This window comes from Anastrepha ludens, chromosome 2 (assembly GCF_028408465.1).
Source record: "Anastrepha ludens isolate Willacy chromosome 2, idAnaLude1.1, whole genome shotgun sequence".
Lineage (NCBI taxonomy): Eukaryota > Metazoa > Arthropoda > Insecta > Diptera > Tephritidae > Anastrepha > Anastrepha ludens.
The window spans coordinates 38,453,074-38,741,431 of record NC_071498.1 but is presented as its reverse complement, the minus strand read 5'-3'; the positions used below and the strand labels follow the sequence as shown (position 1 = coordinate 38,741,431).

The 288,358-nt window shown below is 35.3% G+C and overlaps 4 protein-coding genes across 6 annotated transcripts; 3 read left to right on the top strand and 1 right to left on the bottom strand.

The window, feature by feature from the left end:
• Positions 1-6,017: 6,017 nt before the first annotated feature.
• On the top strand, positions 6,018-95,960 carry LOC128869023 (organic cation/carnitine transporter 2). Of its 2 annotated transcripts, none has more exons than XM_054111614.1 (7): positions 6,018-6,740; positions 82,461-82,842; positions 85,392-85,659; positions 93,297-93,771; positions 94,682-94,862; positions 94,935-95,080; positions 95,138-95,960. In XM_054111614.1, exons 1-7 carry the CDS (start codon positions 6,378-6,380, stop codon positions 95,231-95,233), a joined length of 1,911 nt encoding a protein of 636 aa, XP_053967589.1. In that variant the 5' UTR covers positions 6,018-6,377; the 3' UTR covers positions 95,234-95,960. The 2 variants fall into 2 exon arrangements, with proteins under 2 accessions (XP_053967589.1, XP_053967590.1); XM_054111615.1 differs by lacking the exon at positions 6,018-6,740 and adding an exon at positions 58,926-59,350.
• Positions 95,961-106,652: 10,692 nt separating this feature from the next.
• Positions 106,653-147,550, top strand: LOC128868991 (probable serine/threonine-protein kinase samkC). The gene is made up of 3 exons (XM_054111612.1): positions 106,653-107,105; positions 146,248-147,170; positions 147,235-147,550. The coding sequence occupies exons 1-3, from the start codon at positions 107,085-107,087 to the stop codon at positions 147,458-147,460; spliced, it is 1,170 nt and encodes a 389-aa protein (XP_053967587.1). The 5' UTR covers positions 106,653-107,084; the 3' UTR covers positions 147,461-147,550.
• LOC128869007 (histone deacetylase complex subunit SAP18) lies at positions 147,515-148,416 on the bottom strand. The gene is made up of 2 exons (XM_054111613.1): positions 148,220-148,416; positions 147,515-148,149 (listed from the first exon to the last, which is right to left on the bottom strand). Exons 1-2 carry the CDS (start codon positions 148,283-148,285, stop codon positions 147,766-147,768), a joined length of 450 nt encoding a protein of 149 aa, XP_053967588.1. The 5' UTR covers positions 148,286-148,416; the 3' UTR covers positions 147,515-147,765.
• A 1,758-nt stretch (positions 148,417-150,174) lies between these two features.
• Positions 150,175-280,630, top strand: LOC128868970 (protein sarah). Of its 2 annotated transcripts, XR_008455191.1 has the most exons (4): positions 150,175-150,595; positions 216,656-216,702; positions 265,388-269,307; positions 269,405-280,630. XR_008455191.1 is itself a non-coding variant. In XM_054111611.1 (3 exons), exon 3 carries the CDS (start codon positions 265,506-265,508, stop codon positions 266,352-266,354), a length of 849 nt encoding a protein of 282 aa, XP_053967586.1. In that variant the 5' UTR covers positions 150,175-150,595; positions 216,656-216,702; positions 265,388-265,505; the 3' UTR covers positions 266,355-280,630. The 2 variants fall into 2 exon arrangements, 1 of the variants encoding a protein (XP_053967586.1); XM_054111611.1 differs by having other exon boundaries at positions 265,388-280,630.
• Positions 280,631-288,358: the final 7,728 nt, after the last annotated feature.

The window sequence follows — 288,358 nt, the reverse complement described above, 5'->3', positions numbered from 1 at the left end:
CGTATGTAGCAATTTTAATACTGTACTGGAATAATCTACCAAATTTATTGCTTTATATAAATAAGTATACCTTTAAAATCATCACAGGGCATTGTATCAAAGAGTGAATCCTCATCTTACTAACCTGGAATATGATCCAATGGAACTTGCAAGATCTGTAGGGCGAAAAATATAGCGACATAGACAGGACAAACGTCTGGGTAAACATATTATCCCAGAGGAGGAAATAAAATTCAATAGAATAGGGCAAATACTGAGATTTATTGCAAAAAAAAAAATAATAATAAAAACGATGGCAATGGACAGCTCTTCGGAAGGTCTGTAATATCACTAAATTGTGGACGGTGCAAAAGATCTGCATCCATTGACATCACCGGCGCATGTAAAACTTGCACTTACCTCCCATTGTCTTTTACGTTATTTCCATCGCAGCTCAAAGTACAATCAGGTTAAAGGAGGTTGGCCTCTGGAGGCAATCTCTCAAAGGACGAACTTCAAATAGGTCTCTCTATCAACAAACTAGAGTTTGAGGATCGTGCTCGGGCAATCTTTCCAAATAGGCAGGGTTGGATCGAAGGGATAATCTGCACCGGAGCTTGCACCTCTGTCTTCACTGACGGTTCCAAGATGGAATCGGGAGTCGGAGCAGGGGGTTTCTCTAACTCAGCCAATTTATCTATCTCCTTTAAACTGCCGAATACTGCTAGTGTTTTGTAAGCATGCAAAATGCTTAGGGAACGCGGGAGCGAGGGAGATATTAACATTTTCAAAGCTTTGACGACGCCAAGGCGCAGAACGAAATTAGTAAACTCATGTAAGGAGGAGATCAAATCTCTTGTGTGTGATCTGGCTTCCAGGACATAGCAACATAGAGGAAAATGAAATTCCTGATGAGCTTGCCAGGAAGGGGCTGAATTGGCCTCAGTGGCCTCCTACTCGGTTATCGGCATCCTCCTGACAGTTGCTAAAGGCGAACTGTACAAATTATTTCTCAGGAAAGCGCAAAAAAAGATGGAGCTCTGTTTCTTCATGTGCTATTTCGAACACGCTTTGGCCCCAGCACAATATAAGAAGGACTCTGAAAGTCTTTTGGACTCCTCGCGAGTCATTTTCTAAACACGTAGCTGTGTTTACTGGTCACTGGACGATCGGCACACACACGGAAAAGCTACGGTTACCATTTAACACCCATTCCAGAAGCTGTGGGGACCCTTCAGAGAAGGAGACGGTTGAGCACTTTCTCTGTAAATGACCGGGTTTGGCAGCTAAACGGTTAGGGTTACTGGGTGCTCCTTTCTTCGACAGCCTGGGGCAGTGCGCCAACCTAAATCCCATCAACCTTCTCCATTATATCAACAGCTCTGGCTGGCTGTAGATATCTGCCTGTTGGAGGTCTCATAATGGTATTAAAACGGCGCTTAAGTACTTCTTGAGGAGTGCCAGATTGACGCTTCAACCATTTCACCTGCCTACCTAACAATGGTAATACTGTGAAATACTTACTCATGGAATATCTATAGAACTGGACTTAGGAGCATTCGCTTTGTGGCAAACCCGAAAAGCCTCGATTGGTTAATTGGTCAATGAAACTTTTATCGTGAATGTTACTGTCTGACGGTGCTCTAAGACTCCATTTCATTCACTAATGACGGTGAAAGAAAAGTTGGCGGCCAAAGATAATTCAGCATAAAGAAACAATTATGGAACGCAATTCAGTGAAAAGTAAGTACTTTCAGAAACAATGTTTTTAAAATAACTTAGCGTCATCGTAAACTATTTCAATCAGCAGGAGGAGGTGCACATTAGCGAAATAATAGCGTGGTTGAGTCAGATGATCTAGGGGGCCAGTCGATGTCGCCTCTTTTTGACACTAGACGTTCCGGGAATTTTCGTTGCATAAATTCAATTCTTGTATTCGCAGTGTGGTATGGCGCGCTGCCTTGTTGAAACCAGTAACCGTCTAAACCTTTCTCACGCATTTGCGGGCAGACATAATGAGCCAACATCGATCGATATCGGTTTCCATCGACCGTTTCGTTTTCTCGGTAAAAATATTGCCCAATGATGATTTTGGCGCAAATGCCGGCCCAAACAGTTACTTTCCGGTCATGCAATGGCGTTTCATGGATCTCGTGTGGTTTCTCAGTTCCCCAAATGCGGCAATTTTGTTTATGCACGCTACCAGAGAGGTTAAAATGTTCCTCGTCAGCCTTTAAAATTTTCTTCCAAAAATTGGGCTCAGTGTCAACCATTCGAGCGACTGTTTGGCTGTATTCCAACCAACATGAATGGTTTGTCGACAATATTCTTTGTGTCAATTGCACTTTATACGGAAACAAATTTAAATCAATAAAAATTTGGTTTCACTGACGCCAAAATGCTGAGCGCGACGACGATACGACACTGTCGGCTCCTGGGAAACGCTCTCCCTCACTGCTTCAACAAGTTCATGGGAACGTATTTTATTGATTGTTGCTGAACGGCATGTTGACGATCTCCTACTGTCCCGTGCTCAAAACAATTCGACACCAACGACGAATAGTATTGTCTGATGGTGCCTGTTTGCCGGGATACTTTTTGCGATATGCGCTTTGAGTTAGAAAAAAAATATATTTTCGTTGTAAAGCGATCCATGGTTGAAATTATACTGAATTGACGTACCGAAAACATATATGTTGAAGTCGATCGGTCGGTAAATGACAGAGTTATTCAGCGTTTACATACCAACATAAAAGTGCACCGTGTATGTAAGCATTTTTTAACGCTGATTTTTTGTCGCAAAACTTTTTGTTTCTTTTATTTTTTCAAGGGAACCTTTATTAAACTTGATGAAATTTTATTACGCTGTAGAATATTTGGATAAAAGGCTTTTATTTTCTAAATTTACAATAAAAGTTTGAACTTGTAAGGCATAAAATAAGGCATAATTCTCAAAACTACATTTTTTTTAAGGTAAATATTGGTTACTATTATATTTTCCAACAGTGTTCATGTATATTGAATGTAATGAAATAGAACGATTTACTTTCATTTCGATGTAACAATTAAAGTTCTCGTACAACTACGAATTTTTGCGAACTTTTATTTTATTTTATAAATGTTTACATGACAACTCAATTATTATATAAACTAATATTAGAATACAGCTCTAGTCTTGGTCTTAATATAATATAGTATATATAAAGGAACTACACGCATTGAGGTATGTCAATCCAACCACACCTCTGTTGGGTTAAAAAAATCCAATTAAACGTCCAGGATGATAGATTACTAGGGCTGGCCAAACACTCTTATGAAAAACAAAATTGTGAGATAAACTTCGGCTGACACGTAACCTGGAAGATTCGTAAACCGAATTCTGCGCGATCATTACACAAGTATTCACACACTCGTCCAATCAGTCCTTGTTCAGACGTCAACGAAGTAACATTGTGTTATTTTTTTTTTTCATATATTACTAAGACATTCTTGGTATTTTCGTAAACAAGCCGATTCGTTATCCGGGATATGTCACCCCATCCACTGATTCTGTCAAATTCGTTGAGAGCCGGCTAACGGTCTAATATTGGTCACACCCTTAAATATCTTTTGAGCATAGTGAAACGTATTTTTTTTTATTATTTCATAAATGCTGAAATCGTATCGTTCCTTTTCTTGACATTTTTTAAGCCAATTTTTCATGAAAATGTTTTATTCATTAAAGCGTCTCTGATGAATTAGTCTTATTAAATGAGTTCAACCATATTTTAAGTTCTTTGACTTTTGGTTTATAGCTATCTAAATTTAAGTTTAAATTATCACGTATGTATAGGTATATAATTCTTGCGGCCACCGTAGCCGAATGGGTTTGGTGCGTGACCACCATTCGGAATTCACAGAGACAACATGTGTAGGTTCGAATCTTAGTGAAACCTCGGAAAGCAATGACAAACCTCCGAGTGTATTTCTGCCATGAAAAACCTCCTCATAAAAATATCTGCCGTTCGGAGTCGGCTTGAAACTGTAGGTCCCTCCATTTTTGGAACAACATCAAGACGCACACCACAAATAGGAGGAGGAGCTGGGCCACACACCCAAACAGGGTGTATGCACCAATTATATATATATCTATACTAATATTATTAAGAGGAAAACTTTGTTTGTGTGTAATGAATAGGCTCAAAAACTACTGGACCGATTTTAAAAATTCTTTCACCATTCGAAAGCTACATCATCCACGAGTAACATGGATTATATTTTATTTTGGAAATAGGGCTCGAGATATAGGTCATAACGTGGACCCGGGTAACCTTCGGATGTGTATGTACAATATGGGTATCAAATGGAAGCTGTTGGTGAATGCTTTAGTCCAGAGTATCTTTCATGCCGCTCCGTGACTAGGGTCTCGAGATAGAGACCAAAACGTGGACCCTAGAATGTGTTTGTACAATATGGATATCAAATTGAAGCTGTTGGTGAATGCTTTAGTACAGAGTATTTTTCATGCCGCTCCGTGACTGGGGTCTCGAGATATAGGTCAAAACGTGGACCCGGGTAACCTTTGGCTGTGTATGTACAATATGGGTATCAAATGAAAGCTGTTGATAAGTGCTTTAATACGGGGTAATTTTCATACCTATTGATGACTAGGGTCTGGAAATATATGCCAAAACGTGGACCCACCGTGTCTTTGCACCGAATTAAACCAAACTTATGTCCCAAACCATTATGTCGCTTACTTTTTTAACGCTTGGGGCGGAACTGAACTGTCAAATTGACAGTGTGAGTTACAATGTGTCAATATTTCTTTCTGATTTGGATGCCATAAGGAAAAAACGTAAGTGCAACATGTAAAAATTGTTTGTGAATTTTTTTGGAGTGGATTTTGGAACAGTGAATAATTTCTTACGAAATTTGAGAATTTAATGTGAAATCCGAATGAAATTATGTGTTCGTGGAAAAAAAAATTTCTTTCGTTTTTTTTTTTTTGAAAAATATAAATGGATAATGGTTAAAAAAGCTCCAATGCTTAATAAAACATATAAATTGAAACGAAAAATTCATGGATGATCAGGAAAAAAGACGATTGTTTATTCATATGCGTTGATTTGAAATTTAAAAACAATCTTCTTTTTTCCTGATTTTCAATTTATATTTTATATTTACTCAAAAACAAATAGAAAAACAAAAAATATTGTTTATGCCAAAGCGCTTGAATAAAGAATAAAGAAATAAATAATATGAAAATCATATATTTTCTGTTCTAAACCATATCTATTCTATTTTAGTGTGCCCAGCGAAGGGGGCTGGGTTTGCTAGTATATACATATAATTCTTACATATATATATTAGGCCGGGTCGATTTGTGGGGAGGCAAAAAAATCGCCCATTGCTCTGTGAAAATCATATTCTAGGGATCAAAATAAGAAACTTTGCCGAAGGAATCATACCTCTAAAACGAATTCTGATGTCCCCCATATATATATATATAATTCTTCCAAATGCTCTTACTTCTTCTATTTACTTCTACATAGAACAGTCTGCAAGAAACTTTTTATTTCATGACTTACTAAATAATAAACAAATAAGTAAAATAAAAATAAATTCGAATCTCTTATTAACAATTTGCTATACGCTAAAATAATTGTAATTTTTGTTTCAGCTATGAACGTTTTCATTGAACTTTAGTTTTTACTATGAAAATATAATTTATAGCTGGCAACAGCTACCAAGTAAAAGCACTAAAAGCTTTAGCGATCACCGCTAATAACGGCCATTATTTGAATGAGACAAGTAAAAGCAAAAAGTTAACAGAAATAACCACAACGGCAAATATGTTGCAATAGCGCTGTTAACTCACCAACTGTTAAAAGGATGAATGATATGGAATGTTACGAATCAGTGCATTTTATCGTCAACTGATATTGTCTGTTACTAACAGCATACTGTTATCACCACTTAAACATGCATGTTAAGTGGCGTTGCTGCTTTTGTTGATTAGCTTGTAGTATAATATCAGCACAGTTGGTAAAATTTAGTTAGATCGCCACAGTGCGAAACACGGTAAAGAACGGTGCAATAAAAAATCGCTAAAAACGAAAACAAAAGAGTGAAAATCCTTTGCTTTCAAATAAATCTGTAGTGAATGGCCGAAGTGCGCCAAAGAGGCCTAATTGCAGTTGTAAATATTTGTTACATCTAAGGCTTAAAAGTGAAAACCAAAGAGTGGCACAAGTGCATGAAGTGGCTAACGCTATTTTTAAAACAGAAATCTAGGATTTTCAAAACAAAAAAAAAAAAATAAATTAATAATATTAAATAATTAATCTAAATTTAATATATTAAATTAAAAATTACAATCAGTTTTTAAAAAATCTAACAACGTAAAATTTTTCAAAATGAGCGGCGTTCTGCGACGTGGTTCATTGAATTTCGATTGTAATTTGAATGGTCGAAATTCGCGTGGTAGTATTGATACGAATTTATATGGCGGCTATCGTGATACTAAGCCACGTACGCCGGAAATCAGTGTGATCGCTTTAGATTTTCGTCGTTACTCGGAGGATTTGAAAAAGGACTCACTAAAAACGATTGTAAATGAATGCGTGCCGCCAGCTAATGGAGACTTAAGTCAAGATGTCGATAGCGATGTTATTTCAAATTTTGTTGGTCATCATGGCAGGTGGCAATTTATTTGGACATTTTTGCTCACACTCTTTCAAATACCACCCACATTTCATTTGTTCGTATACACTTTTCAGGTAAGTGCAATCGATGTAAGATTAAAAAACGTGACTTGTAAGGAATTTTTAATATACTTAATGTGTTTGCACAAGTGTTTGATCTGGATTTGATATGTTGGAAAAAATATGGGCACGGTTCAAGTGGTATGAATGAATGGAATGAAAATTAATACGGCTCATGGAGGTTACTGCAACAAATATGTTGGGTGGCTGCTTGAAGGGAGTTTTGTGGTTTTCGTAAATATACGACATGTGGTTTCGAACTAGTTACTGGTAGGAAAGTTGATCATTCGCATATTTGCAAAACAAATTGGTGTAAAGCTGAATGCATTACTGGCAAAAAAATGTAAATTTTCATTCAATATTTAATACAGAACTGTTAAATACTGATTATTAATTAGATTATGTTTCTTTAAGTAACTCTTGTATTTGTTTCATCAGTAATTAGTAGTTCATTAAAATTAAAAGAAGTCATATTATACCATTCAAATAAAAAATGAACAGAAAATAACATTTTTCTTTTCATTTCTTAATTACCTATTTCTGGTATTTTTTATACCCGCGCTCATGCGCATGAATGTATTATTTTTTTTTCGCGTAACAAAGTAATCGAAATAGATAGATTTCCAAAATGCTCAGAATCGTGAGGGGAGTCGATTCAGTCGAATCTGTCCTGGAACACGAAAACTCCTGCAAGCATTAATATATTTCAATTAGACTTGGTACACATACCACTATTTATCTTACTACCTTAGAAACCTTATGGTTGAAAGCGATCAATCGCGCCCACTTCCCTTCTATAGGTTTTTGAATACTACCTTAGCACAAAATGCGATAGCTCGGTTATAAATGGTGCAAAATTGCTCCAATTTGATGCAAATTATGGACTCAGGAAAAAAATACGAGGCAAGTAAAAATTTTGACAAAGAGGTTAGGTTACTGTGGTGTATCTGCGTGTGGTGCTGTAAAAGTATGTACTTTGATGTAGGTATGTATTTGTATAGGTCCCCTTTGTTAGCCAAGCTCCTCCACTAATTTGTGATGTGCATTTAATGTTTTTCCACAGCTATAACGACTTCAAATAAAACTCACCCAAACTTGGTACCCGTATGTTACTATCCACTTCATTTAAATTCAACAAAAATATTATTGATCTCAGATTAAAGATCACCATTTTTTATATGTTAAAACTACGTGCGTCTGCTATTATAGGCTATAGGTTTCATTGCAAGGTTATCAATCACGGGACGTATTCAATGCAGACGAGACGGGCTTATTCTTTAAATGTCTTCCAGATAACACCTTAACTTTTAAAAACCAAAAATGCCATGGAGGAAAGTAAACAGAGTGTTACCTTGATGATTGCCGCAAACAAGGATGGATGAGAAAAATTGAAATTACTCTTGATATGTAAAAGTAATCAACCCCGCTATTTTAGAGGTGTTAAATGGTTACCTCTCGACTATAAAGCAAATTCAAAGGCGTGGATGACGGGAGCCTTTTTTGAAGAATGGCTTCTTTACTTAGACAAACAATTTGGAAAAGCCGAAAGAAATATTCTACTTTTAATTGACAACTGGCCAGCCCATCCTAAAGACATCCGACAGAGATGAAAGTTTATCAAACTTGCACTTTTTCCCCCGAATATGACATCAAAATTACAACCATTCGATCAAGGTGTCATACAAAATTGAAAATGTCATTATCGTCGCAGAACTTAAAAAAAATACTATAAAATGCTTTGAAGTAAACAAAAATCTTAACATTACATTAATAACTAATGCATGCAATATCGATGTTAAGCCTGAAACCATCTCTAATTGTTTTAGAAAAGCCGGCTTCGGTCAATATTCTGAATGGGAGGAAGAAGATGACATTCCTTTGGTTTTTATAAGCGAACGCATAAAAGAAAGGAGTAAGGAAGAAATTCAACTGCAGAATGAATATGAAGCTTGGCAAAATACCAAAGGTACAGAAGGTGTCACGTTTAATGATTTTATGCATGTGGATGACGATATTGCTACTTCAGAGTTTCCCACAGATGAAGATATTGTGGAGCTATTGGGATCTAAATCCGAATTTGAGCATGATAGCGAAAGTGATATAGAAGATGATTTGCAAGATGATATGCTGCAACCAGCTAGTTGAAAATTCGGTCATATTTAAAAACCAATGAACATACAACCGATTCTCTGTACAATGGTTTAAATAATATTGAAGCTTTTTTTTAAGATCGTAATAAAAAATCCTCTCGTCAATCCCAAATAACCGACTTTAAACGAATGAAAGCTATACATCTATTCATACAATGTTCTTAATTATGTATAGTATATAATTTTAAAATATACACATTCAATCTGTTTTATCAATAAAATTGTTTGCTAACCCTTGAGTTTTATGGATTGTTTTATTTTTCCATCAGGTTTTATTTTGTTTATGGATTTTTATGTATGCATGTACATATGTATATTATATTTGATAACTCGAAATCTTGATAGCTCGATTTTTTTTTGTGGCATGTCATAGTTCGAGTTATCGAAGTTCGACTGTAGTTATTCGTTTTCTGATCCCTATCCTCTCAAACTGTTACACTCATCGCCAGTAAACACTGGCATTAAAGTGTATGGATCCGTAAAATCAGAAGCAAAACGCCAAATGAAGGCAAGCATACTATACGATTGGGTCATGACAAATTCAAATGACTAGGAAACTTAAAAGTGAAACCCAAGATTACTCCCAAATTAATTATTGTATATTATATATAAAAATCATCAAATCCGCCCAAAATGCAATTTACACCCGCTCTTTAAGTGGGCACAAAACAATATTTAACGCCTGTTAACATTGTCCGGTCCCCAGTATAGACTCATATTTAATCTGGTATTATTAAATAAGTGTCTGTTGTTATTATTTAGAATAATTTGTATATAGACCGAAATGCATTAAAAAGATGTGAAAACCATATTATTATTATTTAGCTGTTTTTCAATTTGATCACTCGCATCAGGACAATTAAGGTCAATGTGCAGATATCTATTATACAATTGTTAAATAAAAATTCGCAAGCCAAACTTTAACTTTTGCCACCAATCACCAAGAAATTTGGCACACTCTCGAGAATGTGCAATAAAATGTTATTGCAGTATTTTAAATTTCCTGTTTAAAACACGATTTAGTAGACATGAACATTTCCTTAGAAAATAGTTGCGTAATGTCTATGAAGATGTGTATTTTCGACACGTTGGAAATTTTTTAGTCGTGACCTCTTGATCCGGCCAACAAGAAGCAGTAAAACGCATCATAAATGAGCAACAATCCAGTATATTACAATAATAGATACTCAATTCGCTTCTCTGCACTAATAAAAAAATAAATCTTTATGTGACGTCTGTTAGGCTTACGAATTTAGTGTCAACATAGCAAGCTTTGTTGTTAACAAAGAAAAATTTGCTATGTCAAAATGCAGAATGTCGGCTGGGAATTTTGAAATTATTTTTATATTTAAAGCTTACTTTTACACGACACACGACACTGTTTTTCCACAATTCAGAGATATTTAGTACTGGCTGATGACTCCGTCTGTACAGATAACAGAAGAAAAAATATTGAGGTCTCTTTTCTTACCTAAGTATTCAAGTAAACTATTTCTAATGTTAAAGTGGCTTTTATCACTTTCCATTTTCTGTACTGCCTGAAAAAGTAAAATGGTTACAGCTAGGACAGAGTAAAAATCTATAATTTTGTGAAACTTTTTTCGAAACTGGTAATGCCGGCTTCTTTGCTATCTCTTATTTGATATGTAACTGTGGATGACCGACAAATTTTCCAAGTACCTAGGCAATATGCCAATTGCAATTACGGATAAGAGAAGAGATTTAAAAGGATAGGCAGAGACAGTTTGGGTGAGGATTCACAACACCACTGCAAGCTTCCTAGATTTTTTTATGAATCTTAGCAGTTTGTCGAGGGAAAGAGAATGCAGTTCATCCATTCGCAATACATGCGAGCCGAAAATGTATCATCTAAATCTGGCGAAAACCGGGCAGCGTTAGCGGATATGCTCTATATAATCGTTATCCTTCAAACAAGATGTACACAATGGATTGTTGATGATGCCTATGGTGGCCACATGTCATCCTCATGAATCTTGTCCCGTAATTAGTCCGATCTCTAGGTTAGATTAGGTACTAATGGTTGCCCAGAGAGTGAGCCCACTTGGACGAAGGAAGTTTGGTTTATCCTTTGTGATACCATTGCAAGAGGCGAAAAAAAGGTGAAGGAAAAAACAATAGGACGAAAAGGAGAGGGGAGGGGAGGGTTCAGTATTTGTGGACTATGAACAGTGACTAATTTGCGATTGTGTTAGCCGTTTTATGCTGCTGATGAAGTTCATCAGATTTTTGATATTAAGACCTACCATATCAGCAGGCGCAGAAAATAAGTGAGAACCAAGATGCTTGAATCTTAGATCCGCAAGAGCGAGCCGGCTAAGGAACAGGTGCTGAGATGAGTCCACCTCATCCTCCATACAGCTGCCACAAAAAGAACTCGAAGTAATACCCCGTGTATACTCCGTGGGTAGTGCCCCGTGAGGATGCCCACGAAATTTGAGAGATGACATTTTTGTCATCCTCAGAACATCCTTCGAACGCCTCCTATCCAAACGTGGCCAGAAGGACTTCGCGACCTTACACGTTTGTGTACTTGCCCAGCGCTCGCTGAGTTGGAGCAAAGCCCATCCTTCCAGGAGTAGAGCGCAGGTTGTCAAGGGGATCCCGATCCTCTCCTTTCGCGGTCACACTACCTCACAGGTCCTTTGTCTAGCCTGCACGTCAGTTTCGCAGTTTCCAGAAATGTCACCATGACCATCAGAGCTCTAAATTCACTCCTTCTCTGAGAACTTTCTACTACCACTTTGTGAGACCTTTTCAAGAAGCATTTCAAACAAGGCCATTTGAGGTTATTTTTCAGGGTCAGTTTTTTTTTACTTTCGCTTGAATTTAGACCTAACTCGGTAAGACTCCATAAAAAAAGCAAAAAGCAACTAGTGTCTCGATTTTTTTAACTTTGGGAAATAATACTCTTATATGAGACAGTTTAAAATGCTGAAAATCAGAAAATCATGCTGAAAATCAGATCATTGATGTGAAGTTTAATTTAGTACTATTGTGAAAAAGACAATTTTTCCTGGAAAACCATAAAAAAAAACATCAAAATATGCATAATGATATTCCGTTAAAGTTCACTTTTCATTTAAAATATAATAAAATAAACACATGACAACTTTGTTAGTTTTTAACATATGGCGATTTTAGTAGCGGCGCGCACGGTGATTCTCCTCTATTGAGCTTAGCTGCCTAGCGAAAGAAACGAACAGACATGCTCGAACATTACCCAGCGTTTCAAAAAAATCGAAGGATTATTTGCATTTCGCTTACTAAATTTTAAAACTTATTTATTATTATTAATATTATTCAAATTTATATATAAAGGGCCTTGAAATATATCAGCTGGTATATTTAACAACCTTTTGAGAAAACAAAAATTCATTTGTCGTTATGATAATGCAACGCCATACAACAGTACTTCTCACACATGATAAATTTTATATATGCGTGATGATATAGCTCAATTGTGCAATTCAATCTGAGTTTTTAGTTTTACACCATCACGTCAAGATGTTTTTTAAGTTTCAGTTATTAACCGGCACTAAAATAATTATCCTAATTCCAAAGGGTATTTCCAAAGAAGCGCCTAGACGTAGTTTAAAAAAGCCTGTGCAGATTTAGTTTGGTTCATATTTCACTATTTTTATTCAAAATATTAGAAAAAACGGATTTTAACAATTGCATGTATTTGAAAAATTACATCATTTAAATATCCACGATGTGGTAGCTGGGCTTGCAGGTAAAATTCGCCGATTCATGAATGCCTAATTGTTTAAAACGTCGAGATGTCGATGTTGAAGGTTGTTCAGCAACACTTAGCACTACAGCAGCAAAATTCTCAACAGAACGTCCAATTTTGGTCTGCCAGTCCTTATTCTATCCTTGATAGATCCTTTTTTTTGAAATTTTTTATCGTTCAATTGTCGACTCATTCGGTCATTTATTTCCACCAAAAAAATACGAATCGAGCACTTGCAAAATAAGTTTTGCTAATTTTAACGCATTGTTCTATTTTGTAAAGTTGTACATCTGTCTACTTGACAAATGTAAAAATTGGCATAAAAGAGAAGTACCGACTGGGCGCCACTTTTGCAAACATGTGGCATCAAATGGAATAAGAAAATCAAAAGAATTAAAATTCCATTTCAAAAATTGGAAACTTTATTTTTTTTTTAATTTTCGTCCTTCAATGTGCTTAAAGATTTTATAAGGATCCCCTCCACAAAAATTGCGACAAAAACCATTTTGAACCGTTGTGGTACTCATAAATTAAATATTATTTAGATTAATGTTAACCAACCACTTTTCACTTTACTGAAACAAATTGAGTAATGTTCATCTATTAGTTAACCAATAGTTAAAAACAGTTGGGCGTGGAAGAAGGGAAATATCCAAAAATATTTTTATTTTATTTTTTTAAATGATTTTTATGAATAATTTTTTTATTTACTTTGCATTCTTCTTCCTTTCGACACCCATATGGCTATGTGGCGTAATTTTATAGAATTAGAATAATTTTTTAATGCTGGGTCATAACTGAAACTTTGAAGTCCTTTAAGAAAAAAATTTGGTAGTTTGATATTGAAAAACAAAAAAAAAATAAAAAAACATGAATAATAAATTTTTTTGAATAACTTTTTTACTAGGGGAAAAATATGATTTTCAGTGATAGAACTCTTTATTTTAAGCTTTGACCTTACATTTGTATATTGCAGCTGTCTAGTACACAAGTGCCAAATTTGATTGTCACACGACGCCGGTTGCAAAAATTGTAAATCCCCTATTGGGTGATTAATTTTGCGCCATAATTTAGCAGTACCACACACATAGAAATTTTCTAATACATGAGAAATAAGTTCAAATTTGTTGCATTGCGTAATATTAGAGAATAGTTGGGAACGTTTTTTCTAAATATCTTGAATGCTGCGCCATCTATTTGCTCTACAGTAGCCCAATTTTATACCAGATATTTAAAGAATAAACTAAGAAATTTTATGGAAATCCATTTAACAGGTTTTGAGTTATTTGTTAACAACCAAAACCGCCATTATTTTATTTAAACGTGTTTAGCTGTTTTCACATTTTTAAACAGTTAACATTTTAAAATTTCTGCTTGTTCAAATAGTTTGTGCAAGGACGCCTCAAATTTATTGCTTTACATTTTAGTGCAAAATTATGGCTTGAGCGGATTTTATGAATGAATATCACAAAGAGTTGATAAGATAAAACAATCTAACAATGGAAAAGTAAAAATGTTTCTACAATAGACTCTATACAGGTTTGTACATACGCTGCACTCGAAATTACAGTTATTTGAGCATTTTCATACATACTTAGCGTTCGACTTATTTTTTATGTAGACAACAACTATCGCAGACAGTCATAAAGTTAGTGACAACAAGTCTGACAAATGCGTCACATTTAAAACGAGCACTCGACTTAATCAATAGTTGCTAAATCATCAATTGAAACCGGAAAGTCTGAGAAAATATTCAATTAAACTGTAAATTTATCTATGTGCATGTGTGTAGGCATATAATTTAAATATTGTAGTAATAATAATAATGGCCCACTCACGATGTTGTAATGGCAAATTCTCAATATTAATTTAAAAATAGACAAAGCCATTATTAATATTGATAAATTACGAGAGTGAATATACTTTCCACAATGCGCTTTATTAGTTTTTTGATTTATTTTATTTTTTCTAACAATTCAAATAAGTTAGTATAATATTTGCTGCAACTTCTGCAAAGCCAGCTTTATTTTAGGAGGAATATATTATAAATAATTGTGAAATTTTCTTAGTGTGGAAAAGGACTTTTGTAAGATAATCGACCCAAATGAACCATTTGCATATATGCAAATTTCTTAGCGCAGAAAAAAAATTTTGAAACATAAATATACAGCTCAAGGAGCTTAGTTGCAAAAGAACTTTATTGCACGTTTAAGATAATTGCGCCAAAATTCTTGTGAAATAAAAACATGAAATCATGCTAATTTTTATTGGATGTTTTTGAACTAACTTGAATAATGGATATTTGCAAATTCCACTAATTGTCTTAATTCAGTTGATCAAATTCTTTATTTTCACATCCAAAAATGATCATTTAACTCCAAAGTCATATATTGTTGAGAGTTATATCTATTAGGGTGGTCCTTAAATTTAGGAAAACATTTTTACATCAGATTTCATAAGCCGCAACCGCAACCGCAACATCCATATCCTATGACTACCCTATGAAAACTCAAAGCAAAAATAATACAATTTGTTAATACCCAAATTCAATACAGCTACAGTCGAATAACTCACATTCATATAAATTTTAGTCCCAATTGGAGATGCTTAAGGGGTTAGGGGTAGTCAGAGGCCCGAAAAAATGATGATTTTCACGAATTTTTTTTCGCTACTTAATTAATTTATTTAACAAAAATAAAAACATAGCATAAAAACATCATGTTTTAACTTGACTTCACCAAAATTTAAAAAAAAAAAATGAATAATTGCAAAAGTTATCGCTGTTTGTGTGAAGCCCGTTTCTCCAGAAGTCCCTTGCGGTGAACATCACAAGTCCTTGCAGATTCATCTAAAACCAATCGGATGAGAAAAATTATTTTTATTGATAGATAATCTCGAGCCGGATCGAAGCTTTTTTTTTTTTCAAAATGAACAAAATGGCGGCCTCAGAAAATTTTTTCCAGATTTTAGAAAAAAAAACCAACAGTTAATTGTTAAAAAAAAATCGAAATTTTTGAAAAAAAAAAAATCCTTCGATCAGGCACAAGTTTTTTATGTTTTTCAAAAGCTGTATAAATTTTATTGAAATCTACGTAGCGGTTTTTAAGTTACAGTGTTCACCAGTTTGAAAAACATAGTTTTGAGAAAAACGCATTTAAAGTTTTGCTATCGGCTCCGAAGCGGCCGAGCGCCCTTTGTTAATTGTTGAATAACTTGAAAAGTATTTGTCGGATTCACTTCAAATTTTTACACAATATTTTTAAAACATTATACTTTAAGAAAATGCAAAAAAAAAAAATCGATTTTTTGAAAATTCTGACTACCCCTAACCCCTTAACGCGTGCCGCATAGGTGCCAAAGTTTGAGGTCTATAATACGGAAACTCAAAGAATGAAAATAAATTTTGAAAATGAAAATAAATTTTGAAAATGAAAATAAAATGAATGAAAATAAAAAAATATCATATGCGATATCCTCATGATTCAATTATTAAAGGTTTGCTCACTTGTGACATTAGAATTTTGACACTCCCTTACAAAAGGTTGTATTTAAGAAGGTGAATAAAGTGGAACAAATTAAATCCTTTTTGGGAAAAATGGTAGCAAAAAAGTATTTTCTTACTTAAATGGAAACAAACTGCGAACAGTTTAAAAGATTCATTTTAATTAATAGCTGAATGTAAATAATGGTACGAATAAAAGTTATTAGCGGAGATAATTGGCACGTACAATTCTGTTAGTTGTTTGGCCGAGATTCTCCTCCTATTTGTAGCGCGTGTCTTGATCTTGTTCCACAAATGGAAGGACATCCTACAGTTTTAAGCCGATTCAGGCAGATGGTTTTTTATAAGAAGCTTTTTCATGCTGGTCCTGTGCTTTGCTAAGTCTCCTCTGGGCACTTCATCCATTCATGGTAAGGTGGGCTCATTGAAAACAAGTTCCGTCAATCCCAACTTTTTTATAATGAGGTATGCAATGTTATCGGTCGCGTCGGGACTATCCAATTATTCTCACTGTCGTAACTCTTTGGAAATGCTACCTCTTCAAAACATCACAAGAAATAAAGCTTAGTAAATTCTCCACTTATCGATCTTAGATTACGCCAAATACTCTATCACGTCCTAACTTAAGCGGTATGTATTCCATGTCATACTACCATAGTCTGAACATACTGATGAGAACTCTTTAGCGAGTTGTTGCTCGTAGGCAGACCATTTTGAAAATGAAATTTTTTTTTTACAAATTTTACTTTTTCTCCATTGTTACTCAAAATTTCTAGAGCTAGCAACCCAGTGTCTTGTTAAGGGAGCCGATTTGTCAAGAGAGAACGAGAAAGCTGCTTACTGAGCAAACCTTTTATCATTGAATCATGCGATATCCTCTTCTATAGTAGTATCGATTTTGGGTATTAGATTAAATTAAAATATTTTTACTTTTCTGGCTCTTCATAGGGCAATCTGAAATGTGACCTCTGTGCGACACGCCTTATATGTGATTGTTTTAACCGTGGTATACCTATTGAGGGGTGAGGCAAAAAAAATCGATAAAAGCAGGCTATCTGTAAACTTTTTAATTTTAAACTGCATCACCCTAATGTTCTTATAAATAAATTAAAGTTGAATCTGTAAAAATTTAAATTTTAAAACTAATTACACGTTGTAACATATAATACGAAATTATTAATTTTAAAATTAATTTCGCACTTTAATGGAATAGGTTCACAAAAATTTCCGGGTTTAAATGCTTCTAGTAAATAGATGCCACTTTAAAAGTTTAAAGAGAAGGGAAAGAACCACACAGGTGGAAAATATAAACAAGGGGCTTCGGATGAGAGGACGACGTTGGCTATTTATGTTCGTATTAGCCGCTTCAAGCATCTGAATTCCACCAGATGTGTGATATTTAAACCCGCAATATTCGCAGGTGTAGCGAAAACGTGAGAGCCCAGATTTCTAAATCTTTGCCCGAGGAGAGCAGGGTAGCTAAGAAGAATGTGCTGAAATGATTCCACAGCTTCTTCAGAAAGTACTTGAAACAATGCCAAGTCTCACCCCATGGACCCCTAATGGGCAACACCCGATAAGGATACCTACCACGAGCAGCTCGAGAGCTGCTACTTTGTTAGCCTTAGAAGTTCCGTCGAACACCCCCGATCTACCCGTGGCCAGAAGGATCTCGCGACTTTGCACGTTAGCACACTAGCACAGCGGTCGCTGAGTTGACGCGAGACCCATCTTTCAGGAGAAAATATATGATAATTGTTTTACGAATTGTTTATCCGAAAGACGAAGTGGTTTCATCACATCGGGAATTAGAAGGGGAGCTTTCTAAGTCGAAGCTATACACCCTTATGGGGGTGACAACAACCGTAATCTAACTTAACAAAGAAAATTAGGTTTTTCAATAAATTTAGTGACTCAAATCTGGAAAGTTTACACTGAGAAACTATCACTCGGTTGAATCTCAGTTGGCGCAATACTGATTTACGAATGAGGGCAACCCAGTACTTTTTACTTTTATTTGTATTGTTCTATTCAATTATATTAGATAAGTCGAAATTTAAATACAAACACAGAGCTAACGACTCTAACTTATTTTATTATCTATGTACTTTTTTCATTTGTTCAAATTTAAATATTTCATTAACTCTTTCAGTTTTATTTTATTTAAATAAGAAATAATAAAATATAGAAACTAAAAGAAGGGGGAACGGTTTTCTTAAATGTTTAATTTTTATTTAAATGTTTTTTTTTTTACTTTTTTTAATTTTATTTTATTTTGTTCCACTCTTTTTCCTTTAATTTATTTAAGTTTTTTCCCCCTAATTTATGTTATTTTTTATTTTTAATTTTTATTTATTTATTGTAAATACAATATATGTAATACAACTTTAATATTTTAATTCACGTCGACAAGTAATTTGTCAAAAGAGACTTGGCAACTTCATGGTAGTCCTATACTTGTTGCCCTTCGTAATTGCATGCATGTTTTAATGATGTAAAGAATATTTAAATATTGGGTGTGTGGCTATTAATTAATCGAATCGAGGTCGCAACTATTAGTATTTATTGTTGTCACTGGCAAAGGTTACTTTATATATCAGTAAGAATTTGTAAGCAAACTGAATCACTGCTTTTCTCTGATTGCAAGTTTTTTTCCAACAGGTTGCCTATGAAAAATATTTTAATTATATGACAATTTAGAAATGTGGTTTAATTTATATACCTATGTATGCGTAAAGTGAAGTCAATTAGGTGATTTTAAGTAACTCTGTTTATTTAAGTCGAGTCACTACATTTTTACTGGAAGCAAATACTAAGTAAAAGGCCTATAAGAGCAATGTAGCAATTTAAATTGTGGAGGGAAATATCATTTGAAACAATTTTGCTTTTGAATAACTTTTTACTAAGTAAAAAAAAATATTTTGAGTAATGGAAATCTTTATTCTAAAGATTTGAAGCTGACATGAAACATGAAAATGCGTTCGTTTCAAAAAGTGTTGTACCAAGATTTCAACCTGTATGAATTTCAATGGGTTATTTTCACAATCACTGTCTGATTTGTCAATATTTTTGTAGACTCTTCAATTCAAATTTCGTAGTAAATCATGACTCTCTTTGTATTTCCGTCTGTTTTGGTCCTATCTGTCTCTGAAATAGATAGCATAAATGGTATTATTGCCCGAACTACTTTTATGCGAATAATATCATTTTTTTTTACATTTCTTAAGTAATTCAAGATTTTCTACTTGTGCGCCTTTACGTGTGATATTTAATCCATATCATTCTTCAGATGTGTGCACATATAGATCGTTGGAAACTGAACATCACCCACAAATTTATGATATAAGCAATTATGGAGCAATATCTAAATTAGCAGTTTACTCAAAACTTCTGCGAGCAGATAGTTAAAGAAAAAATTACCTTTTTTTTATTCTTCTATTTTACAGCCGCACAAACATGAATCTGTCAGTCGGCATTCTAATGACAAAAAGCTTGCTGGTTTTCCCTGAATATTGTAACTCAGCATTCAAACGTGGTTTTCAAATAGACACAGACTTCTCGAAAGTATTTAATAGAGTGTCACATGAAATTTTATTTCATAAACACGAATGTGCCGGCTTCCACTCTGTTTTATGGTTCGGCTAAAATCTTATCTTTCGAGTCGATTTTTATTCCATTCCATGATTTTTGAAATAGAAAATTGTAAGTCGATCTGTTTTACAGCATCTTCGGGAGTTCCCAAAGCACAAAGTATTTTATATATTATTTTCTCTAAAGGCATTGGTTCCTCTTTTCGCATTTTCTAATTTATGATTTTAATGAACCCTTCATTGTAAGCCTATTATTTGAGAAGAGTATTACTGGCGCGTATCTAGCATTCGGACGTACACAGATTCGATTCTCCTTGCATGCAACATCAAATGATAGTACAAGTAGCGGTCGCCCCTTGGCAGGCAAACCTCCAAGTGTGTTTCTGCCATGAAAAGGCTCCACACAAAATATTGAGAAGACTCACATCACATTTCAAGTTAATTGTTTCGGTAGAACTTGAGATACCATGTTTTCAAACGCTATAACTCATGAAATAATAGGAATTTTGAAAACTCCTTTTAATGTCATGTTTTTAAATGTATAAACTTTGAAAATATGTAAAAAAATCATGAGTTTTTCAAAATTCTACGGAAGTTTAAGGGCGTATAAATCATTATAATCACTGCAAATGTTTTTTAATACAATTTTTTATATTTTTATTATAAAATTATGTGAAAACGACTTTAAATTTTACCATATATCTCAAGAGAATAAAGCGGTAGCCATAAGAAGATGTTTGTACCTTGAATCATTCACTTCTTTTATTTTTATTTTTTTTATTTTTTTATTAAAAAATATTTTGGAAGCCTTTCCACAATTACTTATGGTTAAAAATAATTGTCCAGTGGTGCAAACAGCAGTCACTCGTTGCAGTTGTGTGTATGAGCCATAAATTTTGGCTACTCGTTGTTGTCGGAATAACGGCATAATTGCACAAATCATTCAAACTAAAAGCCACATATTACGTACATGCATTAAAGCCGAAATTTCGGTAAACTAAAATACCCTTGACCACTTTGGGAAACCTCACGCTGCGTCTTGTACTTGAGATGGGCCATTCGAATGCATTTATGTAGCAATTAAATTTTTGCTAATTAGAGGAGACCACTAAAATTCATTGAATTGCAATAACTGCATACCTACATACATATGTATATTGTGCTCATGTAGAGTGTGTGTATGTGAGATTACAGTTAGACCTTTTACAAATTTTGTGAAGGTAGCATACATCTAATACAACACCCTGTGGAATTAGTAAATGGGCAAAGAGTTGTAGCCTTGTAAATCTGCTTATTGCAAATTATTAGAGTTATTAAACTTGCCTCTGGCGGAATGAGTTGGTGAGTGACTACCTTTCGGAATTCAGAGTGAGAACGTAGGTTCGAATCTCGGCGAAACACCAAAATGAAGAAAATTGGCCAAAAATGTCAAAAACTTGTGCTTACTTCGACAGCTAATGTGACGACCAAAACAAAACCGTTATATTATAGTGTATATGCGTTTATATAAAATCTTTGGAGCTAAGTATAAATCATTCAACTTATAAGTACATATGTACTGATAGTTATGCAGCATCGGGTGAGCCAATATCTCTAGGGTGAGCGAATTATTTGTATCGCATCCACTTATGGCTCGAAGTGAGTGATAAGATAGCAAAAACATTTATATACATATATAAGTATTTAATATAATTATGTACATATTTGTATTTATTTATTTGCATATAAATACAGTAGAGCGTCGATTATCCGAAAGTCGGACATCCGAAACGTCGGTTAACCGAAAGGAAACATGACGCCTTTTTCGGATATAATGAATAAAAAAAGTATGTACAAATGAAATAGAAACGATTAATAGAACAATGGAACATCATGCTTTTGGCATTTTCCGTGTCTTTACCGATAGCATGTTATATTTTGAACATTCATAGGTATTGACAGCGTTGTACATATGTACATACTTGCTTTCTGTCACGCGCTTTATGAATTTAAGTTAGTATCGTAGTTCCTAAATATAACAGCGTCGGTGGTGTTAACGTGACGCGAAACGAAAGCGCATCCGACGCCGACCGTTTTGTTTGGACAATCTCTCATTAAAACACGAGCTGCTAGCACAAGTACGGATCCGTCTAATCAGTTTGTGTCTCTATTGACGTTGACTGACTTCAGTGTTGTTTTAACGGTCCGTGCCGAAAACGTAAACGATTTGTGCTTAGTCTTCTGACAAATTTAAAATTTTGGAACGATTAAAAAAAGGTACAAGTGGATCAAGTTTAGCTCGAGAGTTTGGTGTTGGGAATTCAACGATAGCTGACATTAAAAAAACAGTGAATCTATCACAAAATTTGCTTGCGTGCTGGACAGTGAAGATGGAGGCTTGCATAGAAAAACAATGAAACACTGCAGTTTACTCATGGTTCATGCAGATAAATGCTCAAGGTCAACCAATAAATGGTCCTTTGATTTGCGAAAAGGTATTAGAAATGAACAGAAAGCTTGGCAGAAAGCAATGATTTTAAAGCATCTACTGGTTGGCTCAAAAGATTCAAGTCTAGGCATGGGATTAAAGAGCTAGATATTCAAGGGGAGTGTCAGCTGACATTGAAGCTGCTGAAAAGTTCAAAGAAAGTTTTAAGAGGTTGCTTGTAAAGCAGTGTTATAAGGACAGTAGCGTCTACAATGCAGATGAAACTGGGTTATACTGGAAGATAATGTCGATCAAATCCCTTGTCTCTAAAAAAGAAATAGCAGCGCCTGGATTCAAAGCAAGCAAATCCCGCATAACAGCAATGGTATGTGGAAACAATACGGGCACACATAGACTACCTTTGCTGATCATAGGAAAATTTAAGAATCCAAGATGCCTCAAAGGAATAAAAACTGCTGCTTATTTACAAAAACCAAAAAAACTCTTGGATGAACACTCAAGTATCGAGTGGTAAGACGCTGTATTCATTCCAGAGGTTAAAAAACATCAGATAGAAACTGGAGACACTGGAAATGTTTTATTAGTGATTGATAATGCTCCAAGTCATCCCTCAAACCTTTCACTTGAGAGAGAAGATGGAAAATTTAAGGTGATTTTCTTGCCACCCAATGTTACCTCAGTCCTTCAACCTATGGAAAAGGGGGTGATCGAAACCTTCAAACGTTACTACAGAAAAGCGTTGCTTCGTAGTGTCCTAATCGGCCAAGAGAAAGATAAAACAATTCTTGAAATCTACAAAGGTATTAACTTGAAGGATGCTGTTTACATGGCAGCAGAAGCGTAGACTAATGTAAAAGCGACTACTCTAAAGAAATCCTGGAATAAGCTTTGTCCAGCAGTTGAATCCGAAGCTAGCCCTACATCGGAAGAACCAACAAATGATGTCCGTTCAATGAAGAAGCCTTTAAATGCTTTGAGACTGTTATTAAATGGTTGGAGCACCAAGATGAATGCGATTCTGTGCAGTTGCTGTCTTTAAAACGCCTAAGAGATTTGGCGGCAAAAAAACGAGTCTCAAAACTTAAGTAAACAAATATGTTCGACTTTTTTTTTAGATTAGTTTTGAACTATGTAAGTCACTTAACTAAAAAATGTTTAGACATATGTATTTATGTACCGTATGTGCAATCCCTACTTTAATGTGTATGTGTGTATTCATAATATGTACTGTACTCTAGTGTACAATTAAAAAGCATCACATACATAATATGTATTCCTAATCCAATGACGTGTTTTATTACCCTATCCTCAACAAAGAACTGGAATTTCGCAAATGTTCGTTTATCCGAAAAATCGATTATCCGAACACTCTCTGCACCAATTGTTTCGGATAATCGGCGCCCTACTGTAACAGAATGAAACGATAGAAGATACAGTAGAATTCCGATTATCCGGATTCCAATTATCCGGACATTCGATTATCCGGATTTTTTTTCGTCAAAAAAAAAAAAAATTTTTTTTTATATATTAATTTTTTTATGTTTTAACATTTTTTAAAGTTAAATTATTATGTAGTTTTAATTTTGTGATTGTAATATTTTTAATAAATTAAGTAATTTACCAAAAAACAAAAGGGCTTCGGAGATAAATTTTAATTGTCACTTGCACCAATGTTATAAAATAAATTACATATTTCTAAAAATATTTTTTCATTTAATAATAAATACATAGTATTGATGAAAAGTAAACTTGAATTTCTAGACTATAATTTATTATTAATATTTTTTATATTATCTAAATTTTGAATGTGTAGAATGTGTAGAAACTATAGCATTTGCAAGTGCGTTTTTCGTCGAGTTTAAGAAGTTTATCTTCAAAGAGAGAAACAAGTGCTCCTGGTCACAAAGTTAGCAAAGATCGCGTGACAGTTCTTACTTGTGCCAATTCAACAGGCAATCATCGGCTTCCATTACTCTTAATTGGCAAATCCAAAAACCCAAGAGCTTTTAAAAACGTTAAAAAGCTTCCAGTTGTTTATAAAAACCAAAATAAAGCATGGATGACTTCTGCATTGTTTACGGAATGGTTTGATGACGTTTTTATTCCAGATGTTAAAAAGTATCAAAAGAAAATAAATAAAAAGGGGAATGTATTGCTTTTGCTGGACAATGCACCTACTCATCCTTCAGAAAGTTTACTTGAGAGAGAAAATGGTCGTTTCAAAGCTCTTTTTCTGCCACCTAATGTGACCAGTTTGCTGCAACCTATGGATCAAGGCATCATTGAATGCATGAAACGACTTTACAAAAAACAACTGCTTCGTAAGCTACTGTTAGCTGATGAAAATGAAGAAGGTACTCTAATATATCATAAAAACATTAACATAAAAGATTGCTGCTACATGGTAGCTGATGCATGGACTTCCGTAAAGGCGATAACTTTGAAGAGGGCTTGGAATAAAATAAATGGAATTTCAACACAACAGCAAATACAGGAAGAAAAAGAAAATGCAGAATTGAAGAACAAGGAGGAAAGTGATAAAGATACTGATTCAATGTCTACGGAAAACCTGCAGAATATGATTACAAAAGTTCCAGGCTGTTCCGAGTTCAATGTAGAGGATATCGAAGATTGGTTACATTCTGATTCAATAGATCCTGGGTTCCAATTATTGAGTGACGATGAAATTTTTCAGAGTACAAAAGAAGAATCATACCCAGTGGACACAGAAGATGACAATGATTCTACATTTGAATTAGAAGCTGGACCTTCTGCAAATGAGGCGTTTGCTTGTTTTGAGACTGCCTTAAATTGGATGGAACGACAATCTGAATGCGACCATGTAGACCTTCTTGTCGTCAAGCGCTTGAAAGATCTAGCTGCTAAAAAGCGAGTTTCTTCATTAAAAGAGCGTACATTAACAGAAATGTTTAAATAAAATTATTTTCTTTAATATCTAAAGTTAAATGAAGTAAAGTGAGTAAGTTATTTTATTCTATTAAGTTATGATTAAGTAAAGCGAGTTTGTTCATTAATACACTTACATTGACAAAAATGTTAAAATAAAATTATTTTTTCAATAAAGTTACATATTTAATCTTACTTGCTTCATTGCTTAATAAGTAAAGTGATTTTAATGTTCTTATTAATGCTTTATTTCCCTATATATATAGCTTTTTTGGTCAAATCCGATTATCCGGATTTCCGATTATCCGGATCGAGTCTGGTCCCAATTGATCCGGATAATTGGAATTCTACTGTATCAATTTCTTATTTGTCATTTAAACTGTAAATAATAATGACTGCGGCTAGACCAAGATGTTTAAATTCTTAGTAAGCGTAAAGATAATTGAACGAGTGAGTTATCGCGTGGATTGTGGCAGAAGAGCACAATCTTTTAGATCATTGATTAAACAAGATACGAAACACTTTTTATCAAGAGAGCGCTGCCAACATTTGCCTTTTTTATAACTTTAGCCAGTGAGGTTGTACCAGAAAAGTTGTAGTAGTTGAGTATTTTTTAAACAAAAATTTGGAGTTTTGCAGTTTCCACACCACTACAGCACACATACATATATGTATATACATGCAATAAATAGAAGATATGTAAAAGAGCATAAATTCCAGAAATTAAGATATAACACCCAGTTGGACACTCGGGTCTGGTCCAGACTTTTTCGGCTTTGGACGGGAATTTAACATATTTCTCTTATAGCTAACGACTTGAGCTGCCTAGAGCTCCCTAAAATTTTATTTTCTATCGATTTATGGATATGTACAACCGTTTAAAAAAATTCCTCGAGCAGGACGATGCTCAACCGAATGTTTTAAAAAAGGTGTTCAACGCAGGGTTTAATTAAATTATCACGCATTGAAAGACGATGCGAAGAATAATGATGGCGAAAACCATAATAATAAAGACGCATATATAAAAAGTGGCTCAATTTTTGAATACAAGATAAAAGTGGGAAACAAAAACACACCAATTAACAAAGATAAATTTTAATTTTTTATAGCTTAGACAAAAAATAATTTTGTAAAATTCAACAAACTAAAGAGATCACAATCACAATTACCTCCTTCTCCTGTCTCGGGGAGTTGAAAACTCATTTTCCTCCGACGTATCCTTGAGCCCACTTATTCTTTACTTTTGACATTTTCTTGCTGAAAAAAAATATATAATTTATTAGCGTAAAACATTAACCTAGCAGTACATTAGTATTTGTCCTTTCAATTTTTATTTTTCTCTTCCCGAAAAAACAATTGGTACGACGAGGAATGTCATGCTGCCGCCGAAAGAAAGGATGCCGCCTATAGAGCCACGCTGCGATCGGGCGCAACGCGAGCCATGTGGGATCGCTACAGAGAGCTGAAAAAGGAAGAGAGACGTATTATCCGAAAGAAGAAACGAGAGGCCGAAATAAGTAAGTGCGAAGAGCTTGAGATGTTGGCCAACAAGAACAACGCCCGAAAATTCTACCAGAAAGTTCGGCGGCTTACAGAAGGTTTCAAGACCGGGGCGAGCCCGAAAAAACAATTGGTACGACGAGGAATGTCATGCTGCCGCAGAAAGAAAGGATGCCGCCTATAGAGCCACGCTGCGATCGGGCGCAACGCGAGCCATGTGGGATCGCTACAGAGAGCTGAAAAAGGAAGAGAGACGTATTATCCGAAAGAAGAAACGAGAGGCCGAACCACGTGAGTGCGAAGAGCTTGAGATGCTGGCCAACAGGAACAACGCCCGAAAATTCTACCAGAAAGTTCGGCGCCTTACAGAAGGTTTCAAGACCGGGGCGTTTTCCTGTAAGAACAAAGACGGCGATCTGGTGACTGACGTACAGAGCAATCTTAAATTATGGAGGGAACACTTCTCGAACCTATTAAACAGTGACAGCTGCGCATGTCACCGAGAAAGTGAAGATCCCGATACCCCAATCGTTGACGATGGAATTGTCGTTCCGCTACCCGATCATGACGAGGTGAGAATAGCGATAACGTGGCTAAAGAACAACAAAGCCGCGGGCGCCGACGGACTGCCGGCTGAGCTATTCAAACATGGCGGCGAGGAGCTGGTAAGGTGCATGCATCAGCTCCTATGCAAAATATGGTCGGATGAAAGCATGCCTGCCGATTGGAATTTAAGTGTGCTCTGCCCAATCCATAAGAAGGGCGATCCTGCAATTTGTGCCAATTACCGCGGGATTAGTCTTCTAAATATCGTCTATAAGGTTCTAGCGAGCGTACTGTGTGAAAGGCTGAAGCCCACCATCAACCAACTGATTGGACCTTATCAGTGTGGCTTCAGACCTGGAAAGTCCACCATCGACCAAATATTCTCAATACGCCAAATCTTGGAAAAGACCCATGAAAGGAGAATCGACACACACCATCTTTTCGTCGACTTCAAAGCTGCATTCGACAGTACGGAAAGGAGTTACCTGTATGCCGCGATGTCTGAATTTGGTATCCCCGCAAAACTAATACGGCTATGTAAGATGACGTTGTTCAACACCAGCACCTCTCCGAGCCGTTTGATACCAAACGAGGTTTCAGACAGGGTGACTCGCTGTCGTGTGACTTCTTTAACCTGATGTTGGAGAGCATCGTACGAGCCGCAGAACTTAATCGCTCAGGCACAATTTTTTATAAGAGCGTAGAATTGCTGGCGTATGCCGATGATATTGACATCATTGGCCTTAACAACCGCGCTGTTAGTTCTGCCTTCTCCAAACTGGATAAAGAGGCAAAGCGAATGGGTCTGGTGGTGAACGAAGTACCTCCTGTCTTCAAACAAACAGTCGGCGCACTCGCGTATTGGAACCCACGTCACTGTAGACAGTTATAATTTTGAGGTTGTAAACGACTTCGTCTATTTAGGAACCAGCATTAACACGGATAACAATGTCAGCCTTGAAATTCAACGTAGAATCTCTCTTGCCAACAAGTGCTACTTTGGACTAAGTAGGCAATTGAGCAGTAAAGTTCTCTCTCGACGAACAAAACTAACACTCTACAAGACTCTCATCATGCCCGTCCTAACGTATGGCGCAGAAGCTTCGACGGTGACAACATCCGATGAAGCGACGCTTGGAGTGTTCGAGAGAAAGATTCTGCGTAAGATTTTTGGACCTTTGCACGTTGGCAACAGCGAATATCGTAGACGATGGAACGATGAGCTGTATGAGCTTTACGACGACATAGACATAGCGCAGCGAATAAAGATCCAGCGGCTACGTTGGCTGGGGCATGTCGTCCGAATGGATACAAACGCTCCGGCTTTGAAAGTATTCGATGCGGTACCAGCTGGTGGTAGCAGAGGAAGAGGGCGGCCTCCTCTGCGTTGGAAAGATCAGGTGGAGAAGGACTTGGTTTCACTTGGTGTGTCCAACTGGCGCCGGTTAGCACGAGAAAGAAACGACTGGCGCGCTTTGTTAAACTCGGCCAAAATCGCGTAAGCGGTTATAGCGCCAATTAAGAAGAAGAAGAAATCGTTTCTGAGTTTTTTTTGCATTGCTCAAAAAATATAATCATACACAGAGTTATATTTTTTTGATAAAAAAAAAATTCGAGTGTTATTTTTGCGCTCTCCAATAATGATTACTTTATAAGTAGTTATTCTTTTGGTCAAAAATAGTCGTTATTTTATGAGTTTCTATATTTTTTTCAGCTCTGATCGAAAATAAAACTCGTTTTTGAGTGTTGTTTCTCCCAGAATTAATAATTAGTTTTTGAATTGTATTATTTCTTTTTTTGAAGCCCTCACCTAAAATAAACCGCAGGGAGGTGCTTCCACCCGTTTTGGGTGTTGGGCCAAGCTTCTTGATATTGTTCCACAAATGGAGAGGCCCACAGTTTTAAGCCCTCTCCAAACGCCAGATATTTTTTATGAGGAGCTTTTTCATGACTGAAATACCCTGAGAGCTTTGCCGTTACCTACCGAGGGGTGACCGCTATTAGAAAAATTTTTTTTTATCATTTTAGTGTTTCATGCAAATGATTCTAAGCTACGCACTTCCGAATGGTGGTCACGCATCGGCTACCAAAATTTTCGTTTTTTCTATAGAACTATTTTTGATATATCGAGTAATTAATAATAATAAAATTTATTGAGTTTTGAAAATCCCTTAGACGGAGTTTTTAAATAATAAGTTTACGGTACTTTTTTAACATAATATTAATGTTATTATGTACAAATTTTAGACGTAACGTAGAAAAACCTATTAACTATTCAGTGAGTCTCCTGCCCATTTACGCCATCTACGAAACAATAGCGCACCAACATTTTAACGAGCTTCAGCTATTTTGCATTTATTTTTCCTTATTTTTGGAAATTCAATTTTTCAAATTTCAAATTTTGTAATATACAAAGAGTAGAAAAATTCTACAGACATTTCACTTCAACTCCACAGGTTTAATTAGAATTTCGAGTAAGCTTTTTGGTATGCATTTTTATGCTCAATTTTAGTAGAATGAAGTGCAAGTTTGAAGTAGCTGAAAAGTTGATTCTTTATATATTTTTTCCCCCTCGAGAGTGCTGCCCATTTTCTCCACATGAAAAAATCAAATAATATGTTTTTTCTATTACCAGAACTGAAAATACCCATGAATGGATGGAGATTTGCCACTTAAAAAAAAAAGGCTACACAACTGAAAGATCCCAAATCTATACTAAAAAGCAGATTAGAAAAAGCTTTCGCACGAGGGTATTATATCTGAATGGAGCGATAAAATACATATCGTTGAATAAATAATTATTTTTCAACAAAAGTAAAAAGTCACCCCCACATATTTACATAAACTAATAAATGTGTAGACAACAAGTGTTCTTTTACCTCACCGTCGACTGCAGGCCATTATATTTGATTTTATAAATTATAAGATCAGGAAGTAATGTCGAATAATATATACATATTTTAAGCAATAAAATCATTATTATTTTACCTTGCATTTTTTCACTTGAGTGCTCTGGAACACACCTAGAATTCAATTCAATTAGCAAGACCAGTCATGAACTTACACTTCAACTACTAACTCATATGCCCATATGCAAAATTATATATCGAAATAGCACTAACTCCTGCCATTTTCACATATTTCTATAAATTGTTTTTACTTCAAATGCTTAACAATAAAATCATTTGCATGCCACATCTAGAGTTGTGCCCACCATAGCAAAATACCATAAAAGGACCACAGATTTGTTCGAATCAGTATTTTTATGTAACTGCGAGCAAAAAGCTGCCTGTTTATCATGAATACATAAGTACAAGGTGTATCAGACCAATCAGTACGAAAACATACTTATTGTGTGTTGACTTCTTTGGTGTATGGCTACAGTTGTGTAACCAGTTAATGCACCCAACCTTTTTTAATTGACATCAATCATATGAACACTGGCAGGCAGGAAAGCAATTGCAGGAAACTCTATCTTACTTTTAGCCTTGCATTTTTGATGTGTGTACCAACAAAATAAATGCAGAAAAACTGCCCAATCAACTACTCGTATGGTAGTTAGTTGCTGGTAATTAACTTACTGAATTCTAGCATGATGAAAATCTAGTAGGTTATAGACCTGAATACTTAAATTTATCACCAAGGTAGATGCTATCACAACCTCACAGGAATTGTGAAAATCATTCAACTGTGCGCAGCGTATACAATTTTATGAAAATAATGGTGATACTACTTCACTTGATGGATTTAAAGTTATCTATCAGCCCTGCTTACATAATTCACCAATAATGTAAAAATTGGTCAAATATGCATGCTTGATGGACCTATAAGTCATAACCGCTATAGTTAAACAATAGTTGATAAAAAAATAGGTCATATCTGACTTATTAATAAAAAATATCTCATCTTTCATTTGAAAACTAGAAAAATTTTACTTCAACCTATGAATTCATTCCTTTTTTAAAAGTTATTTAAACTTGACTTGTCAGTGCACCTTCTTTACAAAGGAAAGAACTGAATATTATGCAGGCGCACAATTCTTTATTTTTTAAGACTTAATTAACAAAATTCGTTTTAAAAATGTTTAACACTTTAGCCGGTAGCTTTTCCTTCATTTCCAGCAGTGCATCGCTTGGTGTTAGATTTAAAAAGTAGACATACACAAGCGATTGAATCACGTAGTGAACGTCCAAGAAGTGCAAAAACACCAGAAATAATTGAGCAATTGTGTGATGTTGTTTGTGAAAAGCCAAGTTTGAGTAAGCGTGAAATTGCCGAGGGCTCCAAATTTTGTATGAAGAATTTTACATACGTAAAAGGCATTCGGGACATTATCGCCGCAGGAATTGGCAATTCCACCAAAAGCTATGGAGCAGTATTTTGCAGAACTTCTGGCAAATTATTACAGTGGGGGTATTAAATTATAAGGCATTCTAAGGAGACCATTTAATTTGCGTTATAATTTCTTATTTTTTAATACTGATTTTTTACTTTTCAACTATCGCATTATATGTAGAAGTCCGATAAGTACAATTGGAAAATTTCAGCAATGATTGCACTTAGCGAAAAATTGCACTTTTGCGAATTTCTCCTGTGGATCGAGGAATACCTAGGGAAAAATATTTCAACTCTATTCAATGCAATTAATGAGCTCAAGAGGTCGATATTCAAGAAAAATGAACACATATTTATTGAAATTAATACAAAGAGATCAATGTGGAAGGACATATGAGTGTGTGCTCCAAAATTCAATTATTTTTTTTGGAAAAACTTTGATATTTTCGATTGCGTTTTCTCGTAACACTTTTCAAGAGCTTTTGATCGGATATCATGCAAACAAGCGATCTGATTGAATGACAGTACATCGTTCTGTTCACTCCATTTCAAAATTGTATTGACACAGCCAAAAATCGATTCATCCTGGACTTTTTCGGTTGTTTCTTCTTGAGTAGTATCTTCGGGTTCATTGGCTTCACTATCACCTTCATCTATTCCTAATTCCAAAACCCAATTGCGGATTTCATCTGTGTCTGCTTCACCCACATAGTTTTCGACCATCTCATTTAACCGTTGTAATCCTCCAACAAGAAGGGGGTCGTCAATTTCGATATCCAATGGCATATCGTCTGGACTAGATTCAATAATCGCGTCAACTGTTGGGCTTGTACCCAATACGCTTTTCCAGCATTTAGCGATCGTTTCAGGGAGCAATTTCCCCCATGCTTGGCTCAACATGATCACGGCGGTTTTCAAATCAATTTTCTTCAATAGTTCATGTAATGAAGAATCTTTTTCACTAATTATGGTTTCCATTAGCAATGTTTTGTATTGAATTTTTGTCAAGTTAATAACACTTTGATCCATTGGCTGTAAAATCGCTGTGCAATTGGCCGGAAAATACATCACTTCGATCTCACCGCAAACTAATTCTTCTTCGAACGGATGAGATGGGGCTTGAACCAGCAAGAGTAATGCTTTGGGTGGAACATCATTTTCTTTGGCGAATTTTTTCACTTCTTCGACAAAATTATCAAAGAACCACTTTTTGAAAATATCCCGCGTCATCCAAGCAGTCTTGTTGCTAGCATAATTCAACGGTAGACAAAAATTTTTAAAACAACGCGGATTCATAGATTTGCCGATCGTTAATGGTTTTATTTTGTGGCTGTCATCACCATTTGCACACAAAAGAACACTGATTCGATCTTTTGAAACTTTGTTGCCTGGAGCACTCTTTTCATTTGGCAAAAGTTTCCAAAAGAGCCCCGTTTCATAAACATTATATATTTGTGATGTTACATATCCTTTTTCAGCGATTTTCGCCGTCAATTTTTCCTTTCCTTTTATTTCATCAAATATTTTTAATGCTTTGCTTTTCAATATCTAGCTAGAAACAGGAGCATTTCGTCGCCGCTGATTCATGAAAAACTGGTACAAACGCTTCTCGAGCTCTGGATGATTGCCAAACCGCAAAGTTTTCCGTTTATTTCCAAGTGAAAATGAATTGTATGCATATTCTTTTAATGAACGGGATTGTTTTTTTATTCGGCAAATCGTTGCGCAATCAACTTTATATTCGAATGCAAGATCTCGTTGTTTAACGCCTTTTTCAATTTTTTGGAGAATCTCATCTCTTTCTTTCAATGTAAGAAAATGTAGATTCTTTTTCACTTTTCCCATGATTTTATTTGATGAAAGCAAAAAAAATTATTCAAACTCCGAACGATTGTTTTACTCTCAAGAACCAGCTTGAAACTAACGCGTGTTGAATGTCACAAACGATTCGATGCCATATTTTATGATATCAGCGCTACAATTTTACAGTTATTTGTAAAAATCAAAAATCACAAAGTGTGAGAACAGTGTTTTTGGTCGCAATAATTCCGAGAACCATAACTGTGCATAGCTATAAAGCTGTGTCTTCGCGCGTGATGAACGCAAATACATTGCCGTATTAAGTAAAAAATTTCTTCGAACAAGAATTCTTTTGCGCCCGAAAATTGCAATTTTTTATTGCTCTTTTCGAGTTTTCTATGGACTCAAAATCGAATTGTACTTTCCGCGAAATTGCAGTTATCGGTATTGCACTTATCGGGCTTCTACTGTACATTAAAGATGTAACTGGCTTATGGGGCTACAAATGAACGCTGTTTCTAAAATATTTTCTTTTGTTCACATTAAGACATAGATATACAGCTTTACCGAAAAAGTCGTGCTAGCTACTTAGGCATTCTTATTTTGGTCATTCTGACTAATTTAGTAATATTAAATGATAAAAAAATAACGATTGAAAAACAGCAAGGCATGCGCACATAAAAAGTTTCATGGCCGCGAAAAAATGTTCACCAGATTTTCTTATTTCTGTCAGGTACTAAACAAGTTGATAATGAGCAAGCAGCTATTGCATTATGTTGGATCACTATCCAATTAAATTATTCTTAAATTATTATACCTTTGTGAATAGCTAAAAAGACATACTAGTTTTCATGATAATTTGCGGAATAGTTTCAATAAAAATGCCCTATGCTTCAAATAGGAGTTAAGGGATCAAATAAATATATTTCCAGAAAAAAATTATATTTGTTAATGATGTGAAGTGGGAACCACTTAGTGAAAAATCGATCATTCAAAATTTTTTCCAGCAGCCATTTTGACTGATTTTTTTATTTGAACACAAATACTTCAAAGTGTTACCAAATATCGAATTGTAGTTTTAATGAACTCAGACTGCAGACCTTTAATATTTTATGGTATTAATGTGGAGTTGTTGGTCGAGAAATACTTTTGCGGATACTATCTAGGTCGTAGAGCAGAATCTCCTGACTCTCTGATAATAAACCATTACAGAATAGATATAGTTGGTTTTATATTTACTATCTCCGATGAAAAAGTGTTGGCGAACAATTTTTTGTTACATTTTGGTACACCCCATTCGAACTATGAGAAAGGAATTTAGTCTTGTACTGCAATTAGAGAATTTAGCCGTAATTATTTATTTATTTATTTTTTTAATTTTCATGAATTTCTTCTACAAATTCTATAACAAATACGACACAAATCAAAGTTTCAAACTTCATTTTTCATTTAATTTTTTTCATTTGCTTGGCTCAAATTTTATTTAGAAGTTATAAAGATTTTTATTAAATGATTTTAAAATTGAAACCTTCAACCAAAATTTTAAAAATGTGGACCAACAACCAACTAAAATCTTTTTAATAATTTTAAAAATCGAGTATCTCGAATACAGTTAAGTTTTGAACATCATGTTATACGATAACCAAATTAATCGGAAATTAGATGAATAATAATATCTTTTAAGTGTAGTACGACTTTCCCGGTAACCCTTCCATTACACTGCAACAACTACCATATATAAATCCATGTTAAAAACTATGAGCAAATTAAAAAAAAGTAAACGAATTTTCAGAAAAATTTCAAACTTTCGAAATTTCGAGTATATGGACATTTATGTGACAAGCTTATAACATAGAGAGTCAAATTCTCTCTCTGTATTTCCAGTACCCTGCATTGTTTGTATAAAATAAACCGGCGCCAGATCTACCGCTATTGAGTCTCTATATTTAGCTATTGATAGTCCATTGGACATTGCCGATGAATTGGCCAACCGTGGAACAGCGGTTCCCCCACAAGAGCCAGAGCCAATAATCGGAATCGGTTCCGCAGGAATCATGAATTGGATCAGCGATTATGTAGGCAATCTGCATAAAGAGCGATGGTCCGGTCTAGAACGCTGCAGAACTGCAAAGTTTTTTGGGACAAGTCCGAACAGAAACCTGTCAAACTTTCTACTAAAACTTGGAAGGAAGACCATCGGTTGATGGTCGGTATCATTACAGAACACAACCCATGGGGTCAGCATATGACCACCATTGGAAACATTGAGGTCCCAATGTGACTGTCATATTTGGAGGAGGCGGATTGCACTGAGCACTTTCTCTGTGAGTGTCCTGCCTTTGCTAGAGCACGGCTACGAGTTTTGGGTTCCGATGTCATGAGAATGAGTAATATTCGTTCTATAAAACTGGAGGATATTTACAGATTTGCCAAAGAATCTGGAAAATTCTCACAGGACTAACTATCTCTATCTCTGTCTCTAGTCTTTCCTATATCTTTCTCTGATACTTTTCTGCTTCCCTCCTTGACTATCATCCCCCTTTCCAGAGCTTTAAATACAATGGGCTTTTTAGCCTGAGTGTTTTAGGAGCCACCAAATCTCCTGGTGCTCCTTGGCTCGCCATTTTCAAATTTTAATTTCGGCAGGCCAAGCAATGTTATAGCACACGTATGAACTTTCTTCTGAGATGCCCTTTGACATGGCTCTCACGCGTTCGCTGTAGTATCAACTAATTATTATTATAATTAATTACATATAAATAAACAAAATCTGTGCTTAACCGATTCTTTGGATTTCTACATATACAACACATTATACATTTTCTCCACATATCGAGTCTTCGACATTTTCTTTACTTATATATGGAAGAAAACACACAATCCAGTCAGCAAACAAAAAAAAACGCGATTTTTGAGCCACTTCAAATTTGCACTTTTTCATACCCAATTTAATTGGCTATAAATTCTGATTAAAAAGTTTCAAATTTTAATTTACATTTCTTGAACTTTTTTCTAGTTTTTTACAAAGTTTGTAACATAGCTTTAGGCCTCTTCTATTCTCCACTTTTCCGCTGGCTATCTCTATCCTCGATTAACTTAACGAAAAATGTGCATGCGAAAGCAACAGCAAAGTTGTCGAGCAAGATTCGCCGCTAGCGAGTAGGGTTATACTTCATTAGACTGGTATAACTCGCTATCTTACAAGCACATGTAAGTTAAGGGAGCTCTATTCCCGCGTTGCCATTATATGTTCATTTATACCAGTTGCTTTATCTATTCGCCACTCGGTAACTCTTGGCGAAAAGAAGAGACCTTTTATATATATTTATATGTAAAAAGAAATTATCAAAACTTAATAAGAAACAGATACACTTTTAAAATTTATCAATAAGTATCTGTACTAAAGTTATTTAAGGCATTGTAGGTAATTTCCACATTAAATATGTTTCTATCAGCTTTTTTATATTCTATAATTTTCAATCTATTCAATCTTCCGCTTGGTGAAAGACTTGAAATTTTCTCGTTCTTAAGCCTTTTTAATGCAAAATTAGAGCTACGTTTTTCAATTTAAATCTTCTTAGATTTTGATGGCTATTAAAATTTCCTAAGCGAATTATACAAAAAATTCAGATCGTGCTAAATTAAAATTTATATTTTTCCTTTATAAAAAAAAGAGATTTGTTTATGCATTAATTAACATATTCTTTAAGTATACTTAACCCTACTTTTTCAAAAGATGTTAACTACAACAAAAAAGTTTCATCAATGCCAAACAGGAATATTTAATTATTCTGCATCTTTTCAAATTATTCACATGTTCAGATTGCAGTCAATCGACTTTCAATTACGTTCATATCTTTTAATATTTTTCGTAACAAGAGAGAAAAAACATGATGATATTCGAGACACAAAGGCATACAGATATACATACATATACCATATACCTACAGGCAAGCGGCCAATTACTTGCTATCCGTATAAATTTGGTGCCTTGAACCTGAAAGTGAATTCTCATTTATAAAAGTAGTATCGGCATGTGAAAGTAAGTATTTCATATTCCAAAATATGAAACGAGTTTATTTACGAATGTTTATCGTAATTAAAAAATCAGATTTAAAATCTGATACATATACAGGGTGATTCAATAAGAGTGTGTATGTTCTTTTATAAATAAAATACAACAAAATTCATCGAAAGCATTTTTTTTCATGGTTTTCATTATATTTTTTAGTATGTTACTTAACATATCACAGGTTGAGCATATCAAATATTTTCCGCACCTTTTTGGCACAATTTAAGCTGTATGTCATTTCTTGTTCTTCAGCCCTAGAATGCTTGTTGAGGTATCTCCACAGAAAGAAGTGCAAAGCTCTGGATCACCATTGAATCACCCTTAACATGAATATGTGTGTATGTCTGTATGCATGTAATATTTTTTGTTAATAAATTTGTAGGCAACCATGATTGCATTTAGGTTAAATGAAGCGGGTCGCTGGATAGAAAAAACTTATGGTCACGCTAGTCTATCATTGCGACAAACTCAGTTAACCTCGGTGAGGACTGACTACATCGTCCCGATGGTAACGTTTAATAGGAATTTTGCCACACTCTTTCCATCTAAAAAAGAATGGAAGAAGGGATTCTCTCTAAACAACTTCGATACCACAGTCTATACAGATGGCAGTAAAATGGATTGTGGTGTTGGAGCTGGTATATATTCTCATAGACTTGGAATTGAAAAATCTGTGCGTCTCCCTAATACCAGCAGCGTCTTCCAAGCGGAAGTACTAGCAATTGGGGAAGCCTGTAGGTTACTAATCGCAGATTTTTCTTTTAAGGGCAATATCGCTATTCTTTCGGATAGCCAAGCCGCAATCCAAGCGCTGGACGCGACTATAACAACCTCTAAAATGGTGGAGCAAAGTAGGAATAGCCTAACCAACTTGAGTGAAAACCATAGAGTAACCTTGATTTGGCTCCCGGGACACCGGAACATAGAAGGTAACGAAAACGCTGATGAACTGGCAAGAGGGGGATCTGCCATGAATAGCGCTCTTGCCGTACCAGTATTCACTCCACTAGGTGCGGTCAAGAATGCAATTTCCCTAAAATACCTTCGAATTGCAGATTGTAGATGGAGAGACCAGACGAAATGCAAAATCAGCAGAACGTTATGGCCCACCTACAACCTCAAGCAATCGTTGACATTAATAAACATGAAACGACGGGACACTTGCAGACTTACGGCAGTCATAACTGGCTTCTGGTCTATCGGAGAACAAGCCGCCAAAATGGGCATCCCTCACAACACATAATATCATAGTTGTAAACAGCCGGAGGAAAAAGAAACAATCTTCCATTTCCTCTGTGAATGCCCTGCCCTATGGAAGGACAGAATGTTAACCCTGGGCAAACCGCTGTTCGAGAATCTCGAGCAACTGTCTGGCGTAGACGTCAACAACCTAATAAGGTTCCTAAACCGCACAGACTGGATATAGTCCTGCTGCAAATAACTGTTAAACAATTTGGTAACGAGGATGTGGCAACAAAATGGTGCGGAAGCGCTAGTTGGATTCTGGATGAATCACCACTCTAACCAACCATTTGTAGGTACAGATATACAAGGTGAAGTCCAAAATAAACAGCACTGAGCTAAAATAGAAAAGACAGGAGCATTGTTCTAATAGCTCGGGTTTTATGTATTCACAATAGTCCCCTCTGACCTCGATATACTGTTTTGCGCGATCTAAAATCTTTTCGAAAGAGTGTTTCAGGTCATTGGCCGGAATGTCCTTCAGCATGGCGGTACAAGCCTTTTGGATGACCTCTACGGACGCAAAACGTTTTCCTTTCATGGCCAAATGCAATTTTCCGAATAGGTAGAAGTCACAGGGAGCCATATCAAGCGAATACGGTGAGTGATTGATGGTTAAAATGCAATTTCTAGTCAAAAAATCAGCCACAAGAGGGGATCGATGAAATGGTGCATTAGTATGCAATGAGCGCCAGTTTCCTCCTTCGTGGTATTCAAGGCGAATTCGACGAATGCGATGCAACAAACGCTTCAAAACGCCAAGATAGAAAATTGCATTGACGGCTTGGCTCGTTTTCACGAACTCCTTGTGAGCAATTCCCTTGGAATTGTAAAAACAAATGAGCATCGACTTGATTTTTGACTTCGGCAAACGCGATTTTTTTTTTTGGGTGGTTGCTCGTCTGGTGGCCTTCCAATCGGCACTTTGATGTTAGTTTCAGGTTCATGTTGGAAACACCACGTTTTGTCACCAGTTACAATGTTGTAAAGGAAGTTCTCTTTTTTATTTTCTCTCTTCCTTAATCAGGTTTTTCAAATGTAGAATTCTGAGCACTTTTTGGTCCTCAATTAACTTGTGCAGAATGAAACGTGCACAGACCTTTCCTAAGCCCAAATGATCAGTTAGAATGCGATAAATCGATGTTTTGGAGATATTCAACTCCGATTCCATGAATTTCAACGATGATTTCGGTTCATTTTTGATAAATTTACGAACAATTTCGATGGAGTTTTCGGTGATTACTGATTTTGGACGGCCCGTATGTTCATTGCCATTTAGATATGTCCTCACAACCATCTCTGAAACGTGTAAACCACTCATGAACTCTGGCACGAGCTAGGCAATCATCGCCATTAACTTTTTTCATCAATTCAAATGTTTCAAACGTTTTACCGATTTTAAATGAAAATTTGATATTAGCTCTTTGTTCGAAACTCATTTTTGTACCGATGACACAAGCATACTGACACTTTAGATTCAATAACTTCGATTGCACTGATCCGAATGTCACCAAGCTTTCACTGGAAGTCATCTAGGGATGTAACTTCCAACGCACTAACTCATTAAAAACATGGCGCCATCAAAAACATTTTTATGACACCAGCCTTTTTTATTTTGGACTTCACCTTGTACGAGTATATATGTAAAAATGCATATATGTATGCGAGAATGTATATGTTCTAGTTGCTTTTATGAATTAAGCTTTTTATAGAGCTTTATCAAAAAGATTTACTCCCTTAACTGTTTATGTCAAGTATACTCGTCAGAGCGAAGGGAAAATTTTTCACATAATGTCGAGCGTACTTGTCGTGAAGATAAAATAAAATCGCATTCGTATTATTATTAAACGAATCAACTGTAGTTTTTCCCCCTTAAAAGGGCAAATGAAGATCTTTTAAAAATGTACATTTCAAACATTCGTTAATCTGGAACCCTATATATTTTAGTGCACAATAGCTTGTTTCAAGCTGAAATAAGAACCGTTACAAAACGATTTTTTTTTTCAAATAAAAAAGCATTTCGTGTGAACTTCTCTGTTTATTGTGCGATGAATAAAAATATATATTTTCTAAAATGCCAACACGTAACTTTAGATGTTTAGTCTTAAACAGTTAAAGGGTTAAAAGTCGCAACGAAACCTTGCCAAAAGCAAAAGAAAAAGTTTAATAATCTCTTATGATGAGAACGAGATTTACTTATCTAGATTATTTACACTGCTTGATTCAAAGTGAGTTTATCGTCTTCTGAATACCGAATTCTTTGCGAATTTGTCTATACATCCCCTCATAACATTCGAAGTTGACAACGGCAAGGTTATTTAAAACAATTTTTGTATCAAAACACAACCCTCTCCATAAAATCGCTCAAAACTACAAGAAAAGAGAATACATGTCCAAACAAGAGCCAGCCGTAGGTAAAATATTAAACCTCAGTGCAAAACTCAATCTACCTACAAAAACATCCAAAACATATCATCCACAACTCCCCTTCCTGGATACTAAGCCCCAAAGCAATTAATACTACCCTTAGTAACTTAAACAAAAACCACACGACCCCAATCCAGTATCAAACAAAGTTTTACGAAATTAAAGAGAAATACCACAACTATACCTTCATCTACACAGACGGATCTAAGATCGACAACAATACTATATACAGCATAACCTCACAAAACGAAGTTATAAAAACGTCTAACCTACCAAGCTATAGCTCAACATACTCTGCAGAAACTATAAACACAATAAAGAGCAAAACCAAGAACTTCGCAATATGTTCTGATTCCCTCTCGGCCATCAACTCAATAGCAAACATATACAACTACGATCACTATCACACCACCATTAGAAACATTATGATAGCGAAATACCCTAAAATCAAACTAATTTGGCTGCCGGGACACGCCAACATAACCGGAAATGAATTCGCTGACTACACCGCCAAACAAGCACATCAAACACCAACACTAACGACAGATAACTTCAACTTAACCGACATTAAAAAGCATATAAAAAAACATTTCGATAACAAACAGCATCATATATGGAACTCAACTAATGACTGGTACCAACAGGTAAACCATACAAAAAGCCACTTAACGGATTTTATAAAAAATAATAAAAATTGGGTGACCCGACTAGACGTTATAAAGTTCGGGCTTCTTCGGCTAGAGCATACAAAGACTACACATGGACATTTGATGACCAACACCAACCCAACTACGTGCACGTGCAACCCGGACGTAATATGTACCATACCCCATATCCTCCTTCATTGCCCACTATACACCGCCCGCCGAAGACAAATCTTCAGCAACTCAAATCCAATGACGCATCTATCTTCCCCAACCTCTGATTCAATATCTTTAATAACCAACCTTATACCATAGAATTTAAGATACAATACAAAAGAACTCCATATACACAGTTTAAGTGTAAGGCCTCGGCGCTATCGCTTTATGTTACAATTAGCTTATAAGATTTACTCTTTAAGTCAACTTTTAAAATAAATAAATAACATTCGAAGTTTAACACTTACAATAAACCTGATGCCAAATGCAAATCTACTTCGTATTCCCAATTCAGGCTTGTAACATCAAAGCGAGGATAATATCATTGTAGGTTTCGATCATGAAGAAGCTTCTCTTAAAACCATGTAAATAAAATAAATCAATAAATAAATTACAGCGGAAGCCATATCTAAGCAGCTCAAGGCTGTATGCGTCTCATTCCTCTTCTTATCATATGTCTCTGACTAATATCGGGTGTTTTTTTAACTGCATGAGAGCTATCGATGCCGATACCTATGATTTGAAAACTAAGAATGGGAAACTTTGTTGACATTTCTGTAGAGTAAGATTTGGCAAATCATCATTCATCGTTTAACACCAGAACAATGCTTCCAAATTGTGGTAATTTTTTTTTTTTTTTAAATCTGATGGCAAAGTTTATAGAGCGAGGTGTTGAAGAAGACACCGAAATGGCCTTTGTCCTGCGACTACTTGGAAAGGTTTACATATGGATCTTGGCTTACATGCCAATACAATTAAGCTCGGGCAAGAATCGAAGCCAAATGATCATCGTTTGGGTCACATTTTTCCTGATTGAGCTCATTTAGATTTCTTATGCAGATTTATTGGAAAAAGTGGTAAACTATTAGACTGATCGGGTGTACTATGTAACTCGTAGTTGCGGCGGACAAATACCGGGTTTCATATTCAAAAATAAATGCCAAATGTGATGAAACTGGGGTAATTAGCTTTTATGCCGTATTTTTGGACTTTTTACTATTTTTATAAGTTTTTTTTATAAACTTGTAAAATAAAAGTACCATACAAATCAAAGTTTCAAAAAAATTCGACGAATTCTCATCAAAATGTTAAACGTTTGTTTTTAGAATTCCAAGAAAAATTCGGGGTAAGCAATTTTATAGCCCATTTAATTTAGTGCAAGTCTCGAAATTCGTATTGATTTTTGACTATTTTTTGTTTTGCTGAGTTGTGGCGAATTTTTATCCTTATGAAAAAATATAGTGAATCGTTTCACTTCGTTTAGACGCTGCCAGTTATAGTGGAGTGTCTGGAGCGTTAAAAACGTTAAAACCTAGGATGTCTCAGGGACTAGATGAAATTAAATTATCTTTGCGAAAATGTGTTGTGAATAACATAAATAATAATCTCTACCTATTTAAAAGTTGTGCATTTGATTTTTAAATAGCAAAAATTTATGATTGCAATAACTTATGTGCTATAATGCAAATAACGTTGTAGAATTTATTGTTTTTGTAACAGAAGTGGAAGCAAATGAAAAAATAAATAGATTATGGATAATTAAATGTTAAAAAAAAAAATATTATGTAAACTATTCGTTTATTTAAATAATTAGCATACAAAAAAAAATAAAAAATTGTTTTCTGTTATTATAGCATGAAAGTAAAATCGAATTAATTATTAAAAACAAAAAAATTATGACTATTTAAAAGAAAAAATGAATTAACAAAAAAATTTGTCTATTGAAAAATTAACATTTTTTCAAATATCATCTTCAATTTCACTGATGTTAATCATAGGCGCTACATTTAGACAGCTGTCGTCGTTGCACTGTAGGCATGCTACACTGCAGTATAATCCACTTTTTCGGCATCAGCATGCAGCTCCACATCCTTTTTTGCAATTGCAAAATAACATTTTTAATAAATTTTCCGGAGCAGGTAATTGATTCGTAAATATTGGATGATAGGTATTATTGGAATAGTTCCATCCCCAATTTTCGATGATTAAATCATTCCCTAACCACATCTGGATTTGTAGGTAAACCCGTTTAAAGTGTTCAAATGCTGAATCAGATGTGGGAGGTAACGAAGATATTAAAAGAACACTTGTGTCTTTGGCAGTTGCTTTGATGAAAGAATTGAACCTGAATGTATTCAAATCTGTAATTTTTGCCGAAGCACCATACAGTCCCAAAATACATGTAATACCAGCTTGAAATATATTATTTGCATCTTCATGTACATTTTTAAATACTGCTGCTGAGTCATGTAGATCATTCCGCTTCTCAAAATTTTTGATAAACTTAATTTTTCCTTTATTGTAAAACGCAGAAGTAATATCACAGCCCGTGAAAGCATGTAAAAATAGAACATGTTCTTTAGATGCTGGTAGAGATTTTTCTAAACTTTTCAATGAAAATATTTGTTGGTTAACTTTGCCTCGGGATGGTTTTAAAAAATATATTTCACGATCAGTAGGCGCCAATGACGTTAACACAACCAAGACGTCAATGTCTTCAGAAATTACAACAATATTTTGAGATTCTAAACTAATTGCTGTATCAACATTTATTTTATCTGCATCGCTTTCCGCTTGGCATGTAAAAATATTGTTATCAGCTAATTTTATACTTAACATTTCGATTAGGCGAGATTTATGTTTTTTACTCGTTAGAAATTTATCTTGAGCGATTTTTAACGGCATATTTTCATCAAATTCAATATCTGTACTTATATTTTTTAGTGCGCGACGATTCCTTTCAGCAGATTTAATACCGTGCTTCTTATATCCATCAAATACCACGTATGCGTTATTATAATTATTCCTCAAATATCTTACGTAATGTTCGCATATCATTTTGAATGTTTCATTTAATTGCCATTTGCAACGATATAACAACATGCCTCCATCAATAACATAATGAACATTTTCTAAGCTTTTCAAATTAATCTGAATTTCTGGGAATAATTCGTAGAAAGTTGATATTTTTTGTTTTTCGCAGTTGGCCATCTTCAAACAGAGCAAGTGGATATGGTGCCAGTTCATAATTCATATAAGTTTTTAGTTCATAATCTGTTTTTTTCAACACACAAATACGTTGAAACAGCAACAATGGATCAACGGGAATAACATTGTCATGAATTTTTATTTTATTATTTTTAGCCAATACATTATTTATTTTATCTTTCCTTAATAACTTCAATTCGCGTACATTTTTCCCTTCGATTTTCTTCATAACTTTTAAACCTTCTTCAAAAGCATTGTAACAATTTATACTTTTATCACCGGTAATTCCAGTGGCAATTGACATAATTGCATCTGTATCAGGAAAAGGACTGTGTTCTTTGAAAAAGTCTACCAATTTTTTTGATATGTCACAAAAATGTTCTATGCTTTCAATAATATCTTTTCTATAAATAACTCCTCTGATCCATTTATAAACTACACTTTCAGTGGCACCTCGTTCAAAAGAAACCCCTTCGACGCTTATTCCTTTCATTAAAGTCTGATCACTTGCAATACCAGAAAAAAAATATCTGATCGCCTAGATGTGAAATATCCTGTTGTATATTTTTCGAACTCTGCTGGAACCATTTTACACTGTAATTCCTTCATATCTTGCAGATAAATTTGTGCAGCCTTCGCATAGGGAAAATGTCCTGATGCGTCGAATAGTGGAATCATCAGCTCAGTACTATGTAGATGTAAATTCCAATCCCCCATAAGGTCGGCAGCAATGAAGTCTTTCACTATTGTTACCATTCGAAAATACGTAATCCATAGTTTTGATGTTTTATCTTTATTTTCAAGCTCAACTAACTTATCTTCCAAAATTCTACTCCCCATTTGAAATCCTTGATTTTCTGTAATTTCATTGTAATTGAACATTTCAAAAATCATCGATATTTATTCGTCATTCAATACATTTAAAAAATCCGCATTATTTTCCTTAAGATCTTCAAGAATTAATTGTGATAAAGCCTGCTGCAATAAGGTATGAGCACGTACTGCTCTAGCATAGGCACGTCCTGACGTTATGTGATCAATCGTATTTCCTGCATAAATGGTAGAAAGAACTTCTTTTATCCCACATCCAGCCATAATATAACCAATAATATATAACGTTGGGAAGATGTTTTTCTTTATCTATTTAAGTAAAATTTAACGTAGAACTAAAAAAAATTATTTCCAACTAAATATTATATTATGCTCCAATATATTAATTTTTCATATTTTTTTGTTTAAACAATGAAAAAATTAATTGCACAATATAATATTGGTAGAAGTTACAATTTAGAGCATACAAAAGAAAATCCTGATGGTTACATGGCAATTCATTCAGTCCCTCAGAGATCCGAGGTGAAAACCCCCGGGCACTCCACTATTATGTATTGTAAATTTATTAAAAATGTTCCTTTCTTTTTCTTCGTTCGTTCGCGAATTCCAAAGAAATTCAAAAGTCATTGCGTAAATGATGAGCTACCTTTTGGATAAAAAGGAAATATTTTCATGAACGAAAACAAAAGTTGTGTTGTAATCTGATTTTAATCTCTCCCTAAATAACTAGCAACAATTGATTTTATAAGACTCCGTTTCTTCTCTGAAAACTTTTTAGATAAAAAAATTATAGCAGTTTACTCCCAATATATAAGTAAAAAACATACTATAAAATTACTGCATAAATTTTTAAAAAAGTTTGACTTTTTGAAATCCGAATTCGAAACTAAATACGTACTTTAAAGATTTTACGTATTTAGATATTTTTTAAATAGTTATAAATTCACAGAATGTGTACAAGAAAACGATTGCTAAAAGTTCGTTTAGCAAATAATTTTAAGCGAAGCTATTTAATTTTTTGTCTTCATATTTAAAAAAATGGGCTCTGCAGTAGATTAATGTAACTAAACCATTTGTACGACAATTTTATGCTTTAACCTAAAAATAAAATAATTCTTATATGACTACGGCCATGACATTTCAGTAAAAGAATACGCCAGGCATATAAACTCAATGGAATTTGTATATCTGAGTATATGAAGTACTTTTACATATTTTATTTATAGTACTCACTTTAAAGTCTCAAGCCACAATAGCTCCCAAGTAATAAAATATACTAACAAAAAGCATTTAATGACAAAAAGCTTTAAATGCCGATGACAAAATTCAATTGTTAAATTAGAAAACTATTAATTATTATATTTCCATTTTTTCTTGCAAACCCATTAACATTTATTTTCTTTTTGATGTGGTAAATATGTGCCTTGACCCCGAAGATGTGTACTTAGTATCGGTTAACTTTAAGTAAAATGCTTATTGTTATTAATGTTATTTGTTAAGCTGTTTATTAGGATGGGTCGATTTAAGTGGGTTAACATTTTTACTAAATTTTCGAGCAAACAAATGTAGACGAATTTAATTTAAGTAGGAGTCGAACAGAAAATAATGCAATGTGCTCCCAAATGTCAAATATGTTGGGCGTATGACGCCCTTTGCAAAACTTATGAATTTTCTGTTAGATTGATTCGTTTCGCAAACAAAACGAAATTTTAAGGGAATTGTTGTAAATGCTCTCTAAATGTCTCCGAAATAGCTCCAAAAATTATTTAAGGGAAGTAGTGTTTATCAAAGCGATTGTGTATTGACCTTGCGATGCGATATAATATAAATTTTATTCAATAAATAATTTAAATAAAAGTTTATTTCAATAAATAAATAATTCCTTAGTTAACTTTTTCAACAATATAAAAAATATTTTCATTTTAGAATTTCCGCTGGGGTATCACAAAAAAAATAAAGTGATATTCAGGTAATACAAAATATAAGTAATTTTGTATTAATTATATTTGCTTTGTATTAAAGCGATCAAATTTATTTGCATTTGTTTCTCCAGCTTATAATTTTTTTTTCTTGTTTCCCATTAAAAATTTGTTTTGCTTTACATGCAGATGCTGAAATTTACTTTGTAGTCGATCGCTGTTACCAGAAGCGATCCAGATTAAAAAAATATTTTTTCCTTAGTAACAGAGATTTCAAATTATTTTAAAGATAACCGCTTTGACAAAAAGAGGGCTTGGCCATTCTTGAAATTTTGATTCCTGACGATCATAAAATATAAAAATGTGTGTTAAATGTACCAAATTATGTTAGTCAAAATAACGACCCACCCTAATGTGTAAGCATAGACTTTGAAAGAAGTATTCTTGCATGTCATGTCGATGCAGTGTTCTTGCAAATTATTACACATCAACTTATACTAAACTTGCGACTACTCAATGAGGGACTGATGCAGCTAATTTACTATAGGCAAATGAGCCAAACCAAATCGTATGCATGATTACGTGCAAACACACGCACACATGTCTGCAATATCAATGTAATCAGCCACCTTGTAAGTTTTTTGTTATTCGTTAACCAGTAATGGAGTAATGAAGTTTCGCACGCACTTACTTTTAAAATTTGAGATAGCAGAAATAATACGGCACGAGACCGCAAACCGCGTGCACTCATAAGATTGAACAGCAAAAACAACAATAAATTGCTAACGAGCAGAACATGTAAATAAAAACCAAATAATAACTGCCAGTTGTAATTTGAAGTGTACAAATAAATGAGATTTACGCTTCACTGAAATGAGCGCTGGCCGCCTTATACGTGGCCAATTTTTGATGGTAATTTTATCAGGAGAAGCTGCGCATGTAAATATGTATAAGTGCATTTATATAGGTTTGTACAAAAATTAAGTTATCTTTATTCATAAGTACTGCGATTTAAAATGTAATTCACACTTAGGGAAACAAATTTGCGACAACTACTACCAAATTGCGATTTATTCCACTCAATTGCATATCTAACAAACGTTGCTTGGTATGCATACAAATGGGTATTTAATTTAATGGGAATTTAACTTTGTGAAAAACAAGCGCCTAGTTTTAAGTAGTCAAGTAGTTTCGCTATTAAATTAAGTGTTAAAATTATTTCGAATGCAATTGCTTATGGTGAGTTTACACTGATATAAAAATGATTTCTGATCATGCGAGCTTTGTTCGCATTTTGTACTGCGTTAAATATTATTTCAGATAATACTTCGCAGCAACGTCTAATAATACCTCATTTAACTTATGTTGCAAATTTGTTTCCTTCTTCCATTAAAATGTGTCTAGTAAAGTATGGAATTGCGTTAGTAATTCACAATTGAGTACTAATGGTTTGGCAATATGGCATTTGCCAATTATGATGACATACAACGAAACCTCACTCGAATGGACACTCATCGTCGGTCAACTTTTGCCCGTCTAAGATAGGTGTCCACTCAATGGTTTTCAAACCTACGATACTGATCCCTGTATTATTATCTATTGCTATAAATTCTTCAGGAATTGAATTAGATTCCTCAAGGGTTTTTGATATTTCAAATAACGAAGCCACCATTTTTTGAAGGCGGGCAATGAACCTCGTTTGGCCAAAAAAAATTTTATTTTTTAACAATAGGTCAAAAAATAAAACACCGGAAACAGATATAAAAAATTGTGTTTCGTTTGCGTTTTACTTGCTTTTAAAGAAACACCATTTCAAATGAGAAGAGGGCCTTGAATTTATATCACGAGAGTGAGTTGCTACGTTATCCAGAATTAATAGAATTTTTTCTGTTTTGCAACTGCATTTGCAATTAAAGTTTTTTAATGCCAACTGACGCAATCGCTCTTGGACGAGCAGCTTTCCCAATAATAAATGGTTTTTCTTTTCTATTTACACAAAGTAGGAAAATAAGCCTTTTCTTTGATAACTTTTCTCCAGCATACCTAATTTTTTAAAGCAAAAATTTGTTTCGTAATGCTCTGAAGAAAATGGTAGTCTCGTCAGCACTATACAGTGATGACGTTTTACCAAATGAACTGAATGAATTATTTTTTATCTGGAAATATTGTGTTTGCAAGATGTGACCCACAGCTAGTCCCTGGTGAGACAAATTTTTTCCTCATAACGGTTAATAATTTCAATTTACTCCTCCGCAGGATATATATCTCAACAGAGGTTTTTGGGCCAATTTCATGAAAAAATGTCCGCCTAAGGGAGATGCCCGTCTAATAGAGGTGTTCATTAGGAGAGGTTTTACTTTACGTATGTATCTTCTGTTATTATATATGTTATTTAAGAACTATCCTATTATAAAACACGATTTTTTAAGTTCTCAAATTTCGAAATGTGCTTTTATGAAGAAACTTTTGAGTATAGAGCGTCATGTTCGATGTTGCATGGTTTCTTCCAAAAGTATTTCATAAATGGCAACAAATAATTAAGAAGAGTTTCAATATATTATTACTGGTTAATAAAGGTATCCGCACCGCATTATTCAAAGTGCCTATCCGAAGAAAAAACGCTCGAAAGAGTAACTTTCCCTACACCTTGGACTTGTACTAGTAATTCTATGCAAATCGGAAGAATTCAAATGCAATTGCAAAGAAATCAAAGGATGCAAATCATGCACGTTTTGTTTGCGTTGGATGTAAGATGCAATGTGTTTTCATCCGATCAAATATCCAATTCCATTCTAATCTACACCAAGATCTGCTTTGAGAATTACATCCGTATCCAAGGCGGCCAAATACTGGCATGTATTGCCGAACAATTTCCAGCCAATCAATCCTACATTCTACCTGTTGACGATCTTTGAAACGCTGCTCAACCTTCTTCGGGAATCTTTGTTGCACGCTCAGCATACTGAGCCGATCAGTGGAATCTGTCTTGTGCACCATTAAATAAGAAATAAAAGGGTCTCTTTTCCAGAAAGAGTGGGGCTCTTTCCGCAACATTGACGGAGATTTTAATAACGTCATTACCTCTCGAAGATAATCATAAAATCTCTGAATCGGGAGCGACCTTATCTGTTTTATTACGAGCTTACGAATAGCAGTGAAGTAAAAATGGTCATGGCTGCATGAAGAGGGGCTGGCTCTGAGTCTCGGGTGAGTAGGCATTACACAAGGTGAGGTAATCTCACCTTCTAAGATGAAACCAACCTCAGCTTTCGAAGTTTGTGGGTGTTCTTATCGCACACAGTGCTTTGGCGAGACTATGCATTAATTTGAGTCCGCTGCAACTATGATGGCTTATATTGCATTCTGTCAGCACCTTCCCTTCAACTAAACTGCCTTTGCGGGGATAAAGTTTAGGCATCTTCGCTTTAACTTTTTCGGTTCACCTGTAGCCTAGCAGGCCTCTGTCCATTTCGGCTACAAAAGTTCAGTTCGGTTTTCTTTCCGCTTCGACCAAAAAGGAGCCGTAATTCGGTCAAATATTTCTTTAAATTTTTATTCTCTTATTATATTGCAATAACCTTTAATTTTTGTAAAATTGTGCGCATACTGCTACCTTTGAAATATCATCTGCGTGTCTAGTTAGAAACTATTTAGTGCTGCAAATCAGCTTGATTGTCGGTGCCGCTAGCTACTCTTTCCCACTTGCAATGGTACCACAAAAGACGTTCTTGGATTTACCATCCAAGTGGACCGTCTTATTGGCAACCATATAACGAAACCTAACCTCTGCAAATATAGGGTTATTCAATAGGTGCGCTTCAACTTTTTTCCGATAGGGAGGGCGAACGACGCAATATTTTTTATTTTTCGCTTGTCATTTGTAAACTTCATTAGTATACATTTCATCATGGAACGCTACACACTTGAGCAACGATTGCAAATCGTGCAAATTTTTTATGAAAATAATCGTTCTGTTGCTGCTACTTTAAGAGCATTACGGCCATTTTACGGTCCATTTAACAAGCCGTCCTGTTTTGGGGTTATGTGAAGTCATTGGTCTACAGTAACAAGCCGGCGACGATTTGTGAGCTCAGAGCCAATATTGAACTCGAAATTGCTGGAATTTCGGCCGATTTATGCAAAAGAGTGGTCGAAAATTGGGTTCAACGATTGGACTTCGTAAAACGTGCACGCGGTGGTCATGCATATGTTCAAACTCGATAATAAAAAAAAATTAGTTAAAAAAGTCAAACCGTTTGTGTTTTATTCAAAAAAGTTCAAAAGTTGAAGCGCTCTTACTGAAAAACCCTATATAAACCCCTGTAAATATATTTGATTAAGTAGAACCACTGTTGCAACAGGAAAACTTGGTTAGTTATGGAAAGAAGTACAAAATTTCATAACGATTTGTCCAGCCGACATTGAATTATGGTGTACGTGAACTTGAAAAATGGTTAATTCAGAAAAAGACTTTAAAGTTAAGGAGCTATAGAACCATGGCCAGCAAACTCATACTTATAAAAACAAGAGAATATGAACATTTTGGTGTACTAAATTTAATGTTTTTGTCTTCAATTATTGCGGTCTCAAGCTTTTGCTCAAAACTGTAGATGTAACGAAAGAAATTGTCGGGGTATGTTTTTAATTGCTTTGAAGAATAAGCATTCTATCTTACATGTACTTATTTTTAAAAAGCTATTAATTTGTTGTACAAACAACTGATTAAAAACCACAGGTTAAGCTTTACAAGGAATGTCAGCCTTTAAGTTTAATGAGAACTTAAATACCTCTTTCAAAAGAAATTATTTGAATAACACATGTCAAGTTTAATAAAAATTTGCATTTCATAATATTTATGTTCTTTGCGACAGGTAGTCTGCTACCGCTTACATATGTATGAGTGCAATAATTGGTTCGGGCTACTTGTAATTTGTATGTCGCCACTTCAAAAATTCTATAACAAATTGCTGTATAATTATGGTACAAGCACAATTAAAGTTATGTTAAATATTAAATGCACACAGCAAAGGTGTTGTAACGATTGCGTTTAACAAATGTATTTAACGCCTCAATACAATCATTTATTTGCAATCTATTACAAATCTAGAATTGGCTCTCGAATTTATTATGGGCTAGATTTTGCAGGAACAAGAACAAGTTTTCTTATAAAATTGAACAAATCTGACTGGGCACTGCGTATTTGACTTCATACGTCTGCAGCAGTTGTTTGGATGAAAAGAAGATGAAATTGTTTCATCGCTTTCCAAATTGTTACATCAACGTCGCGGGATATGCAGCCATTCTTGAGTTCACGCTTTTTCACTTGTACGATAGAGATAAGCGGGCAGAGTAAACAGATCCTGCTCAAATTCAACTGAAAACGTAAGCCTCTTACCGTAGATAGTAACTTGAATAATTGTAGAAGTTCCTGTTAGAGGCATGAGGGAGTAAATTCGGTTATTATTTATTTTATTTGTTTATTTATAACAAATTTTAAAACTGGGCTGAACCAACAGAATATAAGCATCTTAAAATTACATGGATAGGAACAAAGGGGACAAAAATTAGCACATATGAAGAAGGGAGTGGTGCATAGGTTACTAAAGAAATGCAAATGGAACTGCCGATTGGAAACATCTACCTGATACTTTTGATAGAAATTGGCCCTTAGAAATGGAAATGAAAGTTAGGTCTGAAACTTTGCAGATGAAAACTGTTTTAAAATACTTCGGCGTCAGAATTGACGTATTGGGCGCAAATTAAACAAGCAGCGGAAAAATTAGCCAAAATAACGGCCATGCTATCGAGGTTGAGGGCAAACATTGGCGGACGAATACCAGTAAAAGGAAACTATGGTACTTTTGGCAACTACCTAATCGGGGTGGCAATGCTAAAGTGAACCTTGGGTTGATGCCCTCAAAACAACACGAAGAAGTAAGACTGTGGCCAAAGTTCAAAGGACAGCTGCTCACCGAATAATATCGGCATACCGCACAGTCCTGGCGAAAAGTAAAAAAAAAAAATATTTTAATAGCCGGATATATCCTCCATTATTTAATGTACGTTTTAATATGATGGAGTGGGTATCAGTATTTAAAACAATTTTTTGAAAATGTGAACTTTGAAGCCTTTTAATTAAATTGATAAAAAAACCAAAACTGGTTATTCAACATTACTCCATAAAATTTATAGGCTCACGTGCGTATGAATTTTTTCCTGGATAACAGGAAAAATAGATTTTTGTCACACGGTGTTAAAGGGAATGTCTGTGTTAGACTAAAAATTAGTTTTCAATCTTGTGCTATGCTAAACGAACAACATTCCGCGAGCGGAGCGGCAGCTAGCATTTAGTTTTATATACTCGTAATTTTTTATGTGAAACTGTTTTACAGTTATAAATACCCTATTCCAAATAACACTTTTTATAAATGAAAGGAGCTTATGACGCAATGTTTTTGAAAGTTTCTAATTCTAGTATAGCCCACCATTGTCATACTGTGAGAGACGTAGAATATTTGGATGCAAACAACTGTAGTTATTGCATCATCTTTATTAGTATGTTTTTTTTTTTACCGCGATTTAAAAATAATTTCTAAGCAGAGAACTTCGGCTGTCTTCTGGATTAAATTTGGTAAATCTTTCATCTAAGCACATCAAAAGCTTCGAACGTTACAGATGAAGAACCCCTTAGGAGCATTGAACTGTTTTCTACAAAATTGGTTATCCTTAAAAAGCATCGAATAAAAAATAATGATATCATTTGTTAAAAATTATTGAAGTAAAATTGTTAGTCCTCAGACAATTGTATATCTCATTTTGATCGAGTATTTAGGTCTTTGTAAGCTCAATGCAAGATTTGTAACACATAAGCACAAAGATGTCAATAATAAACCATCTCATCGATCAGGAGATGGTATTGAATTTGGGGCAAGAAATCCAATTTTGTTGTACCACCATTTGGCATATTCATCTGATATGGTACGCTGAGACTATTATAAGTAAAGGGTGGTTAAATTTCAAGGGCCGATGTTGAATGTGAACCACACCTAAACGTCAACAACACCGTTGGACTTCTTTCTTTGGGGTTATTTGAAATAAAAGGTGTACGTCGATAATTCGGCACTTTAACGTCGTAGAACCTCTATTATGCCTCAGCATCATCGAAAATTTGGACCATCGGATGGAGGTGTGCCGCCAAGGCCGGGGCGGCCATTTGGCCAATATTTTATATTATACCAATATTATCATAATAAAGAGAAATTACAATAATTTTCTAAAAAAAATGTATTTTATTCAAAATCAACACCAGCCCTTGAAACTTCACAACCTTTATATGTATACGTGGGTTCTGGAAATAGAATTTGGCAAGAAAAAAAGCGCCATTCAAGCCGCCATCGTAAACACCATTCCTAAAAACAATGTATACTGGACAGCCCGTTTGATTGAAAAAGCGGGCACGCTGGCTTGTGTATCGGAGGAGAAGAAAATATTATACGGAGAATGCTGTGGACGCGTCCGAGGGAGATAAGCAACTCCACACGGAACCAATACTGAATTCGAATGCTATATTAGGGCAGTTCACAATCATGTGAAAATAGTCTGGCATCGTAGCATTTGCAAATCAACGCCCGTAAATGATATTGATTACATTTTCTTTCCTGACCATAGACAAAAGTTATTTAATCTGTGAAAGTAAGATCATATTCCAATTAATTCTTCTGAAGGTTAGAAATTAGAGATTTCCAAAAAAAAAAAAATATTTTAAATCGATAAAAAATGGAAGAATTGTAATAAGAAATTGTTAGCAGTTTGGTAGATATACTCATACATAAGAAAGCCATTTGCTTCCCACTTGAGATCTTGAGTACAATTTTCCTAACAATGAGGAGCATTTCAGCTTTCCACTTTAGCTTGCAATTCCCCACAAGTAAAAATTTTTTTTTATTTCTTAACATTTCTTTCCTGACATTTAGTGATCTATTTTTTGTGTAATAAAATATCAGCTCACACGTTATTTCACAATTTTATTTGCTTTTACTTCCATAAATGGTTGATTTCAACTGTCCTTATAAAAACAAAAGAATTTCAATTTCACATTAACTGAGAGCCAGGATAAGCCTAACGGGTATTCCATAGCATATATATGCTTCTTCACGTATGTTTACGGAGAACGGACAAGGGAGCTTACAATAATAAGTTGAGAGCTTAACCGCCAAAGATAACCCCTAAAGACCCCACTACATGTGGGTAGCTCCGGTTGTTCGACTCAGAAGCAAATCTAAACCACCTTGGTGGACAAAGTATCTAACCTCGCTATGAGAATCCCATAGAACTTTATTTAACCTGGCCAAGGTTACGAGAACATCAGAGGATAAGCCGAGGCTGAATTGAAAATTTATAAAAAAGCAGTCAGAACTGCGCCGCGTGAATCTTGGCAAAATTATTGCAAAGGAATTGAAGAAACTTCAGAAGAAAAATTCTTTCAAAGACGGCATGTAAGCTAGGTTATCTACATTGCCTTGATATACATGGACTATGTCAAGTGAGAAATCATTAGGTCTTCTCCTAGACACATACCTGCCAGGAAACAAGTCGGTGGAACAAAACGACTCCGCTAATAATGAAAGTCAATCCGCCCTAGAAAGTCTATTAGTTACAAACGCAAATATTAAGTGGGCTATTAACAATTTTGACCCTTATAGGTCGCCACCTATATTGAGCGGGTACTATGTTTTGAGCGGCTGCCGCTTCTAGGGTCTTGGATACTTCTCGACAATCAACTTTAGATTTTACTACACTTGATCATAAATTACCAATTGGTTATTTATTTAGTTTATTAATTTTAATTTAATTAATTTACAACCACAAACCAAAGTCAATACTAACAAATCTGAAACGGAGGGATGTCTGCAGCCTCACAGGGGTAATAACTGGCTTTTGGTACGTTGGGGAACAATCAGCCAAAATGGGCATCCCTCACAACGCACACTGCCACAGTTGTAAACAACCAGAGAAAAAATAAACGATTTTCCATTTCCTCTGTGAATGCCATGCCTTATGGAAAGAGATAATGTCAACCTTGGATAAACCACTAATCCAGAGAATCGAACAACTGTGAAGCTTAGGTGTCAACAAACTAATAAGGTGCTTAAACATCACAGACTGGATATAGTCATGCTGTAAGTAACCATTAAAAAAGTTGATAGCGAGGATGTGCCAACAAAATGGTGCGGAAGCGCAGAACAGTATTTTGCACTGATTTGCTGTACGTATTTGAATGTAAATCGAAAAGTTAGGGGATCCCACTATGAAAATTTCAGGGGTTACTAAGTAGAGTTTCAGCTATTAATAAAAAACGCGAGGAAAAAAATAGGAAGAAGTGTTTTTCAAAAAGACGAATGGGAAAAATAATAAAATGGCGAACTTTTGAAAAAAAGGTATGTTTTTCGGGTGGAAGTTAAGTCCGAAAAGAAACGAAAATACTACCTGCCAGAAAGACAAGCCTACAGAATAATAATAAGTTTACCTTTTTCGTTTCAGATGTCCTGAAGAGCCAAAATCCTGTTGACAAACCACTTATCTTTTTTTTAAGATGCTTTGGTGCCACCCTACTACAAAAAGATATGTCAAAACAAAAACTTGTTTTTGTATACTATTTGATGTCAATAATAACATACTATAAAATCAAAACGATCTCACTTTATTTTCTTTAAAAAAAATCCTAAAATATCTCTATAAAAAGTGAGTATTTCACCAGACTTCGTCCTTAAACGCAGTTTGATGGTATCTTCATAAACTCTTCATGGATAATGTTTTTGTTAAGAGCCTGGTTTATAAGGTCAAAAAAATCAATTTTTTTTCGTTTTAAGCGATTCCAAATACATTTCAGAATATTCACACAAAGTTACAGAGCCTAATTCTCAATATTTCGTAGATACAAAGCCAAAGGTAGGCGAGCGTTAGGTAGTTACGCTGTTACCGGACAGCTATAGTACAAACTTTATCTTCTTTTCTCGACTTTTCATTTTTATGATTTCTCTGAATTGGCGTACATGAATGAAAAGAAACTATGAACCTTTTGAAATGAATCATAGCTTGTTCCCTTCAGTATTAAATTCTCTTCTATTTGAACTAACAAAATAGATTAAAAAAAATGTTCAAGATTTTTATACCAAGTTGTAGTGAATTTTTTTTATAGAAAAGCATTTTTTTCTTTAAAACCTCCAAAAAGTTGAAATTTTGGAATTTCTCTCAGTTTTCTTAGTTCATCTAGAATAAAAAATCATGATAATTAGAAATCCATTTGAATTTTTCGCTTTAGATAATAATTACGAGCTGTATCTTGTACGCCAGTTGGGAATTCCAGCCTTGCAGCGCTCTACTACAATAATTTCTATGTTACACATTTTTTTCCACTTATTTTAACCAGTACAAAAATTGTTTATACTTTTTAAATGTTCATTAAAAGATAGAAAAAACTTTGCAGTGCTAAACTAATTTTTCTCTTAAAAAAAAATCGCAAAGAGATGCAATTTTTAGACCTCATAAACCAGGCTCCCCCCTTAATTAATGAGCTACATTTCTCACAGTGTATTTCGGGTGAGTAATGCATCACGATTATGGTAGGTTAATCCCCACCGGACACAAAATAAGTGGACTGCAACGCACACAAAATCAGAAAGGCACGCCGAGAGTCTATTAATGAAAATCTCAGCTGGAAAAAACATGCACTAACTGAATATCATTACAGCTATCTGCTGCTCAGTTAAATTTATAAAAATAAAATATATGCATAAAAAATACAAAAACCACAACAATGCTGCTAGGCGCTATGCGAGCATTACTAAAACGAAATAAAAAAATATAAAACTGAATAAAACAAGAAAATATATAAATGATAAATTCACACAGATTATTGGTGGAAGTGCGGTAGAGGTAGAGGTACAGATGTATAGTGTAATAGATACTCGCGACAGAGGAATAGTTTTTAGTGGTGGTTGTTGTTTTTGTTTTAATCTTAGCGAACATTTCGTAGCACCAGTATTCGCACCAGATGTTATACTATACGTACATAGTTAATATTGTGCTATTGGTTTTGTTGTTGCTGTTGTGATGTTTTCTGTGTATTTCATTGTTGCTACATTTGGTTGTTGTTTTATTGTTGCTGTTGCTGCTGCTGCAATTGTACTATTTTTAATTACGAAAAGTGATTGTGCATTTGCTGCCTAATAAATAAATACATACATACATAGGTACATAGCCGTATAATTGTCTGTATGTATGGGTATTCACTAAGTATTTACTAGGGAACTGAGTTGCAACATTTCGAAACTGCCACCCAGAGCACAGTTGTTTTCATCTCCAAGACGCGTTTGGTAACGGTTCGTATTGCAGCAGCCGCATTCATAAAATAGTCGCAATTAAAAATCCACTTCACGGCAAAAATGCAGAAAATCAAAAAAAAATCACTAAAACCGTCAACGAGTGACAACAGCGAGGAACGCGTTGCCTTCCTTGGTAAATTGGCTGTAAAAGATGGTGATAGTGAACATGCGCGGCCACAGAAATTTACGCAATTACAAGTTGAAATTTTGCCCGCGCAACTCAATGAGGATCATCCGCCGTGCAATAGCGATGACGTACTCGAACAACGGCAGTACGAGGTGTTGGCACGCCTACTCGGTGAAAATGGGCGTTGGCAAGCGATTTGGTGTTGCCTGTTGTCCGTCTTTCAAGGCGCCTCCACTTTGCATATTTTCTGCTACGTTTTTCAAGTGAGTGAATTGCATGCACACATATATACATACAAACATACATCCATATGAAACTACATAAATGAGCGCCGCTATTGTTGGTTGTTTGTTGTTGGCTGTTGTACTATAAAAAGTGGAGTTTGTATATGAATGAATGGCGTAATATTTATAAGTGAATTCAATTTTTGTTTTTGCTTATACTGATGGTGGTAAATGGCGTATTAATTAACAATACTACTTGAGGTTTTGTACCAATATTGGCATGTGTTGAAATGCATAAATTGATTGCAATAAAATATATAGCATTAATTGTTTGTGGTTTCTTGTGTTAAATGTAAATTTTCGCAAAATTCATACTCCACTAATATCCATATGTGTTTATGTACTTACTTGCATAAGCCCCAATTAAATTGCTAACACCTCAAAGTAATAATACCCAGTGGCGGTTTATAGACTCGACATACATTCGTACATGCATTTGTTTTACATACAACCAACGCCAATTCGTATGCTCTAAAACCAAGGGCGGAGTGGCAGAGGGTTTGAGCTCCGCAGCCAAATGTGATGAACAGAACTAGCAAATTAACAGCTTAAAAGATTTATATATCCAAAATAAGAAATTCTAAAATTTCTTCAAAAATTCCATAAATTCAAAACCCTGCCAAGTATGTTCCAAGGCAAACAGGAGCTTTTAAAAATGTTGTCTATTGGTACTAAAATAAGCGTCAAAGAAAGAGCGTTTAAGGAGCAACCGAACTGGTTTCTATTTAAACTACTCTTTTATTTTGACACTAAAACGAACTATCACCTGCACGCGTTAGAAAAATAGTTCGCATTGCGCTTATGAGTTTGGTTGCTTTATTGGCGTTAAAAGTGGGCATATTTTTGGATCTCTTTTTAGCAGTAGAGTAAAATGCATCAAAATTCGGAAATTACTGATTTATTGTACAATAAATGCCATGAAGATTTGTGCACTTCATTATTTATTCTCATTATTATTTCAATTAATCAAGGTGATAGCAGAAGAGTGGCTGATTTGTTCGCCTTGCTATATAAATGTCAAAAATAAGTGTTTGTTTACATTATTCATTGCTTACTTATTATTATGATGTGAAATATCTGATTCGAAGTCGATAAATAATTTTGAATACAACATTTCAGGTACTGTCAGAGCCAAAAGAAAATGTACACCACATGTTGACAAGCTTCGACTATTTATTTATTGTATACATTTTGTAATTTCAATATTTTTTTGTAAATCTAAAGCTCAGCAAGAACCATATAAAACAAAGTTTCGAACTTTGTATAAAATTTTCAAAATTTCGGGTATGCAGATTTATAAATCATTGATTTCGGGCATAATAAAGTGCAAGTTTCAAGTGGTTCAAATATCGCGTTGAGCTTTGCCAATTTTTTCTGCTGTCGGTGTTGTCTATTTTCTTCCATATAAACAAAAATGTGAAGTAGGCGTTAAATCGAGAAAATGCACAAGACCGCGACTGAAAAACAATCTTAAAAATCAGTGATATTTTCGAACTACTTGATGCTTGCAAAATTTAAGGAGCTATACAATTGCATACTTGAAAATTTTCAGAAATTCTGAGTGAAATGCTAGAAATTTTGATAAAAATACGTTGAATCCTTAAAAAATTTTGTACAAAGTTTAAAACTTTGCTTTATATGATTTTTGTTGTAGTATGAACTGTGTTGTTGTAAAAGAACAATTGATATTAAAAAGTAAATAAATAAATAGTTAAAACTTGGCAATATCTGGTGTACACTTTTTTGTGACGTTGGCTGTACATAAAAAAAAAATGGCAAATATATTAGTTCGGGGAAAAAGAAATCTTTTATTTTCTCGGTAAATGGCAGTAGTGATCGATAGCTTGCAAAGTATCAATCAAACAATTTAAAGTTTATGCTCGTTGTCAAGGTGACACTTCACGCCAAAAAATTATTTTACTATTTCTTTGTTTGTTTCATTTAATTGTGAGTTACATACATCATGGTTATGGTGGTGTAATGTAATAGCTAATTACGTAAGGGAGAATGGGGAGTTTTGAGACGGGTTTTGTTTTTGGACCCGTATTACTCAAAATCTCAATATTCTGCATATGTCAACGATGGATCTTTAGTCAATGAATACTGGAAGCTATTGGTATGGCCTATTTAACAAAACTACAATTTTCCTTAAAATTAAAATTGTATATAATAATGTAAAATATAATACAAAATACAAAAATGTGGGGAGTTGTGAGATACCATGGTTTAAATCAATAAAAATTACTTATTTTAGTTGTTAGTTCTTTATTAAGATGAAAAATAAAAAAGAAAAGACAATTGTTATAAAAAAGTGTATAAAAAATGCAATGACATCAATCTGATGATTCGCAGTGAGAACATGTATAATAACCAGTTCGTAAATTGGCACACTTTAGGTGCACAGCTCGATCGCATACATTGCAATGAATGGAGTTGTTTCTGCTTAACTTTTTCGGCATTGCACCTTTGCAGATGATATATATACAAACAATGCATGAATATTGCGAGGTACTTATGAAAGATGCGTTAAAACGACGAAAAAAATGGTGTCTCACAACTCCCCACATTTGTTGTCTTACAACTCCCCAAATCGTTTTTTTATAAATGGCTAGTCATAAACACATCGAACGTTCATGCCCAAGTGAATGTGTAAATTCAAAGCTAATAGGACAATTAATAATTTGTATATATTAAGATTTGCAATTCGCTTCAACAACTGATCGAATGTATCGCAAAACAAATGATGAAAAAAACTTACCGAGAAGTTCCAAAACACAGTAACTGGAGAGACGCGTCGAATGCGTGTAAATATGACCAATGCTAGCTGAAAAGTGAGATCGCATCGAGAACACTTGTTGACACTTAAAATCGAATGTAAACAAATGAATAATGCCGAACGGTAACAATGTCTCACAACTCCCTGTGTCTCACAACTCCCCATTCTCCCCTACAATTTTGGTTTTATTGATTCCATTCAGGTATTTTTGATGTTAAAGAAAATGTCGATAATGTCGATAAAATCACAGAAATAATCGAAGTTGACCGTCATGTTAGTAGTTGTAACATCGTCCAGGGCTCAATAACGAACATAAAACAGTTTTAAACCATTTTCGCGAAAATTGTATGCAAAAATAATGAATTTCTTTTCCCCAAACTAATTAAAACAGCGAAAAGGCTGGTTGAATTCGGAAACTTATTTTTCAAGCTGGTACCCGAATTGGTAGAAACCCGGTTTTTGGGGGCAGAATTTGTTTTTTACTGCAAAGGCGGGTGCATATGAGGGGCCCCTTCAGGTTTTCAGTAAACCATATCACTTCCGGTATTTGTAAACTGTATATTTTCCACAAGCTGTAGACCCTTTTTGTTATTTTTTATTCTAATTTTTCCTAATATATATATATATATACAATTTAATATATATAGGTATAATGGAAATTGGCGCGTACACCCTTTTTGGGTGTTTGGCCGAGCTCCTCCTTCTATTTGTGGCGTGCGTCTTGATGTTGTTCTACAAATGGAGAGACCTACAGTTTCACGCCGAACGGCAGATATTTTTATATGATAACCTTTTTCATGGAGGTTTTCCATTACCTGCCGAGGGGCGACCGCTATTAGAAAAAAAATGTTCTTCATTTTGGTCTTTCACCGAGATTCGAACCTACGTTCTCTCTGAATTCTTACATTGCCTTCACTATTTTCAAGTGGTGTTCAGTTTTTAGCTTGTGCATCGTAACGGTGAAATTTCTCAGACCATTATACCCTTCAACTGCATTTTTGATCTTTTGTTCTCTCTAAATTAGAAGCCGTAATAAAAGATATAGTAAAGCAGAACCGATGAAAAGCACTTTTAGGATTTGACGTTTGCAAACTTTTAGTATCACACTCTCATTCCCATTGTTTGTTTTGGCTTAGTGCTTTCATTAGAAATCAAAACCGTTTTGACGCAAATTTATAAATTTTTGGTATGACTTAAGGCGAGTCTATTAAAGGGCGTATTGGTAAATTAGCTGATTTATTAATTTTTTCTTTCGCCTTGTCCATGTAACTATCAGCCCAGAATGAAACAAGGCGAATTCATTCTTTATTTGCTACTTTGACAATACTTTGCTTTGACAATCAAACGTACAATATATGTATTGTTGTTGGTGTAGTGCCACCACCTTTAATCAATGCGCCTTGTGGTGATAGCAGTAAACCGGCTGAATGGTTTTTTTTTTTGCATTCCATTCGCACGTATTCTTCTAGGTTCCAATGAATGTCGGCTGTTCATCACTGTTCGTATTTGCCTTTTATTTTTTATTTTCTTCTGTCGTGGCATTCCAATGTAAAAAATGTTGTTGTTGGTCTATTCCCATCACCTTTTATGAATGCGCCTTGGTATGACTTCATTCGGTCGATTGGACGTATTATATTTTCTCCGACCGCGCAATAGTCGTAGGTCATGATTTAGCTTACGTCGGATATTTCATATCAACCATTTATTATTTGAAATAACTCGGCGCATTTCACACACTCGTCAACAGCTCTACATAATTCTTTTGGGCTGTTCTAGGAAGAACACTGGCACATGTATGCGAAAATAGCTTAATCACGAAACGAACCTTTAGTTGCTCCCTAATTAAAAATAATAATTCAATTTAGTTTCATCCTTACCTACAAACTTGCCTGCATGAGACAAATAAGCTTACGAATTTACTTACCTATGCCCTTCACACTCGACATCTCTAAAGTTAGAGTTGTTGGTATGGTGAGTTCAGAATCGGATAGATACAGTAGTTTTTGTACAAATTATATGCTTAGGAATATGTTTTTATAAGCAATGCCATCTGCAGCGAAGTGGGTTTGCAATAACTTAATCAAAGGAGGTCGGTCGGAAAAAACGATAAGTAAAAAATCATGAAGCAATAATTAAAGGTGATGTAAGTAGCCTAGTTTTCACCCTGTGTTAGCCATCTTGAAGCTACTTAATAAATCCGTGTTGTCCTCTTGGAAAAGCTACTTTTTATTTCAGAGCAAATTCTAAAGAAAAAGTACTCAAAAGCGTAGAAATTAAAACTTTTGCTGAAAAAGTTAGCAGGCAATAATGTTTTGCCTATTCCATTTTGCTTACACTTTCGCATCTTTCAATTCTATTGAAAGTTCTGTGGAAACTGTGAAAACTAAGCAACAAGTCCCTCAGGGACTTATATCGTTATGTTCAGGAAAAGTACTGCTTTCAGTACATTCTGACTTATCGATTAAATAAGGATATACTGGAGCATTTTTTCGGGGCGATGCGTGCCAAAGGCGGGTTGTATGACAATCCTAGTCCTATGGAATTTAAATATAGATTACGAAGATATTTATTAGGTGAATGAATGCATATTTTACTCATTTCTGAATAACTTAACGCTTTCTATTAACAGCACGAAATACTTCAATATTAGTTGATCGTGGCAATGTTGAGGCCGACGAAACTAATTTGCTCCGTCTCAATGATACTTCTTTAGAAACTTTACAAAGTTTGCTAACAGAAGATGAGATAGTTTCAGACGACTCTTTCTTCGCCAACGATTCATTAAATGAGGAAGCTGACTTTGATAGCTTACACGAAGATGCCATTGAATATATTGCCAGTTACATAATACGCAAATTAAAGTTGACCGATTGTTCCTGCAATGAGCGTACATTTACTTGGGTTGACACTTTATCTAAGGGCGGATTAGTTAAACCAAGCACCGAGTTCTTGGACAAAATTAAAATGTTGGAATCAGCATTTAACCAGTTCAACGGCAGGGAGCTTTACGGTGGGATATCATTTTTACAACAATTGTTCACATTAAGTACAAACGTGAGTTTACGCTATGATGTTAAACGATTTTTTTTTAAATGCCGGATGCACTTTTGAATAAAGAATCTTAACCGGTGCAATAAACAAAAGAAGAGAACAATGAGCATTCAATAAGATAATTGTTAAGAGTTTCCACTATTCTCAAGTTGTTTTATTTATTACTTCAGTGTAGGTTTACAAGTGGCATATATAGATTCCAATCCGATGCATGGTCAAAATACATATATATATGACACAAATCCATGGAAATAGTTAAGTTAAAAATATAAATAATTAAGTACCACTTATAAAATAACATAAAATTATTCTATGGTTTACAACGACCTTTTTCAATTTTTTACTACATTTTCAGAAAGGGGATAAACTTATGCCCTTTTTTCCCTTGCTTCCAAATTGCATCAATGGATTAAGTAGCATTCGAAATCAGTTGTCAAACTTTACTTAACCTTGTATAATTGAATCATGGTAAAAAATCAAATTTCCTGCCCGAAGTACATACTTCTCCAATCAGATTCATTTTCGGTTGCAAAAGCCGAGACGACTGCAATAACAGTAAACTCGATTGTATAGAGTTGTGTGGTAACTTCGCTAATGCAAGTCTGAATTGAAATCATGTTAGATTGCGAGTAGAATCATTAGCCTGCTTCCAGTGGCCTGCCTTTCTAAAAAAACAATTTCACGTAAAATTTGTTTAATTTGCAACAGATTTATAAAATGTATTTCATCGTCATCCTCATTTGGCACTAGAGCTCTTTACAAGCATTGGCCTTTTGCACAAAATGTCTCCATTTGACCCGATCCTTGGCTGATTTCCTCCAGTTTTTGGCCTTGAGTTCCCTCACGTCGTCCTCTAGTTTGTCAATCCATCTTAATCTTGGTCTGTCTCTTGCTTTCGTCGCAAATGTTTTAGCGTCATTTATTTTTCTTTATGCTCTGGTGGGGTACATTCATCTGGTATGTCCTTGGTCTTATAATCTGAGTTTTGATGAATCGTACAACGTTTTCTCCTCTCATACATTAACTGATGAACCAGTTCATGGTTCCATCTAATACGCCATTGTATTTGACGGCACCGAACAATTGCCTCAACATTTTTCTATCAAATACTTGGAGTTTGTTTTGTCTTCTTCGCTTAATTTTCAGGTCTCCGATTCGTAGCAAATAACTGTTCGGACTACAAATTTATACTAAAATTTATACATATTTATTAATTTTTTTTTTTACATTTTGTAATGTTGCCAAACTCCAAAAAATCATGGCGGACGAATTACAAAAAAATTTTATCTTACTGTATTTTTACCATGGATTGTGCTGCAAAAGTTTCGAGTTTCATGCATACACAAAAGGGGTTCAGAAATTTTCATATCGTTCTTTAAGACTCTCTGATCCTATCGCTTTTTACAACTAGCGTCTACTTCTAATTGGCCTTCAACTTCTTAAAACATGATGAAAAATCCCTTCCCTATGTTTAGTTTTTGGTAAAACTAATAGAAAACTTGTCTTTTTACTCCAAAGCATTCCTTTTCTTATTCCGCTGAGGTCTTTGCATATTTGCAATATTTTCGATCCACACAGTGGAAGAACTAATTATCCTTTGGCGTGTGCACTTCGGGAAATCATTGAAATCTACAATTCTGTCTTTCTTGTACTCAGTACTGGTAATTCTGAAGCATTTAACTTGATAAACTTAAAAGAGTTTAAACTAAAAGAATTACTCCCGAACCGAATTACCAGATTTATAAACAGCATCAACTTTCTTTTCATAGGAAAGACATGTACGCCTCTCTCTCTTCAAGATTCCGCAGCAACTTTCAAAAAGAAGAGTTCAGGGGGTCGTCAATACCACCCAACCTTGAGTATAAGAAAAAAAGGATAAGAAAATGTTTGACTTTTGTAGGAGATATTAAATTATTCCAAATATTTAGTTCGGAACGAATTATTGTAGATTTGGTATCAGAATGAACAACTCATTTAAGTGGGCTGGCAGTTCATTTTATGCAAGTAATATAATAACTCAAATCACACACAAATACTTGCGCCCTTAAATATTTTCTGCCCCCGCCAGTGTTTATTTTACATATCACTTATGGTATATATTACTTTACATATGTACATACATACAATCCGTCCATGGGTTTGTAAACAAACGCAGTGAAATTAGCTATCAAGCCAGTAGAAACGATTTCTTCTTTACATCTAAAAGTATTTTAACTACCAGTAATTACGGTAATGTGTTCCCAATTATTAATTTTATGAAGGTTTACCGATACTTTATTGTTGGTATAAAGTAATAAACACGAAAGCCACAAAATTTATGCAAATATGCAATAAACCATTTCTGAGTAAGTTCGCCGAACAAAAAATACAAGTAAAACAACATTTAAAAAATACAAATGAGTCAAAATTTTTTAAATATGCATAATAAAATAGTTGGGTGTACAAATAAGTGTGAAAGGTTTCTCAGCAACAGCCTTTATATGTATTAAACCATTTCAGGCCAAACGCCCGGTTTTGAGCTAACATTCAGATCCTCGATTTTAGTCGCCTTGTACGTTTCGTATGCCTTGGAGTCCGCTATTTCGGAATTTCATAGAATAACTGTGCCAGAAGGTAATGCAAAAAATTACTAGTAGGAAAATAAAAAAGAGGAATAAAACGTGTGTGCTTGCTTTATATGTTTAAGAAAAGGGTTTTTTATGAAAATCGAGAAGTTGCGGAGTTCAATAGTTTTGTATCTGAATATGGAATTTGAACATGACTTCATCGAGAAGGTTGCCCATTACAACAAAAACAAGAGCAAAAAAGTGAAAACAAAAATAAATGGCAGGCTTGAAAAGATCACAAATTTTTTTTTTCTTTTTTTTCTTCTTTTTTTTACAAACATTTAAATATATGTAGGTATACAATGTGTGTTGACACTACAACTATATTAAAGGAAACTAACAAGCAGCATGATTTTACAAATTTTGTGGGGTTTTTCACAAATATGCAAAAAATTCATAATTTCAAAATTCTAAAAACAAAAAACATTAAACATTAGGCTAAAAACTAAACAATTGCAAGCGAGAAAGTTGTCGTATGTGAACACAACAGGTAACGAGGTCTATATGAAATTCTCTTCAAAGGGAGTTGGCAGATTTGAAAATATTGAGTTATACCAGTTTTATGAGGTATCATTATGCCTCTTCTTTTCTCTAAGCGTTAGCAAGTGGCGAATAGATGAAGCAACTCGTATAAATAAATACTCGTATGTCTCAGAACTGCCTAAAATTACGTTTATTTTAAAATAGTGCCTTATGCCAGCTTTATGAGGTATAACTATACTCGCTAGCGGCGAGTCTGGGTTGATAACTTTGTTGTTGCTTTTACATGCAAATTTTTCGTCAAGTGAGCTGAGCAGAGAGATAGCGAACAGAGAAGTGTCGAATTGAAGGCGCGTACTATCGTATCTATTTCCAACTGCAAATATTCTAAATGCGGTATTTTTATCACTTGGACACTCTTTCTTCATGATTTTGAAATGAGAAACTTGTTTAAAATACGATATCATGTACATTTTTTGCTCATTTTTGTTATTGATTTTTTGCATTACACACTAGTTCAATTATCGAGTGTCAGAATCTTAGAGAAAAAACGTTCGTTTGGCTCAGAATGAGTTAAATACAATAGCACTTTTAAAGAGTTTGCATGTTAAAGCGCCATTAATAAATTAAAGGGTGTTTTTTTAGAGGTTAGGTTTTCAAGTTGGCACTACTTTTTTCGTAGATGGTCTTTTTGACAGCTGTCACTTGATTTATGCTCAGTTTGGTTTGCCATTTCATAATGAATAGACTTACACCTGAACAACGTTTGCAAATCGTGCAAATTTGGGCCCAAAACGAGATGGCCACCGATCCCGATTTTCACAAGAAAATTTTGTTCAGCGATGAAGCTCACTTTTGGTTGGATGGGTATGTCAATAAGCAAAATTGTCGCATTTGGAGTGAACATAATCCACAACCCATTGCTGAGACGCCGTTACATCCTCAAAAAGTCACTGTTTGGTGTGCTCTATGGGCAGAGGGAATCATTGGTCCATATTTCTTTAAAAATGAAGCCGACCATAATGTTACAGTCAATGGAGAGCGCTATAGAGCCATGATTAATGACTTTTTCGTGCTTGAATTGGACGATGTTGATGTGGACGACCTTTGGTTCCAACAAGACGGCGCTACATGCCATACAGCCAACGCAACAATCGATTTATTGAAGGAAACTTTTGGTGAGCGCATTATCTCGCGCCGTGAACCTGTGGCGTGGCCTCCAAGATCGTGCGATATAACACCGCTGAACTATTTCTTGTGTGGCTATGTGAAGTCGCTTGTCTACGCAGATAAGCCCGAGACGATTGACGTCTTGGAAGAGAATATTCGGCGCGTTATTGCTGACATACGGCCCCAATTGCTGCAAAAAGTGGTCGAAAATTGGGCCTCTCGGCTGGAATTTATTCGAGCCAGTCGCGGCGGCCACTTGCCCGAAGTCATTTTTAAAACATAATGGGAAACCCTTATCTTTATAATAAAGCTAAATTCTTGGCCATAACATTAAATTATATACGTTTTATTTCATCTTGAAAACCTAACCTCTAAAAAAAACACCCTTTATTTTTACCAATAAATCTAAATTTATTAATAAATCCTAAAATGACGAAAAAAAGCTGCTGGATTTAAATTTAAACGGTATCTGTTTAGCAAGAGACTTAGCAAAGTTTACCCTAACATTTTGTTAAGCAAATCTGGTTAATTGGTTTTTTTCAATAGTTTAAAGCCCATTCTGCTGCTATTTAGTAAATTGAATTTCGGAGCAACTAAGTGATATTTGCAACTTTGCATGTTTTCTGTTTTTTCGACTTGGGAAATATTTGAGAAAAACTACTTTTTTTATTTGCATACCAAACAAAACACAACTGCGTGATGTAATAAAATAAGGTGAAGTGTATTTGTTGGAATTTTTACAAGTTTGACACGCTTATTTCAGATTAGTACCAAGTCAGTCAACAAGTCAAAATGTAAAAAGTTTCAGATTCCTTTTCTCCTATTAAAAACTTTGTTTCAACAGAATGGGCTTGGCACCACAGTTAAATCATTCCCCCTTGCTATAATTTTCGAATGGAAAATTTACGCTATAATAACTAAATTTGCCATATAAATCAGTCATTATGTTATATTTCAATGCAATTAGATCATAAATTTAAACCTTCTTATTTTTTTCCAGTAGAAAAGGTGCGAACTTTTTTGCATAGCTGGAATAGACCAACCGAAGAAGTCTGTAATTTTATTTACCTTATTAATCCCATCCTGCTATTCTAATTACCGCGGGTCTTAAGCACCTGCTGTAGTGTGTAAAGTCCAATTTATAAAGACTTTACTTAATGAACAGGTATGACAAAATCTTAGTTATTCATATATTTACAGTTAGTCACTTAAGTATGTATACACCAGCTCTGCCTTTGGAAAGATGAAAAGTAAAGCTTACATGTTGGGAAACACACATTTTTAAACATGGCATGTGCGCATTGGCACACGCCTTCATATGCACATAAATTGAGTCGTAAATTTTAAATCCCGTTAGAATAAATCGTTACGAGAAATCTTCCGTTCAGTTGATAAAACTTTTGCTAAAGACGGCATTATAAATATAAAACTATCAGTAATAAGTCGATCTTCGGCCGCACATGGGTCTTCAAAAATAGCAACAAATTCCAAGATAAGTGAATTTCATTAAAATAAGTTATTCTGCTTCGCACTTACCTATTTTTAACGAAAAAAAGATAATTTGAAGTGAAAAGAAAAACATTACACTTTTTTTATAAGCAAATTGATCAAAACAATATTTTTAGTTGTAATTTATATAGAAAATTTGAGGTACATGCAAAGGCCAATATGTTAAAGAATATCCCTATAAAATTTGTAGTTGATATCTTAATTACTTTTTGAGTAATATTCGACAGCGCAGCTATAAAACGTATTTCTAAAAAACAAACGCGATTAAAGATTTTCTATTAAGCTTAAAACATTGAAAAGATATTCTTTAGATTCTAAATGATTTTTTAAAGCAAAAAAAAATGGAGCATTTGTAAGTGCTGGAAGAGCTACCCCTTAATAATATAGTTGGCACGAAAATGGCTTTTAACAATGTGTGAAATGAACTGAAAATCCCGCCCCAATCACATGATTCAACCGCAATAGAATATTCATGCAAGCATTGACAGGGTCCAATACGTTAACATTCGATACGAAATAAGGAATAATTAAAAAAATGTCCTTCAAGAAGAGTGATATTATATAACGCTAGTAGCAACAGAAGGCTTGTTGAAATGAACGCCATCACGACTTGAAGCTTTTATTAAATCCAATGGATATCTAATCAAATACTAGGATTTGATTTTGAGATTTTTTGTACTTAATAATTTTATCATATGTTTCATTATACTAATACTTCCTTTTTTGATATGATTTTTTATAAAATTTTGTTTAAGTTGCTATAATTTAATCATTTTTTTAAATTTTGCAGATATCCTCTATTTAAGATGATTTTTGTATTCCTTTCATATGAAAAAATAGATTTTATTATTGTATTATTTGTGTTATTTCAAAAAATCAATTGCGAAAATAATGCAGATAAATCTAGTCCATTCTTACTTTAGTCACTAACTATACATATTTTCGGCCCAGTTTCTCTAGCCTCTTTGGGAATAACCCACAAATCCCACATATTATATTACTTCAAATACTGAGAGTAGTCGGCTTATTCTCGAACTTATTTTTAAACAGATCATTGATAATATATTAGTAATATGTTTACATTCTAAGTACCTAAGCATTCATTAACATCCCAAAGGCACTACTCCTACTCATTCAGTCGCCTTATCACACAGCAGCAGTAGAGGAAGCATTCGTGCTTTATCCTATTTGTGAATTCAAAGCAGATGCTTTCCATTTTAATTCAACCGGGCTATTCGGGTCATGTTCTTCGATTTCGATGTAACTTTAATATGTTGCTCTCTGGTCAAAATAATGAGACACATATTTTTTTGTTCGCCCGAAAAATTTTTTTTTCAAGATTTATCGGAAATTTTGTTCTTCGGCTCAAAATCGATTTTTTTTAATTATATAAGAAAACATTTTTTTTTAAATGCCCATAACTTGGTCAAAAATGAACCCATTTTAATAATTCTGGGTTCAAAATGATCGTCATTACTTACACAAGCGACTTCATGTAGAAACAATTGCAAAAAAGTAGTTGAAAATTTATTACAGTGCACTCGCGATAACTCGAACTAATTAAAACAGGCGCTGTTCGATTTATCGAATTTGTTCGACTTATCAATTGAGTGTGCTATGTTAAAAAACAGTCATCGATATCGATTTTTTTCAATTAAATTTATTTATTTATTTACATATGGATATGAACATGAATATGTTTAAAATAATTAATTCGTTTCAATATTTTTCATCAAATATTTGGCAGTCTTTGTGTCAGTTACACAAAAAAAGTCAGCTTTAACAGAAAAGTTAGGCCGAAAAGAAAGTTGTAATGTGTGTTTGTCTTTTCTTGCCTGCAGCAATGTTGAATATGACTTTTTCACGCAGCAATTGAAGAGTGTTAACCTTTGCGGGGCTTACTTGTTCAGTTGTGGCCCACTGAATTACCTTATTGATAGAGCTAAATGCCTCCTCAGATGATATCCGCTCACATGTCTCAGTTGTGTTGTTAAACTCAGACTCAGAATCACTAGTTTCAATTATTACTTCTGTGTCGGTAAATTCGGCACCATCATTCCATTTGTTAACATCATAAAGCGTAAATTCGACCTGTAAATTATGTTTTTCATGTTATGTTCTTTCAAGATGAGTCCACTTATTGGGTAATCCTTTTTTCTTTGGCACAGAAACCATTTGTATAAAGCGGCTTTCATTTTAGGAAACTCAGAAGCTTTTAAAGTTCTCCTCTTCCCAGGACCCAAAAACGTGTTGTTTACTGCTTTTAAAATTACCTTGTCTTTCTTTTTTATAAGACTTATGGTGGACTTGGCTACCCCATATTCCTTCGCTAGAGAAGTAACACTACATCCACGTTTAATTTTGTTAAGGACTTCAGCCCTCTCTTTTAATGTTAAACACTTCAACCTTTTACGATCCATTACTCACATGCACTGATACACTACAAATGACAAATTTAAAGCAATTTGGTCAATGCAAGATGTTGTTCCCAGAAAACTAACGGGATATTAACGTCGAAATATTCATATGGACAATACACTAGTATACATATAATTTATATACATATACTATTGCATATGTATGTATGTATAAAATGTACATGTTTGAAAAGAATGTGTGTACAAATAAATTTGTTTTTTTGTTCGAGTTATAGCGCTTTAATATTGTTCGAGTTACAAACTAGTCAATAGGGAAAAAACTGTGTTCGAGTTAGCACGTCGTTCGACTTAGCGGCTATTCGAGTTACCGCGAGTGCACTGTATTTAGCAAAAAAGAAAAAAAAATTGAAATTTTTTCGAAATTCAATATTTCAAAAAGTGTATTTTTTTTTATAACTTTTCCCAAATCAAGAGGACACTTCAACCTTCAATTGAGCTGAATGCCCAGTAGCTAAAATGAGTTGTTTTTGAGTAATGAATTTTTGAGTAAAAAATCTGTTTCGCACTTTTTGTTTTTTGGAAAATAAACAATTTTCAACTACTTTTTTGCAATTGTTTCTACATGAAGTCGTTCGTGTAAGTAATGACGATCATTTTGAACCCAGAATCATTAAAATCGGTTCATTTTTGACTAAGTTATGAGCATTTAAAAAAAAAAAATTCTTATATAATGAAAAAAAATCGATTTTGAGCTGAAGAACAAAATTGCCGATAAATCTTGAAAAAAAAATTTTTCGGGCGAACAAAAAAATATGTGTCTCATTATTTTGACCAGAGAGCAACATATTTATGTTACATCGAAATCGAAGAACATGTCCCGAATAGCCCGGTTGCATTGAAATGGAAAGCATCAGCAATGTTAACTGAAGTAAGACTACAAGAGCGCCAAAGAGCAATATACAATACGGTAAAATATGGATCAATTGATTAAGTCGTCAATGCTTAAGCAATAAATAAACCGCCAACACGCGCGTAATTCTTAGCTCTGCTAAATGTTTAATATACACACACCCTATATTTGGTTTCAAACCATAATTATTCGAAAAGCATTCACGTAACGGTGGCTGACGTTAAATGTTCGTTCATAAGCACTTTACAATCTTTAAATACAATGGGCTTTTTAGGCTGAGTGCTTTAGGAGTCAAAAAACCCCTGGGTGCTTCTTGGCTCGACATTTCAATTTTCAAAAATTTCAAACCCCTACGACCAAAATAATATAAAATTTCAAAATAAATAAATATTCAAAATAAACAGTAAAGAATGCAACAGAAAAGCGTTAATTCCAATTTCTCCGTTCTGGTATACTAATCTTCGAAAATGTTGATGAAATCAAGAAAATCATCGAATCAGATCAGACAATCATATTCAAAATTATTACTTGTATATCTATAATTATATGTGCAATTACCACAAATAAATATACTTTATTCATACAAGTAAAATTATGCAGTACACATCGGTGTAAAAATCACTCAGTTAATTGTAACTCAACAAAGCTCTGAAAGTCCAACTACGAATATGTGCATATGTATGCACATATTTTAAAACAAACCAATTAACATGTGCGACTCATTGTGAGTGTTATTTGAGAAAAAAAAGTCTTGAAAGGAGCAACATGCTGTCATCAGTCTCAATTTTTTGTTGCTGTATATCTCACTGCAATTGCAGCTGGCACTGTTAAAGGTGTAGGTTGTTTGCTTTGTTGTTGCTTAGTTCGATTTATGAACTACACAGCTGAATCATAAAACACCTCCAACGAACAGATAAATGTAAAAGCCATTATGTCGTTGATTTTGAATTGTTGCTATAATTTTAGATGTCAACAGGTTAATAACCGCAAGCAGAGTTTTTTGCGCCACTTTTAGTTTTTTAATACAAATAATACGTAAATACTTTAATATGTTGCACTGACAATCCGATATATGTATGTATGTACAATATATTGACGTATGAATATGTTCGGAAATACAGCAAAATGCGTAACACAGTGCGTATGAGTAACATACAAAAGTGACAGATTAAACGACTGCTTGCTGTGATTAAGCAATACCGTTATAACTTACTTTTCTTGTTTTGCTGGTGTCTATGGTCTTATTTTTATTTGTATTTTTTTACTTTTCTTTTTCGGAAATGATTTCAAGTTCAAGTTAGTGTTTAATTGCATATTCATTGCCGAGCTGCCGCCTCAAATGAAAGTGCATTTTGTAGTTTTTCGTAAGTGAGTAAAAGTTGTTTGACTCGCTGGCGTTGTAAGTTAACAAAACATACACACATGCAAACATTTTCAACGGTCATGACTGCTAAGCGGTTAATTGGTTAATTGATATTTGGTAATATTTTGTTTTTGTTTTTGCGTTTATTCTTATTTCATTCACTCGCTCACTGTTGTTGCGTTAGTTAGCTTTGGTTTTTAGTGTTTGGCTTTGATCTGGTATTTCCCCACTTCCCGTCATTTGTGGCATGTGTGCAAACACACACATACGCATGCATATTTTACTTATTTGTTGCTTATTTGTTGTGTAAATATGAATAGGTTGCGCATTTGAATGCATATGCAGTTACAGTTGCGGTTGAGTAACATTTGCGATAATCGCCTTGATGGCGGTAAAAGAAACTAAAACAAGGCAGCCAAACTCGCTCATATGCGTTTTATATACCTTGAATTTTTCTCCATCCATATGTTTATAAAATTAAATGTCTTCAAGCGATTATTGAATTTATATCTATTTTAGAAATATTTGTAGGTTCTGAGGGTGTAAAGTAACTTGGAAAAGCAGCTTTTTCACTTTATCAAATGAGTGAGGTATAAAGCTTTGTCAGTATAGCTCCTTTTTTTATTTTTTTAGTTAAAAAAGTTACAAAAATCAATTTTTCTATGTAGTATCTGCTTATTTCAAAGAAGAAACATATCCTTTTTATGGATGCCATTTCATTCATGCGACCCCCGTAGCCGAACGGGTTTGTGCGTGACTATAATTAGGAGTACCTATGTTCGAATCTCCGAGTACCTATGTTCGATCGCTCCTCGGCAGGCAATGGCAAACTTTCGAGTGTATTTCTGTCATCAAAAAACTCCTCATAAAAAATATCTGGCGTTCGCAGTCTGCTTAAAACTATATGTTACCCCATTTGTGGAACAACATCAAGACGCACACTACATATTGGAAGGGGAGCTCGGCCAAACACCTGATAGAAATGTACGCGCCAATGATGTATTTATTTATTTTATTTCATAGCTTCGCAGAAGCGCATCCTCTTAACCCAGTTTTCCAAGGCCTTCGTGATGGTTTCCGGCTCTAGCTCACAAATGGCTTGCTTAGTATTTTTGTTGAGAGCGAATAATATAATCGCATAACGTCGGTCTTCATAACATCATACAAAAAAGATCTAACGATGTCAAGTCGTAGCTCCAGGTGGCCAAATAATACCGCCAAGATGGCGAATAATACGATCGCTGAACTTGGAGCAAAAAATATCGACTGTGGCATGGTATTCCACTCTGTTGAAACCAAAGATCTTATAAATAAAGCAATGTATTCAATTTCCGAGGGCAAAAATTTATTTATCAAGTCTGACTGAAAGATTTGCCACTATCAAAATAATATAATTATGATTTAAAGAAAATACCATATGGACCGCCCTGTATCATTCCATATATGTATATATAAGAACGTTTAAAGGGCTTTCGAGGTATAGATCAAATTTTGGTGTTAAAACTCAAACAGCACACTTTTCAGAACAGTAAATAATAAATATACAAAAATGTATCTAAAACAAATTGCTGGTGGCAGAGCTAGCCTAACATAAGATGTTTTGTTGTAATCACTTGCAACTTGCACTTCATTATACTAAATAAAAAACTTATATTTGACCCAATATTTGAAACAACGATTCATGTGATTTTTGTTGTATTTGTTAAACTTTTATAAAAAACTAATGGGCATTAAATAAACAAAATTAAAATAGCGAAGACAAGTCAAAAACCTGCTTATCTATTTTATACATTCGCTTTATTATATTATAATATATTATTTAATTTTTATCTCTTTTATTTTATTTCATTTATTTATTGAATAAACAAACTAGACGCTTTCAGTCTATAGATAGATAAAAGCAAAGACATTAAGACACGAGCCTTATAAAGGGTGAGGAAAGTTTTTCAAAAAAACACACGTAAAATTCAGAAAAATGCATGAAATTTTTATTTAAATCGATAGTACAGTCCATATAATTTAATGTTTGAAGATTATTTCATGCAAATGTTGACCGCGACTACGCTTCAAATGCTCCATCAGCTTAGTCCAATTTTGGCATACTCTTTCCAATGTTGTCTTCCAACGCGTTCATTGAAGCAGGCTTGTCTGAATAGGCATGAGGTTTAACATAGCCTCACAAAAAATAATCTAAAGGCGTTATATCGCACGATCTGGGTGGCCAATTGACAGTTCCGAACGTGAAATATAATATTTACCGCACTCGCCTCTCAACAAGTCCATTGTTAAGTTCTTGCATTTTGGGCAAAAAAAAGTTGGATATCATTTCATGGTAGCGCTCACCATTCACAGTTACGTGACGATTCGCAGCATCTTTGAAGAAGTACGATCCAATGATACCTCCAGCCCATAAACCGCTCCAAACTGTGACCTTTTCTGGATATATTGGTACCTCTTGCAATTCTTCAGGCTGATCTTCACTCAAAAATCGACAATTCCGCTTATTTACGTATCCATTGATCCAAAAATGAGCTTCGTCGCTAAACATAATTTTTCGATAAAAAAGTGGATCTTCGGCCAACTTTCCAAGAGCCCATTCACCAAAAATTCTGTGTTGCGGTAGGTCGTTCGGCTTCAATTCTTGCACCAGCTGTATTTTGAAAGGCTTCACACCTAAATCCTTTCGCAAAATTTTCCACGTTGTTGAGTAACAGAGGCCCAATTGTTGCGAACGGCGACGAATCGATAATTGATGGTCATCAATAACACTGGCCAATACAGCTGCGATATTTTCTTCAGTTCGCACTCTACGTAAGCGTGTTGGTGGTTTGATATCCAATAATGTAAATTTGGTTCTAAATTTAGTCACAATAGCTGGAATAGCCGCTTCTTTCTTAACAGAACACGCATTTTTATAATAAAACACAACGATTTGCAAGCGTTGTGAAGATGTTTGACAGTGAAACAACACACGAAACGTGCGTCAGCTGTTTAAACCAACTGTTTAAAAAGATAATAGCTAAGAAATCACCCGATATAATTAACTTCTTAATATTAAACTTAGAGTAAGAGAAATCAAAAGCTAAGGAAGAAGAATAAGCATTAAATTGAGGTAGCGTAAAACACTATTCATTACAAGGGAAAATGCGTGAGGGAACATTAAAATTAATTTTATCGGGCAGATACGAACAATCTACTGAGCCCTCACAAATATCAAAAACAGAACACGTCCAGACTCTAAGGACATTAGGTTTATTAATAAGCAAAGTGAGCGATAGGACGGAATGGGACCAACCAATTTCATCGAGTGCAAAGAAAGCGCACCAAAGCCCTCTGAACAGACTCTAATATATAATATATTAATATAGACTGCATGAAACATCATTTCACTTGGCAGAAAAAGTCTACGTTCAGTTTTTTTCTACAATATTCATTTTGGTAACACCAAAACATATGATTTGAACGCTTCTTCAGGCCTCGAAAACTGAAAATTTATCTAAGGTAGCTAGACACGACTGTAGTCAGTGGGTCAGCCAACAGCTCGATGTTTGAAATGAGTAAAAAAATGCAGTAGATTTAAACGATATGTGAGAACTTGCATTGTGGTGGTGAAGAAAGATTCGCCCACTGCGATTGTTTTTCTTTATTTTTCCGAACACTTCTAGCAAACAAATGGTAGTACCCTATGATCTGAAAGTACCGGGAATGTTTAAATAAAACAAAACAGAGTTAAATTTCAGGCGAATTTATTATATCTCCTGCAAAGTATGACGCGTCTGAAGCAACACACATGTGCCAACGTTTAACCCAGTCCTCCATGCACCCCTGGTAGGCCGATGAAGGCATGGCCTTCAGCTCTTTCGTCGCATTCTGTTTGATCTCCTCTATCGACTGAAATCTGCTTCCACGAAGTGGTAACTTCAACTTAAGAAGCAAACAGAATTCGCACGGGGCCATATCAGGTGAATACGGTGCTTGCACGATGGTATCTACTTGGTGTTTGGTCAAATAATCCAGCATAATTTGGGCTGGGTGCGATGATGCGTTATCACCATGCAAAATCAAGAATTGTTGGCCCACATTTTCGGCCGTTTGCGACGTACAGCATCTCTTAAAAACGGATAAATAGTGACAGATGTGTGTCTTACAGTTCTATCAATATAAGAAAAAAAATGCACCGGTTCCCACGTGAGCGGTTTGTTTAAATTAAGTATTCCCGACACTTTTTGATCATAGGGTATACCATTCAGAACTGACAGTTACATGTACATTGATATAAGGCATTCCCCATTTTAAGCAGAAAACAGAGACAACTATTTGCTTCGAAGTGATTCGTGCGCGAACGACTGTTGTTGAATTTGGCTCAGCTTAAAAGAACCTTTGTTTTTCGGATTTGTATAGTTTCGGATTCATAACTATGTGTCCATTTTTCGTCGTCTATTACAATCTTATAAACGTTTTTTGTTGCGCCGCGATTGAAATTTGTCAACATTTCTTTACACCAACAACGAAAGCCTTTTTATGTTTTTGAAATATTATTGCATTTTTTGACAACCAAATATTGAATGTATGCAAGTCATGTATGGTAGAATACTAGATTAGGCTATTCGAAGCAAAATGGTGAGAGCAATTTCGTCTGCTGCGGCACAGGAGACCGCCGCACACTGGGGATTTTTGTACAGAGATGCGGAAAAAAGTATATATCCCAAAAAATATTTACATTTTTACTACTAACGAAGTTGTATATATTTGTATATGAAAAGAACATGTTTAAAAACTATTTTTAAAAAAAATTTTAAAAAACAATATTTTTTAAAATTCATAAATTTTAATTTTCTTTTTTTTTTATTAATATAAGCCAGCAAATATTTACGCACAGGATACATGTAAGTTCATAATTCTGAATTACCCTCAAAATTTCAAAACAAAATTAAAAGTGTTTCGTTATCATTATTATGCACACACTAGAAAGCGATTAGTTATTATCATTGCCAAAAAATAATCAGTGGCGCCTGGTGGCACCTGGTGGCACCTGCAATTGATTAAAACTGAAAGAGACGCTATTAAGCAATACGTTGATACTAGTTTCTGACCGTAGGTAAATGTAGCTCAACTTGCAGATCCAAGAATATGAAGGAAAATTAATTATAAATAGATAATCAAATGCTTCACAGCCGTTGTTCTTCCGGCTAAAATATATAAAAATATCGTACCCTAAATGAAAAATAAAAAATTGGAAGTCGGCTCAAGCAAAAGGAAAAAAAACCACCTTGTGCTTTGAAGTTTTTTCTTAGTCAGTTCAGTACTATAAAAAAATTATACTTTTGACATATCTATAAAACAAAACTGTAAGTCGGAGTTTAGTAATTCTTTTTGATTTTATTGTTGGTTCTATTCTGGAATTTAGAAATACCATTAAACATTGCGTAGGTGGTATGTTGCAAATTTGACTTTCTTCTGCTAAATCCCCAGTGTGCGCCGTTCATTTTACACATATTTTGATTAGAGAAATCATTTGTTGCTCACACGGTAACAAATTAATATATTTTGTGGATCTCTTCTAATATAACCAACACAATCTCGGTTATTGCTGACCTCTGTTTTAAAAAACGAAAGTTATTTGACTTAACACCTTGGCTGAAAAATCCCGAGACTAACAAAGAAAGCACTTTTTTTTTGTTCAAAATTACAATAGTTTTCTTCATCAGCGTAATTTCCATCAAGAACAACGCAATCATTCCAGCGCCACTCTAAGATTTCAATACCACTTTTGTAGAACGATTTATCTTTTGCCTCAAAATAGACCTCAGTTTCAGTGATAACCTCTTCTTAGAGCGAAATTTCTTAACGGCGAGCATTGTTTTTAGATCTGCGAACAACCAGCAGCCACTGGAAGCCGAATTTGGGAGCACTTTAAAACTCAATTCAAGGGGCACAGAGTTCAGAAATTTTAAATAAATAACGAAACTTGAAAAATGGTCCTATCATTGGCAGCGAACTCTCGGACTATACATGTAACCACATATTTTTATGCATATACATACTTATGTATATAAAATACGCCGCCACTACTGTATAGGGCGAAATATCAATGTCAGCTGTGAAAAATAACTATGTGTTTTTTGTGCTTTTATTTTCTTTAGCAAAAATTATGGCTTTGTAGTTAATACGCGGAACAAGTCACGTTCTTGCCATTTGTGTGCACATGTGATTTTATTTAATTTAAATTACTTTTTTATGTTTTCCTAATGCTTCACACATTATTATCATTCGATCTAATTGCATATCTATAAACATATGTACATACACGCAGTACAGACACAAATATCGCTCTTGACATGAGCGCCTTGTTGGAGTTGAAGTTCGAGTTTGTAGTTTGAAATGTGGCAGAACTTTATGTCATAACGCCAACGCTTTGCTAGTATTACGAGTATAGGTGTTTGAAATTCACATCAATCCGACGGAATTGGGTCATTTCGTGTTTGAATGCAAAAATTCTAAAATGCTTACAAACAAACTCGTATATCTAAATGATAGCATAAGATAAGTAAATGTTGCCTTAATAGTGGTTTTGTTTGTACATGACTTAACATAAGCATAAGTTAACTCTTGCATATCCGCACTTGTGGCCAAGTTATAAGAGTGACACACTCGACATTCCATAAAATTTGCGAATATGATTAATTGTCTTAAAGCATTGGCAACACCCATGTGAAAGGCAAATAGTTTAATTAAAATATCTCGTCGTTTAGCCTAGCATTTTTATTACATGTACAATGAAATATATTTTTCAATGATTTATGAGCAAATATTTATTTAGTAATTCATACTTCTATTCCATTCCAGACCACCACCAAGGACTTCTGGTGCGCGCGCCCAGACAATGCCCCCGATATGGATGTGTCGCTATGGAAGAATCTCAGTCAACCAAGCGGTCCGTGTTCAATACTTAATCTGAATTATTCTCAGCTACCTGAACTTTCAACGACCGCTGCGCCTACTGTACTCATTCCATGCACCAACTTCGAGTTCTCCTGGGATGATGGCAGTGCTCGCACCATAATTCAGGAATTCAACTTGGTGTGCAGTCGCCAGCAGTTAGTTAGTGTTGTGGAAATGTGCTTCTTAGCTGGAGCAGCGGTGGGTAGTGTTTCGAGCGGTTGGATTTCAGATCGTTTCGGACGCAAACATACTCTGATGGCGTTCGTGTTGGTGCAACTGGTTTCTGGTGAGTTCGTGGGACTGCCTAATTTTTAGAATCATATTCCAATTTATACCTCGATCATATTTCGCACAGAGTCTAAATACTGTTACCTTTTTGAGTCATATAAAGTACTATTCAGCCACCGAAAACTTTTTCGCGCTCAAAATTTTCACCGTCAGCCACTGTTACCCTCCTCGGAAGGAAATGAGCGACATTCCGAAATGAATGCAAATAAGTTGCCCAAAACTGGCAAATCAACGCCTTGCGTGCGCTAAAAAGCTTGCAAGTGGATAAGTTCGCGTAGTACGATGCTCTCCTATGAGAATGTGGCTAATGTGACCGAACTCATGCAGTTCGAGCCAGAAATATTGACGCGCCATCGACCTCAACAACTCAACTGATGACAATTTTGCACAAAGTTCGCGGATTACAATTGACTCAGCAACTTCGTTATCGCTTCTCAGTTTGGAGCTTACAATAGGAATTGTGCTTCATATTTATTGAAAAATTATCTATTTTGAGGAACCACACAGGTTGTGCTAGATTGGTGAAAAACAAATGCATGGACAAAGAGTTAGAGTTTGGTTTTTATTTTAGAGTAGTGGAAATATTTGACCATTCCTTCGACAACGCTGCAGGAGATAGTTTTTAGAGTATATGATTTTTCTTTGAGGACTTCAGGAACCTCCCTATGAACCAGTGTTCGTATTAACTACTTCACAGCAAAAATATCAATAAAAACAATGCCCTATTCTCGCTACTACTCTGAACTTGAGCAAATGAGTAGTGGAGCAGGTAGCGCGAAACACGCAACTATTTTGCTCCGCTCCAAGATACGTTTCATTACTGCTGATCTCTCTAGTTGGAGTAGTAGAAGTCTGAAGGATATTGGCCTGTATCATATACATGATTGATAACTTTTACTAGGTGATTAAATTTAAATTATAAGACACACAGTTTTTAAGAATTTACCTTTTTCTCTCTTTTGGGCCAATCTATCATTAGGACGAATGAAGCAAAACAAACTAATGCCTGGAAGTTGACATAAATTTCGATTTTCAGTTTATCCTTTGAGTATTTCATTTAGTTTTCCTTCAAATTCTCAATATCTCTAAACCACCCCAGAGTTGATATGAAAAAAAAAATAAAATTCTATTTTCAAATCAGGAGCGGTCCCAAAGTCTGCATTACAATACTCTTTTGGGTAAAAGTATAGGAAAAAATATGATCAAATTGTAAGGTCACAATTTTGCAATATCAAAATCCTGTGAGGACAAAATAGCGGGTATTCCGGGTATTCAAATTCTGTACGTACATGTGTATGTTGTTTTTATTGTTCTATGTAAGTTAAAATATTTCTATCAATCAAAACACTGTCACACGTTTTACATTGCAATAACGCGGCGCTAACGTTTGGCAATCGAGATAGATATGAGAAATTATTGTTTGAAATTCAATGTGTACATTATCTCTTATAATAAAAAATATGGCATAGATGAATATACTATACAAATAAATTTTTAGCGATTTGCACTACTTCTGAATTTATTTACTTCATTTATAAAGGGTGGCTAAGTTTCAGGGGCCCTTGTTAATTTTGAATAGAATACAATTTTTTAAGAAATTATAATCATTTCTCTTTATTATGATAATACTGGTATAGCTCAATTACGTATGGAATAAAATATTGGCCAAATGACCGGCACAGCCTCAGCGACACACCTCCATCCGATGGTCCAAATTTTCGATGACGCTGAGGCATAACTGAGATTCTATGCCGTTAATGGGCCGAATTATCTCATCCTTTAGCTCTTGAATTATTGCTGGCTTATCGACGTACACCTTTTCTTTCAAATAACCTCAAAGAAAGAAGTCCAACGGTGTCAAATCAGATGATCTTGGCGGCCAATTGACATCGCCGCGACTTAAGGTTATTCGGCCATCAAATTTTTCACGCAAAAGAGCCATTGTTTCGTTAGCTGTGTGACAAGTGGCACCGTCCTGTTGAAACCATATATCGTCCACATCCATATCTTCCAATTCGGACCATAAAAAGTTCGTTATCATCTCACTATTCACAGTAACTGCTTGACCGGCCTCATTTTGGAAAAAATACGGCCCAATGATGCCGCCGGCCCATATATCGCACCAAACAGTCACTCTTTGTGCGTGCATTGGTTTTTCGGCAATCACTCTTGGATTATCATTCGCCCAAATGCGGCAATTCTGCTTATTGACGAATCCACTGAGGGGAAAATGTGCCTCGTCACTGAAGATGATTTTCTTTGATATGCATTTTGATTTGAACGCCCGTTTTCATAATAAGCCTGAATAACTTTAACGCGTTGCTCGATTATGTATCTTTCTATAGTTCAAATTGAATTAGTCTGAAATTGAAAAATGGCAAATGAAATGCAGAAAAAAACTTGACGTTTAGGTGTGGTTCACATTCAACATCGGCCCTTAAAATTTAACCACCCTTTATTACCCATATGAAGGCCTTCGGTGCTAAAAATTAAAAAAATATTGTATACAATTCTTTCTATTCACTACAAAATTGTTTATATTTTTAGGTACTTTACAAGCTTACGCGATCAATTTGGCCATGTACATGACGCTGCGTGTTTTAACTGGGTTTGCGTCGATGACAGTGACGGTAGTTAGTTTTGTGCTCGTCGTCGAATTAGTTTCTGGCAAATGGCGTACCATCACGGGCATTTTAAACATTCTACCAGTTCCGATTTCCTACATCCTAATGGCTTGTATAGCGTATTTTGTTCGAGATTGGCGACATTTACAATTGGCCATTTCACTGCCATGGCTGAGCTTATTGACGATTTGGTAAGTAAACGTAAACATTAGAGCGCGTCACTCTCCCTACAAAAAAAATCAGTGTTGTTTTTCCACTGGGACTAAAAAATTTGCCATATTTTAAAACATTTCTAGAAAATATAAGGATTTATGTGAGCTGAAACGACTTCAAAGTACGTCCATAAATCTCATTATTTTGATTCCGTAAATAAAATTGTTGAACATTTCTATGTTGGCTTTTTAAATTAAAACCCTTCTATCATCAAAGATGATTTTTTGGAAAAAATATTTTTAGAAACTAAGTTTATTTATACAAAGTTAAATTTTTGGAGATACTTTAAAATCGTTCCGGTAACAGAATATAAAAATAAGACACCAAAAACCGAACAGAGCGAATGGTTGGTACGTAACTGCTATTCGGAAGTACATAGGTTCAAGCCTCCGTGCATGAAACACTTCGAGTGTATTTTTGCCTTGAAAAAGCTCATCATAAAAAACCATTTGCCATTCAGAGTCGGCTTAAAACTGTAACTCCCACCATTTGTATGGAAAAACATCAAGACCAAAAATAGGAGGAGGAGCTCGACCATATACACAAAGAGGGTATCAGCGCCAAATATAATTATGAGTATACCCACTCATGAAAAATCGAATATTGAAAAGTTCCAGAGGCTAGTCTTTATAATCAACCAAACAAATTTCTCTTACATTTTTGGAGGCGCGAGAAAAATTAAATTTCCTTACTACAAAATTTTCGCCGTGTTGTAAAACACAGACTAAGACAACTTTAGCCAAGTGGATTTAAAATCAACTATGGACATGAAATATTAAACAATAGAAAAGTCATTTTCTATAGCAGTTGTCCCTCAGTAGGCCAATGCAAACCTTTGGCAGTAGTTTTGTCAAGAAAAAGCCTCTGATAAAAACCATTGGTCATGCAGGGGCGTCATAAAGCTATAGATCATTCCATTTGTAGGACAACAACCAATTGCTCTACCCAAAAAAAAAGCAGCCTATACTAACAAAGGATTTAGCCAATTATTTATACGAGTAAGGGTATGTGCAGCTAAGCATTTTAATGCCAACGTTGCAATCATATCAAGATACATATAAAATAATCAAATTTATTTTGTATGTGGCCACCCCATGTTTTTAGTTTTTTTGCAGGATAAAGTAATTTGTTTATCTTATGTGAGTTCAATAGATTTTTATAACTTGCTACTTATCCCTCAATTTGGTTACCAATAATTCCCCCACATTTTGTACAAACGACCTTAACCCTTTTTTGTTAGCGCTTTTAACCTTTTTTATCTGCTTGAATGCTTGGATTGCGCATATTAAGTATTTATGCATTGAAGTATGTAAAACATATTGTCATTTGCTTTTCTCTCCATTGTGATGTGCCCCTCTAGCTCTATGCAATGATAACCACTACATATATTGGAATTAAAATCAATTTCATTTCACCTCAGTCGGGGTCATCAACGAACAATACGGAGTGTTGCTCTACTGTGCTGCACAGCTCGGCGTTTCGAGTACAACATTCCTGTGGCAACCTATTTTTGCATTCCTTTGCAAAGTATCCTTTCATAGCACATACATTTACATGCATACATACACTTGAGTGTGTGAATGTCAACAGAAGTCCATTGCTAGATGAGCGTCTGCTTATTTGGTTTATCATTTGTGAATTGTTAGTGTCCGTAGCTCTTTCGGTAATTCTGTATTTGTACGTAAGTATGTATGTCCAACTCATAAACAGTGCGTTTAAAAACTATGGCACAGGGACTTATGGGCAAGTTTTACCAATGTATTTATTTCTCACTTGACCCCAAGCTCCACTGGAAACTGCACATAAAAAATCGAGTTAAGAAGAACAGTATAGCCTTCTACGCCTGTAAATCTATGCTCGGCAAAAAATGGGGTCTCAAGCCACGTGTCGTACTTTGGATGTACAACTTAGTGTTTCTGCCAATTTTGGCATATGGTTGCCTGGTTTGGTGGGTAGCTCTTCAGAAAGGCTACAACACCACTAAACTAGAGAGAGTGCAGAGAACTGCATGTGTGGGCATCACTGGTGCTTGTAGAACATGTCCCACTGCTGCCCTCAATGTTATTCTGCACTTACTTCCTGTGGATCCGCAAATTAAATCCATTGCTGCTCAGAGCGCTATTAGGTTGAAGGAGATTGGCTTCTGGAGACAATTGGCCTCTGGAGACAATTTCCTGCAGGACATAGTAGCATCTTGAAGCAGATCTCCTCTTCCTTCTCTGTTCTTCGCACTGATCTTTCCATCCGCAAACTGGAATTTGAGGGTTGTGCTAGGGCTACCTTTCCGAGCAGGCAAGATTGGAAAGAGGTGAGAGTAGGTACGGATGTAGGTACCTCTGTTTTCACTGACGGATCCAAGAGGGAATCTGGAGTGAGAGCAGGGGTTTTCTCTAAATCAGCCAGCATTTCAGTCTACTTTAAACTGCCGAAAACGAGCAGGATTTTTCAAGTATCCAAAATGCTTCGGGATCGCTGTTGGGAGGGAGACATTAATATTTTTCCCGATAGTCAAGCTGCGATCAAGGCCCTGTCGTCGCCGTATTGCAGCTCTCTTCTGGTAAACTCCTATAAGGAGGAACTCAAACGTCTCGAACGTGCAGAAAACATTTCCCTTATCTGGCTTCCTGGACACAGAAATATAGAGGGAAATGAAATTGCCGACGAGTTTGCCAGGAAGGGGTCGATAGAACCAGTTTCGGCTGTGCTATTTCGAAAACACTATGGCCTCATTTCGGTGTTCACTGGTCACTGGGCGATCGGTACTCATGAGGAGACCCCTGGAAATCCGTACAACCCCTATTGCAGAAGCTGTGGGGATCCTGCAGAGAAAGAGACTGTTGAACACTTTCTCTACAAATGTCCGGCTCTGGCGGCTAGGCGCTTGAGATTCCTTAGCGTGCCCTTTGGGTATGACTTGGAGAAATTCTCCAGCCTAGATCCCTTTTCTCTCCTCCACTACATCAACAGTACTGGATGGATGTAGAAGGTTTTCACTGCCCAAAATTTTTCTTTGCACAGGTAGTAGTACCAAAACGACACGTAAGTGCTATTTGAAGTGTGTCTGGAGTACTCTTGCCATCTTACTACCTACCTTTATTTCTCATGTAATCTAAATAAATTGTTCATGAAAATATAGTTCGGTCTCTTACAAAAACCACATAGATCCAGGTTTCAAACTTCATGCAAATTAAAAAAAAAAATTAAGCATTTCATCAAAATGTCAAAATTTTAATAATCAGAGTTTTTAGAAAAATTTCAAATATGCCGGATCTGGTCCCATCGATCCCAACTGTTTGATGAAAAAAACATAGACATTCCAGTTTCAATCTTAATACAAATTAAATTAAAAATTGAAAAATTAAAAAATTTTATCAAAACTTTAAACTTTTTAGGAAAGCAATTTTCGAAAATTTTCGAATATGCTGCATTTGATCCAATTGAACTCGCTTTCTGTTCAATACTAATAATAATTTTTTGATGAAAAAACATGAGTGCAGGATTCAAACTAATTGTAAATTTAAATAAAAATTAAAAAAAATAACATAAAATGTTTTTAAACATTTCAAACTTTTTAGGGTGAAAATTTTTGAAAAAATACAATATTAGATATCCTTCAATTTCTTTCTTACTTGATTTCAATAATTTTTTTATGAAATTCCATGCAAATCAAATTAAAATTAAAAAAAAAGTAAATTTAAACATTCAATGAAAATGTCAAACTTTTTAAAGTCAGAATTTTTAGAAAATTTTCGAATATGTATTGAATTTTAGTCGAATAAAGGCACGTTGGAAGTGGCTGAAAAATCGCGCTAAAGTTTTTAAAAGCACTGTATATTTATGTATGTATGTATGATTATGCATATGTATGTTCACAAACATTTGTACATTTACACATCTTGAGTGATTTTACTTTTTCAGCCGCAATCAAATCAAAATACCAAATCAATTCAATTTATTTTTTGTTGTTTTGTTGTTTTTCCTTTTAAGTCTAACCTTTATTGGATGGCAGTCGCATATATTGGCTTTGCTGTACTTTTTATTGCTAGTGGTTTTTCTTTCATGTAACTCTTCTTGTAGTTATTCTTATTGTGGTGTTCATTTTATTCCCTCAAAAAGCCACAGGACAATTTGTTCATTTGGATTTAGGGGAAAGCTTTTGATTCGAACATACATATGTATTGCCATTTGGGATTAATTGGTGTTACTAGTTTAGGGTAGGGAAACCGACTCTAGTAAACAGAAAAGGCTGGATCTCAATGCCATTGCTTTAGGGACTATTTTTTCTAACGCCTTCCAAATTCGCAAAGAATGCAAGACAAATGAAATGTCGTAAGCAAATGAAAGCTCATAAGGGAGAAATTAAATATTTTATCTGCATAAATGTTCCCAGCATCCCATATTTTACATCGGTCACAAAATGTACTTTCTTTTCTCTTAGAAAATAAGAAAATATATTCTAAAGGACGAAGAGGGAAAAACTATAGAAAAATAAACTCAAAGAATGCGACGGTTTGGAGTATCAAATTGATTCTAGCTTTATTTTGAAGCTCCATTCAGGGCCCGAAATGTGCCGCGGCTTCAAGTATAGGGTGGGCCATGTAAAATTTGCTTTTTGAATCGGCTATAAAAAAAAACTAATCAATATTTTTTCAAACTTTGTTTTTTATTTTGAAGATTGAACATTGTCATTTATGAATGAAAAATAATATCATTCAAATGACTGCCACGACTGGCTTTACTGTAGGCCATTCGATCAATCCAATTTTTAAGCACATTTTCGATTGTTTGGGCTCCAATTTCATGAATGGCAACTTCGATTTCGTTTTTTAAAGCATCAATCGTCTCTGAATGGTTCGCATAGCTTTTGTCCTTAACAGCTCCCCACAAAAAATAGTCCAAGGGGCTTAAATCACAGCTCCGAGGCGGCCAATTGATATCGAAATTTCGGCTGATTATTCGGTTTTCAAAAACGGTAGCCAAAAGTTCGAGTGTAACTTTGGCAGTGTGACAAGTTGCATCGTCCTGTTGAAACCAAATCTCGTCCATGTCATCCTCTTCAATTTTTGAAAACAACTAGTTGAGCATGTCACGGTAACGCTCGCCATTTACTCTAACCGCGGCTCCTCGCTCATTTTCGAAAAATAATGGCCCGATGATGCCGCCAGACTAAAAACCGCACCAAACAGTGACTCGTTGTGGATGCATTTGCTTCTCTACAGTAACTTGTGGATTTTCTGAGCCCCAAATCCGACAATTTTGCTTATTGACGTAGCCACCGGTGTGAAAGTCAGAAAAGAAGAAGAAGACTCACCACTTTGGAAATAGGTTTTCAATACTTCCCAATTTTGTTCAAGCGTATAGCGTCCCATTTCGTAAATGTCAAACCTTTAAGTAAATTATGAACACATTTGACATGTCATTTGTGTTACCATTTTCAAAAAAATAGGTGGTTCGAAAAGCAAACGCTATATGGCCCACCCTGTATTTGTTGATTTGGTGCTATATGTGTGGCGTTATTCCGGCAATAACGTCTCGAATATTGACCTCGAGTTCATTCAAAGGTGTTTGCTAGCTAGCGTAGGCAAAGGATTTGATGCAGTCACTGAGAAAATATGTGAGGCGTGATCGTTACTGCCCAATGGTAGATTACTTTTATGGTAGATTACTTTTCATAAAAAGGGTATTGCATACCCTTGGGCCGAAACTTATTGCAATCTTTTAAGTTTGACAAATCCCACAAAGGGTGCTCTATTTAGCGGTTATTGGGTGATTGCATCATTAAGGAGTAACTAACTTGAGGCTTAACTCATTGCTTACAGATTTTCCAAAGAAAAAACTTGTTAACTTTTTTCAAATCTTAAATAAATTAGGTTCCAAAGCTGAATATTTCATAAATAAAAATAACTTTCGGGGTCAGTTTCGGAAAAGATTTGCTCTAATATCAGCCCTTCAGCAGTCAACAGCAAACCACCGGGTGTTTTTTGTCCTTAAAAAACCTCTTCAGACCAAAAATTGGAGGAGGAGCTCGGCTAAACTACCAACAAAAGTTATAGAGGCCGATTTAATATATGTATAGGGGCCAACTAATATTTCTGAAGTAATAAATATAAATCTGAAATAAATCTGGGCTATTCCGGTAACGTAGAACCGACTGTCATGGGTACTTAAGCAGAGCCTTTAGATCTTCATGACCTCAATTCAAAATTTGTGTAAAACCAGTTGACAGGCGACTAAAAGGTCAATAATGCAGCATTTCATGGGTCAAGAGTTATAAATGAAGTTCAGACAAAATGCAAATCATTTAATTCCACCATTCGGTGTGCATATTCACTTGATTTGGCAACCAGCGTCTCCTTTCTGTTCCCGAAACTGCACTTTGCCGATGAGAGGAAAACAAAATGAAAAGTCGGTATGAGCTAAACAACATTTTTAAAACGGGCCTCGATTAATAACACGGATAAGAGTCAAATTTTTATACCGAAGCAGAAGGCGGATATATTATCTGATAAAAAATATTTGTTGTAAAATATAATTCGGTGGTTTAATTTTGAAATTAATTTTTTTTAAATACTTTTCTTAATTGAAGATCTTCTGATAAAGTTATTGCAATTATTTATGTAACAATAGGCGGCCGCCGTACCCCAAAGGATTAGTGCGTGGCTGTCACTCGGTAGTGCACAGGTTCGAAATCCCGGATATGGAACACCAAATGATAAAAATAGTTTCTTCTACACGACACTGTAGGTCCCTCTATTTGTGAAGAAAATCCAGACGCACAGAACAAATAGAAGGAGGAACTCAGCCACTTATCTAACAAAGCGTGTAGAAGCAAATTATATAAAGGGTCGTTCGAAAGACGCGCGTAGATGTTGTTTTAAAGTAAAACATGTAAAAATGTATATTCTTTCAGGCTTCGCTATTTTTATTCAAAATACGACTCTTAACAATTATATGTGAAAAATTAAATCAGAAAAATTAAATCCGCCAAACAATCGACTCATGAATGCCTAATTGTTAAGAACATCGAGTTATCGATGTTGAAGGTTGTTCAGCAAAACTTTGAGCTGCAGCATCAATATTCGCAACTGGGCAACCAGTTTTTGGTCTGCTAGTCCCTCTTCTATTGACAGAATCAGTTCCTTGAAATTTTTTCACCAACGTTGGAACTCATTCAGACGATCATTTCCGCCAAAAAATCACGAATTTTGCGATATGTTGTTCTTAAAGAAGAACCATTTTCATAATAACTTTCAATAATTTTAGAGCTTTGTTCTATAGTTTAAAATTAATTAAAAAGGTTACGTAAAAAAAGGTACTACCATATAAAAATTCATCAATACTTTAGGCGTAACTTTTGAAAGACCATCTGCGATTTTAATCAAAGTTTCTATGCAATCCCCGAACTTATTTTCCTTCCAGCGAAATCAAGTCATCAGCTTTTTTTTATTATCAAATTCTCATCTTACATTCCAGTTAAAATTTTCTTATTTACGTTAAATCAAAGTTATTACTTCGTTTTTTACTTCATATTCGAAGCTGCATTACAGTTAGCTAATATCATAAATCAATTTCTTATTCAAATTTTTTTTTTCATATCTCATTCTTCTCTTTGTAGGTACTGCATGCCAGAATCACCCCGCTGGTTGCTCGCACAAGGCTGCCTCAATGAACTGTATTCACTGATCGAACGTGCTGCCCGCCTAAATAATCGCACACTGCCACCGAACTATCAGAAAACATTGGAAGCTGCTGCACCGCCGCCAAGCAGCGTAACAACACAAAAGCTCAGCAAAGAAGGAACTATTGACAAAGAACAGCTTGGCATCACACAATTGCAGCAACAGCAACACCAAACACCAACCGCCTTTATGGCGTCCCCAGAAGGTGGTCTCAGCAACATTTGCCCGATTGATCCTAGCGCTACCGAGGCTAATCCCACCACTCATGACAATCCATTGAAGGTGGTATTTAATCGATTTTATTGGCGCACAACTTGTCTGAATTTGGTTGTTTGGTTGACTTTGATTATCGTCTATTATGGACTAACATTGCATTTGAGCAATTTGGGCGGTGACATCTACTTGAATACGGTGAGTGAGAGGATATTTTTGTAGAAATGTACAATATGTATGCACAAATTTAGTTAGGAATGAATGTAGGATAACTTACTAAGTACTTGAAGGTGATAAAAATCTGTATATTTGTAAACACTCGTTTATTTGCTTTAATAGTTTAAATAAAAAAATCCATTTTCTTCTCCTTTGGGTTTCAAAAAGTCGAAATAAAAGTTTGTACATCCAGTCTTGGTTTAATTTTTACGCTAGCGATGTTCCAATGAACAATTTTAAATTTTTGCTAGAAATTTAAATTAGGAGTAACGATAATAAATACAAAATTAGCAAATTAGTCGACAATTCAATGAGTCGACAATTCAAAGGTTGGTAAAAAGTTTCAAAAAACGGGTTCTATAGACAGGAGAATAGAAAAAGGACTGGGGAACCAAAAACTGGACGTTCTGTTGAAAATGTTGCTGCCGTAACGCAAAATTTTGTTAAACAACCTTCAACATCGATCGATATCCCGACGTTCTTACCAATTAGGCATTCATGAATAGACTGTTTGGCGGATTTTATCTAGAGACGGATTCCTATTGTACATTTAAATGATGCCATTTTTATTGTAATTATTTAGAGTCGTATTTTGAATAAAAGTAGTGAAACCGGAAAGAATATAAATTTGTACATGTTTTACATTAAAAGAACCTCTGGGCGCGTCTTTTGAAAGACCCCTATAATAAAGATAGTATTTTCTTATAAAAAGATCCAAGCATGAATCCATATTTAAATTATATAAAATATTTTATATATAAATATTAATTTTAATAATTGTTGCTTCACAAGGGAATCAGATTTTTTCGCATTAAATTCATAATTGCCCACATTTACTTTTTGTCGTACATTAGAAATAATTCAACTTCAACTTTTAATCTCTTCAATGCAGATCGTCGCCGGTGCAATAGAAGCGCTTTCAGTTTGTATTAGCATTTTTGTGGTTTTGAAAGTGGGCTTACGGCGCAGTCTCATAGCTTATATGCTTGTGCCAGGGCTTTGTTGCTTAGCTACAAATCTCGTGCCAACCAGAGATGACAACCAAACGACAGTTATAGCTATGGCCATAATCGGTGAGTATTTGCAAAGGAAGATTTAAAAATTAAATTGCCAACCACATATCCCCTATTATTTAAAACTTTCAGCGAAATGCGTTATTGGCGCCAACAATGCCATCATACCATCATACACGGCCATGCAGTATCCGACAGTGGTGCGTAACTTTGGTGTTGGTTTGGGCAATTTGGCAGCGGGTGTTGCGCTCATTTTGGTACCGTACATGTGGCTGTTGGTGAGTTCTTAGCTTGCATTGAATTGAATTTATGAATTCTCATTCTCGTTTTTGCAGGAAAGCATAGACGCACTGCTGCCAATGAGTATAATGGGTGTGAGTGGTATTATTGGTGCTATTTGCTTGTACCTAATGAAGGATGTGGAACATTGAGGGAGCGTTAGCGCTGGCATAAGTGGGCAACAACAAAGCAACTAAAAAATAATAATTTAAAATATTGACAAACGTTTCGACGCTGTTTTAACTGTGATAATCGTATTTGGAGTAGTTGGCAAACGCGAAGAAATTGCGGAGTTTTGTTGAAGAAGAATGAGAAATAAGTGTCTTAGTTTAAGTGAAAATATGAAAATTTAATCAGGAGCAAAGTATTTTTTAATTGAACAAAACAAAACTTTCATTACAATACGAGTTTTTTTGCGATATTTTGTAAAGGATTTTTCTTACAAAATACGATTCATAAACGTTCATGTTTCTGTTTACACTGCACACTGATCCCAAATTTAAAATTTTTTACAAAAATTTAAAAATTGATTGTGCATATGGTTGGATGGTTGGCCAAAAAATATTTAATAATGAATAGAAATATGATATTTAATTTTTTTTCCTGCCTATTATTGCAAAAGCGTATTTTCACCTTTAGAAATAATCCTGAATTAATTTAAAAATTTAATGAGCGGCAATCATGTGTCCGATCTTCCTAGAAAATAATAGTACGAGACGCAAAAAAATGTCGATTAAATATTATGTTTTATATAAAAAGAGCTTTTGAAGCTGCCAAAACACAATCACACAAAAGGAGCATACTGACAAAGTGGTCGAAATACAAATATCATTTAAAAAATATAAAAATAAAATAAAAAGCCTTTATTTGTTAATATAACCGTCGTAAAATATACGAGTTTTCAATCAGATCTTGCAAGCAAATAGTTGAAATCTTGCTGCAGAATTGCAACGGATCTTATCTTAAATAAATTTTTGAAAGGGCATTATTATACTTTATTTGTCCTGGCTCAAGGAAATAAAAAATGTTAGCAGCTGGATATATTTGTAACTTTAAAGTCCTTTGAAAAATCTTTTTTTTCCTCTTTTTTTATTAACGATTCTTATTCATTATTTAGAAGCGTTGTACAATTGCAATTAGTATATATAAAAGGATACTAATAAGCAACTACAATATAATCGCTACTCGCTACTCGCTCTCCATAAGGTCTGCTACCGTTGTACGTTTTAGACATCTTCGAGAATAATTCAACCAAAGTAAGCTATTTGCTGCATCTTTGGCATAATTTGTTGGTCGCTACTTGTGAGCTATGGCAAATTACTTCGTCACTTCAGTCACAGTTGGTATGCCAAGATAGTTGGATAGAGGTTATGTACTTTTGACAAGCGCATCCCCAAAATGGTTTACCGTAAGTCCAAACCGGCCTTAGTGTTTGGTTGTAAATAAGAAATTCATTGTGGATTGATAAGTTTGATTTTCAAGCCAAGCTTTTCCCGTTTCTTCTTTGCATGAACTTTCCAACGCCAGATATTTGGTCTCGTCGGTCTAAAGTGCCTATCATTAAGGTATGCCGAGAGCACCTCGCAGTATTGAGTTGGCAGCATAGACATGAGCTTTTGGAGGAGCCATTCGTACCATACTTTGAGGGAAGCTTACGATACATTACGGCTGAACACATTTTTTTCTTTTCCATAGCGCTTTCGATCACCATAGATCGATGAGGCAATTAAAAACTGAGTATGCCGCACTACTAATATATATAATCAATAGTTTCAGGTGTAAAATACGATGCAAAAATACTATGCAATATTTTAATTTTTTGTTTAGCAAATTTACTTAAATTTAAACTTTTATTTTTAATTTATTTTATTTATTAATTTATTCTGAAGTCAATATATTTATTGTAAATAACTCCCCCACTTTAAGCTTAATACTAAAATTTGACAATGGACCTTTTTTAAATATAACTTCAGATGAAAATCATTCAGATCGGTTAGCTTCAACATAAAGCTCTCACAGAACTGACTGTTACCTGGGAGCTACATATACCTACATACAATATATGTAAATATTATATAATAAGAAAATATGTTGTGGTTAACTGATGCTGATGAAACGAGCGGTCACACTCGCAAACAAGAGACATTTTAGCAAATCTGACGAACACGTGGCTTCACATAAGAGCGGTTATGGAATGTGCGCAATCTTCTAAGGCGTTTTTCAATAGGTGCGCTTCAACTTTTTTCCGATAGGGAGGGCGAACGACGCAATATTTTTTATTTTTCGTTTGTCATTTGTAAACTTCATTAGTATACATTTCATCATGGAACGCTACACACTTGAGCAACGCTTGCAAATCATTCAATTTTATTATAAAAATACGTGTTCTGTTAAGAAAGTTTAAAGTCGAAAAATCATCTTCAGTGATGAAGCTCACTTTTGGCTCAATGGCTTTGTCAACAAGCAAAATATGCGTTACTGGGCAGAAAGCAATCCACACGTGATTCATGAGGCACCGTTGCATCCCGAAAAAATCACTGTTTGGTGCGGTTTACATGCCGGCGGCGTAATTGGCCCATAGTTTTTCGTTAACGAGAACGATCGCCACGTTACTGTGAATGGAAATTGATACCGCGACATGATAAACGATTATTTTTGGCCGCAATTGAATGGTATGGACTTAGACGACATGTGGTTTCAACAGGACGGGGCCACAAGCCACACAGCACACGCTACAATTGATTTGTTGAAGAGTAAGTTCGATGAGCGCATTATTTCCAGAAATGGACCGGTCGAATGGCCGCCGCGCTCGTGTGATTTGACGCCTTTAGACTTTTTTCTTTGGGGTTATGTGAAGTCATTGGTCTACAGTAACAAGCCGGCGACGATTTGTGAGCTCAGAGCCAATATTGAACGCGAAATTGCTGGAATTTCGGCCGATTTATGCAAAAGAGTGGTCGAAAATTGGGTTCAACGATTGGACTTCGTAAAACGTGCACGCGGTGGTCATGCAAAAGAAATCGAATTTCATACTTAAATGTATATGTTCAAACTCGATAATAAAAAAAAAATTAGTTAAAAAAGTCAAACCGTTTGTGTTTTATTCAAAAAAGCGACAGCGGGAGGCGTGAATGATTAGTAGGCCAGTTGATTTGATTTTTTTCTTTGACAAAAATTTTGTATCAACAAACAGCAGCACTCAGTTTAGAAATAAGTTATTCAAACCATGGAGAATAATAATAAGTTATTCAAACCAATGTAGAAGGCGAGCTAACACTTTATTGTATCAATTGTAACAGTCAAAATATTTGCGAGGAACTTACTTCCAGAAAGTTGAATGTCGTAGGAATAAAATAAATATAAAAGGAAGGGTTAGGAGAAATATAAAAAAGTCCTAAAAAGGAAAAAGTGTATAGTGGGAATGCAACAAAGAAAAAATGAAAAAAGAAAAATATGGAAATAACAATAGGAAAATAGGATAGAAAATACCTAAAAAGCAAATAAAATAGAAGTTAAAAATATAGAATAAACTGGGAATATGCAAGATATAGGAGAAAAGGGCCTATTATTTTGAAGCAGCACATCTCAGCTGTGGCCAAATTTCACCAAACAACTCATTATTCCCACACTTCTCTGTATAATGGTACTGGTTATCTGGTCTGTACAATTTAGTAAGCGTTTTCTCAGCTGTCAGTGTCGAAACAAGGTATAATTAACAAATAATGTTAAACCTTAAACGTCATCACCTGGCATTCGGGGTGTTCTTCCAATAATAATAATATGGCGGTGGGCATGTCAAACCTTCAACGTAAAAATCTATAAACAAAGAAATTGTATACACAAGAAAAGAAAGGATAAGCAAAAAATATATTACATTTCTGAAAAATCTTTGCTAATCCTTTGTTTAACATTTTAGGTAGCTATTTGCAAGCGTTATCTTAAAACAACCTCTTTCTCAAACAACAAAATGATAGTCAAGTAAACTTTCGAAGTGATTTAAAAAAATTTCCTCAAAATATTGGGTTGGCAAGTAAGTAATTGCAGATTTCATTCATAGGTGGCTTCAGTTGAATTTTTAGTTTGCAGACGTGGTAAAACCACATTTTATTATTTGATAGCTGAAAATTCAACTGTTAATCAGTAAAAAAGTTTTTTGATCGATTGCGTAGTTTTTGTTTGGCGTTCGTTGACAAATGGATATTTTCGTCATATTTTGCTTTTTTTATTTCCGCAAAGGGAAAACCGCGTCACAAGCTCGTAAAAAGTTGTGTGCTGTTTATGGTGGCGAAACCTTAAAAGAACGGCAATGTCAAAATTGGTTCTCCAAATTTCGTTCTGGTTATTTTTCACTCAAAGATGAAAACCGCTCTGGTCGTCCAGTTGAAGTTGATGACGCCATAATTAAAGCAATAATCGATTCGGATCGTCACAGTACAACACGTGAGATTGCAGAAAAGCTTCATGTATCACATACATGCATTGAAAATCACTTAAAACAACTTGCCTATGTTCAGAAACTTAATACATGGGTTCCTCACGAACTGAAAAAAACGCATTTAACGCAACGTATTAACAGCTGCGATTTGCTAAAGAAACATAATGAAAAGGATCCAGTTTTAAAACGACTGATAACTGGAGATAAGAAATTAATTGTTTACAACAATATCAAGGGGAAAAGATCGTGGAGCCAGGTGAACCAACTCAAACAACACCAAAAGCTGATATTCATCAGAAGAAGGTTTTGTTATCAGTTTGGTAGGGTTACAAGAAATTGTCTACTTTGACGAACGATCAATTCTGATGTCTGCATTAAACAAAAAACGAAATAAAACAATGCAGTTGAAGATAAGCGGCCCGAATTGACAAATCGAGATGGCATTGTATTCCATCATGACAATGCAAGGCCACACACATCTTTGGCCACTCGGCAAACACTATTGGAGCTTGGTTGGGATGTTTTGCCACATCCGCCATATAGTATCGACCTTGCACCATCTGATTACTTTTTGTTTCGATCTTCACAAAACTCCTTGAATGGTAAAAATTTCAATAACGATGATGATGTCAAATCGGACCTGATTCAGTGTTTTGCTAATAAAAACCAAAAGTTTTATGAACGTGGGGTTATGACGCTGCCTGAAAGATGGCAAAAGGTCATTGATCAAAATGGGCAATATATTACAGACTAAAGTTATTTAGTTCCATGAAAAAATTGTCTTTGATTTTCGAAAAAAAATCCGCAATTACTTAGTTTCTAACCCAACACATACCATCCCAATTTTATTTACTTAGTAACTTTTATTTTGAATTTAGTATTTTTAAAAGGATACCCATGGTGGTGGTGGTGGAGGTGTTGTGTGAGTGGCATAGCGTAGACCCAATTAGCACAAAAGGTGCAATTTTGAAACGCCACTTATAGAACCACTGTTTTTTATTAGTCGAACCATCTTGATTTGAATATGAATCTGCCTAAGGTTGTTGTTTTCTGTAATATATTTCAAGTTGCCCCTCGTGAATTCCCCTAGCATTCTATGTCGTAGAGCACCCATACTTGGGCACACACACAGATAGTGAAAAACTTTCTTTAGATTCTTCTTGATTGCCGCTTCTACATCTATCGTTGTACGGCCACCCCATCTTCTTGGTATGGTCTCCGAAAAGCCAGTGTCCGGTTGTTGTTGACGTAATTCTCATGGCTTTCTTACTAACTCGTCAGCTCTGGGTTTGTTGGGACTGGGCCACGTTTGTTTAGTTATTTTGTAGGTATCCGTGTTAGTTCAACGGTCTGCTTCTGGAATAGCGAGAAGATCTCTCTTTTGCGTACGCTTTGAATACAGCTTATTTCTATAGCTTCGAACTCGGTATAGGATGCTCCTGTCTTGCCAGTTTATCAGCTTTCTCATTTCCTTCTATGTTCTTATGGTCAGATGATAGTGATGTCTGTCGTGCGCGCTAAAGCATTAAGATTTGTTTGTATTGTCTGACGATTTTTAAATTGGTTGTAGGTTAAGACGGGTGATTGGCTATCTATAAAAATGTATACTTCCGATAGTAGTTGTCGATGGTTTTTAATTATTCTGCAAGCTGCTCTTACTCCGAGAACTTCTGCTTGAAAAATACTATTCCAAGGACAACCATAATTTTAATTAAAGTATTGTTTTTTTTTGCTTTTCGGAATATTATTGTATATAAAGATTCACATATGTTTCCAATAAGTCAAATATACTGTAATATTAAAGGTAAATTGTAAGGCATGATGAATTTCTATATACAAAGTGCATAGTCAAAATTGTAGTAGTTATCAAAATTTAATCATATTTTATGATTTGGTTTAAGTTTTACTCGTAAATGAGTGGTGGCGTGGCAGTGGATCAAATCATTATCAAACTTCATATTTTTTCTTTCGTAAATATGGCTTCTCCCAGCTTAGAGAAGTTAGAAGAGTTGGGCCAACTTTTTTCAGTGTCCAACTTGTAAAGATAGGCGTTGTTTTTTTCTTTCTTTTTTTTATTGACTCTATTTTAAAAACTAAATTAAAATTTATATAAACGTAAATTAAAATAAGATTAAAATAAATCAAAATAAATATGTAGCCCAGCAGGTGTTTTATTTAGTTAAGGTAAGTACAATAAGGTCAGAGTTGAAACAAAATTGCAAGTCTAATATTTAAAATGAAAAGCTGTAGACAGAGTATTTACTTCGCAATAAAATTTAAGTGGTTGTATTTTCACATATGTATGTATATGTGTGTTTTCGTACCTTTAATTATATCAAAATGTTCAAGCTTTATCGAATTCATGCACCGTTGCATTTAAACTGAGCTTCTTTGAGAAAGCTTAGTTCCTTTTAATTTACAGTATAAGCTTCATACAAACGTCGCTGGAAAAGCTTTAAGCTTTCAGTGAACAAAGGCGAGACCTATGTATGTAAAGTATGGCATTCAATTATAAAAGGTTGTGTAAAGTTTGACAACTGATTTCTGATGCTACTCAATGCATTGATGCAATTTGGATGTAAGGGCGAAAGGGGCATAAGTTTATCCCCTTCCTGAAAAGGTAGTAAGCATTTAAAAAAGGTCGATGTAGGCCATAGAATACTTTTATATTATATTTTGAATGGTACTTAATTATTTATATTTTCAGCTTAACCATTTCCGTGAATTTTAGCAATTTCGTTACAAAAGCTCTGATCTTCTATGTATGAGTATATCTTAAAAACTGTAAGTTTTCCTCCCATTCTCAAGAAGTCCTATGTTAATTCAAACTCGAATATATCGCCCCAAGCCCAATGAATTATGTTTTTTTTTTGTTTGTTTTGGAAACATGAAATAAAAGATTATACTCATGCAAATTCATTTTTATTTATTTTGACCACATACTTCATTAAGGTGGGAAACCGGTTTAGGAGGCCAAAATTTTGGTGTTTTTCGAGAATTTTTTGAACAAAGAAGGAGTAATCAGAAATTGTTTAAGTTTAGAGGATATTTTATTTATATTTTTAGGTACACTTTTAAATTTTTTTGCTGGTAGGAATTCCCGAAGTTGCAATTTTTCTCTGCAATTTTTGAAGTGAAAACTTTAATTGACGTTCTCAATACAACATTCAATTTTAAAATGTGTAACAATCGCACTGAATCGACAACACGATCAAAAACAACAATTGACGCGGTATTTTAAAGATATGTTGACAACATCGAAACCAAAGCATTTGTATCATATTTTAGCTATCATAAGCCACTCGTATCATTTGTTGAAATTCAAAACATTGAGAATGAATAATAATAAAATGAAGAAAATAAAATATGAACTTTATAGCAATATTATAATGAACCTATAATTATCCTTTGTGTGCCTAATGCTGCTTTCGTCTCATTCTCTCTCAGTTTGTTTTACGGAAGGTTTCACTTCTATCGCGTCTAACCGTTAGACTGGTACTTTTTTTTATTAACAACATATTTCCTAAGAATATGAACCTAATTGCGGTAAAAAAATATTGAAAATTGCATGCTTTTGAGGCGCTTGAACACTAAGTAGTTTTTTTATACCATATTTTTTCATCTATTTTGCCCATATTTTAAATAATAATATAATCCCAGAATTAGGTTCATAAAGATTAGAATTGAATAAAGAAAAAATCCCGAAAAATTTTAAAACAATTGGTCGATAACTTTTTGAGCTAGAATTCCCACCAGTTGAAAAAAAGTAGTTTCGAGAAAAACGTCGTTTTAACTAACGCGCTCTACGGTGCGGAACTGACGGGCAGTCACTTAAGTGCTTATAGAATCGGGAATAATGCGAATTTCGCTTTAAAATTTTTACCACATATTCTTGAATAGTTAAACTAACGATTTATGCAATAAAAAAGTCGATTTTTTGATCGATCTTAACCGATTTCCCCCCTTAATGACCACTTGTTGCATTTATCACATCAAAATGTTTCGTCAGTCAATAATACTTAAATACTAAAGAAAGCAGCAGAAAATATATTGTAATAAAATCCGAAACAACTTTTAAAATTAAAATATTCCCCACTGAATACTTAAACCTAAATTTCAAAACTGCGTAAGGCTTCCAATTGCTGTTTTGTTGGCCATATATGGACTCCATCATGGCATCTTTTTGGGTGGGGTTGAGTTTATTAAAATTCCTTTAAAGAATTTATTACAAAACCCATATTTAATTACATATTTTTACAATTTACTTATATCTTTAGTTAAATTCGATCGTTTACGGGTGGCTGTATGTGTTCGAATGACAGTTCGATCAAACGACTACGTTCAGCATTCGTTTATAAAGGGTGATTTAAGATTAAGGATTAAGAGCTATAGGAAAGTTTTTCAAAAAAAAGTTTACAAAAATGCATGAACATTTTATTTAAATCGATAGTACAGTTCATATAATTTAATGTTTGAAGATTATTTCATGCAAATGTTGACCCCGACTGCGCTTCAAATGGTTCATCCGTTTTGTCCAATTTTGGCAAACTCTTTCCAATGTTTTGGCCGGTATCTCACATATAAATGCTTTAATGTTGTCTTCCAATGCGTTAATTGAAGCAGGCTTGTCTGAATAGGCATGAGGTTTAACATAGCCTCACAAAAAATAATCTAAAGGCGTTATATCGCACGATCTGGGTGGCCAATTGACAGCTCCTGTACGGGAATGAAATGTTCACCGAACTCGCTTCTCAACAAGTCCATTGTTACGCGTGCTGTGTTGCATGTGGCACCGTCTTGCTAAAACTACATGGCATGCAAGTCAAGCTCTTTCATTTTAGGCAAAAAAAAATTGGATATCATTTCACGGTAGCGCTCACCATTCACATTTCCGTTACGATTCGTAGCATCTTTGAAGAAGTACGGTCCAATGATACCTCCAGCCCATAAACCGCACCAAACTGTGACCTTTTCTGGATACATTGGTAGCTCTTGCAATTCTTCTGGCTGATCTTCCCTCCGAAATCGACAATTCTGCTTATTTACGTACCCATTGATCCAAAAATGAGCTTCGTCGCTGAACACAATTTTTCGACTTTAAACTTTCTTAACAGAACACGCATTTTTATAATAAAATTCAATGATTTGCAAGCGTTGTTCATTTTTAAGACGATTTATGGTTAAATTGTAGACCAAACTGAAGATGTTTGGCAGTGAAACAAAACATGAAACGTGCGTCAGCTGTTTAAACCAACTGTTTAAAAAGATAATAGCTAAAAAATCACCCGTTATATGTCATGGTACGAAATATGCATTTTTTAGTTATGAATGGTACGTTCGCTGATGTGATGATTCGACCGCTGCACTTAAGAAGCCGTTTCTATCTACACAAAATATTGAAAAACGCTTATCTTTTGCTAGGATGCGAATATCTGAACCAATCAAGTATTGGGCAGACGTCATATTCTGGGTTGAGGCGAAAATGATGCTATATTACAACGACGGTCCAATTTGGAAAATCGTCTGTTGTGTTAAGAGGTTGCATCTCAAGCAGAGGTGTAGCAGACTTGGCATTTATAGAAAACAATATAGACTCAGAGAAATATTTGGGAATTTTTCAGAGGAATTAGAAGAGCAGTGCGATAAAATTTGGGCTTATTAGAAACAACAAACCGTATTTGAAATTTTATCAAAACAACGATGTGAAGCATAAGGAGCATAAGGTGCAGTTGTGGCTTCTAGTTTTATATAACTACGGCAAGGTCATTAGTATACCTGTCCAGAATCCCAATTTAAACCCAATCGAAAATCTGATGCCATCACACTAAGTATTAATTATGCCATAAGGTCCAAGTCGCTATTTACAACCTTGCATATAACATCACTTGTCATTATTTGTGAAAAGAGTTATTTGGCACCTAGAAAATGCAGGAATATTTTTTTCTATACTAAAATTGAAGCACTGATTTTATTTTCAATGTGTAAACTTACTCTTGACAAACTGTATACATATACACAGCAGTTTTGTAAAAAAAAAAGATTAATTGTACACTGAATCCTGTGAGCAACTGTATTTACGTCTTTGAACTACTTTTAATACTTAATTGTATGCTTACGTGAAATATATTTAATTATTTTGTTTCGATTTTTATTTTATTTTTTTATTAACTTTTTTTATTTTTTACTCTTTTATCATGCAAGTCAACACTTTCATTTCGACATAAAGTTTGAAATAAATGGTAGCAATAGAGAAATAAAGAAATGTACACACGAAGTTAGATGACGTTCGGAGATTTATTTGAAATAATTTGAGCACGCACATACTACGTTCAGAATGAGTGTCACGCATGCGCAAACGGAAGCAAGAGATGGTTGTAAGTTAAGTGTGGGTAAATTGCAAAAAGCAGTAATCAAAGAGGCAGCTAAATTTGTATAAAATTAAATAAACACTGATTTTGGTAAAACACAAAATACATACATACATATATACATGTATAAATTTGAATGTACACCAAAATTTGCGCATGCAAAGCACAATCGAAATTTATTGCTCAGCGACGAAAAGACAAAACTGTAACTTCGGTAAATGTTAACTGTATTATTCCGATTTCGTATTTTCGGTAAACGCTGATCGATTAGCGGTATTGTTATGCGCACTGTGCGCCGTACACAGTTTAATCAACTGTTTTCATAATGTAGTGCTTTTCGAATATCTTCATTGACATCTTCCCCGTTTCAATTATTTACGAAATCAGCCAAGATTAAAAACAAATTCCAAATTTATAAAAAAAAATTTAGAATTTTTCATATGATTTAAAATCATCAAGCTGACATTGCACTTCCACCGGAAGTATCAAAATGCATTTACCGCTCACACTTACACGCAGAAAAACGGAGCTTTGCGCACGCTTCCAGCCAACACGAAAGCTCACTTCCAATCAGCCAATAGTCCATGGCAGCAACAGCTGCTGTTGTGATTTCTTCCTCTTCTTTTTCTTCTTCTTCTTCTTCTTCTTCTTCTTCTTCTTCCTCCTCCTCTCCCTCTTTAATGCTGTGTTATTATCGTGGCTGGCGTTGTTGTTTTTGCTCAGGCGCACAAGCTATAAGCCAAGCGCTCACTATAAAAACCAATTGGAAGTGTGTGGCACAAAGCATTTGACAAGCGAATTTCAACGAAAAGGTTACCACTACCACAACCAAGCGACGCCCAGTTGGAGTTGTGAAAAGCTAAATTAGTACTAAACGCCAATTTCGTGCTTGAAAGTAGCAGTGCAATTAAGGTAGAAGAAGAAGAGGAAAAAGTACAAAACATATGTAAATGAAACGAAGAGGCTTTTTCTCAGAAAAGGAACACTTTGAAAATACTGTCAGTGTGTGTGTGTTTGTGTATACCAATATATAATTACTGTGTTGGTGCGCCTGCGCATTAGAACCGGAAGTGCTTAGAAACAGTAAATTTTAATTTGCAAAAACCCAATTTCAATTACGAACTTCATAAGCAAAAGCATAGCAATCAATAACAAATCACCGAAAACCATTAAAGCGGATTTATAGCAGCGCGTGCAAATATGCAACTACAACAATTTGTGGTAAGTTGTTTTGGTTAATATCCACATACACCTATACATGTACATGTACATGTACTTTGGGTATCAATAAAAAATATTTTGCAACATGTTTGGCGTCACAAAAAAAAAACAAAATAACAACAATACAAAACCACAATTAAGGTCCAAATTGATCGCTTATGTTTTTGCGGTGCGTGCGTGTGTGTCTTGCTTTTTTAATCTTCTACTTTTTTTGTTTGTTTTTGAACACACGGCGTGTGGCAATCGCACCAGATACTTTGGCCAGTTATGGGCGTGTGAGTGACTGTCCAAAAGGCTTACAGTCAAACATGTTGTCAATTTTCAATTTTCAGATTAACTGCAATACTGTCATACTGTGTGCAGGTGGGTGTTGTTGCCAATTTAATGATCTCGTTTTCGTTGAAGTTGTTGCTCTCATTGTATTTGATACTTGGGTTTACATACATACACACTTTCCGATATTTTTTATTCGCTCACAAATGCTTTTAATAGCTTAAGTGAAGTTTATAACTCATTTGGATTTTTGTGGCATAGGTACATACCCAGGCGGAAAAATAACCGACTTACCTAGATACCTTTCTTTCTTGATGTTATCTGACAAATGCAGAGCCCTGCAGACGTATGCCTTTTTTATAATATTACAAGTCTAGTCCAATGCCAATCGATTGACAACCCAATAATAATGAACGTTTATTGTATATTATTTGAATTTTCATGTCCACAGTAGTCACGGAGAATCCTATTAGGCTACAGCATAAGAGGCGTCAACATAAATCCAACTTAAAGGCTTGTACGAAGCTCTCTAGAAAATACTCCAGCAAATTGTGGATATTATATCTTTTGACATTTGATAGTTGGCAATTTCAGAGAAGAAGAATACAAGCAATGCTCCTTCGAGAAATAAAAAATCACACACTTGCTTTGTGCTGCCTTCTAAAGAAAGCAAAAATAATAAAAAGTAAAAATAAAAATATATAAAAAAATATTAAAAAGTACCACAAAAAATCACAAAAAGCCAAAAAAATAACAATATAAAAACAACAAAACAAACACAAACAAAAATAACTTAAAAAAATAGTACTAAAAAGTTTAGAAAAAATCTTAAGAACTACTCCCTGCATAAGAAAAGTTGGCATAGGAAATTTTTCTCATTTCTGAAGCGTTTTTGTATGCATACAATTTTCGAGTTTCTTCAGATGTGTTTGCGGGTTAGGCGTACGGTTAATTCGCTGAAAACAAGGCATGCTTTAAAGAACTTTTTTCTGGCGATACAGATAGTCTTAGCTTATCCAGTTCATTTATATATAAATTTTCTAAATTTTCATTGCAAAATAATGAAAATTGAGCAAATGACAGTACCCAAAGGCGCCAAAGGCGAAAAAGTTTTTTTTTGCGGTATACATCACAACTCGCAACAGAATCAACTAAAAAAAAACAAATGCATTTGCTGGAGGAGGTGTTTCTCAAGAGGTGTTGCTCGAGAGATATTTCTCTGAGAGAATTTCTTTTAATTTTTAGCCCATTTTCAATAGCCCATTTTCAAAAACTAAAACAGCAAAAAAATCAGCTAATTTCTTACTGCATAATTAATAAACATTTTTTTATTTATTTAACAAATGTTCGCATTCAAATGGTTCCACATTATTTAAATCTCTTCCAATTAATCCCTACTCCTACTACTATTATTTTTACTTTACTTTCCTTTTTTAATACTTTTCTCCAACTTATACTTCTTTACTACTATCTGTAATTTTAATTTAAATTTAAATTTTACTGTTAATCCTTTTATGTAAACTATTCTTAAGGTCAATCATTTTAGAAATAATATTAATAAAAATTAATAATAATAAATAAATAAATAATAAATAAATGCGGTGGTATCTGTAAGACTCTTTAGTCTTTTATAAGTATAAACTCCGTCCTTTGTTCCGATTAGCGACGACATTAAATTGTAATGTTACATTTTTTTTTTTTTTTGGTATTAAATATTTTGTAAAGGAAATAAAACAATAAAGGATAAAAGAACTGTTGGAAGTTATAAAAAAAAGTAATACCTGGTAAATTACTCTGAAGAAGTACTCTGCACCCTACAATCAATTTTTGTTGGTTCAAAAATAAAATACAATTAATAAGTTAATTAATTTATTAGTTTAATTTACCAGGTATGACTTTTTTTGTGAGTTTTGTAATGAAGTTTTTTGTAATTAGTAGCTTTTAGTAAGTTATTAGTTGCTTCAGTAGCTTTAGACTTCAAAAATAAAAAGCGCTTTATAGCCGAGCAGGCTTAGAAACGCGGCCAATAGCAATAACACTCAAGTACTAATAACTTTAAGTTATTATTATTATTGAGATGCAATGCATCCTTTGACAAGAGTAAAAGCAACAAAAATGAACTTTAAGTGCCTTACTCTGAGAGAATGGAAAATCAGGTTCAATAGAATTTGATATCTCATTCCGCTCTTGAAGAGAACGAGCAATTCACGCATTGCAGGCGCAGTTTTTTCTGATCTATTCAAAAGGCACGAATAGTTATTACGTGAAAGGAACGAATATTTATTACGAAGGGGCCGAAAAGTTAATCTTTCCGAAAAAGACGAACAGTGAATTTCGCGCTTGATAATATCAAACAAAAAAAGTCGGCGAAAAATTCGATTTGCTACACCCCAGCTGTTTAGGATTAATAAGAAGTAAGCGTGATTCCTATTCTGTCAATAGAGAACTGGAGGCTTCAAAATAAGCATGGCATATTCTAATGTAGGCCAGATAAAAGCAGTGCATTAAGCTTAAGTATATAAGGGTATGCAAGCTTCGAGTTATTTCTTCTTATAAAGCCAACGAAAGAGTACGCCTTAAATAGGATAAAGTCTATATGATTCAAAACATAAAACGTGCAACAAAAACAAAATCTATTGTAGTATCTTAGATTTTGTTAACAGATTGAAGTATATCATCATCGGTATTATAACAAATACGAATGGTGTTAGTCATTTTTGAATACGTGAGTTTAAAATATTTTTAAATATTACCCGTTAACTTTTAGCCATTAGCCTTTTGAAGAATTCGTTGACTCTGCTACACTCTTACTTCGAGTTTATTCCGAAAAAATTTCACACCTAATGTGCTCTGGCATAGGCTTAGCAATTGGCATAGTTTATACCCTAAATCCTGAAAATTACTCTAGGAAAAAGATGCACGCATCCCAATTCTTTGTTAGTTTTAAGGCTTTTACTTGAAAAATTATCTATACATACATAAAACAGCCGCTTTGAATAAATTTTAAAGTAGAATCCTCTGACAAAAACAAACGGTGAGTTGCTTGATGGATAGAAATATTTCGTATTCTTCTAAAATAGTTTTCAGATAAATGTAGGCATTTAGCAGGATGTGGCCAAAAATATATTCATAAAACACATGCACAGGCTAGAAAACAAAGTTAGATTAGGTTTCGACACACTCAGGCTCATAGTTGTTGTGAAACCGCATGGGAAATTCGTCCCGATCTCCCTTCAAACCAATTTGAACTGATCAAAAGCTTTAGAAGGTCATTGATTTTCGCAGTGCAGATATCTTCCATCCCAATAAAGAATCATCTATCTAAAGCTTAGAATCTTCGTCTGGACTAGACTACAAACTTATCAAAGCTGCAACTATAAGAAAACTTCAGTAAATGTCTTCACTACCTGCATCCTCTTATGTGCCTCTACCACGGTTTTTTTTGTTGGGCTACGAAAATAGCTTGCACTTTTTCTCACTTAATGCACCGATAACAAGTAACAGATTTCACTCCCGCCCACTAAACGAAATGACTATGTATGTAAAATAAAGAAAGACTATTTACTTGTTTTTGATGTTATTTTACAAACTTTATATAATAAATTATTTAATAAACTAAAGCAAACGCAACGCTAGCAGCAGAGCCTTTCGGCTGCTGGTCTTTATCAAAAAAATGTTAGCGGCTAAATTTTTTGATCTAAAATAAACAAGTGTAACAAACATAAAATAATGCAAACAAAATTTTTTTTAGTTGTTATTACCTCCATGTATATTAAAAAAAATGTTTTTCAACATATCAAACAAACAGGCAAAACTATAACTAAACAATATAATTGGCGCGTACTCCCTTTTTGGTTATTAGGCCGAGCTCCTTCTCCTATTTGTGGTGTGCGTCTTAATGTTCTTCCTTAAATGGAGGGACCTGCCGACTCCGAACGGCAGATATTTTTTTATTAGGAGCTTTTTCATGGCAGAAATACACTCGGAGGTTTGCCATTTCCTGCCGTGGGGCGACCGCTATTAGAAACAACTTTTTTCTTCGTTTTGGTCTCTCACCGAGATTCGAGCCTATTTTCCGTTTTTGAAACCCGAATGGTAGTCACGCACCAACCAATTCGATTACGGCGGCTGGCAATATTTAGTAAAATTAAATAGATTGTGAGTCCTCCGTTATTTAATATAACTGATACTAGCCCTCGTGGCATCGAATTTATGAGGCACTGAAGAACGATTTTTCTCCATTATTTTTGACTAGCTTTTTTGAGCTGTAATACGATAGCGAATTGGCGGGCACCCTAGCAAATTTGCTTGGAAAGCATGCTCCAGAGGTTTTCCATTGGGTTTAAGTCTGGACTAAAAGCAGACCATCTCAGCACAGGGATAATTTTTCGACGCAAAAAACTCGTTTGTTAGTTTCGTGCTGCGGATTGGAGCATTATCTTATTGATACGTCCAAGGCTCTTCATGAAATTCTACATACATAGATTGAAATTCAAGAAAATTTGCGTAATATGGAAAAAATACACTGTAGCTAAAAGTAGCTCAGTTCAGAGTCACCATGGGAATATCGAGAATGCCCGGTTTGTCGTGGTTCGCGAATATCTCTCCAATGCTTCTAGCAACCATTCAAATTAACATTATTTTCATCACTAAAAATTATGATTTTTGGCGAATTCAAGTGGAGTTGCTTAAAAAGAGTATTTTAAAAGTAACGCCAAGATGTCAGTAGTGAATAAATAATAATAATAATAATAATTTATCCTAGTAGGTGGTCCAATGACCGACACTGCGACCTAAAAGATCTTTTGTGTCAAGCTACCTAATTTAATATGGATGATCCTTCTGATCATCCGCGAAAGTTACCCGACCACTACATCAGGTTCTAGTTTGCCTAGTTGTTCTCTGCCTTTGGAAAGGAGTTGGTTGAAAGCCATGTTCTTCCAACAATTTTTCTGCTATACGTATAAACCTTAGTATATCTGTAATAGGAGCTTTCTTTATTTCTTCCGGATCCAGTTGATCACGGTGGAAAATTTGCATTCTGGTTCTAGCCAGTGCAACGCACTCGCACAATAAGTGCTCCGTTGTTTCATCATCCTCAAAACAGAGTCTACACTCAGTGTCCCTGAGAAGTTGAATTCTGTTAAGATGATAGTTTAGATAGTAGTGGCCCGTAAGAAAGCCTACTATTTTCCTGATATTTACTTTCCGTAAGTTAATCAGTTCCTTTTTGTAGGTAAAAGGTCTAACCAACCTCTTGGCTTGACGAAGTTTCAGATTATCTTCCCAGTAAGCTATTCTGAGAGTATGTTCCCACTGGTCTACCCTAGATTTAGCTTCCGCCCAGTTGATACCACAATATGGTTCTGGTCCTATAAGGTCTGATGTCGATCCAGCCCTTGCCAGTTCATCAGCAATTTCGTTACCCTCGATTCCAGAGTGACCTGGAACCCAGCAAAGTACAACCGTATTATTTGTACTTAATTCTTGAAGATTGTTTACACATTCTTCCACTAGTCTCGACTCCAAAGAATGAGACATTAGTGCTTTCAGTGCCGCTTGGCTGTCCGAATATATAGTTATGTGGGCCCCTTTGATACCCCTTTTTAGATTTGTCAGTGCACAGATCGAAATCGCCTGGATTTCGGCCTGGAAGACACTGGGCCATTTGCCCATGGGTTCTGAAATTTTTGTGTTGGGTCCAAAGATCCCGGCACCAACTCCAGTATTTGTTTTTGAACCATCAGTGAACCATTTCAGACTTTTTGGGTTAACCCAAGGTCCTCCAATTTCCCATTCATCACGGTCTGAGATAATTATCTCATAATTTCTATTGAAGACCCGTTTCGGAATCATGTAGTCTGTTACTGAACAGCTAATATCCCTATCCGGTATTTTTCTTAGAATACTCATATGACCAAAGTCACTGTATTCCTTATTTGACAAGATTTGCATTTTTAGTGCATTTCTAGCTGCACATTTCCATATGAATATATGCAGTGGGGATAATCCTACTATCGCTTCAATTGCAGTTGTAGGACAACTTCGCATGGCACCTGTTATAGACAAACAGGCCTGCCTTTGAAGACTTGCCAGTAATTTCTTGGCTGTTTCTTGTGTGGTTTTGGGCCACCAAACAAGGGACGCATAGGTAATGATTGGTCGAATCATCATTGTATACATCCAATGAATCATTTTGGAGTCAATACCCCATGTTCTCCCCAGGAGACTGCGACATGCCCACATGGCTCTGGTGGCTTTATCTATCACCGATTTAAGGTGAGAGTTCCAATTTAATCTTTTATCCAGAACAACTCCTAAATATTTGACCTCATTGGAATAGTTTATATTTGTTCCTTCGACAGTAATTGAATCAAGGTCCAACTTGTATCTGTTTGTGAAAGGTACAATAATAGTCTTGCTGGGATTTATAGAAAGTCCTTCTGCACGACACCAGTTTAGAATGAAATTTAATGTTTGATTCATAATGCTGGATATTGTTCTGTCGAATTTGCCAGGAATAATCACTGCAATATCGTCAGCATAGCCAATTACCTCCAAGCCTAACTCACTTAGTTTGACTAGGAGGTCGTCAATAACCAAGGACCATAATAAAGGTGACAAAACACCACCTTGGGGGCATCCTTTTAATGCTTTGACTGAGACTGATACATCTCCTAGAGATGAGCTGATTTCTCTGCTTTCCAGCATTGCCTTTACCCACCCTATGGTCGGCTTGTCAATGTTTTTATTTTGTAATGCTCTATCAATCGAGCGATAATCTGTATTATCAAATGCACCCTCGATATCTAAAAATGCGCATAAGGCGATTTCCTTAGAATAATGAGCTTTCTCTATCTTTGATACGAGAAAGTGAAGAGCTCCTTCTGTAGATTTCCCTTTATTATATGCGTATTGCGATTTATGCAAGGGTGTGTTCTTTTCTAGATTTTCTCTAATGTGAAGATCCACCAATCTTTCCATTGTTTTTAGGAGAAACGAAGTTAAACTAATAGGTCTATATGACTTTGGAAGTTCACTGGACCTCTTGCCCGTTTTTGGAATAAATATCACGTTGACCTTACGCCAAACGTTTGGTATGTATTCCATACTAAAGCTATTCCTAAAAATGGCAACAAGTGGTTTTATTAGTATTTCTATCCCTCGTAAGAGGAGGGCTGGAAAAATACCGTCTACCCCTGGTGCTTTAAATGATTGGAAGGACCCAACGGCCCACCGTACTTTGTTTGGGGTAAAGATACGTCCTGACAGACTCCAGGATTTTTTGTTAGCCACGACCCCTTGGTCTGGTGTTAACTGATCATCCCTCACTGTCAGTAGTGAATAATTCGTAGACAATACTTTTTACGTCAACTTGGACATTTGTCAAGTAGACAGATGTAGAATTTTGCATGATAAAACAACGCTTAAAATGATTGAAACTTATTATGCAAATGGGCAGTCTTTAAGAACTACAGGTACATGTAACAAAATTCGTGATTTTTTTGGTGGATATAAACGTTCGAATGAGTCGACAATTCATTCAATGATTCAATGATAAAAACATTTCAACACAATTTTATCGAGGACTGAAAAAGGACTAGCGAACCAGACTGGGATTTTTTTGAAAAATAAATTCTATGCGAATAAACCAGCAATGATTTCAAAGCTGAAACAAAACATTCGGAGCGAGATTGTTGAGCTCAATGCGATAACGTGTGAGCGAGTTCTTTAGAAATTTTTATTCTCCTATGACAGCCTGTAGATGTGCTTATGATGAACATTTTAATAAAACATTTTTCACATGCCGTATAATTATAAAGAACCGTAGTTTGAATAAAAATAGGGGAACTTGTAGGCACGTCTTTTGAAGGACCCTTATAACTACCACTACTAGAAATAAAGTGTTCACGAGTCCGCAAGTGTCTCCTTACTATTTTTGTTTTTTTTGGAAACTCGGGTCGCAACAAACGCTTAGACCTAACCGAAAGACAAAAAATAATTTCTGACTAGAGGTGGTTCATATTTACACACACTAACGCCAATATGCGGCAACTCAGGAAAGTAAAGTGCAATTCCGGTTTAAGAAAAAATTAAAATATAGTTTGTCCTATATAACTATTTAACCTAGTGTTAAAAATATATGCTTCCACCTATAAAAAATTTATTTTCCACACTAAGTTCAGATTTTAATTCCAGCGTCAATTCAATACTCTGAGTATGTAGTTTTTTTCTACTTGATCCGACCTACAGTTTATTTTTTAATTCAAGAAGTCAAGTTTAATATGTGCATGTCTCTAAGACAATTTATTTCTTCCACCACACAGTGTTATAGGTATATATGATATAATAAATGATATCTCTAAACTCGCTACTTACAGAAGATCACTTTGAAGTTTCCTTAAAAAATCTATAACTTGACATGCAGACGTCTACTATGAAAGCTTGTCACATAAACCTAATTTATTAGTACATATATAATAATTGTTATAATAGCCGTAGTATGGTAAAATACAACAATAACTAATAACAAATAAAATGTATTCCAATGATCCGCCTTGCGATCCGCACTGCCTCACCTGCGAAGACATGCTATATGTGGCTGTGACTCTAGTCGGCATACAAACATTTTCATTGCATTTTGATGAGATCATCAAGTATGGTTGTCCCCGTATTGGTATGGGTATGCAAAATTGCTAGTGCACAAAGGAAAATATGCAACCAGATCGAAGTAGAAAATAGTAAGCAAATCAGTTATGCAAAAATTTTTGCAAATTGGTCGTCAACTATTCACTTTTGGTCAACCTGCCATTCGTTTCATTTGCCAGCAAGAGGCGACTAGTAATGTTTTTTTCTTCTTCTTCAATTAACAATCTCTCCATTGTATAATTCTTTCAATTATTTTGGTTGCATGAATATAATGCCAACTATTGAAATTATTAATTAAAAACACAGGCACAATTTGTTACGCCTTTCGCGATTTGCTTTGAAGTTAAAGAACTGCAAAAAGGTATTGAGCCAAAACTAATTATTTAAATAGTTGGCATGCATACCTTCGTTGTGATCATTTCTATTTCAATTGTTGTTGCACTAACTTTAACACAATTTCACGCCTTGCCTCTGGGAAACAGGTGAAACACACGGTTGCATACATAACTAAACAATAAAAGTTAACATAAAAGGAAAATACCGAGTAATTTAAGGTGCCAGCGTTAAATCAGCATGAATTTGAACCACTGAGCATTAAAGTTTTAGGTGGGTCAGTGAGCTAGAAGGACATAGATATGTACATATGTATATATGTATGCAGGTACCTACTTATACATGAGCGAAGTATGAAAAGATTATTTTTAACCAGTTGTTATGCTTTTCCCATTAACGCTTACTACAGCATACGCATAAAGATTTTGCTTGTCATAATCCAAAATTACCATTTATTAGCCTGTCTGCCTTTCGGCAATTACTTTATTAGTATTGTCAATTTTGAAGGTCAACTGAAAGTTGTTTACGATTCGCTACAAATAAGTGAGTCTGTAGAGCTATTAATTAAAAATTTGTTTGTCGACACATTGCAAAAGAGGACCTCGCAATTTTATTTGTGTAGAAGGTGATCCAAATACTGGTATGTTTTCGAATCAGTTGTTATTTTATTTGGAGACCGACAACTTTATTTCGCTCAGCATTTTAACAAACTGTTAGCATTCAACCGAATTTAATAGTTTTAGGCTTGAACAATGTTGATAAATATGTTTTCTAATATGAGTGCCATGCTGCCTATACCGGAGATGGAGATAGTGCATTTATTTGTATGCCCCACTAAAATTTAAGGTAGTGAAATTTCACACTAATGCTTAGCGAGCATCGAATTTCTCCACTCTCACTGCTTCCAGTCTAGTACCACTACTACAAATTTGTTCAATTATTTTCGGTACTCAAGTGGAATGTGGAATGAGTGTAGCAAAAGTTCAACTATTGGGAAAGAGAGCAACGGAAAGTCATGCAAAAATATCAACTAAGTGCCTCTTGTTAGTAATGAAAATATTTTTAGCTAAGGCCTCACGTAGTAGAAGTGAATATATCCCGAAAAGTCAGCCAAAAGAATAACTACAATAAGGAAACCACACATAAACTGGAATACAACAAATAAATAATAATAAGTGAATTAATAATAAATTAGCATAGAATTATTTCTACTCTTCTTCTTCTTTACTATCCCAGTAACCCCCTAAGCAATTTCGGTGGAGTTACCTATATTACGATATAAAAAATATACAAATAGATAACTAATAAATTAGCGTAGAAATGTTTTTTAAAAAATCATCTACACCTGTGATCAAAATAATAGTAGCGCGACGAATTACCATGTTTTAGTTATTTTTTATATATACTTTTCTTCTTATTTTCTTTTTCTTAAACAAGAAACTCAAAGCCAAGGCGTATTCATTAAAAGTGGTGGCACTAGACCAACGACAATGTTCTGTACGTTTAATTGTCAAAGCAACGTATTGAGAAACTAGAAAACAAATAATGAATTCGCTTTTTCATTCTAAGCTGGCAGCAACATGGGCACGGCGAAAGAAAAAAAAACAAATCAGCTGATATACCAATACCACCTTTAATAGATTCGCCTTGCTCAAAGCTACAAATTTTGTACAATATTCACATAAATTTAATAAATCTGGAAAAATTGTCATCAACATTTTCTACTTTTATATTCAGAATCTTTAGAAGACTTCTAGTATTGAATAAGGCAAGGTAAATACATTAAAAGTGGTGACTTTAGGCCCAGAACATCGTTTTGTATGTTAAAATTGTCATAGCAAAGAAAGAAAAAAGGGCGAACTACGTTAGGTTAGAATGATTGTCCAAGGAATGAGCACACTCGGACGAAGAAAACGAATTCGTGCTTTGTGATACCATTGTGAAGGAAATAAGGTGGAGGAAGACCGATGGGGCGAAAGGAGAGGGCGGAGAGATGTGGGGGTGGGGTGGTTAGGAGTATAGATTTAGTGTGTATGGATTATAAACGATGACTGTGCTGCGGTTGCGTCAACCGCTTTATGCTGCTGATGAAGTTCATCAGATTTTTAATGTCAAGGCCTACTATATCAGCAGGCGCAGCAAAGAAGTAGGAGCCAAGATGCCGAAATCTTAGCCCCACGAGAGCAGGGCAGCTAAGGAGAAGGTGCTGAGATGATTCCACCTCATCCTCTATATATCCGACGCGAAGTAATTCTAAGTCTCACAGCATGTTCGCGACGAATAGTGTCCTGTGAGAAAACCCACAAAGATCGAGAGCTGAGATTGCGTCGACCTCAGAAGCTCGCTCGACCGTCCCCGATCCACATGTTCCCAAAAAGATTTCGCGACCTTACAAATTTGTCTACTTACTCAGCGCTCGCTGGAGACCCCAATTACAACCCAGCTCACCCGCCTCACAGTTTTGCCAATGTCGCTGGGACCAGGAACCCAACTCAGCCTTATGTCAAACAATTCGGATGCAATCGAAAGTGAGGCAAGGCCATCCCTGACCCGAGGGCTCTAATTTCCGCTTGGCTGTCAGAGAAAATATTTACTTCCTTGACTGTTAGTACGCATGTGAGCAGCCAATCAGCTGCTTCTTTGATTGTGGCTACCTCTGCCTGGAATACACTGCACTGGTCTGGTAACCTGAATTTGAGTCTGATGGGGGAGCTCTTTGCAAATTACTCCTCCGCCAACTTTGATCTAGTCGTGAACAAGTTCATCAGGCCCTGTTTTCAAGTGTGGTCGTCAACTTCTATGAAAAATAAATTTTAAAAATTAAATAAATAATTGTACAACTGATGTATAGTAAATTATATTATAATATAATAAATTATAAATTAATATATTTCTGTTAGGTCTTTGGCCGAGCTCCTACTATAGTTTCAAGCCGACTGCGAACGGCAGATATTTTTTATGAGGAGCTTTTTCATAGTAGAAATACACTCGGAGGTTTGTCATTGCCAACCGCGGGGCGACCGCTATTAGAAAAAAACTTTTTTTCTTCATTTTGGTGTTTCACCGAGATTCGAACCTACGTTCTCTCTGAATGCCGAATGGTAGTCACGCACCAACCCATTCGGCTACAGCGGCTTGCGATACCCTTCATTTAAAACCATTAAATATTTCGAAGCTTACATAGCCTTTAGGTTTCGCGAACGATTTCCGAAAATTTGGCATCCGCAACATCTGTGAAAATCTCCCAAGCACCCAAAAACAACATTCAGTTTAGCTTCTAAGCTAGAACTGCATGGAAAATATCATAATCAATTTAATTTAGTTAGCTATAATAATTTTGTTTCGCTATTTGCTATCGCCAAAAATTATTGTCAAAGGAAATCCATTACAAATTTAACTGGCCATTCACTAATTGCGGCAATAACCAATTCGGTTGAAACTATTTCTGATCGTATAATGGGTGTGCTCGTTTCGAATTTTACGTATTAATTAAAATAGTTATAACAAAGAGCAATAATATTTACAAATTAACAAGGCACACAAAAAATAAAAAATTGGAATTTGCACCTTAATAACTGTATGTGGTTTGTATACATGTTCAACGGGCGATCAGTAAGTAGGCATGTTGGCAGTGAAGATAGATGTTTCTCTCAATTATTTACACTCCGCTATGCAACCTCCTTTACCTTATTCACTGCTTAATAGTCCCTTCAAATAATATGGCTTTTCAAAATCTTCAACATACACTTATGTTTCGGCGATAAACTTCTCTAATTTGAGCGGATTTTTTTCAAAAAGGCAAACAAAATCGCAGACAGCCGGTTGATGCGAGTACTATGAATTCAGCGGTGACAAATCCGAACTAAAGAGCTTGTGAGTTTTCGAGGTGAAACAGTACTTTTTCCTCCTTTTTTTTCTTAGCCAATTCGGGTCATAGCTTCTTCTATTACTGTTCGAATCGGTTCAATGATTGTTTGACATTCGCTTGGTCTTTGATGTCGAAAAAAATAGTCAAGCTTCAGCGACAGTGAGAAAAGCCATACCAATTTCGCTAAAAGTGGTCCACACACTGATTCCATATCGAAAGTAATTGAGGGATCCTTCCAACCTATACCTTTCTGTCACTTAAGATGTAATTTGCAATATTTATTTCCTTCCTATACAGCACGCCTAGGGTCTCTACTACTTTGTACACTTTACTTGAGCGATTAGCGAAAAATATCAAATGCGCCTTTTCTCCGATTTGCGATTTTAGTAATCAAATTTGAATTAGTCTGAAGTGCCTGGCAGAAATATCAGCTTTCATTAGCAATTGTTGTTGCTGCTGTATGAACTTAACAAAGCACCGCCTTGATCAGCTACCTCATCAGTAGACGTCATTTTTTATATCATTTAACGTTAAGCCTAATAAATGGGTTGTTTTGACGTAGTCGGGCGAAAGAAGAAGGTGCATTAGCCGAGTTGGATAAATGGCGAACATTTCGTCCGACGAACGAGTGACAACTCTAAGCAAGTCGCAATTTAACCAGCCACAATACCAAGAATGTCGTGCTCTTCTTGTGCAAGGAGTGGAGGTTGATATTCGATAACGACAAATTGTGAGACTAATTGGAGCTGGTAATAGAATCTCAATGAACGTCGTTAAGGACATGTAAATATACCATAAGGTCTAGTGCTCAACGAATATCGTTCTAAGTCACATCAAGGTGTTCAAAAAAATTACCTCTGGTATATTTGGGAAGCGGCACGGCTTCCAACAGTTGACTATTGAGGTACACCCTCAGTATAAATGACTTACGGAAAATATTTAGTTTTATTCTTGTTTACTGAAAGCTTACCACCTCACGAGGCAGTTATGCTTTGAAGGCATCAGAAGTCACCGCATTACAGTTCTAATTGAGGTACCCTGCGTCCTACTAGTCCTAGGCGAATAATTTGTTACAGAATACCCTTAGAACCAGTTCGGTGGTCGTTCACGGTGCTACTGATTGAGACTTCGTTGTGACTCTGTTTGTAGGAGAACAAACTATCGAATATTGGTCCCTGGACGATGGAGTTAGTCCCGGTCGGAATTGGCGTGCCATCGTCCATGTAGTAGATACGGTTGCCTTCAATTTGTTAGAAGAGCGACTTGTAGCAAATGTGGTTACTTAATAAACGACACTCGTACCTATAAACAGCAAACTATGTCAGCTATGGAATTTGGTATACAAATCAATGCAAAACTCTCAACTAATTAAAGTTTTAATGTTAAAACTAGTACAACCCATAAAAGAGGAAAACCCCCATGTACTATGTATATATATTTAGCGTAAAGTTTTAGTGCAACTTGCAAGAAGCGATGCAAAAATGTACAAACCAAAGTACCAGAGAAACTATGTTGTATCAGCACTGATCGATGTTGTGATCAATCAAACAATTTGAGCGCAATTTATTAAAATATAAAAAAATGCATTTTTCTGCATCCATCACAAGCACACTATAAGCCATAGGTAACGTCGTAAAATTACCGCAATTTTTTAAGAAAAATAACTCAAATACAAATTAATGTTAGATAATAACTCAGACGTAATAGTCATGCACTTTTTTCTATCATTTTTGCTGTCATGCAAATACTTTGCATAACTCCGCTGCCTGACAGTGTTTTGCAATAGCATGAAAACCAGATAAAAATCGCAACAGCTAGAAATCTCAATGTTGACATTTGCGCACAGCCTCCGGAGAGGCCACACGAAAGCGGAAAAGCAAAGGCAGCCACGCACGAAGGGGAAACCCTCAAGGTAAGACCTCAGAGGCAACCAGCAGCAAGGCAGCAGAGATATTTGAGGTAAATAACCTTCAAGAATGGCAACAATAATAAACAAGAGTCAAAACAATGGGCACTCGTAAATAATGTACATAGGAACAAAAGCAGCAATGCAAAAAAAAAAAAACAGAATACAAAAGAAAAAATTAAAATAAAAATTAAAATTTGCAACAGTTCCAAAGCAACAATGGACATCTTGTTGTACCAATTTTGCACACTTACTAACCTAAAAAAGCATTCAAGCTTGCCACTTTGGGCTGTTGTCGTTTAGAGTACAAAGCCAAATACGAGTACATGCATACACACATGTACATATATATACATAATATATCTACATATCAGCTGCATAGCTTGTGTTGGTATGCAGCTCTGAGTGGCATGGACTTTATGTGGCTTGGCTGCTAAAATCTTAAACTGTAACATGTCTGCGTCAAAGTTGCCAGGCGACCAGCGCAAGGTAGTCTGTTAGTAAGTTGGTGAGCCGTCGCGCATGCGTGCATGTGGAATAAGTTATTGAAATTGGGCGTTTACATTACGTAATTGGTAACTGGCCTACAAAAGAAAAAATGGAAGAAAAATTGTTATAAACCATGTAGGAATCTGTATACCACATTCGCAGAAAATGTACGATTTTCGATAAAAAATTATTATTTTTTTTTTTAATTTTGGTGCTTTTATCTACACTGCAAACTGCCTTCAATTAAAGTCAGCTCCCAAATAAGAAAATGCTGCATATCTAAATTTTTGTGCCAAAGCAAATTTTTTTTTAAATTTATGATCGCTGAAAATTATCAACAACCTTCCGCCAGGACCTTATTCTAATAATCTTCTAAGAATACAGTCCAACAATTTTTAAAAAATGTTACTCAATGCGAACGGCTGTTAATAATTATGAAAGTGGATGTTTCTCATACGGAGATAAAATTTACGGAGTTAAAATTTTAACATCTTGACCGAAGGTGCAATTAATTTATAGAGGAGGATGATCAATTTAGAGATATCGGAAATAATAAATAAATTGAAATAATACCAAGAAAATTAAAATTGATTGGGAAATCTTCATTGTTTTTGTGTTGAAACATTCATGACATTTGTTTTTTAAAGATAATCTCTTTGAAATGTTGGCCGCAGATGCGCCGCAATTCGGCCAACCGTAAACACCTATTTTGAATGTCTCGCTGGATGACTTCGGCCGGTATCTCGTGAATAACTTTAGTAACTTTGATTTCCAAAGCCCCAATCGAAGCTGGTTTATCCACAATGCATTTAGACCTTACATACCCCCACCAATAAAACTGCGAAGGTGTGATATCACACGATCTTGGTGGCCACTCCACTGGTCCGAGTCGAGAGATAAATTGCTCACCGAAACGACGACGCAGCAAATTCATTGTTTCACGGGCTGTATGGCAGCTAGCGCCGTCTTGTTGAAACCAAATGTTATGGAGATCACGGGCTTTAATTATCGGCATCAAAAAGTCGTTTATTATGGTACGAAAGCTTTTGCCATACACAGTTATATTGGTGGCTGCCTCGCCTTTAAAGAAATATGAGCCGATGCTTCCTCCAGTCCATAGGCCGCACCAAACGATTGTTTCCATAGATGTAATGGCTGTTCTTGAATGGCTCCGGTTTGCTCTTCAGCTCAAATATGGCAATTTTGCTTATTGACATAGCCATTTAGCCAAAAATGGGCCCCATCACTGAGCACCATAAGTTGGCTTGAGCGCGTGATGAAAACTTTTCAAGAGCGTCGAATTTCATAATACATTGTTGATGCGTAAGTCTTTGCATGACGAAATATCAATGAATACTGAAAAAAGTATGTATTCAGTTAGACAGTAGTCACGCGTGATCTGTAAAAAAAAATTAATTGGAAAAAATACATCCAATCTGATCCCCTTTTATAAAACGACTTCAAATAAAATTTCCGTCCTCGAACTTCTATAGTGGAACTTCACGAGGAATTTTCCTGTAGTAGATTTTCAGGCTCTAACTGCTACTTAAATGGACATTTTTGACCAGCTCTCAAAACAGCTATAATGAAAGATCGTTAAAAGAGGCAATCAGAGGGTTACTCCCTTCCACCAAAATTTTAAGTAATCAATTTTACGGGTAGTGGTGCGGGTTAGGATCAGCGCGTATGAAATCTTAGTCCAAACTAATGTTTACACTTTTAACAGATTCATTGCAAACACTTAAACTTACATCTGAGCATTAGGGCATATAATATTTTAAGGAATGCAATTTTTAGAAGTTCTGTGCTGCATTTGGAGGGGCTGTCCGTCGACGTGAAGCTTTTGAAGATAGATGTAGCAATTGTAAGTTGTACAAACAGAATACCAGGCATCGCAGAGGCGAGCTTTCATAAGCCTGGGGTTAGAATTTTAGAATGAAGAAAGCAGTGAAAAGGTAAGTTCATAGTACATTTAACCAGTCAGCTCACCATTCACACTTTTTCTAGGCAAGATACCCGGAAAAAGTATTTCGGAAACCTAAAGAAACTCACTTTGTCAAAACTCATTCACATTGCCTCCAGTCAAGCTGCGGTTAAAACCCTTAAGTCGAGTAACTAGAATTTATTAACTAGAATTTTGTTCATGAATGTCGAATATTCTAATCTATACCAAGTGCTAGAACAAAGTAGTATTCTAGAAAATGAAAAAAGCAGAGGAGTGCGCAAGGAAAGGGTTTGAGGTAATGAAGAAATGAAGCTTACATATATGGCTTTGTCGTTTTCACAACTTGAGAAATAGGACTAGAACAGATACGTGGCAGCAGGTGAACTAATATGAACACCTGCAGACCAACATGCCAACATGCGAAAGAATAACACTAAACTAACTGAGGTTCTCAAGGGCAAACATATTCCTATGGTGTATACTAGGAATCGTCATAGGACAATATACTTTTGGACATTAACTTTCAGATTTTCGTTGAGGCTTTAGAGTTGAAAAGGAGCCGAATTCATTCACACTTCCTATGCGAATGCTTGGCGTCGCGAATAGTACGTTTCAGGTTTCTAATGAACTTCTGAGAGGATCTGGACAGATTTTTGTATATCAGTTCTTCGAGCACCTGAAAAGTTTCGATACAGTTTCGCTGGAAGTGCCAAAATTTCGCTAATTTCAGTATCCCTTCAAAAGCTATTCAATTAATTTTAATTGGAAGAGCAAAGAAGCGCCCGGTTTTGCTATACATTTTATAGCGGCAATGATATAAAAAGACGCACGCCACAAATAGGTGGAGGACCACCTCGGCCAAACGCCTAACAGAAGTGTACCCGTGAATTATTTATTTATTTTTAATGATAAAACAAACTACGTTCCGTATGTTCCTCATTCCAGAGTTATTAATAAATTCAATGCAATTTCTAATTCTATCGATCTCGAATTTTATCTGTCAATTGAATAGGAAAAGGTCTGGCTCTATGATATGCACTTCGAATTTATGAGAAATGTTTAGAAACTTCTTCTCCGAAAATTAAAGAGTTTAGCCATAGTACCCACGTATGTGCACTCATCAAGTGTAAGTGAATTCATCAATCACCAAAAGAGCGAGTTGGAATAAACTGCGGAAAAACTTTTCTGGGCAACTTAATGTACCTCTGTGATTATAGAGCAAAGTATTTCTCAGTAATAAGTATTTTGCATGCATCTAGCATTTCTAAGTAGGTATATCAAAAAATATCGTGCATTTGCTAAAGAAAGAAAATGCGTTCTTCAGCCTAGATCCATTTTCTGTAGATGGTTTTTCTTCCCTTAAGTTTTGTAGTTTTTCGCAGGTAGTGATTATTATATCAAAACGGCACTCTGGTACTACTTGGAGTGTATCTGTGATACTCTTGCCACCTATCCTACCTACCTACCTATAAATTTGTGAAACTATTTTTTTTTTGTTGCATGAACTATTTTTTTATAAAAAAAAGGAAAACTGAAAACTGAAAAAAAAAAATAAGTAAATAGTCAAAACTTGTCCATATGAGGTGTACACTTTCTGTTGACGCTGACAGTATTCGACTCAAAAGTACTTAACTCAAAAGCGGCTTACAAAAAAGTATGAGGCCAAACATGAATTTGGCAGATGGAAAGATATGGTTTAATAAAAATTCAACAAATGTAGAAAGGCGGGAGGCATTTTTTGCCTACGCATTCAGCGCATGCTTGCAGCTCTGCAAAAAACGGGCAGACATGAATAGGCGCATGCACCTATAAATGCATAAATACAATTAAACGAACATGCAGACATACGTAAATACATGCATAGTTGCAAGAGTCATAAGTGCAATTGAAGTCATATTCTGTCAGCATATTTTTTTGTACCATTGTGGCACGTAGACAATGCAGAAATTGTGGTAAATACTGTATGTGTTAAAGCATGTAATTCGTACATACATACATACATATATTATAAGTATTTATACATGCACAGGCACACATACATATGTATACAAATTGCGCACTATGCGCATAATAAACGACCTCAATGGGCGTGAGCTGACTTGATTTTTTTATTTGAATTTTTTGTCAACTTCTTGTGTGACTGAATTTTAAAGCCAATACCGGTGCAAATATGTAAACATATATAAGTTAGTTATAGTAGATGCATAAATACATCCATTTATGTGTCTGTGCTTAAGTAAAAATCTGTAAGTCAGTAAGTCAGTAAGCCATTTAATTAGTCATTCATCAGCTATGGTTGCAGGGCGGTAGCTGCGAATTGTACGATGCTTGCCAATCAGCTATTAGGCACACCACTGAATTCGCTATGTCCAACGATTTTGCACCATTGCAATTCAGGCCATTTGTTGGTGAGCAGTGATTCAGTGAAATACTGAAAACTGTAGTAGTGATCGCTGCCAGTTAAGGTGGGAATGCATTGATTGTTGCGATTGGACGAGTGGAATGAGTTGAGAAATTGCTTAAGAAAAAATAAATAAAAATAAATAGAGTACTTACAGCTATACGCATACATATGTATGTCTGTATATGCACATATTTAGCAACGGCATGGGTACTGGAAAATAAAAGAGAGATATGTAACAGCAGCAGCTACGCCCAAGGCCAACAGCATTGCCGGTGAATGAGCAAAATAATAAAAAAAATTAATAACACTGCCAGCGCATACAAATCAACGCCAATGAAAACAACAACGGCTCTAAATATGAAAGCTATTGCCATAGTTTTGGTGTTAACAGCAACAGCAACGGCATCAATAAAAATCTGTAGCATGCAAACTTGTCATTCATACTCGTATACGTGTAAATATACCTACACATATGCATACCCTTAAATGCTTTTAACTGCATCAAGAACAGCACGCAAAACTCCTTTAAGGTAATCACATTGGACCGGTAACTATTTACACATTTACATACTTACATGCCGGCCAATAGTCGGTATAGACCAAACAGCTGCGGAGAATTGCTTATGGCCATTACCCACATACAGATGTACACACATTTTACTTGTACTTGTGGAAGCAACATTTTTCACGCTTTTATTTGCATACATGATTGCTATGAAGTGGCAAGAAGTTTATTGTTATTGTTATTGTACAATAAGAGGTTCTTGTGAAAAATTGTGATTCATGATTTCCTTGAAAATCGCATGAAGTGATGACTTGCGTACCTCAAGGATTTAAATGTAGTTATGATAAATGGCAAATAAATTGCAATTAAGATAGGAAGATGCACCTATCAAAAAAGTAGAGAATATAAAGTTAAAAAATAAAGAAAATTAAATTTTGTATCTGCTCATTTATTCACCAGTAGGTCATAAAACACTAGTAACTGAGAATACTGAAAAAAAAAAAAACGAAAAAAGTTCTATTTTTTACCTTCTCCCTTATTTCCTAGTGGTTCAGAGATCTGAGGTAACTGAGAATACTGAAAAAAACAAAGAAAGTTCTATTTTTTACCTTTTTCCTTATTTCCTAGTGGGTCAGAGGTCATTGGTAACTGCGAATGCTACTATACTGCTCTGTCCATTTAATATATATACATAGTACCTCTTTGTAAGGCTTGGTAAGTTGGTGACTCAAGCGAGTGCATATTTGGACCGAGAGAGAAATGTCAATAAAGTAGAATGGCGTAAATCAGGGAGGAAAGAATAGAGAGAGGCAGTTATGTTTGGAGGTTAAGGAGAAGAAGACTAAATGATGACTACATAGGGTTGTGTTAACACTAAACCTACCGGTATTTTATGTATTCCTATTCCTACCAATATGGGTCAAATGACCCGTCTTTAAAATATTATATATATTATTAAGATCAAATATATTTCTCGGTAAAACAATTAGGAAAGAATAGAGAGAGGCAGTTATGTTTGGAGGTTAAGGAGAAGAAGACTAAATGATGACTACATAGGGTTGTGTTAACACTAAACCTACCGGTATTTTATGTATTCCTATTCCTACCAATATGGGTCAAATGACCCGTCTTTAAAATATTATATATATTATTAAGATCAAATATATTTCTCGGTAAAACAATTAGCAAGAGAAGAGCAAATCTTGAAAAATACATTCGATGTATTTTTTAATAAAAGTCGTGAAGGCAAATGACGATTTAATAATGTTATTTCTAAGAACTTCTGACACAAAGTTTAAAATGGGTCATTTGACCCGTCCATGGTAGGTTTAGTGTTAAACGCTTCATAGGTAAAGGGTGTTTTTTTTAGAGGTTAGGTTTTCAAGATGAAATAAAACGTATATAATTTAATGTTATGGCCAAGAATTTAGCTTTATTACAAAGATAAGGGTTTGCCATTATGCTTTAAAAATGATTTCGGGCAAGTGGCCACCGCGGCTGGCTCGAATAAATTCCAGCCGAAAGGCCCAATTTTCGACCACTTTTTGCAGCAATTGGGGCCGTATGTCAGCAATAACGCGCCGAATATTCTCTTCCAAGACGTCAATCGTCTCGGGCTTATCTGCGTATACAAGCGACTTCACATAGCCCCACAAGAAATAGTCCAGTGGTGTTATATCGCACGATCTTGGAGGCCACGCCACAGGTCCACGGCGCGAGATAATGCGCTCACCAAAAGTTTCCTTCAATAAATCGATTGTTGCGTTGGCTGTATGGCATGTAGCACCGTCTTGTTGGAACCAAAGGTCGTCCACATCAACATCGTCCAATTCAGGCACGAAAAAGTCATTAATCATGGCTCTATAGCGCTCTCCATTGACTGTAACATTATGGCCGGCTTCATTTTTAAAGAAATATGGACCAATGATTCCCTCTGCCCATAGAGCACACCAAACAGTGACTTTTTGAGGATGTAACGGCGTCTCAGCAATGGCTTGTGGATTATGTTCACTCCAAATGCGACAATTTTGCTTATTGACATACCCATTCAACCAAAAGTGAGCTTCATCGCTGAACAAAATTTTCTTGTGAAAATCGGGATCGGTGGCCATCTCGTTTTGGGCCCAAATTTGCACGATTTGCAAACGTTGTTCAGGTGTAAGTCTATTCATTATGAAATGGCAAACCAAACTGAGCATAAATCAAGTGACAGCTGTCAAAAAGACCATCTACGAAAAAAGTAGTGCCAACTTGAAAACCTAACCTCTAAAAGAAACACTCTTTACTATTAATGAAATTCTGACCTTGTATGTCAGCAGGTGTAGCAACATAGTGAGATCCAAGTTGTCTGCATCCCAGCCCATCGAGAGCAGGACAGCTGTGGAGAATTTGAGATTTTTTTTTTTGCTTCCATAGAATATTACACCTCTCATAATTACACCTCAATAAGGGTCAATGCAATCAAGCTCGTTTAGAAGAAATATACAAAGTATTTAAAACGAGTGACTAACAAACAATGACAAATACGATTGCAAGATCTGTGAATGTTTGACGGTTAAGCCGGTTTTGGGTAGATTTCTCTTTATTGTTCTTCACATTACAGGATTTGTGTACGTCAATAGTCTGATTGCTGAGATGATTCCACATCAGCCTATAGACAGCTGCTCCAAAAAGGGCCCAACAGCTGAGTATTACTTCGCTTGGGCAATGAACAGAACGGGCACCCACAAAATTCGAGAGATTCGGCTTTGTTAGGCGCCTTCAGGATATCTTGACATATTTTTCCTCTAACCCAGTGCCCAGCAAAACAGAGGGAACCTCAAGGGAACCCCGATTCTTTCATTTCGCAGGGAAATTATCTCGAGGGTCCCCTGTCTAGCTAGCTCATCCGCCCAGCAGTTATCCACAAAGTCCCTGTTATCAAGAACCCAAATGAGTCTAATATCGAAGTCGGGCTTTCTCTGACTGATTTCGAGTGCAAAAACAATGAGTCCAGTGGCCTTACTACCTCTTGGCTGTTGGAGTACATGTTAACCTTCCTGACAGTAATTACGCATATAAGCAAATAATCAGCTGTTTCTTTGATTGAGGCTACCTCCGCCTGGAAAATGAACTTTCGCTCTTATATCATCTAACCGAGGTCGTCACTGGACATGATGTAGAACATACAAAAGTAGCGCCATTCGCAAGCGAATTTGACATTTGAATTTAACTGATGTCACGGCCCTGGGATTGCTGGGTAGGGTGGGTCTGCTGTGGTAAGGACGTAGAAATCCCACATGAGAATCAGAAAGGATAACACATTACCATTGCCCTGCTTTTGTGAAGGTAGGGGGGCTTAACGTACTCCTTTGCTTCTCTGGCAGAACTAAGTTCAATGCCCTTTCATGAACTTTTTCACTTCAAATAGGAACAAACCCTTTCAGCGAGTACTACTAGGAAAATTGTAACCTGCTATCTGATCCAATTACAACGAAAATAGTGATATTAATATTGCATTAAGCTTCTATCGAACATATTTTGAGAAAGACTGAATTCCACCATCAAACAACCGATGAGACCTTATCAGTGTGACTTCAGGCCTGGCAAATCTATCACCGACCAGATATGCAGAATACGTCGAGCTTAAAAAAGTCCCATATAAAAAGAATTGAGACGCAATTTTACAACCATTTTCAACTGAAAGAAAATGAGTTGCCTATATATTACAATTAGGAGAATTCTCGCAAAACTAATACGTGTGTGCAAAATGACATTAAGCAATTCCACCAACTCGATCAAAATTAGGTCGGACCTCTTCGAGCTCTTTTACGCCGAAGAGGGTTTCGGAATGGGTGATTCCCTATCGTGGTTCTTCTTTGATCAGACGCTGACGTATAGATTGATAAAGCTGCAAAACTAATCACTCAGACACCATCTTTTAAATATAATTGACGATATAGATTTCATTGGCCTTAATAACCGCAGCGTCACTTCTGCTTTTTAAACTGGATAAAGAAGCGGAGCAAATGAGTCTGGAAGTAAACGCTGGCAAAACGAAGTATTTCCTCTCATCGAGCAGCGGTATCTGCTGCTGGTTGCTGGGGAAGAGAAATGTCCTTTCTATATTGAAAAACCGAAGTGGAGAATGACGAGATTGCAGTTGGTCTTTCTAATTGACGCCGGCCAGCACGAGGAAGAAACAATTGGCTGACTTTGTTGAACTCGGCCAAGATCGTCGAGGCGGTTACTTTATCGAGAAAAGAAAACGAGTTTCAACTTTTCATATATTTCCAAGTTATTGTTCTTATCATCACTAAAAAAAAACCTTGAAAGTCAGAAGTAGCCAAGGTGGAAATGATGAAAATACATCACTGCTAGTAATACTATTTTTACTCCCCTCATTAAATGTTTATTGTTCAGCACAAACATAACGGCAAATCAAAGGTGCATACGGAATGGAATAGAACGACAGACAGCATAAATAATGAAAAATATAACAAAAAACCATTTGAAACAGTAAATTAAAGCGGTAAATAAGAAAAAAATTACCAAAACAGATAATTCATTAAATCACCACCGCAACTAAATAATGAAGGAAAATCAACAATAGAATGCTACCATCCAATCATTAGTGAAGTTAGTTGAACTTATTAAATTATAATTATGCTAGCTTAGATACGAGTATAAATGTATGAAAAATCGAATAGTGACCAATCAACGTGATTAATTTCCGTATAAAATTTGCCGACTGAGCGAGCGTCTACGCCAACAGCCGCACGCAGGCGCAGAACCTCAAGACAAAACAATAATAATAGTAATTGGTGTTGAAGTTGAAAAAAATGTAATTTAATGGTATTTGAAGTAAGAATACTCAGTGGAGCGAAAAGCTGAAAACATAAATGCGAAATAAGTGAATTGGAAGCGAATTTCATATAACCAGAAATTTGAGAAATTTGAATGGTCAACCTGTTAGCAAACTTACTATAAAAAAATTATCAATTACATAATAGGACTAGAATAGTTTTTAATAGATTATAAAAATATGCGTATGGGTGCATATACTTGGATATCGATAATACCGAATTTCATTTGTTGCCAAGCAAATATAGCGCACCCCGCCACAAACCAGTAGCAGAATCACAAACACAGATATTATTGAATTGTCAATGTATTGCCCAAATTATTTTTTGCTGTATCCATGTGTTTTGCTACTCAGTTAGTCAACCGAAATTTTTACACAAGGTTTGCGAAAACTGAAAAAAGTTGAGCTCCACGTTAACTCAAACATGAATATCCAGCTGGAGTAGAAAAAAAATAGCAATATAAATCCAGTAAAAAGTACTAAAACGTATGGAGGCAATTACAATTTGACGAAAATACATAAACCTGTATGGGTCTCAGGCGATTTGAGTGATCAGACGGTGGAATATTACAAGCGCGTACATTAGGGTGTCTCACAAAAAAAAAAAAAAGTTGCAGTTTTTTTCTACCAGAGTTATAAAATGTTATCAAAATTATTTTGGAAAGATATAAAGATTTTCGTGTGTTGGATCGATTAAAAAAAAAAAAAAAAAATCTATTCTTTCATAAATAAAAATAATTTTCAAAAATATTCTTCACTAAAATTAACCTCAAATAACAGAGAAGTTTAAGCTGAAAATTGTATCGACAGCATCAAAATAATGAGATAGGAATAGGAAAAACTTGGATAGCTCAGCATAGCTGGACCGATTTAAATGCCTAAGGTTTCAGTGGGGACGATATTTCTCATCATGCAATAAAATTGAAGTGGCTGCGATGCAGGAATAATTACGAAAAATCCAAATAAATTAAGGCAACATTTTTCGCAGTATTTTACCAATTTTTTTCGAATCTTTGGGATTTTGATTAAAGTGCGTATAATAGGACTATCAATACAGACCCGCATCTTTCGAAATGATCTCACGAGCGGAAAGTAAATTAAGAAGTAATAAATCATCTGAGCGGAATGATCTCCCAACCGAACGGTACAAGTATGGTTCTAGTGCTTGCCCGTGTACTACATTCCATTATACATTCAGCGTGGAGAGATGCCATCAGCCCTGACGACTGGAATGGAGGGTGTAATCATTACCATTCCAAAAAAAAAGTGGCCTTAGCCAATGTAAAACCTGGCGTGGCATCACAATGTAAAAACATCACAAAAAGCATTCATCATATTAAAAAGGATATCTTCCCTGCTCTCTACGCAAAATTGCATAAAAAACGAAACGGCTTTAAGCCAAGTCGATGCTTATGCGTAGGTTGCATTAATACCTTACGCATAATTATAGAGCAATCAAATTAATGGAGATCGCCACTTTGTATTCGACACCATCTTTCGGGACGCCACATGGAGTTCGTTGCAAAACTACAGCGTTCTTGAGAAGATCGTCGATATTATCAAAAACTTATATGGTAATGCAATGCTAAGTGTACGCTTCAATTGAAAAATTACCACAGTGATAAATTTACCATAAACAAAGGCGTTCGACAGGCGACACGGCGATAAGAACCGCTATGGTTCACAAAAGTTCTGGATAGCGTCTTAAAACGTACAAATACAGAAAATTGAAAAAATTTCGTCGTTTAGAAGTAAATGCATAAAATCACCTTCGCTAAAACCCACGATTATGAGAATACAAACATCAAGAAATACAAAAAAACAAACGCATCCTCTCTTGGACTTATTACAAGCGTTACCTCGGTAACCAAATAACAAAAGATGGCGGCGTAGTGTCCAATGCGACAGCCCGTATTTATAAAGCACGTGATGCGTTCCATAAGCTAATCCGACTATGGCGCTCTCATATCCTGCCACTAAGCACAAAACTTAGAATTTTCAATATCAGCGTAGAATCGGTCCTCCTATATTATTTTTATTATTATTATTATATTTTGCCTAAGCGCCGATTGTGTGGCCCATAGTGCCGAAGTTAATGATTTCCACGTATTCTTCGTTTGTGTTTTGGCTCAATTGAGTCCAGGTGAGATCATTAAGGACTATTTCGACATACAGGCTGCGTCGCCAGAATCCTCCTCGTCTACCACTGCGTCTATACCCTTGTGGAGTCCATTCCTCCTATATGGATCTGAACATATAAGCAGTTGCTTTTAAACGTTTAGCAGCAAATGCCTTATTTTTTTGCAGTATTTTTTTTTCCGACAACACTCACTTGAATTTTTAAATTGATTTTAAAGGAGAAATGTGAACAGAGGAATCCATTGCGTATACTTCATTTCATAGAAGGAAAATTCAGCTTTTTTTTTTGTAAGTTTTATAAAGCAGCCATAAATATATTTTCAACGTATAGATATTTTTTCTTTTTTTATCAAAATAATTCAAGAAAAAATTGCATGGATATTTAAACATACATTTTTTAAAGGGCCATTGTTGCACTATATTTGTCCATGCGAAAATTAATTAAATATTTTTTAATAGCTTCATATATCCCCTTTCGTTTTTATTCATATTAATATCACATTATGAGTATAAATATGTATTTAAGGTTATTTCAGAAAAGTTAGTCCTTAAAAATTGTAAAGAGTTTGAACACTAGAAAGACTGAAACTTATATTTATATATCTTTTTCTAATTGAAATTAAAAAGCAGTCACATTGACTTCTTTGGGCAATCTAGGGGTCAGCTATTTGAGCATGCATTGCTATAAAAATCTATAGTTTCACGGGCAGGAACAATTTTTTGTATATTGTATTTGTATAGTGAGAAAAAAATGTATGATTTTCAGTAGCACTCACTGTTTATTGTTATACACTTTTTTAATTGTTCTTGTTTTGGTAAATGTCAATGGATGTTCAGCTTATAGCTTAAGGTATTAGTTGTTGTTTGTTTAGCAGCATAAACATTCTCCATATATGTAATAAGATTGCTGCTGGAGTGATAGTCCTTTTTTTGTTTTTTTCTTTGATGGATGAGATAGAATTCAAAATGCACTTACAGCAACCGTCGACTACTGCGTCGAGTGGTGTCGCCACTAAAACAATCCCTCCTCCTCTTTTGGGGCGACTCCCTTCACGGGAACTCTTTCTGCATTACTTTGGGAGGGCCCAGAACCACGAACTCTTGCCGATCACAGTAGTAGGCGCGATGTCGCCAATCTGCTCTTTCAAAACATCTTTTTCCACGAGCCATCCATCGCAACTAAAGAACGTGTGTTCGGCGTCATCGATCGGTGGAGTCACTTACCATACCAATACGGTATTTCCGGAAGTATGCGTGACCAGATAGAAACTGGGTTACGAAATAACCCACTTCGCCGAAGTTCCTTTGAGCCTATTTGCCTATTGTAGGAATTAGCTTTGACGTCGATCTACCACTCGATTCAGTATCACATCGGCTTTGCCACCGATGCGTGGTTCGGCACCTTCGTTCCGAAGTGCTAGTGGTGGCGGTTTTTTTTCCTGGAATCACACGCATCCACTCGTTCCCACGCATGAGGTCGATAGGTATCTCTTCGCTGATCACAAAAACTGCTGCGCCCAAGACAGTGCGGTAGGCTGAAGCAACTTTGAGTGCCGCTGTTCGTTGTACAGCCTCCAGTGCTTTAGGCTTGGTTTGTAGTGCTTGGCCTGATAAAGGCCCGGGTCGTTACGGTAACGTAGAACCGACTGTTGTGGAAGCATTTAAAGTATTGGTCTATCACTGCCGTTGCGTATATAAGAAACTGCTTAAAAATATGCTTTCCATACATTTTATAACCTCATTTAATATTGTTGTGCATGTATTTAAAGTTGGATGCTATTTAAAAAAAAATTTTATTAAAAACAAATATTTTTATTTAAAATTTTATTTTAATTTTTATATTTATTTAAATTTTTTTGTTTTTATTAATGTTTTTTTTTTTGCAATTTAACAAAAAAAAATATTTAAAAAAATGTATTTTAAATTTTATTTTAATTTTTATTTGAAAATTTTTTATAATTTGTATTTATATTAAAAAAATTTTTTTATGTTTTTTTGTTTGGAAGTTTGATACTGTTATTTTTGTAATAATTTAACGTAAGGTAACAAAAACTCGCTGTACGATTTTTAGTGGCACTCACTGTCTATGAAGTTATTTATTTGCTTGGCTCATATCATTTTACTAATTGACTCATTAAAATTAGAGCGAAGGAATTTTCGCAAACAAAAAACTCAATTCAGCTGGTTTTTAGTTAAGTTAAGCAATTAAAAATCAGTTTAACTAAAATACACCAACTTCTTAAGCTAAGCAAGCATTGGACTAGAAATTTTACTCCGTAAGAAAAGCAATTTGTGCAACAATCTGCGTCATTTTTTCCACCGATGTGAATACCCTGTTTATTAGGCACCTGCATGAGTGATCAAAAAAAAGTTAATCAACTGCATTCCATAAATCGAAACATTGAACGAATGCGAAAATAAGCTACAATCAATGCATGTATAGTACATACACGTACACACACATACATATATATGAATGCACACAAATATTCATCAATAAGAGCAGACACAAATTAAATAAAATTACATAAATGTTGCATGTCCTAGACAGTGAATTAGCGCAGACGCACAAACGGAAGTGATTTCCGCAACTTTGTATTGAGCGGTGCAAGATGCGAAAATGTTACAAAAATTGAAATAAAAATTATGTATGCCGCATACAGTAAGCAATGTAAAATAAAGTAGGAAAAAAAAACAAAAGCAACAAGCGCGGGTAACACTGACCAGTAAATGGAGCCATTTTCACGTTTTTCCTTCTTTCTGCTTTACATTTTCTTCATTCCCGCAACAACACTCGGCCAATGTAAATTATGCAATTGCAAATTCCAATCGCCACTGTGAGTTCAACAGTGGCGTGCGCCAGCAAACGGGCCACAGGAGATACATATATTCACACATAAACATTTGTACACATCCATACATGCATAGATGCAATATATCATACTACACATGTGTGTGTGTGTGTGTGGGTAATATGGCAACTTTGTTGAGTTGTAAACGAGTATTTTCCTATTTAACTACTTTAGGATTTTACCAGATTTCGCAGTTAGCTGCTTTACATACATACATACACACATACATAAAAATGTTCATAACTATGCGCCTTTTTCCAATTGCAGCGCACAATTGCGTTGCTCCAATTCATACTCAAACTCATTGCCGTTCGATTTGTTGCGGTGCGAGTTGTTGTGTTACACACACACACATACGTATACATATATATTTATTTTAAAAGATATTTCAAATTTTTCAATGTACCTATTTTTCTAGAAGCAAACTAGTTTGAATTTTTACAATGCTTTTGAAAAAAAAAAACAAGGCGCTGACTAATGAAATACTAATTTGAAAACAACGAGCGACCAACACAGCTGCAGGCGTACCGCAAGGCTGCTGCTGCCCCTTTTCAGCTGAAATGCTTGCCGATGGCGCTCACATACTAACATACGACTAGTATAAATATATAATTGCCGTTACACACACACATACATATAAATATTTGTACATATATAGAAAACCTTATATGCATATGTATGTATGTACTCAAATAAATACAAAAACAAATGTATGTATGTATGTACTGCTAATCCTCAATACTTGTGTACCTTTTCAAATCCGGCAGCCGCTGTGTCAGCGTCAATTCATTCGTTCGAGTCTTACGATATTACTACCGCTAATTACCTAGCAACCAACCAGCCATGTGGAATAAGTAAGTGGATGCAGTCAGCTCAATAGAGTTTACGGCCCAGCCGTTGGACACTTGTCGCTGTTGCTGTTATTGCTCATACTCGCTGTTGATGTGAACTATTTGAGGAATTTCACACAAACTATAAAACTAAATGAATAAAAAAAATATTGCATTAAACTAAAACTTGCACTGTACGCTTTGAACTAAGTTTTGATTTTATTGTTGTTATTCTGGTCGTTGCAATTGTTGTCAATAAGAAATGGAGCACTTAGAAAAAGTGAATTTTGAAATGTTCGATTAATCATCGTGTGCGATTGCATAGACATGGGAATTAGTATTTATACGTCTATACACACATCAAGGGTTTTCCAATAAGAGTATTCGTTGCTTGTGTGGCACGTAGCGCCGTCTTCTTGAAAATAAACGTTGTCCAGATCAATACCATCCAATTCTGGTCATAAAAAATCGTTAATCATCTCTCGATAGCGTAATCCATTCACCGTAAGTGTTGCTCCAGCTTCATTTTCGAAAAAGTAAGGTCCAATGACTCCGCCGGACCATAAACCGCACCAAACAGTCACACGTTGAGGATAGAGAAGCTTTCAACAACAACTCTTGGATTTTCTGAGCCCCAGATGCGACAATTTTGTTTGTTGACGAAGCCACCGATGTGGAAATGGGCTTCATCACTCAAGATGATTTTTAGATGGAATTCCGGATCATTTCTATACATTTCAACGACCAAATCAGCAAAGGCACGACGTTGTTGATGATCGGCCGGCTTGAGTTCTTGTGTTAACTGAACTTTATAAGCCTTAAGACACAAATCTTTGTGCAAAATACGGTGTCATGACGTTTGTGCAATGCCTAATTCCGAATAACGACGAGGAATGGACAAACCTGGATTTTTTTCAACACTTTCGGCTAAAACAGCTATATTTTCGGCTGTTCTTGAGCGACGTGCATGGGTTTTATTCTCCACATCACAAACTTGCCCCAACAGCTCGAATTTTTTCACCAATTTCTGTATTGCGGTCCGACAAGGTGCTTCGCGATGACCCAAAAATGTTTACGAATGTTTTACGAACCGTCTCTGCCAAATTTTCACCATTTTTATAGTGAATTTTAATAATTTCAATACGTTGTTTAAGCGTGTATCGGTCCATTTTTATTAATGGCGTAGTTTCTACTTGTCAAATATAAATGTAGTGTGAATACTAGGGCGGGTCGATTTAAAAATCGCTCATTGCTCTGTGAAAATGTATTCTAGGGATCAAAATAAGAAACTTTGCCGAAGAAACCATACCTCTAAAACGAATTCTGATGTCCCCCAATTTAAAAATATCACCATTTTTGGCCTTTACCTGAAAAAATCAGCTAAATGGCTATGTTTTTTCTTTATTTTTATTTATTTATAATAATATCTATTTTTTCTCTTAAGAAATTTATTTAGTCAGAACATATGTAAAAAAAAAAATTAATTTAAGTGAGTTATAGAAAAGAAACTAAAAAGTTCGACCCAAATTGGGGAACATCAGAATTCGTTTTAGAGGTATGGTTCCTTCGGCAAAGTTTCTTATTTTGATCCCTAGAATATGATTTTCACAGAGAAATGGGCGATTTTTTTGCCTCCCCACAAATCGACCCGGCCTAATGAATACACATGTATGTATGTATTCACAGAGGTCAGCACAGATTTTTAAGTTACTGTATTGTTTATAGGCAACCGCTATAGCCGAATGGGTTGGTACGTAACTACCTTTCGGGAGTGCGTAGGCTCCAATCTCATGCATTCCATGCATGAAATAGCAAATTGATAGAAAAAGTTTTTTTAAAATAGCGTTCACCCCTCGGCAGGCAATGGCAAACCTCCGAGTGCATTTCTGCCATGAAAAAGCTCCTCTGCAGGACCCTCCATTTGTGGAACAACATCAAGACGCACGCCACAAATAGTAGGAAGAGCTCGGCCAAACACCTAGCAGAAGCGTAAGCGCCAATTATTTATTTTTATTATTGCTTGTAGGTTTACATATATCCTCGCACATACATACATACCTACTATGGTGTGCGAATTTTGCTTGGCTGATGAACGAGAGTGAAATCCAGCATTTCCAGTCCCGATGTACTTTTTTCGGGATCCTGAAATGCATATACAAATACATTTTTTTTTGTGAAAGAAAATGTTCCTTCAAAATGAAATAAAGTAAATATTTCAAATGAATATTTGATTAAAATAAAAAATAGTTGAAACTACGTAGATAATACAAAAATGCCCTCAGTTAATGATACTAAATTTATTTAAATTGTAAAGACGCTCAAGGCCAGAATTCAAATAAAACACACGATTTTATGTTGTTTTATTTATGCAAACAGTCGATATTTCGAGTTCTGTCTGAAGTCAACTTCAAGATCTTACGGCTAAGCCTGGTCCACTTGTCAGGCCTTAAACTCAACTTAAAGAAAAATTAAATTAAATTACATTAAATAAAGTGTTACAAAAATTGATAAAGTTTAATTAAATAAAAAAAAATCTATATATATGTAAAATGAAATAAAATTGAGTATAATTATATTAAATAAAAAACTGAATAATAAAATTTAATTTAAAAAAATTACATACAAAATTTTAAGTTACTAATATAAAATAAAATAAAATAAAATAAAATAAAATAAAATAAAATAAAATAAAATAAAATAAAATAAAATAAAATAAAATAAACTAAAATAAAATTTGAGACTAATCGGTTTAGCGGCTTTGGAGTAATGTTGGTCCAGATACAAACAACTACTCTGGGGATAATAGACAAGACCTTTTGCAGCCGGGAACTGATTCGCAAGCATCGCATGCAGCGACCAGCCCAGTTGTAGCAACTAGACAGCGTAAAAAATGGACATCAGAAATTAACGAATTCTTATTACGCACATACCTACAGATCACTAAATTAGAAACACACAGAACCCTTTTCCGAAAACGTTTACGTGAAAAGTTTGTAGAAAAATATCCGCTAATGAACGTGTCAGAGCAAAACTTGTCTGATCAATTAAGAGCAATACGCAAACATGATTACATCACAGAAGCAAGAAGGGAAGAAATTACCCAGGAAGTGGCGAGAGAGCTCGGTAGGAACTCTGGAGCCCCAGCAAGCCCTGTGCAACCAAACAACACACCATAGGATGGTAGTATGGATGCAGAGAACGAACAGAATGTCCCTTTAATTATTGAGCCCGTCAACGACAATGCAGAGTCAATAGATTTTGAAAGCGCATATAATAGTTTTCAAGAAAATTATGCGAAATATAGGGGAATGCCTGTGATGAGTCTGCCGCACTTGCCGAAACTAAACACCTCTAGAAAACTCGGAAAATTAGTTGACTATTACAACGCTGTTGTATTACCGGAAACACTGAACGAAGAGATTAGTCTCGAAGAACTTTTAATAGTCATATACTGCGTTGCTAAAACTATATCTGAAATAATCACTAACAAACATTTTGAGAACAATCAACACAATCAGAAGCCAAAACACTCCAGATCAACTCACAAGAGTAATAAACCGAAGTGGTTGATAAGACTCGATAAGGTCATTGAAGAGCACCGCCGAAAAATAGGAAAAATAACAGCATTGGTAGGTGGAAACACCTCCGGACGATTGAAACGCCAAGTCCTCAAAATATGTAAAAACATTAATACTCACTCGAAGTTCGAAAATAATGAAGAAATGCCCAAGCGTACGCTCGATACGCTCAAGCAAAAATTAAGAACGCTAACCACCAGAAGAGAAAAATATAGAATGTCTATGAAACGCAAGCAACATAATCGTATGTTTGAAAGCAATCAATAGCTATTTTTACGACAATTAAAACAAACCACGAACGTTTAAAGGCAGACGCGACAGGAATCAATGGATGAATTTAGATCATACTGGTCGTCTATTTGGTCCAAACCTCAGAAATACAACAACTCGGCAAGCTGGATAGCAGAAGTTAGAGAAAAGTACTCCAGTATCCCAATACCTGGTTTCTCAGCCGTAACACCTGAAGAGGTTGCGAAAGTTGCTCGAAGGCTTCACAATTGGAAAACTCCAGGCTGCGACAACTTGCATGCTTACTGGTTCAAAAAGCTCACATGTATACACGACAAACTTGCAGCCCTCTTCACCAAGATAATTACCGCCGAAGAAGAATTGCCAAATTTTGCAACGCTTGGTACGACATATATGATTCCAAAATGTGATGAAGTCAACGACCCTTCAAAATTCAGGCCTATCACCTGTCTGCCAGTTATTTACAAAATACTTACGTCGTGCATAACTAACATCTTTTATGAGCATATCGAAACACATAATCTGATTGGAGAAGAGCAACTGATTACAGATCAAGTTGTCCTTGGGCAATCTAAACAGAAGAACATAGACCTCTATGCAGCTTATATTGACTGGATGAAAGCATTCGATTCGGTTCCACACTCCTGGCTTATTGAAGTACTCCGTATTTACAACTTCAATTCCGATATCATACTCTTTCTAGAAAAAGTTATGCAACGCTGGAGGACAAGAATATCAATACCTGGCCCGGAAAGCTCTCAATACACAACCGAAATAAACATTCGAAATGGCATCTTTCAAGGTGACTCGTTGAGTCCGCTCTGGTTTGTTCTCAGCATGAACCCCTTAAGTCACATCCTGAATTAGACGGGACATGGCTTTGTATTAAAACACGGACAGTCTGGAAGATTCCGACTGAGCCATCTGTTTTACGTAGATGATTTGAAACTCTACGCCAGCAATTCCAAACATCTAGATAAGCTTTTGAGATGTGTCGAAACCTTCTGCAATGACATTAAAATGCCTATTGGACTTGATAAATGCCGAAAGATCACAATAGTTAAAGGTAAAGTGGTTTCTCGACATGTAACTGCGGAAAGTAGCAGACTCGACATAACAGAAATGGAGCCAGGGGAGGTATACAAGTATCTTGGAGTTATGCAAAGCAGCAGCATAAATACGATGCAAATGAGGAAAAATCTGATAGCAGAATTTAAAAGGCGCCTTCACGCTGTCTGTAAAACCCAACTTAATGGGAAAAACCAAATCCACGCTATTAATTCATTTGTCGTCCCGGTGGCATCGTATAGCTTCGGAATTGTAAAATGGTCATCTACTGAAATAAAAAATCTACAACGACTAATACGTACAATTATGACTAAATACAAGTCACGTCACCCAAAAAGCTCTGTCGTTCGAATGATGCTACCTAGAAAAGCGGGAGGCAGAGGACAGATTGATGTTGGTGCACTGCATGACAAACTTATCTTGAACATAAGAGCATACTTCCAACACAAGTGCTCCCAATCCGATCTGCACAAGGCTGCAAGTGCTGCGGATGATAATTACATCCCACTTCGGATGAATCAATCCTACAAAATCAGGAACGCAACCACAATAGATAAAACATCCAAAGATGGTCTGAAATGGCTGTCCACGGCGTATATCGAAAAGACTTGCTGAGCCCACATGTCGACCAAAAATTGTCGCACTTATAGCTTACCAATAGGTCGATATTTGCCGAAACGGAGGGTACCATTTTCGCCATACAAGATGGTGTGATTCCTACTAAAAATTACATTATATACGTAATGCGAGATCCAAATGCCGCTGCAGACAGATGTCGAAGATGCAATAGTCGAAGTGAGACCATACGAGTTAGACCACGTGCTAGCGGGATGCACCACACTGGCAAACTCTATGTACCTGAAGCGACATAATGGCATCTCGAAAATAATCCATCTAAAACTGAACCAGATGTACAACTTCAATCCAAGCAAAATACCGTACTTCAGATACACCCCAGAACCTGTTCAAGAAGACTCCAACTACCTTCTATATTACGACCGAACAATTTTAACAAATGCCACAAGAGACCACAATAGGCCAGACATTTTCCTTACTGATAAATCTCAAGCGACTGGTTATATAGTTGATCTTGCTGTTCCTCTAAACAGAAACATGCAGAAAAAATATCCAAATATTCTGACTTAGGCATTGATGTCAAACGCCAGTGGAAGCTAAGGAAGGTGCACATACTACCAATTATCATCTCAGCCCACGGACTAGTGCATAAAAACTTAGCAGACAACGTGAAAACTCTTCAACTCCCAGGATATTTAATTTTCGACATGCAGAAAGCAGCTTTACTCAATTCTTGCCTTATAGTCCGAAACTTTTTACAGTAAACGTTTTTCTTGTTTGTAAAATTGTTAACTATTTTGTATAATATTTATATATATATTTAATTGTAATATTTTGTACCTGTTATAAATTATTGGCTTGCAGCTAAGCTGTCGCCAATTAATTTAAAACACTCCTTTTTTGGGATGCAATAAAAAAAAAAAAATAAATAAATAAATAAAATAAAATAAAATAAAATAATATAAAATAAAATAAAATAAAATTTGAGACTAATCGGTTTAGCGGCTTTCGAGTAATGTTGGTAACCGACTTTGAAAACACCATTTTGAGAAGAACGCGTTTAAAGTCGGTTTTTTTTTTAATTCTAACTGTATATAACTCCTTAATCTCAGCGAGATTTCTATTAATTTCTAATTGAGGGACTTCAACTTTTCACGGCTTCCTGGTGGCTGTCCTAAGTTTAACGAATTCCTCTGCAAAATGCTATGAATAGTTGAAATGCTACTTTTAGCGAAAATGAAATCTCCTTTAATGTTTTTCCTTCATTTCGTAAACTACACTGTGTAACAAAAAAAAAAACTAAATATACTTTTATGGCGACCTAACACAACCGGTAGGTATAGAAAAACTAAGAAAAATGGTAAAGGAGAATTTTCCAATACACCCCCAAAATCATATTTTATGGCCAAAAACCCGTTTTTCAGTAGATTGATGTGAACAATCGCTCCTAACTTCGCCAATTTCCATCCGATTTCTAATTTTTTTTTTTTTAGTTAGAAAAAACAAAAACAAGCCTGCAAAGTAGTTTCGTGCGTCTATCCATATTTTAAACAACTTCTCGTATCTCATTTCGCATTAAGTGAAAACTACCGAAACCATCGAATTTTACTAACAGAATGAATGTTAAATTCTACCAACAGCGACGCGCTTCTGTGTGAGTAACGGTGCCTTTGCAAAGCCTATTACGACTTAAAATTCCGAATATTTGTGTGATGTGAACTCAAGTAAGTTCATGTTTATAGCGGCTTGCGCTAAAAATTCTTTTTCTGAGATATTGAATTATTTCTTTGAATAGAAGGGTAAGGGCTTATATGCATTAAAAAATGAGTTTTTTAATGTGAACCTGAATAAAATAATCTTTTTTTTTTTGGACTTTCTACTAGGAAAATTAGTTTTCCGAATACTTTTGTGAGCCACTGTGGGCGCGTGCATGTACATATGTACTGCATAATGTGCATATCTGTGCCCAATATCTTATTTTGTTAAGCAGCCTTATCACTAATCTCGAAATTTCCAATTCCATACCCACTACGTATGAATAGTGAAGAAAAACTTCAATTCGTCCCAAAAACTCATTCACGCACGCGTGTTAGGTAACTCAAAAAGTTTACGAGGTATTTGACCGCATTACGTGTGCACCAGTAACAACTTCACTGTCACTCCGCCAAAGCTTTGGGCGGTGATGTCAGCGTCACCTTTATGGTCTCAAACGAATGGTTAACCGTAATTAATGAAAGGCACTCGACACTTGGCAAATTTAACATGCAGCAAAGGCACTTGCTACATGACAGCCACAGCGAACAAGTGAATGAATCGAATTCATGCAACGCAAAATGTATCGCAGCACTATTAGAGTGTAACGGCAATAAAAATTTGGAGGTAATATGTATGGGAAATTAAATGAAGTTAGAAAAAATACCTTTTACGATGTGCACGCGCATACACATACGCACAAGCCTATCTAACACCTAATTATACGCAACTTTTGTTAATGGCACATGCGCGCTGCGTCCAGCGACTGGTAAAAGTACTGACGCAATTCATGTAGAGTAACAGTTTTCCCTTTTACTTGTTTTCTCATAAAGCTTACATACTTACAAATATCTGATTCGCTTTTAATTTTTATATTTTGCAGTTCACCGCCTTGCTTGCCGTTGTGTCGGTGTTGGTAATCGCTCAAGCGCAGACTGGACCGTTTCCACCACGTCTGAGCATACCCGGCGCTGTGCCGGTGGGTGGACCTGCACTAGCTGTGCGTCCACAATTCCGAAATGATAAATTAGTACGCGTACGCCGCCCCATCGCACTACGCGCACAAAACTCTTACATTCCATCGGCAGCGCCACGCATTCAAGAGGAATCCAAACCGGTTACCGAATCCAATGAAGAGGAGCAACCGGACGTCTTCTTGCCACAACTGTTGCGCGAACAACAATTAGCGCAGGCGCAGCAGGCACAATTCCAACAGCAGGCTAATGCTTTCCTCAATGGCGAAGCTAATTCCATTCAGGACTCTCCTTCGCTGTCACAACTATTACATGAGGATGAACAAATACTTGCACCTTCGCCGCAACCAGCCTTGACATCAACGCGCTTCCCTGAACGTCCCACACCAGCGGTGCCTGCAACGTCACTACCATCCAACAACCGCCCCGTCTTCAATGACTATGGCATCGGTAGCTATGGGGCACAGCGTTTCGGTTTGGAGCGTCCACAGCAGAGTGCACCTGCGCCCCAACAGCCGCAACGTGTGAATGTTATACGCACACGCCCACAAGTTCGTGAACCACGTCCACAATACGAGGCGCAATCAGCTCCACAACCAGCCCCGGCACCTGTGCGTTCTCGTCCACGTCCGACACCTGCCCGACCGGCAATTGAGTACAATCAGGTGCAGCAGGATGAACGAGAGCAAACACAGCAACGTCGCCAACGTCCAGTAGCTCAAACAATACGCAAGTGGCGTGAAGAAAATGAAGATGGCTCTATTACATGGGGCTATGAGAACGACGATGGCTCATTCAAGGAGGAAATCATCGGCACTGACTGTGTTACAAAGTCGGTTTTTTTAAATTCTCCTAAACTAAATTCTTGATAATGGTAATTTTATTGTTACTTGCAGGGGCACCTACGGCTACATCGATCCCGATGGCAACAAACGTGAATACCACTATGAGACTGGCATCAAATGTGATCCGAATACGCGCGAAACTGAGGAGGAGCTTCAGCAGAATGCTTTCATCAATTACGAACAAAACACTGCTGTGCTTCCCAATGGCGTTGAGATTGACATGTCGCAGATCGGCAAAAAGAAATCTAAACGACCGAACTCCATCTACAGAAATTAATTTTATAGCATCTATGTATAAATATTTATATATTTAAGTGAATATCAGATATCATTTACAGTTTTAATTATAAATTTGTTGTAATTTTTATTTCATTGTATTTTTTCTGCATAAACGATTTTAACTTTTGTCTAAGCGCAAAAGCTTAATCGTACGCGTACATCCAGAGCGTGTACAAACTTTTTCATACAAAATATTAAAAGGAAAAATAATTGAAAATTAAATAACGCTACACAAGGTACCTTAAATACAAACTCGGGCACTGTTCCCATCATTCCATGTGAACAGCGCACTTATATTGCTTACTAATACGGTCTTTGACGGCGTATAGGCGGCAAACGGTTTGGTGGTGTGATGGAAATATCTAAAAAGTCGCCAATACAGAATTTAGCTTGCGCCAATGTTTTAGTGTCGTCTGCACCTTTCTGGCCCGTACATGTGACACCAATTTCACGCATCTGATAGTGATTGTTGCGGTAATTCGGAAAAACTATTGCAAAGTCGAAGTAAGTGCCTTTTTTGCGTGTGTCAGGATTTACATCGCGAACTAGCGAAGTTAGCTCGTGAAGAGTAGCATCTTGCCAGGTATAAATCTGCAATTCATTGCTAGGTACATTGCCATACATGTATTCAGATACGGAATGGTGCCGACCAGTAGAACAGAATACGCGCAGCAGGAGTGGGCATGTCTGCAAATAACATAGAGACAACAATAAATAAACAATTGGGTTAAGCCGGAAAAAACGGCAATCTACAAACCTTCTCACGATCTATTGGTTTTATGTGAGACTTTTCCTCAACAATCATCGACTCAACGTTTGCCATAAATACAGCTTTACGAATTCTATATTGTATGTTTTAGTTAAATTCACCCTTTTCTTGAATTATTTTAATATTAATTCAACACCACATAAAAGACGAGCCAAACACGATAAATGAAACTTTTGACAGTTAGTGTTACTGCAGTTCTACCAACCTTACTTCTCACGCACAGGGTTGCACACGCACACCTTAGGCTTGTTCTCATTATCACAAATTCAATTCCATGCGAAAGCCATGGGCAATAGCACGACTACTGATAAGCAAGCAATTTGTTAGTTAACCAGTCAAAACACATATGTAAAGGTAAGTAGGCACAGTTCCTGGCCTACCCCAATGCCAAAACTCAACTTTATCATGGCTGAAAAAGTAATGCCAATAATTAGATTCATTTTAGAAATTCAAGGAGTTACGTCCATACATTCTTTTTATCAAAGATTTGGTGATTTCTAAGAATTTTCGATGCCTAAACCGGATTCATCTATATCACGTAAGCATTTGGACTTATTTCACTACTTACCGCTGGACCAATTTAATGTATCCGTAAGTGAAGGCTTAACTCACATCTACACCTTTTATAGATTATTTCAAAAAAAGCTATCTTTAATCCGAAATTTTAGATGAAGACGACGAATTTGTACTGTTAAAACATATCTGTCTTAACACGTTCCTTGACATTTGGTAGTTTGTCAACTCAATTTCCATTTTATGGCGGTATTTGCTGTCAAAGCATATGCGGTTTTGTGTGGAAATTTTTCTCATTACCGCCTCATCTTATACAACGTTTACATACTTGTATAAATATATTATCTACTTTTTCGAGCTTAACTCCCAGTCCGTAATTAAAAAGCGAACTTACTCATACACAATTTCTCTCCCGAAATCTGAGATTATAAAATAATCCTAAATTATATCACATACAACCCTGTGTTATCGATAATTATTTTAACGAATGTTAGGAGAAACGCCAAATTAAAAACTAAATGAAATGAATGCCGACAATGAAAAAAGGATTGTAGGCATAATTCTTATAAAATTTTTGTTAGGTATTATTAACTATGCAGTCATATCATAGAAAGAGCATGTATCCATTGACACTTTGGCCTTTATTGCTTATTATAAAATGTAATAATAAATGTCGTGTGTGAATTGCTGCCATATTTTTTTGCAACCGCAGTAGCTTTCGTTTAAGGTTTTCCTCCAACTGTCTATCACTAGTAAACATTTGGGCAGGTCAATTAGCTAATCCTTCTCCTTATATTTTCTTTATATCGTTAATAATAATTAAGCAAACCAAAAACTCGAAAATATTACATCAACGCAATTTCTATGAAGTAAAACCTTTCAAAACAATATTGACAGGTGATTGTCAATTTTGCAGGTAATCTGCAATATGTGAACGGGTAGATTAATTTGTTGATTTCCTGCTAATTACTGCATATATGAACGTACTTTAACTCAATTTTATTTGTTGTAGTGATTTTTTTGAGCGAAGTCAATGATTGGATATATTTCATGCCATTTTGAAACTGAAATGTTTAGAGAGCAAGGTGCTCACATAAGAAACCACAACAAAATCAAAACAGAAATTTGACAGATATTAAGAACCACTTAGTAGAAAGTATAGCTATGGAGTTAGAAAGCTATGCAAAGTGGTAAAGCGATTTAACATGTGGTATGCTATAAAATAACTCCCAATTCATCACCCAGTCGTTTCTTTACTCAAAGGAGTGTTTGTGTTCACGGTTTAGTGAGGTTTGTTTTGTGCTGTTCTTTATCACCCACGATCTTTCATTCTTGTTTATTGCCCAGTTATTGTTATGTTTGTCATTTATCATTTCCTATTTTTATACAGATATTTGCTTGTTTAGTTGGCAACGCGGCTGAAAATTGTTTGGATTTTGATGAATTTGCAACCACAATTATTCGAACGTCGGTGGAAGCTGTGTAAATTTGCGGAGTACAAAGTGCTATTTATCCCCACTATTATTTCAACGCAATAAGCAAATTTCTTACTAAAGAAAGTGTGTATTTAGTTGAGTAAAGTGAAAAACGCCATAATTTTAGTGGTATGTGACAAGTGAGAAATAAATTGAAAGCAGGTCTAATTATAAATAGTAAAAAGTGTGTTGCAAGAGACGAAAAATTTGCAAAGCACAGTGTAACACAAAAAAAAAATTGCCGATATAGTGAAAGCTAACTAGCACATATTTCGGTTGTTGGATACTAGAATTTGTCCATTCGCTTCCATTATCAGCAAAGAATTACAGTTCGAGGAAGTCAACTATTTCGGCTTTTCCACAGCCTTGCTATCGGGTGAGTTGTGCAAAATACACAGCTGTCAAATTAGAATTTTCCGAATTGCTACAAAACTATGGGGAAACTTGAGAATATGTAAAAACTGGGGAATGGGTTACAGCTTATGTAATTTAGTGGAAATTATGTAAAGTAATGTAATAAGTAAAGTAAATAAGTAATGAATTGAAACATAAGCCCAAAGTAGAAATTGCGACTTACAGAATTTTAGAGATGTTTGCCGACAGCACAGTTTGCGGTACCGCAAGTTGTCATCAGTAGCTATTAACGGCATTTGAACGGCTCGAATGGATTTTTCTAAATGATTCTAATATACATATGTATGTATGTAGGTATATATGGACTTTATAATGTTTGCTTGTACATGATTTGACAGTTGATTCCTTTCACTTTTCTATTTTCCTTTATTTTCAATCGATTTCGCTGTTTTAATGAATCACAAATATCGCACAAATATATATATATGCATGTATGTATATCCATATATATGTACGTATGTATATTTTCTTAAATTTGCGAATTATTACCGCTTGCTGTTTCTGGTATTTCTACACCTCCCTGTTTGTTTATGCAACGAATTGTTTGTAAACAAGGGAAATAACTATAAATTTAATAAAAAATAAAATAAAACAAATAGTCAGATAAGAATACAGTTAGGTATGAAATTGTCATGAAATAAGCTGAAATCGGTACAAGTACCGCTTGACAAAAAATTGTGCAAGCTCGTAAAAAATATTTCCATGACATCTTCATTAAAAATTTATTTAATTTAAAAACCGGAAGAAAAGCATGCGGCTCAACTTTGTCTGTGTAAAATTCTCCAGATCTAAAAATAACATGCGTATAAGTAGCATGCACACACCCATACATATGTCTTTGCATATATAAGAGCATCCATATATAGGTTTTATATTTACTCAAACCTCGTTAATCTTTAGGGTTATCGATTACAGGTGTGATTCCCGGTGTCAAACAAGAATTTAAGGCGGGTATTATATAATACACAAATATTTTTTACAAAATCAACAATAGGAGCCCTGCATGCTGCAGTCTTTAACGGCTTACAACTTAAGTTCTGATTATGCGCACTTAGCTAAAATTTTAAACTTTCGGATAAAAATCTATTGAATGCATTTTACATAGGTATGTCTGATTGGCCGGAAATTAGCACAACATACGAAAAATTAGCTGTCTGTTGAATCTATATTTTGCTGAAAGTCGTGTTAAGTGACGTTTCAAATACAGTGGTACCAATAGCAATATTATTATAAGTATAAGGAAAATCATATTACCATATTATTTAATATAAAGAAATCGTAAGTGTAATATGATTCGTTTTTAAAATACTGACTTCTATATATGATTGTATGCGAAGCATAATCAGCCATAAGAAGTTCTGCGGATTACGCTTAATCAGATCTTTAGTAGTGCGCTTTGTTACCATTTATTGTGACCATGATTTTTAATAAATTGGTAACATTTTTAGCAATGTGAAATTTACCAAAGGTAAGGATTATATATTTACAAGGTTTGACCAATAACTATGGTGAAAAAGAAAATTGTGAGGGGAACTTCGGTTGCCACGTCATGACAGCCGAATTCAGCACGATCATTCCATATATGTATATTCACACACTCATCCAATCAGTCGTTGTTCAGACCATAGATGACTAGATGTGAAACTCTTTTTCTCGTGAGAGCGCTGAAAAATGTGCATTTTTTATAACATTTTCCAATATTGCCACACCGGTAGAAACATGAATTGGGTATTTTTGAACCAAAGGTATGGAATTTTTAGTTTCCACACCACCATAGAGGTTAGTATTTAGTGTGCGGTTGCCCAATAGCCTTATATCACTCGTAAACACCTACATATACTACAAATAAGGACAATCCGTATGAAATATGTACACAAATAAGCCAAAAATTTAAAAATTTATATGTAAATGAAATTATTTAAAACTGATATACATATACATTAGTAATTTAATAATTATAAAGTTATGAACCCGAAAAACATAAGTTATAATTAAAAACATGACTTATTGCGATTTTTTAATATAACACAGAAATTGGGTAACAAAAAAAAAATTCTCTAACAACGAACAGAATAAGTTAAAGCAGATTACCTTTAATTTTTGTAAAATATCTCAAGCACAAATTCAGTTCCCTTACCTACGCTTTTCAACCATAGAATATTTACGTATATACAAATTTACATAAACCAACACACAGTTTTCAATAAAATTACATTACGTACATAAGACTTATTAAAAGTAGAAGTCGAAAAGGATATAACGAGCTTTGGATTCTACAAACTCACTTAAATTCAAATTATTACATTTCAATTGAATTAATTTTAAGACAAATAATTATAAACATTTCAAAACGTCATGTCTCCATTAAGCAAAAACGAACTGTTTTCGTCTGTTATTTTTGGCGCGTTTCTTCTGGCAGTCTGCCATTTCGCCTATCAGCTGTTCAAAATCCCATAATGTGTGAGTGCTGCCAAGTTTTGAAACGTCCTCATGGGCGCGCTCTCTCTCAAAATGAATAAGTTTCACATCTAGTTATCTATGGTTCAGACAGCAATGAAGTAGCATAAACCGCCACTGTGCTGTTATTTTTTGTATATTACCAATACAATCTGAGTTTTTTTGTAAACAAACTACTCCGTGACCCCAGTTACGTCAGCCTATCAGCTGGTTCTCTCAAATTTACTGAGAGCCGGTTAACGATCTGTTATTGGCCACACCTTCTGAATGCTTGTCACTATATACCAGAGGGTGTGGTCAAAATATATCTTTATGTAACTGGCCTCCTCGCCTGCTTGAAAATTCGCTTGTCCCCTTTGCCCATTTGTTGACAGACCATTTGAAAGTATAAAATTTGTAACATATCGTCTATCAAGAAAGTTTGGGGCTACGAAATGAGAAAATAGTTGTCAAACTACAGAAATAACAGATGGAAGCAAAAGACAAAGCTTACCACAAAATAGGCGAGAGAAAGCAGACTTCCTACTTCTAGCGAATTTCACTTGCAGCATTCCGCTGGCTTTATCAAGAAAGCGAGCGATCCAATTAAATAAAAACCGCCAGTAAGGCCTGTGCCAATCAGTAGAAAAGTTCTATGCTAAAAAAAACTTTTTATTACGGTGAGAAAATTTGACATTTCTGTTAAGCCAATTCGTAACTTTTTACTTCTGGAAACTTTTGACAAAAATGTAAGCAAACATTTTGTTTGCCATTCTTATCACACTTATCTTGTAACGATTGTATACGGAATACTAAAGATGTTGCTGTTGACTGCAGAGTTGCCAACTTTTGAGTTTCAAAAAGCACCAAATTTAAAAAAATTACAAAGCACACTAGTAAAAAAGTGGGAAAGTGGTTTAAGGTCAATAGGCTTATTCTCAGGGACTGACCCTCACGGCTGCTAGGCCTTAATCCAATGTAGCAGCTGTGACGTAAAGTTCAAGAGAAGGTTGTAACTTTTAAATGAACAAATAATTTGTGGTTGTGGTTGTAGCAGCATAAATATATCCCATAAATGTTTGGGGAATGCTGACGGAGTTACAGGCCGGCCGGATAAAAATCCAGGTTGTTCCGGTAACGTAACGAATGTTTATGCCGTTACAATAGCATCTTTATTCTTTCTATAAATAATTTTTCTTCTAAGGTTTCCTCGTTTTTTTATGAGGTAATTTGCTAAGCTTAAATTTATTTGTTCACTTCGTGCCAGCTGGTGTCGAAATATCAAAACTCGCAGCATATTTTCGAGTTCATATGAATTCAGTGGCAGCAAATGCTTCGTTACCTCATCGAAGGGTTGTATTTATAAATTTTCTACGACGGCCTCAGTGCTAGTGCTAAGGCCGATTGTAGCAAGTTAGGCCCGCACTTATTTAGATTAGAACCCGACCATGTAAATATTCATGCGTATAAATCTTAAATCAATTCCTCTCACCCTGATTCGTACACCACGTGTCCGCCCCGTGCCCGTGAGATGACGTTTGTTGTTAGATGACCTGGACCTGGGAATACTTAATGGAGCATCAATATGGGTACGCAGGGAAGCCAAAAACAATCCGATTCTATGGGAAAAAGTGTGCACTGCTTCCCAGAAAACTTTTGTAATGTAGGTTTTTTAATTTTTAAAACGGGTTTGAAAGAAATAGTTTTAATAATAATTTTTGGAAGAGGAAATAAATGGTTTTTTAGTAATCTGAGCCTATGTATATATTATATACTCACCTCACTTTCGTTGTTATACGAAATTGCATAGAACTTTAAAATGAAGTGATACAGATGACATTGAAACTATTGGAACGTTTATTTTTATTTTTTATTTATCGAGCTTTTTTTTCTTGTTCACTCCTCTCGGGAGCATAGGACCTCGACAATACTTGTCTTGCGTTGGTTTCGTTAATCTATTTGATTTCTGACCGGGTAGGTGATTAGCCTGCCGCTATCGATATAAACTAGTTAATTAAAATGTACAATTCATAACTATTTTCATGAAATTAATGGTAGGTAGTGCCCAGCATTCTTTTGAATTATGGAAGATTCGCATGAAGCGTTTTGGGGGTGAAGTAGAGATTTTTGTTGTAGGTGGCAATATCCTCGATTCCACTCCGGGGCATTTAGACGGGCCAGTAAATATGCACCCCTCGGTAACCTCTCACAATAACATTAACCGACACACAAAGAATTGCCGCTAATTTCCAACTCAGCATTCTTAGTGGAACACCCAATATTGAAACGAACTGAAAGTTTCTTTAAATTCTTGTCACAACTTTATTTTTAATTAAATTATAATTAAAGTAAAATTGGCAAAAATGGTCATTACCTGTATTTGATCTTGCTTGGTTTTCCCTCAGTATGCAAATAACACTTGTTTGAACTTGTTGGTGTACATTATATTTATAATATAATATGTATCGTTTTTTTCTTTTTGCAGAAAAACGCCTTGTTCCGCATTTCAAGGTTTATTCTCTTGGGTAATTAATTCTTTGTAGATTATATATTTAGCTGGAAATCGCTTTCTCGGCATAATTTTCTGCCTTGACTTGTCGGTGTTGCATGTATTGGTAGCGGCGCACATACATACATACTTACATACACACCCACGTTCATACGGAAAATGCAAGTTTTTTAAATTAATAATGGCAAATATTCAATTGTAAGCGGTTTTTATTTCATAGATTAATATGGCAAATGTAAATAAGAATTCAATGAACTTTTAAAACCTAAATTAGTTTTAATAGGAATAAAAATATAAGGAAATAAATTGGAAATATTAATTTGGCCATTAAAATAGGTACGGCATAGAAATAATTACGATACAAAAAGAACTTAGCTCTTCTTCTATTAGAAATGCTGTTTAAATGATCGAAGTTTAATCAATAACCACTGTGTCCACATGATTGTCAATGACTTTTTATATTCGATTTGCCATATAATTGATAATGCTACGACAGGCTTCTGTGGGAGTGGAATACTATAGTTCTTTGATTTTTTGCCATAAATCCTTTTTATTTTTGAGTGTTTCTTCCCGATTTGCTTCTTTAAATCTCCCCAAATGTTTTCAATGTGGTTTAGGTCGGGTGACTGGCTTGGCTAATCCATAACTGAAACATTATTTTGTAAAAACCATTCACGCACAACTCTTTGAGAAGTGTTTTGGGTCATTGTCTTGCATAAAAAGTCACCGAAGTGGCATATTCTCCTCAGCAAATGGTAGTATTACTTCTTGAAGTATTTGTTTATAAATAATTGTGTCCATTTTAGTGGTTTTTTTTTTTTTTTTGTGAACCACGGTGAGAACTCTTGTCCTTTAAGACGTCTGACATTTCACCCATCATCATTTCCCAATAAATTAATTTTTGTTTTATCGCTCCAAAGTATGTGATACCATTTTTTCATACCCTCTGGCCAACACCATGACCCGCACCGTGCTCTTGAGCAACATTTTTCCTTTTGCTTAAACTTGCTTGTTTCAACAGAGGAACGTTGGTAGGTTCGTGTGGTACGGTGTCAATTGTACAATTCTCGCTGATACGCTGATATGTTGTTGATTTCAGCTGTAATGAAGGTTGATGGCTTAAAAGAATACCTCTTGGCAAGACTCACAATTAAATTATCAGTAGATCAAGTCGTTTTCTCTTTTCCACCACATCGCTCTGTGGAATTTTTGGCCTTGAGGGCATTTACAACAAACTTTCTGGAACGTCCAAGTGACTTAACGATAAATTTGTACAATTTTTTTTTTGTTTTCGAAGATTGACAACAAGCCTTCGCTCCTTAACTGTGCAATACTACGAACGACCCATCTTTAAAAAAACGATATTTTAATTATTAGTTATTAAATTCACTATTTACGTTACATTCAGTTTTCTTTTTTCCACTTAATTAGTTAAAATGCATAAAATGCAAGAGTTATCCCAAAGTACCTATTTTAGTGGCCACGCAAATTTAAACTTCATAAAAATAATGCAACTTAATATAACGGGTCTTCTTATTCACAACGAAAGAGTGATGCTATTTGTAAAAGAGCGAAATTTTCATAAAAGCTTTAAATTTTTCCGAGCGACACAAGGAAATCAATCGATAAAAACAACGTACCTATTTTAATGCCCATATGTGTATATGAACATACAAAAAATGGGAAACAAATTCTCAAAAATCAACGCAATATTTTAGCCACTTCAAACTTGCAGTTATTTTAAAGCGTTTTCCAATAAGAGGTGTTATTTTGATATTCAAAGGAAAATGCTATTTTTTAATATAAATCATCGGATGTTTGTTTCATTACAAAGATTAAGGTATGTCGTTAATAGTGGAAAATAACATCAGGCAAATGGCCACCACGACCACGCTTACAGGACAATATCCTTTTCATGAAATTTTCCACAACCGAATTGCAAAGTGGCTGCCCTATGTCCTCAATAGCCTTACAAATTCCATATTTGAAGTCTTGAATCGACCCTAGGCGGTTGGCGTAGACCTTCTCTTTCACGTGGTCCCAAAGATCAATGGTTTCGTTGCTTATGTGGCACGTAGCGCCGTCTTGTTGAAAATAAACGTTGTCCAGATCAATACCATCCAATTCCGGCCCTAAAAAATCGTTAATCATCTCTCGATAGCGATAGATAACACCTATTATTGGAAAACCTTTTACTAAAATTCAATGGGCTGTAAAACTGCGTACTCCATGTTTTTAATGCTGATTAAGAAATTTTGAAATTTTTAGTAAAACTATTATACAAACATCGAATTTTTACATGCCTTGTAGAAAGCTTTAAACTTTGATTTATATGAAATTTGCTGTAAAGTAAACTATATATTAGTAGATATGATATAAAGAATTTTTTAATATTAAACAAAAAAAAATAACTAAAAAAAGTAGGCAAAACTGCTCAAAATATCCTGCATTTATTATTTTGAACAATGTAGGTATACATATGTATGTATTGTACAAAGCTAGCTTTCGTATAAAAGAAAATTTCCATTCGATTGATTCATTTTCTGTATCCACTTGAAACATACACATTTTATTTATTCAATTTTTTTTGTTTTTTTTTTTGTTGCATAAATTAGTTGCTAATTCTGGGTTGCTGTCTGTAAGTGTACATATGTATCTTATCATTGGTGTTGTTGGCGTAATAAAACAAAACAAAAAAAGAATTATAAAGTATGAAAAATTTTCAAGTTCAAGTGTGCTGAGATTTTCGTATCCATGCGTCAGCACCAGCAGCAGCAGCAGCAGCTCCACTAGTATCAATACTAGCAGCCGTAGCAACAACAACGCAACGAAAGTTACTTTTTTTGCTTTTGGTTTTTATTTAGCCTACGTGGAAAGTTTTCCCCCTTCAAAGCTAAATAATAAATGACCTTCGGTGCCAATATGCGCCATAAATATTGGAATCTGAAAAAAACGGGCGTATTTCAAAACTCTAATTGGCAGAAAACGGTTTTCATCTTTTTTTAAATTTTATCTGCGGCCACAAGCAATAAACGCAAAAGTCGGCTTAGTAAGAAATTTTGTTATGCACATCTACGCCAGCAACGAAGTCCAATATTTAGGTGAAATCGCTGCCGTCATTTCTAATCATATTCAAACAAAAAATTTATTAAAAATATGTTGGCCTAAGGTATTGGCTTCTGTCTAATATACTGTCATATCGAGTATTTTTGCTCGAAATCATGATTTTCGACTTAGGCGATTATTGCTTGTGGCCACAGATATATGTGCATATGCATGTTTGTACGAGTATTCATTTGTATTGTATTATTTAAGTAAAGGTATGCATGCAAATAGTCGTAAAATTGAATTTCTCACCCGATAATTTGCCATTTTCGCGCTCGAGATTTCCCATCAAAAAATTTTCTATTATAAATATCTATTATTAAATTTGTATAATTTAGTTTGTTGGTTGTTTAGAATTTGTTTAGTTATAAAAATATTTTGGGCGCTTATTCTTTTGATTAGAGGAGAGCGGTTGTCTGCCTTAAAACGTGTTAATTTTTTTATTGTATATATATTTGATTACATTAGAAAAGTTATACAAGGTGGGGTATTAGTTAGACAATATTATTTTTGTTTCAATTTATGTGTGTGGGGGAAAGGCCAACTGACATTTCGTTTAGGATGTAGGGTTGGGTTAAAGTTTAGAGGAGCGTTAAAGGGATTCTTCAGGAGAAAACATAGGTATAAGATATCAACTTTTTAATGTGATTCTTCAGAAAATATAAAAGGTAATAGCTTTTCTTCAGGAGGTATAAAAAGCATCGAGTTTTTTGTGTGCTCTTGAGATTTAGAAGATATCTGTCTTTTTAAAGGGTTTTCTCGGAAAATATAAAAGATATCAGTGTTTTAAAGTATTCACTTGAGAGATTTTAAAGATATCAGCTTTTTTAACCATTTGCACTATTTGGACGTGCTATACACGTCAAACGAGATTTGTTCTCAAAATATAAAAGATGCTCGCCTTCAGAGCTTTCTGAGCTTTCTGTGCTCCTTACTTAATAAAGAACTGTAAAAAATAGCCAATTTTTTATTAAACATAATATGTCAATACATATAAAATATGCATATTATATTAAATAATAAATAGAATTATGTGCATTACGCACGCGCGATCTGCCCAAAGCTTTAACAGAAATTATTCCAAGTAAAAGCTCATTGGAATTTTTTTTGCACGGGATAGTCACACGCTTTTGGAAATTAATTTATAGCGCAAGAGGTTAAAAGTATTTCCTCGGATAATGCAGAATTTATTCAACTTCAGGATGTATAGAAGATATCAGGTTTTTAAAAATGTTTCCTCTGGAGAGATACACTTTTTTCGATAATATTGAAGATATCAACTTATTTGAAGTGTTTTTTGTCGGGAGATTTAGAAAATATTAGCTTTGTTTTTTTAATATTAGGCTAAAAAAATATATAGTTTTTTTTTAAATTAGCCGTTTTTTTTTTAATTTGATAGATATCAACTTTTTTTAAATATGTACGCCAGTTTTTATTTGAAATCAGTAGTGTTCTAAATTTAATTAAATTAATACATTTATTTAAAGATATTTTAATAAAACAATGATCCATGTTTTACATGTATTTTGTTTTTACTTCGAAAGCCTCAAATTTCAATCAGTATGTAAACAAATTCGATGCTTTTGACATTCAAAAATTCCAGAGAAATAAATTAGCTGTCATAGTAACATCACCTGGATTCGCCTTGAAACCACCATTATCGAAATAAATTTGCACAATTGGAAAGTGTTGTGCCGACGTAAGTTGAATTGGCAAAATATACTGAGCAGCTGTCTAGCTGTCAAATTAACTGACACTAGAAGCGGTGCTGCCAAGTACAAATATAAACGTAGAAGAATATATACATAAAATAGATAATTTCCGCCGCAAAGTAATTTCCATTGGCTATGCTGTGCTTCTTAAGTGGAACATTTTAAATTAAAAAAATGGAATTATTATACTTAAGGTCTTCTATTGGTTTAGAGGTGCATGGAGTATGCAACTTCTATAATAATTTTTGTCCACACTAATAATATTAAAACTGTATAGGAGGTATTCGCCTCCTATTGTGGCGTACGTCTTGATGTTGTTCCACAAATGGAGGGACCTACAGTTTCAAGCCGACTCCGAACGGCAGATATTTTTTGTGCGGAGAAATACACACTTTCGTGGCAGAAATACACTCGGAGAAAAATCTTTTTCTTCATTTTGGTCTTTCGCCGAGATTCGAACTTACGTTCGGTCTGAATTCCGAATGGTAGTCACACACCAACCCATTCGGCTACGGCGGCCGGGATATACATATCCCTAAAATTACCTCCGATTTCAGATCGACCACTGAGCCAAACATTTTTCTAAAAATATTTTTTTACATAATTCATAGAATATGACTTGAATCGGCCCATAAATGTGCACGATTTTTCGGGATATCTTGACCACAGCATCACCTGAGGATCCAGGTTTTCAAAAACATCCTTCTTGAATTTTCAAGGAGGGAAAAATGTTGTAAAGATGTTATTAATATTTGAATTATATACTTATTATTATATTATTACCCTAAGTAATTTGTTATTAGGAAAGATATAATATCACAATCCCTTGTGTGTTAGCAACTTGTTAAACTTCGCTTAAGGATCGTCAATGTATAAATAGGTATTTCTATGCTCATGCAAAAAACTCTTTTTTATATTAATTGGAGCATTTTTTTTAAATTTATATTTTATAGGTTAGGTTTAAGAAATAAATAAAAAAAAATTCAAAACTCGTTTTCTTATATGTTTTTTACAATATAAAGTCAGCACATTTCATTACTTTTAGTTTTGATCTGTTGACGGGTTCTCCAGATATGAGAAATTTTAAAATCTACGTTTTATTTAATCTAGAAAAACAAAATGTCGTAGATTTTTGGACTCAGAGACCGATTTTAGATAGTAATTGGATAGTATAGTTCTTAGATGAAAAAAGTATTAATTACATATCCCAGTGTAACGAATCATAAAATATTTTATTTTAAGCATTTAAAATGGTGGATGTACACTCAGTTCTTCCAGGAAGGTCGCAGCGGTCGACGGGCATTGTAGAATCGGCGTCTGTGAACTGAATACAAAAAACCAAACATTTTTTTTGTTTATTAATGGGTAAGACTCCGTCAGAAAATATGAGATTTGCAAGTGGTCTTTCGATTTCTTTGAAACTTTGGGAAATATTAGTTCTAGGTAAGATACATTCGAGCCTAAAAGGATTTTGAAAAATTTTCAAAATTGAGTCATCTACGCCATGTTGAAAATCGGGACCGCGTTTTTTTCAAAAATCAATATTTCTTGAACCGTTGGATGGATTTCAATGCAATTTACAGACAATATAGAAACAAATAAGTAGTTTAAATTAGTATTATGTTAAAAAAAAATTTCGAAATTTTGACCAAAAAAAAGTCAAAAAAATTGTTTGAATCAATTTTTAGTTGATTTGGCCAGTTTTTTAGATTTTCTTTTATACACGTAACGATTCCTTATGATTTAACCTTTATTTTGAAAAAAAAAATTTTATGGTGTCTATAATAGTTCTCGAGATATTGCGATTTTAGTGGAAGCGCGCACCGTGAAGTTCGCGGTTACGCAGCGCGGGAGTAGAAAAACGCGCACAGACCTGCAGCAGTCTGCTCCAGTCACTTAATACAGGAACACATAACGCAGCGCGCATTGCACACCTGTTACCTAAACCGTGCATGCGCGCTTCCACTAAAATCGCAATATCTCGAGAACTATTATAGACACCATAAAATTTTTTTTTTTCAAAATAAAGGTTAAATCATAAGGAATCGTTACGTGTATAACAGAAAATCTAAAAAACTGACCAAATCAACTAAAAATTGATTCAAAAAATGTTTTTGACTTTTTTTTGGTCAAAATTTCGAAATTTTTTTTTTAACAGAATACTAATTTAAACTACTTATTTGTTTCTATATTGTCTGTAAATTGCATTGAAATCCATCCAACGGTTCAAGAAATATTGATTTTTGAAAAAAACGCGGTCCCGATTTTCAACATGGCGTAGATGACTCAATTTTGAAAATTTTTCAAAATCCTTTTAGGCTTGAATGTATCTTACCTAGAACTAATATTTCCCAAAGTTTCAAAGAAATCGAAAGACCACTTGCAAATCTCATATTTTCTGACGGAGTCTTACCCTAATGTCATAATTTCTATATGAGTTAAAAAAAATAGAAAAAAAAATTCGCGGAATAAAATACTTAAAAAAAATGAATTTTGGTGCGACTTTTCGTACTATTTTTGCTTCGAAAAAATTATTTTTTCGAAAAATTTTCGGAAACTAGTAAATTCATATAGAAAGTAATATCATAAAAAAGATGTGTGCAACGTTTCAGAGAGATCGGTCAATAACTTTTCGAGTTATCGTGTACGTCAATTCGAGAAATATAGTTTTGAGAAAAACGCATCTAAACTTTGAATACGTAACTATACCTCTCCCAGCGCTCGAACGCTAAGAATAGAAACGTCACGGTTGATGATCTATAATATAAGAAATACTTAAATTTACGTTCTAAAATTTTTTTGATATATTCTAAAGGATTATATTAACATTTTATGAGAAACAATTTTTTTTTTCGAAATTTTACAGGTATCTGTCCCATTAAACAGGACATTTTAAATAGCTCAAAATTTAATGGACTATAAAACTAAATACCCAGAATTTTTGAAATTTTGATGATAATTACTTAAATTTATTAGAACTTTGTACATAGTGTGAAATTTTGGGTTATATGATTTTTGTTGTGATGCAACCTATATTTTTATGAAAGATTAAATAAATAAATAGCCAAATCTTTGCAAAATGTCGCTGTACCATTATTGTGAGCACCTACGTATACTTCGAGTACGCACCTAATCGGGCAACAAATACTTTTTTCGGAATATTTCAGTCACATTCGGAATATTATCACAATGCTCACTGGCGGCGTGTATATTTCTGCTAGAAACATTGCTTAAGTAGTTAATACGTATTCTGAGCTTTATTCAAATCAAACCTTAAATACGATTTTTTTAACAGTGTCGACCACAGCGTCACATACCGGGTAAAATTTTTGCCAAAACCATTTATCTTTTGATAGTAAATTAAAAGGTGGTTGTTTTTGAAAAACTTTTACTAAGTGAAAAAAATGTTTTAGAGTGATGGACACATTTCTTTTGACTCCATTGCTTGCCTGTTTGTTTAGTGCAGCTGTTCAGTTCAAAAGTAGATATCAAGTATTATTGACGTACGGTGTACGTATAGGATGATTAATTTTGTGCTAACTTGTATATTAGGAGTATGAACCAAGTCCAACAACAAATACGATTTTTTAGCATATCTCGTACAGCACCACCCATGGGGTCCAATTATAGCTTAGAATCAACGAACGGTTAGATTGTTTAGGAGGAGAAGAAATGCACACACGTGAATTGAAATTTTATATACCTATAAGTAGAGTCTTCTTAGATTATTTTCTTCTCAGTTGCCTGTTGCATTATGTTTTAAATTTCCATACATTCTTTTTTTTATATTTTATTTGTTCCACCTTTGAAGATAAATATTTCCTAGAATATCACTCCAAATTCTAGACACGGCAATCACCAGTGTGCTCTATTCACATTTACCACATCCAAATATTTACCTTTCATTGTACCTTTTCGTACTCAACGGATTTCAGATGCCTTCCAACTTTACTTTGCTGACACAAGCTTAGCAGCGAGTAAAAGAATTACAATAAGTTTCGCTTTCACCTCATTATCGTAATCGGATTTTCGACAGAACCCTAGAAAATTTTCACACTAAATAAGTCGTGGGAGAAAAAGCTTTATTTCAAGCAGGTTAACGGTGGCGTAAAGTTTTCTCACGTTTTGAAGGCTTCTGCGTAAAGTTAACTGCTTTAGTAGCATACTTACAGGCGTTAGAGTGTAGATTTTAAGTATCAAAGTTTGCATCCAACGAATGAGTATACAATAACAAGCACAAAGTAAACGACCATAAAAAAAAAAACAAAAAAAAGGGCTACCGCAACCGGTGAAACAAATCGATGAAACTTTTTTGCTATCTTTTGCCCCATTTTGGTTGGCACTTTAAAATTTCAGGCGAAAATTTGCGGCCCAGCAAATTATCTGCTTTTGATGCCTGCCAGTGGCAAAGAGGAAATAAATGTATAGTGATTAAGTTGTTGCTTTCGTTGTTGTTGACTGTTTACCAGCTGCTCGAAAAGTTCACCACTTCGGAGAAACTTTTTCACCCGCACGCAATGGTTATGGAGCTAGAGGAAGCAACGAAAGTAGCTGCAGCAGCAGTGGCAAGCGGGAAGCACGCTGCATGAAGGATGAAGTTTCTTCGGCTTACAGCCTGTACTGCTACACACACATACACACACAAAGCTAAGTCTTGTCAGTGTAGCCAAGAGTTGTCAGTGTCATCACCATCTGCCGTATTGAGGGTATTGAGAGGCTCCTTCAAGAGGAGTTTGTTTGCTTTTGTTGCAAAATTAAAATGTCGCAGCTACTACTAATGAGTTTGGCAACAACACGCACGCACGCATGCTCTTACACATATGTATGTAGGTATGTACTTGTCACCTAACTCACCGAAGATGATTCGTTTGAAGTTGGTTGGACGTCGGATATTTATCCTAGACGCATCCCGCTGTTAGCAAATTTGTCAACAATATTCTCGCTACGCACACACATATAGGTACATGCACGCTTACTATTACCACTTAACACTTTCACACATGTGTGCAATTATTCTAACAAATCTATATGTAGACACACATTCGTACATACACATGTGCATTTTCGTGACAGAGTATTTACACTCAGTGAATTTGTACGTGCTTTTGGAACGTGTTAACTGCTTGCTCAAATACAAATAAATGAAATTAAAATTTAAATTAATTTCGCTTGCAATTTGCAAATGCAAATAACGAAGTGCAAAATGCGCTGGTACTTCCAAGTTCTTATTGTTGTGACTGTCGCTCTTTGCACACCGTTATTTTTTTTTTTGTTTTCGTGATATCTATGTGCACTTTGATCGATTACGTTGCCCAGGTGTTTGCCTGCCAAGTGTGAAAGAGGATGTGATGAGCGAAATTATAAATTAAATATAAAAAGTTTAGATTCGAATAAATTACTTTGTAAAAAAATAAGAAATTAAAAAATTATATCTATTGTTTTCTACTCGGCCGCATGAATTTGAAATTTAATTAAGGTAAGGGGGGGGTAGGGTTAATTCCACTAAAAATATGTACTTATTTATGAATTTTGTTTGGAAAGATGATTCATGTAAATTTATTTATCCAATTAGTATACAGTAAACTCATATTTCAAAATATTTTCAAAAAGTTTCACAAGAAAATATACAAAATTGCGCCGTTGACAGCAGATCTACGCAGACGTCTCGAAAAAAAGGCAATTTGCCGTGGACAGCTTTTCTCAGCATTGGATCATCTGAAATCAAAAAATCAAAGAGTTTTCATTAGGTAATCAATTGTCCGAGGTAACCCTGTCGAGTTTTTATAAAAAAAATTTTTTTCAATTTTTTTTAACATTTGAAGTAGAAGTGCGATTTTTAGACGATAAATCGCATAATATTGTTTATTGTAAAATAAATAAAAATTGAAAAAAAAACCTCCCAGGATTACCTCGGTAATTATGTAGAAAAAGTGTGTACAAAATTTCAGGAAGATCGGTCGAGTAGATTCAGAGAAAAAGTGTCCACCGACTTGAAAAACGTCGTTTTCCAGAAAATGTGTCAATGGTGTTCGACCATAGCAGGTAGCCGAGTCGGAGCGGCCAACGGTTATAATGCTCTAACCTTGTGAGTTTTGCACCGATTGACTTAAAATTTGGGCACAACATTCTTGAGATTATGTACATTCATTTTCTCAAATAAACCAAAATCGATTTTTTTTTACCCTAAAAACCCTACCCCCCCCTTAAGTCAGTGGGAAGAAGGAATTCTCGTTTCTCACCAATTTGTTTTTATACCGTTCCGTTATTACTGTGAATTTAGTGTGAATTTATAAACAGTTTCTGCAGATCATTGTGCGACGTATCAGAACCTGATGGCCATATAACCAATAGTCCAGTGTCGAGTCGCACGGCGAGAGCGTTTCATAGAAAAGTTGGCAATGAATAGTAAAAAATGAGCTAGTAGCTTCCAAGTTATTAAATAAGTTTCCCTGGTTAGGATTAGTATAAATACCCATTGAAGGGTATTTTTTAAATTGCCATATTTCATAGCTATTAAGCCTAGAATGATATTTCTTAATATACCTACTCGTATACATCTTCATAATATATAAGTAATATAACTCGGGCTCAATAAAGTTTTCTTCGAAGGCGCGTGGCACCGCTCATCTTTAAGTAAATATAATATTTTTAAATTTTTAATTTAATGTAAAATTAATTAATTTAATGTAATTTGCTAAGATTTGCTAAAACTGGCTTAAAATTACGTCTCAAGCAATATCCGTAGATTATTGATTTGTTTGTGACAGAGCCGAACTTATCGTTGGGTGAAGCAGATGCAGTTTTATAGAAAAATGTTCTTCATGTATCCAATGACATGATTCGAGGATGTGCAGCAAACCCCAAATTTCCAGTTGGATTGGCCTTTACAGTCGCCTGATGTCAACTCTATTTAAAATGTTTGGGCAAGACTTGAGCAAAAATTCAATGGAAAACAAATATGGACGCTCAAACAGTTATAAAGACAAGTTCAGCTGATTTGGAGCCGTTTAGCTCCACAATTTGCAAAGAAATTAACACAAAATATGACTCAAAGATGTTCAGCCTATAACTAATGATACATTGATAGCATTATTGAATATATTGCGTATTATAAATATTATAAGTCCATACAATGCAATTTTTGTGAATCGAAGTGCTCAAATACGAGGGGTGCCTTTTATATTTCGGGATTAGAGAACAAAAACAAATTTTAATCATCGAAAATCACTTTATTGTTTTTCAAAATATTCTCCATTAAGATCTATACACTTTTGCATGCGTTTGAACCAATTGTCGAAGCACTTTTGCCACTCTGAATGAGGTCCCTCCGAAACATGCATTCTGAATGCCGCAACCGCTTCTTCAGGTGTCGAAAAACGTTGACCTCTCAGTTTGTTTTTTACGTACGGGAATAGAAAAAAGTCATTCGGTGCCAAGTCAGGACTATACGGCGGATGACCGAGGTGTGAGAGCTTGCATTGTCCTGTTGAAGAGTGATCCGTCTTTGGCGATTGGTTTTCCTAATTTCTTGGAAGACAACTGGCAAACAAATGGTTGTGTACCACTCAGAATTTACTGTTCTGCTTTGTTGTAGTGGTACGGTTGCTACATGTCCAGTTTTTCCGAAAAAACAGGCGACCATTTGCTTGGAAGTGCTTCGTACCGAACAACTTTTGTTGGATTTGGCTCATCTTGAAACACCCATACAGTCGACTGCTGTTTACTTTCGGGCTCATACGCGTAAATCCATGATGCATCACCTGTCACGATGTCATAGACGTGTTTCGAAGCCCCACGATCGTATTTTTTTAAGCATTTCCTTCGACCAATCCGCACGAGCCTTTTTTTGAGCGATTGATAAATTGTGTGGGATCCAACGCGAACAAATTTTTTTGACAGTCAGATGTTAATGCAATATTGAATGTATGCTGGTCCCACTAATGCCTAAGATTGTCTCAATCTCACGATAGGTCACATGACGATCTTGCAATATCAGTTCGCGCACAGCATCAATGGTTTTCGGAACAACAACTGATTGAGGACGACCTTCACGAAATTCGTCTTGGAGTGAACTACGACCACGATTGAATTCACCATACCATCGATAAACACTGGTTCATCCATGCAATGCTGCTGAGTTAATCTACGTCGAAAGTTGTAAAAAATAATCGCACGAAAATGTTCACGATTTAATTCCATTTATGGACCGAGATGAATCTTTTAAGTTACTGTAAACAACACAAATAGCGCTGGTATTTCAAAACGTTCTAAGTACGTAAAAGCCAAAAAATGTTAAACTTTGCGATACAGCTGTCAGTTGCCAGATTGCAACACCAGGGTTGCCAAGTCCCGAAATATAAAAGACACCCCTCGTAGTTTCCAAGTTATGGCGGCCACGATTTTTTTAGATATACTGTACATGCAAGATATTTAGAATAGCATTCAGAGATGGCGTCGTGGTCCTGTTGCTTTGTTCGTAACAATTCCATTAGCGACTTAAATGATAAAAGAAGAAATTTGATTTTTAGTTATTGTAAAATCTTACGATATGGAATTCAAGATCGCATTAAATTCGCGTCGAGTCCGAGCAATGAGTGCATAGGACTGTAAATTCGTTTTGAATATCTTGAGATAAATAAAGGTAAGAGCTTCGTAAGATATTCGCCGGAATAGGAAAGTTAATGCGTTGTAAAAAAACCGCACAATCAATGAAACCTTGAATTAAACTAAACACAAAAGAAAGTAAAATCGGCCTTCTGCGCTCAAGTAAATTTAATCCAATTAATAACAAGAGGATACTGGGACAGAAAATTGTATTTGTGTGTGAAAAAAGCGAGGAGAGGAAGAGGAAAAAAGTAGTTCAATTTAGATGCAGGACTGGTTTCAAAGGCGAGCTGAGTGTTCGCATATACATTTTTTCACACTTTCTACATTAGCGTTTTTGCGTACTTCTATATATTTTCTAATAAAATTTGGCACGATTTTAATTTCACATTTCGGTACTTATGTATACCGTTCTCAGTTTTTCCACAGTGATGGCTGGCTTTTGAACAAATTTATAAGTTCCTCTATAAATGTTTTGCTTAATGTTGCCGTTTGTCAACTCATGAGCAAACCTCGAAATTTTTTTGAAATATAGAAAGTGTGAAAAAAAATAAACTTGAATGGGAAAACTTATCTCGCCTTTTACACTACTCCTGCACCCAAATCTAGCCACTTTTTATAATAAAATACCATACATGGCAGTAATTTTTTCCGTGTTCCATGTTCACTCAGCAACGAACTACGTGGAACTGAAATCGTCAACCCATTGTTTCGATTTGTATACTGTCTATGGCCTGCTTTATTTGTGTATAACATTTGGTTATGTACATTTTTTCCAAGTTTTTTTTTTCTTGTTCTCCTTCAAGCAGGCAAATCTCTCTCTCTCACAACTGCAGTGTTGCCTAGTTTTGGATATAAAAAAGTAATAAAATGCCCATTTAAAGAGAAGAAAATATCAGACTTTTATTGAATCACTTAAAGAACTTTGTATGCGTAACGAATTTTCTTTACTGTGTGCGTTTTTTACAATAAATATGTTCTGGTTATATACAAAAAGCTGTATAGAAAAAACAGACTTTTGAAAATTCGCCCTTGTATTTAAAACTTACGTTAAGAGAATTTCTTAAAAAAGGCCGAAGAAAGTTTTTTTTTCTATATATGAGACTATGTATCTGGTATTTTTGTGTGTGTTTTTTACTATATAACACCTATATGGCTTTAATTCGCATTCAGTAAATTCAAAGGTTTTTTAAAATTTATAAAAATGTTTATATGCTAAGAATGCTAAGAAGAATTTAGAAAAGTAGATCCCATATTCCTACAAAAAATGAGATTTGGACTTTCAAAATATCAAATTTTGTATGAATCAACAAATTTTCAATAGCGCTAAAGTCTTCTCAGAGTGACCGACAGAAGAAAGAAACAAGCACCTAAGCCAAAAATTTTCGCATTTTGGGTATAAAAAAGCACTAAATTTATTGCAAAGACCAAAAGGTTGGCAACACTACACAGCTAGGCTAGTGTAACGTCACGCACTCTCTGATGGGCCCAATGTTGTTTCTATCATTCTTAGTTCAGAGCAATATTGGAGGTGGTATCAGTCGTAGTTGTGAACCATGTCACATGGAATATCCCATAAATGTTTAATCAATAATCAAAAATGAAAGAAAACCCATAAAACTCAAAAATAACAATAGATTTTTCTCAATGAGTGCAGTAACCGCATATGCAAATTTGAGCACAACGAGGCCAGAGTTTTTAAAAGCCAGACAAAGTGAATATTTTTCGGTGGCGTTGCGGTGAAATATTCAGCTTAGGAGCCCTTGAATACCTGCCACGCCTGTTCATCTGTATGTGCGGCTGCACATAACGTCTGATTTGAAACTAGCGGCACTCTGTATAAATGTGTTCTATGAAAAAAGTTCCCTAGAATGGGTTGCCTGCTGATCGTGGGAGCCACTTTGCCAAGCAACCTTTTTTAATGACGACAGGTTTACACAGAAATTAAAACACTTCTTAGTAGATTTGCACAAAATTTATTCTCGCATAACCAAACCAATTTTTAATCAATTTTAAGCCCACGTGCAGCTTTATGTCTAAGCAGAAAAGGTTTATTTGCAATTTCTACCATTCTAATCTACAAATCGTATTTTGAGGGAGTGGCTTGCAATAAAACACGTGCACAAATCCAATTTCTCTATGCAATCACACGAGCTGGCATTTGAATCTAGCATAGCTTTGGTGTATACGAGTGGAAGCAACTCCAAGCTATGAAAAATTTGGAAACATACTCGTACCATTCGGTGCCAGGCCGTCTCTGTTGGCTAGGGGAATTTAATATACACATATGCTCATATGTATGAGTGTATGTATGTATGAACTTTCATGGTTTTCATGTAAGCAAAGCTGCTCAATGTTTCAAATGAAATGTTTGATATTCATTCGGTTTCTTGCCATTACCATGTGCACAGTGTTGATGACACAAAGCAGAAGCAATTACAACAGCAGAAGCAATAACAAAGAGAACGTTTTTTTTTTTTATTTTTCTTTTTTTTTGCAAAGACATGGAATTTACATTCATACTCATTCATATATACAAAAATGTCTGAGTAATATTTGAAATTGATTGCCATATTTTTTTGCTGCTCTGCTCTCCTTTTAGCCAGCTTCGGAAAAATTGCTCGCTTAAGCGAAAGTATTCACTTGGAAAATTGCATATAAATCATTTCATTTTTCATTTGTCGTTGAATAAAGTTCTTAATATTAGAGACATTGAGCTTTGAGACGCTTTGTGCAGAGTAAAGTGAATAAAGTAAAAAAGTAAATATTTGAAATTAAGTTCTCTTGATTAATAATAACCGCCCGAGCTTTTTTCTCCATTTTGTAGTAAACGTTGTTCTGCACATACATACATAGGTTGAAAAAATATTGGGAAGATATACCTCAAAGAAATAAGTATACTCGTATGTGCAAGGATATTTTCATATGAAAAACTATAAAGAAGCAGGAGAAAGGTTCAACCAAAAATTTTAATATACATATATTTCGAAAAAATAGGAACAAAAAATTATACAACAAAAATTCAACATGACTAAACTTATTAAATTAAAAAAGAAATTAAAATAACTTCATATGAAATAAGTATATGTGCATTGGCCTTTCTTTACACTTTTTTTTCAACGTTTCTATAACTTTCGATTTTCTAATAATTAATATAACTCCCATTTTGAGGAAGGACATCATTTATACGTTTAGGCATAGAGTCTGTCAAGTTTTCCTTGCCGATAGAAAGACCCTAGTTAAACGAGCTGTATGGATTGAGGCGTTGTCTGGCTGGAGAACCCTGTCGTCTCCGTATATGTTTCCCGCAAACTCAATGAAAACATCCTCTAATATTTCAACACAGAATTCTGCGTTGGTTCTTGTCGGAATAAAACAAATTGGAGACTTTCACCATGTGCGAAAGCGGCCCAAATCAACAAAGACCCACCACTGTAGTTCCGCTTATGGCGCGTTTGCCGTGGTTGCCTAAGGTGCCGCCAATATTTCTGGCAACCATCTGAACCATCTAAGTTGAACTTTTTTTCGTCCGAAAATACAACGTTTCGGAATTCGTTAGCCCAAAATTTATATTTTCCGGCAAATGCTAAACAAGCCGTAATGTGGCGTGCTAATAGTCTTGGTACCGGCTCCTGCAAACAATATTTAAGTGTTCCGTCCTCGAACAAAATTTGATGTATTCGTCCATCGGTGACCTTAAGACTTAAATGGTGTTTGATTTCCGTGCAAGATATTTCTTTTTGAACAGCCAGACGCCGAATTTCTCGTTCATCTGCTATCGATGTTTGCTGGCCTGCGGCTTCGTTAGAGTTGACCATATGTTTCTGGATTTTTAAGAAAGTTTCGGATGGTATTCCTATGACGATTTACTTTAGCAGCAATTTCATGAATACTTTGCCACTTTCGCTTAGCTCTTTAATCAGACCACGCTCTTCACCGGATAAATGGCTTCCACGTGGCATTCTACAGACTAACCCATCAATAATTCTATTATTCTTTGTTCAAAAAAAGTAATCTATTTTACCTACATTTTTCTTTATGATACCAATGCAAATAATACACAATTTTTTTAAAACTTGCTCTCAGTGCTTGCCAAATCAATACTGATCTCTGATTGCATATTTACTTATTTCATGTGAAAACCAAATCTCGCAACACAAATTTGTAATAACGGTACTAAGAATAATGACTAAAAAATAATTTTGCAACCGAATAGTTAAGGCCGGCGGGCCAATTAAATGTCCTAAATTCAGTGGTTTTCGCGAAGCGTTGTAGGATGAGAAAAAAAACAAATAGCCAAATGAAGTTTTGGGGATAGTTTAATATATATTTGAACTAAAAAAAAAAAATTTGTACAATCTCCAACAATATATTGTAAGCCGAGTTATCAATAGATTCCCAGAGCGCCTTGCCACTGAAGTATCCAACTTCTGTACAAGATACAACTTGCAATTTTCATCTGAAAACAAAAAAAAAAAAAGATTATTAATTTTGATGTAATTATCTTCGATGTGAACTAAGAAAATTGGGAGAAACACGTAAAATTCGAATTTTTGGGGAAGGTAGAAAAAAAAAGTGGTTTTTCAAGGAAAAAAAAAACTCTTCGACTGGGTAAAAAAGTCGCTTAAAAAAAGTTTTTGGATGTTTTTTTTAGTTCACATAGAAGAGAAAACAATACTGAAGATAACGCATTTTGAATGAAATGGATAGCTCGTTTAGTTTTTTTGCAATGGACATAATTTTACGTGTACATAAATTAGGTAAAATCGTGAAAATGAAAAGCCGAGAAAACGCGCTTCAAAGTTTTCGATAGGAAAAATTATGCATTTGTGATTACTTACACCAATAACCTCCTAGTCAGCTATTCCTGGACCATATAGCAGTCCTTCCTCTGCCTCAAAACATTCATTTTGTTGTAATTGATCAAGTCTTCTTGTTGTACGAGCTTCCTTGCTTGATAATGACGTGCGCCTGTTTTCTCTGTCGAGCCGTTGCGCGTCCACCTTATCAACAAACATCTTGCATTGTTGGCCGATACTCAACTCCAGTAACTGCATGGTAGTCAAAATCGCAGAATAACCTTCGTTGAAAATTCCTACAGCCAGGTAGGCGGCAATTTCAACGATTTTTTTCCCAGAATGCAGATGTTTTGGACAAATGCGCCAGACGGTCGAGTTGAACGCCTCGTTGGAATTTTGCGTGTGGCCGCCTAAGCATCGCGTTAGCAGTTGATCATTTGAAAGATCTTCATAAATTGGGCGAATGTGTTCCTCAATTTCTTCGTTGATCAATCGAGCAGGATGTTTAAAGGATTTCAGTTCATCGTTAGCTTCAGTTTTGCGCCATTCACACCAGCTGTCGACGCCTGCTGGACAATTCTCGTGCCGAGGGACTTGATCCGTTGAACAATAGTGGTCCAGCGTTGCTATTATAGCATTTTTCATGTTTTGAACAGAATCAATATTTCTCCTGATAGCCAAGCCATAGAATATAGTAAGTTTTTTTAATGACAGCATCCGTCAGACGATTCTTGTCACCGAGCTTCTCTTGCTTCTTCTTGTTTCGGAGTCGGGTACCCATACGTTTTTGGACGTGTCCCACGCACTCATTTTTCACAACAGGAAATTCGTCACCGTATGGATTAATCTTTAAAATACCTGCACATGTTTTTGAATCGCCATCACCGATGTAATTCAAAAATTTTACACCAAACTTGGCAACGGAACTCAAAAACATTTCCACAATGGAATCCACCTCCATTTTCCCTGCGGAGCCTTCGTGATTCGAGGAGCAAGAATCTTTATGTTCTTCGTACCACTCCTCAAATGCGTCGTCGTCAAGTATTTTTTTCTTTTGGTCACATGCCTGACAGTATGCACTTTTGACAATAAGATCAACGACCTTGCCTGTGTAGTACCCAATGAGTGTCGTTACACCGAACACCGAAGTGTAACCACGTTTTTTCCATGATCCATCGTCGGAAACTTTCAAATGCGTTTCAATTCTTCCATTTTCCAAGTTTTTTACTTTCTCTTCTTCCACAGCTTTTTTAGTGGTGGTTTCGAACATTGATTCCGACGCCGATAGAACATGCCGCACTATATTTTCGTATGATGACTTCGTTAAACCTTGACCCATATCCATAAGTCCACAAAACAGATTGATCCCTTCTCGTGCAACACCAAGAAGTCTCATGACAAACACAAGCCGTCTATTGATTTCAAGACCGGTGTTTATTAACGGTCCCGAATTAATTTCTCTTCGACCGCACATACACGATACTACAATTTTAAATCCGAAGCCTCGATGCCCGCTCTCCAAAAATGTTATTTTTTGTTTGCAAGATCTGCAGATTACGATATCTGCAATCGCAGTAAACACTGTTAAAAATTCAACTATCCTATAACAATGGAGCGGATTCACAACGATATCCTCCGTACTCGCCATTGATAGTTTTTTCCCACTAGTGCTTGTATCATAAGACTCTTCATCATCTTTAGTAGTAAAACGATTGCCGTGAAATTTACGTTTATTAGGCCTCGAAGAGCGTTTGCTGCTGCCTGCTTCAGTTTTCGGATAACTTGTCATGATTATTTCAATGTACACTCGTCGAGAGTCAGAGAAAAACTAAACTAAAACGACCGTTACTGCAAGAAGCAGAGGAGAAACAAACACTTACAGAGACGTACACAGAAACATACACTACAACAATAAGCGCACGGTTGCTCGACGCCGCACTACGCTCGGCTCTGTAGCTCTGCAAATACTTGGAATTTAACTCTGAAAATTTGTGTCTCATGTTCTTGAATATCTAAGCTATTGATTTCAGGAAAAAAAAAATCGATTTTTTTGACCTTTTAATTGGCTTGCCGGCCTTAAGTTGGACTACAAATGCAGACTTAGGCATACCAAACAAAAATGTACCGTTACTATCAACAAAGATATCGATATAAACAACTTTGCGCATATACTTATTTCTGTGAGGTATCATAGGAATTGAGAAAGGGACACTGCGAACTAAAAGAAATTTTGCATCACAATAACATGCATAACACCGTCAACGAAAAAAAATTGTTAAAAATCAACGCAGATTTTGAGCCATTTCAGACTGCCACCATATTACACCGAAATTGAATGAGCTACGAAACTGAATACCCAGATCCTTTCTAAAAATTCTGGTTAAAAAGTTAAAAATTTTTGAAAATTTGTATATTCTTTTTTAATTTTGTACAAAGTTTGAAACTTTTCATTGTATGGTTTTTTTAGTATTAATAATATTTTTATAACAAAAAAAATAAATAGTCAAAAATTTGTGAAATATAAGCAAACAATCCTAAATTAATATAAATAACTAACTCGTTTCTACCAAAAAAGTTTTTCTTTTCATTGCTCTCTACCTTTTTCGTGCTCGATTCTAAAAAAAGTCTAACCCGGCGAGGAAATTCTATGTTCGATTCCAAAAATCTACATTCAGCGAAGGCAAAAGAGGCAAATTTTCTCCCTTAAAAAGCTTTGTAAGGGGAATTTGTTGCCACTCACAGACAAAAACATGCCTTTTTACTGGGTTGAGTCCAACATTGAACCATTTGTACATCACTTTTTCGTAAGTGAAGAAAAGACCATAAGTCTGACTGCTAAGTAATTAAAACCCCAACTGCTGTGCTTGTCTGTCTGTATACACTAGAACCAGTTGAAATGCACGCATACATACGTACATATTTGCTCAATAAAATATCATCAATACTATGTATGTAAGTATGTAGTATTAGTAAGAGATTTATCTCGTGAGCACATGCAGGTAAATATGTATAAATGTTTATTTCTAGAACAAACGCCCATGTTGCTGGTAAACAGTTAATATTTACCTGTACATATTTGTTTATTCCTGTTGTTGCTAATTTGATTTTTACTGCTATAATTCTTTTTGGTTTCTATTGTTTTTTATTTTATTGTCGGCATTGCGGCAAAGTCTATTAGTTCATCCGTCTAAAACGTATTTATTTTCATTTTCAATATGACTCTACTGTACTAACATACAGTGTTCCATAAAATTACAGCTTCGGGTTTTATGTTCGTGATAGCGCAGTTACAGGCTAATTTAATTGAAAAATATATTTCCCATGCTTATAAATGTAAAATTTGAGTTTGAGCGCAACGCGTTGATCAATTGGTAAATCAGTGATTCGATTTCCTATGGTGAATTTCCAAATTATAATATTAGGGCAAAATAATAGTAACAATTTATGCATAGTATGGATCAGGCGACTCTCCCTCGGAATTTTATTCTTCTTCTTCTTGATTGGTGCGATAGCCGCTTAAGCGGTTTTGGCCAAGTTTAACAAAACGCTCAAGTCGTTTCTTCCTCTGCCACTAGCTGGTGCTGCATCGAATACTTTCAGAGCCGGAACATTTGTAGCCATTCGAACGATATGGCCTACCCGCGGCACTATGTCGATGTTGTCGTAAAGCTCATACAGCTTATTACTCTATCATTTACTCATATTCCCCATCGCCAACGTGTAAAGGTTCAAATGCTTTTGGCAGAGTTTTTCCCTCCAACACTCCAAGGAACGCCTCATCGGATATTGCCACCGTCCAAGCTTCTGCGTCATACGATAGGAAGGACAGACATAAAGAGAGACGTCTAAAGTGTTAGTTTTTTTTTGGAACTGCGGCGCAGATAAACTAGCAAGGAAATTGTTACATTCTTTTAAAAAAGCAGGCAATCCACTAACTTTTCTTAAGTACGAGTACTGAGTTCGAACGAAAATCGTTGTAGAGGCAAATATCAGATGAACTACGAAATCTATCACTCAGCCAACAAAGCAAATCTACAATCGATGCAACTCTCTTCGTCTATCACAGTTGTAGTGACAAGGAAGAGGTACGGAATGTGAGTACAAGACATTTCCTGCTATCCCGTTCTGATAAAGAGATGATAAGTACTTTTACGAATGCTTAGTAGAACAACATTCAAATAAAAATTCAAAAGTTTTTAAGGTTGATAACGCACGGAGTGCTTAATTTTTGAGTTAAAATAAAAGAAAGATGATTTCTCACTTCATTAGTAACACAATGGATTCAACTTTCCAAGTGTGCTTACACCCGGTGTAAGGTGGTAGTCATATCAATCTAATCTAACCTATCGATGTACTTTCGAGTTATTGTAACTTGTAGTCTGTACAATTTTAAAATACACTCAAAAATCTAGGGGCACGTACAGTAAAACTACATTTTTAGTTTTCCTCTCTGATAACTTAATTCCGATGATTTTTTAGGTGCTTTGAAATTTCAAAAATATATATGGCAAGGGCCAATATGTACACTTTTACATACTCGATTTTTTCCTCATAACTTTATTAAAGCAGAGTAAAAAAAAAATGTTTTAATACTTCTCTAAACCACATACCAACCAACTCTGTTTTTAAATTCCTTAGAAATGTGTGCGAAAAAAATCGTGTAAAAATACATTTGACATATGGTAAATTTGGGAATAACTTCCACAACTTTAAAAAATCATTTAAGAACAAACAACTCTAAAAGCTCTAAATAAACCGTGCAAAAAAGTAATAATGAAATCTATATTACATAAGTATTTATAAAACAAAAGCAATTAATTTTTAGTACAAAAAAATTAAAATTAGTTTATAGTGAAAATTCAATCCTTGGGAATAAAAATCAATTTTGCAACTACTAATCGCTGCTTGATAACAGTCGTACACGTTTATTATGGACTGAACCAAAATTGCTCTCATCAGTAGATATGTCAGGCCGCTCTGTCGTGTTTCATTGAAATTATTAATGGCTTCTGTGGGTTTTTCGCTGTAACAAAACCTGTTATTAGCCATTGTGTTTTGCTTTCTCGAGTTGTTTTATACAAAATTAATTACCCTATCGGGTAATTTCAGCAAATGGCGTCGTACGTCAACTAGACAGCTGCAGTATACAGGCGGACAATCGATGGAGAATGTAAAGGTCAAATAAAGATTTCCATCACACAAAATTATTATTTTTATTCAGTAAAACAATGATTCCAAAAGCACTTGTTATCCAGCTAGATTGTGTTGAAATTTTCATGTGCAATTGGGCTTGGTTAATTCTAAAGTGTATTTATTGCTCTTACACGAAAAAATTTTATTTCATAAGACATTATTTTAAAAATTATGTTTTGTTTAGAAAAACTATTTTTTGTTTTGAGATTCGTGCAAGGGCGTACCTACTTCTACAGGGTGTCCGGTGGCAGAATTGAAAAATAAAATCTGCATTAAAAAATACTAAGAAAATTGCTCTTACAATTTTGGTTCGGATCGCCAAGCTATTAAACTTACCTCAGCTCCCCACACTCCAAGATCTAAACAACGTTTAATTCTTAAATAGACTCGATTACTGCACTGCAGTCAGACAAATTCGGGAGATAAGCTAGCTAGCTCTGGGAATCACTCCATATTTTGCCAAAAAGTCTTCTGTGCACCCAAATGTACCGTGTGGATTTATTTACAGTTTTACCTATGTGAGAATTGTAACTGAGTTCTATAGAATTGAGAATTGTAACTGCGTTCTATTTTACACAAATATTTACCTGGCCTTGTCAGTGAATTAAAGTATTCAAGCCCGATGGAAGTCAAACGAATGAAAATGTAATAAATTAAAAAAAAAAAAAAAAAAAAAAATCATGTGAAATCATACTAAATTAAAAGAATGTTCGGAAAGGTCACTGCTCTTTTTTGATTTGCACAGTTCTCTACTTACTTATGTAAATATGTATCTATCTAAAAGCTAGCTGTTGCAGCAAGCGACATTGTTTCGCCGTGATCACTTACTACGAAAATGTTTTGCTTTCATTTTCTTAGTTCTCGCTAAATAAAAAAACAAAAAAAGAAAATACAAAAAAAAACAATTACAAAAAAAACTACAAAAAAATTCTCAAAATACAACAAAGAAATTTGAAAATAAGTATCCATAATAATAGCAAAAATTTACTTCAAAGCAGCCAACTGTACATACGTCAGCACTGGCTGCCGACTATTGGCTCGCGCGCGAAAGTAATTGAAGAAGAGTAAGTGGCATTGTTAATATAGAAGCTTGAAATAAAATTCTGATGAGCATACACACATAGCAAGATGTCTGTTAGACCAAATGATAAATACCCTGCTGGCAAATTCACTGTCGAGGAATTTTGCATGATCATATTCTACGGAAGAATTGATTATCCGAAAGTATGGACTAATGTAAGCACACCAATGAGTGACATTTTCAGGATGTAATGGGATTTTGTAAGAATTATACTCACTGCAAGTAACGGTATTTCCATACACCCATTTAAGCCAGCAGTACGCCTAATCAATAAATAAGAATCCGAATAATTTTGTATTTTTATTTTGTCACACTTTTTTAATGTTGCAGTTTTCCATTTTGTGGAGTTATTTTTTTAGCGTCAAATTTTTTTCGACGCTTTTAAGCTATAAACAGCTTCTTAAGCTATAAATGGCTATATAATTCGCTGTAACCTCTATATAATTCGGTTCCTTAGTTCATCGCAAAAATCTGCTGAAAAAAGATTAAGAGAAGAATGGCTTATTTCTTCCTAGAGTTGGTATTGCTGACAAAAACTTCAAGGAAATAGAGAACAAACCAAATATAATAAAAATATTTAATCATTTGCAAAAATATTAGTTCATTTAAAAAATATTCTCTGGATCACCCATGAATTCTCTGGCTTTTTGATGGGATTTTCAGTATGAGGAAATGGTTGAGCGAAGAATTATACGAGTTAACTTGAACATAACAACCCTTACTGATAAAAATTGAACTCAAATGTAGGCGTTTATTACTGTGCATAAATATTTTAATTTTATACCTAAAGTTTTGTGCAAAATTTTCGCCTCAGTAAAGAAGAACTGTTGGACTGCATAAGAAGTGAATTAAAATGCCTACAAAGATTTAGCGCAGTCACTGATATAGTGAAATTTTCGACCACCTTAAAGTTTCTTACCCAAGGCGGGTATCAAAAATCTATAGAACAAGATTGACATGCAGGGCTGGCGCAACAAACTGTATCAAGTTGTATTTTAAAAGTTTACTACGCTATGGAATGCGTCTGGTTTGCTGCTGCTTAATTTTATTACTTTCACTATAATTTTTTACATAAAATAGTATTAATAAAATGTACTTATAATTCATGTTTTTCACTTTACTTACATTTGTATTTGCTGCGTTGCTCTTCAATAGTAGCAAGAAACCGTTTGCCAGTTACACTCAAATAACAGAGTGATAGGAATGCGATAGGGAAACATGAGAATGGAAATTCGAAAATTTTTCCGCGATTTTCATATTGTTCTAATACGAACAAAATTTCATTCGCATCGCATACAGAGAACGGACCCAGGTTTTACCAAAAATATGTGAATATTAATATTAAATATTTTCCTTAACACGTTGGCTGCCACGTCGCACGTTTTCATGCGACACCTAAATGTTACCCTGAGGCCACGTCACACATTTTTGTACATTTTAATATGGAATTTTACATAGAATTTGGATTCTCTGGCCTGTGGTGAACATTTTGGTGTATTTCCCATGGCCGTTGTGTATTTTTAATGGTATTTTTTTGGATAATAAAAAAGTTGTAAATTAAAATTTGTCTTTTTATTAATTCTTTTAAAAATTAATTCATTTATGAACAAAACAAATATAAAAATATATATATGTAAATTCAAATGGAAATCAGTAAAAAAACAATAAACTTAAATTTTTTAATGGAGATCAGTGCAAAAATTAATTTTTCTGGTGGGAATATTTAGGAAAACATTCTACACATAGTTGCGGTTTATTGGGCAGTAGGTGGTGGTCCTTTTCAAGCTCTTTCTGGCTGTTACTCTATCAGCAGATTTTTTTGACATGGCATAACACAATACACAAGCACACCTTATTGTTTTCCCGTTGTCGTCCTTTCTTTTTTCTATAAAATGTTTTCCTTTTGTTATGGGTTCTGGAGACATGAAGTCCAACAAAGCATTTGAAGTCTCCTGTCGGAACTTGGTTATTGAAATTTGTTTGTTTGTAGTCTTTTTATATATTACAAAGGCATTTACGACAGACATTCCTAGTAACAGTTCAAAAGCCACTTAACACCTCTTCTGAGAGTGGTGGCGTAGGCGGTCATTTGATCGGATATACATATCAACACCTAATTTGGCTTTGTTGTAATCAATAACAGCAAGAGGTTTTTCAAAAGCTCGTTGCCTTCGCTTCCGGGTGGAAAACTAAGTAAAATAAACCAAAAATATCAAATACAACTCAAAAACTACAAAAAATTACAGTCGCACATTTTCGTGCGACGTGGCCCCACAACATGTTTTATGATCTCCCAGGCCATGTCGCACGAAAATGTGCGACACAAAAAAACCATTATAACTGCAAAATTAGCGACCAAAATAAAGTCGCGAGTAGACAAAACTTATTTTTAGGTACTAAGAAACAAAAAAGAACATAAATAAGTTGTTGGCCTCAGGTGACCAAAATTGTTAAATGACACTGCTACTGAACGATCAAAATTCTAAAAAGGCTTTGGCAGCCAACGTGTTAAATAATTATAATTGGACTCAACGCGGGACAAAAATAAATTTCGACGAGAAAATCCCGATGTGATTCGAAATTAACGAACTACTGTAGTTTCACTAGTTCAGATTATTCCTGCAGGGAAATGTAAAAAACAAATGCACGACTAAACAACTATGAAATAAATTTACGTATGTATGATTCTCTTTTATTTCTATTATTCCTTACTTTGTACAATATTTTCTTTGTTTGTCTGAAATGGCCGGCACTCGCCGGTGGCGTGCAGAAAACCAACAAGGTCGAAATGAAAAACAAGCATTGTTGGTATTCCTCTAGATTATCTACTTAGCAATGCCCGCCACCTCACCTCCCAGTTGTTGAATAGTAACAGATAAACGACAATTGATCGAATGTGGCAACCAGGTGGTCGGTCGGTTGTCTGTGATGACGTTGACAGCTTTAGCGGCAGATTGCCAGAGTGTTAACCTCCCCGCTACTCAAAAAACGTGGGCATAGTAAAATCATTTAAGAGCAACGACTGCGTGGCCCTCGCCATCAGCTGTTCAACAGCATTCAATATTTATTGTGTAATTTGGATATTCGCAGCATTTGCGCGCTTACGGTTTGTCCAGCTACGTGAATTGGTATTTTTTAACAAGCACACAGGCTTTTATGTTCTTCAGAAACGGATTAGGATGCACGCATGCCGTTGGCGAATGACGTAGAAAGCGGCGCACATAAAACAATACAGATATTTAAATGAATGTGTACAAACATTTTTGTGCAAATGTTTAGGTCAATTGTTGCTGTTTTGTTCTTGCCGCAGCTCAATTAGTACATTGCATATATTTTAAATGCTTTGTTTTCATTTATTTTTGTAGTTTGTGAGCGGTTTTTGACGTTTCATACCGGTATTTCGCGTGACGTTGGTACACATTTTTTGTTGTTCCGGTGTTTTTTTCCTTTTATTTTTTTGTTTGCACATTTACGTCTTCAAGTTAATTGCTGAAAATTAAAGCTGTGATAAACGATTGCTCGTAAAAATTATTTTGAAGTGATTGTGGAAAATTTCAATATTTGAACGAGCAGTCACGTATTATATGTAGCTGCTGCTATATTTACTTAAAAAAAGTATTAAGCTTTAGTATTATTATTTATATTTACGATGTAGATATTATTTGGGGAAATATTGTAAAAGCAGAATATAATTGAGTTTGGATATGCAGTATTGACTTGGGCATATAGTTGCAAGCACAATAATAGCAGCGTGAAATATTGCAAAGTTTTCACGTTTTTTTTCACTTCTGTTAAGCGAAACCGGTACAAATCAAAGTTCCAAACTCAACAATATAAATAGATGTTTGTTCCACAAATGGAGGGACCTACAGTTTTAAGCCGATTGTGAGGAGCTTTTTCATGACAAAAATACACTCGGAGGTTTGCCATTGCCCGCCTAGGAGCGGCAACTACTACCATATTTTTTTTCTACTACGCAGTTTTGGAGCCCATTAAATTTTGCTCTAATATTGTGCAGATTTAGAGTGGCTTAAAATTCGCGTTGATTTTTAATAATAGTTTTTGTTGAAAATCTTGCGCATTTTGTTTTTTATAAAAAAATTTCCTCCACTTTTTCTCGTTTTTGGAAAATCTATACTATAAAGGTGAATCTCTGTACGTTGTCCGCGCATCACTACGAAACGACAATACCAAATGACGTAAACATTTTTATACATTCATATTTTCACCCAATGAAGGTTATAGGCATGTTTTTATGATGGAACTCCCTTCCCACAGCCCCCAGGTCGCGCCACCACTCTCATTCGTCACTAATAATCGAATATTTGCTTAAATTTAATCTAAAAAATCTTAGTTTTTCCTATTTCCCACTATTTATAGCACACTCTAGACTTCATAATCCGCATAAGCTGTTCAACTATGACCCAAATGCAAAGTTCAAAAACGAGTTGAGATAAAAAATTAATAAAAATAATTTTGCTTAATATTTTTCTGAATGGTTGTTTTGATTTTATTCAACGAGGCATAGCAACGGATGCCGGGTATTGTAATATTATGGTTATTAATAAAAAAATATTTTCTGTGAAATTATTGTTTGTAATTCTTTTATATACAGTGAGTCACACTCAAAATCAAACATATTCATTTTTGTTTCATCTGTGAATAAAACCTGCAATAAAAATAAATTATGTAGAGGCTTTGAAATAGCTAAGTTTTTTTTTCAATTACCTTAGACCAAAAGTCAAATTCCTTATATTCATATTTTTAGCGAACTGTAACCTAGCCTTTTGGTTCTTTTTCGAAATAAGTGGCCTCACCGGGGAACTTTTGCATAAAATTTGTTATTCTTAAGAAGTCGGCGAATAGTTTCTGCAGAAACTTCAGCGTTCTTTTCCTCCTGGAGTTGTTTTTTTTAGGTCTACGGCAGATATCTTAGGGTTTTGCTTTACTAATCGTAATATAAATCTGGAGTTTCGATCATCAATTTTCCTTCTGTTTGTTAAGTTACGTTTTTTGTCACACACGTTACCTCTTTCCTTATACCTTTTAATAATATTATGCACTGTAGACTTTTTTTTGCCAATTATTTCACTAATCTCCCGAATGGACTTTCTGTTTTTGTAATTTCTTATAATAATTTCCCGCTCAGCAATTGTGGTTTGACGCATTTTGTAAAAACGATACCACTTAGTCGACATTTAATCAAACACTATGAAAAACAAGCGATTTACAATTTGAACTCAATATATAACGGTATTTCGCCGATGAATTCTAACTGTCCCATTTTGAGTGTGAGTAGTTCACATTGCATTTGTTGTATACTTATAATATAATTATATTGTTATTGTTTTTGTTTGGACGGGAGTTTGTTGTTATAATTGTACTTCTAATATGTTAGTATACATAAATAAATGGAAATGAATTTAAATATGTTTGTAGTTTCTTATTGGAGTTAAAAGTTTTCATATGAGTATAAAATGTCCAATTTTGAGTGTGACTCACTGTACATATCCTAAATCCCTCAAAACTACTCCTACGCGAGCGGGGCCGCGGGTTAAATCTAGTTAACTACATTTTTAACAAAAAAGTTGAAAGATTAAATAAAACGCGAATAAATATTCAAAACTTTGCAATATTGCAATTTGGTGGCGTTATTGCATAGACATAACCTCAATTTTTTATGAAAATTATGCTGGAAAGTTACACAGCGTTGTTTTTTTTTTGTAGCGTTAAAAATAAAAACACTTAAGGAGTAAACTTAGTTCTTGAATATAATCAGTAGTAGTTAGTAATGAAGTTCTCTAAATAGGTGCATATCCTACTACTCGTATACTTGACAAAAGGAGACACGGAAGTAAGGCGTGTACAAATTTAAAGCAAAATTTATATAAATAAGAAGCCAGGATTTGGTTCAAAAAAGTTTTAGTGTGCTATGAAGTGTTTAGACGGCGAAGAGTTTTTGCACGTTCTGTTGAGTGGTAAGCACTTGTATTAGCTAAAATATATGTGTTTTTTCTGCAGTATTTTAACTTAAGTCACCGGTTCAGAGCTGTATGGAGCCTAACTAGTAATAGTTCGTCTACGAAGTCTGACCGGAGTCTTGAATCTGGCGCCACGGGAACAAAAGCTCTCGGAGTTCGCTTTGACCTCTTAGTAAGGACGGGCCCACGGCCCGCTTATCCGCTGCAGATAACGTCGACGTCGGCAGATACATCAGATAAATCATACCGGACGCTGTAATTATATTATCTATCAAAACAATATCCCTATATATACCCTCTATTCCAAAAAAACACCATACTTTTCATAAATAATGTGAATAGTAATGTAAATTATGTATGTAATAAGTGTAGTGTAAATTTGGAGAAAAATAATTTTAATTCATCAATATATGTATTTGCTTTCTGTTTTTATTTCAATGTGCCAAGTTAGCATTTCATTTGCTATAGCCTTTTCAGAAATGTAGAATGGTTTTCACAGCGGATTATTTATGATTGCTACTAAAATTTTGAAAACAAAAGTAACATTTCTTTTTAAGAAATTACTGTTCTCTGTGTGCCAAACTCCTTTAAACGGAGTAAGCAGGAAATTATAAGAATCAAAAATAAGTTGGAAAAACGCACGCTCTCTCATTTCTACTTATACATCAGCTGAGTTGTTATTGTGTTGCTCACTACTATACTATATATACTTTGCTGTAACGGCAGAGCAGCGCATCCTGGGTGTTTGCTAGCAAACTTATAAAATTGTATACTTTATCATATTACTGGTTAACTTGCGGCGTTAACTTTTGTGTTTTAATGCTGTTTTTCTGTTTCGGTGTAGTCATGCGCGTTGTGGTGGCACTGTGTGTTTACTTAACTTACTTGTTGTTTTTTTCTTAAACAACTTAATTTATTTTCCTCTTCTCATAGTCGAAATGTTCGCTATGCTACTGACAGTCAACAATAAATGGGTGTTACTGCCAACTACAGCAGCAGTGAGCACTGAGTAGCTAACTAACAGAGCAATAACAACAACAAATCTAATAATAAAACAACAACAATCACTACAACATATTAACATAATCACCGCCTGCTGCTTTTGACTAACTAACGCCTACCGCTGCTCAATTGTTTTCCACTTGAAATACGCAGTACATCACCAATGAAATGAGAAGGTTTGTTATTTGGTCCTCGTAATGACTGTTTGTAACGCCTAAAAGGGTTAAAAGGATACCCTATAAAATTTAGCTACATTTATCTCAAATCCATGAATCCAACTTAAGATGCAATTTTCCTAATAAAGAATTTTGGAACACGACGCTAATATTGAAAATAGTAATAATAACAGTTAAAAGTAAGAAGTAACAAATATTAAAAAAATAATAATAATTCAAAGTGAAAAAATTAGATTAAATTTCAGTTAGGGCGACTTGGAACATCTATAGAGTTGGCGCACTCTATTTTAAAATCATATCTTATTTTGGCAAGTAACAAATATTTCGCGCTCAAGAAAGTGACTGATGATGCAAATTATATAAGTATATCCACAGTACGAAATGGATCGCATTAACTTCATCTAAAATGGTTGCTATCTTGCGGAGATTTAAAAACATACCTCGTTTATATCTTGTACAAATACTTTTTTGAAGAAAATATGACAAACTTAAACCATTTTCTCATTCTTTTCCCACTCTGTCCCACTGACGGCATAACAAAAACAAAAATGTGGTAAACACTCTTTGTTCGAATCAAATTGGTTTTTATTTTCTTTCCGAGCGACTTGATTAGGATTGCTGTTTTTTTGGTCGCAAAACGCCATCCTTTCAAGGGTCTCTTCAATCTTGGGAACAGAAAAAAGTCGCAGGGGGCCAAATCTGGTGAATACGGCATGCGGTGTTATTTTTGGCCAAATAATCTCTCACAAGCAAAGATGAGTGAGCAGGTGCATTATTATAATGCAAAAGTCATACATTTTTTTCTCCACAATCCCGGGCGTTTCTTCCGTATTGCTTCACGCAAACGGCGCATAACTTCAAAGTAATACTCCCTATTTACCGTGCGACCTTGTGGTAAGAACTCTTGAAGAAAATAGTGAGCAAAACCTTGACATTTGACCGAACTTGGAGTGCTTTTTGTGGTCTTGTTGTTCTTGGCTCTCCTGAACTCTTCCATTGGGACGATTGGGCTTTGGTTTGGATGTCATCACCTTATACACATGATTCGTCACCAGTTATGATCCTTTGAAGCAAATCTGGATCATCGCTGACGTCATTCAACAATTCCTGCGCGATGCTCTTGCGACGTTGCTTTTTGTAAAAGTTCAGCAATTTTGAAATGAACTTCGCTGCCACACGCTTCATGCACAAAATTTCCGAAAAGATTGCATGGCATGAGCCAACCAATATGCCGACATCCTTAGCAACTTCTCTAATTATGATTCGACGTTCTCCATAACAAATTTTCTACACTTTCTCAAAATTTTCATCGGTTGTTGATGTCCAGAGCGAGCGTCGTCTCTTCTGCGAAAGGCTTGTACCATTTGTAAACATTTTTTTGAATGAGAGTACTCTCACCGTACGCCACTGTCAACATTTCAATGTTTTTGAGCACTTACTTGCATTTTTTGCACAAAATTTTATGCACATTCTTTGACCAATTTTTTTCGATAGCAGAAAATCACCGAACACGCAAAACACCTGTCTTGTTTATGCCTCTTACAAGTAAACTAAACATGCTATATTGCTGAAACCGTGAACATACCTTCGAGACGAGTATACATTAAAAAAAAATAATAATTGAAAGTCAAATTTATGTAGCAGGCGAAATTTGAAAATCTACCTTATTTTTGAACACACCTCGTATTTAATGCTTGTTGGCTTCGGGAGAAAACCATGTGCAGAACTAAACAGAGAACCATACTCTTAACTTTATTTCCGGGTAGGAGCAGGGAATGCGCCTTAACTCACCGCAAATTTCAGCAATTCCAACACAGGCCACAGTAGTTTGACGAGAATTTAGTATAAATACCTCAGATTATTGCCTTATAGAACTCAATAAATTTTGAAATAGAAAGACTTAGACTATTTAGAAAATGTTGCCGATTTGTGAGCACTTATTTTAGCAAGATGACGATATGTACCATACAAGGCGCCCGGCAATCAATTTTTCCTTAAGATATCTGATAATGGTATATTCGTCGTTTTTGTGATGTCAGTTGGCCACTTTTGGTTTGTTTATATTTATTAAAACCTTTATTGAACCAACTGTAGCGTTTGGGATAAAATACTTAAAGTTTATCTCTAACCTTCAATATCTTTTCCAGTTTAGTTTCCGACAAATTTTAGTACCGTTGTAATCAGCGCACAAAAGTCTATTGGGTCTCATGTTTTCATCTTTTTCTAGCGAAATGGTGCATATTTTTTACTTGTTCGGAACCTAGTAAGTGAGTAGTAAAATATATATTAAAAAAATATATAATATTATTCAGACTTCACAGGCGTAACAGCAAAACGGCAATTGTGAAAATTCAGTTTTGCTAGGTCAATCGTTGAAAATGTTAGAAAAATCGTGTAATTCGTCGGACCAGCAAATGTGCTCACTTATTTCGGAATTCACTCGGGAATTGAAGATTCATCAGAAATTTGATTGTGTTATCTAGCGAAAATTGTTTTAAATTACTGCGATTTACTTCGACATAATTGGCTTGAATGCGCACTTATCCTATGGGTGTGAACTCGGCTAAATTGCCCGACGAATTTTTCAGTTTACCGGTCACAAATATACGCGGTAATACTTCAAATGTTTTATATATAAGATTTGCCCACATACACATAATTGCCACATTCACACTTTCGCTCTTTGTTAATAGTTCTACTCCATCTGAAATGCAATGGGCCCAACTTTCATTGCTTAGGAGATGAGAAAACACAAAAGTTTTCCACTGTTTAAATAACGGATTTTAAGTTCTTTGAAACAATTTTTAAACTTTGCTCGAATTTGTTACCATACTTTCTAGAGTATTCAAATGAAAATATCTATTGGAATTCGTAGATCACTAAATATGGTCGTGCAGTAGTTACAAAAGTTCGCCCTCTTCGTGGAGATTTAACCGTCTACACTGTCCTCTATTAAACACATAATTAGCAATTGTCTACATTTTTGTGTTTTTGAATTTATTCTCGGAATATTTTATGTTGACATTGCTGGGTTTTTTTGCTACTTTTGTTAGCTGTTGCTGCGACATGAAATCGTTGCCAAGTTAATCTTTTCAATTGAATATATATGAATTAAATGTATATACATTTTATGCGCATTTCATTGCTTCTTTTGAGCTTACAATTTTGGCTTTAATTGCAGTCGTTTATTTTTTATAAAACTTGTATATCGCTGCCAACTTTTCTTTGCAGCTGATTGTAGGAGTAGCAGGAGAGGATAGCGGAACTTATTTATTTTGATTATCATGACCATAATTGAGCATTTCGTTTGCTATTTAATTTCCTAGCTCCTGCTTACGTACATATGTATGCCCTGCCGCATTATTGTTTTTGCGTGATGTTTGTTTCGCATGGGAAATTTGATACACAATGCCAATACCAAGTGCGTACTCGTATTTACATATATTTTGTGCTTTAAACTTTTTACCTGCCTATGCTTCGGGATCTATAGAATTTCTCAGTTTTTCATCATAAATCTAGTTGAATTCTTCATATGACCTCTTTGAAGTAAAATTAATTTTATGATAATTTCGGGATATCGAAACTGATTTTGAAACGCTATTTTATATACCGGAAGCTCAGTATACTAATGTCAGGCAAACTAAAAAGTTCGCAAAATATGAATCTGAGTACAGGGATCCCGATTCATATTTGATATTTTCTAAGTATATTCTTGATTAAACATGTCACAAATCCCGAAATTTTGATAAATAAAATCTCGAGTATCCATCGAATCTTCTAACAGCGACCTGCCAAACGCTTAAGTTGATTAAATTAAGCATTGCTTTGATATTTAGCAAATGGGGGAAAATAAAAATAAAGCACATCAATTTGTCCCCTCATATTGATTGGTTTGGTATGTTACCGGTAGGACGCTGCGTATGAGCAATTTATGTAACATAGCTTCATAAATTTTTCCTAACGCTGAATACTTGCGCACATATGCTTTTATTTATCACATATATGTATGTATAAATTTAAATGTGGACTGATTATTTACGAAGCAATCATTCCTTGTGATAGATGGATATCTCTTTGGCAGGATTTGCTTTGTGTCTAGAATTATCTATGTGCATATATTGATTAAAATCGACAGCTTGATTGGCAAAATAGACAATTAGGAAGACAGACAAAGAGGTAAGAGAGTATTTCGCGTTTTGTGAAATGGAAATGTAGCAAAAACAAAACAATGTATTGAAAAATATATACGTCACTTTTGAAAGAATGTAGTGTAGTGCGATTGTAGATGTTTTACTGCCAATGGTACTACCTCAAGATTATTTTGGAAGCCGCACATTTCGAGACCGCCATAATCAACGTTTAATCACCAGCAAATGCATCAAACTGACTTTTTTACGCGGGAGTTACATTGCGATAATCATCATCTGGTATGGGCCAGATGAATATCGGCGACATTCATCTGGTATGGGCGACATTCTCATTCTAAATAGAAACAGTAACTTAGCACAACCAAAAGCATATAGAATATTATTAATTCATAATTTAGGGCGTGTTAGGGTTGAATCTTATCAAATTTAATTTAGAATTACAGAAAGCTACATAGTAATTTGCATTTCAAATACATACATACATATTTTAATATTGAATTTTCAACAACCACATAGTCTTTTCACGATGGCTCCAGTCAGGGGTTTTCAGTATCAGAAGGGTCTTCATTTTTTGGTATAAAAAATCAAAAAATAAATAAAATAAAAGTCTGTACACATAATATATTAAGACAATTTTCGCCTGCTTTGAGCAATAAAACAGACAGACATCAAATATTTAGTCAGGTGGCTTTACCATACTAGCCATACTGATATCGTAAATCCGATCTGAACGTCGAATACGGAATATCACACGTGTTTCCTTCGTATGTGTGACGTTTGATTAGATGGAAGTTTCTCAAAAATATGGACTCACTTGGTAAAAGGACAATTACCATTGGGGTAGTAGGCAGGTAGGTAGGTGAAATGGTTGAAGTACCGCTCTGGGACTTCCCAAGTAGCACTAAAGCGCCATTTGGTTACCATTATGAGACCTCCAACAGGCATATATCTATAACTAGCCAGAGCTGTTGATGTAATGGAGACGGTTGATGGGACTTAGGTCGGCGCATTGCCCCAGGCAATCGAAGAAAAGAGCACCAAGTGATCTTAATCGTCTGCCTGCCATACGTGGACATTTACAGAGAGAGTGCTCAGCCGTTTCCTTCTCGGAAATTCCCCGGTAGCTTCTGTATTCGGGGTTCAATGGCGAACCTAACTTTTTCGCGATCGTCCAATGACCGGTAAATACAACTACGAGTTTGGAAATCAAATGGCGTGGAGTCCCCAAGACTTTCTGAGTCCTTCGTCTATTGTACTGCTGACTATATATTATATTGTGTTTCACTACAAAGATTATCGGTCAGTGTCCGGTTAAGACTCCAAGTATTAACGAGATTTGTGGCCTTGATAGCCTTAGAAACTCGTTCCACCTCCTACGATGCTCTCGTGACCAGAAGAACTTTACATCCTTCACCATGACACTGCAAGACGGCCAGAGCACGCTCAGTTAGTTGAGTTCAGATCCAAAACCCAATCACTTGAAACTAGCCAAAAATACTCTGCGTATATTAAGAAGAAGAAGGGAGTACATTTCGTATCGCCAAAAAAGTTCAGCAAAAGATTTCGACAAAACTAAAACAATTTGCCAATGAATGCTACTAATTGTGAGATACTTCTGATTACTCTGAACATACAACTGGCTAGATCTTATTTCATCACGATTTGGTATAAAATCTTTTTGAAATCGAAGATTAAATTATTTCACGTAACAGTTTGTTTTTAATTTTAGTATAAATGTTTCTCGAATTCAACTTTTGAAAAATTGTATTTTCGTCAACAGGTTTTACCATAAGCAATCAAATTGGATTATTCTTAAAGATACATTTTAAATCCTCAAAACAAAAACCTTTCCAATTATTTAGATTCGTAGTGTTAGTTCAAAAAACAAACGAAAAAAAATAAGTTTTTGTTGATTAATTCGGATCGCTTTTCCTCCCTAGTCGAACCAGACATGTACCACTATTTTCTTTGAGGTAATGTAGAAGGCCTTTGGTTACAAGACTTTTTCAGAAAAAATGGAAAATTTTAAAAAGTGGTTTCAAATTGGCGAAAAACATTAACTTATGCACAACGCGGAAAGAAATCAGCGAGTTGCGAGTTGCATTCTATGCCATAACCAATAAACCGGGTAAAAAATCAAGGAAATTATCATATTTGCCTGCACACTCTTATTATCTCAAAAATATATATGTGGTTATTACTAAAATGCTATTTCCTAAGCTTACAAAATAGTTAAATTAGGTATTCCTGTTAAATTTAGAAAACAATATTAGCAAAAAAGGAATTGTAGCAGAGCCACAAACTGACACTAGTTGCAAAAATAAGAGCTTTATTTCGTCATTTCTAAAATGCCATTACTTGTGGGCCACAAGGTACCTACAATGTTCATATGTTCCATATACCCATGCCAACTTCCAAAATTCCCACCACATTTTGTTAATCTTTGCTTTGCTAATGCACACTTATTTGCATACAACTCTTTATATTTTTGTTACCAAACGGTTACGACAATGTATCTACTTTTTTTATTTATCACAACTCTGCGCGTCACGCAAGTCCCACCAGTATAATCGTCACTTTACACCTTTGTTCTTTCTATATTACGTAACTGTTTTCTTCTCTCTTTTTCGACTACTTTTAAATGGGGCCCACCTGTGCGTATGAGCGACTTTCAATTATGAATCACATAGCTCATTCAAAACTCTCACGCAACACTCCCCTTCGGCATTCGGACGAATAGTAGCCACACGAATTAACCCTTGGTTGCAAAGATGAGTCTAGTCAGACTTTTTTTATTTAAGTTTTAAATAATATATTGTACATATATTTATAATAGAACTATAAATCTGTTAAAAATTCACTTCGAGAAAATATTGACAAAAATAGGTATAAATCATTCATATAAATCATTTCCTGCAAAATTTTGTAAGGGTAAATGAAATTTCACGTCGTTCGAATGTGAAATAAATGAGGGATATTTAGAAAAGGCAAATGTTCGTGATTTTGTAGGGTTAATCAAAGAATGCCCAAGTCAATGAATGAATGCCTAAATGAAGATAAATGTAGGACGGTGCAGTACCGGGGTGACTCGATTGAGTGCGTAGGTTGAAAAAAAATCATTGCGCCAACACACGTGCCGCGTATACCATTAATTTCAATTCAACGACCTGTTCAGCTTACCTGTTTCATTAATTGTGTTTTGTTTTTGTTGCGTATTTATTGATTTTTGATGTGACGTCATTATGGCCGTACAGTTAAATGAGTTTTTCTGGCCTTTTTTCTGCACACTGAAATTTTTTTTCATGCATCGTGTTTTTTGTTGAATGAATTTTTATACATAGATAAGTATGTAAATGTGTTTCTAAAACAGTGCCCTACGAGGTGTGGCTATCAAATGACTGAAGTGATGCTCAAATATTTTATTTTGTTTGCATACATATTAACTTTTTATCACCTTCAATGCACACATTTCATCTATTCTTACAATATTTCATGCAAATCTTGCATTATTCGAAGCAGGGGGAGTCTTCTCTTGTGAGCTTCTTGAGAACGCGAGTCACTTTCTTTTTCACAGCTTGAATGTAGTTCAACATATATATAAATATTTCTTTTTGTGCAAAATTCACTCTAGTCAAGAGATAAAAGTCATACGGCCTCAGATTCGGCGCGTAAAAAACGCTGGAATGCTGTGCTTGCTTAGTAACCTTTTGACAAGCAAGCCAGCTCATTATGAACCCATGCTCTCATTCTACAATTTTGGTCGTTTTATGCTTATTTTTTCGTGGAGTGCAGATAAACTAATAATTTGACATTGATTAACCCAGAAAATTGCACAATCCCTTAAATATCCCATTTTTGATTTGCAAGGGCGACCCGGACTTGAAATATCTTTAATATTCTCTCAGGCTTCATCTTAAGACTCTTAAATCACTCAAAAATACGTACCCGATGAACATTCATAGACATATGTATCATACGTGATTCCATTGCAAATGATCCAAGTATTTTTTTTTTGTCATATTTTTTTTATTTTTTCATGAATACCATGAGACTATCATCAGTAATACTTGAAAGTTTCATAGCTGGATTCTCATAACTTTTCGGGTTATATTAAAGTAAGTAGAATTAATCAGTAAAAAGTGCAGAGTACCCGATTGCTAACGCATTTGGTGACGCGTCGATCGATTTGCAAATGGACGTAATATACGAGTATGCATACTAGCACTTCGTTAGAGCAGTATTCTAAGCTGTTTTTAATTTCAAAAAATACATATGCCACTCGAATAGCTATGGGAATTCCACTAAGAAATGTTCAGCGATTACTGAGCATAGTCTTAGCTTTTAATGAATTATGTAAGAAAGAAATCTCTCTCCAAAACGCTCCCCCTGTTTTTCAGAAATTACACACAAAAAATTTTCGAGAAAAACTCGATTCAAGTTTTCGTTCCTACTCATCTTTCGTTCGACGCTCATCACTTCACTGACTTTATAGGGACTTTTTAGACTTTCTATTAAGCTTAACACATTGAAAAGATATTCTTTAGATTGTAACTAAATTTTTAACGCAAACAAAAAAAGGAAAATTTTTTCAGTTTATTTCTAATTATACTGGAGCCTACAAATAAATCAATTTGCCGAAAAATTTACGACGGTGCCCAAAATACTTGGATCACATGACATGGGATAGCTCTGCTAGTTTCTGTAAATTATATATTGATCCATCGAGTTTTCTAAGATTTTTTTTAAATATCACAAAAAATGTGTTGCTCTAAAGAAGCGTACGAAGGCAAAGGGTATACTACTTAATTTGTTTATGGAAGCGAGAGGTGCTGCGTTGGAAAGAGAAAGTCTCACTAGAAAGCCAACAATTGCTAAAGCAGTGTCAGTTTCTTCATTTGATAGCCACACCTAGTATTTTACCCATACGAGTTATGGTGCACGCGCCACAAAGTAGTTTCAACATATTTCCCACTGTTCTACAAACTTGTAGTGTGTCACGTTCTGTCGTTTGTTGTGCTCTGTGAACCCATCGCTTCTTTGCAACCTCGTGCTTGTGCTTGTTCTTTCTGCTTCTGCTGTTTGCGTCATATGGAAATGCATTGTGGCTCATTGCATATGCAACCGACTTCGGTTAAATTTTTCATTTCGTCGCCACAGTTGCAATGGTGTTTTGCAATCAGCCAGCGGAACTCATCACTTTTACTTATTACTAAGTAAATATATTTCACTATGCACATATGTATATGTTATACACATACATGTGTGTGTGCATTTGTGCCAGTTGTTTGTTTTTATTTGCATTTTGTTGATGAGATTTCCTTGAATTTTTCAACAGTCTTGACAGCTGCAATTGGTTGGAAATTGTTGGGTTGTATTTTTATTCGGTTTTTTGTTATTGTTACATATGCATATGGAAGTATATTTGCATAACTGAGTTGAGTCATGTTTTTGGTAGCATGGTTGTTGGTCCAATAAGTTTCCACCAATCGAATTATACTCAAAATTACTGGAAGGGATATATTTTTACAAGTCATAATGCTCGCCTATTGTGTAGCCAAATTTTAAGAAGAAATGTTTTTCTTTTTTTATATTTTCTATTCTATTTCTATGATAACAAACTTGCAAAAATCCATGACTCACAAACCGTGAAGCTATGCAATTACAGTGCCCTCATTAAAGTGAGCCACATCAATGACGCCTTCAACATCTCTAGCAATTGTGTCTCGACTCTCTACAATTTGACGTAGTACAAAAATCTTTTGTTGGATAGTTGTTTATTGTGACAACTATATTTTAAGCTCTTTTGTACTTTTTGAAAGAATTATTGAAAGGTGTCTCCGCAGAAAGTCTAAGCGCTTATAGCAGTTTGGCTGTATTTGCATTTTAACGATTTTAGTATTGTGCGCATAATGAAGCAGTAACCTTAGATATCCAGGCTGCATCATACTGAACCAGCACAGTAATACATACTTATTAGCCTTAAAATTCAACAGAGAAAATTTCTGTCCTACAAGTGCTGCTTTGGACTGAATAGATAATTAAGAGGTGATGCGGTGGATCAAAAATATTTGGAAAGCTCTAAGACATATTTATAAATAAATTTCCTTTATGCCTTAAAAGAAAGGTTTATGATCAGTGTGTTCTACTCATTATAACCTATGGCTGCGACACGTCTTCTCTTACTATTCAGAAATTGCGCGTGGTTTATAGAGCAATGGAGTGATCGATACTGGACGCAAACAGAAGACACAGAATCCCAATTGCAGCTATGAGTCAAAGAACAAGAATTATCGATCTAATCGAAAAAGTTACCAAAGCAATATGGAGATGGGCGGCCTCATATCATGCTTTTCGGATAACAGATGGGCAAAGAGAATCCTAGAATGGAGACCGCGCGAATATAAAGAGGAAATTTCGCCGACAGCCCACAAAATGGAGCGAAGGCATCCAAGGAATAACGGCAAACCGGACAAAAACAGCACAAGATAGATAAAATTGGAAATCCTATGTTCATGAAGATGATGCGGAAGATGTATAGGTCGAGCATAGATAAAAATCGCTAGGTTCGCTGACTACATAAAGCTGTAAGTGCAAATTAGAGATGGCTCAAAACTCGTGTTGGGTTTTAACAACATTATTTGCTGGCAATTTTGTGCATTTTCTCCATATAACGTATGGTCGACAAATACTATACGTATAAGGAAAAAATGCATAAAATAAAAAAAATTACGAAAATCAACCTGAGTTTTGAGGCACTCTAAGCTGGCACCAAACTATACCAATATTCAATGGGCTATAAAACTGCATATTTGAAATTTCTATTCCGAATAAAAAATTGTGTGGAAGTTTACTGAACTTTTTTAAATTTTGTACCAATTATTTTGTATGGGTTTCGTTGTATTATGAGTATACAGTGGCCACCACAGCCGAATGGATTGGTGCTTGACTACTATTCGGCATTCGGAGAGATTGTAGGTTCGAATCTCGATGAAATATCAAAGTAATGAAACATTTGTTTTAATAGCGATCGCCTTTCGGCAGGCAATGGTAAACCTCCAAGTGTATTTCTGAAAAAGCCCCTCATAAAAAAACAATTTGCCTTTCGGAGCCGGCTTAAAAGTGTAGGTCTCTCCATGTGTGGAACAACATCAAGACGCACACCACAAATAGGAGAGGAGCTCGTCCAAACACTCAAAAGGGTGAAAGTGAATTAAATAAAAAATAAATAGTCAAAACTTACTAAACGTGCAGCTGCTATTATTGTAAACACAAGTGTCCGTGTTGATTTAGAAAAACGCCAAAATTCATTTTTTTTTATCACTTAATCGAGCTTATCCTCCAGTTTGTGATGTAGATCTTGATGTTGCCCTGCGAATAGAGCGCAGTTAATTTTCATGAGATCATTTTTCATGACAAATGATTTTAAGTTCAGCTGATTAAATGTTACATTTTTTCGACCATAAAGTTTTTAAATTATCCGTGTTCGAAGCGGCATAAACCAGATTAGAGGTTTGCCAACTATCAACTATTTATGGCCACCAAGTGTCGTAGACCGGCGTTGATTCCTTTTTGAGGAAGCAGCGGAGCACTTCATAATAGGTTTTGCCATTATTTGCTTGGAGCGTTATTAGTAATATACATCTCGAATATTCGTATGACTTAGTAGCATTGACAAAAATACTAACAAAAAGGACAAAACCTTGCAGCATACCGGCGGCAACGATAATACATACTAGATATAGGGGAGGTAGCCTTACAAGCCACTTTTTGACTCCACTTCCTGCAAGGCAGCTGGTCACAAATGTTGTCCGAAAACGAAAAAAGTATCTTAACGTTAGGCAAAGAAGGCCATGATTTACCAAGTCAAACACTTTCGAAAAATCCAGAAGGCAGAAAAGTGGTTGAGATTATCATCGTCAAATTGTATTCTAATACCGTCAACTAAATTCAACATGGATGTAGAGCAGTTGTGCTTAGGTCTAAACCTTGACTGCAATGATGATAACATTTCGTGTAACATAAGAAGAAATTTGCTATGATTTAAAATATTTTTAACTCAGTTCATACCCATATTTGCCTTTAATTGTCATACCTTATGGCGCGGCGTGCTCATTTTTAAATATTTAAAAGTATGTTTGAAGTATTTTGGTGTTCCTTACGTAAATTTCATGAGCATATACATATGTACATACGTAAATAATATACATACATATGTAGACTTCCAGTAATCTTTGACCAGTTCAATTTCCTCGAATTGTTCAACAATTATTAACAAATGGTTGCTTCTTCATTTAAAAGGTTGCAGACAGCAGCTTACTGTGATATAAGTATAAACAACAATTACAATAAGTAGAAAAAACAAGGGTTGTCTTCTTTAAATCTCTTTTATTTCCCTTTCATTGCAAAAGTTTGCGTTTACAAACAACAACATTTTTTGCAGACGTTGCAGCACCCAAGGAGTGCCTGGATTGTATGACGGCAGTGAAAACGTATACTTTTGCTGCAGGCATTTGTTTGTGCATATAATAGTGTAATTTAATATATCCTTCTCCCTCGTATATCCTTCATTCACAGCTGCTGTTGTGGAATTTTACTCGCCTGTAGCTGTTGTGAACTGCATTGCACTTTAAGTCAACGAAAAGAACACATATTGCTATGGCATCACACACACATATACATATATATTTATGCTAGTCAATATAAAGTCATGTGAAAAATAATAGATACCTTTACGTCAGAATAGACCTTTAACAATTTTAATTGGTGAGAAAATGAAAAACTGATTATGCAGCATTGCCAAATAAAATCTGCTGCTTCTCCTGCTATGGAATTTTTCTTGAATAGCAAAACAAAGTTGATTTTCGTTGTCGAAACATTTATAATTTTTGCTGATAGCGTCGTACATCAATCATCTTCAACACTTGTAAACTAGACAGCTGCAGTATACAAACAGACAAGCAATGGAGGGCGTAAAGGTCAAACTAAAAATTTCCATTAATCAAATTAATTTTTTTAAGAATTAAAAATGTTATTCAAAAACAATTGGAAGATTAATTTTGCGCCAGCTTGTATTCTTTAAGTTATTTTTAAACACTAATATAAGATAAAACTGTTATTTATGAGATGGTACAAAAATGAAATCACTTAATCATTTAACGTGCCATAAGGACATCATCAGCATCTAGTTTCATCAACAAAGACGCAAAACAACATAGCTCCATAGAATTCTCATACCAAATAATAGTCGAAAGTAGATTTATTCTAAAGGAATTATGGAAAATGCAGTAAAGTATGAGCCCTGAAGAAAACGCCCAGGCGATAACCAAAAATATCTTCAACTCGTCAAATAATTTCAGTAAAAAAGAATTCCTTTGCATCTTCCAATGAGATCGAAATTGGATTTTAATTGAACGTTAACATTTCTACTAATCGCAGAAAGCTAATTAATAAAAAAAGTAATTCAAAGAAAACCAGAAAAGTAGAAAAAGTTATTACTGAGCATGCTAACTAACCAGTGCACAATTGATGTAATATCCATTAGTTCGATAAGAGCAAATCTAATCTTGTTCAGCCTGACTGTGATGCCCAACATGTTCGCAGGCCAGTGAAAATACTTTTCAAACCCCAAAACCGTTCAAACTGACAACATAAAGAAATTATTTATTTATTTAAATACTGGAATGGAGTGCTTCCCTTACCAAGGTCTGGTTTACCGAATTGAGGCCACCGCAACCACTCAATGCAAGTAAATAAATATTAAATGCAGTTCTAACTGCTTAATGTTGAATAAAGTATGCCTCTTAAATGTGTGTTTCAACAAGATATCCATACGAAACACACAACGAAGCAGGCAAAGAAATGCGAGGTCCATAAAAATATCAAGTAGTATTACTAAGTAGTGGTAGTAAGGCGGCCACCGTAGCCGAATGGATTGGTGCGTAAATACCATTAGAGAGTGCGTAGGTTCGAATCTCCGATCATGAAAATGAAATAATAGAAAAAGTGTTTTTCTAATAGCGGTCGCCCTAAGCAGGCAATGGCAAACCTTCAAGTGCATTTCTGCCATGAAAAAGTTGCTCATAAAAACCATTTGCCGTTGAAACAACATGAAGACGCACACCATAAATAAGAGGAGGAGTTCAGCCAAACACTCAACACCAATTATTTTTTTATACTTTAGTAGTAAGCTTAAGCTCGCTGTACAATCAACAAACCTAAATACCAACGAAAACTTGTGGCAAGAAGTGAATGTGCATACCTTTCAGGTGTGAAAAAGTAACAAAGAAAGAAGCACTTTTTTCACTCATGAAGGAAGCGGTGAAAGCTATCCGTGGTCTGGTTGCTATACAAAAAAAAAATTTTTAGAAAAGCTAAGGTACGAACTATTGTATTTGAACTTAACCATTTGTTTCTAATAGAAATACAAAATTTTTTCCTCGGCGTAATTTAGGTTAAGCTACTGGAGTATTTTTCTGTTTTGCATTAAATTAGAGTTTTTTCTTTAATTTGCTTCTTATTTCGGGAAAAAAGGAAAAAACACTACTTCGAAATCAATGAAAATATTTCTTATCTTACTTGTTCGCAAGGTGCCGCTATGATTTCTCACATGACTATAATTTGAAATTAGTCGGTGTGTGTGTTTGCGCTGCAGTGCAGGTAAGTTACTTTTTTCATTTAACTAATTCAATTTATAGACCTACATTGCTGGCGGACTTCTTTTTTTTGTCACTTTGAAGGAATTACGTATTCAGAGTCTATCCATGTGTGTGCCCCAGCTATAGTTTCAATAATTTAAAATTATTTCCTTTTGGTTGCATTAACCTCTTTTGGCTTTTGATTGGCAAATGCAATTTCCTGTGGCTTCTGTTTCGTGTTATTTGTTTCAATTTGATGTGTCTCTCAAATAGTTGCTGTATCAGGGCAGAATTTAATAAACGACATACTTATTTATTCCTGCTCTGCAAAGCAATTACACTTCGGAGGTAATAGTATTTTTATTATTGCATGGTTTTGAAATACATCAGGAATATAAACACAAGGTGGCGCAGAATTAAACATCCAATTCTGGTTTTGAATAACTTTTTCACTAAATTAAAAAATTCAATTCAGGTTCTTCCGCTTTACTGGCCGCTAGGTCCTCTTTGTCACCTGCTTCACAGCGAAGAAGCTATCCATAATTTCTTGCGCGAATTCCCGAGCCTAGTAGAATGCTCAATAAGACTTTAGAGACTTATCGAGTTTTTGTGCGATGCCACACTGACTTACATCCCAACTGCAACAATATATTTTACACATACCTACATCTATAAGCAGTGCATGATATTTTGTAGGCATTAATATGTCTTATGCTCAATTTTTTCAGTTCCAATAAAGTGTTTCATCTGAACATGCTGGCTTGTATTTAAAGAGTTCTAACTGATTTGAATACATTTTTTAGAGAGGCAAAATGGTTCCACTAATTAAGCTACGATACTATCCATGAAAATTGTACCAAAATAACGCCTATATGCGTTAATGGACTCCTGAGTAGCCATTCGGGGTATAAATGCAACTCGGCTACAATCAGGATCTGTAGTTTATGTCTCCACATATGCTCCGGCCAACACTAACGATCACTGTTGATAAGTCCAGTTAACCTGTTCTAACCTAGATGGTTGTTGGAGTTACGCGCATAGACCTTGATATTTGGAAAGGGGGTACGTTAGGAAAATTGGTCTTTAGTGGCATCCACCGCATTCGTGCACCTGATTTATGTTACAATTTATTAATATATTTGTTTCTAATAACTCACATATTTGCTTGGCGAGAGCACAGTATTATGTGAGATCCTAGTCTTACTTAGTAATGTAGTAAAATGGAAATATTGGCTATCCTGACGTAAATTCGATTCCAGTAAAATGTTTTGTGCTAGTTGGCTCGATAGACTTCGTATGAACACCATTAAATATACTAATCATTCTTCATAAATTTCTACGTTACAAGCTAGGTAGCATGACAAAGATTTGCTTAATTTCGGAAGATTCGATCACCGATCCGTCTTTCTATTAAAGATTGTGATTTGTAATTTCGCGCAATTCCAGCGAGGTTTAAAAATTCGTGAAGAACTGTTTAAATTTTGTGAACATTTTTCAGTTTTTTAGTCAAAGTTTTGAATTTTTCCCCCTTAAAAGTCTCACCCAATTTCTTAAAGCAGCCGCGCCACTAACACCAATTTTGTTTTGTCTACTTTGCTGCTGGAAATCTTTCGCTGGCGTTGCATTAACTCAATTATCCGCTATGATGCGCTACAATGAGCTTAAACGATAGCTCATGAGTGCAAAAATACATAATATGTACACATGTATGAGGACTTGCTCATATATGTATGGCACAACGACCATGACATTGAATGCTTTGCACATAGTACACGTCGGTGATAAACGCTATCATAGCGAGCAGTGCAAGTGCACTAAAAAAGTAAAAATTTGAACGAATTTTTCGAATAGTGTATGCTTTCAAATACATGTATGTGAATATTTGTCTAAGTAATACGTTTTCGTAAGTGCGCCAACGGTCAGACATGGCGTATGAGTTACCTAATGTTTTCGCACTCACAGTGCATACAGTGTACGTGATTTTATAGCCATCGGGCACTCCTGCCTAGAAGTATTATATTTTTATTCACATAATTTGTATGTAGCAGCATAAATGAGTCGCGACAGGTATAGTCATGTATATACCAAAATTCTCAGAGTGATAAGAGGGGTCGATTTAGCTATGACCGAACAAAAATTAATATATAGTATTGTATATATCACGATGTAATTTGGCACACTTAATATCCTTTATCCGTCGTTGTCTAATGGGTTGGTGCGTGACTACCATTCGGTATTCAGAGAGAACCTTGGTTCGAATCTCGGTGAAAGACCAAAATGAAGAAAAAAAAGTCTATTGTCCTATTGTATTTCTGCTCTAAAGAAGCTACCCTTCGGAGTCGGCTTGAAATTGTAGGTTTTTCCATTTTTGGAACAACATCAAGACACCCGCCACAAATAGGAGGAGGAGCTCGGCCAAACACCCAAAAGGATGTATATATGTAACATATATGTATATATTACCCTTTATCCAAGGTAGTTTGGTATTGAAAAAGGGCGAAATCGCCTACCTACCATATAGCGGTAAATGTCAAAAAAAAAAAAACAACAGGAAACTGTAATAAATTACGCAACGTTACTAAAATTCGGTACAAATAATGTACCCAGGAAATTAAACGTGACGCGAGGAGAATTAAAAAAGCCTTCGCGTCAAATTTTAGGTAAATGCGTGTGTCTCGATAATGGCTTAACAAAGCGACCACCCCTCCTCCTGTAGATCCAAGACAAATATAATTTAGCTCAATTCAAACCACGCCCACTTTTTGTCAAGACTTAATTTCAGTCCGTCCTTCTGATGTTACAAGCAATAACTCTCATTGTATATGAGTTTGCTTGATTGCAAAGAATAGCAGCTTGCCCAAAATAAATTTCTGCTAAACTGTGCGCGGGTATATAAAATTTGGGTCGGACCGAATTTAGTTTTCCTTACTGGTTTTTGTTTCAGCCGAAATATACAAGTAGAAAACATTCTCTACATACGTATGTGAGTCTTCAGGTCAGGCATACGCATGTACTCAGTACGCATGTTCCAAAAGTGTGTGTGTGGTATAGTGTGCATGCGCTAAGTTTTGGTTACTGCAAAGCTCAAATGTCAAGGGTACTTAGCATTGATGCGCGTATGTATTTCTAAATTTTGTCAGAAATAATATTGTTACTGCTGCGCATTTTAAATACTGCATACTGCCACCGACTGATAAATGCCACATCCCATATTGATAGCAATAATAATATTGCTTGCATTATTTTCCGCATATATGAGCAATAGCAAAAGTAAACACACCCGCACACGAACACTTGCTTGCCTACATTGCAGCGCAAACAATAGCAATTTTAGCCTACACGCTTGCCTGAATTTAAATGCAATCATTGACAAAGGTTAAGGCTTTTGTTTGTAGTTATGCTAGCCAACCATTAAAGCGACCCACTGTTCCTACAGCTTCCACACTTCTTCACTCCCCATAGACCTACATATATTCTGTAGTCCACTCTATCGACCATCAAGTGCGAATACTCCGGAAACTTACCGAGTGCACTTCTACAGCGATTGTGTGAAATTGTGTTGTTTTGCTGCTGCTGCTGCAATGCTACTGTCGGTTGCCTCAGACAAATTTCTATGGCAGCAACGCCAGCACACAACAACCGCATCTTCGTTCGATAATTGCTATGCAGCTACTGGCGTTGGACTACGAGAAATGTACAGGTGCAGGTGTAGGTGGTCGGTTGGTGGGTTTGTTAGAACTTGCAATTTACACTAATTAGACTAATTAGTGTTGCATGTGGCGAATAAATGAGAAAATAAAAGACGTATATATATAATATATATATTTTTTTTTTGTAAATTGGTAGGTGTAAAACTCTTCGACAGCAAAGTAGTATTTCGGTTTTAATTTCTAATATGTACGCACACAAACTAGTTAGAAATTTTGTTTTTTAATAGCATGCATAATAAAGAAAGATGATAAGTCTATTTCGATTTGTTGGTAGTCATACGAAGCTCGTGACAAACTAGTTTTGACTATTTTTATCCAATTTGGAAACTACATACAAAAAAAGAAAAATTTCGTAAACTTTTCATTATAATTAAAACAAATGTCGCACATTCGTTATATGGGGATTCGTTATCGGCTACAGCAACAAGGAAACGAGACTTGAGACTGGATAGCAGAAAAACTGCAGATTGACAAGGAATGAATTGTAAAAGTTTTAGACAATCATTTGTCGCGAATACTCACAAGCACGATTTGAGAGTTGTAAGAGATTTTTTGAGTTGTGCAATGAACTGGAAGAGAGAGGGAAACGCTAGAACACCTTCTATGTTCTTGCTGTGCGTTAGCTAGAACCAGATTAAAATGCTTAACCCTTTGCACTCGGAATGCCAGCACTGCTGGCATGAAGTTTTATTCCGGCAACTCGGAATGCCAGCACTGCTGGCATGAGCATTTATTTCGGTAATTCGAAATGCTGACTCTAGAAAACTATAAGATGTGAAATTTTATAAATTTTCTCAATAAATTCATGTAAAAATTATATATTTTAATGTTTTATTTTTTTAATTAACAACAACAACAACGTTTTTGATGATAAAATATATGGGCATTTCCACAGAAATGTCAACCGAAGCCAAAAAATTCAAAGTCTATAAAATTATGTTGTTTTAACATATTTTTATAGGGAATCTATTAAATGTAACTAATGTAAACAAATTTTACATTTATACAAACCACATTTTGAAATATTCGAATGCAAAATCGAACCAGTGCAAAATTTCCGTTTTAAACATTTCTGTTGCATGTTTTGTTTTGATTAATGATCTTGATGAGATATATTATGCTGTGACATTTGCTTTTTAAAATCTCGGTTTATATGTAAAGAATGTAAGAAAAATGTAAAAGGAACGATGCGATTGCCAATTACGGTAAATTTTTTCTTTGATCGCGTGCGACATTGAAAAAGAACATTTGTTATCAGTGAGTCGAAGGTAGTTGTACAATTTGCATCAAATATTAGTAGCAAATAGATATTTTTATTGCTAATTAAATAAACAAAACTTTGCTGGAAAATAATCAGCGCTTTGCTCTTTTTACTTATTTAAAGCTTGTAGCGTGCGACATCGTAAGTGTAAAATGTACAGATTCAAAATAAATTTTCGTTCGAAAATATCTTTATTAGTATATGTAAATACACAATATAAAATTTTTGAATGTAGATGAGTAAAAACTGTAAACGGTGGAGAGAAAGGTTAAAGGATGATGAAACAAAATTACAAAACTATAAATAAAAAAACAAGGAAAGAAGGCGGAACGCTAGCCAGACGTGGAGAGCACTGGCTGAAGGCAAAGAAGATATAATTCAAGAAAAACGGAAATATAATCGCATACGACAACGAGAGAGGCGCCAAAAACTCTTAGAAAATGGAATGTCATATGCACGTCAAAGCCGAAACGCATCTTACGAATGTAGACAAACCTTGGCGAAAGCTGTTAAAAAAGTGGAGAAAGCGATGCCAAAAGACATGCACAGAAGGCTAAAAGTTCTTGAAGTCCTGGTAGAAAAATATAAGCAGTTTGAAGAAAAGAAAAACGTTAACCAATCCAACAGAACCGTACCAGAAAGCCTAATTAATGCCATCAATGCTTTTTATCAGAATGATAATATTAGTGTGCAAGCTTCAGGAAAGAAAGACGCCATTTTAATTGAAGGCAAATTAGTAGCTAAGCGCTTTTGTTAATGACTAGTAATGCCAGTTCTCACGGAAAGGGAGCCGTTGATGGAGTTGGAGCCGTCATTAAAAGAAAAGTGTGGCAAATAACAAAATCTAAAAACGTTGTTTTACCAGATGCACTATCGTTTTATCAATATGCACAAAACAACCCAAATGGAATTAAAATGTATTTTATGCCATCTGCTCAAATTGAAAATTTGTCTCTTCATTATAAGTTGGACGAAAAATGGAAGGAAGTGAAAAATATTCCAGGTATATCCTAGTTGCATTCGTTTTGTTGAGATGGCCAACAGTTAGAAGCAGCTAGGAGTGCATATTCCATTAAAAGAACTTTATTTGACATTAGTAATACTATTCTCAGTTAAGTTAGTTTCCGTTCTTTGCTTTTACATAGTATATAAGATTAATATACTTATTTTTGTTTTTCTTTATTGAAGATATTTTGTTAAGTTTATAATTTTGGTTGTTAAAATAAATATATTAAATATATTAAAAATCATTTATAATCATCTTTTGCATGTCTAATTACATAAAAAGTAAAAAAATAAACATAAAAAGTATGATGGAACAAAATGTCGCATGCGACATGTCACGTGCGACAGTGATTAAAATTAAATAAAAAATAAACTACTTAATATTTTTGAATAAAATAAAAAGCATTATTAAGATACATCAATGCATATCATTTAAAAATTAGTCGCATTAATATATTTCTTCAGGTTTCGCTGAAAAAAGTGTTTGATTTTTTTGCTTTGAAAGCGACTTCTGTTTTTGTCGCATGCGAATGGCTTGATTTTTTGTAATTATCTTGAAAACGAACAATTTCCCAAAAACAACCTTAGCACCAAAATAATGTTTTTTTATATGTTTTTTTTCACTTTGAATGCGTACGAATGTCGCATTCGACATTGGAGAAATGCCCATATATATCATTGTCGAGTTGTTGGAAGGATATATGGAAATGGTCTCCGAGTGCAAAGGGTTAATAGCCCTACAATATGAGAAGTTAGAATGCCTCTCGGGGTTAGAGCTTGAGAGTTTACTTAGATTCCCAAAAGACGCAGACGTATTACAAGATGTCTACTACAAAGAAACGTAAAGGTCTAGCTCCATCTGGCAACACTAAGGGTTAATAGGCCTATGTGAAGGCTTTCAGCCAGCCAGGTTAACCTAACCTAACCTGTGCCAGAGTGATTTGATTGCAATTTGAAACCGAATTCGTATGAACGTGAATTAATCCAGGCCCATTTCAGTGAATAAAGAGAGGATAAAATTCACTAAAAAATTCAAAGACTTAAAATCGAGGTCGACTATCATTTGAGCTACGATTTTCCATATTATTATTCCATATTCCGGGGAGTTTCATTAATTAATTACCTACTTCCCTGAGACGATTATCATGAACCATGGTTTTTTACGGACGATTGCTAAGTGATTATTAATGTACACAAAACCGAAAAATTTTCTCGTTATTTCATTTTTAATCGCTTATAATTTCTTTTTCTGTTAATTCTGATTTTTCTAAATAAATATTTCTGAACACAGTGAGTACAGGACATCTTCCAATAAAATGCTTCACATTTTCTTCTTCGTTCAGATTGCAGAGGCCATGTCGTGCTTCGAAAATAATTGAGATACCTTCAATCCGCATATTTCTTTTATGTAGGTTGATTATCTAAAGGGCCCGCCATCTATCGTTACGGATTTGAACTAGGTATTATTTGTGATTTGACAGAAAATTAGTTTTATTCTTCCGCTGAACGAAAATGGTTGTGTATACGCTCAAAGAATGCTGGGAAATATTGCGACATTACTTTGAAAATCATGGTAAAGTTGCAGAATGTGTACGAAAATTCCGTACGGCAATGGGAAGAAGAAAAGCACCGAATTAAGCGTTAAGTTAACAAGCAAAATTGCCGCATTTGGGGCTCAGAAAACCCGCACGCACTCGAAGAAAAGCCGATGCATTCACAACGAGTCACTGTTTGGTGCGAATTTTGGTCGAGAATCATCATTGGTCCATTTTTCTTCGAAAATGAGCGAGAAGTGGCCGTAATGGAGAGCGTTACCGGGCCATGTTGAAAGAATTTTTGTTCCGAGAAATTGAAAAGGAGGATATTGGTGGCATTTGGTTCCAACAAGATGGCGCTACTTGCCACACAGCGAATGCTACGATCAATCTTTTGCGCACTGTCTTCGAAAATCGCATTATCAGCCGAAATTCTGATATCGTTTGGCCGCCTCGGAGCTGCGATTTGACGCCGTTGGATTATTATATTTGGGGTGCCGTCAAAGACCAGTGTTATACCAACAAACCAGCAACTTTTGATCCACTGAAGACCAACATACGCGATGTCATAGCTGAAATACAGCCGCATACAATCGAAAATGTGTTGAAAAATTGGACCGATCGTATGGGATGGTGCATGGCTAGCCGAGGCAGCCATATGAATGAAGTTGTGTTCCATCATTAACCGGAAGGATTGTACTTCAAAATAAAAAAACAGTTTGGAAAAATATTGAGTAGTTTCTTTTTTATAGCATTTTTAATTCCGTAAAGTTACATGGCGGACCTTGTATATATTTCGCCATAATTAAAGATGATTCAAATTAGCAATTAAACATAAGAACGGGAAATATTGATTTTTTCATGCAGATGTATATTCGGTATCAAAATTATAAACACAACATTTTGCGAAGTTTCGACTATTTATTTATTTTCTAATTTCAAATATTATTTTATAAAATTGTTATTTATTGTTTAGTAAATAGATATTAATCCGGGTTTCAACTTTGCATAAGCTTTCTACAAATGCGACAGATTTTTTTCAACATTTTCCGCTTTTTAATTTACAAAAACAATTTGGGTACGCAGTCCAAATTTTAAGTGTCTTCAAATTCTCGTTGATTTTTGTTGATTTCTGAAGTAAATGCATAAAAACAAAAAAATGCAAAAACCACCAACCGAGCACAAAATTTAATTGGCCCGAAATATTTCTAAAAACTCTCATTATAAAGTTTGACATTTGTATGAAAGAAGAAAATCAAGTAAAATAAACAATTTTTCAAACTTAATTGTTGAAAGGTGAATATTTTATTTTGGGAAGTGACAATAGTCTGAATGCGCCATTAAACTATCTAAACGTATTTAAAAAAGGATTCGGCGGAAAAAAAACCATGCTTCAAAACCAGTCTAAATGCCTTAAAAAAATGTTTTTTGTTGTTTCTCTCTATGCACTCAACTATGTACATATATAACCAACTTTTTGGTCTCGTACCCATTCGTCATCCAACTATACTAGATTTAATATCCATGCACGAAACTTTTAAACAAAAGCAAAATCAAGTATACTATCAACTAATATTTTATTGCTTTGACTTCAGTTTAATGTAAGGACACGCTTATTGAAACTTCCCATCTATTGTATTAATTTTTTTTGTTTCTCAATTCCCTATTTGTTTCTGAACATTACTGTTGTGTAAATACAAACATATGTACATACTTATTCTTCACAGAAACGACAGCATTTATTCTTATACCTATATATATATAGGTATGTTTATGTGCTTATACTTACTTGTATTTCATTGCCTTTTAATACTTCATCGGTTCACCTAAATATCAAGCGCAGCCTTAGAGCTGTAGACAACCACATATTTGCAATGCAAATGACAGCCAATGTTTAGGTTCTCTTGCGATTCCAGGGTGAAGTACTTCTCTTATTGTGCAAAAACAAATTCATACAACTATACACAAACAAACATTGGGTTCTTGTGTACCCTGCATTATTGCTTATATGTACAGTGGTGGACATAAAAACGCGAACAGGTAGTATGAGGTGTGTTCAAAAAGTATCGTGAATTTTGTGTTTTTTCAAATATTATTTATTTATTCATTAATATCTATTTTGTCCCCTTGAAAGTAGTCCCCATGAGATATTATGCACTTGTGCCAACGTTTTTCCCAATTTTCGAAACACTTCAAAAAATATTTTTTTTATCTTGTTCAGCTCCTCCGGTTGGCCAATACAATTTTCTTCATTTCATCAATTTTTTCGTCTGGTGTTGAAGTGATCGGGCACGCTTTTCGTCGTTCACATCTTCTCGGCCTTCTGAGAACATTTTGTACCACCGATAAACGTTGCTTTGGTCCAAAGTAGCTTCTCCGTATGGCACAGCCAACATTCGGAATGCATCTGCACTTAATTTCGTTGTTCACATAAAATTTGATACAGGTTCTTTGATCCATCCTTTTGAATAGGTAAAAATCGAAGACGAGCCGAAACACGTGCAAGCAAAGCAGCTGTCAACAATTAACTGAACATTCAAAATGGCCGAACTCGTCGGCATGAGTGAGAGACATGAGTACCAACATATCGCCACAAAAAAAGTGAAATTCGAATATACGTAACCTGCAAATATTCAAAATTCGCGATACTTTTTGAACACACCTCGTATGTATTAGAAAAAAAGGTATAAGATTCTGGGTGGCTGCTTTTTTATGTTTAAATACAAGAAATATGTGCCACTTGGGAACCTAAGGCATTGAAAAATATATATGCCATTTTTGAGATTTGCTGAATTTGGTTTTTCTTTTTTGCATAAATCTGAAATTGAACAGAAAAGAGTATTTCACCCGAGTCGTATCGTATTAGAGAATTTGTTTACCACGGAATGACAAAAGAAACACAATTTCAGTTGGGCAAAATATTTATTTAACTTTCAGTACTTCTTGGGTAGTGCCAGACTGGTACTTCAACCATTTAACCTACCTGTCCAATGTGTTTCGCTTAAAACGCAAAATGTACGAAGTTCTCATATGTTGAATATTTGTGTGATAAATGGGAAGTAAAGTGAAAAAATTTTGAAAAAGATTTAATATTGTAATTTTAATACTTAGCATAATCATTGTTGAAAATTTAGTAAAGAGTTGTTTAAAGTTAAATATCTTATCGACACTTTTATAAACTTTGTTTTCACTTTTAGTTGTTTTATTTGAAAAAAGTTTAATATTTTTTTTTATTTCTTTCTGGTTTTTGTTCTTTTTTTTTTGTTTCACAACTTGTGGTTCTTGGAACGTTATGTTGGTATAACTCAACGAAATATCAACTAAGCTCTGTTAGCATACGTATGCTGCGTTAGCAAATCGTTTGCAGCACCGCTACTAAGCAGATACTAGGTTGTTCAATAGGTTTTGCGGTTTGATAAGAAAAATACAATTTTATGTTTAGAAATATACTGTATTAATCTTTCTGAACATCAATACACTTGTTTCAACCAAATTCCAATTTATGAAGTCCGTTCCTGAAGTGTACAGACTCTCACTCACCAGCTGCAAGAGACATTTTCACAGCTTTTATGACCTCATCATTTGGTGAAAAACGCTTTCCACGCATGCATTTTTTTAGGTCTGGAAACAGATGGAATTTGCTAGGGGGCCAAATCTGGTGAATACGGTGGAAGCTCCACCAATACGATCTTTAATTCATGGATTTAAGCCATTGTCAAAATGCTCTTGTGGCACGTGTGCAAAATTGTTTTCTTCAGCTGGTCTAAAAGGTTACAATAACATTAAGAATTTATTGTTGCACCAGTTTGCATGAAATTCATAAACTAAATTCCTTTCCCATACCAAAAAACTGATTCTAACATCTTCTCGTCCGATTTCTGGACACGAACTCGTTTCGGAGCCAAAGAACCAGGTTCACAGCACTGCTTAGTCTCTTATTTTGATTTAAGATCATAGTGATATACTCAAGTCTCATCCATTGATGCACAAAATCTACTTTATACTTTCGAAAATGCTCTAAATGTGTTGAGAATGTCGCATTTGAATGTTTTCTTCCATTGCTAGCGAATGCGACACCCATTGTACACACAACTCTGAAACCCAATACCTTAGCCAAAATATTGCTTACACTACCCAATTAGATGCCTAGGGTTTCTGCTAAATCTTTTTCAGTCACTCGTCGATTTTCCAATACGATATCCTGTATTTTTTCTAAAGGGTGTTTTTTTTAGAGGTTAGGTTTTCAAGATGAAATAAAACGTATATAATTTAATGGTATGACCAAGAATTTAGCTTTATTATAAAGATAAGGGTTTGCCATTATGTTTTAAAAATGATTTCGGGCAAGTGGCCGCCGCGGCTGCCTCGAATAAATTCCAGCCGAGAGGCCCAATTTTCGACCACTTTTTGCAGCAATTGGGGCCGTATGTCAGCAATAACGCGCCGAATATTCTCTTCCAAGACGTCAATCGTCTCGGGCTTATCTGCGTAGACAAGCGACTTTACATAGCCCCACAAGAAATAGTCCAGCGGTGTTATATCGCACGATCTTGGAGGCCAAGCCACAGGTCCACGGCGCGAGATAATGCGCTCACCAAAAGTTTCCTTCAATAAATCGATTGTTGCGTTGGCTGTATGGCATGTAGCGCCGTCTTGTTGGAACCAAAGGTCGTCCACATCAACATCGTCCAATTCAGTCACGAAAAAGTCATTAATCATGGCTCTATAGCGCTCTCCATTGACTGTAACATTATGGCCGGCTTCATTTTTAAAGAAATATGGACCAATGGTTCCCTCTGCCCATAGAGCACACCAAACAGTGACTTTTTGAGGATGTAACGGCGTCTCAACAATGGCTTGTGGATTATGTTCAAATGCGACAATTTTGCTTATTGACATTCCCATTCAACCAAAAGTGAGCTTCATCGCTGAACAAAATTTTCTTGTGAAAATCGGGATCGGTGGCCATCTCGTTTTGGGCCCATTCACCGAACGTCCGACGCGCTTGATCAGGTGTAAGTCTATTCATTATGAAATGGCAAACCAAACTGAGCATAAATCAAGTGACAGCTGTCAAAAAGACCATCTACGAAAAAAGTAGTGCCAACTTGAAAACCTAACCTCTAAAAAAAACACCCTTTACGATTTCTGGTGTTGTTGCTGTTTTTGGACATCCTTGACAAGGATCGTCTTCAAGGCTTGTACAGCTACGTTTAAATTCAGCAACCCATCTTTCAATTTTCGTTTATAAATTTCCTTTGCTTTGAAACCTTTCAAAACTAAAAATGCAATCACTGCACAATACGTGTTTTTTTACCATTGTAGAAAATACTGTGGCACGTCGATTCTAAATGGCTTGGAAACGCAGAATGAATTGACAGATTTTAATGAAACTTCACATGCGTTCATATGAAGAGTGTACCAACATTACAAAAAAATGTAGGCTACTAACAACGCCCTTTCTTATCGACCTGGTACGAAGTACTTTCTTCTGTTTCGCTTTACGTATTTGAATATAGCTCGAAAAATTAATGGAATCCCACTGTGAAATTTTCAGAGATTCCTGAGCAAAATGACAAAAAACAAATTATTCTCCAAAAATGTTGAGTAAAAATATTTTTTTTTTTATTAATTGTGTGTATTCTATTCAAAATAAGAAAAAGATAATAATAATAATTTATAAAAATATCACTTTCAAAAACTTTAAGCCGAAAATTTTAAGGACATTGATTAAATCTCAAAATTATTTAAATTGCTTTCAGTTTACATCTTATTACACTCAAGCCTACAAATAAATAAAATATGTATAGGGTGGGCCATGTAAAATTTGCTTTTTGAATCGGCTATAAAAAAAAACTATTCAATATTTTTTCAAATATTTTTTTTTATTTTGAAGATTGAACTTTGTCATTTATGAATAAAAAATAATATCATTCAAATGACTGCCACGACTGACTTTACAGTATTCCATTCGATCAACCCAATTTTTAAGCACATTTTCGATTGTTTGGGCTCCAATTTCATGAATGGCAACTTCGATTTCGTGTTTTAAAACATCAATCGTCTCTGGATGGTTCGCATAGCATTTATCCTTAACGGCTCCCCACAAAAAATAGTCCAACGGGCTTAAATCACAGCTCCGAGGCGGCCAATTGATATTGGTTTTCAAAAACGGTAGCCAAAAGTTCGAGTGTAACTTTGGCAGTGTGACAAGTTGCACCGTCTTGTTGAAACCAAATGTCGTCCATGTCATCCTCTTCAATTTTTGGAAACAACTCGTTGAGCATGTCATGTTAACGCTCGCCATTTACTCTAACCGCGGCTCCTCGCTCATTTTCGAAAAATAATGGCCCGATGATGCCGCCAAACCAAAAACCGCACCAAACAGTGACTCGTTGTGGATGCATTTGCTTCTCTACAGTAACGTGTGGATTTTCTGAGCCCCAAATCTGACAATTTTGCTTATTGACGTAGCCACCGATGTGAAAATCAGAAAAGAAGAAGAAGACTCACCACTTTGGAAATAGGTTTTCAATATTTCCCAATTTTATTCAAGCGTATAGCGTCCCATTTCGTAAATGTCAAACCTTTGAGTAAATTATGGATACATTTGGCATGTCATTTGTGTTACCATTCTCAAAAGAATAGTTGGTTCAAAAAGCAAACGCTATATGGCCCAACCTATAGAATATTTATTTAACGCCTACTGACTATTCAAAACAATTAACATAATAATCTAAAAGCAAATGTAGCACCAACTGCTTTTTGGCGTCCAAATTTGTATATCCGCAACTGTGGCGTATGTGGCTGACGCATAGGTGCCTGCTACTGAATGGTAGGTGTACTTATGTTTTTTGGCGTGCGGGCGTGTCTCTGTTTGTGGTCGTTACGCTTTATGCAATTTTATTCTTGAGGGCGTTTCATCGTTAAACAGTCTTCTTGTGCAATACATATATACTTCAATATTTATGCAACAAATTTTATAATTCTGTCGTTAGCATTTCTCCTTAGTAATTTGAAGATTTTTCGATTGGGCGAGTAATTTTAAGTGGCATCAACCTAAGTACACTTCAATATGATTGTTTTAATGATATGTTATTACTGTTTTCGTTCTTTGTTTTCTTTTTGCAGAATAAAAAACAAAACGTTCATATAAGTCCGTCGTGAAAGAGAAACCTGTAAGTATTACAAAATTATTTCACTTGTAAATATTTATTTATTTATTTATTTAATTCAATTAATAGTCTAAAAAATACAGTATTTCTTACAGACTATGAAAACAGATTAATGCTAAATTAATTAATCAAAGTAAAATTAAACTTATAATTAACTAGCTTCAATTGTAATGAGTAAAAGAAAAAGATAAAATTTCTTATAACTTAAAGAGGAGGATTATTCATTTTAGTAAGTCAAGAAATACAAATTTTCTTACAGACTACATAGAACTAAGAGTATTTATATAGAAGTAATTAACAAAATGAAAGCTTAGGAAACTAAATTAACAAAATATACTAGGTAATTATTTAGAATTCTTACAAAGGAAGAAATTTTTTAATTGCGTATTAAATACATGTTTCGCCCTGGAAAAGTCTACATCCAAAAGGGAGGCGAGATAGTTAATGTCAGACAGCGTTCTAACAAGAGGCGCTTTGGAACTACAATATATAATGTCCTCCTAACGCCAACATGAAAAATTTTGACACGGCGAAAGTTCCTGCAAGGAACATTAAAATGTATTCTTTCTAGAAGAAACGGGCAGTCAATTAGTCCATTAACGAGATCGAAAATAAAAGAAACTGCCTGAAACGTACCTCTGTCACTTAATGGACAGAGACTAATCAAACGACAGCGTGAGACGTATGATGGTTTGGGGTCTGAGAAATTGAGTGAATGTAGCGCGAAACGCACAGAAATTTTTTGAACCCTCTCCACTCGATTTATATGAACTGCATCTAGGTCTCCAGAGGCATAATCTAATTTGGACCGCACAAACGTTGTTGTGAAAGCTAAGATATATATATATATGTACGTAGAATATAGATATATGTACGTGTGTGTGTATCTGTGCAAATGTATTATTTATTTAGACTAAACCTCATCATTACTGTATGCAGATGCTCTCATAATATATTTTGTTAATATAACTCGATAGTCTCTTAATCACTAGCCACATACGAGTGTGATATATATTAGTAGTCAAGAAATTATTATTACTTAATAGTAAAATTAAATTAAAAATTAATTAAGCCAAAAATTATCGAATTCGCACATTTTGTTTAATATAGAACCCGAAAAAAATGGCAGCCAAATTAGAAATATGTCTTTGAATTTCACTCGATTTGCAAAGGAAGGTACGTATAGGCAATTCCCAAGGTAATCCCTGGTAACAATCGCTGTTAATTTGGAATATAGTCAATTAATATCTGCTGCATAATAATTATAGCAAAGCTTGTCAAGTAACACAAGCGTTTATCAGCTGGTTGCTAGGTATACTATGCCATCTAATATTAAAGGCAAATATAAATTTATAACAAAATTTAATTAGAGGATGGGAATGAGTATCAAGAAAAATGTCCGTCAACAGAATTCTTCTTCTTCTTAATTGGCGCGATAACCGCTTACGCGATTTTGGCCGAGTTTAACAAAGCGCGCCAGTCGTTTCTTTCTCGTGCTAACCGGCGCCAATTGGACACACCAAGTGAAGCCAAGTCCTTCTCCACCTGATCTTTCCAACGCAGAGGAGGCCTTCCTCTTCCTCTACTACCACCAGCTGGTACCGCATCGAATACTTTCAAAGCCGGAGCGTTTGTATCCATTCGGACGACATGACCCAGCCAACGAAGCCGCTGGATCTTTATTCGCTGCGCTATGTCTATGTCGTCGTAAAGCTCATACAGCTCATCGTTCCATCGTCTGCGATATTCGCCGTTGCCAACGTGCAAAGGTCCATAAATCTTACGCAGAATCTTTCTCTCGAACACTCCAAGCGTCGCTTCATCGGATGTTGTCATCGTCCAAGCTTCTGCGCCATACGTTAGGACGGGCATGATGAGAGTCTTGTAGAGTGTTAGTTTTGTTCGTCGAGAGAGGACTTTACTACTCAGTTGCCTACTTAGTCCAAAATAGCACTTGTTGGCAAGAGAGATTCTACGTTGGATTTCAAGGCTGACATTGTTATCGGTGTTAATGCTGGTTCCTAAATAGACGAAGTCTTTTACAACCTCAAAATTATAACTGTCAACAGTGACGTGGGTGCCGATACGCGAGTGCGCCGACTGTTTGTTTGAAGACAGGAGGTACTTCGTTTTGTCCTCGTTCACCACCAAACCCATTCGCTTTGCCTCTTTATCCAGTTTGGAGAAGGCAGAACTCACAGCGCGGTTGTTAAGGCCGATGATGTCAATATCATCGGCATACGCCAACAATTGTACGCTCTTATAAAATATTGTGCCTGAGCGATTAAGTTCTGCGGCTCGTACGATGCTCTCCAACATCAGGTTAAAGAAGTCACACGACAGCGAGTCACCCTGTCTGAAACCTCGTTTGGTATCAAACGGCTCGGAGAGGTCCTTCCCAATTCTGACGGTGCTGCTGGTATTGAGCAACGACATCTTACACAGCCGTATTAGTTTTGCAGGGATACCAAATTCAGACATAGCGGCATACAGGTAACTCCTTTCCGTACTGTCGAATGCAGCTTTGAAGTCGACGAAAAGATGGTGTGTGTCGATTCTCCTTTCATAGGTCTTTTCCAAGATTTGGCGTATTGTGAATATTTGGTCGATGGTAGACTTTCCAGGTCTGAAGCCACACTGATAAGGTCCAATCAGTTGGTTGACGGTGGGCTTCAGCCTTTCACACAATACGCTCGCTAGGACCTTATAGGCGATATTTAGAAGACTAATCCCGCGGTAATTGGCACAAATTGCAGGATCGCCCTTCTTATGGATTGGGCAGAGCACACTTAAATTCCAATCGGCAGGCATGCTTTCATCCGACCATATTTTGCATAGGAGCTGATGCATGCACCTTCCCAGCTCCTCGCCGCCATGTTTGAATAGCTCAGCCGGCAGTCCGTCGGCGCCCGCGGCTTTGTTGTTCTTTAGCCGTGATATTGCTATTCTCACCTCGTCATGGTCGGGTAACGGAACGACAATTCCGTCGTCAACGATTGGGGTATCGGGATCTTCACATTCTCTATGACATGCGCAGCTGTCCCCGTTTAACAGGTTCGAGAAGTGTTCCCTCCATAATTTAAGATTGCTCTGTACGTCAGTCACCAGATCGCCGTCTTTGTTCTTACAGGAAAACGCCCCGGTCTTAAAACCTTCTGTAAGCCGCCGAACTTTCTGGTAGAATTTTCGGGCGTTGTTCCTATTGGCCAGCATCTCAAGCTCCTCGCACTCACGTATTTCGGCCTCTCGTTTCTTCTGTCGGATAATACGTCTCTCTTCCTTTTTCAGCTCTCTGTAGCGATCCCACATGGCTCGCGTTGCGCCCGATCGCAGCGTGGCTCTATAGGCGGCATCCTTTCTTTCTGCGGCAGCATGACATTCCTCGTCGTACCAATTGTTTTTTCGGGCTCGCCGGAATCCGATTTCTTCTTCGGCGGCGGTACGTAGGGAGCGAGAAATGTTGCTCCATTGCTCGCGCATGCCGGTTTGTTGGGCAGTGCTCTCCGAGAGCAGGAGTGAGAGTCGAGTGGCGAATCTTCTGGCTGTCTGTTGTGATTGCAGCTTTTCGATGTCGAACATTCTTTGCGCAGGTAGATGTACGTTTTTTGCTGCACAGAGGCGGGTGCGCAGTTTGGCTGCAACAAGGTAATGATCCGAGTCGATGTTGGGTCCTCGGATCGTACGTACATCTAATACACTAGAAGCGTGTCTTCCATCTATCACAACATGATCGATCTGGTTTCGCGTTTTTCGATCAGGACACAGCCAGGTAGCTTGGTGGATTTTTTTATGCTGGAATCTGGTGCTGCAGACTTCCATGTTTCGGGCCCCGGCGAAGTCGATCAGCCTCTGTCCGTTACCGGATGTTTCGTTGTGCAGGCTGAATTTTCCGACTGTGGGACCAAAAATTCCCTCCTTGCCCACCCTGGCGTTGAAGTCGCCAAGCACGATTTTTATGTCGTGGCGGGGGCAGCGCTCATAGGACCGTTCCAAGCGCTCATAGAAGGAGTCTTTGGTCTCATCGTCCTTCTCTTCCGTCGGGGCGTGGGCGCAAATTAGCGATATGTTAAAAAAACGCGCTTTGATGCGGATTGTTGCGAGACGCTCGTCCACCGGAGTGAACGACAGTACTTGGCGACGAAGTCTCTCTCCCACAACAAATCCGACACCGAATTTGCGCTCCTTTACATGGCAGCTGTAGTAGACGTCGCAAGGTCCTATGTTTTTCTTACCTTGCCCCGTCCATCGCATCTCTTGGATGGCAGTGATGTCAGCCTTTACTCTCACGAGGACATCAACCAGCCGGGCAGAGGCACCTTCCCCATTAAGGGACCGGACATTCCAGGTGCATGCCCTCAAATCATATTCCTTATTTCGTTTGCAGGGGTCGTCATCAGTAAAGGCAGTTCTCATCCGAGGCTTTGCAGTTCTTTTCATTGGGGGGGATTTTTAAGTGGCGGGTCCCAAACCCAGCGCACAACCAGCTATCCTGGAATGTTTCGCCTTCTCACGTTAGCTCAGAATTAACAAAACTTTATAAACTTATTTGTGCATGGCGTTCTTAACTATCTTTTAAGGCACCTTTCTGGTCTAGAGACGTGAAATTTGAAGGCGTTGAAAATTGAAGAAAAAAAATCGGTATATCAATTCAAAATCATTTTTATTCATTAGATCAATTCTATTCTATATTTACAAAAAAAATATTTGTTTCAATGACAATAATAAAAAAATTGCTTCCCCTGACGTAACACATGCCACTGGCGTAACTGATTGGGCTGCTCAGGTAGTCTGAAAAAAAAATTCGGTCGATTATTCATCAGGAGATATGTCGCTATGGTGGGTGGCAGATTTACAAACAAAACAAATTTTTTTCTAGATATTTTATCTGTTTATTGGAAAAACAAAAAAAAAAAATTTTTCACGTTCTCGCTCTTAAAAAATAGAAAAAATGATTATAAAATTATAATTCTGCTACCCGCGAGAGCCACAAGCCTACTCAACTCAATAAAATATTAAAAATTCAAATCAATCGGTTCAGTACTTTTTGAGAAATTACCAACGCCAACTCAGAAAAATAGTTTCGAGAAAAACATGGTTAACGCGCTTATATGTACCTGGGCGTCGTACTTCAAACCGGTCTCGTTTTAAAGGACTGTAACGCCTAAACTACAATGAATTTCAATATAAAAATTTGCTAGTATATTTTTGAAAGTATAAACTGTCATAACATGAAAAAAATCGATTTTTTCGAAATTCTAGACCAGGAAGGTACTTTAAGGCACAAACGGTGTTATTTCCTAAATCTCAAAGTATGGGATTGGCCTTGCTAAATAGTGTGAATAAATACGAATCAGTACAAAAAATAAGTCAAAGATAAATTAATATAAGAGTACTAGTTTTTTAATTGAAGTCGAAAAATTGAATTTATTTTCTAAGACAAAAGTCATTCGTGACATACTATATAGGGGTATTTGGGTATCAAAAAAAACTGCTCTTCAACAGAATGAACAAAACTTTATAAATTTATTTGTTCATGCACCTTCAAGGAGCAAACGGTGAACAATAATACAGATGAATTAAGTAGATATTAAGAAATGCGAACTACAAATAGAAATGATTGGCCTTTCCTTTGCAAAAATTTAAGTGCTAAATACGTGCATTCCATTTTACACACAAGCGAAGCTATGGACACCAGCTAGTTCCTTAATAAATCAGCTTCTATTTTCTAGTTTTTGATGCTAAATGCACGAAATATGACCTAAACGTACCTATTAATTTAAAATTTTTTTTTTTAATTTTAAAAAAGTCAACAGGTTTATTATTAGTCAGTGCCAATGTGCTCCACTTTCTAAATATTCTTCTATTTTTATAACTATTCTTTTGTTGAAAATTCCATTGTATTTGCACATGCAAATTCTATCGTAACTCATGCCATATCTTCAACTCTGCACTGTTCAACTATTTATTTCCCAGATGTGTTTGTCTAGCCACAGTCCAATTTTTCCGTTTCCTCCTACAGCTAGGATTGGAATTCTCAGCAGCACCACTAGCACATACGAATTGTTTGATTGCTTTTCGCACAGTTTCCAATCCCAACTACATTCACCAACTTGATAGCATCGGTGATAATATTCTGTTGATTTTCCTCACTTGTTTACCAAATGTGAAAGTAAATTTGCAGTCAACATTTGTAAAAACATGCGAGTGGATTGAAGGAGTGATTATTTATATAACTATTTGCATGAAATACGAGCGCATCGATGTTGTTGTTCTTTTTGTAAGTTTCCCGTTTGATGTTTTGCATTTTTATCTTACTAGTGGAATTAAAACGAAATAAAAATAAATTGTCACATTTCTCCAAAGTTCACTATTGTGCTAGATTTCCGTTTGAAATGATGCTTCTGGCTTATATTTATTGTAGTTTATTTTATTTTTGTGTGATTTTGTGTTAATTTTGATACTTTCACTACTTTAACTTTCTTGTTTTTTCCGATATTTATTTCAAAACCTCAAATAAACAAATATGTATATGTACATACACAATTTTATGTATTCTTAAGTGTGTGTGTGCACACTCATCTACTCAAATTTAGAAAATGTATTTTACTTCCTTTTTCTACTCAATTATTAGAAGTTCTTCTGAGTTTTAAATAAATTTCAAATTATTTCTCTCACCATATTTGAGTTACAATGAATGCAATTATAGTAGCAGCTAAATATACTTACACATAGGTATATGATGATTTCTATGCATACAGTGGCTAAATTGCACATACTCCACGTTCAATTTTCAAACAGATTTTTGGAACGATAAATTAATTTTTTTAAAAGCATGTTTTCCATTTATTTATAACCAAATTCGGGGAACTCATGTGAAAATGAATAATCGAGCGAGATTCATTATGCTTAACATCTTTGCTGCCTCATCGATTGAGTAGAGCTCGGCACAAAAGAGCACTGTAGTCTGAGCGGAAGTCTGTTAGCTTCTTCGTGATCTTCGATCTTTGTGCTCCCATGTTTAATGGTGTTTGAGTGTATTGTGGGTGATTTTCGGTGTCAGATAGACGTCTTACATATTGTTTAGGTTCACAACAATACAAAACTATTTTAGACTCGGCAGTCCATCAAATATTACGCCGCATGTCAACTGTCCAGCTAGAATGTTTTCTTGCAAATTTCAAACGTTTTGCCTTATCTTTTGTGCCAGGTGTCAGGAGTTGATTTTTTCGTGGGCTGCGAGCTACTAATCCAGCTTTCCGTAGTTTTTTACGTACAGTTATGTCAGAAATATTTAAGTTCAATTCTTTTTTTATTTATGTGGCTTTTTTAATTTGTATGGCTTCATGTGATTCTCTTTGGAGCACCTTAGAACTCTGCGATCGTCTCGCAGGGAAGTTTTTCGTTTCCCTCCTCTTTTTTTCCGTATTTTCCACAAATTTGATTCTTTGAGATCAGTTTTGCATAACATGAAGGAATATTTTGTATTTCTAGATTTTCCATCTGCTCTCAATTTCAGGATCTGCTTCCATTCTTCTGTGGTGCAAAGTTTCATTCGAACCTCTATAGAAAAAACATAAGAAACATATGCATGACCCTCATCAAAATTAAAAAAATATATAAGTAAATAATAAAAAATAAAAAATAGTTTAAAAAAACTAAAAAACACGCTTTTATTGCTAATCGAACTAAAAAGTAGAAAATAAATTTTAATGACAAAGGGACCTATAATATAATGAAGTAATAGCAAATCGAACGATCAGTCAAAGTCAACTACCTCAGAACAGAATTATAACAAAAATTAAGATACAAATAGAGTAATTCAAATTAGAGTTAAAAGCGTGGGATGTTTGATATAGTAAATATTACAATCATTTTATTGGCAACTATCTATGTACAGAAGGTTATGAACGTGAAGCAAAATGCATCCCACGCTTTTAACTCTAATTTGAATTACTCTATTCGTATCTTAATTTTTGTTATAATTCTGTTCTGAGGTAGTTGACTTTGACTGATCGTTCGATTTGCTATTACTTCATTATAGGTCCCTTTGTCATTAAAATTTATTTTCTACTTTTTAGTTCGATTAGCAATAAAAGCGTGTTTTTTAGTTTTTTTAAACTATTTTTTATTTTCTACTTTTTAGTTCGATTAGCAAAAAAGCGTGTTTTTTAGTTATTTTTTTTAAACTATTTTTTATTATGAATGAAAATTATTGTTATCATTGCAGTCAGTGAATTAATGATTCGATATATTCGTGTTATATTTAATTCCTTTCTTATCGACTGTGAGTCTAAAGCTATGCAGTTACCGGCCGTGATAAGGAAGTAATCGGGATGAAGAACTTATTTCGTGGAGGGAGCCTGAGAAACTGATTTACAAGAATAAATAAAGATTTTTCATTTTACAACCAAATTCACCTTACTTTTTGCCCACAGTAAAAAAAAGAAAATATTAATCCTGGCAATCCTAATAAGGATAATGGAAAACTTTTATCAAATTATTGCATTGTCATCGGTCCTTGATGGGTGTGCAAAATTTCAAGTCGATCAGATTTTTAGAAGCCAGTGAAAATTAAGCTCAAAGATTCCGTTACATACATACATACATACATACATACATACATACAACCCGACCTAATAAAAGTGTGTTAAAAACGTACTTTCGTCTAAATGTGTGCAAAATTTTCTTGTTAGTATTTTTGTGTAACCTTACCAAACTGAAGACTGTTTCACTGTTGCACTTAAAAATGTAACGACGGCAATAAAGAACCGTTATTTACCTAGATATCAAATTTATTCATCTAAAATCTACACATCTGAAATCCCTTAACCCTTCGTAGGAATTTGGTATTAAAATTTTCTTCTGTATGATCTATAGGAAAAAAATATACGACTTCAAAATAATTTGTAAGGGTACTACTACTTTCATGTTGACAGCTGTATATAATTTTTGGCAGCTTTTTTCCAGTGTTGTCAACATATGTTTATCTTCTCGGCATGCTTTGAATCTGCGTAGCTTGTCGACAAAGAGGACCAGATTTTGAGAACTTGACGCACGATTTGCTTTAATTCGTGGAATGGCTTTCGTGCAATATGCGTTTTCATAATTCCCCACACATTTTCAAAGGGGTTGGTGTCTGGGGACTGGGAAGGTCAGCCCATTACTGTGACGTCTTTTTCTTGTTTTTTTGTTTCTCAACATGTTTTTCTGAGAGCTGTGGTCTTGATGATGTGGGACGGTCCTCCTTCATTCGTCGTTCGGTGGTGTTGATGCTCACATCTATTCCCTTTTTAGCAAGAAGTGTGCGTGTTTGGCGTAGTCGCAAAGAAGGGTCTCGCTTAAAAAGTTGGACGATCACTTTATCCTGCTTTCTTGTCGTCACTCGCTTCACGCCATGCTTGGAAAAGTCATCAACATTTTTGTACACTTTATACCGCTGATTCCACATCACAACAAACTTTTTTGATTTTTTAATAACTTTTGCAGATGCGGCGTAAGATAAGTTCGACTCTTCGAATGCGTGCATAAAAATGCCGCCTCGAAATGCTTCACGTACTTCTCACTAATTTTTGTTTGGTTGCGTTTACGGGAAAGTTTCGAGTGACACTAACTTGAGTTAGCACTGGCGTCGTAGCCCTTGAGTGGGACTATTACGCAACAAAAAGCAGAACGAAATATATCTTGAAGTTACAAGAAAAAACCGTTTCTTTTCTTCTGACACAGACTGTATATATATATTCCCGTGGTTCATAGGTGGAACGAGGGGCCTCTATTGCTTATTACTGGGACAATATTAATGGGTGGTACAATAATTTCTCAATTTCTAGAAATATTTTATTCATATATATATGCGAAAATATTTATTTGTATCACCACTAGCAACCAATTTGCCACACTAAGTGTTTTTTAGGTGTAAAGGAATGCGTATTGAAGGGATTAGGATGGATAAAGTATGTTAGATTTACTGAAATTTGGGTCACTTTTAGTTGCAGAACATTTCCAATGTACATACAGTGGCGAGCATAACTGAGTTAGAATGTTTTTATTGCAAATTATTGCAAATATGCATTTAAATTTTGAATTTTCTAAACTGAGTCTTTTGAAAATTTTTGGGTACGCAGCAGCACGGCTCACGAAATTTTCGTAAAATAAGTGCTAACTTTAAGTGGCTAAAAAGCGCTTGGATTTACAATTTTAATTTTTTTCTATTTTGCCTTTACTCTTTATTAAAATGAATTTCTTTTGGAAGTAAAATTCGCAAGACCGTTTGCGCAAACAAATAAAAATAATCAACTCCAGTCGCCCAAAAAAAAAAATTACACTTTATTATTATACCGAAACTCTGTGACCTATACAATTGCATGCTCGAAATGTTTCTGAAAATTCAGAATAAAAATTTTAAAATTTAGATGAAAATTTGTTGAAGTTTTCAACATTTTTTATAAAGTTTGAAAATTTTGTTTTTTATATAATATATTTTTTATTAAAAAAACATTTTAAATATTAAAAAAAATATTGTAGTTAGGCCCACCACTGTATGGCCGTAGGTAAAATTACTTCTAGGGCAGGAATGTTGCTGTTTAATATAAAATTGATATTTAATAAACCATATTCTCGGTTTAGTTCATGTTTCTATTTTTCCAAATAAATTCTCTATATTCTCGTATTAGCCACCAGCAGCGCATTTTATTACCACATTTTTATGTAACTTGCAGAGCACACTCATAATCCAATAATCACCAACCGCAGTTAGGGTACTCAACATGAGCACAGCGCCTCATATCCACAGCAATCAAAAAAGTAAAAAACAAAAAAATCCAGCGCAAGCAGCTGTGAAAAGATAAGAGAACTTTCCCAACAAACATTCCAACAAGCTGCCGCACAGCACAAAATTAACATTTTCATTTCTATCTGCGCACATTGCACAGCGCAACGCAATTGGCTGGCCAAAGTGTTTAGCGAGTTGGGCGTAAAGTAGTTGGCGCTTAGCTACCACTCGTTTGCAAAATTGGCACTCTACTTTCGCTTTGCCGCAGCTACTGCTAATGCATTTGATAGGTCTGCCTTTTTCTTCGGCACATACTCGAGCTTAAATAGCCACAGAGGCATGCTATCAAGTGTATACTTCGCATTTGGTCTAATCGCGAAAGCAAAAACAAGAAAAAAGTGCCACAAATTAGAGCATAGCAAGCAGAAATAAATAGCAAATGCAGCAGAAAAGCGATGGTCGACGATTTCACGGCCGTACGCTGGTCTTGATACGTTATTGTCGCTTTCTTGCAGTTATTGTTGCAATTTACATAATGCTGCGCTTGTGTCAGCTGACTGGTTGGCTTAAAACATTTGCCTGTAGTGTATACAGCTGGAACTCAGTGCCATTCGTACGTTTTGTCGAACTTCCAGGCCAGCTGCCTCGCCAAATGTTTATTTGGTATTTCAAATGTACGATTGTATGACGCAAATTCAAATAATCGAACATTTCTTGCCCCTTTCGTCTTACTTTATTTAGCTCAAAGTGAATATCTGCATGGCGCTGTGTATTTATGTATGTGTCTGCGGGACGCCCACACACTCAAGGCCAAAAAGTTGCACATTGGCAATTCTCTTTCTAATTCATTTCTTTTTTTTTTTGTTTCATTGCCCCTACAAAAGAGTGTGCATCGCACATACATACTTATGTGCAGTCAAATTCATTTTCTGCATCGAAACGGCACACATTTGTCAGCCTCATTATCATTCACATATGTTGCTGTGAATTACTTTCAGCAGTGATCTGCGCACATTTGGCTACAACCAGCGCATCATTTCTCATTCAATTCAATTTTCCGCACGTGCCATCTGCTTCCATACATATTCGTGTGTATGCACATATATACATACAAACATGCGTAGCTTAAGGACACACTATATATTCGATTGTTTGCACGTAGTCACAATATGCATGTTGCTCATACGCATCGTTGCCCATCGTACTGTAAACTCGCGCAGACACACCCACATGACCTAAATTTATTTTCAAATTGTACATACATAGATGTGTATGTGAAGCATTGGGCCTTTTATAATTCATTGCATAGCTTAAATGAAAATCTTTGAACCACATTACAACATGTGGAAGTAGGAATAGTAACTGCAAAAATCTGCTGAGAAATTTCTGAATTTATGCAACAATTGTATAATTTCCAAATAACGAAAACAAATTTGAATTCATTTTTATTTGACTTTTAATTGTAAAAACATTGCGCTTTGATTATTTGGGTACTCTTCTTTTAAGGGGTGTTACATTCGTCCAGCAGCGCCAAAAATGCGCTAAACGAAAAACTGTTTTTAGAAGGGATAACAGTAGAAATAAATATAAAACAATCTTATACATTGGTTATTAGTACTTAAACTTTATAAACAAATTTATTTTAATTTTTCTTTACAAAAATTAGTATATAAAAAATCACGTCACCCAAAGTACAATGAAAAAACAGTTGCTCGTCGATGGATCTGTAAAAAGTAAAAAAAAATTGTAAAATAAGTTTCAGTTATGGTCAATTTACAGTATTTAAAAAAAGTATGCGTTTTACGTCATAAATGTCACACTTGAATTATGTTTATATAATTTTTTAATAAAAATATCAAAAATAAAATCTATAGAGAAAATACTTTCGAATACTTAAAAACAAACCGCATCAAAAAATATTAAAACCAGTATGAGTTATCATGCAGACAGTGTCGGAAAAAGGAGTTTCGAGACAAACGAGTTTAAAGTTTGAGATACAGAAGCGCGCGGACCGCTCTCAACCTAGTTAATGAGCTGTAGAAGCTATAATATTGGGAATTTCCGCATGCAAATTTCACAGTATATTCTTAAGATACTATATTTTCGAAATATCGAAAAAATCGATTTTTTAGAAATTCTGGACGTATGTAACCCCTTAATTCTAGGTAAGATTGTAGAGTTACCAACAGTAAATTAGTGAGATGTGTTACAAAACTCCAGTAGAGGGACTCGAAGTTTAACTAATTAAATTGGCCATAAATTTAGTGTGGAAAGTTTCTTTTATTCAATTCAAAGTAAAAAATGTGTGAAAATAATACAGAATTAAGAATCAATTTACTTTTGCTCAATGTGACCACCTTTTGCCTTGACTATGACCTTGAGACGGTCCAGGAATGAATCGCTAGTTGCCCGAATGTGTCTTACATGTATTTTGGCCCACTCGCGGACACTGGCTTTTTTCAGCGCCTCGAGACTGGTGGATCTTTTAGTTCGGACATTGTTTTCCAAAATGGCTCAAAGATAATAATCCATCAGATTCGCGGCTGGTGAATTTGAGAGCCATTGTGTGGACGTTATTAAGATCGGAACGTTGTTTTTTAGCCATTCTTGGTTCACTCGAGTTTTTTGAGACGGTGACGAGTCCTGTTGAAACGTCCATGGTCTGCTACGAAATGTTTGTCTGCCCATGGCTTCAAATTAATCTCCAGAATACTTTTGCGATAATATTTCGCATTTACCATGACTCCAGGCTGGATGAAAACGATTGAAAACGCACCCATCTGCGGTTGTAGCGGCCCAAACTATTACCTGTGGCGGGTGCTACCTCCTAGTGGCCAATAATAATAATAAACCCTATCGTTTTGGGAGTTTACGAATTCCGCAATTTGAAAAATTTTTGCATCAGAAAAGACAATGATCGGAAATTGACCGCTTTCGGTCAAGCGAAGCAACTCCTTCGCTCTCTCAATGCGCCTTTGGATCTTTTAAGGCTTGACTTTGAGATAATTTTTCAGTATGCGGCAGTACTACAGTCAAATATTTTCAGTTCTTTCGATTTGATTGGCACTCCGTTGGGGATTTCGCTCAAATCGCTTCTCGACTTTTTGAACCATTTCACGTGACGTTGCAGTAAAACAACGGTAAATATTTTTGTGGATCATTTTAACCCTCTAATGTCCCCATGGATGTTTTAAGGGTTTTTGTGGGAAACGGAAAAAATAGTCATAACAGCGGGATATAACGGTTTAAAATGTATAACAAAAAATTTGTCATAAAATTCAGCTATAAGTCTCTTAATTCAATAAAGCTCAAAATTCAACATTAAGGTCAGAAAAAAGTCAAAAATGTGAACGAAAAGGAATTAAATTTAAAAAACAAAACTTTATGTGCTAAGTATAATAGCCAATGTTTGAGCGGCGTTTTGCAAATGCCTCAAAGTGTATATAGTATAAGTATATAAACAAAATGCGTGATAATATTTGATTGATTTGATTTTTAGAGAAACCTTGAAATGGAACATAAGTGCGTTTGGATGACATCCACGGCTGGCTTTACAGTAGCCTATTCGATTAGTACAAATTTTTACTTCTGCACAAAGGCTCGGCATTTATATCTCCATTGGCAATATCGATTTCATGTTCCAACTTTTGATACTCTCTGGGTTGTTGGCGTAATATTTATTTTTAATGTTGTCGGGGGAAATAGCATATTAGGGTCCAACCGCAGCTTCTAGGCGACCAACTAACCACCCTTTTGGCTGATTGTTCGACATTCCATTCCATGTCTAAATCAAAGAAACGATAGTTCAAGTTCCAAACGCTAGATTATCCACTCTTTATAATTACTAATGAAGAAAGGTATAAACATTGTTCATATAGCGAAATTTTTCGAATGGCAATGAGTCTAGAAGAAAAAAGGGTTTTGGATAGTCATTATTTACTTTGTTATATCTGTACACCTAGGATGGCGGAAAACTGAATTTTTACTTTCTTTCCATCATTAAAGATAATTCTAGTTCGTTAGTTAGGGCTTTCGTTACACTTTTTTAAGGGTTTTTATTTTGGTTTTATTGCATTTTCCGCTAGCACGTAAAATCATCTGCGTTGGGTATGTTAACTCATCACAGGAATAACCGTGACGAAGGTATGCAGTTTTCCTTCGTTTCTAGTCTGCTCACTACATTAATCAAACTCATGAACAGGCCCTCCTCCCTTTGGGGAGACCATTTCAAAAGTAAACCTTTCTAAAAATACGTAATGCAATTTTTTTCGAGTCGATAATTATATATATATTGTATATATTTCTATATTCTATATAATGTATATACACTTTTCGAATCCTTGTCTTTATACTATTTAAAAAAAAGTATTTTTTCGGCTTGTGGCTTTCGAAAAAGGCATATTTTATTGCACTTTTTGTCAAATGGAACTTTAAAATATTTTTTACTTTAATTGAGTTATTGCTATTCATCATTAAGAATTCTGTTATACAGAAGCAACTGTTTCAGTTTCTTCAGTTATCGAATTATTTTCTTTGCTGTCGAAGATTGAAAAGTGATCGCTTTATAATTTATGTATTCTCTGTACCTATCTCAATCAACAGTTCGCCGTTTTTTTATCTGCATTTGAATTTAGATCGATTTTCGCACTACATACAGCCTCCTCACTTGTACGCCTTCTTCTTTTCATTCTCTTCTGAATAAAGCGTCGTTTGGCCTTGCAACTTGCTACCACTCAGCTTGCCTTGTGCTCGATCGCAATATGGTCTTTCTATTTAAATTTATATTAATTTTCCTCTACGTACATATGTATGTAAACACAAAACATACGCAAATGTTCTTGAATTGACAGCATTTTTGCTCTGAATCATTATTTCTGTTGAAGTTTCAATGAAGCAGAGGGTAGAAATTATTCACACCATGGCTCATCATACGGTGCATCTCATCTCCGCACTTGAGAGAGTCAATCATAGGTTTTTCCGCTTAATGTGAAGTGAAGAAAAACTGATAGACACTGGAAAGCAAAATCACTTAAAATTTCATGGACAGACAGTGCGTAAATCATGTTCAAGCAAAAATAAAAGAAATTAAAAACAAGAAGCGCGTCATTTAAAGCAGCAAAATTACAAATCACTTTATCTTAACATATAATTGCTACAACTCGAAAACTGATGGAAAGTTATTACAACAATATTTGTTTTAATGTTTACACAGCTGCTCTGATCCCGTTGCGAGAGAAATAATTATTTTCTTTTTGACAGGTGAACTTTTCTCGTCAAAGATGACATGCGTGGATTTGATTTGGTTAGAGTTAAGATAAGGTGAAGAGATGTAAGGTGATGAGATATAATGGCATGAAATGGGACAGAACGATATTTCCTATTTAATTTATAATATTGCATATTGCGCTAGGCGGCGCTGTAGACGCTGTGTCTTTAAAAACCGTCAAGTTTTCATTTCATTTCGCTTATTCAGTCAATAATTACATACATTAACTCAAAATGTACGAGTAAGAGTATAAAAATTGCGCCAAAGTGAGACCTAGGAGAAGAAAAATCTAATTCAATGCTACTAAATATGATATTCTATTGAATTGCATAAGAGTTCTTGCAATAGAGTAACAAATTACAGTTAGCTTTAATTAGCTTGAAATGGAAAACTGAAAGCGTTGCGTTCCTTGCGGAACATTGGATCTTATAAGCTCAAGTAGTTCCCGACAATTAATGAGACCAGTAGTTCCCGGCTCATAGGAGTTCCCATAAGCTCAAGTAGTTCCCGGCAATTAATGAGACTACCAGTGCGATTGACTAACTTTTAACGATTCGACAATTGTTATTTTTGTTTGCAGTGTTTGCCGTTTATACTTACGATTGTGCTATTCACAAGCTTATGTTAACTAACACTATTCTTCTTTTATTTATTCAAACTGATAGAGACTGGCATCTTCGTCAAATTACACATCAAAATGAGCGAATAGTTGTGTGTTTGAGTGTTTCTTCAATTCAATTCAAGATAAAATATTTCTTTACTTGAAATTAATATCTAATAATTATTTAATACTTTTTGTACATATGTACATATATTGCTTTATGATATCGAAAAAGCCTTTCCACAACCGATCAACTAAATCAAAAATTTCTTGTGCCGCTTGCCGCTCCACTTATAGGGCATAGAGCAAACGTTGATCCACTGGTTGAAGGTTCACTATCTCCTCTCAATGCGATATGTCTGAGCCAAATACACAAAGGCACATATACCTGTCTTCCCGTTTTTATTAATAGAATTTCAAAATTTTAATTCAAGCTAATATACTACTCGTAATTCTTGTTTTCTCGTTTATCTTTTGTTTTTTGTTCCCCCATTTAGTTTATACATCTGTCCATTGACATTAAGTATGTTGTTTAACAATTTGGTCAGGATTTATATACATCGCTGAATGGCTAGTGTCAAAAGCGATAAAATTAAAATAAACAAAATAATATACAATTAAATAATATACAATAATACAATACAAGTTTCACTTTACATGATTACATTTTACAACTATTTTAACTATTTTTAATTATTTTTTTACATATTTATGGTTTTTTAGCATTTATCATACTAGGTCGCTTGGTCGGGTTCTCTTTAAACGCCTTTTTCCGTTTCTTTCCCTTTCAAGAAGTTTGTTGATTTCTGCATTAACTTTAACTGAACTTAATCTCAACAAAATTGTTGTCATTTAGTTTGTGATAATCGACAGATTAACCAAATAACTGATTTGGTTTTATCGATTATCGTTATGAAATGTGTTACCGAAAAGCAAAATCGTTAAAATTGGGGCTAAGGAAAGAAAACAACGCGAATATCGTTGAAACGTATTAGTGAATCGCACTACAGGATGTCATTGATAAAAAACAGCGATTCAATGTTTCTTATCGATTCAAGTAACTTCATTCCTGCCAGCGGGTAAGGTTAGCAAAGGGTAAGAGAAATGAAGTTACTCGTGGGCAAAACGAATGAAACTCGGCTGCATTTTTTTAATTCGATAAGAATAAGTTAAATATATCGGATTTGAGATAAAGAAAACATATCCGATTTTAATTGTACAAAAAAATTAAACCACATTTTCCTTGTATACGGATCTGTAAAGTCCCTACAATAGTGGCGGAAAAAAGATAGATCAGAAAGATAATGTGTTGACACAAAGAGGTTTACGTTTTTAGAAAGAGCCCGGTGAAAAAATTTCTTACGTAGTAATTTTTTCTTCTACTCCAATTAACCAAGTCTATGAGATCATCTTGTAAATGCAAAATATCTGGCATACAAGACAAAATTGCCGTCATTGGTCACCAAAAGGACAGAAGCCACTAGTAAAACATCAACAGCCACTTCACAACAACAAAGTGACGGTTTGGTGTGTATTGTCAAACAGTAGAATAATTGGATTAGAGTAGAATGGGGTAAGATAGGTCATTTTTTTTTGGAGAGCTCTTGCTACGGTGTTTTTGCATTGATTTTGAAAAATAAGCAAGATTTTGAAAGGTTATTTATCTGCTAACATTTTGGTTATACTGACCTATGTTTGGCTAAATATTTTGGAAGCTGCATTCAATAAGACAAAGGTACTTTTTTTTCGATATTTTTAAGATCGGGGGGCACGATAGGTCACTATATGTGAAGGGAAAATAACAATGTACATGGCTTGGAAAGTAACGTTTTAACTTTTATTTATAGAGTATGAACACTGCACATGTTATAAAAGTTAGGAATTTTTCTTTAATTCATCACGCGAGCACGTAATGTTTCGAACGGAATTTTAAATTGTTTAGAGGCTGATCGAACACTAGCGCCATCTCGGACTTCCGCGATTGCGTTTTTTACGTCCTCTTCACTTCGATTCGGCGTTTTTCGCACATAATTACGCACCATTTTGCTGCAAAAACATTTAAAATTTATTTTATTCAATTAAAAGTAGTGACCTATAATGCCCCCAGACGGGTGACCTATAGTGCCCCCAAGCACATGTTTTATGTTAGTGTCGATATTTTTTTTAAAAACAAAAATATCAAAAAACTAACACATTATTCGTGTTCAGCATTATTTTCTACGTAAAATAAAACTCACCTGACAAATATTTACATACGTTAAATGCACTGCTCCGTAGAATAAAAAAAATGCTTTGTCGGAGAAAAGCTCACAAAAAACTAAACGACGCCAGAACTAGGATAACTAATCAATGGTGACGGCCGAAATGACAGTCGCGAACGTTGTTCCCCACCACGTATTCAATTCACATAAGACGAGTGACCTCTGCAAAAACAGTGCGACGAAAACCCCACCTACCTATTGTGCCCCCATACCTATCTTACCTCATTCTACTCTACATATCTTTGATAAACATAGAGGGTAGACAATTTCTGTCGACGGTGTCTTTTATAGATGTCTCTTATATGCTAAACGATTATTTTTTGCCAATAATGAGAAAAAATCTTGCCGTTTCGGTGGCATATCCTGAACCCTATGGACTTTTTTTCTGTGGGGGTATCTCAAAATTAAGTATATGTGATAAACCCGGCGGCCATCGCATCACTAAAAGATAATAAATGGCGCGGCTAATGGCATCCCGATATCACTTCTTCAGCGAGTGACAGTACATAGGCTAGATTCCAAAAGTGTATCCAACGTAACGGTCAACACGTTGTAATAGTTATTGAAATAAACTTTTATCATTAGTAATTATTTTTTAATGTAGCTTCTAATTCCCAATTCTGCCACCGAATACCATGTCCATGTAAATGTTTTGGCCTTCTAGTGCCCCAACTCGCCTTGCTTTGTTTGTAACTTGTCAGTGAATACTAAGAGAAATGTCAAAAACATGTGACTATTTAAGTAAGGTAGGTACTTTCATAGAGATCCCTATTGAAAGCTCTGTGCATCTAAAACGAACACTCATTTTGTGTACATGTGGAAAAAGTATGCAGAATAAGTAAAAAAGGAGGACGAAACTAAAATTATGTTCTGTAAACAATGCCAACAGCACTCGGCGATGCCATAACCTCTTACTCATACACCTTTCAGTGATCTCAATGTATTCACTCGAATGTGTGGATGTATGAACATAAGAAAGCAGCTTTCTATAAATTTTTCCCTTTGTTCATTTCGTTAGGAATGTTTGTAACAAAGTTAACTAAGTGTAATTTAAAAGTTATTTTCTAATCTGCTGGCAAGCACCACTACATTTATCAACCACAATCGAACAAATCACTATTCCCTCGTAATCGTACTATAATATGCAAAGTTTCAGGTGGACGACAAACAAACAATATGAAATTTGTTGAATGCAATCAGTCATGCAGTATCTTCAGTTTTATGCCTGAATGAGCATTTTCCATGCTATGGTAGGAAAGTAAAAAAATGGAAAACAGAAAATACAAAATACATGAAATGCAACTAATCTGCGAAGGAAGGAGCAAACGTTATTGTTGAACAGTGAAATGGAATTTAAAAGAAATATAATACTTATGGTCTTGTCCGTTCTGCCGGAAATATGCTGAGATTTCACCTTGCTAAACGTCATGCATCAGAAATGTAAATTACATACTTTGAGCTCTTATAAGAAAGAAAATCAGCGTCATATTTGAAGGTTAATTAATGAAAATTGTTACTCTGTATGAATAATATTCGTTATATTCCTTGAAAAAATTTTAGTTTGCTCAAACAGTCGCTGAAATAAATGTAGATAAATTTCGAAATAGATAAAAAATTGCTTGTCTATTAATATACATATTTAGTTTAAAAATTCATTTACGAAATTCAATGATTTGCAGGGTTTTTGGTTATGCGGCACATTAATCTGTCGTAGGCTAATGAAGGTAGGCATTTGTTTAACACAAAAATTTGCAAATTTGCCTTTTGTTATACAGGTATTTCGATTGGTCGCCGCGACTTAATTCTTCAAGATTTGTCGCTACTGAGAAGCTAAGCAGTTCTTCATCTTTCGATATTTATTTATGATTCAGAAAATCTTTTAAAGGTAGCTTCTAAAAGGATTTAACTCTTCAGTAATAAGCAAACTTTAAACGAATAGTTTGCTAGTAGTTTCCAAAAAACGTAATATCTGCTGTATCGAGGAATGCCTGCGTAATATCAAGACATGCCTGACTTCTCTCTCGACTACTTCGATATAAGGGCCATTTGGGTTCCTGGAGACAGCGTCATAGAAGGGAACTGTGGTTTTCGCCTGGAAATATAGGACTCGCGTGAAATCGCGAGATTCTTTTGGTCACGGGCAGATCGGGGGCGCTCGAAGGAACTTCTATTAAAGCCGCAGCTCTTGAATTTGGTAGGTATCCTTACCGGACATTTTCCGTCGGATGTCCATGTGGTGAGACTAGGGATTGCTTTAAGTCCTTTCTGCAGAAGCTGTCTGGAAGACGATGTGGAATCATCTCATCACCTCGTCGGGCAAAGATTTAGGCATCTGGGCTCACACTTTCATCACACCTGCGGATGTTTCGGGTTTAAATATCACACATTTGTTGAAATTCATCAATAGCTTGAAGCGGTTATACGAACGTATTGTAATTAGCCACTGTTGGTCGCCATCCTCCAATTCGCAGTCCCTTTTTTATACCTTTCTGTTCCCTTTGCTTCTCCTTTCCCCTCCTCGCCCCATATGGGCTCACAAAAGGCGAATTTTGAATATTTGTTCAAGTGGGCACCTCGCAAGGGCAGCCATTTATCCTAACCTAACCCTTAACTGAGCTCTGCATTCTTTATCACTTAAATTTGCATCCCAAAAAAAAAATACATTTTTGCCTAAAAATTACAACGTGAATACGCAACGGAAAAAACTAATATTAGAATTGTAGTTTCTTTTAATTTATAGATAAATTGTCGACAATGAGCCAATATCAATTCAGCGTCGATGTGATGTCGACTGAAAAATGACGACGATGTCGACGACACCAACCATAATAGGGTGCTTGTTTATACAGATCAATCATTCTAAAAATAACGAATGCAAAGAATGAGCAAATATGTAACAACAAAATGCATTCGCTCAAAACCAATAGATTATTCCGAGATACACATTGCAACAAAAATTAATAATATCTAATAACAATAAAGTAAAAAAATAGAAAAAAAGACTTCAACAAGACACATTTTCTGACATGTTTAGACCATTATTACAGTTATTGCTTTCACTTTTCTTTCCACCATTGCTCCTGACATTCCCTCTTGTTGTTGACACTTTTGTGCTAAATGATTTGCGGCGTTTATTTTTTCTGAGTGGTTTTAAAAAAAGGGCAATGGTGCATGGCGGCAAACACACAAGCAAGGCGCTTGTGTAGCTTTAACAGTTTACGGCCTGTAAAAGAAATATATGTACAGGGTGTCTCAAAATTCGTACAAAAAGTCATTTGACTAGGCAGCATAGGGTTTTAGCCTGAATTTGCCTCTGAACTTCCAAACAGTAAAAAACAAATGTTTAAGGTCTATATACACACAACAGTTCCTTACCAATTGAGCATTGGTGCCAATCGGCATTGGTCAGTGATAACAATTCACACACACATCCGTCGTATACCTTTTGCTTTCAGTGAAATATCGTTACGGATGAATTTATAAATCACGAAATGGCCACTGAAGCAACGCTTTGATGAAAAACGGCTCCGTACCTGACCTGTCTGAACTGGTTAATTTGAGACTTAGGCAACTATAAGTTAAGTGGACTAAAATCCATGCTAAAATGTATATACCTTCTGCTCAAATATGAACGAGACGTTATCAATAAAACGATCCGCGGATGACATATGGCAAAAATAAATTTTTTGTTTTTTGGTAGGACTGTTATAAGCTTACATGGCAAATTTCAGCGTGATATATTATGTAACATAGTTTGTTTTCTGTGCTACTGTAAACAAGTCAAGCTTGAGTGTGTTCTTCGAATTCTCTTTTATGACTTCAATTGTCTCAAAATGTTTTCCACGGAGCGGCAACTTGAGCTTGGGGAAACAGGAAAAAGTCGCATGGAGCCATATCAGGCGAATACGATGCTTGCGAAACGATATTAACATTATTTTTGTTCAAATAATCGCGAACAAGACGTGATATGTGAGCTGGTGCATTATCGTGATGCAAGCACCATGACTTGTTGTCCCACAATTCCTTCCTTTTAAGACGAATGTTCTCGCGCAAACGCTTTAAAAGGTCTAAATAATATTCAGCGTTAACCGATTTTGCGATTTGTGTGATTTTCAAGCACAATTTCCTTTACTTTTCCGATGTTTTCGTCGTTTACTGATGTTGCTGGACGACGTTCATGAGGCAAGTTTTCAACCGATGTACGGCCCTCTTTGAACGATTTGTACCACTGGAAAACACGTGCACGCGATAGAGCAGAGTCCCCATAGGTTGTCTGCAACATTTTTAAGGCGTCTGAAGCCGAAATTTTGTTGGAATAACAAAATTTCAAACAAATTCTTTGTTCAACTTGAATTTCCATCGTTAAATTCGAAGAACACACTCGAGCTTGACTTGTTTACAGTAGCACAGAAAACAAACTATGTGACATATCACGCTGAAATTTGCCATGTAAGCTTATAATAGTCCTACCAAAAAACAAAAAATTTAATTTTTGCCATATGTCATCCGCGGACTGTTTTATTGATAACGTCTCGTTCATATTTGAGCAGAAGGTATTTGCGTTTAACCGATGAATAAGGCAATCTTTATGTATGCAAATATCTACTCTACCTGAAGGAGATAAAAATTTGCAAAGTACCTATCTCTCGACTTTATATACTCGTACTCTTATACAGAGTGGTCCATGTGGCGTTTAGTACTTCATTTAAAAAATAAAAATCAATAGTTAGCGCGTACACTTGTGTGAGGTATTTGGCCGAGCTCCTTCTTCTTATTTATTGCATGCGCCTTGGTGTTGTTCCACAACCGGCAGATATTTTTTACAAGGAGCTTTTTCATGGCAGAAATACATTCGGAAGTTTGCCAATGCCTGCCGAGGGGCGACCGCTATTAGAAACAACTTTTTCTATATTTTTGCTGTTTCGTGCAAGGAGGTTCGAAGCTCCCCCTCCCGAATGTTAGTTACGCACGCACCAACCCATTCGGCTGCAGCGGCCACCTACTTCATTTAGCCGTAGATAAAAATGTATAAATATTTGTTCGATTTTTTTTTATTGGAAAGAGTAGACCTTACCATCAGAAATGGAACATAGATATTTCAATTTAAATGACTTCGACGACTAGCTTTAAGTAGCCCATTATGTCAAGCCAATTTTCCAGTGCATTTTCGCGAGTTCCGGCACTCATCTCACCAATAGCAATTTCGATTTCATATTTCAAATACTGAATCGTCTCTGAATGGTTAGAAAAAAAAGTATCCTTAACGGTGCCCCACAAAAATAGTCTATTTTAGTCAAATCACTGCTTCTAGGTGGCCAATTGTTTCGGCTGATTATTCGATTTTCGAAGACAGTGCGCAAAAGATTGAATGTAAGGTTGGCTGTATGTCGTCCTTTTGAAACAAAATGTCGCCTAGGTGACTCTCTTCAATTTGAGGCAGCAAAAAATGGTTCATATGGCGCTGTAACAGCGACTTTTAGCTCATTTTTCGAAAAAAGGATAAGTCAAGGTGAAAATGAGCATCACTTGAAATTATGATTTTTCGATAAAAACTATCAACTTCAGCCAAATGTTCTTCAGTCTTCTTGTTCCAGCGAAAATATATTATATGTAAATATTTATCCAGAAACTAAATTGATTGTTCAAATTCCAAATTCTAGAAAGGTTATCTTATATAAAACTTAAGCGCAGTTAAGAGGTATGTTAAACTGCAGAAATGACAGAAGCATCTACAGCAATAAAGCAATAGCTGATTTTCTTAGAGGTTTATTGACAACAGATTTCTGCCAGAGCTGCCTGCATTTTTATGTAAAATGGGTGATGTAGAAGTTTGATGTTTTTTCTTTGTTGCTTTTTTTAGCTTTTTATTTCTATTGGCGCGGGCCGATTTTGGCGTCCTGTGGCAGCCATTTTGTTTTGGTGACATCTGTCAAATCTTTTGTTTATTATTCAGTTGTTTATGCCAAATCATCATGGCAAGTTACAAGATTGAACAGCACGTTCAAATGATAAAACTTTATTATCAAAATGAGTGTTCATTAACGCAAACGTTGCTCGCATTGCGCCCATTTTTCGGTAGACGTGGTGGCCCTTCCAATTTCTTATGGCCCATATTGAACCATATGGACTTAGACGACATGTGGTTCCAGCAGGACGGCGCTACGTGCCACACAGCAAACGCCATTTTATTCCATTTCAACATCTACCCACCCTTATTGAAAAACCCTTTATATAATATAATACTTTATTTATTACAGAACATATTTATTTAAGCTAAAACTAAAGAAAAAAGAATTTTTCTAAAAAAAATTCGTTAAAGAATTTTTGATTGCAATCCCAAAACCTTAAGGGGGAAGTCTACTGTGACAAGGGAAAAAACAGGCTTATTTTCCGGATTTTATTTCTAACAAAATATTGCTCGTACATAAAATCTATTTAAACTCTTATCTTTATTATATATTTAAGTTTTTGAAAAAAAAATTTTAAGTCAAAATATTCAAAATGGCCGCTGTGGCACTTCTGCAAGCGCAGGCCCGCTTTTCTTAGGTGCCTAAACGGTGTACATGAAATCTTACGTTTCGGTGATCTAAAACAAAAAAACAAAATATTGTTATCATATACATAGTATTGACTCTCGTCTGACGTAGGATTATGTCGATAAAAAATTTTGGCGTTGAAAAAAAAATTATTGAAATTTTTTTCTTTTTTTTTTGCCTAAAATTGATGTTACTATTGTTTATAACAATTTAACAAATAACGATATCAAAAAAATCCTATGTCAGACGAGAGACACTATTACAGAGAATATATAATTAAATTTTTAAGCTGATTCATTTATCAGAACTCGAGATATCGTGTACACCGTATACAAAAACTTAGTTTCGAGAAAAATGCGTTTAAAGTTTCAGTATAGCAGGTACGCGCTTTGGAGCGCTTCGGGAAAAGGTCGAAATTTCAACGAAGAAAAATTTCGCCAGCTGTAACACATATTGTACCTTATTTAAGAGGGTTCAAAGTATTTTTTAAGCTAAAAAAAAAAAAAATCGATTTTTTGAAAAATTCACAGTAGACTTCCCCCTTAAGAAAAGAAACTAAAACTTTTTTAACGAAATATATTAAATGAAACTACTTTTGTTTTGTCTAGGATACAGCTCTGGCTGCGCCTGAAAGCTTTTTTAAAAATGCATTTTACTTTTACCTTAATAATACAGTTATCACTGTTAACATAACATTTAAGTCACATAGCATAGTTAGCTCTGTTTTAAAAAGCGCATTAACTCGCATACAATAGCAGTGAAACATTTCAAATTTGTTGTAGCTAAACATAAACTGTTAAAGGTCGGTGGAAATATGCATGCATATGTATGTATTTATATTAATATTCATAGTTGGCCATACATGCGTACAGTATTTCTACTGTACTCATCCATCTATCATTTTGTCTCCAAAGCGTGTAATTTATCATGAACACTTGAACAATAAATTATAGTACTACATCAGCAAATGTAATAAAACAAAATCTAGCTGCTATTAAGACAAATGCTGGAGCACGGTGTCAATTATATAAATTACTTGCTGTCAGAAAGAGTTATCATCTTCCGCTGAAGTGTGATAAATGATATACTATAACTAGAAAGTATCCCATGAAGTTACCACCAACGATTGGAATTACAACTAAGAAATTACATCTTTGTAAGTTACTTTTCAAAGTGTGCACAACTAAGACACAGAGACTAATATATTTTCCACAAAGTAGTCTTCTTTAAACTTTAACCTAAAGGACAAAATTAAACTTTTGTGAAAACGCAACAGTCCTTGAAAAGTTCAACATTTAATATAATATTAGCATACTTTCTACAAAGAATATCCAAGAAAAACAATCAGCCTTCATTTTTTCGTCAAATGTGCAAACTTTTACCATTACGACCAAAACAACTCACTTGTTGTTGTTATATATTGCGCTATTTTGTGGTAAAAAAAAACAAAAACATATGCATACATAGCACCGCTAGGACATGCGTGTGTATGTGTGTACGTAATAAAGTATGCTTCGACGCGTAAGCATGCCTTGCACTTGTGCTAGTATGTGCCTGTATGTTTGTTATGGAAAGCTTGCAATGCTTACTTAACATAATCACTTATACGCCCCGGGTGCCTTTCCATACCTCTTGTTTAAACGTCAACCTATTTTTCCTCAATAGACATTCCTCCCTTATTCAATTTCGTCTTTGTCTTGCATTAACATTTTCAATTAATTTCTTTTTACCGCAACGACAGTAACAGCAGCCTGTAGGTGACTGCTCAGTTGGTTGAAGTGTGACTGACTGAAAGTCGACTACATACTATACTTAAGCATGTACGAGGGCTGGTCAAAAAATGTACACATTGAAGAGGAAGAGGTGTAAATTTAAATATTGAATTAAAATTCTTTTCAAGCCTTCAGATTAGCCAAACAAATTTTTGTTTTCTGAAGTTCTCTTTTAATTTTTGGAAATAAATATTATTCGAAAGGTGCTAAAATCGATCATAGGAAAGGTGGTGGGATGTTTCAATGCCACGCTTATTTAATACAGTCATTATAAGGTGATTCTTAAGAATGTACGCATATTCATGCAAGAAATTAGACTTCAAATCCATTTTTTACTTTGTTTTTGTTTGAATGGCATGAAAAAATGAACATTTTTTAAAAGTCTAGCGGTATTCTTCTGTTATATTGACATCTTCGTTGTTGTTGTAGCAGCATAAACATTTTTCATACATATATGGGGAATATTGCTGGGATGAGAGTTCTTGGCCGGTTATAAATCGGGGTCGTGCCGGTAACGTCAAACCATGAGAACGTGTAAAGCGTGAAAACGTCTGAACACCTTCGTCTTTTTCATCGATTAAAAAATACGCATTAATATGATAAACTCAGATTTCTAGTAATCAACTCAAGTTTCGTCTCGAGTACCAATTCGACTCTCTCACTGAGCGTTCAATGTGTTTGAAGTCGTGTGAGCATTGTCTAGCACTGGCCTTAGGTATGATTATGGAGGATGTTCCAGATGATCGCAGATGATACTACAACTACTATATTTCGCGCCTTACTGCTTTTTCAGGCCAAGTTTTACGACGTTTTAATCACTTGCCTCAATTGGCTGGTCACCTTGAATTGACTCTCTACTTTGCTTGAACAAACCTGGTAGTTTATGGGTAAATATTTTTCCTGGCTAGAGTCCTTGGATAGTGAGGAATTTAGTCATGGACGAAATTGAATTTTCTTGATGTCGTAGTTGATGATTTCTGCCCGATTGGCTTGTCCATGTCCGATTTGAATAAAATTTAGGTTTTATATATTAGTTGTATAGAGATGTCAGATACTGTTATGTGAAATAGAACTCTCGTCCCTTTTCAGCCCCACAATTTCACCATTATCTCTCTCGCAAATTTACAGACACAAATATATGCTTATATACATTAATAAGAAACCGCATAACTAATATTTTTTCGAACTAGTCGTTTTTAATCGATATTACTGATATTCATTAAATTCTGCATTAAAATATTTTTTTGGCTAAAATGTGAAACAAATTCTTAACAGCCTTGATTTTGGTGAGCCATAATTCTGTTCTGTCAAAATTCTGTAAAGACAAAATATTGTAGAATTAATATTCTAGGTTCTAATATTCTGTAAACGATTCTATTTTTGCCCATAATTCCGAATTTTTAGCTCCATGAGAAGTAACGATGTCGATAACTATTGTTTGAAAGCTAAGGATGACAAACTGTGTTGACATTTATGTTCAGTAAGGCTTGGGAAGCCATCATGAATCGTTTAACGCCACAGCAACGCTTTTAGTTTGAAAAAATAAATCTGTTCGATAAGTTCATAGAGCGAAGTGTTGGAGAAGATGCCGAAATGTCGATTCGTCGTTCTCAACTTGATGGCCTTTGCGCATCAAGTCGTCCGCATAAAGTAAATATTGATAGTACCTAAAACCATGAACAACGTCATTAATGAAAAATATAAACAATATAGGATTAATAATGGTACCTTATGGTACACCAGATATTGACACAAATGTATGAGATTTAGTATTCCCAATTTCAGTAAATGATTCTATATTTGACATGTATGATTTCAAGGAAACCGAGTGGAAGTCTAGATTTTCCAGTTTCCGTAGGAGTATTTTGGACCAAAGTTTCGAAAAATCGGAGTATACGGTGTCAACTTAAGACGTACTTTTAAACTCAGAGACACAAAAAAGCGAGAAAAATAACTAAATTTGTTACAGTAGATCGCTCACCAATCAAATTAGGAGCATTTCTTTAGAAAGCAAAAGTGAAATATTTTTTTAATTGTGATGGAACTTTTCCTTTCAGCCTTAATTGATTTTCGTTTTCCTGTAGGGGCAGCCATCTCAAAAAGAGTTTGTATTTGCCACTAGTCGATTGATGTGTTTTGTGCTTGCGCATCACTTCTTCAACAGCGTCAGTTTTTACGTCACGATGTATATCAGCGTTCGACATATGTCCCATCATTATCTATTGTCCGAAGAATTTAAGGCTGGGTCCTGCGTAATGAAGTTTAATCTGTTATATCTAACATGGTTTGGTCTTGGGGCAGTTTTTAGTGAACACTGTATCTCACCGTTTTCTTTTAGATGTCAAGTCGACTATATCTACACGAATTTCTTAAAATCTTTCGATAAAGAGTCTCATAACATACTGATTAACAAACTATCTTGCCTATTCTTTCACTAATTTTTTTCCAATGGCCTAAGTCGTATTTATTGACGGCGTGACATCTGAAACCTTCAGTATGCAGTATTCTAGGCCCGCTCTTTTCGTATTGTTCGTTAAGGGGGAAGTCTACTGTGACAAGGGAAAAAACAGGCTTATTTTCCGGATTTTATTTCTAACAAAATATTGCTCGTACATAAAATCTATTTAAACTCTTATCTTTATTATATATTTAAGTTTTTTAAAAAAAAAAATTAAGTCAAAATATTCAAAATGGCCGCTGTGGCACTTCTGCAAGCGCAGGCCCGCTTTTCTTAGGTGCCTAAACGGTGTACATGAAATCTTACGTTTCGGTGATCTAAAACAAAAAAACAAAATATTGTTATCATATACATAGTATTGACTCTCGTCTGACGTAGGATTATGTCGATAAAAAATTTTGGCGTTGAAAAAAAAATTCTTGAAATTTTTTTCTTTTTTTTTGCCTAAAATTGATGTTACTATTGTTTATAACAATTTAACAAATAACGATATCAAAAAAATCCTATGTCAGACGAGAGACACTATTACAGAGAATATATAATTAAATTTTTAAGCTGATTCATTTATCAGAACTCGAGATATCGTGTACACCGTATACAAAAACTTAGTTTCGAGAAAAATGCGTTTAAAGTTTCAGTATAGCAGGTACGCGCTTTGGAGCGCTTCGGGAAAAGGTCGAAATTTCAACGAAGAAAAATTTAGCCAGCTGTAACACATATTGTACCTTATTTAAGAGGGTTCAAAGTATTTTTTAAGCTAATAAAAAAAAAATCGATTTTTTGAAAAATTCACAGTAGACTTCCCCCTTAATGAAATTAGCTCTTGTTTTTCATGTGCTAAGTTTCTGTTGTACACTGATGACTTGAAAATTTGCTCCTTAGTAAATTCTGCAACATATCTTCAAGCTGAGATTGAAAATCTTTATAACATTATAAAGGGGGATTTTGACTGTGCTGCTCTTCTGAAAAAAATAAATATTAATGTTCCAAGAAGGAAACTTCGAAATTCCTACCCATTTTAAGGTTGTAATAACAATTGCTCGCGCTCTAAATGAGCTCAACCAGAACTCATCTTTTCATCGAATTCGATTTCTCTTTGTCTAATCATGTATTCATTAACCTTCTAAAATCTTGTATATAATCTTATTTAAACAGCTCTGGGTATGGCCGAAAGTTTGTCACAAATAAAATAACTTTTATTTGGCCTTAACGATTTTCTCCAGCTTACAGAACGAAATAAAAGAGGTTTTGGTGCGGGCACAACAAGTAACTCCTGACAATGCAGGAAGTGTTGTTTGTATTGGTTATAAGCATGACGCTCTTTCAGTGAACCAAAAACACACACTTGGGTGATGAAAATTCTTGACCTCAGTTCAAGCCATGAAGCAAGCGAATATAGAGCCACGTATAAAAAGAAAATGTAACAGATCATGAAGACAAAGCTATTCAAATTATGTAGCAGCTCAGAATAAGGTTTTCTGCACGTGTGCGCCCATGGCACTGACAAAAAAAAACAAGCGTTTACTAAACTTATGCCTAACAAACTTTATGTTTACACTTTCAGTTACCACTTTGTTCAAAAATGTTCACAACATACATATTAAAATGTACATGAGTTAGCACGAAACAAAAAGTCAGGAAATTTGCGAAAATTGTGCTCAAAAATAACTTTTGTGTAACAATAAATTGCAAACCAAACCACTAACTCAACAAGTTAGCCACAGCCATTTTTTGTACTCGTAGTAGCAGCCAGAAGCAGATGATTTTCATTTAAAAATGCCACAAACTGTAATAAACAAGGATTCGTTGGAAACGGCATTGAAAAAGCAATGCCAGTAGAGCCAGTAAAGAAATAACGACAAATTCACTTATTGTGTTAGTAACTAGGTAAATGTACAGGGTGCTTGACATGAAAGTGTATTTTTTTTAATTTAAATTTATTGAATGGAAATTCATTATCAGTTTATGTTGCAGAAGGTATTCAATGTATGCAGGACTGCCTTTTTTAATAGTATATATTATATTTAATTTTATTTTATTTTAATTATATTCGCTTGATCTGTTCGCGTTCAATTAGGTCCGTACGCCATATCGGTTATTTTTACGGCGGGGAAATATTTAGATTCATTTTTATTTTTCCGCCGGGTTGCTATTCTGATTACTTGATGACAATTGTTTGCTAACAAGCAACAGCAGGCAAATAACAAGCAAATCATATTCGATTTGAACAAGACACCCCGCAAAATATCAATATATTTGAAAGAAGTTGTTTTTTGTTGTTGTTTTATTTTTTGTAACAATGAGCTTCAACCAGTTGCTTACAAATTAAGCAAACGAAAATATTTCACTACAAAATTTATTTTATTGTAACCGCAAAATGTCAGCTGAGAATCATCCCGTCGCAATTGTGTGTAACCTAAAGGATTTTGCGACGGAAGTAGATCATCTGTTCATTACCCTCAAAGAGTGAGTGTGAAAGCTTAGCTGCGCACTCTTGATACAACAAGTTTATATGCTATGCTAGTATGTAAAACTAACGAAGCTTACTCGTTTATTAAACTACCGGATGGTTTGGAAAGGAACCCATAGGCTAAGGATAAGCTCCAGTGGTATCTCAATGGACCTACGAAAGGTCTAAATGTGTCGTTGCGACAGCCACCCTACCTACCTACCCGTCAAACCTATATCTGTCCGTTCGTCCTTAGTCACTAGCTCATTTTCAAAATGTCCGTCTATATGTCTATTTTTTTGATGAGATTTACGATGAAGTTAGGATCTGTTGACGATGACGTTGAGGCTCTGTGTCGGCAATTTCGCGGAGTGTTATACATAGTTCAAAATCTCAATTGTTTTTACTTTATTTACAAAAACTCTATCTTTGAGATGGGGCAACACTAAAAACAGTTCAAATAGTTTACGCTCAATAAATCTGAAGATGTTGGCATCAAACTAAATAGCTGCTGCATATCGCGGTATTATTCGGCGCTGGAATTTCAAACTAATGTTTACGTTGGTTGTATGATATATCGCACCATCTTATTGAAATCACTTATTCGCGATATCCATACTACCAACATTGGGCAATAAAACCGTTGAATACATATCTTGATATCGCAATCCGTTCACGGAGAGCATATTTCCAGCCACATTTTCTCAAACAAGCGGTCCAATGAAACCACACACCAAACTACAAAACTAATTACACTGTATGACAAAATCAGACTTTCTCCAAAATAACAATGATCCGGAAATGAATGCTGGTAGAGAGAACAAAAAAGACAAAATTATCGCGTATCGCCGATCTGAAAATATATGTCTGAATTTCAAAATTTTGCACACTCTCTGAGTAAAGCTGCATAGGAAACTATGTAATCTCGACATTTATGATATGGGTATTCCAACATTTTTTTGCGGAAATTGAAAAAAAAATAATCATAACGGAAGAAAGCTCAAAATTCACCTCAAATCAAAACCCAGAAATAAGTTAAAGCGCAAAAAGTGTGCGGGTTAATTTTGAATATAAATGTAAATATATTTACATACAGTGGCTCACAGAAGTATTTTGCATGGTCTCTTGTATGTACCAATTGCAAATTTCGTAAGAATTAAGAACACGAATTTAATTTTTAAATTAGTATTAAGATTTTTTCATATCTAAAGAAATTGTATCGTTAAGTAATTTAAAACAAAAAACGTGCATGGAAATGAGATTCTGTGCTCCCAGAAGTATTTTGCTTGTTGTTTTTGAAGCCGCTACTCAAACAAGTTTCTTTTTTTTTGCTTGGTTTTAACTAAACTGGAGGCTATTAAAGCGTATTATTATTAGTATTACTTACATATTTTTGAATTCACTTCGTTTGAAATTTTGGAACTTTATATTACCATATATATCGTAAATGCTAAATGGTAATGAGTTAACTATAGCTGAAAAAAAAATCATTTATACCTTCACATTGAAGGAAAATTTACGAAATATGGTACGTTTGTTAAATATTTAGTCGGTGTCGCCAAAAGATGGAAAACGTAGTAAAACGGTGTAATTTGGAAATATTAAAACGCAATGGTCGATGAAATTTACATACAGTCAGAGAGGAACGCCAAATATTAAAAGGAAATCGCGCAATGCCGATATATCGGCCCCAAATCCTCACGACAAACCAAAGGCAACACTTCACACCCCAGTATTCAATGACACAATTCGCAGAGTACTCAGGAGTAACAACATCCACGATCGCGTAGCACGGAAAAAGCTGGCTATATAAAAATAAATAAAGAAAAGCGATTTTTGTTTCACAACATCTATAAAAAAAAGTTTTGAGTTTTGACAAAAACCGTAATCTTTAGTAGCAAGCGCAAGTATAACGTTTTCGGATCGTATGGATGGAAGTGGAATGAAGAGCTGTGAATCAAAACCCTTAGACCCATTGCTAAACACGACGGAGATTCTGTCATGGTTTGGGGTTGTGTGCTGGTTGCTCAGGGAGTCGGAAAACCAGTTTTTGTAAATGGCTCGATGGGTCCGTCTAAAAACGGGTTTTTATTTCAATACGATAACCAGCTCAAACATACAGATTATGATGTTAAAATGTGGATACTTATCAACACAAAGCCTTGGAAACTCTTTCGCAAAGTCCTGTCTTAAACTATATGGATATTTTTTGGGACTATCTCGCGGAAAAGGTGCGGAACACAAAATTTTATCTAAAAGTTACCTTAAGGCTCGTTTGCGAGAGGAGTGGGAAAATACCTGCCAATTAAAAGTTGATGGAATTTATGCCACGACACTTGGAGGTTGTTTGAAAAAAAACAAAAAAAACATAAAGTCAACGTCAAAGGAAGTGTACAACATATGTTGACAAGTTTTATAAATTTAATTATTTACTTTTTAGTTTCAATTATTCTTTTATAAAAACATAGTTCATATCACAACCAAAACCATATAAAGCAAAGTTTCAAACTTTGTATAAAATTTCAAGTATTCGGAAAAGTTTCAAATCATTTCTTATAACAATTTTAAGTATGCAATTTTATAGCTCATTCCATTTGGGTAAATAATTCTTAGACAAATTTCTATGCAGTTTTATAGTTTAAGTTTAAAGTAGTATAAGTTTAGTATAAGTTTAAAGTAGGTCTAAAATCACACTGATTCTTGAGAATTTTTCGCGGTCTTTTGCATTTTCTCTATTTAAAGCCTACCCCAAATTTTTTTAAATGGAAAAAAACACGTCGGCGAAAAAAATTATCAAAAATCAACACGATGAACCACTTGAAACTTGCACTTCAGTATACCAAAACTCTCTCTATAAAACTATGTATAAGAAATTTTTCAAAAAATTCTTAGTAAAAAGTTTGTCAAAACTCAATGCGATATTTGAAACAATTGATTATACCAAAATCCAATGATCTATAAAACTGCATACCCGAAATTTTCCTAAAAATTCTGAGTAAAAAGTTTGAAACTTCGGTGAAAATTTGCCAAATTTTATACGAAGTTCGAAACTTTGCTTTATATGGTTTTTGTTGTAGTATGAACTATATTTTTATAAAGAAGAATTGAAATTACAAAATTATTAAAAAACAGTCAAAACTTATCAATATGTGGTGTACACTTTCCTTTCAAATTATAAAAAAGCAGAAAAATTTAAAGATTTACTTAATCGTCTTCATATGCAAACTACTTATGTGAGCCACTGTGTGTAAGTTACCGTACCAATTTTTAAATATTGCGCAGTGTTATCAGAAAGTAACACGAGAGAAATGTTAATGCTTCGTCACATATTGTCTTGGATTTTCCAATGCCCAAATACGGCAATTTGGTACTTTACGTACTCCTTCAAATGGTAATGAGCTTCGTCTGAGAAAATGATTTTTCAACTAAACCATATTAAGTGGTTTTGAATTATTTGTATACAGCACTCGAGTAAAATCGAACTCATTTTAGTAGAATTGTAGTTTTTCTACTTAGCATCTGTCAAAAGATAAACCTTCCAAGTTTGACAGCTGTCCAAAAATGCGCGTCTAAAATAAACTCGAACCCTGTATAACAGCTACTGTAGTCATTCATCCTCAATGAATATTTATCTGTGTGTGTGCATGATTTGTATGTAAAGTAGCATTATGCTAAACACATTGTTCGGTGTCAAGGTTAGCGCCTACTTTGTTTCTTTTTTTTCTTGTTATACTAATAATAAAGCTCAAGTTACTTTGGCCCATAAAGCGTGAGTTTTCGCGCACAAATAACTACATTCAACTAAATCCGTATACACTTACATATATAGTATATCCATTAATGTAACAGAAGAATATCAATGGGTAACACATACATGCAAATGAATGATTGATTGATATTTGCCAACAAACGAAAAATGAGGTCCTAAAAATCTGTTTTTCATGTGCTGATCCTCTTGAAAGTACTCTCTAAAAAACTACATCGTTAGCAGAGTGGCAGGCAACGGTTTAAAAAAATACGGCAACCACTTAAACACTCAACGCTTGACACTCTCTCTCGGCGTTTGTACGTGACATGTATTGTAATATCGAAATGAACACGAAGGCGCTGACTAAGGCGAAGACGCAATCAATATTGGCGGATAATCCAATCCAACGTGAACATCAACCATCACTTCCGCTTCCAATTATCCTCTTTTTCTCTTTCGCTTAATATCTACGAATACAAGCACATTACTGTATTTTCGCTATGTGTGTTAAGACTAATAAACTTTTGTTCATGTATGAGTGCAGTTCACTTTGCGTGCTAACTACTGTGTATTCTTCTGATGGATATTTGTGATTAATCGAAACGGAAGTAGAAAATGACTAATGGTGTGCGCCAGTCAGCGAATTAAGGCATGCGATGGTTTTTCTTGTTGTTGTTATATCTAAATCAAAAAGTGAGTGTGAAGCGTTTATCAAATGGTGTGAATGCTAGACTTCTTTGTGGTCGTGTGGGAAGGTGAAAGATGTTTCTGACATTTGTAAGCTACATTGCGTCGGCTGAAAATGAGCAGCCGCGTTGTGCTACCAATGACGCAGACACCATTGAAAATGCCGAAGAAAGAGTGCATTAAGTTGTCAGAAATTTCCACTTTCTAATGCTATTTTTAATTTGTCGGGCTGCTTTAGGTATATTTTTAACATTTCACTATAATTCTGTGCGCTAGTCTATTCATCGTGGCGCCTTTTTTACTGCAGTGGTTGCAGAAATGCAAAATTTTATTGAATAGAATTTGAAATCAGCTTACGGTAGATTTATATTAATATACCTATATTTCATTGTAATCGAAATACCTGTATTTCCTGGAAACGAGGATGTCCATAACTATGCCAGGAGGGGTTCCTTAAAAGTCTCAAGCGGAAAGCTCGCCCAATAGATTTGATTAACCTGCGCATTCCCTCATCATCTTCAGCGCGCCATCATAGGTCATAGATCGCTATTCTGCATGATCATGTAACTTATTTGGTCTGAATATATTATTAGAAAAGTATCTATGCTGTTAGTAAAGCCCAGGCCCGACACATCTGAGCTAGTATAATGACTGCTGCAGAAGTTGTGATGCAAGTTAACGAAGCACAGTCAAGCAACTTCTATGTAAATCGACTTTTCGCCGTCATTTCCTGAAGATTACCCTGGGTCGGCATGTATCAGCATTTCAAGTGTTTCTGGTACAAAAAACATAAATCTTTTTTTAAATTTCGCCTACAGCTATTCACAACTTCTGCAGCAGTCATCAAACTAGGCTCAGATTTCCAGCTGCTAGTGTCCGGCCTGGAGTCGCTAACAGCGTTGATATTTTCTCGGAGTTGAACTCAAAAGTAGGTTGTTGAAAATGTTTCTATTGCAGCTTTCTTGTAAGAATTTGCGTGCGAAATTTAGTCAATAAGACCGCAAATGCTTGTTGCGTGCTTCTGCGATTTCTTCAGAAACATATCCTATTTGCAACAACTCATTTTTATAATAACTGCGCCATGAACAAGTTTTTTGTGTATCGAGAGTGTCATGGGATGCCACGGGTAATGATCAACATATAAACGCGCAGTTTCTTTTGCGTAACTATCGGAATTTTACGAATCGATTGTTTGGCTGCTTCATATGATTTCTAAGTTAACTTTTAATCTATAAACTAACTCGCAACTGGTTCCCGAAATTGCTGATGTCGCTTTTGGATCCTCGAAGAACTTTGGTCCACCGTTAATTTCTGCTTTAGAATGGGCAAACTTATTTTATAATACCTATAATATTTCGATTTGCTCATTGGTGTAGTCGTCACTATAACAAAGTTGGTTTTTTAAATAATTTAGTTTTGCATCCAAATATGGTAAATTTTCATTTTTAAACAGTCAAATCAATGTTTTTTAGTAACGATTCCGATGTACCCATTGCACCTACGACAAAGAACATTTCGTTTAAAGCGACAAAACGAAAAACTATGTACTATATTCATACAAATTAAGGAACAACTTTTCAAGTACCAAAATTGAAGTTATCCAGGCTTATTCGGAATTAAATTTTTTGTATTCTTATAAATGGATCATCAAACTAAGCTATCCACTGCAAAATAAATTTTTGCCGGATATATTCCGATAGTATAACAATTTACCTTTACAAATTATTTAAAAAAAAAACAAGCTCTATAAATTAACTGCTAATCAATAAATAATAAGCGCGTACAGGTGTTGGGCCGGAGGAGCTCCTATTTATGGCGTTTACCTTGATGTTGTTCCACAAATGAAGGGACCTACAGTTTTAATCCGAACGGCAAATATTTTTTTGAGGCAGAAATACACTCGGAGGTTTGCCATTGCCTGCAGAGGGGCGACCGCTATTAGAAAAAACCTTTGTAATGTTATTTAATTCGTATCAAATAGAACCTTCCAGAAGAGTTTTACTTCAAACAATAAAGGCCCTTGTGCTAATCGGAGCATTCTATGCATACTTATTAGTCTACATATTTTAAGTCCTTATTTTATAAGATGTAGAGATTTGCTGTGGACTAGTGCGATTTCAGACTTATTAGTCAGCATGTAATTCTAGATATGTAATTAGCCATTATTTAGTACCTGCTTCTTTCACTTTCTTTTGCAATAATAGTTTTGCTGACTGCTATTTACTATTTTTACGACTTTGTTGTTTTGCTCTCGGAATTATATGCCAACCGAGTGATGACTCATTTTCATTCAAAAGAAATGTTGACGAAGCAAGTCGATATTCAAACAGTCAAGCACATGTATTGTACGTCATCAATTCTACGCCAGGTAGTACTATTCTCACTCACTTAACATCCATTTACCATTTCGCTCCATCACTTAATTATGGGTATTTCGCCAATTATTTTTACCTGCCTTCCTGTTGTTGGCCTTGCCTGCCGCCTTTCTGCTATAAACTGCGTTTAGCAATTCAGCCTAGTGGCGCCCAGCTATGCTTTCAGCCTTGCTTCCTTTGACTTAGTAGTTTGTTTTGTTAATGTACTTTTTATTTTTATTGTTTTATACTCCATCCCTCTATAGTTTTCAAATCTTTTCTCTCTCCACATGTAACTTTGTAGGTATGCAATAGAAATGTAATATTTCTATGGTACAATGACAACTGCTGCGACTGAAGAAATAGAAAAAATGTTCTCTGTACATATTTTATACCCAAAACACTAATACAGAATCTTATTTTATAAAAAGTAATTTATTACTTTTTTCATCTAATGTTAAGATAACTAAATTACTTAGCGTGCGGCAAAAAAAGTTCGTCGCGCTTCTTATTGTAAGATATATTGATATTTTTGTCTCAGGCAGGCATTTTTTCTTGTTCTACAGTTCATTGACCTCAAATACATACCCCGTTCTAGTACCTACCCATAAAATCGCAGTTCGAACAACTCTAACGTACCAACTTAATTTCAGTAAGTTAAAGCACGCCAAAAGTCATTGTATTTTTGCGGAGAAAATATTTCAATTCGAAGCCAATTTCGATTTTTTTTTTTTCGATTTTGTAACGATCGCCGCTTTACGTTTTTTCTTCCAAAGTCCATTGACCTCAAACATGCCGTTCGGCAAAAAAAAATAATTTTTTCTTGCTGAAAATGTTAATTAAAAAATTTAGTAAAATTTGTGAACCGATGCAAAAAGTCCAACATCACTCTGTGTAGAATGTATTTGAAAAGTTGTGTACCAGTTTTTAGGTCAATCGAATCGAAACTGTTTGAGTTGTCAGAACTATCGTTTTGAAAACTGTGGCTTCGAGTAAAACGCTCTCTGCGCTCTAATGCACCTTTTTCTTCAAATACTAAATAATAACGTCCCTATATCTAACTATGTTTATCGGAAATATCTTAAAATATTCTTAAGAATTAACAAAACTTGAGGATGATCTTACCCCTTAACCACTTCAACATTTAGTGATCTATTGACGATTGCAACGATCTATTGTACAAACACAAACATTTATTTATTAGTATAATATTAGGTTACTGAAGTTCTGTCAAAACTAATCAATCAACTCTCTTTCATATTTTTCACTAAAACTTGCGTTGGGTGTTAAGTTTTGTTCTGCATGAATTTATAAGCTTGTGTGCCCTTCCAATGCTTGTTATTGTTAAGGATCACCATTTTTCTTATTACACACACATCTACATGTATAGGTACATACGCATACACACATATAAGTGCAAGATAAATGAGATACAAACGAAAATACACTGAGCGAAATAGCTCTATGGGACAAACCACCTTCATAATTTTTCTTCTAAAATACTTAGCTGGATAAAATATAAGTTGACTTGCCTTATAATGTATTGATATGTATGCACAAACTAGTGGTAGTTTTCAATTAATTTGTCGTTTGCTTCAAGTCCTGTTACGTTTGAGCGTTACCAGAAATTTGAGTTTCTTGAAGGAAATAGTTGTAAGGGACAAGTGTTTTCGTTAAGATTTTACTTGTTGTTGTGGCAATTGCGTGCTTTTTTTTATACACATTTCACAATTTAAAAGATTCCTTAAGGTAAGTTGACTAGTTTGCACTAGCAAATACAGAAATGAGTCGAAAATAACTTTTTTTAGAACACTATGTCAAGAGAAACGCAGCTATGGATATGGACAAATTAAATGAACTGACGACAGGTGTAAGAAAGATACGACGGACGGATGGCTGTCAATAACAACATCAGCCGTAACCAAATTAGATGTGAACTTTCTCTGAATGTTATGAAGGGAAGAATACCGCAAATTTTGAGTGAAGATTCGAATTTAAAATATCAAAATATACTGGCTAAACGAAAGTTAACAACTCGCTACAAACCAGCTAGCCTTGAATTCGACGATAGTCATAACATAAATTCTGTAATGATGAATGCAATCCTTAATTTTTAGCGATGAAAAAAAAATTTAATCTCGATGGGCTTGATGGTTGCCGGAAGTATTGGAGAGATATACGCGAGCCACGAAAAACACGTCACTCCCAAAATTTCCACGGTTGATCTCTTATGACCCGGGGTGCTTTTAGCTACCGTGAAAAGACCCCAATTTTTTATTTCGCATAAGATGAACGCGAAAAATGACGTAGAGGTCTTGGATAATGCTTTATTGAATTTCACGGTGGGTCTTGAACGTATCAACAGGACAATGCTATATTACACAGCGCTAAGCATACAGTTTTTCGAGTCGAAAAATATTCCTGTACCAAAGTGGCCCGCAGTTAGTCCATGGTGAACCTCTGTAGCATTCTTAGCCAGCAAGTTTATAAAGGAGGCCGCCAGTTTAGGAGCTCATTGCACCTTAAAAAAGCTATTGAAGAGGAATGACCAAAAATTAACCTTAGCGTCCTTCAGTTACTCGTGAATTCGATGCCACCACGACTAGTACCAGTTACAGTGAATAACGGTGAATAATAAACAAACTATAAAACATATATTATAAATATTATTTTACAATATATTGTTTTTTTTATGATTTTATTTTAGTTTGGTCCCATATTTCTATTTCCTTTTACGCCCTTAAAATTCTTAATTTTTTACGAAACAATTCTTTCATTTGTTTTCTTTCCTTATGCCGAAAGGTAAAAAGATTCAACCTCTCAACACTTTATTACAAAAAAAAAAAGAAAATTTTGTTCAGTGTCTCTAATAGCTATTTCGCTTAGTATATCTTCTCTGAAATTGATAATATTGTTCGCTTAATATATTAAGCGAGTATTTTCATTGAAGTGATTAGATATAATATATGGTTTCGATATATTGTTGTACATTAGTTGCGTAAATGTCGACAGTTTTTGGCACACATTTCGCCCACAAAAGATTTATATTTTGTTTTGTTTATTATTTCTTTTACGGGTGAAAGTTGTTGTGAATGCTGCTTGGCGACGCTAGGAGACGCCTCGGGTATTATTAATACGTCTAATTTTATAAATGGAAATGATTAATTGAGCATCAGCATTAGTTTAGCAATAAACATAATAAAAGGAAGTTTAGCTTAATTAAATCTTCCACATTTTACTTACTTAGTCATAAATAATAGACAACCAGTGAAGAGAAATAATTCGAAATAAAATCATTCTGCGTTACAAGTACATTTCTGGAATGGGTCTACAGTTGTATAACTAGGAAACAATGCACACAGGTGCCTCCACTTGTGGCAAACTCTTGTGCTGCCGGTGACACAAACGTTTTTTCATTGCAATATTCGCACCAAACATACAACTGGTATTTTTAATGGTCTAACAAATATGAGATAGATGTAAATGTTAATTAACTCTAAATCTAAGGCTATACTCTGTGCATCATTACATCGCATAAAAAAAAAAAACATAACAGCAAAAGCCCAGAAAGGGCATCTATTTTAATTTACTAACATCATTTGTAGACAAAAATTCGCCCAATAACAATTCTCAATGTAAGTAGTAGGTTTTATCCAATTACTTTTACAATTAAACCATAAAATGTGATAAAATTTGTCAGTTTTTTGGTTTTGCAAACCTAATAGCAATCCATAAAAATTGAAATTTCTGTTGTTAAATTTATTTTGTACGCACGATATGAGATTTAAGTTTGTATATGAAGAGGCACGCCCTTTTTCCAAAACCTAGTACATTTTGCCTTAAGGACGGCATTTGTAATTTATGTAACTGTGAAATTTCAGTACCTTAGTTTCAGAGAAAAGCTATATGAATGTTTCATCTTGTATGGGAGCTGCCACGCGCCCTTTTCACCATAAGACAGATATTGCCAATTGGTGTAACTGCATTATGCATTCTTGCCGCGATGAATTTCATCGCCCCTCATCCTCTCCTTTTCTGTTTCTTCCCTCTTTCCTTCCTTGTAATGGTATCACAAAGCACATTTTTTGATTTATCGTCCTCTCAAGGGGCAACTAGGTTAGCTTACACCTAACCGTTGTAATTGCTGCTGGGTTTAAATGTTTGGAGGAATTGCATTAACGTTTCAATTTGCTATCCTCGTTTTATTCATTGTACTTGTAAGTATCATTTTGCAGTTTCATTGCGAAATCGATGGAATTCTGTATACTTAAAATTTAGTTTAAAAAGGATAGAACCTAGGCAGGAATACTCTCAAATTCCAATAACAGGTGTTATTGTGAATGAGATTGCGTTATTGAGAGATGATTGACGATTTTTTATGGCCGGAATTGGATGGTATTGATCTGAACAACGTTTATTTTCAACAAGACGGCGCTACGTGCCACATAAGCAACGAAACCATTGATCCTTTACGGGTAAAGTTTCCGGACCGTGTTATCTCTGGAAGAGGTGATCACAATTGTAAGATCTTGTGATTTAACACCTTTTGACATTTTTCTTTGGGTCCACGTGGAAAAGAAGGCCTACGCCCACAGCCCAGGGTCAATTCAAGACCTCAAAGATGGAATTCGTGAGGCTGTCGAGGGCATAGGACAGCCTTTTTGCAATTCGGTTATGGAAAATTTCATGAAAAGGATATTGTCCTGTAAGCGTGGTCGTGGTGTTCATTTGCCTGATGTTATTTTCCACTATTAACGAAATACCTTCCACTTTATAATGAATTAAACATCCGATCATTTATTAAAAAAAAAACATTTTTCTTTGAATATCAAAATAACACCTCTTATTGGAAAACCCTTATATATATATATGGATATAATTGGCGCTTACACCCTTTATTGGGCGTTTGGCCGACCTCCTCCCCCTATTTGTGGTGTGCGTCTTGATGTTGTTCCACAAATGAAGGGACCTACAGTTTTAAGCCGTCTTCGAACGGCAGATGATTTTTTTTATGAACAGTTTTTTCATGGCAGAAATACACTCCGAAGTTTGCCATTGCCTGCCGAGGGACGACCGCTATTAGAAAAAACATGTTCCATCATTTGATATTTCATGCACGGTATTCACGCACTAGCCCATTCGACTGTGGCTGTCGCCGTGATCCCTGTATTGTAATTCTATAAAATTGTACCAACTTACCTCCCATGTAAAAATAATTGATCTCCTCCTGTGTACGAAATGTGTGTCGTATATTCTTTTAGCTGTGTCCCTGGCGGTAGAAAGATCTCATTAGGGGTTAAAATGTTCAGAGCAATACCCCTAGGAATTCGAATAGTTCTTATTAATCGATAAAATGTATTTTAATTCTTATCACAACCTTTATTAACTTAAATTGTATTTAATATTATGTTTTTTTTTTGTGTCAAATAAATAAATGCGTTTATTAATTAGCAGCTTTCTTAGTCCGATCGTACTTTTACATAAGTATACATATTTCATTTTCCAATTATTGCAAAAAATATTCATTATACAGATGAACAGTCATATATGTAGAGTAAGTAAGTAAGTAAGTCCCATATTACAAATTTCCGCTTTTAAGTAGCGTTGGTGGCAGTGAATTAATCAGTGCGCGCAAAATATAGGAAAATATATGAAAGCTAACCTGCTGAAAATGGTCAGACTTCCAGCCGGGAGCTTAAAAGGGAAGCTGCGACCAAGTATAAGAACATATCAATTTCCATTTGCTGATATTTGACTCCAACGGCAAATCGGCTTACGAATACGAACAGATGGACATGGACCAAGAGGAGTGACCTATTTATGCTACTTCATGTGCAAATCCTCACATATGAATGTATATGTATACATTTTATTAATAGCATTAAATGAACTGGTATCATTTATACGCACACACCTACAAACAAATACATACATATGTGTATGTGGAATTACTTATGACCTTTTTTTAACCATTGCAATGGCGGAAACTTTATCTTTGATGGGTAGGCAGACTGTGAGTGTAGGCTGAATTTTTGATCGGGTTAAGATGAGGAGGACGACATATACGCGTGTTGTTTATCGTGGTTTTGCGTTCTTTGTGGACAACAATTTTGAGTTTTCCCTCGTACTGTGAAACATCAGGGGCATGATTCAAACCAACTTTCCGTTTAAATGGGGAATATATGTATACGTTAGTTATTTTGTTAATATTAACGATTCGTACGATGAACGTAAATGAAAAATTTATTAATAATTAAAAAAAAAAAATTATTATTAATTAAAAAAAACAATTATTATTAACTAAGAAATAAATAAATTATTATTAAAAAACAAAAATTAAAAAAGAAATAAATGATTTAATAAAAAAATTATTAATTAAAATAAATATTTTTTAAATAATTAATTAAAATAAATAACTTTTTAATAATTAATTAAAATAAATAACTTTTCAGTACACACTGGCTGTTTTCTAACAATTGTACGTTGATCCATTGCACAGCGCTCTGGCGGAGGAGTGTGCTCGTGATTACAACTCACTCGTAAAATTGTATGTGTCTATATAAAATTAAAGAAAAATTTCCAATATTTTTTAAAAAAGTCGAAAATGTCGAAACTTGAAAAACCATTTAGACAAGCATTTTTTTTACCAATTTCTTTCTACACACATATGGTAGCTTTCTCTGCATATTAAAAGGAAAATTCCAAGCTTCACTTAAACTTAATTAAAAAAATAAAATAAAAAATGTCTAGTTTTGGAACTAATCGAAAAAAAAATCAAATCAAAAATTTCCCCCAAAAAACAGAAAAATCCATTTCTTTACATATATACATATATATATAATTGGCGCGTACACCCTTTTTGGGTATTTGGCCGAGCTCCTCCTCCTATTTGTGGTGTGCGTCTTGATGTTGTTCCACTAATGGAGGGACCTACAGTTTCAAGCCGACTCCGAACGGCAGATATTTTTATGAGGAGCTTTTTCATGGCAGAAATTCACTCGGAGGTTTGCCAATGCCTGCCGAGGGGCGACCGCTATTGAGAAATGTTTTTCTTAATTTTGGTGTTTTACCGAGATTCGAACCTACGTTATCTCTGTGAATTCCGAATGGTAGTCACGCACCAACCCATTCGGCTACGGCGGCCACCAACATATCGTCACGAAAAAATCGAAATTCGAATATATGTAAGAATCAACTCCAGTGATTATAATTGCATTTTTAATATGAAAAAATCATTTTCAGCCTCTTAAAAATTGCACTTCGCCAAAATTGAGGGGCTATAAAATTGCATACGCGAAAATTTTCTAAAAATAGGAAATTTGTGGAATTTTAATAAATTTTGTTAAAGTATGAAAGTTATATTGATATGGTTTTGGTTAAAGAATGAACCATAGTATAATCATCATCATCTACTCACTTATGCTCGCAACTATGCCTACATACAAACGAGTATATCAGTAGTAAGTATGCAAATTGCAGGTGTATGTATGCAATCCCGTTTCGCGACAAGTCAACAAAGCGACCGCCTCGGCTCACCGGATGTGCTCACTGATCCGCTTACCTTGTAAAGACCTGGCTTGACTGCAACGTTTGGAAGTTAATGCCAACTACGGAAGCTCATCTTCGTATTAGTGTGTGGGAAAGGCTATGAGTTTGTTGATGCAAACAAACTGATTGCGCTTGAGCAGCAAGGACACAAAAGAACGAGCCAACTTTCCACAAATATTTATCGTTGCTAGTGAAAAAGTGAATGAATTCAAATTGCCTGTTAGCCCTTCGTCACAATCAGGAAACAGCGATAGCAGGCCTGCTTACTCGCTTGTGTTACCGACCGATGGTATTCCCCTTTAAGCGGCATATCCTTTGTTCACCATCGCTTGTAGCGGGTGTTATACTTATAAAAATACTTGGTTGAGTGTTTGTTAAAATATATTTGACTTATTCTCCTACATACATTGGCATTTTATTTAAAAAACTTTAAAGGGTGTGTGTGTCTTGTTAACGGTAGGATCGCTGTTGTCATTAGAACGGGATACGTTTTGACAACGCGGCTGAAAATACACAATACAGAGACTTTAGCAGGAGCAGGCATATGTGGTCGTATTCTGCACTCCTTCAGTGACTCAGAAAAACGCATGAACGAAAATACATCTGCTCAAGGATCGACAAGAACTTCAAGATTTTGCTGAACTGAACATTGGTGCGGAAATATGTGCGAATAGTAGACTGAGCAATAGTTTTTCAGTGGGAAGTGTTTGCTCTCGCACAAACTTGTAAAGTAGCTCTAGCTGCGGAATACCCAGGACTAGTATTACCACATGTATTTTTTAGGGCTGCAAGCAATAAAAGCTCTTGCTTTTAAGCCTATTAAGAACTACAAACATGACGGCTTAGTCTATTCGAATTTGGTCCAATTGATCCTATTGGAGTATGACTCCCACTCGAAGTTTACGAAGTAATCTACTTGTGGCCCGAAGATTAGACCAATTCATTCCATTGCTCTCCGTGGGCTGCAACAATCTTCGTTTATCCATCTGAACGTGCAATCGGATTTCGATCCTTTATAATCATAACAAAATATTCTCGGAGTGGAAAAAGTCTGCATTATTAACGGTTTGTTTAACGTTCTCCGGCAATTGAAAACGTGCGGATTTCCGTCAACCATAAAACTTTAAAACAAAAGAAAAATAATTTTGTCTAAACAAAAATATCAATATTCTACCTTGTTCAAAAAGTTCCCGGAATATTTTGCAAAAATTCAAAATATAAGTTTATTTCTAACTAACAAAACAAAATGCAGAACTCAGATCAGTTGACTTTGAGCGTCACTTAGCGATAACTTTTTGATCAAGGTGGTGCCATACTCTAAGGTCCGACTATAAACATAAAGACAAATGTAAAAAGGGGGTCACAAAGGCGGACATTCGGCAAAAAACTATATACAGTGTACTCTCTCAAAATATGGACACCTCTCTTAAGCGGACACGTTTTTCAGTCCCTTAGGTGTCCGCTTAAGAGAGAGTACACTGTATGTACAATATATATATATATATATTTTTTTTTTAATTATCTTAAACCTAGGAGTGGACGGCGACCTCGTTTTCGGTACCGTTTAATGTACATCTACATATAATTTAAAATTAAGCTCCCTTAAGTTACCCAATAAGGAGTAAGTATAAATTCTGTATTCACAAAATAGCTGTGTACGTTTAAAAATTGAAGCATTCCTAAGCAATTTTATTTTATGCAATAAATTTACAATTTGTTGGGATGATCACTTGAAATAGAATTCTTATCCTTAATTATATCTGTGCACAGCATTGCTGAACTCTAATGCAATATCTTAGCAATTAATGAGGCATGCATTCGTTTGTTTTTTTTTTAAGAAACTATAGGAACAACAAAAACCTTGATTTTTGATAATTTTTCTTTTTGTTGACGATGCTATGCATTTTCTTCCATATAACGAATGCTCGAAAGTTTTTTTGAGTCGCTTTGAAATGGCACACTATTATGACATTCCTCTTTTCTAAAAATTCTGACAAAACAGATTCAGGATTTTATGCAATTTTTTTTATTTGTACTAAGTTTGAAACTTTTAGCTGTATGATTTTTGTTGTAGTCTTATCTATATATAGTTTTATTAAATAAATATTAGTCTAAACTTAGCAAAATCTCGCACTGCTATTATTGTGAATGTCTCCGGATGCGTACAAACAAAAAAAAAACTAATAAAATTTATATAAAATAACTGTATGCTAAAAATATACATTTATTTATACTTTCAGCTCCCTTCTCACCTCTGCTTGCTGCCCGAACTCGTCAACTCACCAATTTTCCAAATTTCTCTAATAAATTTAATCGCCCACCAGCCCGCGCTCACCCAGCCACACACACGCAACGAAAATGTCTGCGTCGCGAGCCAACACACCACCTTCCGAGTCGAATGAACCAACATCACACAACAACAACAACAATAGCAGCAACAATGGCGACACAAATCATAACAACAACAACGCCAAACTGAAATCCACGCAAAACAGTGGCGCCGGCAGTGTCGATAAACTTTCACCCGATCAAGATATATTCATAAATCCAGCCGATGGCTTACCCAGCCAACATCCCACATTGCCCGATGGCGAAGTGGATAGTGATAACGAACAAGAGCCAGTAGATCCGGATTCATTTGACGATTTGCCCACATCCATTATTGTGACGAACATACACTCCGAGGTTTTTACCAATCCAGCACTGAAACAAGAAATGGAGGAGCTTTTCCGTACCTTCTGCGATTCGGCGACCTTCCAATGGTTACGCAGCTTCCGACGTTTGCGCGTCAACTATGACAATGCCATAGCGGCAGCCAATGCGCGTATAAAATTGCATCAATATGAATTTAATAAGAAAACAGTGATAACCTGTTATTTTGCACAGCCCGTAACGCCAGTATCGAATAAAAATCTACAACCACCAGCGCCGGTTAAGCAATTCCTAATATCGCCACCCGCTTCACCGCCAGCTGGTTGGGAGCCGCGCGAAGAGAATGAACCGTTGGTAAATCATGATCTTCTAGCAGCATTGGCTAGTCTGACGCCTGGCGAGTCGCATGAACTGCATCCACAGAGCGAAGATCAGCCGGGTATTATTGTGCATACGGCAATGTTGCCGGAAGGTGCTGCTGCTGCAACCACACCAACACTGGCGGCCGGCCCAAAGCCAGCCATTGTACAGACCAAATGTCCGGAGCGTGCGTAAGAAGGGGCACTAACTAAAATGCCAGCATACGAGTATTGCAGAGGAGGATGTGCTGGGCAGACGAATTAGTTTTAAGTATAAAGGCAAGTGCCGAGCACTATCCGTACACACATAAATAGATGTATTGATTGAATATAAAACATAAAAGTAACTAAGTGCGTAGTTAATGCAAACAGAAATTTAGTACTGGAAATCAAATGACTATTATTGTAATTTTTTTAAATGAAGTTTGTAGCTGAAATCTTTTTCGAATTTGAAGTTGAACTTAATACTGAAATATAGGAACTCTACTCTGAGTATATTAAAGTGTAAACTAAAATGTATTCTATATACGTAAATATGTACACTGTGTGTGAACGCAATTGAATTTTAAGAGAAACTACCATCTACTTGTAAAATTCAATTTTTGAAAATATGAATATATTATATTTATTTTTTGAAGTGCTAGTGAAAGTTATAAGCACATTTTCCTCAAGCTTTTAAGCAATTCGTTAAATTTTGTTAAATAATATTTGAAAAACAAAAATGTAAATGTTTTCTAGCTCTAAGCAATTGTAATATTGGAAAGTAGCAAAATGCAATTTTGAATGCTCTTGATTGAGCTAAACGATTTGATTAAACAAATACACTGAAGAATTAAAGTATAAGAAAAAGTTAAGAATATAAATATGGTATGTACATGATTTTTTTTTAAGTAATTAATATTTTTGAGTTGTATTACTTTTTGTATCAATATTTCGAAATTCAAAAAATGCTTCTAGTTTGAAATGTTATGTTTATGTTACAAAACAAAAGGTAGTTTCATTATTAATATTTTTTTACTATAAACAAGGCACTTTGCACAGATAGCAGCAGTAGAGCAAAAACTTCAAGAGCAATGTATTTTAGTTTTGCTTTCGGTCACTAAAATGTAAAAATTTACAGGACGCGCCATCTTTTATGTCGGTATGAAAACATTGAATAACTTTGCTGAAAAAAAAAGAACTGATTTGTATAAGTGAGGTATTTTTATTTGGTTTGGTTATATAAGGTTGCCAAAAAAGTCTTGCGGTATTTTTATTGAATTTTCAATTGTTCATAAAATTGGTTATAATAATGCGATTTAAGTCAAATATGCGCCGTTTTGTTCGATGACGAGTTCCCAACGAGATGCCAACTTCATAATGCCCCTCTTATAGAAGCTCGCTTCCCTATTGTCAAAAAACTCGGAGAGCCAATTTTCACAGGACTCTCTTGTGGACAACTTCCGACTACCAAGCTCGTTCGCCATGCACAGAAATAGGTGGTAATCACTTGGTGCGAGATCCGGACTATACGGTGGATGCAAAAGAACCTCCCATCCGAGCTCCCGGAGCTTCTGGCGCGTCACCAAAGATGTGTGTGGCCTGGCGTTGTCCTGATGGAAGACGATTCGGCCTCTGTTGATCAAAGATGGCCTCTTCTGCATGAGTGCTGCATTCAAGCGATCCAGTTGTTGGCAGTACAGGTCCAAATTGAGCGTTTGGCCATAGGGGAGCAGCTCATAGTGGATGATTCCCTGCCAATCCCACCAAACACACAGAAGAACCTTCCTGGCCGTCAATCCAGGCTTGGCCACCGTCTGGGCAGCTTCACCGCTTTTCGACCACGACCGTTTGCGCTTCACGTTGTCATAAGTGACCCACTTTTCATCGCCAGTCACCATCCGCTTCAAAAACAGGTCGATTTTGTTGCGATTCAGAAGCGATTCGCATGCATCCATACGGGCAAAAATGTTTTTTTGCGTCAAGTCGTGTGGCACCCATACATCGAGCTTCTTTTTGAATCCAAGCTTCTTCAAATGGTTTATAACGGTTTGATGACTAATGCCCAGCTCTTGGCCGATGCTACGGCTGCTACTATGCCGGTCTCTTTCGGTCAATTCAGCGATTTTATCGCAATTTTCGACGACAGGCAAGACTTTTTTGACAACCTTATGTATATATAATTGGCGCGTACACCCTTTTTGGGTGTTTGGCCGAGCACCTCCTCCTATTTGTGGTGTGCGTCTTGATGTTGTTCCACTAATGGAGGGACCTACAGTTTTAAGCCGATTCCGAACCGCAGATATTTTTATGAGGAGCTTCATGGCAGAAATACACTCGGAGGTTTGCCATTGCCTGCCGACGGGCGACCGCTATTAGAAAAATGTTCTTCTTAATTTTGGTGTTTCACCGAGATTCGAACCGACGTTCTGTCTGTGAATTGCGAATGGTAGTCACGCACCAACCTATTCGGCTACGGCGGCCGCCTGCCGGTTTGGTTACTTACAATTTATGAAAACTATTTTTTTAATACAATATCAATCAAGTGGCCACCTCTATTAGCAATCACAAACTGCGATATTTTTTCTGCGTTTGTCATCACCTTGTCAAGCATTTCGGGTTTTATGGCGTCGATTTTGGTTGTTTCGGTGTAAAGCGATCCATGGTTGAAATTGTACTGAATTGACCTATCGAAAATATGTATGTTGAAGTCGATCGGTTGGTAAATTACAAAGTTATTCAGCGTTTGCATACCGACATAAAAGACAGTTTAAAGTAAATTGAACGAAATTTCACAATTTAAAGACCAAAAATATATAAAAAAAATTAAATCAAAATCAGAGTTGCTCACTGTACTACTTGTTTAATGTACCTTAATTACGAAGCAGATTTTTGACATTTCTTGCAGATGTAAACATAAAGTATAGCGTTGCCACATTGGAGTTTTTCGAAAAAGCGAGATTATTTTTGATTTATTTGGCAGATTTTCGACATACCTCACAGAAGTAAATATGCAGCACAGCGTTGCCACATTAGAAACATTTGAAAAGGGAGATTATTTATGAATTTTTGGCAGATTTTTGACATTTCTCACAGAAGTAAATATGAAGCACAGCGTTGCCACATTGGAAACATTTGAAAAGGGAGATTTTTTATAAAATATTTGGCAGGTCTTTGATATTTCTCACAGAAGTAAATATGAAGCATAGTGTTGCCACATTGGACACATTTGCCACATTGGAAACATTTTTATAAAATATTTGGCAGGTTTTTGACTTTTCTCACAGAAGTTAATATGAAGCTCAGCGTTGCCACATTGGAAACATTTGAAAAGGGAAATTTTTTATAAAATAATTGGCAGGTTTTTGACATTTCTCACAGAAGTAAATATGAAGCATAGCGTTGCCACGTTGGTGTTACTTGAAAAGGGAGATTATTTATGGAATATTGGAATATTGGAATGGTTTTAATTGAAGAATAAAATTTGTATACTCAAAAGGCAAATCAATGTGCTCAGTAAGCAAGTTTTAGAGTTTTTCTCAAGCTCTTAGAAGGTCCTTCGAAGAATATTGATGTGTAGAGATGAGGGAATAAAATAAAGTGCATACTTTATTTATTAAAAAGTTGTAGATGTTAATAAATAATGATTGTTTTACTAAGCCATTTTTTTATGATTCATTTATTTTTTTATGAAGAAACCGTATTTCAAAAAAGGGGCCCGACCCAAGACACAATGAACAGGTAGTAACAGTAGAACAAAAACAATGCACTGGGGGCTTGTTTTTGAGCACTAGAATGTCAAAATCTATAAACAAAAATTGACAGTTTAGAGTAATTCTAACAAAATGTCACAATTTAACGACCAAATAAATAAAAAAAAATCAAATCAACTGAAAACTATTTTAGAATTTTTGTATCCAATTTTTTTCTAGCAAATTTAGCAGTATTGAGTAAATAGTCATCATATTAATACAAATTAAATTGGTTTCCTCAAAAAACACAAAGTGAAAGGGAAGCATATTTTTAATTTATCTTTTCAAATGTCTATAATTTTTTTGTTGCACGTTGGTTGGTTACAAATGTGAAAAAATGTTCCCACCTCTTCTAATTTTTTTTTTTACCAAAACAAAAAAAAAAAATTATGCTTGAAGATTTGATTTGGTAGCAGGAAATGTCAGAAACTGCTAAATTATCAGGCAGTCAATATGGCGCCAGAGAAAGTGACACTGAAACAACCTTTCTTATATAAAATTAAGCGCAAAATTAATCATCCCATTTTATTTTTGAATAACTTTTTATATTGAATAAAAGAAAAAATATTGTGAATGTTGGAAATTTTTATTTGGATCTTTACGCGCTTCATTGCTTGCCTGTTTGTATGAAGTGCCAAATATGATTGACATGCGACGTTATTTCCAAAACTTATAAATCTTCCGATAGTACCTTGATTTTAATTTTTTTTTTTATGTTTTCTTTTAAATTTTTTTTTCGAATAAAAATTTTTCAGTTACATTTCATTGGTTTATGTGGCTTATCAAAAATTTAATAGAATAATAGGTATTCTTATGAAATTTACAAATATTACTACTTTCAATTTCATGCAAGATGTTAATTTACAAACTATTTTTATATACTACTTTAACACTCAAAATCAATCAATCGACAGTTTTTCAAAAATCGTACTGCACTCAAATGCTGATGTTACACTTACCAGTGAGATGCAAAAAAAAACAACAACAAAAACGTATCACCAGCAGTTGTATGAAAAATTATGCAAAAAAAGTTTATGTCAAACAAAAAAAGTATGAGTGAACTGTAAATATGCCTGTGTTTGTGTATTTACGTAAGGTAAATGAAACTTATTTTAAATATATAAAAAATGTAAAAAAATAAAAATCTATATATAAAAACTAATCGTTGTAAATACTTGAAATATATATTGAAATAATGAAATTGTGATTAAAATTTTTAGGTATATTTATAACATTTAATATGTTAAGCACTAAAATTGTTTCATAATATGAAGTAAAAGCGAAAAATGTTTGCATTCTGAGTTCTAAGTTCAAAGAATTTTTGCAAAATGTTTTATTTTTATGTTAATCACTTATTTTTTAAAAATCCTTTAAATTATGTAGGATATTCAGTGCTTTTCTAGAGACTTCCAATAGTTCATACTAAGTAAGCACAATGGAGAGATTTTATTTGGCTACCATTATGTTTAGTGTCGGCAACATTTGTTGCACCAAAGCATAGACATTTTTTGAAATGAAGTAATGATTTTCGCACAGATTTGTCTTTTTCATACAAATATTATCCCGATAACCGGACACTACAGTAACATTACGCAAAACCGTTTCGAATAATAAAAATACCTCATCAATGGACAAAATTGAAAAAAATTCTAAGCAATTACGAAAAATAACGAAATACTCTCTTTTTTTTTGGATAATGCAGCACCTCATCGTAGCGTTTTTTCCTCTTCATTTTCAAATACTTACTGCCAACCACTTGATCAACATATAATCCAATATTTTAAAATTTTGTATAGCTTACCTGTGCTGCTTAAATCTGCTACCTAAAATTGACAATGCAAGCTCAGCCTCAGTGTTATCAAAACTTATTGATGCACTTGAAGCTGTGTATTTCATCAAATTATCTTGGAGTAAAGTAGAAGCCACAACAATTCAAAATGCTGCCGTGAAACAGTATTTGCTTGATGGCAGTCCTCCCGATTTTGATACTGAAGATGACATTTCACTGGCCATCGTTGCTAAATTTCAGTAAGAACTCGATTTGGCGAATAGTTTTGACGGTTTTTTACGAATTGATGAAAATGTCTGCAGTGAAGGCAACAATATAGAAATTCAATTTGTAGAACAAGGGATTTTTATTACGGATATGAGTGATTAGAAGAAGAAACTAATGAGTCCCTAACATCGTACGGTGATGCGGTAAAACTTGTTGAATCGTTCACTGTCTTCAACGAGTCTCATCAAACCTTTTATATTAGAGTTCACCGCCGGACTGGCGCATATCGAGGCTGTGCTTAGTTAGCAGCATCTTTTGGAAAAACACTAGCCAGAGTTTTATCCAGATCGGTCTATTTCTCTGTGATTGGCATTCGTTTGAATCGCGAAAGTCAAGTGATTTTTCATGATTACAATGCACCAGCTCAAACCTCAGCAGTTGTGGTCGGAAAATTAATGGAAATAGAGTTCCAACTCGTTGTTTGTTCCAACTCCTCATTGTTCCAGCAAATGTGAACCTCGTGATTTTGTGAAAGACATGTCTCCCAATTCAGACGGTATGCTTTGCATTATTGTTCTCAGTTCGCATTTCGGTCATGTTTTATCGGAATTACTAAAACCACAACCTCTTTTGATCTGAAGAAGCATGGAGGACAGGGAAGTTCTTACTATTACTGCGACTAAATACGATGAAAAATGTTTATATACATAATAATAGTGCCATGGAATTTTGTGGAGCTGATTGGTTAAAGCCTGGGAAACTATCAAATGGGTGTCATACCCCTTCAGTTTAGCAATTGTTCTTATCGTTTCTTTTGATTCCAATTCTATGAAGACGCCAAAAAATGTGCTGATTCGTGGATAATTTCGAAAGATGAATTATGTTATTAATAGGTGCAAAAAGTGATTTATTTTCTGCAGATTGTAAGAGAACTGAGATATTAATTTGTGTTCCTCACATACCCATGAAGATTTGCAATTTTCGTAGAGCCAATTTGTCAGTTTTTCTAAATCCCACCTTTTGAGAGAATTTTGCACTTACTCTCTTATTCCGGAAAATTCGTACAAATTAAAGGTGCAGACCAATAGTATTCATAATAACTAGCGTCCTGATACAGGTGAGCCCTGACAACGTGGGAAAGCAATCACCTGCAATTTCTAACAGTTCCTCCAACGAAACTCGGCTGGGAAATTATACCACACAAACATCTAAAAAAAAAATAAAAACAAAAAAAAAACAACTAATTATTCATAAAAGTTCTTGAATTTTTGGAGTACCAATGCAATCTAATCTCATCAGAAAAGAAGTAAATGTAGGATTTTACATGCTTTCCAAAAATTGAGAAAATATGAAGGATGATAGAGTACCGGGTTTGGCAAACCGAAGCAAAATTGTGAGAGCAACTTCGGCTGCTACGTCACACAGAAGTCGGCAACAGAATTCTGCCCGCTCATTTCACACGTAATCGCACGCTCGCCCAATCGAAAGTCGTTGTTCAGAAGGCAAAGAAGTAAAATGAGTATAAATGAGAATATCACCAACCGCTTGCATGACTCCACTTACGTCAGCCAATCAACTGATTTCATTAAAATCGCTGAGAGCCAACGAATGGTCTGATGTTGGTCCCACCCAAGGTGGATTTATTAAGGTGACAGCATTCACCCAGCTGAATTTTTCAACGTAGGTATGGCTTACGTCAAAATGATATGCTTTGTTTGTATGTATTGGTGTGTTTACATTCGTATGCTTACATTTGCTTGCTGATTTTGACGTGATTGTTGGACCAAACGCAACAACAAATACATGTAGGGTTTTACTTATATGTGTTTGCTGTCACCTGTAATAAGTTCGCCTTGGTCCCACCCTTGCATTCTGTACATCGTGAGAAAATATAATATTATCTATCGTCAGCGTATGAAGAGCGAGCTGCACACTTTTGAGATGAAATAAATGAGCGAAGTACTTAAGAACTTTTTCGAGTGTTACCTCTATAGAGCGGTAATCACCTTAACCTAACCTAAAGTATTAAACTTAACACAAATTTAAATAAAATTTTCGGAGTAGTCACGACTTGGTGCAATTTTAGATGAGGTGTGAGGGAGAGCTGGTGAAAGGTATCAAATAGCGGAATAGTGAAAATATGTGGAAGGTATCTAAAAATTAAAAGTTAGGTTAGGTTTATTTAGGAATGGAAAGTAATAGAAAGAAAAGTTGTAACCAAAACAAACAATTTTATCGAAACTTTAAAACCAAATCAGCACCTGATTCTGTCGAATTCACTAAGAACTATGTAACGGTATGCACAAGATTCGTTATATTCGCCGTGTATGTGAATGGCATATGGTTCCAATAAAATCGATATGGGACAATACACTTCAGTTAAAGCGAAAGCTAGCCATTTTTATGACAAAACAGGGTCGTGGATTTCGTTTATCCGACTCAGGTCCACTTTTCTAATTTAATAGGATAAAATTTATTTGTTCTTTAAAAAACTCTTCGTTTCATAGACTCTCTGTTGTAATCGAAAAATATTAGTCACCTTAACCCGCTCACATTTGCCCTACACCTACAGAGCTAATTGATCATGACACTAAGCTGGATAGTTTAAGAATACACGCTGGTTAAGTTTTAGTAATGAGATTTGCCAGCATTGAATAATACCAGTTTTAGGAGGTACAACGGACCGCCCAAACATAGCGAGCAGACAAGTGTCGAATCGAAGACGGCTAATATGACTGACTAATGACAAAATGAAATCCAAATCCAGTCCAGAAGAATGTATATTTAACAAACTTGGCATCAGACAAAAGCTTAACTGTCGCTTCTAAAAAACTACATCGATACACTCACGCAGTTAATAGCTAGAAAGTGAAAGAAAAACTAAAAAACGTCTAAAGAGAACTCGATCAAGTGACCTAATGAAAATTACAAAAGAATAAATATTTAAACATAGTTAAACTGTAATTATGTTGTTGTTAAATTAAAATTATATTAGCTCATTATTGCATCGTATATTATTTAAATTATTTTCGTTTCTTTTAATTATATCCTTGCCAAATTTTAAAATAGCATACGTCATGTCAACAGATATTCAAGGTGAAGTCCAAAATAAACAAGACTGGCGTCCTAAAAATGTTTTTGATGAGTAAGTACTTTGGAAGTTGCATCCCTAGCTGACTTCCAGGGAAAGCTTGGTGACATTTGGTTCAGTGGAAGCGAAGTTATTGCGTCTAAAGTGTCAGTATGTTTGTGTCATCGGTACAAAAATGAGTTTCGAACAAAGAGCTAAAATCATGGTTTGGTTTAAAATCGGTAAAAAGTTTACCGAAACATTTGAATTGATGAAAAAAGTTTATGGCATTGATTGTCTATCCCGAGCCAGAGTTCATGAATGGTTTACACGTTTCAGAGACATATCTAAATGACAATGAACATACGGGCCGCCAAAAATCAGTAATCATCGAAAACCCCATCGAAATTGTTCGTAAATTTATCCAAAATGAAGCGAAATCATCGTTGAAATGCATGGAATTGGAGTTGAACATCTCCAACATATCGATTTATCGCATTTTAACTGATCATTTGGGCTTACGAAAGGTCTGTGGACGTTTCATTCCGCACTAGTTAACTGAGGAGCAAAAATTCCTCAGAATTCAACATTCGAAAGACCTCATTAAAGAGGCGGAAAAAGTCGAGAACTTCGTTTACAACATTGTAACTGGTGATGAAATGTGGGGTTTCCAACATGAACCTGAAACTAAGCGTCAAAGTGCCGAATGGAAGGCCCCAGACGAGCTACCACTCAAAAAGTCGCGTTTGGAGAAGTAAAAAATCACGTCGATACTCATTTGTTTTTACGATTCATTCCTTGTTCACAAGGAGCTCATGCCAACGGGTCAAACCGTTAATGCAATCTTCTATCTTGGCGTTTTGAAGCGGTAGTTGCATCACATTCGCCCTGAATATCGTGAAGGAGGAAGCTGGCGCTTATTGCATGATAATGCACCATCTTATCGATCCACTTTTGTGACTGATTTTTTTACCAGAAATCGCATTTTAATCATCAATCTCTCACCGTATTCGCCTGATATGGCTCCCTGTGACTTCTACCTATTCGGAATATTGCATTTGGCTATGAACGGAAAACGTTTTGAGTCCGTAGAGGCCATCCAATAGGCTTGTACCGACATCCTGAACGACATTCCGGTGAATGACCTGAAAAACTTTTAGATCACGCAAAACAGTAGGGAATACCCCCACGAGGCCAGAGGGGAATATTTTGAATAAATAAACTCGAAGTTATCAGAACAATGCTCCTGTCGTTTCTATTTTAGCTCAGTCCTGTTTATTTTGTACTTCACCTTGTATGTATGTATAAAATAAATAGGGAAAATAAAAAAGATTATTTAAAGTTTCACGGTAATATCGGCAAATGTTCGTGCTATCATACATGGCAAGCATATTGGTTTTTTGCACAGAGTACGCATTAAGATGACTAAATGTATTTCTAATTTCTGCCAACTTGACATTAGTCTTCTTCCGAAGGATGTTCAGTGTATCATCACTTATAAGCAATTCGAATATGTCTAATGCCGAAGTGGACTCGGAACTAAATTTTTGTTCGGCAATCGGGATTCGAAAAATATTCTGAGCTGCGGTTTTCACGTTTCGACTTGGGCCATCCTTAGCTCATTTAAAGTAATTTGTCTTTTATTTCCACGTTTTTGGTTTTCTTCATTATGAAACGCCATATGAAAAACAATTTCCTCATCATTATTGACAGAAATCGACTATTTTGAAACTTTTTCGTCATGACTTTTTTCTATATTTATTTGTACCTATAGTAAGTCTGGTGTAGCACTACATTCGCCTTCATATGCTCCATTTAACCACGTTTCTATGGTTTCGCTCAATTTTTCGTTGCTTACTGGTATAGAGGTCGATGCCTTATAATCGCGCATATCTGATTGATCTAGTGAATCATGTAAAAATTGGTATAACGCATTAACTACCTATTGCTGCGGTAAACACTTGCGTACACAATGCCTGATCACTTCAGACTGTCTAACTGAAAGCTAATGGGAGTTTGAGTTGATTTTAATGGAAAAAGAAAGCAGTATTTACGTTTGATTTTGTTTGCGTGGTCTAACGGACCAACATCACGACTTAAGTGTTAAAAATATTCGTTTTAGCGAAAATGTCTCTTCTGAAATTAATTAGAATTTTAAAATTTTTAATAAAATATTTAATTATCTAGAAAAAACAAATTCTAATCTTCATTTTTAAACAATTTTTTTTATAGTAGAAAGAGATTTATCCGTGAACCAGGCATATACCTATGAAATGAGACTTTCAGCTATTAGTCCATAGATGTCCCTAGGGGTATTTTTAAACCTTCCCAAATGTTTTTTTTTTCGTCTGTCATCTGTCAACAATATTCAGTTCATTGTTTGTTACGTTTCATTTGTCGCCGTTGCGCGTCCACCTTATCAACAAACATCTTGCATTGTTGGCCGATACTCAACTCCAGTAACTGCATGATAGTCAAAATCGCAGAATAACCTTCGTTGAAAATTCCTACAGCCAGGTAGGCGGCAATTTCAACGATTTTTTCCCCAGAATGCAGATGTTTTGGACAAATGCGCCAGACGGTCGAGTTGAAGGCCTCGTTGGAATTTTGCGTGTGGCCGCCTAAGCATCGCGTTAGCAGTTGATCATTTGAAAGATCTTCATAAATTGGGCGAATGTGTTCCTCAATTTCTTCGTTGATCAATCGAGCAGGATGTTTAAAGGATTTCAGTTCATCGTTAGCTTCAGCTTTGCGCCATTCACACCAGCTGTCGACGCCTGCTGGACAATTCTCGTGCCGAGGGACTTGATCCGTTGAACAATAGTGGTCCAGCGTTGCTATTATAGCATTTTTCATGTTTTGAACAGAATCAATATTTCTCCTGATAGCCAAGCCATAGAATATAGTAAGTTTTTTAATGACAGCATCCGTCAGACGAATCTTGCCACCGAGCTTCTCTTGCTTCTTCTTGTTTCGGAGTCGGATACCCATACGTTTTTGGACGTGTCCCACGCACTCATTTTTCACAACAGGAAATTCGTCACCGTATGGATTAATCTTTAAAATACCTGCAAATGTTTTTGAATCGCCATCACCGATGTAATTCAAAAATTTTACACCAAACTTGGCAACGGAACTCAAAAACATTTCCACAATGGAATCCACCTCCGTTTTCCCTGCGGAGCCTTCGTGATTCGAGGAGCAAGAATCTTTATGTTCTTCGTACCACTCCTCAAATGCGTCGTCGTCAAGTATTTTTTTCTTTTGGTCACATGCCTGACAGTATGCACTTTTGACAATAAGATCAACGACCTTGTCTGTGTAGTACCCAATGAGTGTCGTTACACCGAACAGCGAAGTGTAACCACGTTTTTTCCATGATCCATCGCCGGAAACTTTCAAATGCGTTTCAATTCTTCCATTTTCCAAGTTTTTTACTTTCTCTTCTTCCACAGCTTTTTTAGTGGTGGTTTCGAACATTGATTCCGACGCCGATAGAACATGCCGCACTACATTTTCGTATGATGACTTCGTTAAACCTTGACCCATATCCATAAGTCCACAAAACAGATTGATCCCTTCTCGTGCAACACCAAGAAGTCTCATGACAAACACAAGCCGTCTATTGATTTCAAAACCGGTGTTTATTATATAGACGATACTACAATTTTAAATCCGAACCCTCGATACCCGCTCTCCAAAAATGTTATTTTTTGTTTGCAAGATCTGCAGATTACGATATCTGCAATCGCAGTAAACACTGTTAAAAATTCAACTATCCTATAACAATGGAGCGGATTCACAACGATATCCTCCGTACTCGCCATTGATAGTTTTTTCCCACTAGTGCTTGTATCATAAGACTCTTCATCATCTTTAGTAGTAAAACGATTGCCGTGAAATTTACGATTATTAGGCCTCGAAGAGCGTTTGCTGCTGCCTGCTTCAGTTTTCGGATAACTTGTCATGATTATTTCAATGTACACTCGTCGAGAGTCAGAGAAAAACTAAACTAAAACGACCGTTACTGCAAGAAGCAGAGGAGAAACAAACACTTACAGAGACGTACACAGAAACAATACACTACAACAATAAGCGCACGGTTGCTCGACGCCGCACTACGCTCGGCTCTGTAGCTCTGCAAATACTTGGAATTTGACTCTGAAAATTTGTGTCTCATGTTCTTGAATATCTAAGCTATTGACTTCAGGAAAAAAAAAAAATCGATTTTTTTGACCTTTTAATTGGCCCGCCAGCCTTAAAAGTGTCGAATTTCGTGCCTTCAAAGTACGATTTGCGAACATCGTTGATTTTCTGTTATCAATGGAAGAAAAACGCTTCTCAAGCTCATCAAATCCTTATAGAAGCTTATGGTGGACAGACCACAGTGCTTCAGGTGGTGGAACGAGGACCGTGGACGGCCACCGAAAAAAAATTGAGGACGCCGAATTGCAAGCATTGTTGGATGAAGATGATGGTCAAACGCAAGAAATGATGGCAGAGCAGTTGGCAGTGACCCAAAAAACCATTTCCAAACGTTTGAAAGACATAGGCATGATTGTAAAGGTCGGAATATGGGTGCCGCATGAACTGACAATATGACAATGCACCGCCACATCGAACAAGAGCGACCCGGGAATTGATGGAGATTTACGATTCGGAACAACTGGTGCATGCGGCTTACTCACCAGACTTCGCGCCTTACGATTATCATTTGTTTGCATCGATGGGCCACGCACTTTCCGATCAGCGCTTCAATTCTCACGAAGAAGCCAAAAAATGGCTCGATCATAGGTTTGCGGCCAAAGACCGCCAATTTTTTGGCGCGGCATCCACAAATTGCCTGAGAGATGGGAAAAATGTGTCTGGCTGTTATTTTGAAGATTAAATTTGTAACCATTATTTGTTAATAAATGTTTGAAATTGACAAAAGTCTCATTTCATAGGTAACGTATGGTAATTGCTTCGAAATTCAAATGAAATATGATACTAATCTCTGCTGAATAAATTTCTCTTCATGGTGCAATTCTTTTGATTTTGTATCCCGTTTTATACATTTGTACGATGAGTCAATAGCGCCTTTCAGGTGATTTTTTCCTTTCCTTTCCATTCTTATTTTAATAGTTTAAGCTGTATTTAGTTAGAATTTTCAATACTAAATACGAAAATATATGCTAACCTTATACATAAAATAAGAAATTGAATTTAGAATGGTTGAACTTGCACAACAAAAAATAAAAGAAATTGAACAAGGAAACTACTAATTACAATACAATAAAATAAAATAATAATGAAAACTTGTTATTTGTGTGTATGTACGTATGTTCAGTTATATGTGTATATATACATACATGCATGTGTCTATGTATGCACTGTTGTGTGTTTAACAGATAATCGAAAGGCACTTGTGCATTCACATGTTGATGTAATTTATGTGCTGTGTCGTTAAATATAAATTGAAAACTGTAACTGGACAGTGAGAAGTGTGAAACATAAATTAACGTGAAGATATCATACAGTAATCGTAAAAATTCAAATGCAAACAAAAAATAAAACTAGTATATACTTATGTATTGTATATTTATAAATGTACTCACATTATCTATTGTTAAACTTAACGAAGAATGTTGAACTAAAAATTAAACAATAAAAAACCTAAGGAATGAACTCATTAAGGCAGTTGTATTATTGGCAACAAATCTGATATTGTTGAATTAGTTTGGCTTTTTTTTGCAAATGTCATGAATTGAATAATAAATAGTTAAAGAAAATGTACCTTAAATTCTATAAAAAAGAATAACAAACGGAGTAGCTACAACCAAAAACAAGTAAGAAATTTTATTTTTAGCCACCGAATGAAATTAAATTTATAGATGAATAGGCAGTTCGGGTTTGCTTGTAATGCGGTATTTGAGTATTTTTCAACAACAAAAAATTTATAGAATGAATTTTCTGAAATAAAATGATTTGTGAAAAATTAATTAAAATAGTTATTCAAATATTTACTTGATCGAAAAGTTCCCTGAATGTATTCAGAAAATTCAAAATACAGTTTATTCCTCAAAAGTTTTATTATTAGTATTATCGGCTTCAAAGTATAGCCCCATCAACTGCAACGCACTTTTGCCAGCGTTTGATCCAGCAGGGGGCCGCCACGTCACTGATTATAGTCCGGGAGCCAGGGGTCATTTTGACCTCATCATTTCATGCCGACTGATTTTAATACTGAAGGCAGACACCATCCAATGGATGACGAAACCAACCGTCAGCTGGTCCAGTAGCGGTGGGTAGGCGCGTGGGATATTGCGAAGCACGAATGTATCATTGCGTTCATACATCTCGGCAGAGCGCGGAATTTTAAATGCTTCGGCTGACGGTCTTCTCACCGCTATAAACGCAGCTGACCATCATTATTGTATTTTCATATGTCTAAAATTATGTAAAAAAATTTCAATCGGCATAAAGTAGTTTTACTTTTGAATTTTTTTTACAAGTTCACCTGTTCAGCTGACGTGTTTTCACACCTCTACCGCGCAGCTGACTATTTTTTTTTAAATCTACTAAATGTCAACAATACATGAAAAAAGATTCAGCCGGTATAAAATGAGTTGGTAGAAATTTTTTTCCGACACGTATCGTACCCTCCCACAATCACACCCACCGTGGGTGCGTCAGCTGACGTTCACTTTCGTTATTCATGAAAGCTAAATTACAAGTAGAGTCAAGAATTTAACGGTATAAAATCGCAGTCCAGAATCGACCCCTGGCTCCCGGACTATTAGGCGGACGATTTGACAATAGGTGGTTAAAGGCACGCGCCTATGGGCTCTTACAAGGCTACGTTTAGTAACTGGACAGAGAGTAGGGGACAAGGAATAGACCCCGATAGAACTGAGCTAATTCTTTTTAAAAGGAAACAGAGACAGCCTACAGTCTCCCAGCTAATTTTCAAGAGTGTGGAGATTCCTTTGAAGGAGAGTTTTAAATACTTACGACTCATATTAGACAGGAAAGTTAATTGGAAACTTAATATTGGGTAACAGTGCTCAAAAGGCCAATATAGCATTGCATACATGCAGAAAAGCGGTCGGGATCAAATGGGGATTAACACCTCGTATTGCACATTGGCTTTACACTTTGGTAGCTCGACCTACATATTTTGTTATATAGAATACTTGTGTAGTGGCCAGTTATATGAAACTGCTGAGCAAGATGCAAAGAACTGCGTAGGACTACCCTAAATAAGGCGCTGGAGGTGCTAGTCAACTTGTCTGCTCTAAATCTGGTAGAAAAAAATGTAGTAGCTGCTTCAGCACTTGGACTTAATAGTGTGGTGCTATGGAAGCCCCGGCGGTTTCACGCTGCTATACTACGTTCTATGAGTAGTTGTAATCAAGAAATCGAATACTGTTTCCCTAAACCCACCTGCGATACGCTCTTCAAGACTAACACCCCGCCAAGAAGAGAGAGGCATATTCAAAGACGGAAAAAGAAGAGGGGAAATAAATTTTTACACAGCTAGAAAATAAAGTAGGCTATGGACTAATTAGGACTAGAACTACCTCTCCGACTTCCGCACTATTGTAGCGTTTACCAGGCAGAAGTCTTAGCCATGAAGGAGGTAACTGTGTACCTTAACACACACGCCGCGAGAAAACTAGGATAAATTAATTCTCGGATAATCAGGCGGCCATCAAGTCAATGGTGGCAGTTATACTAAGATCAAAGGTTGCTCAGGAGTGCCTGGCAACTTCAAATGATATTAGCACCGTTCTCAAGGTCAGCCTCATATGGGTTACGGGACTTAGAGATATTAAAAGAAATTGCAAGGCCGATGAGGGAACTAGAAAGGGTACTAATCTTCTACCGCGGCTTGCAACTTGTAAATTAAGAATAAAAAAATAATATTCTCCAGGAGACCACTAGGTAATGGAGAGAAGAAAATACTTGTGTTACAAAAGGCTAGTTTGGCCGCAAAGAGATAAGAAAATGGCCCTTATTATGAGCAACATTCGATCTTCGACTATAGTCGAAAGTGCTGATCGAACGAATTTTCATTTGGTATTATGGTGCTCATTCGTTGAAGAATAGGACTATTGTGAATTTTGATCGCTCGACGCATTTACAATAGATAATTTTTTCTCAGCTGATACAGCAAATCAAAGTAAAAGAAAAACCGATTGTGTTGAAATTCTTTGCTAACAATATTTTTAAAAGTTAAAAAAAGTATTTTTGTGAAAATGAGTACAACGGAGTTGTGGTTCGACGATTCATCAGACGATGAAAGATTAGTGGAACTAGCTCGAAGTAGAAAACAGCTGAGGGTCGCATTCAACCCCCTAGAAATGGCTTCCACTGAGCAAGTTTAGTATTTTCAAAATGTGTTGACGTACTTAATATTACAGAAATTTCCTTACAGTTTTTTAAAGAACTTTAGATTATCTAAAGAGGCGTTTATGAACCTACTGTCCAGTACAGAAAACCAGTTGCAGCAGTGCACCCGTGCCAAGAGCTCTTCACTATTCTCCAAAAAAAGCAACACAAATTATTAATTTGTGTGCAGCTTTGCACAACATTTGCTTGTTTTATAATGTTCAACTTCCGGATGAAGAGTTATCCGATGAGACCCTCAACGATGAAGCTGAAGATATTGAAGTGGAGTCAAATAACGGAGAAGCAGAAAACATAAGAAATGAAATTCTTAGAATATTATAGAAAAATCTAAAAAGTATTAAATAGAAACCTTTACGCCACAGTTTCTGTTTTATTTTTGTTATAAATTTTCTTTATTCAATTATTCGTCATTCAAAAAAAAATATGTATTTTAGTTCCTCTACGTATTTCAGCCCATACCTGCCAAGGGAAAATAAAAATGTATTTCTATAAACATCACAAAAAAAACCATTATTAACCTTAATCCATTTGGCTGCCGTTCTAACTGGTGGTCCTAAGCAATTCAGCTCCGTTGTAAATTCCTCCCATTTTTTTGCTGCTTGAACTTTGGTGCAAATCCCTTTTGCGAATTGTGGATTCTCTTCCATTAATGCAACTAGCCTTTCTAAGTGCTGTTTGGTACTCACGACTTTCGACCTGCATAAAATTAACAAAATTAGTATATTTTTATTATTTGGTTACTATAAAACAATGAATAGTCGCAAACAACTTACATTTTAACAACTTTTCCCACAATACGCTACACAATCGAAAGCAAAATTGCATTCGACTCTAAATTCGGTATGCAACGAAATTTTCGACAAGGTTGCACCGCTCATAATACCAAATTGACATTCGATTTTCTATCTTCGACAACCAACGAATATCGAAGATCGAATCCAACTCATAATAGGGGCCAATGTCACGAGAATCGCTCAACCTCTCTAGAAAGAACATTTCGAGTTGTGGCTTGTACCACCGGTCATTGGCTGTTAGATAGGTACTCTTTTAGGTTAGACGTATTTTCTCATGAATACTGCAGATGTTATAGAGATGAGGAAGAGGAACTCCTTGGCTAGGAGTACAATATGAAAATATTTTTTTACCCTCTTTATAAGATCGTTTAAATGGTTCCATGATGAATAAACACTGAGGTTGCCGTGTTCCACAGTAGTACCACAATGGACCTACATGGTCTAAGTGAGTTGACTATTCTAAGCCGACTACCACAAAAACCTAACCTAACCGAACCATAATCCAGCTCTCGAAAAAGTTCTGGAACTTCATTTTCGGTATAGCCATCATAGCCGTCTTCAATTTCTTCATTACTTCCTTTCGGCTGTTAAAATGTGTTACGCGCGGTCAATTCAATGGCTGTTGGAGAGTACTCGTTTCGTTCTTGGTCAGAAATTCACGGATAATGATGGCACTAATGCAAAATCCACGAGTGGTTTTCTCGCAAATACTTTGCTTTTGGCAAATTGATGTACGTAAATGTAGTCTCTATTAACTGCCGGACCTTCTGGCACAAATTCGTGGTGTGCAATACCGTTGTAATCTATAAAAACCGTGAGCACTGGTTTCTTTTTTGACTAAAAATGACGTGGTTTTTTTATCTTGGTTCATTCGGAGCTCCCCACTCACTCACCTGTTGTTTGGATTTCCTCGTCTCCAGTAGGTCGGATTCAGTCTTAAAAATCATGCCTTTGCCGATATCAACACGATCCCGTTTTTGCATGAAATTCAGGCCCTTTGTCGCCAACTTTGCAGCAACACGGCACAAACCATAATCATTAACTAAAATTGAAGTTTTCATCACATTTTCATGTCAACGGCCTGCCATTACATTCGTCATCCTCAAAGCTGTCGTCTGTTTTCTTTAGAGTATCATTACCGAAACAGCTTCCCAGCATTTCTAAGGTTCTCGCAGCATTTAATCCATTTTTAACGCAAAATTTAACACAAACTCGTTGTTGCAAATTCAAATCCATTTTCAAAACTCGAAAAAAATCGAATACACGTGCAGAGGTAGATTTACTCAAGACGACTTAACTCTTACAAATGCCAAACAATGATGATCAAATTTTGGTAGGAGTACTAATTACAATTGCGCTAGACACGCTGATAACGATAGCGTTCGGACGCAATGCCCCTCCATGAAAGAAATTGCAGATGCAATAACAACATTAAAAGCCAATAAGGCGCCTGGCATTGATAACGTCGCACCAGAACTATTAAAGGCAGACCCAATTACTAGCGCTAAGCTCGTTCAACCTATCATCGAACGCTTCTGGTCAGACGGGCACCTTCCAGGCGAGCTTAAGGAAGGAGTTATAATAAAAATTCCAAAAAAAGGCGATCTCTCGCAATGTACTAATTGGAGAGGAATTACACTTATATGCAGCGTTAATAAAATCATTGCCCATATTATAAATAAACGAATCCACGAAGCTTACTCGACATCAATATTTCGTGAAGAACAAGCGGGCTTCAGGCCACGCCGATCATGTGTTGACCACGTAAACAGCCTTCGGGTAATAGTGGAGCAAAGCGTGGAATATCGGTCACCGCTTTATTTAATATTTATTGACTTTGCTAAGGCATTCGATACTCTTCGTCACGACGCTATTTGGGCCGCGCTCCGATGTAAAGGCATTCCCGAAAGAATGATTAATCTCATTATAAACTTATATACGGACGCACGCTGCCGAATCCTACATGAAGGACAGCTAAGCGAGCCAATAATTGTTAAAGCTGGAGTAAAACAAGGTTGCCCGCTCTCTCCAACTCTCTTTAACATTGTCCTTGACGCCATTTTAGGTCAGGCTCTTGCTAATCAGAGAGGCATCACATGGGGTCTTCGTGGATCCTTAAACGACCTCGATTACGCCGACGATATTTGCATCCTTGCGCACAACTACGACGACATGGCACGAAAACTCAAATCGATATCGACACTGGCATCGAAAGTGGGACTCAACATCAATGTCTCTAAAACCAAGGCCATGCGCATAAATGCAAACAACACGCGCCCATTCCTACTAAACTCAACACCTTTAGAGGAAGTTCAAAGTTTCTGCTACCTAGGATGCATTATCTCAACCTCTGGCGGCTGTGCGGAAGACATCGAAAACAGAATAAATAAGTCGCTGCAAGCATTCGGTCAATTGAAAAACATCTGGAGCTCCTCATTCTTGTCGCGTGGCACCAAACTAAAAATATTTAATCCAACGTCATATCCGTTTTACTATACGGATGTGAAACATGGAATGCTGCGCCACGGCTAATACAACGCATGCAATCTTTTACAAATCGCTGCCTTAGGCGTATACTAAAGATAAGGTGGCCAGAAACTATACCCAACGACAGACTGTGGGAGCTGACGAACCATACGCTCATCAAAACAAATATTCTGAAAAGAAAGTGGAACTGGATCGGCCATACGCTCAGAAAACCCGCACAAGATATCACGAGGCAAGCCATTGAATGGAACCCACAGGGATCACGCAGAAGGGGACGCCCAGCGCATACTTGGAGAAGACAGCTAGAGAAGGAGATAACACTAAGTGAAATGAACTGGAATGAAATTAAAAGAATGTCATTGGACAGGGACAGATTTAAGAGTTTTGTTGTAGCCCTATGCTTCACTATGGAGTAAAAGGAATAAATATATACTAATTACAGATGTCGTGACCTAGCAAAAAAAAAAAAAACGGAACTCAAATCAATTGGCTTAGGGCGTCACCTGGTGGTTGTTCCGGGTGTTTTTTCATCGGGGAGATTTGATCTTTCCGTAGTACAATTTCATTAATGTTAATGGCCTTTGCTATAACACAATCTATCTAATTTTCCAAGATCTTATTGACGTTTTCTGGCTCAATTCCGCAAATGAGTCAGACAATGTTCGCCCATAAAGTCCAAACCATTGGAATTTCGACGCACAAAACTTATGACTTTGAGCCACTCAATCGTAACCGAGATGGCGTTTCCACTCCACCCTCTGCACAAAACTGTAACTATTTGCGGATGCGGATGGATTTGCTTGTTTTCCATAGCCCAGCTACAGCAGTTATATATAATAATATATTATATGTTAAATGTTCATACAAAGGCGCATCAGCTCAGAGTCTGATCAAAAACCAGATTGCATGGGCCTAAAGTAGCCACACTTAGTTAAAGACCGCAAAAACTCTAAATTTAATTGCTTTCTCAAAACTTTTCAAACGATTTAGTATAATTTTGAAATTCCAAATACCATCACTGATTGAGATCTTTGATATGCAATGCTCAATACCACAAAATTTTATACGTTTTGCTTTCAGGATAATTTTTGGTCATAATAAACCACTGTAACACCTAAAGTTGTTGAATTTTAAAACTAATATTGTATTTTAATATTTATTGTGTTTTTTATTATTATATTCTTGAGTTCTAGTTATCAAAATATATACTTAAAATAAACATTTTTATTCGTTTCTAACAAGGAATGTACTTTATGTTGCATCTCTTGGAAAGTATCGTTCCTAAAAACATTTTCAAACTTGACATCTTCAAATATTTATTTTTCCTTTCTTAAGGGGTTAGGGGTAGTCAGAATTTTCAAAAAATAGATTTTTTTTTTTTGCATTTTCTTAAAGTATAATGCTTTAAAAATATTGTGTAAAAATTTGAAGTAAATCCGACAAATACTTTTCAAGTTATTCAACAATTAACAAAGGGCGCTCGGCCGCTCCGGAGCCGATAGCAAAACTTTAAATGCGTTTTTCTCAAAACTGTGTTTTTCAAACTGGTGAACACTGTAACTTAAAAACCGCTACGTAGATTTCAATAGAATTTATACAGCTTTTGAAAAACATAAAAAACTTGTGCCTGATCGAAGGATTTTTTTTTAACAATTAACTGTTGGTTTTTTTCTCTAAAATCTGGAAAAAATTTTCTGAGGCCGCCATTTTGTTCATTTTGAAAAAAAA

Coding starts and splice junctions, on each gene's coding strand:
- LOC128869023 (XM_054111614.1), top strand. CDS start 6,378: ATGAGCGGCGTTCTGCGACGTGGTTCATTGAATTTCGATTGTAATTTG. Junction 6,741..82,460: donor TGTTCGTATACACTTTTCAG/GTAAGTGCAATC, acceptor ATTCCATTCCAG/ACCACCACCAAGGACTTCTG. Junction 93,772..94,681: donor GTGACATCTACTTGAATACG/GTGAGTGAGAGG, acceptor TCTTCAATGCAG/ATCGTCGCCGGTGCAATAGA.
- LOC128868991 (XM_054111612.1), top strand. CDS start 107,085: ATGCAACTACAACAATTTGTG. Junction 107,106..146,247: donor TGCAACTACAACAATTTGTG/GTAAGTTGTTTT, acceptor TATATTTTGCAG/TTCACCGCCTTGCTTGCCGT. Junction 147,171..147,234: donor GGCACTGACTGTGTTACAAA/GTCGGTTTTTTT, acceptor TGTTACTTGCAG/GGGCACCTACGGCTACATCG.
- LOC128869007 (XM_054111613.1), bottom strand. CDS start 148,285: ATGGCAAACGTTGAGTCGATGATTGTTGAGGAAAAGTCTCACATAAAA. Junction 148,150..148,219: donor AACCAATAGATCGTGAGAAG/GTTTGTAGATTG, acceptor TGTTATTTGCAG/ACATGCCCACTCCTGCTGCG.
- LOC128868970 (XM_054111611.1), top strand. CDS start 265,506: ATGTCTGCGTCGCGAGCCAACACACCACCTTCCGAGTCGAATGAACCA.